At 43.8% G+C, this 285,370-nt stretch overlaps 10 protein-coding genes and 5 long non-coding RNA genes across 33 annotated transcripts; 5 read left to right on the top strand and 10 right to left on the bottom strand.

The window, feature by feature from the left end:
• The first annotated feature begins 19,325 nt into the window (after positions 1-19,325).
• Positions 19,326-56,291, top strand: LOC307215899 (rap1 GTPase-GDP dissociation stimulator 1-like). 3 transcript variants are annotated; one of them, XM_079975693.1, is made up of 14 exons: positions 19,326-19,456; positions 24,995-25,105; positions 34,005-34,127; positions 36,783-36,908; positions 37,744-37,872; positions 38,319-38,444; positions 43,402-43,545; positions 45,673-45,804; positions 46,574-46,708; positions 49,886-50,011; positions 52,577-52,716; positions 53,435-53,561; positions 54,241-54,369; positions 55,543-56,291. In XM_079975693.1, the coding sequence occupies exons 1-14, from the start codon at positions 19,453-19,455 to the stop codon at positions 55,683-55,685; spliced, it is 1,695 nt and encodes a 564-aa protein (XP_079831819.1). In that variant the 5' UTR covers positions 19,326-19,452; the 3' UTR covers positions 55,686-56,291. The 3 variants fall into 3 exon arrangements, with proteins under 3 accessions (XP_079831819.1, XP_079831820.1, XP_079831821.1); XM_079975694.1 differs by lacking the exons at positions 19,326-19,456; positions 24,995-25,105 and adding an exon at positions 32,562-33,007; XM_079975695.1 differs by lacking the exons at positions 19,326-19,456; positions 24,995-25,105 and adding an exon at positions 32,565-33,012.
• On the bottom strand, positions 20,562-30,694 carry LOC307215967. Of its 4 annotated transcripts, none has more exons than XR_013838814.1 (5): positions 30,227-30,694; positions 29,224-29,335; positions 26,371-26,534; positions 24,984-25,096; positions 20,562-20,683 (listed from the first exon to the last, which is right to left on the bottom strand). It is a non-coding gene; the product is annotated as an uncharacterized lncRNA (long non-coding RNA). The 4 variants fall into 4 exon arrangements; XR_013838815.1 differs by having other exon boundaries at positions 26,371-26,531; XR_013838816.1 differs by lacking the exons at positions 29,224-29,335; positions 30,227-30,694 and adding an exon at positions 26,923-27,914 and having other exon boundaries at positions 26,371-26,531.
• LOC307215943 lies at positions 51,926-53,469 on the bottom strand. The gene is made up of 2 exons (XR_013838761.1): positions 53,193-53,469; positions 51,926-52,193 (listed from the first exon to the last, which is right to left on the bottom strand). It is a non-coding gene; the product is annotated as an uncharacterized lncRNA (long non-coding RNA).
• A 2,661-nt stretch (positions 56,292-58,952) lies between the features above and the next one.
• Positions 58,953-105,873, bottom strand: TSPAN14 (tetraspanin 14). 2 transcript variants are annotated; one of them, XM_079975741.1, is made up of 9 exons: positions 105,399-105,873; positions 85,333-85,430; positions 72,781-72,831; positions 68,368-68,514; positions 65,487-65,657; positions 64,187-64,312; positions 63,937-63,981; positions 61,703-61,822; positions 58,953-60,869 (listed from the first exon to the last, which is right to left on the bottom strand). In XM_079975741.1, exons 2-9 carry the CDS (start codon positions 85,411-85,413, stop codon positions 60,798-60,800), a joined length of 813 nt encoding a protein of 270 aa, XP_079831867.1. In that variant the 5' UTR covers positions 85,414-85,430; positions 105,399-105,873; the 3' UTR covers positions 58,953-60,797. The 2 variants fall into 2 exon arrangements, with proteins under 2 accessions (XP_079831867.1, XP_079831868.1); XM_079975742.1 differs by lacking the exon at positions 105,399-105,873 and adding an exon at positions 92,118-92,137.
• A 5,151-nt stretch (positions 105,874-111,024) lies between these two features.
• On the top strand, positions 111,025-115,115 carry LOC307215984. Of its 2 annotated transcripts, none has more exons than XR_013838842.1 (3): positions 111,025-111,100; positions 111,436-111,480; positions 112,381-113,598. It is a non-coding gene; the product is annotated as an uncharacterized lncRNA (long non-coding RNA). The 2 variants fall into 2 exon arrangements; XR_013838841.1 differs by lacking the exon at positions 111,025-111,100 and adding an exon at positions 113,605-115,115 and having other exon boundaries at positions 111,392-111,480; positions 112,381-112,609.
• Positions 115,116-115,255: 140 nt separating this feature from the next.
• PRXL2A (peroxiredoxin like 2A) lies at positions 115,256-142,154 on the bottom strand. Of its 5 annotated transcripts, none has more exons than XM_079975758.1 (6): positions 142,009-142,154; positions 123,173-123,352; positions 121,896-121,990; positions 120,139-120,279; positions 116,354-116,518; positions 115,256-115,665 (listed from the first exon to the last, which is right to left on the bottom strand). In XM_079975758.1, the coding sequence occupies exons 2-6, from the start codon at positions 123,348-123,350 to the stop codon at positions 115,558-115,560; spliced, it is 687 nt and encodes a 228-aa protein (XP_079831884.1). In that variant the 5' UTR covers positions 123,351-123,352; positions 142,009-142,154; the 3' UTR covers positions 115,256-115,557. The 5 variants fall into 5 exon arrangements, with proteins under 5 accessions (XP_079831884.1, XP_079831883.1, XP_079831880.1 ...); XM_079975757.1 differs by lacking the exon at positions 142,009-142,154 and adding an exon at positions 128,092-128,246; XM_079975754.1 differs by lacking the exon at positions 142,009-142,154 and adding an exon at positions 127,842-127,899.
• Positions 142,155-151,834: 9,680 nt separating this feature from the next.
• Positions 151,835-157,125, bottom strand: EXOSC3 (exosome component 3). Of its 2 annotated transcripts, XR_013838707.1 has the most exons (5): positions 156,833-157,125; positions 155,499-155,648; positions 154,587-154,738; positions 152,951-153,482; positions 151,835-152,884 (listed from the first exon to the last, which is right to left on the bottom strand). XR_013838707.1 is itself a non-coding variant. In XM_079975747.1 (4 exons), exons 1-4 carry the CDS (start codon positions 157,088-157,090, stop codon positions 153,281-153,283), a joined length of 762 nt encoding a protein of 253 aa, XP_079831873.1. In that variant the 5' UTR covers positions 157,091-157,125; the 3' UTR covers positions 151,835-153,280. The 2 variants fall into 2 exon arrangements, 1 of the variants encoding a protein (XP_079831873.1); XM_079975747.1 differs by having other exon boundaries at positions 151,835-153,482.
• A 1,653-nt stretch (positions 157,126-158,778) lies between these two features.
• On the bottom strand, positions 158,779-165,930 carry LOC307215922 (uncharacterized protein). 3 transcript variants are annotated; one of them, XM_079975752.1, is made up of 6 exons: positions 165,882-165,930; positions 163,960-164,032; positions 163,673-163,838; positions 163,438-163,560; positions 163,136-163,243; positions 158,779-159,426 (listed from the first exon to the last, which is right to left on the bottom strand). In XM_079975752.1, the coding sequence occupies exons 3-6, from the start codon at positions 163,823-163,825 to the stop codon at positions 159,061-159,063; spliced, it is 750 nt and encodes a 249-aa protein (XP_079831878.1). In that variant the 5' UTR covers positions 163,826-163,838; positions 163,960-164,032; positions 165,882-165,930; the 3' UTR covers positions 158,779-159,060. The 3 variants fall into 3 exon arrangements, with proteins under 3 accessions (XP_079831878.1, XP_079831877.1, XP_079831876.1); XM_079975751.1 differs by lacking the exon at positions 165,882-165,930 and having other exon boundaries at positions 163,960-164,290; XM_079975750.1 differs by lacking the exon at positions 165,882-165,930 and having other exon boundaries at positions 163,673-164,261.
• Positions 165,931-169,909: 3,979 nt separating this feature from the next.
• LOC307215930 (DPY30 domain-containing protein 1-like) lies at positions 169,910-174,849 on the top strand. Of its 2 annotated transcripts, none has more exons than XM_079975765.1 (6): positions 169,910-170,050; positions 170,658-170,849; positions 171,475-171,597; positions 172,456-172,551; positions 173,245-173,361; positions 174,631-174,849. In XM_079975765.1, the coding sequence occupies exons 2-6, from the start codon at positions 170,703-170,705 to the stop codon at positions 174,682-174,684; spliced, it is 537 nt and encodes a 178-aa protein (XP_079831891.1). In that variant the 5' UTR covers positions 169,910-170,050; positions 170,658-170,702; the 3' UTR covers positions 174,685-174,849. The 2 variants fall into 2 exon arrangements, with proteins under 2 accessions (XP_079831891.1, XP_079831892.1); XM_079975766.1 differs by having other exon boundaries at positions 169,930-170,065.
• A 6,595-nt stretch (positions 174,850-181,444) lies between these two features.
• LOC307216028 lies at positions 181,445-183,087 on the top strand. The gene is made up of 2 exons (XR_013838889.1): positions 181,445-181,550; positions 182,927-183,087. It is a non-coding gene; the product is annotated as an uncharacterized lncRNA (long non-coding RNA).
• Positions 183,088-187,752: 4,665 nt separating this feature from the next.
• On the top strand, positions 187,753-211,661 carry MAT1A (methionine adenosyltransferase 1A). The gene is made up of 9 exons (XM_079975725.1): positions 187,753-188,124; positions 197,833-197,910; positions 199,080-199,202; positions 203,741-203,853; positions 204,235-204,378; positions 204,854-205,072; positions 206,022-206,204; positions 207,764-207,897; positions 209,833-211,661. Exons 1-9 carry the CDS (start codon positions 188,025-188,027, stop codon positions 209,933-209,935), a joined length of 1,197 nt encoding a protein of 398 aa, XP_079831851.1. The 5' UTR covers positions 187,753-188,024; the 3' UTR covers positions 209,936-211,661.
• Positions 211,662-215,716: 4,055 nt separating this feature from the next.
• On the bottom strand, positions 215,717-225,397 carry LOC307215951. 2 transcript variants are annotated; one of them, XR_013838783.1, is made up of 3 exons: positions 225,281-225,397; positions 225,025-225,165; positions 215,717-216,372 (listed from the first exon to the last, which is right to left on the bottom strand). It is a non-coding gene; the product is annotated as an uncharacterized lncRNA (long non-coding RNA). The 2 variants fall into 2 exon arrangements; XR_013838784.1 differs by lacking the exon at positions 225,281-225,397 and having other exon boundaries at positions 225,025-225,260.
• Positions 225,398-230,912: 5,515 nt separating this feature from the next.
• LOC307217429 (uncharacterized protein) lies at positions 230,913-250,228 on the bottom strand. The gene is made up of 9 exons (XM_079978576.1): positions 250,009-250,228; positions 248,618-248,728; positions 247,108-247,185; positions 245,001-245,376; positions 240,616-240,637; positions 239,115-239,214; positions 238,360-238,443; positions 232,124-232,201; positions 230,913-231,581 (listed from the first exon to the last, which is right to left on the bottom strand). The coding sequence occupies exons 1-9, from the start codon at positions 250,223-250,225 to the stop codon at positions 231,205-231,207; spliced, it is 1,443 nt and encodes a 480-aa protein (XP_079834702.1). The 5' UTR covers positions 250,226-250,228; the 3' UTR covers positions 230,913-231,204.
• A 16,334-nt stretch (positions 250,229-266,562) lies between these two features.
• Positions 266,563-272,677, bottom strand: LOC307216387 (mannose-binding protein-like). 2 transcript variants are annotated; one of them, XM_079976568.1, is made up of 5 exons: positions 272,565-272,677; positions 271,455-271,629; positions 269,980-270,087; positions 268,224-268,307; positions 266,563-267,588 (listed from the first exon to the last, which is right to left on the bottom strand). In XM_079976568.1, exons 2-5 carry the CDS (start codon positions 271,618-271,620, stop codon positions 267,215-267,217), a joined length of 732 nt encoding a protein of 243 aa, XP_079832694.1. In that variant the 5' UTR covers positions 271,621-271,629; positions 272,565-272,677; the 3' UTR covers positions 266,563-267,214. The 2 variants fall into 2 exon arrangements, with proteins under 2 accessions (XP_079832694.1, XP_079832693.1); XM_079976567.1 differs by lacking the exon at positions 272,565-272,677 and having other exon boundaries at positions 271,455-272,025.
• A 4,831-nt stretch (positions 272,678-277,508) lies between these two features.
• Positions 277,509-285,081, bottom strand: LOC307215918 (pulmonary surfactant-associated protein D-like). Of its 2 annotated transcripts, none has more exons than XM_079975745.1 (5): positions 284,858-285,081; positions 283,191-283,321; positions 281,553-281,669; positions 279,734-279,817; positions 277,509-278,574 (listed from the first exon to the last, which is right to left on the bottom strand). In XM_079975745.1, exons 1-5 carry the CDS (start codon positions 284,881-284,883, stop codon positions 278,201-278,203), a joined length of 732 nt encoding a protein of 243 aa, XP_079831871.1. In that variant the 5' UTR covers positions 284,884-285,081; the 3' UTR covers positions 277,509-278,200. The 2 variants fall into 2 exon arrangements, with proteins under 2 accessions (XP_079831871.1, XP_079831870.1); XM_079975744.1 differs by having other exon boundaries at positions 283,191-283,372; positions 284,858-285,080.
• Between the last annotated feature and the right edge of the window lie 289 nt (positions 285,082-285,370).

Raw genomic sequence — 285,370 nt, 5'->3', positions numbered from 1 at the left:
CTCCAATTCAGTCACCCTCAATCATCCCAAAGTCAGGGCTGTGTACATAATAATTCAGTGACATGGTTATTTCAGCAGCTCCTATTTCAATTTTAAAGTTTCTAGTCCTTAGGCTAGAAATATACTTGGAAGTGGGTATGGCACAAGTAGCTAACTTGTGAGCCATATTGAGGTCTCCAAGTGATAGCTGGTGGCCTCTACATCCGTCTGCCCTCCCCTCCTATATATATATATATATATATATATATATATAGCTGCATATTGCCAGCAGGTGGTACTGCTGTGACCCCTACTGTTACAGAAAAGTCCCCACTAATATGATAAGCAGAGGGCGGCCATGGGATGCTCATATTATATAGCCCATAGGTACTAGCCACCCTCATTTGTGTGAACTGCTTAAAAGATTATTATATTAAGCAGTATACATTTTTTTAAAATAGTTATTCTGCACAAGCCCCATTGAAATGAATGAGGTTCATGTGCCCCAATAGACCCATATGTGCACACCGCTAATCTTATTCTTTCATTTGCCTCAGCTGCCTCATCACGCACCTTTATTTATTTTATGTGTTTATATGAGCATCTATAGACAGCTTATTTGTAAAAGTGTCCAACACAAAAACCATCACAAAAACTGCACTAAACAGCATGTGGGATTTCTTCATTATATGGTGTTGACCACAGGAAAAAGTAACAAATGTTCCATTGAAAACAGCACGATTCAATAGAAAAATCTATTTATGTTACTACCAGATCTGCCTCTCCTCGTGACATCACAATTGGTTGCTCGGGATATGAATTGTGCAAGCTCCATCATAAGTCCCTGGAGTAACTGAAACCTACCCAGGGCTTGATATTCCAGCCGACTAAAGTGTTGCTATAGCATTTGTATATATCCGCTCTAACCTAATATAACAAGCCCCCGCCAAAGCAAGGCAGGCTGCTTTCAAACAAAGATGTCACCAAACACAGTTGCCAGCACTTAAAGGCAAATAACTGCCAAGGGGGATGGAGATAATACAATAGTCTTGGGCTGGTAATATTATGTAGTTTTTATTTTAGTCTCATAAAATGATAAGACTTGTCATCGTAATATCAGTTATAGGAATGGAAACAAAGCAGTTTACGGTCCCCCTTTACGATTCATCAGATTTGCTTGCAGATTAGTCAGCATCAGCAAATTCTTTTTTTTCCCTTCTCCTTCTGTCACAGTCAGAGAATAGAATAACATGTGCTACGGAATACAGGTCAGCTCTCCTCATACGGAGCTCGGAGCATTCTTTGTTATTTTGCAACACCAACAAGAATCTGAGCAACCAAGTCATTAGGAATAGAATGGATTTGACACAGACTTCAGGTGCAATCCTCACCCTAGATATGTCAAGATGGACAAGTTGGGATGGGATGGATCTCTGGCTTAGCTGGTAGGTTCCCATCTCAGCTGGGCTATGCTGGCGTAATCCCCCAGCCCCATTTCAGCTGAAGATACGCTGGCATAACTCCCCTATCCTGGCTCAGCTTGAAGGAGGTGAGGACAGGTGACCCCACCTAGGCCCGAAGTCACACACCCCCAACCAGGCCTCAAAACTGTCCAAAATTCCTTTCTCTCTTCTAAAAATCCACAGCTAAAGTTTTCCTCACAAGATGCTGTTGTATAGGCAAACCGTTACTTTTATCAGTACGTGAAGGCTTCAAAAGCTAATGAATAGACTGCGTCAGAGCAAGCCTGAGAACTGACTCTTATCTCACTCTAGTTGCAACACATCTTGGACACGCTGAACCGCAAGGCTCCTCGACCCCCTTGGCTTCTCATCCCCTCCTGGGAAGGACACCAAGAGTCCAAAAGAGTCCCAAGACAGGAGCTTTCTGTTCATGCTCAGGAAACTCATCCTGGGGCAGGACTCTTGAGGAGAAGGAGAAAGGGGAGGGAACTGAAGGGGAATATATGCTCTGTGCAAATGGCTGTGAACTCGTGCTTCTTTTGTGAATCACACTTGCTCCTTCTACCAGCCCGGATGGTAGAAATAAAGCTTTTTCTCTGAAACTATTCCTTGAGTGTCTGTTGACTCCTATTTTCCCTGTCCCGGGCGCTAAGCTCTTCTCACCTGAGGCTAAAAAGGCTACAAACTAAGGCCCAGCCAGCTAGGCTGAGCTTGACAAAATTTACGCCAGTGTCAGCGGTTCGAATCCCCGCGGCGGGGTGAGCTCCCGTCTTTCGGTCCCAGCTCCTGCCCACCTAGCAGTTTGAAAGCACGTCAAAGTGTAAGTAGATCAATAGGTACCGCTTTATAGTGGGAAGGTAAACAGCGTTTCCGTGTGCGGCACTGGTGCTGGCTCGCCAGTGCAGCTTCGTCACGCTGGCCACGTGACCCGGAAGTGTCTTCGGACAGCGCTAGCTCACGGCCTATAGAGCAAGATGAGCACGCAACCCTAGAGTCGGACACGACTGGCCCGTATGGGCAGGGGTATCTTTACCTTGACCTAAGCTGTGAAAGATGGGTGCTTCAGGGGAGTGGCTGGAGCAAGACCAGGCGGGGGGGGGGCTTACCGTGTTGCAGGGCTGGAAGTATTTTGGCATCTGAGGCATACCACAAAAAATCCACACACACACCCGCCAGCCAGGGAAGGAAGGCTAGATGAAGATCTACATCAGGAACTAAGGGTGCCAGCTGGGGGGGGGGGCTAAGGGACCTTGTCCCCCCAAAAAAAAAAAATTCAATGACAGGGCCAGGCCTCCTCAATATCCTGCTGCAACAAGCCGGTGTAACCTGTTATGTACATCAAGAATAAGGGGGGAGGGAGAAACCAGCAACACCTCCTATTCGCCAAGAGGCCACTGTAGAGGTGGCATGGGGTGGGCAGATCTGGTCTCCAAGGAGTGTGCCACAGCTGTTGCTTGGAGGTAATGCTTGGAGGCTGGATCTGCTGCCCTTGTGAATCCTGCCGCCTGAGGTGTCCACTTCATCTTGCCTCATGTGTGGGCCGGCCCTGCTCTGTTAGATCCAAACTAAGTTCCGCTTGGTCATGTGACCTGGCAACGCAGTGTAAGGTATGCTGGCCCACATAGTGGTGTATGCAAATGTCTGTTTTATAGGCTGGCTGTAGCTCCACTCCTGAACAGAGTTTGGATCTGTCATATTTTACACCGTCTTAAGCTGCACCAGCATAATTAATTCTGTTTTACCAAATTTAGGACAGCTCCCTTAGTGATACGTAGAGCAGACCATCTCTCTGGGTTGTGTCATTCGAGACTACAGTTGTGGTTTGAATGCCCCCCACAAGCATACAGAATTAGGATGTCAGGGAGAAGGTTCATAGCTAACTTTGCAGCGTGATCATCCATATGCAGAACGGCTTTGTCACAACTGTGATACACAATCTTTGTGAATAGCAGAGGAAAGACAATACCACAAGTGATCTCTATTTGAAGAGGAAAAGCGTTGTAGGAAGAAATGTAGGTGGGGTGTGTTTTTTCCCCCTCTCCAAAAATGTAATTAATAGATTACATACCGGACACCTAATCGTGAGAAAGAATCTTTGGAGAGACATAGTAATAAATTGAATCTGACATCCAGAGTGCCAAACCCGACTCTGAAGAACCTGATAGAGATAAATGGGGACCAATAGAAACAGACATCTGCGCTGCCACTTCCCCCTTGAGCTATAAGTGGGCTAATTGCCAAGAAGCAGAATTTATCTTATTTTTTTCTGATAATGCTTGCTGCTACACTCAGATGCATTCGGGAATAGAATTCAGCAAAGGTCCCTGCAGTGCCTTGCTCCAGAATGACCGCTCCCTGCTTAAAACGGGGGGGCACCCTTTGCATGGACGCGCGCAGGCCTAGATCTGGAGCGGCCCCATCAGCATAGGCTTGGCTTGCCTTCCCTCAGGTGGGATACCTGGAGGTCTCTGCCTACCTCAGTCAGTTGTCCAATCCCACCTGGGGGAAGCGTTGCCAAGGAGACCAGGCCAGGTATGGGAGGGATTAGCTGCCCACACTCTTAACCCTTTCAGTCCTCATCCCCAACCAAAACAAAGCCTAAATACATTTGACTGCATTTACTCATGTACATTCCTTGTTTCCCTATCAACCTTCAGTCACTAGTCCTCATCCACATGTATTATACTTTTCAAGTACACAGGATAAACAAGCGTTTTGGGGTCTTTAACTCAAGAGTCACAGTACAGTGGTACCTCGGGTTACATACGCTTCAGGTTACAGACTCCGCTAACCCAGAAATAGTACCTCAGGTTAAGAACTTTGCTTCAGTATGAGAACAGAAATCGTGCTCCGGCAGCACGGCAGCAGCGGGAGGCCCCATTAGCTAAAGTGGTGTTTCAGGTTAAGAACAGTTTCAGGTTAAGAACCAACCTCCGGAAGGAATTAAGTACTTAACCCGAGGTACCACGGTATATACTGTAAATATAAGTATTTTGCCTGCATAGTTTTTACTGCTGTCATTGCTGTGAGCCAAGGCAAGAGTAAGTAAATCATATTTTAAAACTTACTTTACAAGGTGCCTGATGCTTTCTTCTCTTTTCATAATTATCCAAATCCATAGTATTTTACAATTAATTCTTACTCTAGTCCTAGGCCCATTTGGTACTTTCAAATAATTTCTACTTGTCGTATGTTACAATGTTTAGCTAAATAGTCTTTAAATTTCTTCCACTCTTCTTGGTATTCCTCTTCTTTCTGATCGCGGATGCTTCCAGTCAGGTTGGCTAGCTCAAAAAGTGTAACATCTTCATCTGCCATTCTTCTACTGCTGGTATTTCTTGTGATTTCCAATTTTTGGCCAATAAAAGTCTTGCCGCTGTAGTGGCATACAAAAACAATCTAACATCTTTTTGGGGCAATTCCAATCCTATAATTCCAAGCAGAAAGGCTTCTGGTTTCTTAATAAATGTATTTTTCAACATTTTTTTCAACTCATTATGCTTATAATTTTTGTTGGGTGGGATTTTTAAACTCAGTTCAACCCACACACATGGGTACATGGAGGGATAAAGTGCAATTAATATATCCTCTCCTACCTACTAAATCCCATCCTTCACAGTGGAGGGTTCTAATCCTTAAGTGATGCTAATGAGTGGTTCTGTGACTACCAGTAGGGCAGTTCCTTATTACTCTGATGTGTCTTGGATAGTTTGATTAGCTTACAGTTCAGGCAGGCAGGGAGACATTTGCATTTTCAAGGGAACTCAAGCACTAATGCATAGTCAGTGTGAGGTCTTCCTATTGATTTACAAAGTTAGAGGTCAGCCAGCATGCACAGCAACTTTCTTGCCTCATATACATAAAGTTCTTACTTTGCATACTTTCCCAGCAAACTCGAGCTTTCACAGTCAAGGTGCTAAAGAAATGACTAAAACAACAGCAAGGTCAGTTTCTTGGCAACAACACCATCTATAACATGCAGATCTAACACAAGCCTACCTTACAGAGTAATAACAAGTATTATTGGGATTATGTGTAAATAATGTAAAATGTGATATAATATTTCTTGCCTTTACAGTGGTACCTTTGTTCTCAAACTTAACCTGTTCTGGAAGTCCGTTCCAAAACCAAAGTGTTCCAAAACCAAGACGCACTTTCCCCTAGAAAGTAATGCAAAACGGATTAATCCATTTCAGACTTTTAACAACAACCCCTAAAACAGCAATTTAACATGAATTTTGCTATCTAACGAGGCCATTGATCCATAAAACGAAAGCAATAATGTACTATACTATAAAATAAATAAGACAGTATTGTAGATGATTAAAAAAAATTAAAAAAGAATCTTACCTGCACTGATGATAATCATTGTTTGGATGGGGGGCTTTTATTAATTTCTGCAGTCACATAATCAATCAATCAGTAGCTGAACTGGGTTCCACACAGTCACAAAAACAAATTAACCGAAAAAGCCTCAAAAATAAAAATGCAAAATAAATAGCAAAAGCACCAAACTTAATCCATTCTGGAAGTCCGTTTGACTTCCAAAATGCTTGAAAACCAAGGTGCCGCTTCTGATTGGTGCAGGTGCCCTGGAAACAATAGCTGACAGCAGCATTGGACATTCAGGTTCTGAAAAATGTTCAAAAACCAGAACACTTACTTCTGGGTTTTCAGCGTTTGGGAACCAAGGCATTTGAGACCAAGGTACCACTGTATTCTCCACACAGAACATGGATCCAAACTAGGCTACTAGAATGTGATTATTAATAGTTACATCCTGGTTTGTTTTTTCCATCACAGAATTTAAGGCATCATACATGGACCTTCCTGTGGTCTGCTAACTCACCCAACTCAGGTCTGTTTAGGTTCAACCAGGTGGCTGGTGCCCTGAGACCATAGACTACTCAGCCACTGTCCAGTGGTTTCCTTAGACAAATGTACACTAGCAGGCAATCTGCAAGACATCTGTTAACATCCATTTAATTTGTCATGCTTCACCCAAATGCCACTGGGGATCTGACCTATAACAAGTTGCAATGACAAGATATGGGAATTGGTGTCGGCCTGGTATAGCACAGCTCCACTGCCCTGGGAACTGTCAACTTTACATTCTGCAAATTGCAGCATTGCTAGAATGCATGTCAAGGGAAATTTTCCAAATCCAAGACTTCAGCTACCACTTGGACAATCAATTCTTGCTCACTCCCCAAAATATATGAACCACAATCTGGCACTGAATGTGCTACACTGATAGGAATGGAAGACGATTCAGCAACAATGAATTTAAGTGCTATAAAGGTAAGGCTAGCCTATATACACCACAGATCATCGGTAAAAGTTGCCCCTGGCAAGTTTTCCTTTCAGGTGTTAGGTGAAGGATATTCCATTGAATTCCTCTGTTTACCGGTATTTATTTAATCCCACCTTTCCATTAAGGAGCTCAAGATGGTGTACCTGGTTTTCATCACCTTCATTTAATCCCCACAACAACCCTGTGAGCTTCATGGCTGAGTGGCGATTAGAACCCAGATCTCCTCTGATCTCCTCTAACCACTGCATCACACTGCACATGCACACGCCCTCCACATGCTGGGGATGGTGGGAGATGTTGTCCAAACCATTTAGGGAGCACTAGACTGGGGAAGGCTGCTCCACATCAAAAAATACAATATGTCAGAGCGGATTCATCATCATGCTCTTTTTTCCAAGGAGGAAAATTCAAATATTCCACACAGACACATAAAAACCTGAAGAGTTTGTTGTCTGAAGGGGCACAGTCAACATTATAAAAGTATGCTTGCTGCATCAGTCCCAAAGCCCTGTTAGAACAGCATCCTGTTTCCCCTACTGGACTCCTGGGTGCAGCATGTTTTCATGGTGCCCAGGGCACTCACACCAGGGAAGCAGGGTGCAGAGAGTGAACAGGGCCCCCGACACACCAGCCCAGCGCTTGCTGCTGATGCCACCAGAGCGACGCCAGCCCTGAGCCACTTTGCGAGGCTGATTCCAGCCTCGCAAAGCGGCACAGGGCTGGCTTGGGGAGGGCAGCTTGAGTAGTGCATCTCCCCAAAAAATGCACTCAAGGCAATCACCCTCAAAGCCCCACCCATGCTATGCCTCTGCCCAGATGTCCCTGGGAGCTCCACAAGCAGACAGTAGCAGAACAAAATAACCCTCTCCCATGGTTCTTCCCCAGCAAGTGATATTCAGAAGCATGCCATCTCTGGTCCTAGTGGGAACAGATAGTCATTGAGACTTGCAGGCAATGATTCAGAAATCGGGTCCCCCCCCCCTAAAAAGGGCACGTATTGTGGTGAGACCTGGAAACCAACCCCATGTATTGTGGGTGGGTACAACTGGTAAGCCACAACACCTGACTGGTAGGTCCCTCGAAGCTGGGTACAATCTGGCCTATGGGACGCAGTCCAAATGGTTCGAGGGACCTATTTATGCCCATGCACATGACCCAGAGCTTCCTCTTTCGGTTTGTGCATTCGGAACACTCGCCCACCTCTCCCTACTTTTAGGGTTTGTTGCGCTTGACCTTGCTATGCCGTCGTGTGTTGTCTGTCATTGGGACAGGGGCATGGCAGGAGTTTTCCCCACTTGGCTGATTGGCTGTTGCCATTTGGGTTTCGCCTGCCACGTAGCAAATCGTCACAATTTGTAAGCTCTGGTTATATATTATAAGCTCTGATTCAGGTGATAGGAATGGGAGAATGCTCTCACCATCCCTATGTGAAGGGTATTCCGTTAAAGGAAACCAGGGACTCGATGGTTTGATCAACCTCTGAGAGGGGGTTGTGCCCATGCCTGAGTCCAGGGGGACATTTAGGTGGCGGAGTTAGCCTGTTCCTGGCTTTCTGCTTATCCAGGTGTTCACCCTTGGCTGACCTTTGCTGGTGCCCTGGATCGGTGCTACCTGCATGGCAGGGAGCTAGTCGAACCAGAGCCTATGCAACCACTCACATGCTGTAATCAATAAAGTTGTGGCCTAAATTCTGCCAAAAACCAAACCAAAAATTTGAGTCAAGTGTGAAATTATTTAGGGGGGAGGTTTCTGGGTCTGAACATGCAAATGGTTTTACCACATGGCTTCATGTGGACTGAGCCTTGGTTATGATGACTAACTTCTGCAGGGTTGTGCCCCTTTTATGTTTGGATTTCTTCTTCCTCACCAGTCATGCTATACACAATTGCATAAACTCATCCCTACAAATCTGAGGAGCAGGTAAAGTTACCACCACCAAGTGGTGAATAATATAGGAATGGCATAGAGCTGAAAGACCATGGCTAGACTTCCCAAAAGACAGGGCAGTTGCCTCATAATAGCAAACTATGCACAGGAACAGGATACAATCCTTGTATAACATCACTGGGAGGTTACAGGTAAGATGCAATACCAAACAGAACAAAATTCATTGAACTCAACAGTGCAACAAGTGGAAGCGAATGTTCTTGCAATGTCAACTCTGACCCTTAGGGGATGCATCTCAGGACATCACAACAATGACAATTTCACACAACCAAGTCATTTGAGAATATTGCAAGGTTCCTATTAGTATGGCCATGAGTAGTTCTGGGGAACAAAAAAATACAGCCAGATGCAAGAAGACATCGCAGCTGCTAGGCTGCCCCAGAAAAGCCTGCTCTGATGAGCTTTAAAGAGGGGAAGGGAGGCCTGCAAATGTAATGCACTAGGGAAAATGTCTTCAGAATGGGAGTTTGGCCAACATGCTGTTGCAAAGGATGCTTACGCCTTTGATAAAGATGCTCTGAGCTGCTTCAGTAACATTCTCAACACATCAACAAGTCAGGCTAAGAATAATGTTGTGACAAGTCTGAGAAAAAGGCAACATGAGGGCCTTGTAAAGGAATGATTCACCACTTAGAGGGGGAAATCAGCACAGGCTGAGCATTTCACAGCTTCCAGCACCTTGAACCATCGTGTACACCCCTCCCAACAAGAGCTAAATTCAAGTCAGATCAAAACTGCTCCCTGCACAGATTCCTCTTAGTCACTTCTTTGCTCTTGAAGCACTTGTCATCTTCATCATCGAAAATTACAATTCCCCTGCAACAGGAATGATTCTCACCTCTCCAGCTGAAATTGTTGTTCGTCCCAGCAATCAACAAGCATTGGCTCTCTTTAGCTTCCCAACTGCCTTGTTGCCATGCCTCTAGATAACCACTTGTAAGTATTCCAAGGCTGCTCATAAATTCAGTGTAAAAAGAAGGCAAAGGACAATAAGATATATGCTTTAAAACTCTGTGCTGTATCCACCATTAGCCCTTCTCATGGTGAGTAGACCCTGAGTAGACCCATTGAAGTTAATGAACCCAATATTATTATGTCCATTCATTTTAATGGGCTGGATTCAACTTCCCCATTCCACAAGCACAACCCCAAAACAGGGACCAAGCTAAAAAGGGAAAGGGAAAGGACCCCTAGACGGTTAAGTCCAGTCAAAGGTGTCTATGGGGTTGCAGCGCTCATCTCACTTTCAGGCCAAGGGAGCCAGCCTGTCCTTCCTTACCCCAAATGGAAAAGGTGATAAGGTCCTACAATCCTGAGATGAAGAGAAAAATCTCTTTTATTAATTCTCTGCACATTATAATTTTGTAAGTTGTTTGTTTAATTATTTTTGGTCTGAAAGGGCTACCAATGCACTGAGCAATATGTACACTATAATAAAAATGCAATAATAAAGCCCAGCCTAAATCAGTATCTATAATGTCCCTTTTACTTTCCCCACTCTACACTAAAAATCTTTGATCTCTAGCTTTTCCTTGGGAGAGGTGCTTAAAACTCCTAGATGATAGTGAGCCCTTTCTGCATCTTTCTCAGTTATGCCTCTTTTTGAGATGGGACAGCAATAAGCTTAAATTACATTCTATAAAATAACTATGCCATCACACTTAGGGTTGTTCAAAATGCAGGGAGACTTGAGACCACATACACATAAGCAGATATTCTGCTTTTTTTACTGCTGGTATTCCAGAAGAGTTGTTTCACCCTGTTTAATTGGAGAAGATGGTCTCAGCTATTGAAGAATCCTCAGCCTCAAGGCACACAATTTCTAGGCAGCAAACCTGTTCAAGGTGCTATTCTCGGTGACTTTCAGCTGCTTATATGGTAATAGTTGTGCATTCTGCCTGCTTGTCCTCCCCTGCGATATGACAGCCAAAGAAAAAGAAGAAAGAGGTCTCACAAAATAATCATTCTTAGTGCTTAATGCATGTGTTGGAAGTGTGATCATGAGCTCTGGTTTCATCCTCTATAATAGTTACCCTCTGCTCCCACTCCTACACTTTGCCTACTGTTTGCTATTGTGCTGCAGAAACATCGTGCTCAGCAAATGGGCTTACACAGAACCCTCCATTTTCTTTAGAGCTGAAATGCAATTGCTCCCAAAACTATCTTCTCAAAGCTTCGTTTGGTGAATTTAGATGCTGAATGTTCTTCATAAAAAATGGGATCTGGCAAAAGGTCCAACTACCCCATCATCCTGTTTCCAAGAATCATCAGTCAGATGTGCCACAAAGCCCATGAACAGGAAATAAAGGCACCCTGTTCTGTTTTTTACTCCCCAGTAATGGTAAACAGAGGTATCTGCTTTTGAAGCTGGAAGCTTCATTTAGCTATGAAGGCTATTAGTCATTGGTTCACCTACCCTCCATAATTTGACTTTTTAAAGCCTGATTTTCTGAATGCCCAGGTATTTTCTGACTATTTGGTAACTGGTATCCTATAGTTAAGGGACACGGGTGGCGCTGTGGGTTAAACCACAGAGCCTAGGACTTGCCGATCAGAAGGTCAGCGGTTCGAATTCCTGCGACAGGGTGAGCTCCCATTGCTTGGTCCCAGCTCCTGCCCACCTAGCAGTTCGAAAGCACGCCAGTGCAAGTAGATAAATAGGTACCACTCCGGCGGGAAGGTAAACGGTTTTTCCGTGTACTGCTCTGGTTCACCAGAAGTGGCTTAGTCATGCTGGCCACATGACCCGGAAGCTGTATGCTGGCTCCCTTGGCCAATAAAGCAAGATGAACGCTGCAACCACAGAGTCGTCTGCGACTGGACCTAACTGTCAGGGGTCCCTTTACCTTTATCCTATAGTGGATGCTTCCAATATTTGACAATATGGTGACAATTGCTGTAGTGTCACAGCATATAGTATTTGACTGGTGACCTCATAATGAGATGCTTACCAAACAATCAAGCCAGGTTTGACTCAAGACATTTTGCTCCTTGGGATAAAAGGAAAAATCACACACACTCTGCACAGAAGCCAACATGAGCAGCAATTGTATCTTTCTTCAACATTGGTGACGGGACAGATTTATTCACTATGTCCAAGGGCAGCAGGCTTAAGAAGTGCAGGGCAGGTCATTAAGCATACACCTTTGGTCCTTCAACACTTCTGTCTCTCAACCTCCATCACCTGAGGCAGCTGCCTCACTTTGCCTACTGGCAGAGTCTACCTCTTCTTCAAGAGGTGCCAACAAGTCTGATGCATGTGCCCTTTAGCTTCTGAGATAAAACTTTGCATTCAGCTTCACATTCACAAGACAAATTCTCATCTGAAACTTTATGTTGAAAAATCTGAGTTGTGAATTTGGAAATTTCAGTGACTTTCAAACAGCCGTGTCTATGCATTTCAGCTCAGGTTTCCTGTTTTTCAAAGGTGTACATGCCTCTTGCACCTAGTGAAATAATATGCTTAGGGAGGGGACATGCCACTAGGGATAAGAGGGTTTAAAACAGTCATTCCGCCCCTTCAGGGAACAATGGGGGAAATAGTTTTATATGAGAGGGTTGGAATATAATAGTTTCTATTCCATCACCAAATTACAACTTCTAGGATTCCTAGGGGAAAGCCATGACAGCTGAACTGGTATAAAATGAATATACACTTGGAGTGTAGATGTACTCTCAGAGCATAGACATAGAAATGTAGCACCCAAAATATGGAAACAAACGCAGTGGCAGATCTCAACAAGTATTGTAAAACTATTAATGGTAGCCCTGGGCATTTCGAGGCATGTGATTTTCCACAGCACCCTGAGCAAGTGCTCAAGCTGTATTTGTGTGTGTGTCATGTTGCCTAAGGGCTGAACTAGCAGATACAACAGCAGGTACAGGTCTATGAACCCCAGTCACTGAACTGCTGCAAAACCTATTAGGAGAGGACATGATCTGCAGAGGAGAAAAAGTGAGGGGGCTTTTTAACCTTCTCCTGCCACCTCCCACCCACCTACAGGGCTAGACTCACCACTGGACAGCATGAGACAGATGCCTCAGGCAGCAGATTTGGGGTGTCACGAGAGAAATGCAAATGGTTAGTTATTTAATCTGTTATAATTGTATTTTTACAGCCAGGAGAAGTGTTTGTGGGATTTTCTTTTTTCCCTCAGGTACCAAAATAACTTTGCTCGGGGTTATGCAACTTGACGCGGTGGGAGGGCAGGGAGCCTTTTTTGGCTTCCCCTCAGGCAGCAAAATGTATTGAGCCTGACCCAGTTTTATCTAATATTCCCATCCGGATCCATTAGCCACACTGCAGGGTAGAGAGCCTGAGGGAGATTGTCCAGGGAGGAAAGCAGTGGGTGAAGGAGACTGAAATGCTACATGCCACACTTGCCACTTCTCATGAGCCAAGTTCCACCACACCACCATTTAGATGTTTACAGTCCCAGATTTCGGTCTGCTGTGAAACTTCTAGTTCAGCCCTGATCTGTTTTCTATCCCCCTTTCTTTTGAGCAAAGAGACCCAGTCAAAACACCTTTTTGCATAAGTAATTGAGGAGAGTGAGTAAAACCAGGCAGCATTCAAAGGAGTGATTATGCAACAGTGTCTACTTTTCTGCTCCTAAATTTAGTTTTCATAGCAGCATATAATTACATTACATCCCTCTCTGTAAAAAGCAAAACAAAACAGTAAGAACTTAATCATTGTTGCTTGGCTTATATTGGAAGCCTTATAACTAGGTGAGCATTTTAGATCTTTAATAACTTCTTGCTAATTCATCCTTTCAAATAAAGAAAGACAGGGAAAACAAATGAACAGTAATAGGGAATGCACTACCTACCTTAGCCTTCACCATCCTTTGCAGTTTTAGACCCCAGCTCCCATCCGGCCGTGCTACCAGGGCAGATGGGAGTTGTAGTCCAAAACATCTGGATGTTGCCAGATGGGTGAAAGCTGACCTACATGACTTGATTCATTCAAACATTGGCAAAGCAGTGTGGGAGCAACTTGGTCAAGTCAAAGGCCTGGTTCACACATGCATATGGATGTCGTGAACTGGCAGGACAACAGAGAGGAGGAAGAGGATCCGGGCGAGGGGTGTTGATATTTTCACCCCCTCCCATTGCGAGAATCTCCTGATCTGATGTTTTGAGAAAGGAGGGGGCGAAAACTGCTCTTCTCTTCTTCCGCTCCTGACTGACTGCCTGACTCTGTGCGTGGAGGGAGTCTTATCTATGTAGTGACTAGATGGCTGAGTGGGAGATGTAACACTCATGCAAGCCAGTAGTTCGTTTAGTTTGTAGTAGCTATTAGAAATAAAAGAAGTTATGCTTCACAGGTAGCTTCCGCATTATTTATACTCTGCTGAGTCTGGTGCTCACAATGCACAGTTGTGGGTTCAGTGCACTGGGATCTGCTTTCCAGGATTGGAAGGTCTCTGAAAGTGCTCGAGTTGCCTAGCCCAGTCAGGGCAGTACCAGTTATTGAGCCCAGTCGCTGACATCGGTTGAAAGGCGTACTGACAAGGGGTGTAGCCGGGACTGGATGGGGAAGGAGAGGTTGGTGTCAGAAGTACTCACAGGGTGATGGAGGATCATGAGGGGATAGGGAACCAGAGCAGCAGGACCCATGAGCACAGTGGGCTCCGAGGCATAGGGAACAGCAGGCAGGATGCTCCAGAACTCTGAGGCAGGCAAGGGCCCACAGCCAGCTCACTAGCTCTGGGAGGAAGTGTGTGATTTCTCTGCTGGAGTAGGCTTGGAACAGGTGAGGATCATATGCCTCATCGAGCCCAGATGCTGCAGTCAGCATGCAAAGTATAAAAGGGAAGCAGAGCTGAGATGTTGTGTCTGCATAGCTACCCATGCTGATGGACCTCAGTTTGGCTGCACCAGGATCTCTGTGGGACTGTGCTACGGGTTGGACTTTGGATATGTGGATTGACCCTGGACTGGGGACTTGACATACTGACTTGCTGCCGAGGGGTTCAGGACAATAGATGGCTTGATTTCTCTAGCCTTCGTGAATAGCAGCAGAAGGTATGGAAGATGCATGTGCACAAACAAAAGTACAGGCAGAAGTGCTGGTCCATGGGGTCCAAGCACCCTTACCCCCCCCCCACACACACACAATACATTGAGAAGAACTATCTAAAAGTCACAATGTGTTGAGCTAGTTTTTGAGTTTCACAGAACTCTTCCTCAGGCTGGGTATAGGTAAAGGGCATGATGCAAGCATCATCTAAAGATTCAGAAAGGAAAAGATCTCAAGCTTTGTCAAAGCATGCTGAAATAAAGAAGCAGTGACCCCTTTCCCTTTAAAAATCTAAAAAAACCCAGAGTGAATTGTTTCTCACAAAAAAACCATGTTGGAGGTGGTGTGAGATGGTATGAAAGGTCTACATGGGATGCTTTATCTGTGAAGACCTATTGATACAGGTGATTTGCAGCATGTTACTGCCACCATGTGGTGAAAATGCAAGTGTGAACTAGCCCAGAAGTCATTGGGGAAAAGCTGGTTGTCCAAGCCGTTAATGGCGATATCTCCCTGTCTCATTTTCCCTTCCCCAGTTTCCTTCCAAGATGACGGTATGTCCCTTTCCATTGTTCTGGATAACAATTTTCTGTGGAACTTGGGGTAGGTGGGGAGGACATAGTCCAGTCCTATGCACCACTGCTCTAAGAAATAAGATCGGGCACAATTTTGCAACATGACCCAGAACATGGCGTTGTGGTGCTGTTGCACCATAATGACCACAGCCCACATTAAATGGGGGGGGGGCGCCCTTTGCATGGTCGCACGCAGCCCCCTGGACCCTATGTGGCACCATTAGCACAGGCTTGGCTTTGCCTTCCCCAGGTGGGATACCTGGAGGTCTCTGCCTACCTCAGCCAGTTGGCCAATCCCGCCTAGGGAGGTGTTGCCAAGGTGATCAGGCCAGGTAGGGGGAGGGACTACCTGCCCACACAATAGGGGGAGGATCTTACCTGGGAATCGTCAGTTGGCTCCAGAGCTTCTCCCACCCTGCCCTCCCTCAGTTAAGTCTTCTTTTGCAGGTTAACCTCTTCTCCACAGGTACGCAGGCGCTGCAACGTTAAGGTCGCTGTTGCAGAGCTGGAAAAGAATTCTCCTGCGTTGGCAGGTTTGCCTTTCCCATAGCAAAACGTCACAACTTTGGCTGTATCAGGCCTTGGGCGGAATCCTTTAGTCTACCTTCCCTAAATGGGGGGAGGGTGTGCAGCGGTGACCCATGCCCCCCTCCTCTTTGTGGCAGCGATACCAGGGTTCCCCGTTAAAGGGGTTGTTTGAGGGGAGGCCTTGTCTGTATGCCTAGAGGTTGTCATTGCTCTCCCCTGTGACGGCGGCGTAACAGAGGCGGGCTCTCTCTGCTTGAACATATGTTCTCCAGAGCCAGCCCATCCCACACACACACTGGATAACCCTGATGTTCCCCAGATCCCCGGTGGAGGACTGGGAGGAATAAACGCCCAATGCCTGAGCCAAGGTCTACCCACATCTGAAACATAATAAAGTTGTGGCCAATTTTAATCCCATAGCACATTGTCTTGAGTCGTTATTCCACACAGGGTTTGGGGGACTCTGCCTGTCCACGCAAAGTGCAAGTGTGTACCATGAGGAATGGGGATTCGGTTTTAGCCCCACACCTGATGTGACATCTTTTCCTTTCAGTAACACATGTAGCAAATAGTTGTGTGAGAAGAAAGCTCAACATGCCGCTACTGAAAGGAAAAGGCTCAGGGATGGGGTGAAGAATGTAGCCCCCCTCCTCAACTTAGATATGAGCAAGACATTAATAGGTCTGTCAAATGAAGGTATGGACACACGCCCCCTAAAATGCATTATATTTGATGTGATATGAGTCCATATCAAATTTCTACCAAAAGTGAAGCACTTGCTCATGTGGCTCATCTGATGCCACAGTCATTGCCCAGTACCTGCATGTATAAACCAGCCCTCGTAGGAGGGCTGCTAGTCTCTGAGCAGCTGTGGCAATGATCTTCACAACTGATTTTTGACAGTGTGTAATATTTTTATGGAGATTGTTTGCCTACCACTGCTTCACAAAGCATCTTGAGTTTCCCATTGGTATTCACAGCACTTGCCCAATGATGTATGGTACGGAAGATGAGTTTATCGCATGCACTTTACTCTGTCTTTACTCATAAACTCTGTATTTCATTCTGTTGCTTCTGCAGTCTTTTGCAAAGAGCAAATTGTTCTGTTTATACAGATTGCTTTGTACCTAACCCAGTCCTCTGTGTTGTCAATTCACCATAGTCAAGGGACTGTTATATTGCGTCCCCCCCCCCATATGTAAGTGGTGTACCTCTTAACACCAACTATTACTTGTTTTATGAGTACTGAGTAATTTATACAACTATAACTTGTTTATGAGTACTTAGAATTCTTTATATTGTTTTCTTATAATCTTATAAACTGATCGTATAGTTTTATTATGCCTGTTGGTGTTTACACTTTATTGTACCTGGAAGTGCTTTCATTTGGGAAGGTTTTTCTAGGGCAAGGCATAGTGATGGATTATTTTGATCTGGGCAAAGTTTTGAAGGGCAGAGAAATCAGCAAACTAACATGTAGATTATTTTTTTCAAGAGCTAGTAATCATGGTAATTTCATGTCATTATGATTAACTTTCCAAGAATCATCAGGCTGGCATCTATTGGAAACAAAATACATTAGATAGACATTTGGTTATTGATGTCATTAGTGCAGGACCTTAGATGGATGTAAAGGCACCACTCAGAAGAATGGGCAGCTCCATGGGGTTTTTTCAAGCAAACACCCCTCCTGTTTTCTTTATATGGTGTTATAATTAATAATTTCAAGAGTTTGAAGACTTGTCTGTCTGGCTTTCTGTTTTGAGATACAGATCAGTACAATTACCTACAAATCGATTTAGGACAATCCAATCTCCTCTCTAGTTCTTTGTAGCAGCTCCCATCTGATCTGGACAGGGCCCAATTTGGCCCAAATCAGCCTGATTCCATTTGGGATTTGGCCAAATCTGGTGGACAGCCCTAATAAACAGTAAGTCACATTATACCAGGTCAGATTATTTGTCCAAGTAACCTACTACTGTCTGTCTGACAGCAGCACCCAAGGCTTTCAAGGAGAGAGAGATCTCCCACCTCCAGCTGCCCACTCCTTTTTCTAATCTGGAGGTGCCAAAAATGGCCCTTGGGATTGTCTTCAGAAGAGATGATCAAGCAGATCTCCTTTAGCATAGAGTTAAACTGCTTCAGCATGGCCAGAGAGGCCATCTCCCACATAATGATAAACCATGTCTCCAACACTGTCTGAAAAACATTCTTTGAGTAACATAGTGAGTAGTGGCCTGGAAATTAGTTCTTCAATCAGCAGGTGGACAGCACCTCAGTGATGGGCTGCTCAGTCTGACTGAACAGCCCAGTCAGAACCAGCAGCTTTTAAGATCATATGGGATCCTTCTGTTTCCTTGTTTCATCTGAATTGTGTTGTACTGGTAGTAGCATTACCACCTTCTGGCTATCTGCAGTGCCCTGCTGCCAAATGGTAGAACTTTCACCTGCAAGCCATCACAGTAGCACAAGGGGCAAAATGGCCAAACTCATTGCTAAAGTCCTCAGCTCAAGACTCTGGCCACCTTTCATTCATGGACACAAACAAACCAGGCAGATCATCATAAATGGTAATCATTACTGGGTGTCAAAAGTCTGTAAGGGGCTTGAATTTTCCATTCCCACTGACCTGTACCCAGTGCTTTTTTCTTTAAAAAAATGATTTTGACTCAAGAAAATCACCATTTTATAGTTCAACCATTTTATAATTCCAACTCCTACTTCATACATTAAACGCTCACTTCTGAGACTCAGGAAACACCCTGACAGGAAGCAAGGTCGCCATCGGAGTGGCAACGGAACTGACAAGTTATTGTGCTTTTCAACAGAACTGACGATTCACTGTGCTAGAGAAGAAACTTAAATTTTTTAAAATTTTAGTTTCTTCTCCCGTTAGATTCACAAAATGTTTAGGGGTATGCGTACCCCTGCGTACCCCCAGAAAAAAAGCACTGCCTGTACCTATTCCAGTATTTTGCAATGAAGGAGGTTTACTGAATTGAACAGTTACATCATTCCCTTATGCAATCATTTTTTCATGACTGAGTTCAGCTGATGTAGATTCCTACCTGACATAACAAATGCTAGAGAACAATTCTGAAGGACACACAGCAGTGTGGTGTTTTTAATGGCCAAGCTCGACTCAGGCTGCTCCACTCCAAATGGCTCCCCTGTGCTAAGCCATGTATTAAGTTGAAGCCAAGGTGATTCTGAGCCGAACTTGAGCCACACAGAATTGAATCTGTAGCGACACTCTTAGATGCCTAGAAAACCTTGACAATCCCAGAGATGAGAATTTGACAAAACGTAATCAAAATTGCCATGAAGCCACACATTGTGGCTTTTTGTATGATAATTACTACGATGTTTCCCTTTCTCTTAATGACATCTAAAGAGGAAACAGGCAGTGCTGGAGATTAAGTAATTAAGACGTATTAGAAGCATTTGAAGTACAGGGTCATAAGGGAGAGGGAAGGGTGAGCGAAGAGGGAAGCTGTGGACTGCATGTCTGCTGGAGAGTTATAAAATATTCTCCTTGCTCACAGCTTGGTAGCTGTTAAAGGGAGAGCTTCACAGACCGTGTGCTCTTTATTATCTCCAGTCTGGAAAACTGCAGCATCCATGGGTAAGTAAAACTCATGCTAAATTGAGAAAGCAAATTCGTATTTCATATATGGGAGACATATATAGATATAATGTAGTAACTGCAACAAATGATTATTAAGTGTGGGCATGTATTTTGAAGAGAACCATTTCTTATACATATCCTCCTATTATATGCAAGGATTGCCACATAGTAAATTGTTACTAGGTGATTAATCATCCATCTTTTAATTGCTTTAACTTTTAAAAGTTAGCTTTTACTGGATCTGCTTGTCAGTTTTCTTTTTGAGAAATTGAACAAAATGCAAGATACCTTTCAACAAAAACTGCTGGAAGGAAACGCAATCTGTAACATTTTCTTGTTCATTTCTATCTATAGTAGCACAGTGGAACCAAAATAGTTTCAAGCACGTATGTCCTTAACTTTCAGCCCCACCAATGAATCAATTAAAGCTGTAGCCGATTAATCTACTGATTAAAGCGTGCACCTGTACTTATCTCTGAGAAACTGTCACCTTCAGAAAGCAGAATGCCTGGTAAAACCCACTGCATTTTACAGAAAATTGCCTGCAAGTCCGGCAAATGTAATAGATTGTGCTATTTATAGAAGGCAAGCAACCTAGATGTTACATGCAGTATGTTGGGGAAATTAAACATAGGAAGCTGTCTTATACCAAGCCAAACTATTGGTTCGTCTAGCTCAGTTATTGTCTATACCATGAGTAGCAAACATGATGTCTCCCAGATGTTGTTGGACTACAAATTCCATCATCCTTCACCTTTGACCATGCTGGCTGTGGCTAATGGGAGTTGGAGTCAAGCACCATGTTGGCTACACTGGCAACAGGTCTCCAGGATTTCAGACAGTGGGTTTCTCTTATGTCTGCCTGGAGATGCCAGGAATCAAATATGGAACCTTTTGCTACTGAGCTACAACTTTTATATCTGTTTGGAGGAGGGTCACATCAACAATCACAATGAAAAAGCTTGAGTGATCTGTTGCAAGATATGTAAATACAGATGATCACAGTATTCCAGACTTGGAAACCTAACGAAAGCCAACTCTAGAACACTAGATGCAAAACAGAGAGAGAGAGAGAGAGAGAGCTTGCCCCAATACTCATTGCTTTGGCATGGAAAGTAACTTTATTTTTTGTTCTGTCTTCAGCACTGTTTCATTTACATAACAGAATTCTCTCCATCGCCAAGTCTTAAAATTGGCTCCTTATTTCAAAATCCAACTGTGCCGCTGAAAAAGATATGTGAAAACATTCGTTTCCAGTAATTACAAGTTTCCTTCTGCTTTGTAAGTCAGTTATGGTAAAAAGAAACAGAATTGTAGAGTTGGAAGCCATCTTGAGGGTCATCTAGGCCCCTATGATGAAGGAATATCCCCTGGACACTGAACCCCAGCCTTGGTTGCCAACCTCAGTTACATTTGCTGCAAGTGTGTAGGAGATTTCATAATGCTAGGTAAGTATGTAAGAGGAATATGTTTGGGGTTGGTGGCCAGGAGTAGATGTGGTCCTTGGGGGTGAGGAAGGTTACCTAACCTTGACTTAAAATACCCTGTGAAGGATTGAGCTCAATACTTCACAAGGCTTTCTTCTGAAGAATCTCCAAGCTGATGTCCTACATTGTGCATATTTTCAAGCTACTATTTTTGCACATTCCAAAATGCTTCATCCTCTTCTATCAGATGAGAAGTGTGATGCTATACTGCTGAATGACAGGCCGGTATGGCATGTAGTGGAGATGCAGAGAGCCAATATGGTGCAGTGGTTCGAGGGCTGAACCTAAATCTGACATTGCAGGCTTCAAATCCTCAGACAGTCATGAAGTTCATTGGCTGCACTATTTCCCAGCTTAGAGTACCTCATATGGTTGTTGTGAAGATCCAGGCCTTAACTATCAATGAGCAGTAATAAAATAAACTCCACAGATGCGCTAATAATAGCTACCTCTGAATAGCTATTGATTCCTGTTAAGAAAGATCTGAAAGAGTTGAAAAGGATGCAATTTTCATATGAAGCTGGCCTTGCACTGCTTAATGATACTGTATTTGTAAGAACTGCTTAAACGGGATTCCCTTTTACAAGGGTCACTGCAAAGTCATTATTGCTATAGAAATATATTTTTAGCCTCATTATACCAGATATGAGAGTCTTTTCCCCTTTATTCCTCTGTCTGCCTATCTACAGCCTTCCGCTTTCACAGTACTGCAAACTACTTCAAAGTCCCATAGGCGACATCTTCTCATTATATTCTCCCTGTTCAGTCATAGTTTTAAAGGAGGGTATGCAGTGTGATCATCCTAGGAGAATCCGCATTCCAGTTGTCTCTCATGAGCTGTTTGGTTTTCATTGCTCTGAAGACCTGACTATTGAAAGGCATTCCTCGGCTCCAACGCTTGCCCCAGGGCTTCTCTTAATCCTCATTTTGGGTTAATGGTCATCCTCTTTACCCTCTCTCTTGCCTCCAAGTGGATACGTACTGGACCAAAACCCACCTGTGCTAGTCTGAAAGCATTACTTTTGCATTCTACATGATGCCCTTCTCTTCAGCCAGGCACACACTGATTCTTTTTCATAAGGATAGTTTCAATGTGGTGCCTGAATAATAATAATTTTATTTTTTGTACCTCTGCCCATCTGACTGGGTAGCCTCCCCTCTATAGCATCTGAAAGCACTCAACACATGTATTGGACCTTCAAGTTGAGAACTCTGATATATGTAAACAAGAAGCATATATTGTTTGAAGTTAACCCATGGATGCTCAGCAAATGAGGGTATTCTTAACTTGAGCATCCTGCTAAATATAGGATTCTTAACGTCTTAATGTTTTGAAGATGCATCTATATAGCATTGGCTTGAAATGAAAGAATAAACCCTACATCTCATGTAGGAGACAAATAGTTTCCTATTTTATCATTTATCATTCATTTTTTGATAGCTAAAAATGTGGACCTAAAAACAATAGAAATCATTCAACAGCACTCACAGATAGAGATAGTTAAAAAAGTCAAATACCTTGGTATTTGGTTAACATCAAAAAACATAGACTTATTCAAAAACAATTACGAGCCGATGTGGAAGGATATAAGGAAAGATCTGGAAAAATGGGGAGGGCTGAAACTGTCATTCTGGGGAAGGATTAATACAATTAAGATGAATGTCTTACCAAGACTTATGTTCTTATTTCAAACCATCCCTATAATTAAGGGGAGCCGAATCTTTAGAGACTGGCAACGAATACTCTCAAGATACATATGGCAGGGCAAAAAACCTAGAATTCAGTTTAAATTATTGACAGACATAAAGGAAAGGGGGAGTTTTGCCCTGCCAGACTTGAAGCTATACTACGAGGCCTCATGCCTTTGTTGGATAAAGGACTGGGTAAAGTTGGGGAATACGGAGCTACTCGATTTAGAGGGCTTCGACAATAGATTCAGCTGGCATGCCTATTTATGGAAGAACAAAAGGAAAGTACATAAGGGATTTGAAAATCATATTTTTAGAGGCCCGTTAATTGAAGTATGGGAAAAACATAAGAATCTGTTAGAGCCGAAAACACCACATTGGCTATCACCTCTTGAAGTAATGAGTATAAAGGCTATTAATATGAGAAGCAACTGGGCAACATATAGCCAGTTGCTAACTAAGGTTGATGGGAAATGGAAGATAAAGCCGTATGAACAAGTAAAGGAGTATGCCTATGATTGGTTACACCATATCCAGGTAAATCAGATGTACAGTAAAGATTTTAAAGAAAGAGGCTATGCAGAAAAAGACTCTAAATTCCAAACGGAGATAATAAATAATGAAGTGAAAATTATATCTAAGATGTATAGGATGCTGTTGGATTGGAATTTAGGTGATGAGGAAGTCAAATCAGTGATGACCCGCTGGGCAAGGGATGTAGGTCATTGCATACAATTTGAAGATTGGGAAGAGCTTTGGAAAGAGGGGCTAAATTTTACAGCGTGTACAATGATAAAGGAAAATGTCATGAAGATGTTTTATAGGTGGTATTTAACACCGATAAAATTATCAAAAATGTATAAGACGGATAAGAAGTGTTGGAAGTGTAAAAAAGAGGAGGGCTCCTTCTACCATATGTGGTGGGAGTGTGGAAGAGTGAAACAATTCTGGGAGAAAATATATATTGAATTAAAGAAGATTCTAAAATACACGTTCAGAAAGAAACCAGAAATTTTCCTGTTAGGGATGTTAAGGCAAGAGATTAAAAAAGAAGATTGTAGAATAGTATACTATGCAGTGGCAGCAGCAAGGGTAGTACTAGCCCAAAAGTGGAAACAGCAGGAAATACCAACGGTGGAGGAGTGGAGATTTAAGCTGTTGGACTACGCAGAGTTGGATAAATTAACAGGGAAAATTAGGTATGTAAGAGACCAAGCGTTCATCAAGGATTGGGGAAAGTATGTGGATTATCTGGAATGTATTAGTGAGGGACAAACAACGCTAAAGGGATTCAGAGACGCACTGTGAAAGACTAAGAGTTATTGTTTAAAGCAAACAGGAGACAGAGATAGGTTTAACGACAATATAAGCAGAGAAACGTGTGAACTTGATTACTGCTTCGAAAGATTTATGGACAAGCTGAAGGAAGTCTCGAAAGGGATGGATATGTAATAATGTCAATGGGTAAATCATAAGTTTATGTATTTCTTATTCACTTTTTTTGTAAATCCTTTTTTTTTACTTTTTGTATATTGATTTTTCTGTATGTGTGTTAGTTTTTACTTTTTTGTGGAATCAATTAATAAAAAGAATGAGGAAAAAAAATAGTTTCCTATTTTATTACTGGAAATCCTACTTCAAATTCCCTACTCATAAATGTGAGCTCTGAGGGAGAAAAGTTTAAAATCTTTACATTTGGAGATATCCTTCATCAATCAGCCTTCCCACCAACAATTATTCTTTTCTCTCCTGTATCTTGGTTTTAAATCAAAGCAAGATGATCTTACATCTGGCCAACGTCTTTCAAGGACTTCGAAAGTCATTGTGCATATGGTGTTATTCCACTGAACCAATCACTAGGGAAATAACAACACCTGGAATTTTTTTCTTAAGTAAACGGTGTATAAACTGAATGATTAACCCAAGGTTCTTGCTATTTGTAAAACTACATTTGAATCAAGAGAATGGTTGTCTTGTATTTTCGTAAAGAAGAAATGGTGTCTGAACCAGGTTTGGATCACAGAAGGAGCAAAAATTATGCATGTTTGCTATATTTGTATAAAGTTATCATTTGCAGAGAATCTGGATTTAGTTTAGCAGAAAATTTAGACTTTTTTAAAAAAATGCTCAACATGTGTGTATATATTCATATATTCCATACATCTTTACATTATTTTGTTTATGGTGATGCAGATGTTTCTGGGAAGCAGAGCAAACATATGAGTAAAATTTGTGATTGGTCTTTAAATGACACCCCTCCCCTCAAAAAAAACCTACACACAGTAACCTCCCATGCTTCTTTAATATGTGCATGACATCATAAACAAACAATCATCATTTATTTTTACCTTCTGAACAGAGTCCCTGAATCTACACCTGCAGCATCTCAGATTTGATGGAGGGGACTCCGAAGGTGAAGAACAGATTTTCAAAAGTCTAGATGGAGTTCTTCAAGCTTTGGCTGAAGATAGTTAAGTATAATTGAAATATGTTTTATGCTGGTTGAACCCAAGCCTTAAGGTAAAGGTAAAGGGACCCCTGACCATTAGGTCCAGTCGTGACCGACTCTGGGGTTGCGGTGCTCATCTCGCTTTATTGGCCGAGGGAGCCGGCGTATAGCTTCCAGGTCATGTGGCCAGCATGACTAAGCTGCTTCTGGCGAACTAGAGCAGAGCACGGAAACGCCGTTTACCTTCCCGCTAGAACGGTACCTATTTATCTACTTGCACTTTGACGTGCTTCCGAACTGCTAGGTTGGCAGGAGTAGGGACCGAGCAACAGGAACTCACCCCGTTGCAGGGATTCGAACCGCTGACCTTCTGATCGGCAAGCCCTAGGCTCTGTGGTTTAACCCACAGCGCCACCCGCGTGCCTGAGCCTAAGCCTTAGTGCCCCTGAAATTGGGCAGACTATGCTCAACACAGTAATATTTAATGACAATGTTATTAATATAAGCTTTTTCTTTTCAATCTGTTTGTCCACACAATCCCCTTTGGTTCTTTTGCATTAAGGCACTAACATAAAGTGTACTATATTCAAATTTATCATTGGACTCTTCTAATGTAGGTTTCGAAAGCATGTATAATTAAAAAACCTATGAGCTTGCACCATTCATAGATGGCGGATGGGTGGGTGGGAGCAACTAGTGTTCCTGAAGGCCAACTAGATATTGCTGGGGTTCCCTGAGCTGCCCTGTGATTTGATGTCAGCAGAACACTGCCAAGTTTAGGATAATCATTGGCATTTCTGCTCCATACCGTCTCTTCTCTGCCAGTGTTCTCTCTCATTTCTCCCCATCTCATATTCTGTTGCATCTGTGCCTAGCAGCTACCATTCTCCTCCACCTGCTCTTTGCCCCCTGACACACATGCTAAAAGCTGAAGTCCTGCAGTATCAGATGTGTCAGACAATGCTACTGTTGGCTGCACCTGCTTCCATGTGCACTGTTGTCTGCCTCCTTCCAATTTTCCCACTGTTGGGCACATGCTGAAAATTTGAGCTCTTCCATCATATATGGGTTTTAGGCCAGGGCCTGCTATTCTTCTGGCCACCATCATCTCTATCAAACTATGCCAAGCTCTGACTCTGCAAGTTGTCTTGCTATTGTATCTGGGTTGCTGCCAACATTCATCCACTCACCCCCATTCCTGTACCAATCTTTAAGTTGTTGTGCCATGCCACTCTGGGGTATATCCTTTATGTAGAAGTCATGGAATAATAACCTCAGATGCCTACCTGCCAGCTCCCCATGCCTGCTGCTTCTCTTATTGAATAAGAGAGATCCTGGTGGCCACTGTGCCCACATATGGCTGCTATCCACCTCAATGAAGAGAAATAAAGGCTGTGCCCATGGGTTCCTGCTTGCCTTGGTGTGAGAGGTGCCCAAATGCTGTTGCCTGCTTGAGACAGTGAGAGAGAGACTGGTCATTGTGACATTGAGCTGATGTCACCTGCCTGCAGGAGAGGAACTGGCCATTGTGACTTTGTGATGACTGCTATCTGCATCACTTTTCTGCCTGCCAGGCATTTCTCTGCGTGGGAGTCACCAAAGAGCTAGCAGTCCTCACTGGAGGATGAGAAAGCGTTACAGAACCAACTTAAGAAAAGTTGCAACTAAATGGGAAACTAAAATTAAATTAAAAATAAATATATTTCCATTTTTATATTCCTAGAACAATCTTCTCTGACCTGCCCTCCCCCTTCCAGATGCAATGGACTCCAACTCTCATAAGCCCCAGGTAGCATGGCCAATGGTCAGGGATGATGGGCATTGTAGTCCAACAATACCTGGAAGGTACCAGATTGGGAAAGGTCTTGAACATCTCATCCAGAATCTTTTCTGAAACGCAGAAATTCTGCAGGCAAACAGGCATGAGGAAAATCTCCTGAAAGTAAAAAGTTTGAAAAGCACTGGCTTGTGGAAGTGTTGGGCCTTAGCTCAGTTACTTAACTCAAGAAGAAAAAGAGGCGATACACAGGCTCTCAACTCTACTTTCAGCACACATTAGCCTCAAATAAAGCCCTTAATCATGTCAACTAATCTGAAAGACACAATAACTGAGAATTTCAGCTATCTTTTGGTATTTTCTATTTGTTCCCTGGAAAATGGAATACTATTGTATTGTATTGAATACTTCTTGGTAGTTAGGGAGGCTTAGCTGAGGCAGTTCAATTACTTATTGTTAACCGCTTCTTAACTTATGCTTCACTGAGGTGGCAGCAGCTTATTTTACTTGTCAGCCTTCGCTAAGCAGCTGTCACCTGCTCATCAGAGGAGGGAAGTGTTTTGTGTGGTTGCCATAACGACATAACCTGGACTTAAGGGTGACAAAGTGTGTGCAGCACGAGAACAACCATTTGACAACTTTCATGTCAGAAAGTGCCACTCATAGCAGGCCGCAGTATTAGCTGTACCGCTACCATTGCAAATGTGGTGGACACACCATTCCTTCTTGCAGTGGAACCAAAGCAGGGGGACACTGCCTCTTCCTAATGTCTAAAAATTCATGAATGTTTCCTGCCCCTCCTGTGGTTGGCACATGTTGATGATGTCATTAGTATGCACCCGTACTACCAGCTGGAGGCTGCTGGCAGTGCTGGATTTCGGGCATTTATGACAATTCAAAGTTAGTACAAAGTAGTGACATCATCACTCCAGATCAGGCTTCCTCAACCTCAGCCCTCCAGATGTTTTTGGCCTACAATTCCCATCATCCCTGACCACTGGTCCTGCTAGCTAGGGATCATGGGAGTTGTAGGCCAAAAACATCTGGAGGGCTGAGGTTGAAGAAGCCTGCTCCAGATTATGTTATGCTTATGGCCTCAGGTTCAAAAGCTTACCTAAATCCAGTGCCCAACAGTGGCCAGAAATGAACTATGATGTAATGGTTGAAGAATATAATTGACACTATAAGGTATTTCTAATGTATTCATACAAATAGCACCTGCATTGGAATATTACCGCAAGGAGTGTTCTGTGTTCCAGCCAGCCAGGTGTGCCTCCTTAAAGGATACTCCATTCCATTCCGCCTCCCCTTGGTTTTCCATTCATCACACACATAGCTGTCAACTTTTCCCTTTTCTTGTGAGGAATCCTATTCAAAATAAGGGAATGTCCCTTAAAAAAAGGGAAACGTTGACTGCTATGGTCACACACCCCACCTCAACAGCAGACACTCAGGGTGCTTCTGGACTGTTTTACAGGAGACTCAAAAATCATACCAGCAAATTAAGATTTCCCAATTAAAGTGGATTTGGTCCCTTTTTCAACAAACCAGCTCCCTCCCCCCCCCAAAAAAAAAAGCATGCAAAGTGACGGGAAAATACACTGAAAAGTGTGTGGCAATAACTGCTTGACATTATCTTGTATTAACCACCCAGTAAATGAATCAGAATGAATACTCACTACATAGCTAGCATTGTATAACCTATTATTATGTTTTTAGATATGCTGTAAGCCACACAGAGTGGCTAGGGAAACCCAGCGAAATGGGCAGGGTATAAATAAGAATAAGAATAAGAATAAGAATAAGAATAAGAATAAGAATAAGAATAAGAATAAGAATAAGAATAATCTCCCCTAAATTTTTGTGTGAATTGGGCATTCAATCTAATAAACAGGTTGTATGAAATGTGACTACTGATCATACTCAGTCCTCCTTGGGCTGTTTGGGGGGAGGGGGTTTACCAAATATTATTTCTATATCTGCAAACTTTAGGGTTCCCCCACCAAGGCTGCTGATGTCCCCCTCTTATTTTTCAGCCCCACTTTTACTACAAGCCTAAGCAGCTGAGTTCATTATTAGAAGGACTGAGACATGTACGTCACAGTGTTTTGGCTTTAGCTGAACACCACCAGCACCCTAGTCATCTCAATTTACAGTTTCTTTTGAGGCACAGAGCTGCAGTGAAATGGAAAGAAAAGACAACCAGTATCCATCATATTGATGGCCTCACTCAATCATGATGTGATGGTTACAGAGCAGTTACCACTTTAGGTGGCATTTCTGGGGATGGATTTTTCTGTGGGATACAGTGGCTGCGGTTGCCACCCAGTTCATCAACTAAGTACACACATGCCTAACTTACATATAATCCGATTGAGTCCTCATTTCTAGCTGAGCAAGCTCATATCTGGAAGAAGCTGTTTACTGCTTAACCAGCTGAAACTGATTGAAAGAAGCAGACGATGAGAGTAGCCCTAAGAGACAAAGGAGAGGAGAGTTTTGCTTTGTTTTTAAGGGAAAACAAGACAAGCCTTCCCTTCTAAGTCAGCCTATCCAGGTTTGCGTCCAAATTCTCTGGGGGTTTCTACCATAACTGAATGCCAATTAGATTTGATGACGCAGCAGGAACCAAGTCCTAATTGGGTATATTACAAACTCTTGCTGCTAACAGCATACACTCCAGCTGTCCCTGTTTACCAAGGACAAACCCTATTTTCTTGTCCATGGTGAATCACTGTCCCTATTCTGAGGTTTAAAAATGCCTTTAAAATATTCTGCTATGGTGGGTTGCTGTTCTTTAAGTTTGCATCCCTTGATGGAGGAAGGCATATCTTGTCTCTAGTGCTTGTGCATGTAAATATACACACATGAATGAATGTTGCGCACTGCTTGTCATTTGACATGTTTCAGCAACAGAGCTGCAGTTGGGATGATTGATAACCTATTACAGAAAAATTATAGAGCTTTTCAGATGATGATGGGGAAGAAAGTAGAATTTCAACAGCTGGCTCCCTGATGGTCATGCATTAATATGAAGATTCCTAACCCAAATTTATTCATTTGAAGGTCTGGATACAGCCAACACATATACAACTGCATTGTTACCAAGATGTTTGCTTCAGCTGGAGCTATGTGGAATTTGGTAACCAGGGAAAGTACCTGTGGGGTTAACCAGCATGAATTTCTACACATCTGCAAGCAGCAAGTTGTGATTGCCTAATTGATCCCCTGGAACCCAGTGGTATCGAATGCGAGCAACATGCCCCTGCGACTTGACTTTAGCCCTGTGTCATGAAACTAAATTGGCATGACTGAATGAAATTTATTATGGTCCCAGACCAGATTGGCATGGCTCAAAAACTCACCATCTATATGTTTGATATATGATACTCATGACCAAACCAGGTTTTTTTGTGGAAAGGTCCTTTCAGATTCAGACTTAGATTGTATGATAGGTGTTTCCTATAACTGGGTGTACATTTTCCTCAATTTCTTCTGCTTCTTGGAACCATTCCAGAAGGCTGTTCTCCACTGCTCTTTTTCAGGAGCTGGCTTCTCTAGATTCCTTCTTTGAGCCATGTTTGTTATTTTCTTCAGGATAAGTCAGAAATTTATGTGGAGAGGCACTTTCTAAGAGATGATTTTTCTATGGTTAAACTAAGAGGGCTTGTTGTTGTTGTTTAGTCATTTAGTCGTGTCCGACTCTTCGTGACCCCATGGACCAGAGCATGCAAGGCACTCCTGTCTTCCACTGCCTCCCGCAGCTTGGTCAAACTCATGTTCGTAGCTTCGAGAACACTGTCCAACCATCTCGTCCTCTGTCGTCCCCTTCTCCTTGTTCCCTCAATCATTCCCAACATCAGGGTATTTTCCAGGGAGTCTTCTCTTCTCATGAGGTGGCCAAAATATTGGAGCCTCAGCTTCAGGATCTGTCCTTCCAGTAGCACTCAGGGCTGATTTCCTTTAGAATGGATAGGTTTGATCTTCTTGCAGTCCATGGGACTCTCAAGAGTCTCCTCCAGCACCATAATTCAAAAGCGTCAATTCTTCAGCGATCAGCCTTCTTTATGGTCCAGCTCTCACTTCCACACATCACAACTGGGAAAACCATAGCTTGAACTATACGGACCTTTGTTGGCAAGGTGATGTCTCTGCTTTTTAAGATGCTGTCTAGGTTTCTCCAAGAGCTCTTGGAAAAACCCAAAATAAAAGGCAACTAATTACAGGAAGGCGTATTTGACTAGGCTATCCAAGGTCCTGGAGGACGATTGAGTCCATAGGTAAGAAGAGACCACTGACAGTTGTCTCCATCCGTATGCAGGGACTCTGCCAGAACCAATAATGTGACAGCTAATGTATTTGCGACAGTACTTCTCTAGGTTACAGAATTACTTTGTTTGGTTTTTTTAAAATAATATTTATTAAAGTTTCAAAAATTACAGAAAGAAAAAGTAAAAATACCACATTAACCAAAAACAAAACAACACATCGCAATATAAAAAAAACAGAGAAATAAAACCCATTAAACAAAAACACAAACACAAAGAAAAATGCATCAGATCTCCTCATTACTAATCTTTCATTAGCTTATTTCTTGACCTCCTCACACCTCCCTTTTTTGTATTCTAGATCAATTATCCATTTCAGCAAATCCTTTCCCTCTTTTAATATTTTTGTCCTGTAAATTGTCTTAATATAATGTAACTTTACTTTTCCTCCTTTCACCAATTAACAGTCAGTTATTCCCAAATCCTTTATATCATTCCTGCTAAAATCATATAATATTATTCCAACATCCTTCTAACAGACATTAATTTTACAATGTTTCTGTAAATAGTCTTTAAATTTCCTCCAATCTTCCTCCACCGACTCTTCTCCCTGGTCTCGGATTCTGCCAGTCATTTCCACCAGTTCCATATAGTCCATCACCTTCATCTGCCATTCTTCCCGGGTGGGTAAATCTTGTGTCTTCCAATACTTTGCAATAAGTATTCTTGCTGCTGTTGTAGCATACATAAAGAAAATTCTGTCCTTCTTTGGCACCAATTGGCCGACCATGCCCAGGAGAAAGGCCTCTGGTTTCTTCAGAAAGGTATATTTAAATACCTTTTTCATTTCATTATAGATCATCTCCCAGAAGGTCTTAATCCTTGGGCACGTCCACCAAAGGTGAAAGAATGTACCTTCGGTCTCTTTACATTTCCAACATTTATTATTGGGCAGATGATAGATTTTTGCAAGCTTGACTGGTGTCATGTACCACCTGTATATCATTTTCATTATATTCTCTCTTAAGGCATTACATGCCGTGAATTTCATACCTGTGGTCCATAACTGTTCCCAGTCAGCCATCATAATATTATGTCCAACGTCTTGTGCCCATTTAATCATAACAGATTTCACCGTTTCATCCTGAGTATTCCATTTCAACAGCAAGTTATACATTCTTGACTACAGAATTACTTTGCTGTCACCAATTCCTTAAAGCAGTGGTGGCCAAACTTGGCCCTCCAGCTGTATTGGGACTACAGTTTCCATCATCCCTGGCCGCTGGTCCTGTTAGCTAGGGATGATGGGAGTTGTAGTCCAAAAACAGCCGGAGGGCCAAGTTTGGCCACCACTGCCTTAAAGCTTCACAATTGCCTAGTAACTCCTGTCTCCCTCTGATCTACAACTGTCTCCCCCTTACAGTTAACTGTCCAACTGACAGGAACCTCCAGCCAATCCGACTTCAGTTTACCTTGTTCTAAGCCCCACCTACTGAATCTTAAATCAGCCTATCTGCTAGAAGCTGCCACCTAGCAACCACCGCTAAACACATTTGTAACATTATAACAATTTAAGGTCTAATGGCCTTCACAGAATGTACCGTATCTTTGAAACAACGTACTGTATGTGCAACTCTCTCCACATGTCAAGTGATAGTCCTGTTTTAAATCACCCCTGCAAAAATATAGTTCCTAATTTGGTCTTGACACAAGCAATAAAATTGTAAAGAGGCCTGGAGAGCAGGGTGGCATAATTTTTCTGTGATACTTAGAAATAATTTTAAAATGCAATCAGGATAGACTCCTAACCTGACTTGCCTCAGAGGATGCAACAATGATTTCAGTGGGTCTTACTCTGAGTAGGAATGATTACAAATGGTAAGGTACATAAATGGTATTGTTTTTATTATCAGTTGTTAGTGAAAGGAGTGGCACTGCTTTGGCAATGGCATTTTATGCTACGTAACAAACTGTGTGTGTGTACAACTTTTACCAAAAACAATTTCCCCAAATTCACCAATTAGTACCATTAAGCAATACTACCTTACCGACATACTGTCATCCACACAATCGTAGGAGACAGGCGTACAAACAAAACAATGAATATTATTGGCTACTGTCATCACCTCAATTCAAGATACATTCAAGGAAATACACATTTCAGCAGCACAACATATCTGACATTGAAATGGGCTGCTCAGTTATAATGGTCTGGTTTGATAAGTTGCCGGTCAGTCTGCTATTTTTTAATGCCTAAGAAATTTGGACCGCTAAATACTGCTAACACGTGAAACCTGATAAGCTCACAAAGATTGTAAAAAGGGTGCAAGCCTTTCCTGTAAAAAAATTAAGGAAGTGTGTGTGGTTCCTTTCTCCATTTTTATTCTCTCAACAATCCTTTGAGGTAGGCCCAAGATCACTCCTAGCTGAGTGGGCTTTTGAACCCAAGCTTTCCAACGCCATTGTTGATCTATCCACAGGAGATGAAGAGGCCACAAAACCAACAGTATTAGCAACAGATACACACACACCCCTTACTTACTGCACTGGTTGTGCAAAATTCTTTCCTTATAATCCTTATAATATAAGTCAGGAAGCATTTTCAGTGGGTGGTGGGAGCAGCACCAGCTATAGCTTAACCTGAACAGACTCAGGTGGCAAGACTAAATGACCAGGACCAGACCGGGAGAAAGAGTTCATTAGCACAGACCTCCCTTAGCCAACTTGCTTCAATCCATAATCTATAATTAGACTTGTTGGGTCATAAGGTGGTCATCGTTCCTCCCGGTTATGACCTGGCAGCCCAAGTTTCATATCGTCGAGAATCCCATTTCCCCTGCCCTTTAACCCGGTCATGTTTTTTTTATCACAACAGAGCACAAGACCTCCAGCCTGATTGCTGAAAGTGATGTTTTGCCAGCTTTCGCCAGACTTCTGCAGAGCAACCCTCTTTGTGCAGTAAAGGCAGCTGAGGTGCTGGCAGAGATAGCTAAAAACGGTACATTGCATGATATTTCAGATAGATTTATCTGCTCGGGATTCCTGGACACCTACAATGTCACAGTCTGTTCATTAGCACCACAACAGTGAAACTTACAGATGCCTTTCAGAACTGCTTGCACTCCCTCATAGATGACAGACTGCCATTAAAGGGAATCAAACTGCTTCTGGCATTGTTGTTTTTCCTTTAAAAGTGTAGCTATTTATTTGCCATTTGCTTCTGGCCAACAGCAGCTCCCAATTTGAGCATGCTCCTGGCAAAGTGCCTTCCAGTGGGACCCCTGCTATGTGCATGACCCTCTCCAGAGTTCACTGCAGGGAAGGGACATATTCTGTAGCAAAGAAGAAGAAGAAGAAGAAGAAGAAGAAGAAGAAGAAGAAGAAGAGGCTGTTCTCTGCTTTTTCTTCTTTAACTGGAAGCAGAAGCAGCAGCAGCAGAAGAAGCTGCTTTTCCCCAAAGTGCCCTAGATGTTGTGTCAACCTGAGGCATGGGTGTCTGTGTACAAAAAACACAGCAGGCACTATTGCACCTGTACAATGCTCTAAGCTGACACAGCAGCTGCAGCATTGTGAGAAATCAAATTGAAGGCCACTAACCACTAGCCTAAGGTTACCAGATTTTTTCAATGAATCCAGGGACACATTAATTAATGAATTAATTAATTTATTAATTAATTAATTAAAACACGTTCTGGACGATGCTGCAGTGATGGCGGTGGCCGAGGGGCGGCTGCTGCCTTGACCTCAACCGCCACGTTTCCCCTTCCTCCGAGGCTTCTATCCCCTTTCTCCATGAGCCTGGGCAGCCCCTGAGTTGTTGGTTCTTTGATGGTAGTGGTGGGGAAGCGTTGAGTGGTGGGTCAGGCATGGAAGGCGGAGAAGGAGGGCCAAGAGTGGTGGCAGTGGCGAGGATTGGGCAGCGTGATGCCTCCCTTCCCATTGGACCAACCCCAATTCCATTCCTACTTGCATGCAAGCAGGAGGGGGTGGGGATCCCTTAGCTGGGAAGGGAGGATTCACACTGCCTTTCGGAGCAGCCCCATCCCAACTCCTGTGCAAGCAGGAGGGGGCAGGGATCTGTTAGGCAGCGCAATGTCTCCCTTCCCATCAGAGCAGCCCCAATCCCATTCCTGCTTGTGTGCAAGCAGGAGGGGGCGGGGATCCCTCATCTGGGAAGGGAGGCTTCCTGTTGCCTAACTGAGAGATCCTTGCCTGCTCCTGCTTGCACACAAGCTCTGATAGGCAGCGTGGAGCCTCCCTTCACAGCTGAGAGATTCCCGGTCCACTCCTGCTTGCATGCAAGGAGCTGGGAGGCTGCTCCGATAGGCAGCATGAAGCCTCCCTTCACAGCTTAGTTGCTGGGGTCGGGGAAGGTGGAGGCACCCCAGAAGCTGCATCTTAGAGCCCCTGCACCACCATCATATGGGGACTTCTGAGCAGCTCCTGAAGCTAGCCAGAGCCAACTGCTCTGGGCTGCTGAGACTGCCGCTGCTGCGTTTCCCGGGGACATTAGATTAAATCCGGGGACATTCCAGGGATGGAATTTGTCCAGGGACTTATTCACAAATCCGGGGACTGTCCCCAGGAAATGGAGATGTCTGGTAGCCTTACACTAGCCTTGGACTTCAGTCCTCTCTAGAAGAGGCACATGGATGGGCAGGTATCAGTGTGGAATGCCCTAGCAAGGCACTATAACTCCAGAGCCTGTCTGTGAATGGTGCCTGCTAATATGGGGTCCATATAGGGCTCTGAACTGTGTCACGTAAAAAGTTGCAACTATGTTGGTTTCTTCTTAGAGATTTCCTGAAAATACCAAGTTGCAGGATCAGACTGAAGCTCTGGGTAAGGCCACACTTCCTGCATGTAGAGAGTGGACCGTATTCCACAATTAGTAGGTTGCTGGATTTGGAAGATGATGCCCATTTTTTTGAGAGGAGGAGAGGAACCCATTTTGAATTGCAGGCAAAACAGCCAATCCTTCAGAAGAGCCCCCAAAAGACATGAAATAGTTCGGCTCTCTTCACAAGCTTAAGAATATCAGTGGACACTCAAAGCGTCATAGAGTCTTCTGGACACTCTGCGTCCCGTCCCACCAATGCATTGGGTTCTCTCAACCAACTTATCAGTTCACTCTATTTGAAGAGGGGGGCAGTTTAAAAAAAGAAAAGCCCAGTTTTACATCAGGGGCACATGTACGTTTATGCCTCTTTCGGTAGTATTTGAGTATGCTTAGGGGCCTATCTGCTTTTTAAGTGAGACAAGAAAAAGGAGATTAATGTTAAGATGTCCAAGAAATGTCTGGGTAGTTAATCCAATTCTCTCAGATTAATTAAAAATTGCGTTCAGAGGGACACTTGTCACTTCTTAGCTTCTATTAATGAGCATAACACGAGTTTCACCAAATTAATCAAATTCAAAAGTATGGACTGCTTCCCCCCTTAATACATAATATGCTGATGTGTTAGTAGGTTTGCGTTTATCTTTCTCCAGAATTGCCATGTTAATGAGACCAAAATTAGAACATTTGTCCCAGTTTTAATGGCTTTACTGTCATTATAGTCCTAACTGAAACCTCATTTCTTTCAATTTTACAATGCTTGCTTACAATATCAGAACGCTAGGTGAACATAGCCTCTGTCTTCTGTTTGTGCAGAGGAGATGAAGACCCACTGTATAGATGCTGGCTTGGTGCCAGTCCTGATCCCATTATTGGACAGCACAGACCAAGAGATGTTGCTTCATGTTGGCAGGGCCATTGGTCGTATCTGCTATGATAACAGTAAGTAAAAAGGTGTTGAATATGTTTATCAATAGAAAAGATGGTGGCGTGCTGTGAGATTTAAGCTCTTTATTCAAAGAAACCAAAGTAGCTCAGGCCTGGTGATCACAGCAACTCTTCCCAATGAGGCAGCTGTGAGGACTGAAGGTCCCAGAAATCTGAGCTACTTTGTCTTGTTTCTCTTTGCTCTGCCCTCTTCATTCCTCTCCATGTCCGGAGAGGCGCTGGTCACAGCAGGAGAGGGAAACCCTCTGGCTTCTTCAGCAGCCTGACTCATCTCTGCCTCTTGGACCTCCTCGCCAGCCTCCTCTTGTGCCTCTGAGTCTGGACTGCTCTCTGCCCCAGCCTCTTCCTGCTCACTCAACCCTGTTGCCTCTTCAGCTTCCGACACCTCCTCTTCTCCCTCTGACCACTCATCTTCATACTACCACAACTCCCCTGACTCTGTGCCTTTTTCCCATGGCCATTTGCTTGGGGCTTCCTCTGCTGGTGCCTCCCACCACTCCTTTGCATCCAACCAGACCATGACACATAGTCCAGCAACTCTACCTGTTGGAGCCACCTATGTTCCTGATTGTGTCTTTCAAACTAGCTGCATTCAATGGAAATATTTTTTCCTCTTAAGTGTTGCCTGTTTTGACCCTTGATTTATTTAAAATACCTGTCTCTTACCTTTTAGTCCAAAGGCCCTCAAGGCAGCTCACAACATCAGCTCAAACAGCATCATGTACACTCAGCAATAACGAGAAGAGGTCATAAAGAGAGTGCTCAGAAGGTCTTAAACCCCTCAAAGAGGTTGCTCCTAGTTCCTAATTTTTGCACTTGTCTTTTCCAGATGACCTTCAGGAGCAGCTGGTGGGGGCAGAGGTGATCACGTCACTGGTCAGGATAATGTCAGACTATCCCGATAATGAACCTCTTGTCCGTGTCAACCTGCTGGCCTTATCCAACCTTGCAGATATAGGTGAATCTTGCAATTTGCTTATGGTTGTATTATGCTTTTGTCTCACCTGAAAGGGCCTTGGCTTTAAGTCTCACCCAGCTCTATTGCATATGTACTCAGAAGCACAAGGGCATAACAAAGAAAAACATTTGTGGAGCCAAAGAAGGGAGTCTGTTGTCAACATGGCAGCACACAATGTGATGTAGTCAGTCACCCACTGCACTATATACAAAATGTTTTAACAGTAGCTATAGCCTCCGTAAAATAACCCTTCTCCCCTTCATCTCTAAAGCTTTAAATGAGGGGTTGACCTTTTTTCTCTTGTTGACCTGGAGTCCACACAGCAGGTAACATTTCAAGAAGGCACCTTGCAGAATCAACACAGTGATTTCTCATTTCTAATCAGATAGAACTTTATGTTTCATACAGAGATGAAGTGATTCACAGACATTTGATCTTTTATGCAGACACTGCTAAACAGGCCCTTAGCAAGACCAGAGTTGCAGAACATTTGGTACATCAGCTACGGGCAGCAAACCACCATGAGAAGGTAGAAATCATCCTTGAGGTTCTTCACACACTAGCAGAGAATGGTAAGCTATCTTGATGAGATACCCTGGGATGGTTTCACATGCATTTAAGCAGTTATCTAAGCTAACTGTTTGTTTATTGAATCAGAGAGAGAGGGAAAGCACTTTGATTCAAAGGCATGTTTCAAACAGAACTGTTCAGAACCCTGTCAACTTGTATGAGAACAAAATTGTTTTTTCTTCCTTTGTTTTTAATTCAGCTGTTGACAGAAGCATTTGACCCACTATCCAGAAACTTAATAACCTCTAAGAGCATTTTAAGTAGAAAAGCCAGCTCCTGAAATTCTCATTCTAGAAATCTGGGGACTGGGTGTGAGTGCAAAAACTTGAAAACCAACCACCAGACAGCCCAAAATGTACATTTAACTATGTATTTTTAGGGCTGGTTCACACATTGTATCTGGAAAACATGATATGTTGATTTTAAAACATCTTTTTTTTTTTAATGTACATGGTATTTATTTTGTGATATTTTTGTAACCTGACCTGGGAGCAGGATATAGGTGCAGATAATAAATAAAATGATTGTAAGGAATGACTGCCAAGATGGATTTTCCCTGTGACATTTATCTGTGTTGCATACATGCCTTAACACATGTGTTACATATTTGTCATGTACAATGTGATGCCATACTAAAAACGTAATGTGAGGTGAAGCAGCAATGACAGTGAAGATAATGGAGGGATGCAAAAGAAACAGGTACCCAAATCACAGCGGTCCTGTATCTTTGGATGTATAACCCAGTGCAGGTCCTCAGTTACTCGCATTATATTTTAAAAGCTCCCAAAGCCTTTGTTTTGATGAGATCACAGTAGACATTAGCCATTGATTAATGCAGCATGGTCAACTTCAATTAACCAAATTTAGATTAATGAAATAACTTAAGGGAAATGTCACAGTTATTCATATCCGTAATTCCAAATGTTAGCCTGCCCACCAACTCCCTCCGTTTGTTCATTCATAATTAAATGGAAACTCTGTCCTGATTTCAACCAACAGTCTGCTTTTAAGTGTGTCTCAGTACTCAAAACAATCAAGATATTTTGGGGTGTTTAAAAACAAAAAAAAAACCCAGCTACAATAATAAGGTTGACAGTTGTCAACAAGGTCATCGCCTTTAACTCACACACAAGATTATGCAGAGGACCAAAAGGGCACTTTAGCATGTTGTAGTCTCAAATCTCAGGGTGGTGGGTTTGAGCCCCATGTTGGGCAAAATATTCCTGCAGGGGGTTGGACTAGATGATCCTCGTGATCCCTTCCCACTCTACAGTTCTTATATATATATATATATATATATATATATATATATATACCTGTTCAGACATTGATCCCACAAGAACTGGCATCCTTGAACCACCAAGCTTCTAGCCAAAGGAGGGAATCGCAAGCAGACCAGCTGCACCAGCAAGGAAGCTTTCTGAATAGGTCATAGTGACCCAGGTGATACTCCCTGAAGCTTTTGGGTCAAGGTCGCTTATTGGTCTGAGCAACTAAGAGAATCTGCTCCTGCTGGTGACAGATCGCCTTTGCTTGTCTTCACCTACCTTTGCTTCACCTCCATTTGAGTAGGAGCAGGGCCAGGCGGTGCCAAAACCATGTGGGCAGAGTCAGTTTCAAATTCGTAGTTTAATTGTCACCCAGTGGAAGGAATGGCTGGGAAAGACTCATGCAATTGGTCCTGCCCACGTAGTTCCAGTATGGACCTATGCACTGCATCACAGCACTGTAGATAGATCTGAAGGATATTGCACTGTGGGAAATCCATGCTTAATAATAATTATTTATTTGTACCCTGCCCATCGGGCTGGGTTTCCCCAGCCACTCTGGGTGGCTCCCAACAGAATTAAAAGCACAATAAAACATCAAACATTAAAAACCTCCCTAAACAGGGCTGCATTCAAGTGTCTGCTAAAAATCAGATAGTTGTTTATTTCCTTGACATCTGATGGGAGAGCGTTCCACCACCACCGAGAAGGCCCTCTGCCTGGTTCCCTGCAACCTCACTTTTCACAGGGAGGGAACCACCAGAAGGCCCTTGGAGCTGGACCTCAGTGTCCTTATTGTCGTACATTTAAAGTACACCCAATGCACAGCTAAAGCACATAGCTTCCCCACAAAGGATCCTGGGGGTTGTGGCTTGTTAAGAGTGCTGGGAAGTGTAGTTCTGTGAGGAGGGAACTAAACTTCCCAGGATTCTTTGGGGGAAGTCATTTAAGTGCTTTAAAAGTGTGTTGAATGTGCTTTAAATGTATAGTATGGATCTGCCCTTATAAGTTGTTTGATGGTGGAATGACAACAGGACGCACAACAAAATTCAATATGACCATGTCTAAGCCAGGGGTAGACAACATGGTGACAATATATGGAGACAATCCTCCATATATTGTTGAGCTTCAATTCGCATTTGCCAGTGGTCAGGGATGATGGAATTCCAGCATCAGGAGAGCACCATATTGACTGCCTATGGGCTAAGTGCATGACTTCACAATGCTTATCTGGCTGCTTTATTGCACAGTGTCTACCCAATGTTATTTGACAAGAGAACACAGAGATTCAAAGTTTTTATTACACAAATCACACTTGTCTGAACAGGCCTTTGATAGCACCTACTGCTACGCAGGTGGTGCTGTGGGTTAAACCACAGAGCCTAGGACTTGCCGATCAGAAGGTCAGCGGTTCGAATCCCCGCGATGGGGTGAGCTCCCGTTGCTCGGTCCCTGCTCCTGCCAACCTAGCAGTTCGAAAGCACCTCAAAGTGCAAGTAGATAAATAGGCGGGAAGGTAAACGGTGTTTCCGTGTGCTGCTCTGGTTCGCCAGAAGCGGCTTAGTCATGCTGGCCACATGACCCGGAAGCTGTATGCTGGCTCCCTCAGCCAGTAAAGCGAGATGAGCACCGCAACCCCAGAGTCGGTCACGACTGGACCTAATGGTCAGGGTTCCCTTTACCTTTACCTTTACTGCTCTTCTAGGGTTCCCTCTCCCTTGTTTCCACACTTGCTTGGCACATGCATCTCTGGTCTTCTGAAAGTCACGTTCAAGGAATAAGCCTTCCTGGAACATGAATGCTATGGGGAATTCAGATGCACTGTTGGTGGGATCTCTTCCCTCCGTGGCTCTGGCTCTGTTACACTGGAGGACAAGCTGCTGTCACTCGAGTACAACTGACCCCAAAATAGCACTTTCTACCAAAATTCACCAGAGCACAGCATTAAACAGTGGAGTGACTGCCAAAGGGAGGGAGCAAGAGAGATGAGGTCTGGGCTTTTCCAGGAAAATGTGTTTGTACTGAGAAAGTAAAACAAAAGGCAATTTCAAGGTAAATTACTGGAGGCTTGTCCCAGAAGGAAGGGGGAGGATGAGAGATATGGAAAAGGGAAGGAGGGAGGGAGAGAAGAGGTGGGCATTGAGCCAAGAGCAACTGCATCCTGATGTTTCAGTGTTCAGAAGGCAAAGGAGGGGTGTTGAAGTGGCAGGCGCTGATAAGCTGGAGAGTCGGAGAGGGAAGAAATCAAGGGGAGTGTAATTGTATACCAGCACTTCCTTATGATCTCTGAGAACTCTTCAAAGAGAGGGGGCGCAAGAGCTTACAACATGAGGGAATCCAAATTAAGCCAAGCTTTTCTGAATAAGGGGTGCTTGACTCAAGATGGCAGCATTTTGATGCTAATTGGAAAGATGGCATAAGAGTCCTGGGCTCTCTTCAGCAAACAAGTGCTAAGCGATTTGAAGTCTTGATTGAATTAGCAGAGAATTTGGCTTTCAAGCACCCCAAGAGCTTCTAGACTAGTTTGCAAACGACTCGGATGCTCTCTTTTCCATTTCAGTAAGTGTTCCTGCGAACTGCAAATGTACTCCTTTCTTAGTAGACCTTTGTCAGCAAAGTAGAGGCAGGAGAGGCAAAATTAGTGTGGAGACAGGTTTTTAAGATGTGTTATATTGACCCTTCCAACCTACGAATCTTTTTTTGGTTGAGTAACAGACACACTACAAAAGTTATCCCAGAAGCATGGGTGCAACTTCTCCATGACTTTTTTCCTTACTACACCCGTTAAAGAATATATCTATGCTACAGAATTATATTAGTTTAATAGTCATTCCCTCTTGCCAGGGAACCCTGGGTATTGTAGTTTGGGGCAGACATCACTAGGCATCTCTGATAGAGAGCATTCAGCATCCTCACCAAACTTGAGGACATTTGATACATGTAGGTATGTCATAAGAGATCGCATGGGAAGTTCCTGTATCGGGGTCTCCTCCACATAGCATGACTTTGTTCTTCTCACACAATCTTACTTCACATTGTTATGAGTTTGTGAGTGCCAGGTCCTGCTAATCCCTGGATCCAACAAATGTTTAAAGCTAATCAAGCCAGGCCAGCTTTCTGAACCCCTGGATTTTGAAAGTGTTATAATATAAACCAGGCTAGCTTCCTCTTGAGGTGATCACCTGGGGGTGGGGGTGAGCCATTTAGGGAAAGAAAGGAAAGGAGCTCTGTGTGAGACAGCAAGTGGGGGGGGGGCTTCTGCAATTTTATGATTCTATAATTCTTCTGGCCTATGGTTAGTGAGAAGGACAAAAGCCAGAGTTTAGAGCAGAGTTTGCAGGGAAGTGACCTAGAAGTAAAGCAGCAAACTGGAAAGAGTTGGAGTGTTTGATTTCTGTTTGAATTCAAGGATGTCTTTGCGAGAAACAAAACCCTTTTGGGGTGTTAATGCTATGAACCCCTCCATTGTTCAAGTTGTATACATTTGTAAATAAACCATATGCCATAAAGACACCACAGTCTCTGCTGTGCCTCATTTCCAAAGGAAACACAAACCCTGGGTAAGCTCCTGCACCAGCATGTTATTAGGATGAGATGTAAATCATAGTGTGAGAATGAGCCCTCATTTGTCTGGGGTTAGCAACACTTGGCAAGAAGCTTTAAACATGTTTGTTTATCATGACTTCCACAGATGCCCTAAAATCTCAGTTGGTTGAAGCTGGTATTCAGGAAGCCATAGTTGAGATCCTGCAGAGGCTGCAAAACAGTTCCAAGCCAGAAGATGTGTGCAGCTTGAAGGCTGCGTCGGATCTGATTGTGTCATTGCTACTTGGAGGTAAGAATGAGCGAGCCCAGGGAGAGCGAGTCCAGATGCACAAAACAAGAACAGCTGCAGGAGGGCCATCTGCTTCAGTGCTTCCTTTTCCTTGCTACAGACACAGCTGCGGTCTGCCGTTTCCAGATTCCTGGGGGGAATTTTCCACCACAGATGGCTTTTTAAAAAACGGAAACAAAAAGGAATGATACCCTTGTAGTATGATTGTAATGCTAGTGTTTGGCCCTGCGTATATACAAGTTCGCCTCGGGCATTTAAGAGCTAGTCAGCTAGCTGTTGGCCAAAGTTTGCAGGAGGATGATTGAGTCAGCATCTCCGACATTCTGTGTGGGTGGGTGTAGAACCTGTGGCCCTCAAGATGCTGTTGGACCACAACTCCCATCAACCTCGACCATTGGCCTTGCTGGCTAGGGCTAATGGGAGTCAGAGTACAGTAATATGTTGGAAGCTGCAGGTTTCCCATCCCTCCAGGGGAGTAAGATGAAATTACTGGAGCCTTTTGTGATACCTGACATCAAGTCTATATAAGTTTGCTTTTAGCTTATCTGCAGTAGGTTAAATTTAGCTAATCTGACAAGGGTAATTTTATCAGAAGATCAAATTTATTTCAGCTTCTTATTGTTTCATCTAACTAGATAAAGAGAGGAGTCTTGGCATCTGTTTCAAATATAAACACTTGGGAATTACAGTTAATTCTTTTTATGGTTACAAAATTGTAGTAATTACTACAGACAGAAAGCAATCTGTGTAAAATAAGCATCCAATTAATTATCCAATTGTTCATTTAATATTTACTGGTGGGGATAGTGAGGACAACAAGTCACTTACGTTAATGAATTAGGCAGGTTGGGGTTGTTCTTGTTTTTATTAATGTTGATTTTTGGTCACTTCCATTGACTCGGGAGTGAGCTGTGTCTTACCTTCAGCATATGGAGGAAGTTGAAACCAATTCTGGCTTCTCCACAGTCCACTGTAGTTGTTGTTTTCCCACCACATGTTATATTTAGTTTTATTTCTACAAAATGCCTTGAGTGAAAAGAGAAGAAAACAACTGTGAGCCCAGTCCCTTTTGCCATCTGGAGGCAAGCTGGAGATTTGGCATTCTTAGCATTATTGGCCTGCATTTTCTTCAGCCCTTGTGCTGCTTTGCAAAACGCATATTCCACAGGAACTTGGGATCAACCTTCTTCAGAGATTCATCTCTCTCTGTTCTGGGTTTCTTAATGCCATTTCTGTGCCACTTGCAAGACTGGTTGTATGTGGTGTCTTGGGCATGGCTTAAACCTGAACCTCCACCACAGCTCAGACCAAAACTGGAAGAGCCACAGTCCACTGTTGTAACATGCGCAACATCGTGTTAGTAGTCCACCTGGAGAACTTATGGACTATCCTTGCTGCAGCAACTAGTGCTAACAAACACATTTCTATGTGATGAAGGAAAATGTCAGATATCATGCTGAATATTTTGGTGGTAGCATGAAGATACCTCCTCTCACATAAGGGGTGGTGGACCTGTTTTTCTCTTGAGGCCTGCTTTTTCTTGAGAATAATCTCTCAGGGGTTGGGTGGTAGCGGTATCTGGGCCTAGCAGTGAGCATGACCAGAGACCAAAATGGGCAGTCCACCACTTCTTTTTTCCTCCCTCCTCTTCCTCTTCCCCCAGTGGTCTGTCAAAGAAAGGACAGTGAAGGGATCACTTGCAAAGGGTTTTCCTTCTCCTCCTTCCATCTGTTTTGTTTCTCCTCATTTCTCAGCTCCCATTCTCTCCCTCTGGGCTCCCCACCACACATAAAATTAGGGCAACCGCCACCTGCAGCTCTTAGGTGTCAACTTTCCTGCTATGTTGAGAAGCACTGTATTTCAATTTAAATCATGTTTATCATTATTTGAATCCATACATAGAAAACAACGTATGCAAATATTTGTTCTCTTTTTATTATTATGCATTTCCTTGTTTGTGGTGATGTGTTAGCCGCCACCCTAACATCACCTGACCTCCAGTAACTATTCACAAGAGACATCAGCTACCAGGCTATACAGAAAAGCCCATAGAGAGGTGCTTCTCTTCACAGCAGTAAACAAAGCTATAATAATCCAATCAGTAACTCTCTGCTTGTTGTACTACAGATGAATCCATGCAGCAGCTGTTTGCAGAAGGGAATGGTGTTATCTACCAGAGTGTTGGAACATGGCTTGCTTCCAAGCACACCCAGTTACAGCTGACGGGGGCTCTGGCCATTGCTAACTTTGCCAGGAATGGTAAACATACCTATATACTTTATTTACTGAACGCATTTTATCCTGCTGCTCAGCCCAAAAAAGTTCCCAGGATGCTTTTCTTAAGATCAATAAAAGCAATAATTCATTCGGCGATATCCACTTGTGGCAGCCTGCTCGCACAACATTCTGCTAGCAGAAGCTTCTGTTTTTAGCATAGCGCAACAGACAAATCCATTGGGTGTTTTGTGCTTGCAAATGACAGCATGCAACTTCTTTTATTATTATATGCTGTCGACCACTTCTGCAACCACATCAGCTCTCCAGCTTCTTGCATGAACATTACTGAATTAAAAATCTATTGGTCAAAATGCAGGTTTAACACACACACACACACAGAGAGAGAGAGAGAGAGAGAGAGAGAGAGATCAATAATAATGATAAGATCTTCCCCTTTGCTGTTGAAATTTTGCCACAAATCATGCTTTTGGCAAAAGTTCCAGGTACTGCTGGAAGGTTTAAAAAGGAGAAAGGGTTACCAGAACTGATCCACAGCTTTACTGTTGTCCTATATGAAGTATTGTCATTAAAATCTTATTTTGATGTTTTTGTTTTTATTATGTGTTTTGTGTTTATATATAGGGTGTGTGTGTGTGTGTGTGTGTGTGTGTGTGTGTGTGGTAATTTCATGTTGTGAACTGCCTTAAGATCCACTGGAATAGGGTGGTATACAAACTTAATAATAAGAAGAAGAATTACCGGTAAGTCAGAAGTTTATATTATCGGCTTTCTTCCCCTCTGCTTCTTCAAGACAGCAACTGTGTGCGGATGGTGCAGCTGGGAATCGTACATCAACTTCTGGACCTTTTGGAGCAACATGTGGAAAGTGGAGATGTCTCTGTTCAACATGCTGCCCTGAGTGCTCTCCGAAACCTTGCTATACCAGGTACCACAAAAAGCCTCACCGCAAATTATCTAACTGAACAACTACAAAATTAAAATTAAAGTCATGCCATAGGGCAGAAGTGGAAGAGAGAAGTGGTATGTGTGAGAGTGGGACTCTCTATTTCCTGGACCCTGTCCCTTGTAAAACTCTGTCCATCTGTTATCTTTGGTGAGAGATGTTGAGAATGCCTTGAAAAGAGTTTTCTCTGTAAACATACGTGCACTGGAGTTCTTCAGATTCAGCCACCCACCACCACCTCATTGGCATGTAGATGATAAATCTCAGGAGTTGGTAGGGTGGCATATTGACATCAGCACACATACTGTACGTGTAAATGCACATCAATGGACACAAATGCAAATACAATACTTTCTTTCCATTGAGAACTCATAATCTGCAAAGGAGGAAGACTCCTAGCCCCATAGTCTATCACATACTTTGGATGCAGAAAGTCCTCAATAAAAATATGGACATCTCCAGATAAAAGAATCAGGTATCAGGTGGTGATGGGGGAAAAATGTTTGCCTGGAACCCTAAAGAAACATAGCCAACTGAGAATAGACAATACCAGGTTAGATGGATGAACGGGCAGCTTCCTGTGTTTCTTTAGCTTAGATAGGGTGCATGAATCGCAGCTATTCTGTAATATATACAATGAGAACCTGAGAATCCTTTACTTTTCAATGGGATGTGATTCATGTAATGAAGGCAAACTGGGCAGAGAAGAACCCTCAACAATGTTCAATAGCAGCAAAAGGAGCAAAGGTGGTGATCGCTAGAATATATACAAATGTCCCCTTTTATCTTTAAAATGTTGGAGGGTGTGATATTTTGCTCAAGAAAATATTGGACTAAAAATAGGCTTTTTGTGGTGACAAACTTATTTGGCACAGTGCCCATCCATTTTTCTTTAGTTACATTTGGTTTTCATCACTGTCTGGAGGTGGAGGTGGTCACTTCTAAACAACCTGTTTATTGAGCACTCATCCTGAGTTTGCACAGAGTTTCTATGCTCTCCATTGTTCGTTAAGCATTAATTCCATATTTTTTTTGTACAGAGGTTATACAGCTTCCCATCAATCGTTACCCCACAACTTTTAGTCCATTTCCCCACCAGTTTCCTTACTGCAACATCCTTTTATTTAAAAAATGGTTTGTTGCAGCAGAGAGCTTTTATCCACTTTAGTTGTGCAAACCCAAATTTGCTAGTATGCAATTGAATCCCTCCCACAAAATAGTGACAGCTGAGAAGAAAACCCCAACGTACCAGAAGCGGTTTGCTTTGATGAGAAAAACATGTAAGAAAAAGCAACCCTTTTTCCACCCAGTTGGTTTCAACCCCATCCTTCCTTGAAATCATAGAATTGTAGAGTTGGAAGGGACCATCAGGGTCATCAAGTCCAACCCCTTGCAATGCAGGAATCCGTTGCCTAATGTGGGGCTTGAACCCTAGAGATTAAGCATCTGAGCCATTCCAGTACCAAAGCAGTCTCTGTTAATACAACACACATCATCTGGGTCTTTCGCTGAAACTGTATTCTCTGTTGATTTGCTAAAATATCAGTATTATTATTTTTTAAAAAAGAAATACACAAAAACACAGCCACAGATGAAAAAGTCAAGTTGAACATGAAATGAAATCAATTAGAAACAGTATTTTTAAAAATGTATGGGCAGGCGCAAGGGGCCTCATTAATTGATTAAACCCTCAGAGTCCTGCCCAGGGAGCTCTCTTTGAAAATCATTCCACACTCGAGGGCCTACAGTCTGAACTTTCTGCTAGTGAAGCCCAAGGAAATTACAAACAAGTTAATTAGCCGTCAGATTCCCAGCACTCTAAAGTTGCCAGCAAGGGATGCCTGCCTGCTGCACTTGCCCTAGGCTAGGAAGAAAGAAAGCACGCAGACTGTCCGGAAATTGCTTGGTAGGTTGGATACTTCTCTTCCCAGGGAGGTTTGCTCTTAATGATTACCCGGAATTGCTTCACTCGAGGAGCCTGGTGTGGGGAGTTGGGGGGCAGAAAAACATGTTCAAAAATGGAGGGATATGTAAATATCCTATCAGGTGAAGTGTATTTTGATCTTGAAGGAAAGAGTATGACCACTGGGATATTTCCCAATCTATCTTTCTCAGTAGTCTTTAGGTACAAGTTGTCAAACCACCTATAGGTTCTGTATCATTAAGAGTGGAAGTTAAACTTTTGACTAGACATCATTGTCTCCATATCTGCAGTGGCAGCTGGCAACTTTTTGAAACCCTTCCCTAAACACATCAACATGCGCATGGCACTCTTGCACAGGTGTTGGGAAACACATGCAAACCAAAATAATGAATGCAAAGGTTTAAAATACTGGATTTGTTTGTTTTTTGCTTCAGGTTGCATGGAGAGCATTTGTTGTAGGTTCTTTTATTATTATTCAAAGTCACTTAATCTATCCAAAACCAAAAACAAGTTTCCTCCTAAAATGGAAATATGTATCAGCAGATATATCTGATTTTCCAAAAGAGACAAATGGCTGCTGGGTGGAGGGTTTTCATCAGGAAAATGACATTGGAAAAACAGTCAACCTCCCTTCCTTCTGGGTCATGGTCTTGATCTGAATTGGGCCCACCTGAAACTGTAATTTGTGGCGCATGCCACAGGTCTGTCATTTGGAGCTTTATTCAGAGAATTAATCAGTTTAATTGTAATTACTTGTATTTTTCTGTCCTTGCCCCCTCTTGATTAGGGAGGTCTCTGGACTTGTCCATAATGGCAGAGCTGTCACTGCAGCTCCTCTAAAATGCTGGATTCATGCTGGATTTGTTCATTTGGTATTAGAATACTGAATTCCTATTCCCCTTTAATTTGGGCTAATAAAAAGTCAGTGTGTGGATCAAATGAAACACAATGGGTTGCTGAACAACTGTTTAGAATGTTTTCTGTTAAATGAAGTCCATACTACCTTGTTGATACAAATATTTTAAAATATTGGTGTTAATGAAATCTAGATCTAAATAGGATGTTTTAGCGGGCAATCCAAAACATTTTGTTCAAAGAGCTGCTGTACACCTTGATTTTTGCCATGCACTGACTATACATTCTGTGGCCTTTAGTAGCTTAGCGGCAACTTGTCATTCAGATATTGAGATCCAGATCACCAATTGTAATTCTGATCATTTTGACCTATTTCCCAGTGGCTAACAAAGTTCAGATGTTGGACGAAGGGGTTGGCCAACGTATCCAGATGCTTTTGAGGTCGGAGATGCCTCCTGTTCAGTTTAAGCTTCTTGGGACACTACGAATGTTGATGGATGGTCAAGGTAGGAGAATATCAAGGGCTTTCAAGCTAGTCCCCCTTTAGGACTGCATAGCAAACAAGGGAACCATTGTTATGCAATAATCAGGAAAGTGTTCTTATCGGTGTGGTTAGATCGAGTTCAGAGCATCAGACCAATGACAGAAGGGCCTTTTTTAATGCAGATTTAAAAATAGTCAATGGATGTGATATCTGTCAAGGTACTAAGCCTGTATGATACACATCCAATTCAGTGCAAAGGAGAGTGCAGTTTGAGGGCTATATTCCAAGGACCAGTGTTTGGAAGTAGGCTGCAAGGGGGTGGCTCCATAAAGGCTCACATCTACATGTTAGTTTCCGCTTGCCACTGTGCAGTGCTTTGGAGTCACAAGACTCTGTTTTGCATTCCACACATTCCATACTGTTGGAAGTCTCACGAGAGATGGGAGACGGATGTGACGTTATTGGTTTCCTGTTCCTTTGTTTGTTTCACTTGCTCTCTGCCTTTCACAGAGAGAGGATGTGTTTTCTGTCTGCGTAGCTTAGTAATAAAACTCATAGCGATGCAGCCATAAACCTCATCACTTACCTGTGTGCTTTGATTCTCTGCTGAATGGGAATGTGCCTGGAGCCTCATCAAAGGCTCAGGTCGTTAATCACGTCGGAGGACGATTCCGGAAGATGAGCTTTTTCAGCTCGGTCGTAACGCAGATTATGACACTACATTGTGTCTGTGTGTTCCATTATGAGCAGGCCATTTTGCTTAAGCAGATGCCCTCCTACACCTCACATAGAACCCAAGAGCCTATGTTCTCCCCGGATCCCACAAATAGCCCACTCACAGCTGTTGCTTAACTCCCATGAACCTCCTTCAACCTCCATCAAAATTGTGGCCAAGGACAAGCAAGAATGCTGGGTTAAGGAAGTGCTTTGAAGACATCCAGAACAACCAACAGTGGTAGTATTTGGCTCTTGTCCAGGCAGAGGTTCACCCTGACCCAGAAGTATTGGTGTGCTCAGGCCAGGCAGAACCAATGGGATTCCTGAAAGGATAGTGCTATTCCGGAAACGGAAAGGATAGACAAACCAATGCAGAAATCTTTTGCGCAACATGGTCTCATGCTCTGCTGTCCCATTACAACACAATCTGAGCCTATGAAGGAGGGGTTCCCAGCATTAACACCCCAAAAGGGTCTTGTTTCTTCCTTGGATTCAAACTGAACTCAAACATTGCTCTGACTCTCTGGCTTGCTGCTTTACTTCCAGGTCACATCACTGCCAAACTTTGCTCTCTGGCTTTCTGTTGAGGGAGGGCCCCCACCCATTTGCTGTCTTCACTGAGCCCCTTAATCCCCCATAACCTCACCAGGAAGCTATCTTGGCTATTAGAATTAGAAGGCTTGATTACCTTTTAACACTTGCTGGCTCCTGGGATGAGAGAATTTTGGCACACTGATCCTCAAGCTCATATGTTACTGTACCTAGCAAATACAAGAAAACCCCAACTTCCTGCTAAGATGTACCCTTCCATGGCAGTGAGCTCAGAAGCCTCCCACCTTAATTGCCGTCTGTTCTATTTACCCATGAGCCAACATTGACCTTAATTAACTCAGCACAATACACTACCATGAACATGTGTCTTCTAACCAGTCCCTGCTAAATTAGTTGATTGCATTATCTAGTGTAAATTCATTACCGTGACAATCACTGGGTGTGTTGACGCCTGCAGAATTTAGAACGGCAGGTTCCCATTTTTAATTATAGATATCTGAGCCCTCGGTGTTAATCGTTTTTCAGCAGCACCAACACAGAAAAGGGGTTGTTTACCAACAGCAGTTCTCATATTCGCACCTCTCCACAACTGAGCCACCCATTACATGTGCACATGAAATTTCTTTTGAGACAATTGTTACCGTATATTTCCTAAAACTAGTGCCAATTTACGCATGCAGATTTATTAGGTTAGGGGGATGTGAATGGGCTGTCAGATACAATTCCACAGACAGAAGTTGCATTTTGTCTCACACAGAATACTTTATCCAATAGAGTATTATTGTTCCTGCATTCAGCTGAGTCTTCAGGGTTTGGGTCACGTGTGTACGTTTATCCCTTAATGACTGCAATGTCAAACAATTTATTTTCATTTGTGAATATCACAGTCCAGAGATGGATCTTTGTCAAACTCCAGCACCTCTCCAACACAATACCTTGAGAAAGACAAGAGACAATTCAAGTGATCAAATTAACCTCTGTTGTATGATTGGCTTGTTAGAGTCCTAACAAAAAAGCCACATCTTCCTTTCCTGAATGCACATTTCCCCCCATTAAAAAATGTTTTATTTGAGATTATATGCAAATTCTGCCTGTTGTGCTTGAACTGTGATGGCCCACCCACAAACTCAAAACCATCACATTTGAAGATGCTGGCACCAAGTGGTAAATATGTATAACTCAGAAACAAATAAAGGCTTTATTCACCCAGGCGTACTCCACCTGCAGTTGACAATTAAAGTAAAAGAGACAGAGGGGAGAATTGCCGGCTGCTTCACTGTAGACTTCGCACAATATTGCTCCAATCTTTGTCTTTCAGCTGATGCAGCAGAGGAACTGGGCCAGGATCCGGTGCTGCTCAACAGACTAGTGCAATGGTGTGATTCAAACGACCACGCTGGAGTCTGCGGAGAAGCAAACCGACTGCTTGCATCACTTTTGCGTCACAGTTGTTCTCAGGTACGAAAGGCATTGGGTTTGATCCATTTTCAAGTCTCAACAATTTGTGTTTTGTATTCCACTTTGAAAGTGAGAATTGCAGCACAGGTTCTATGCTGCTTTTGATGAAACAGGTTCTGGGAGCATGTTTGCACAACATATTCTCAACAACTGGCAGTGCCCTCAGAAACTCATCTGGACTAACTGCTTTTGACACTCCCCCCCCCTATTTTATAAGAGGACAAATTCAAAAAATTGCTTTGCAGAGTTAACTACCATAGAGTTATCAAAATTTTCAAAAGTAGGGGGTACATAGCTTGGCTTTTGAAAAATAGGCGGTCCTCAGTAATTAGCTAATTGGGAACCACTGTCCAATGCTATTTTCACGCCCGCTGTTCTCAGGCAATGAAATAAATTTATATATTGTACACAAGAATCACAGCAGTTGTTAAGAAGAAATCAGAACAGTGCTCTCCAGTCGTGGCAAATGAACTAACATGATGTTCAGTTGAATATAGCTACTTCAGAAGAGACTTTCATCTCCAAACATTTGGTGGGGAGGGGCAACTGAGCTTCTTTCATGTACAAAGACAAAATTCTCATCAATTTGCGAGCTGCCATGGAGTCTATTATTCAAGTGTTATCCATAACCACTTCTGTTCCTAATTACCCCCCCTCCCCCAAAACAAAATCCTGGATCACCACAGACTTCAGCAATCTCTTGTTGTTTTGTAAGCAGGAAGTTGTCAAAGCCATTCAAGAGGCCCAGGCAATGAAGCACCTGGTTTCTATGGCAACCAGTGAACATGCTATAATGCAGAATGAAGCACTGATTGCCTTGGCGATAGCTTCTGCGGTCAATTTAGGTATTCAAGCATTTATTTCCTAGATGTTGTTCTTTAAGTGGGCATTCATTCAAAAAAAATGGGCCATTCAAGAGAGCCTGATTCACTTACCCAGGCTTTAATAGATAAAGCTGTTGGATACTTTATCCACTTCCTTTTGACACTTCTCGGAGGAGCTGATGCCGCCCAGAATTTCTGGGTGGAAATCCGAGCAAGCAGAGGATACTAGGAAGCTGATCTGGCAAGCAAGGCCAAAGAGCAGAGAAAGGCTGAGCAAGATTCAAGTTAGTGAGGTGAGCTACTTACTGTGGCCTGAGCTGTTTACAGCTTCATTGTCAAGGTGTAATGGGAGGAAGAGGAAATTTATATGACGACAGAGAAACACAGAAATGAATCCTATAGAACAGGGGGCTGGTCCCTGTGGAGCTCAAGTGATTCTTGATTTCCCAGGGCTCGAAGAACAAAGCTCCAACAAGCATTAGTCATAAACACCTATGGATGTCTCTGATGTGAAAACTTTGAAAAGGAGCAGTCTGTTTTAACAAATACAGGAAATTCAAGACTAGCCTATTTGTATATTAGGGTTTTTTTTGGGGGGGGGGAATCATGTCTACAGGCAGCTAGGGATCTTTATTTGTAGAAATTGTTTGAGGGGGAAAATAATTTCAATTATTAACTTAAACATTTATCTCCTTTGCAGAAATCATCAAAGACACATTTAAAGAGGCCAAGCTTGTTCAGAACATACATAAACTTCTCCAAGATGAAAGCACAGGCCCAGAGGTGAAATATAATTCAATAGGTCTGTTGTGTAGCCTGCTGAATTCAGGTAATTTCAGCCCAATAAGTATGAATCAGAATTTGTCACTGCATGACGCGAGAGCATTTTATACTGGGAAATTTGCAGCCACAGCACAGCATGGATGTGTGGGGTAACAATCATCTCTCTGCCCCAAGTTGGTTTTCAATATGCTCAAAATCCACACAAAGTAAATTAAGATCGTAAAATGTGTAACGATTCAGCTAAATATGGCTTCCGGTCCCGCCTGCCTTAATGGACGCAGCCCCCATGGCAGCGGGGAATCATTGGCAAACAAAGATGACAGAGGGTAAATCATCCTTGCAAATTCCCCCCAGGGACAGGGGCAATGGGCTTCACTCGCAGTTCGTCTTGGTACCTGGCTCTTGCTCCAGCATCGCATGTGGGAGGCAGGGAGGCGTGAGTGCAACAGCACTTCCCCTGCCAAAAACCCTCCTACGTCACCATTACGAAGCAGAGGTTCTCCGTTTAATTGCATCTTTAATTGGCTTTGGTGGGAAAGGGTTGCAACAACATACTTCAGAATATACCAGCTACACGGATCAGTTTTGAATTGAGATAAGATTTTCTTCGGTGTGAGAGTCGGTTGGGGAGAGAGAAGCCCAGGGTTTGTTTATAATTCGGCAACCCTTTCCGGAATATAAGATAAAAAGATACTTACAAGTGGGGAAAGGACGTTGGAGTAAGATTGATATTAACAAGCAAAAATGGAAACTGCGTGTGATCTGAAATGAAGAAGGGGGGGGGGCAGCTAAAGTAGGACTATGTTGGAAAGACAGATTAATTCCCCTCACCTCCGTTTAAAAATAACAGACAACTGAGACAAAGTCTTAGTTGAGGGAATGCTTTACACTAGCCATGCAATAATGTAGGTATGCCTGAAACTCCCTCCCAAAATAAAGGAAAAACAAAGAACTGGCAAAAATTTGCTGTTCCCCACTAGAAGCAGTTACCTGCATTCTCTCAAAATATTACTTTAAATATTGCTTCACCCCACACAAAGAAACACCGGGGGGGGGGGGACTGAGCCACTGTCAGGATTGCATCCAGTGCATTAGAGTCGCTGTTGTTTCATAATCGAGGAAGCCAAATTGCAAGGTGAAGCTATTATATACTACACTGCTTGCTTGCTCAGCCTTTACTTTTGCAAGCTATTCCGCTAAAATGTTTGATCTCCTTCAGGTGACCTTCGGAAAGAGGCTGAAGAGGACAAGATGAAAGAAACCCTTGAGAAGCTCTGTGGCCACATCAATGGTAATGTAGCCAAACAGGCGCTAATGGCTGTTCAGATACTGAATGAGGAGCACCGCCTCTTTGAACCATAAATGAGGATATCTACTTAGTGCACAAAACGAGCTACTGCGGTTTAAGTACTGCCTTGGCTAACAAGCAGTACATCAGGTTTGATCTGTTGTGTCCAAGCATCCAAGCAAAATATTGCTAGAGCTGGTGTTGTTTTTTTTAAAAATATATTGAAGGGCTTTGGGTGATGGGGTTTTTCGAATAGGATGTTAAGGCAAATGATATTCACACAAGCCTCTTTCCAAGTCCACAACATCATCACCCCAAAACACTAAATCCTGATTAAATGCTATTCTCCCTTGCATTAGAGCAGAAATGACTCCATTAAACTCACTTGTTTAACTGTGGAATGGTTATCACAGATTGCCCTCTCATCATGTGCGAATACAATATCCATCCATCATGGGGGAAGCACATGTACAGACCCCTGGCAAAAACTACAGAACTTCAGAATATATTAATGGAGGAATTGCATCTTTGAGCATTTGGAAGTTTGGTTCCTGCCTACTCTTTTCCCAGACATGCTAATTTGTAACATATAAGCCATTCTGGTTTTGTGCGTGTTTAGGAAGCAAACATGCAAACCTTGCCTTCATCAGTAAAATAAAGCCGAAAAATATGAAAACAAACAGTAAGCTATCATAATGTATCAGCCCTATCATCTCCCTACAGCATTTGATCAGATTCTGTTTTCCTTCCTGTAAGCTGTCTAGGGTTGCTAACTTTGTCAAAAGTAATAGCCTTATGGGCAGGGCCAGAACTATGTTTGATAAGACCTAGGAAGAGCCACTTTGTGCACAATCATGCACATGAACATTGCTGTAAACCCAGAAGTGGCAGAAAATAACAGGGTTCAAAGGGGGAAGGGCAGGCAGGTGTATATGCACTCTGCCGTCGCGCAAGATGACCCAGAACACAACCCCTGGACACATTGGGGGTTGCCAGATGTTTCTGCCAGAGGAATATTCCACTTTAAATGAATGAGTCACACACGCACACAGTGTTTGCATTTTGTTGTTGCTGCTTATTCTACATGATGCTGATGGGCAACATCAATGCCCCGATCTCCCATCTCGTGATTCTTCAACTTTAAACTAGACTTCAGCTAGAGAAGGGTCCTTCATAAAGTAGGGCACATGGCCACCCCATTGTCTTCCCACCAGGGGGTATGTGCAGACAAATGACTCTGGAGAGAGTACAGTGGTACCTTGGCAGTCGAATGGCTTAGCTCCCGAATGCCGGAAGCGAGTGTTCAGGTTTGCAAATGTTTTTCAGAAGCCGAACGAACGTCCACTGTGGCTTCCGATTGAGTGCAGGAAGCCCCTGCAGCCAATTGGAAGCCGTGCGCCTTGGTTTTCGAACCGTTTCGAGAGTCAAATGGATTAAATTTGAGAACCAAGGTACCACTATACTTGGCTTCTCTGAGCGCAGTGCAACTTCAGGATGCTTTTAAAAACATTCTTTTTGTTTGAGGTTTGCCTCTAAACTGGGGGGAGGTGTTCTCCTAATCAGAAATTTGTATAATCACTACTATTGCACCTTTGAGATGACAAGCTTGAAAAGAGAGAAAACGGGCCATTTTCAAGCGCATGCACAACCCATTAAAAATCTTTCCTGTGCAACTCTCATTCAGCACAATGCAATTTGTTCAGGAAAAGCTTCCTAGGGATATGCCTTCCAGCAAGCAAAAAACGTGCCAGGGGGAGGTCTTTTTGGCTGCTAAATCCACAGTGCTACTTGATATTCATCAGTCAAGGAATTTGCCTGCTGGCTCTTTAACTCTCACAGGCTATTAAGGCTTCTTCTTTGCTAGCTGGAGACATGGAAGTTTTCCTCTATATGACTTATAAGCATTATCATTTGCAAGTCTCCTGCATCCTTTGTTCAAACTTCATGCCACCAAATGGATTGCTGTGGGGGTTTAAGTTATGCAGAGTTCACTGGTATGAGTTTATTACCTGGGGCAAACTGAAAAAGAGTCCAGGCATAAGAACATAAATCAGAAAGCAGGGATCCTACTGTTTCCTAAAAACAAAATCAGCATGTAGTCATTTTTCCCAACTACAGGAAGAGAGTAAACATAAAGCAGAGAGGCTCATCGGCACTCTCTGGAAGGAGTTTGTTATCTGAGCTATCACAGAAAAGCCTTTACACATGCCTGAGGAGGTCCTACTGCTGGATCACAAAGGTAGAAACACCTTCAGTCACCATCTCTCTTTTCGGAGTACCAAAAATATCCAGGAAGCACAACTTGTAAGATGGTTTTGCATCCCATCATCTTGTAAAAACAGCTTTTCTCTGTGTTAGCAAATTACAGTGGTACCTTGGTTCCCAAACGCCGAAAACCCAGAAGTGTGTGTTCCGGTTTTCAAACGATTTTTGGAAGCTGAACACCTAATGCGGCTGTTGGCTATTGTTTCCAGGGCACCTGCACCAATCAGAAACTGCACCTTGGTTTTTCAAACATTTTGGAAGTCAAATGGGCTTCTGGGATGGATTAAGTTTAGTGCTTTTGTTTTTGCTATTTATTTTGCATTTTTGTTTTTGGGGCTTTTTCAGTTAATTTGTTTTTGTGACTGTGTGGAACCCAGCTCAGATACTGATTGATTGATTGTGTGACCGCGGAAATGGATAAAAGCCCCCATCCAAACAGTGAGTATCATCAGTGCAGTTAAGGGGGGGAAAATTACTTTTAATTTTTACCATCTACAATACTGTCTTGTTTATTTTATAGTACAGTACATTGATTACTGCTTTCATTTTTTGGATCAATGGTCTCATTGGAGAGTAAAATTCATGTTCAAGTGCTGTTTCAGGGGTTGTTTTTAGAAGTCTGGAACAGATTAATCCGTTTTGCATTACTTTCTATGGGAAAGAGCACCTTGGTTTTGGAACGCTTTGGTTTTGGAACGGAGTGCCAGAATGGATTAAGTTTGAGAACCAAGTACCACTGTACTAAAGGCAGTTAGATCTCTGCCCATTAGTTTGGTTAGTCCATGAAAATGGGCTCATATATTTTCAAGATAATGGTTGTTTAAAATTCAGGTCTTTAAAAATAAATAAATACAGGCAACAACCACTTTGTGTGCGATCATGCACATGAGCATCGCTGTAAACCCAGAAGTAGCAGGAAAAGCAGGTATAACGGGGTGCAAAGGGGGTAGGTAGGGCTGGCTCCACCATTGTGCAAGATGAGCCAGAATGCAACCCATACACAAACCGGGGTGCTGCCTGATGTTTCTGCCAGAGGAATGTTCCACTTTAAATGAAGGAGACACACACACACACAGTTTGCTTTTTGTTGCTGCTGCTTATTCTACATGCAGTAAAAAAAGGGAACCTTACAAAAATTACACAAATACAGACTTTATAAAAGTGTTGTTAGGCAGTGTAGACAAGTCTGCAGTCCCTGAAGAAAAATAATCAGGCAACCTCAGAAGCAGTTCAACCAAAGTTCAGTCCTTTGTCAGGAAGAATCCAAACAAGAGTTTTCTAGGGCGTCCCCAAAAAACACATCACTGACTTCACTGTTCGGAACTGTGTTCTACACAGGCATTTATGTGGAATGGCTGTGAAGGATGGTTGAAAACTCTAAAGGCACATGCCATCCATTTCAACGAGGGTCATCTTAAAACAGCTTGCATAAAAGAAAGCCCATGAGGACAAAATCCTGAAAAGAGAAATTAACACTTTTTCATTCTCTGTGACAAACCACCTCTTTATGGCAGGCTCTAGAGTAGGCTTAAGCTCCACCTAGCAGAATGCAGCCCATCAGCTGTATAAAGCAACTTGCAGCAGCTTCTCTAGCAACTCACCTGTTTAAATCAAAGCATTAGCATCCCTATCTGGCCGATGGGCTCTTTTCAGCTTGGTGAGTCACAAGCTGTGTGCAGGCTGGCCGTGGGACCTTGCTTTGATACAGGCCACAACCTGACAAGGGTAAGAACATCTATTTGCCGTACAAGAAGTGGAAATGACCAGTGCACACTTTTAAAGAGCTTTGCATGATTCAAATACCCCTGAACATCCAATACATCCAATTATTTACACATACCTAGGAGACGTTAGCATATGCATTTTTCACTGCCACAAAAAAAGATAGAAATGTGGTCCAAAGAGGTATGGCTCCAGGTATCTAACAAAACGAGAAACTTAGGTCCAACGGATAAATGGCTTTACGAACTACTACTATATGAAGTAACGTTAGCAAAACTGTATGCGGACACATTTCCTTGTTCAAATGTCTATAAATAACGCCATATTAAGAAGGAGACGTGTCGCGAGAAGTCAGCCTTGACCTTTCCAAAGGAGGCCCGTGGTCCGATGCTGTTGAACGTACAATTGACTTTTACTTTACAAATTCTGGTAGGTAAGGCAAGTCCTTTTGAAGTATTTCCAGTGTTCTCTTCAGATCTCTAGCATCAAAAATGGACATATCTGGCCTGAATAAGAGGAAATCCCTCCCTTCTGTACAGTTGATCCCGACACGCGACACGCCCCCCCCCCTTTTAAAAAAACCCTCACGCAACACTGTACAAACATGGCTCTCATTTAAAACGCTCACACAGTGCATGCTTCAATCTCTCAACAGGCACAACATTCCCTGAACAAGTTTTCCATATTTAAAGGCATTTCATGTATCTTCCCCAACCCCACCCAAAAATGTGATCATTTGGCATCGTGGGGCGTTATTCTAGGCACTGACCAACTTTTGGAATGTAACAATTCTAACCTCTAAGGAACTACTGTAAAAGAAAAACTAAGGCAAAGGTCCTTAGACAGTAGTAGCTTTCGGGTAGGAGCATCTAGCACAGTCCATTGGTGCCTGCTGCAATTTCACATCTGTGTACAGAAGGATGAAGATAAATCTTCTTTCCGAGAGATCAGCATTGTAAAACTATTCATTAGCCAGGTGAGAAGAGGAGCAGGTTCTTCAGCTCCAGCCTGAAGTAGGATAGCATCCAACTATGTTTTTTGTTGTTGTTTTTTAAGTGATATATTATGGCTTTACGCTCTAGTTGTATCAAGACTTTTCTAGATCTCCGGTTTTGTTTCTTTTCTCCTTGTGCTCACAGCAATAGCAGGGGGTGGGGAGAGAACTGATGTGTCTTTACAGATGATCTCTTCTCTTGTCTTCAGAAATGGTAACCTGCCTTCACAGCTTCAATGTCACATATCAGTGTCCTGGCCAGGAAAATCCCAAATATCTAACAAAGAAAAAAAGACAGACAAAACAAGCACTATTTATAAGAAAGAAAATGTTTTAGCAGTCTGGTGCTCTTTATGAAAATAACAAAACAATGCAAATTCTGGCTCTTTTGCTAGCCTGTTTCAAACTAGCCTAGAAATAACTGAAGTCCTCGTCAACAGTGCTGGGATATCACAGAACTATTTAGCCCCGGAAAAATAGGTTAGGCCTTTAACTGGTTTGGAACCAATGAGGTTTGTGCTGCTTTCTTCCATTGAAAAGCACTGCCCACATTTCAAGGTGGAAAACTATTACAATTGCTTTGCAAGACTGAGATTTGTGAGCATAACTGCTCAGTCAACACAACACGTTCATTCCTCTATTTTCCTTTAGAAAACCATTATCAGCCGCACAAGGATATGGGGTAGGGAACAGAACAACACTCAAACCAAAACATACGGCAATTTTCTTGATCTAAGGGGGCGGGCAGGTGGGGGTGAGGAACAGAGTAACACACACAGGCTACTAACCAGCCTGGATTTTACTGGTCCAACCAGTAAAACTTTTTCTGTTAGGGTGGCAACAATCAGGCATCTGGAAAGCCAATGAAAATCTAGGCGCTGCTATGGTCTGGTCCCCAACTTGCCAAATTCTACTCAGGTTCCACTCACAGTGCTGCTATTTTTGAAATCTGAAGCTAGCAATTCTATTCATGAGATCACCAAATGATATCTTTTGCACAAATATTTGTCTCTAACAATTCTTCATCACCCAAACACTGTAATAGTAGACAGATCTAATCACTGGGTAAGAAATAATATTTGCTGCTACAACAGGCCAACAGGAACTCACCTGCAATAATGAAATTGCCACAAAAATTCCTGCCACAATGTAAATATTCCGCGGCAACCAAGCTTCCAGAGCAGGGATGCAGCCCCTGGTGTAAATTCGTTCTCCCCAAGCGGATACAGGCTAGAAAGAGAAAATAGGAGGAGTTGGGAGAGGGAGAGAATTTCATGTGTATTTTCTTTTTGTTACTACCTCTATTTTTAAGAAAAGCAAGGACAACAAAACTGGAATCCCCTTGCTATGGGCAGGGCTGAATTAAAACCAATTAAAATTCTGCACCTAAAAAAGCTAGGTTCTACAACTGGTATCAAATGACAATATCTCTCACTTTGCATAATCTATTCTGCTTTTTTTGCTCTCTTGCTGTCTTCATTGTAACAGTAAAAGATAACCAATAAAAATCTTATTCAGCCACCTCTTTAGCTTTGTGGCTACAGAAAGAATAAAGAAGTATATCACAGGTAGTTTAAAAATGCTTTCTTTTGATTGTGTTTTAAAAGATATGACCCATATAACCTCAGGAATTTGTCTGTAACTTGGAGAATTGGTTTCTCTAAAAGTATCAATGAATATAATCCACCTGCTACAATATTCATAAAGAGCTAATATGGGGACGTGTCAAAATTTTGGTAATGTTTATTGGGAACTGTGGGAAAAAATATTTCTGACATATGACCTGTGACTAATGTAACGTGACCAATGTAACATGTGAAAATTAATTGCTAGACACCCACAAATAAATGCCTCCAAACAAGGCCTTGTGCATATGACAGTTGACTATGCATTCATAAGTTGCAGTCCACTTCAAGTCTGTGAAGAAAGTTGTAATGCCCACAGAAATTTACACTTAGCTGTGGCAACATCCTAATTGTTTCTTTTCAACACTACATTTATCATCATCTGCAGGGAAGACAAACGTCAAAGAAGTCCCGTCCCCCACAACTTTTTAAGAAAAGGATTTCATACTAATGAAGATCATATTGTATTGTCTGGCTAATCAATTTGCTATTCAAACTCAACCTAACAAAGTTTCCAACAGACACTAGTACTTCAATAGTTGTTTCCGCTTCTGCACTTCTTTTTTTACAGGATAATCACATTTTCCACTGGGAAATTATTCCCTGTGTTTGTAGTGCCCATTGTAAATTATGCTAAAAATCCATTTACAGTTGCAGACCCCCTTCAACCTTTGACAGGGTCATGCTGTTCGCTGGGGCAAGAGAAGAAACCTTCATCTCTAGACCAGGAGTGAGCTACCTCCGGCCTGTGGGCCAATCTTGACTCACCAGGCTGATTTGACCTGATATCTTACAGGTAAGGGTGTAATTTGTCCAAGGCTACTTTGTATAACTCCCAAACACTGTGATATACTGATATATCACAGTGTCTGAAATAAGGCTGGAGCTACCGTATGTAGAGGCATAAGCTGGCTTCAGTTTTTCCCACACTGCAGTTTCTAAATAGCACGTGCACCCACACACACCATGATTGCCAGGTCAAAAACTATAAAACCAATATCACAATATGGACTTTTGGACGACATATTGATCTATCGCCCAGTCCTAATAGAAGTGAAAGGAATTTGGAGAAGCAGGCAGCCCCTGCTCTCTCATACATTGCAAGAAAGAACTGAACATCTTAGCGCACCCAAAAAAACCATGTTCTGTTATTTTATTGTCATTTCCAGTTTGTTAACAGCACACTGGGATGGAGACTTGGGAGACCAAAATCTCCTCCAAATTGCAAGTACATGCCAAGGGCATATAACAAAGAAGTACAAGTCGTACCTTGGTTCTTGAGCGCCTTGCGACTCAAACATCACAAACCCAGAAGTGAGTGTTCTGGTTTGCAAACATTCTTTGGAAGCCGAACATCCGACGCGGCTTCCACAGCTTCCAGGAAGCTCCTGCAGCCAATCGAAAGCCGTGCCTTGGTTTTTGGAAGTCAAACGGACTTCCGGAATGGATTCCATTTGAGAACCAAGGTATGACTGTATTGGGAAAACACTAGCCTTGGCCAACTATTGTTTCCAACATACCTCTGGAAAGGCTACTGATATGGCAAGATCCTTCTTGCCTCCTATTCTAGTTTCTTGCATCAAGAATTTCCCAAGTTTAATTGCCAGATGCTTCCTTTCACAGTGGCCCTAGCTCCTAATCCCTTGTGGGAAAGCAAAACTGGGGGTGGGAGGTAGAGCGGTGATATATGAGACAAACAGTAACATCAAAAATACTCACCAGATTTCTTACATCATAGCCACACTGTGTGTTTACAACCTTTTGCTGAAGAGAGAGGAAAAATAGGGGTGTCAATATAGCTTATCAAGGTTTGGATGAAATTCTTATTTTAAATCAGTATGAAGGGTCCTTTGCAAAGCAGCACGCGTACGAGACTTTAGAGGACATTTTACGAGCTCAGTTCAGGAAACACTTCCTTTTTCCGAGCGCCAGTATTAATACAGAACTAAGAAGACAGGAAATATCTCACAGCAGGATCTTGGATGCAGCAGGAAAAAGGAACACCACATCTCTCACGGCTCTTGCTTGTGCTACTGCAGTTGAAGTATATGTTAAGGTTCCAGTCGTTTGGCTCCTGAGCGCCACAACAGTTATTCTGCAATAGATAAATCACTCTGTTAGACTAGGGATATACCAGAGGATTTAGTACCTGTATCAGAAAAATCAACAAAGAGATTACATGCATTGAATCATATGGATGATGTAGATGATTTTGTTGAAACAGGGCATCCCGTTATAAAATGACTTATTGATAATCATGAAGAACGGCAACTACCGAAATCACAGATTGGACTTTGGCAAACTTAACTAGATCGATCTGTCCTGGAGGGGGGCAGTTTGGGACTTTGTTTTGGTATTCTTTTCTCTCTCTTTTGTAATTTTTATATCCTGGAAATCAAAAAAGACTGTTTTTTGTTTTTCTAAAAAATTTAGTACAGCCACTCCCTAGGGTGGTAAACCCAACTATCACACCTGTTTTATGAACAACATACACAGAAGCGTTTGGGGGGAAATTACGTAGCATTCCCATTGTCACTAAACTATGAGCACATTTTATGTTTCTGTTTATTTGATTGGGATGGTGCAGCTGCTGGACAGAGAGGTCTTATGTCAAGAGATAAAGCGTACAATCAGTGTGTTCACGTGAGATATGTGTTGCTGAATTCAAGACTGCAGAGAGAAGTGGTCAAATATCTGAATACCCCTTCCATGTAAATTGGTTCCTGCATAGTCGACACGTCAGGGCAAATCTTCTAAAACAGGCTTCCTCAACCTCAACCCTCCAGATGTTTTGAGACTACAATTCCCATCATCCTTAATCACTGGCTCTGCTAGCTAGGAATCATGGGAGTTGTAGGCCAAAAACATCTGGAGGGCCGAGGTTGAGGAAGCCTGTTCTAGAAGATCACAACTTCCATTCATCCTTCATGGTAAAATTCTCCAGGGAATCCAATAAAGTGGTACTGGAGGTCTGTTCTTAACCTGAAACTGTTCTTAACCTGAGGTACCACTTTAGCTAATGGGGCCTACTGCTGCTGCCGTGCCACCGGAGCACGATTTCTGTTCTCATCCTGAAGCAAAGTTCTTAACCTGAAGCACTATTTCTGGGTTAGCGGAGTCTGTAACCTGAAGCGTCTGTAACCTGAGGTACCACTGTACATGGTTCAGGTTAACATTCAGTTAATTTTCTTTCTCAAGACCCTTAAAGACCCGAACTCACTACTGTTTTCCCAATTAAAAGTCCAAGCAAATTTCTCAAAGCAACTTACCATTTTCTGCAACGAATCAATGAGGTTCTGCAGGTCAATGTCATCTCGGTAAGACTTAATGTTGTTCTTGAAAAACGTCTCCACCCGGTCCCTCACCCAGTCTTGGAACAAGAAAGCCAGGACAGCTGCTGCCAACTCCAGGACAAATATTAGCACAATTGTGCCACAGAACTACAAAACAAAGAAGAGGGGGTGGAGAGAGAATGTGATTCTGCTCAAAACAGAAGCAAGCCAGTAGTTCTCCAACAATGTTCCAGGGGAACTTGAAATCCCTCAAGAAGACAATCGGTGATCATGACCAAAAGACCACTACTGATCTTCTTCTCTAATACACAAGACTTGGGGTGGGGTTGGTTTCAACATTTAGACAGCCTTAATCTAATGTACTGAAAAATCTGCTCTCAAGACCTTAGATCTGAGCTATCCTATAGCTCAGGTTTTGTAAAGTTATCTTAATTAACCATATTGGCTGTGAGTCCTGGAAGACCTGGAGACCTTGCAGGCCATTTCCCACCTGGCCTGAGAGGGTGGGGCTCTGACTGACTCCAGCCACAAAAGCCAAGGCTACTGAAGTGGCCAGAAACCATCTTGGATGTCTCTTAGTGCAGACCCAGGATACTGAGCCTGAGCTTCCACAGTCATCATCTGCCATGAACTGCGAGGGGCAGCAACAGCAGCAGACATATAATAGGCTTATGGCAATATTTTATTCTTTTATTAATTATGCTGTTTTAAAATGACAGTTTATCTACAACTTCTTTTATTTTGAAATCTTTTAAGGTAATATTTTAGTTTCTTGGTTATTGTGTGGCTTTGAATGTATTACTTTATATTTGATTTTCTTCAATAATGTTTTGTCTGGGTTGTTTTATTTGATGTTTTAGTGTATTGTAAACTGCTTTGGGATTTCCCCCCTTAAAATATAAAGTGGTATAGAAATAATAATGATAATAATAATCTAAATCATATAAATTTATATAAACACACACACACACACAAAATCATATAACATCATATAAATTTGGAAAGTTCACCATGTGTATCCTAGAATACACCCCTTAACCAAAATACAAAGGGCTCCTGAAGGTTGAAAAATCACTGAAGGAGGCCAACAAAGCTTTTCATTTAGAGGTCACCAAATATTACACCTGATAAAACTCAACTAGAAGAGACACACAAACTTCCCACGAAATAACTGCATATTGTTTGCTTGTAGCAATCTGTGAAAAGTACTAAAACACTGCGCTGCAATTCACAATACTTGACAAAGAAACAAAGAAAAAACAAGACAGAGAAAACTGGACTGTCCAAAATAGGTGCATTTGAAAACAGAGGTAACCCTTTTTGATAACCCACATAATGGGCTTATTTGAGCTAGGAGAGAATCTGAATATAGGTAACAGTGACTAGCAAAGCAGAAATTTTAAATTCTTACAGCAAAAACTTACTGGCTTCTTAAGCTGCTCTGATAAAAATGATGCTGAAAGTGGCAGTTACAGAATTTTGAGAATGGAATGCTCATTCACGGAAGCTAAGAGATGCTAGTACTTTCATCTAGGTTTGAGGCCATGCAGTGTTAATGTATCCCAGCAAATACACCCAGAAGTTCTCTTTTTGTTCCCTTTTTGCTAACACCTCAATAACAAATACTGGTAAGTCTGACAGGCTGTGGTTCTCAGAATTAGAGTCTGTCTCCTTCGTTGCTAACTTTCAAGAGAAACAATCCTGTTTGCCCAGGCATTTGATGGCTAAAAGACAGTGTTCCTGGCAACCCTGAGATCATCTTACTGACAATGTTTTTAAACTGTTTTTAAGGTTCTTTTAAAATGTTTTATGACTGCTGTGTCTGCCACTCTGGGATCATCCAGGAGCAAGGGTGGGGTGTAAATAAAATAAATAAATGGTGGTTCAATATGGGTTTTTTTTTAAAAAAATTGAAATAAAAAATTTAAGGTCTTATATATATAATAAATGTTCATAAATGTGCCAGCCAGGCACGTACATGGATATGTGGACCACATGTCTGGAGCAGCACAGGAGGACCGCCCTGAAACCATTTTGACTCCCTAACTGACCAAATGTTTTCTCTGCAAGGAGGGAGGGGTGGGGGAGGCTCCCCATTGTATCAGGAAGTGGGTAATCACCATCTCAAAGGAATGGGCAGACTACCAGGAAAGGCAATCAGATAAGGCATTATCAGATAACCTGGCAGACATTCAAATTTCTGTTGTAGACCACCTTTTCTGTGATGTAGGTATGATGTATGGAGGGGTGGTCTTGAGCTCCAGGGCAGGGAATTTAAAATGTCTATATAACGGCAGGCACATCTTTGTTCTGGATTCTCCTCCTTTCCTGAGTGTGAGGGGAGCACCCTGTTGCAACAGTTCAATAAAGATCAGGCTTACAAGCTGCTTTGCTTCTCAATATTTTCTGGTTGGCCTCTGTTATTTTCTCTGACTGATGGAGAACCTACAAAGGACTCTATAAGGGCTCTTGTGTTCCCCATAAGGGAATAAGGGCAGATTTTTGTTTATTGCAATATGATTGTATCTAATCTTATACAATCCTTGAGATTATAGGAGACAGCCATTTAAAGACTTCTAACACTCAATGTTGGGAAATGTTTTTCACTACACTGCACTAAGACCCCAGAAGCAAAAACAAAACAAAACACCCCTTAATTCACCGCCCACCAAATACTGCTGTCCTTCACTGACAAATTCTCTAAAATGTGTTGATTAACCTACTGGCTGTAATTGGGATGCTTTCACTTAACCTAGTTCTACAAGAATTGTACAGAGAAATAAACGAACCCCAAATCCTGACTGATGGGGACACTTCCTGGCTAGCAAAACACACAGCCAACAATCCAATTACTTACGAATTTCAGGAGGCAGATGTTCTCCCTCAGGGCTCCCACACAGCCAGCAAATCCCAGAATGAACATTACTCCGCCAACAAACAGGATAAGGACCACAGGGTCAAAGCCATGGAGGCGGGTCATTTTGGATATGTCAGAGAGCACCCCCTAAAACAAAGCAAAAACGAGAAAGAGTGAGAACCTGCTCCTTGTACTAATCAATTATGACTTTAATGAATTAAAGCTTCCTAGCATTCTACTGCAAGGTTACCATATACTTCAAAGCAGAATTAAAAAGCAGGCCTGCATCATAGAAGGACATGCATTGTATGCATAAAAGGCTCAGTGCAATTTAATTTCCATTAAATGTTAGGGGTGGGGGTTACGTCAATCTCCTCACAGGGTATTTAATTGCAATAACCCCGCTTACCGTGAGGAAAAACATTTGAATAAAACTTAAGGTCGTTTCACTGACTATATTTTGAATTACCTACTATATTTCATTTACTATAATTTTAATTACTATATTTTAAATAGCATCAAATGGCTATGTGCACAAAGGGAGCCTGGGCTGGCCTCAGCTCTTTTGTCAGGTACACACTCCTGAATTTGTCATCAGGAAACGTCCCTAAATATCAGGTTCTGCCAACCAATCTAAGGACCTTGCAGCCAAGCAGGTTTCCACTAGGTGGCACTAACAGAATGACGAGTTGCAAAATGATTTTTATTTCTGATTTGGACACAGCTGTCAGCCTAAGAGACCATGCAGTCATTTCCCTGCACCTGAGACAAAACTGCATTGTTTCTGGATGGATTAAATAACTATCAAAGTAATAACTGTTTACTGCAACACTGGGGTATTAATTATTATTATTAATTATTATTATCATCTTTCTGACATCTGGATATTTACATTTCAAATAAGCCTTTATTTATAGGTGTTTGAAGTGTTCCCATCAGGTACATGCCCTCAGTAAAGTTTTTTGAAACTTTGGGGGGGGGACACATCACAATGACTAGGAGTTTCAGAAAGAATTTAAGAAGAAATGTGAGCAGATAGTTCTCTCAAACAGTGATTCGTAGCATCATTCAAATATGAGCTGCTTCACGGGAATTCCCGTTGGAATTAGCATTGCATTTCCTTTTAAAACCGACGTCACCAGCTACCAAAACATTAGAAGGGGGGCACTTGGAAGATGAAGCTGGTACCATCGAATAGATTTGGTGGGCAGAGATAGGACAAGTGTTTCATTTGTGCAACACGAAGCGCTTTGGTTTTTTTAAAAACACACACACAGATCCAAATAACAGGAAGTGGCAATGAAAAAAAACACCCTGGAAAGCCTTGCGCAACCTTTAATACCAGGGTGGCTGCTCCATAGCGGTTTTTGTGATTCTTCTCCTTGCACAAGTGGAAAAGCAACTTTGGGTTGGGGTTCGCCTTTACCATGCAAAACTCTTTGCAATATCCAGGAGTCCTTCGGTGAGCAAAAGGGACCTTTACCAAACGGAAAGGCACTTTTTGATCCAGCCCACTGAGTGTTCTTTGGAACGCATGAGAGCATACGGAGATCCCTGTTGGATCAGAGGACAGACAGCAAATCCCAATCTACCTTCTGCCCATGTCTGTTCTCTAGTCTTCTTCTTCTTCTTCTTTGGCGATCACTCATAGCCAAGTAAGAATGTCTTCCATAAACACGGTTTTAAGAATCAGTCCATAAGTGACTGTGGAGGCCACTTCTGGATCCACACGTCCTTCCACAGTGGGGACATTGGTTTCCGGGTGGGAGTTGATCACTGTGTTGATTTGCCAAGCGTGCCTTCCTCTTAGCATGTTTCTCCCTTGCTCCAGAGTTCGAGTGTCTTCAAAGCCCACCTTTGGTAAAGGCTGTTCTGCAATTGGAGCGCTCACAGGCAAGAGTTTCCCAGTTGTCGGTGTTTATATTACATTTTTAAAATTTGCCTTGAGACAGTCTTTAAATCTCTTTCGTTAACCACCAGCATTACGCTTTCCATTTTTAAGTTCGGAATAGAGTAGTTGCTTTGGAAGACGATAATCAGGCATCCGCACAACACGACCCGTCCAATGAAGTTGATGTTGAAGAACCATTGCATACTACCTACCACAATATCACAGGTAAAAATGCCCATAGTTTGGAAATGGAACACCCCCATTTTCTCATTCAGAATTGCTTCTCTTCCTGTCTTTATCCCTGCCTCACTCTCCTAATGATACATTTATAAACCCACTGCCTGAATATACTCCACGGCAATTTCTATGGTTGCAATGGTTCAGAAGGTGCCTTTGGAGTGGCAACAAATCGCAGCAAAGTATCCCAAGATCAGCAGTTCACGGGTTGTATTTTCTCCATGAGACTATTTACCTGGGAACAGTTTGCGGGTGAGGGGTAGCATAAAGCAGGCTGACTAATAAAACTTAGCAGCTGAATACAAATAGCAAAACCAGAAAACCCAAAGCCCAAAACATTAAAACTCTCATTAAATGCAATAAAACATCGTCATTACTAAGCGCAAGAAAACAATTTCAGGTTCCAAGGTCCTGAAGATCAACAGCCTGCCCAATTAAAATGGCCAAATCTGGGCTGCTGATTTTTGGTGTGAGTAATAGCCATATGATGCTTCCCCCTCCTACAGAACTTGTGTGTGTGTTAAGTCAGTCCTTGGAGGAGAAAGGGTACCATAGCAACTATTTTTTTTCTGGAACTCTGCCCATTTTGTGTGAAGCTTCAGAAATAGCCTATCATTTAGAAGTTAAATGTAAATGCACCAAATATCCCCTCGCCTCCTTTTTCCCCGCCCTGACCTGCAAATCTCATCATCACCCTATGGTTAACTGCAGAACAGACAGCATGTCTAACAAATTCAGAACCTACAATCATGTAAAAGAGGGCCCCATTTAAAAAGGGATTACCTTAGCACAAGGAATTCAGAAAGGATGTTAGGCAAAAGGGCTGTGCTTTATCATCTTCAAACCAAGCCCCACAAAGGCAACAGGAGTGCAGAAGGGGGAGCAGAAATTTCTGCTTTTTCATTCAAACACAGAACTTGTGGTTTTCCCTTGCTGAAACTAAATTTTCATATAGACTAAAGCAGTGGTGCTCAAAGGGTACGGCAGGCAAGGATGGCAAGTGTGGCAGAAAAATTCAAGGACAAAGAAACATAACAATGTAGTACAGGACATTGTAGTGTAGAAACCACATAATTTTTCTTGGATATACAACCAGAAACAGTATCTACGCCTCTCTGCAAGAGCATGGGCTACTCTTATACAGTTGTCCATGACATACTGTTGTGAGCAGGGATTTTCAACCCTGACAAATATGAAAGCGCAGAAAAGAGAAAGGCTTCTGTGTGTTTGCTTCAAATTAGGCCTAATATAAATGAGATTACCCGGCAAAAGAAAGCTCACACCTCTCAAACATACTTAAGGTATACATATGTTAGAGGATCTTTTATAATTAGTGTTGGGGGTTTTTAATGACTCATGTTCTTATGTAGCTGCATTGTTTTACACTTTCTGGACGTCCCATGATCACATTATAAAGCAGTTGTGTTCCATTTTACAAATCAAGCACAGCTAGGAGTTGTTTCTTTTTGCTTCCCAATGTATTTCTTATCAATGAAAAAATTCGGTGTGACGTGAGCAGCTCTTTTTCTGAAAGTGTGGCTCAGAGAGACAGAAAAAGGTTGAGAACCACTGCCCTAGAAGCTGAAGGTGTTTGGTTGGTATTCAAACACAAGATTACGTTTCCAACCTTGCTGCTTAATTTTTCCGTATCAGACTTCCTGGTGTCAAAATCTCTTCTGCAGCACCTCATCGCATGCAGGTGGGGTGGGGTGGAAGAGAAGCCAGTGCAGAATTAGGCAAGACATGCCAGCTAATAATAAATTTAGGAAGCTAGGTATCTACTCTCCCAAGCTTTGATTCAAAGCAACACAGGAGATCTGCCCCAGTAACAGCCATATGGCCAAAGTCACCCAAGAGGGAGGCAGAATATAGATATTACCTCCACCAAAATCAGCAGCCCAGGTTGGGTGTGGAAGTGATGAGATGGCATGGCTTCCCCTTAAATGCCTAGCTGGGGCCTGACAGCATACTCAGAAGTAAGCCAAAAGGAACTTGCTCCCAGGAATTGTATAGAGGGTTCCAACCTAAGGTTTCTTCCCTAGAAGAAGTCCCTGTTGGACTTTCTGAGTAGATATATGCAGGATTCTGCTGATAAGTAGCTGATTTTGCAGCACACTCGTGAAAATAAGCCTGGAGACAGAAAAGCGGTGCTAGTTGGGATTTCTGTCCTTCAACAAGAAAGGCCAATGAGTAAAGGATGAGTGTATGTGCTGTGTAAGACCCCTTGCACCTCCTCAATGAGAAGCAGCTCAATTCTCTATAGCAAAGAGTCACACTTTTCTTACCTTTTCACTCCAGGCCCAAAGACCGGCCCCAAGAAAGGCAACTCCGGCAAGCTAGGGAAGAAAAAGTAACATGCTTATTATTTGCCGGAAAGCATTGTTTGGTCATGCACCCCCACCTAGAAACAATCATTATGAGGCAATATGTACATCACATTTTCCCCCCAATGGGATGGAGTAAGGGACAACATCATGAAACACCAGGTACAGGACATGTGCCACACAGGTGTGTTGAAATTTCGCCTCAGGTGAGAGTTTTAGAACTGTTGCTGTTTTTCAGGTGTGGAAAGCCTCAAGGCAAGCGTAGAGTCTGGGATATTGCCCAAGGAACCCTAACCACATAATGAGGTCTGAATTGGCTGCGACTATTTGGGGAAGACATGGTAAGGTAGACAGTTGATATAAATCTATGGTACGGCTGAATGTGGCATATGTTTTGCATTGAGTCTCCCCCAAAATAGAAGGTGCCGAAAAAAGAGAAAAACAATGAAAATTATCAGAGGGGCTACAGCACCTTCATTCCTGACCAGTGTTGATGTTAGGAGTCTCCCTCTTTTCAAAATGAATCCCCTGCCTGGGGGGTGAAAAATGAGGAAGCCAGGCAGAGCCAAAATTAGAACGTAATGAGATTATGCGGGGGAAACTGTGGCTTTAAAAACTACCACCACCAAACAAACTCAAAATCCATGTGGAACGAGGGCTCTGTATGCCAGCTGACAACATAGAAGAGGCTGTAAGCCTGAACAGGAAAACCCTCAAAGAGGAGGGAATTAGCATCATCTGAGCCCAGTTTCCCCCCTACACATATATGATACGCTGAATCTCCAGAGGCACAAAGATGGGATTGTGCTAACTGCCCCACCCCACTTCTCAGTCTAGAGAGGGTAGGGGGGAAATAAATCACCCATCTGATATTAAAACTGCAACACACAAGAGAGTGCTCTTTGGAACAGATGAACCGATCAACAGCCTAAACAGGAGCATTTCTACAGAGAAGATGAAGCTGAGAAGGTGATGAAACAGGAAGGAAGTCATGAGTGAGCGAGAGGCAACTGTTATCTTTGTAATGAATTTCCAAACTCGTTTACACAGTGTGCTAGGTCTGATCAGTTTTGCTTCCCCTCCAGCAAAAGCAGCTATAGATTTCATCGCAATTTCCGCCACACAAGTATGCGTTTTACCCCCCCTGCGTCCAAGCAAAGGTTGTTTATTTTTGAGCTCCCCACAAGCAAACCAGCTGGGTGCCAGTTCAGCTTATTTACTGCCGCACAGCATGAGGCCAAAGTGAGAGCCATTCAAACGTTTTTCAGAGGGAAAAAATGCTCTAGTGATCTCAAAAGCTCGAGGTGGAAAACCAGAGTGCAATATTCCAGTGCAACTGAAGTCTCATTGTGGAACTGTAATGTATGACTGGGCCCCAAGACTGGGCCAAAAGAAAACAAGGCTGTCAATGGCTACTAGTCAGGAGAGTTAAAAGCTACCTCCAGGATCACAGACTGCATGTCTCTGAATACCAGCCTCTGGGGAATAACAGGAGGAGAGGGCTATTGTCTTCATGTCCTGCCTGTGGTCTTCCCATTAATAGACAATCTGGTGGGAAACAAGATGCCAGAATAGATGGGCCTTTGGTCTGATCCTGCAGGGCTCTTCTTTCATTCTGAAGTACAGTGCTACCTTGGGTTACGCTACCTTCGGGTAACGTAACTTTCGGGTTGTGAACGCAGCAAACCCGGAAGTGTATACTTCTGGGTTTCGCCTCGCGCGCATGTGCAGAAGCGGCACCTCTTGTTGAGGCCTTTTTGGGTTGCGGACGAACCCCGGAACGAGTTAAGTTCGTATCCGGAGGGTCCACTGTAACATTATTCGGGTCACAGAAGATACTTGAAACTGTTCCACAAACTCCAGCGGGTGCAGAATGCTGCAGCGAGGCTCCTCACAGGGTCCCTGCCATGGGAGCATATTCACCCAGTGCTTTACCAGCTGCACTGGCTCCCGGTGGAGTATAGGGTCAGGTTCAAGGTTCTGGTCTTGACCTTTAAAGCCCTTTGTGGCTTAGGGCCCTTGTATCTACGGGACCGCCTCTCCTGGTATGCCCCACAGAGGACCTTAAGGTCCATGAATAACCATAGTTTAGAGGTCCCGGGCCCTAAGGAAGTCAGACTATCCCACACCAGGGCCAGGGCCTTTTCAGTGATGGCTCCTACCTGGTGGAATGCTCTGTCCCATGAGACTAGGCCCCTTCAGGATTGAACCTCCTTCCTTCGGGCCTGCAAGACAGAGCTATTCCACCTGGCCTTTAATCTGAATTCAGCCTGATCTTTTATTTCCCTTCTCTTCCCTCCTCCTCCCCTTTTATGAAGATCACCCACTCTGAGACCCCACAGCTAATTCTCCCCTGGCCTCCTCGCTGGCCCAAGTAGGACCAATTCAGCCAGCTAGCCCTGTGGATTATCTAATGCTTATTTCCCCTAAATTGATTTTTGAATTTTGAATTTTATTGTTATTCATGTTTTTATACATGAAAGCCAGTGTGGTGTAGTGGTTAAGAGCGGTGGACTCGTAATCTGGTGAACTGGGTTTGCTTCCCCGCTCCTCCACATGCAGCTGCTGGGTGACCTTGGGCCAGTCACACTTCTCTGAAGTCTCTCAGCCCCACTCACCTCACAGAGTGTTTGTTGTGGGGGAGGAAGGGAAAGGAGAATATTAGCCGCTTTGAGACTCCTTAGGGTAGTGATAAAGCGGGATATCAAATCCAAACTCTTCTTCTTATACTGTATTTTATGCTGCTTTTATAATTAAGTGTTTTAAATTTGTTGTTAGCTGCCCTGAACCCGGTTTTTGAACCGGGAAGGGCGGGGTATAAATAAATTATTATTATTATTATTATTATTATTACCACCCCCCTAAAGAAACCCATGCACGAATGCATGGAGCTCACCCATTAGAGCAGTGGTTCTCAAAGGTTGTGGCGCACCATACTGGTGTGGCAAGAGCAGATAGCAAGGGTGGTGGGAAGATTCAAGGGCAACTGAGCATTTGAACATTTCACTGTTGTATTATACAATATACTACAGTTTATACTATAGTAACAAGTCCATTTTTTTTGTTTGCTGAATATGGATAGACACCTTTTCAAAATTAGATACTGAGGACAATCTCACCATATAAATGATATTACCCGGCCAAAGCAAGCTCACGCCTCTCATTGAGCTTACATACGTAAGGTACTGTTATAAGAATTTTTAGGTCTTATATATATAAAATAAATGTTCATAAATGTACCAAGCAAACACATATATAAATATATAAACCACATCCAAAACCCACAGGAAAAGTCCTAAAGCCATTTTGACTCTTTCAGTTACCTCAAATATTTCTCCACAAGGTCGAAGGAAATGCAGAAACCTCCCCATTGTCTCTGTCCTCACAAATCCTGCCTTAAGGGCACATTTAAGGTGTGAATAGGGTGAGCTTGTGACCTGGCTCAGGAATTAAGTATTATCATTACAAAAGAATGGCCAGGCTCCCCAGGTATTCCAGTCAAGCGACCATTAACAGGTAACCTGGCAGACAGGGTAAAAACAAGGCACTCAGATTTCTGTTGTAGACCACCTTTTCTGTGATGTAGGTATGATGTTATCTGTGGGGTGGTCTTGGGCTACATCCCTTCTTTGATGTATGTATGATGTATTGGGGGGTGGTCTTGAGCTACAGGGTAGCAATTTCAAAAGTCTATATAAGGGCTTGCACACCATTGTTCTGGGTTCCTCCTCCCTCCTGTGTGGCGGGGGAGGGGGTGAGCACCCTGTTGCAACAGTTAATAAAGCTTACTAGCTGCTTTGTTTCTCAATATTCTCTGATTGGTCTCTGTTATTTTCTCCTACCAATAGAGAACCTACAAAAGGAATCTATATGGGCTCTTGGATACCCCCAAAGGGAAAAGGGGCAGGTTTTTTTTACTTATAACAGTACATATATATTAGGCTAGTTTATAATTCTTTTTTGGGAACTATTCACATTCCTATGTAGCTGCATTGTTTTATACTTTCTGGGTGTCTCGTGATCATAATATAAAGTAGTTGTGTTCCATTTTATAAATCAAACACGGTGAGGAGATTTGTTTGTTTGTTTGTTTTCCCCCAATTTATTTCTTATTAATTAAAAAAAATGGTGTGACGTGAGCAGATTTTTATTCTGAAAGTGTGGCCTGGAAGAAAAAAAGAGAACTACTGCATTAGAACTACGAGCCATGGACACATTGTCTACTCTGCCACCATAAACCATCACCACATTGATGCATGGAGATTGCAGGCATTAACCTCGTGGGTTAAAGCCTCAGCGCCTAGGACTTGCCGATTGAAAGGTCGGCGGTTCGAATCCCTGCGGCGGGGTGCGCTCCCGCTGCTCGGTCCCAGCGCCTGCCAACCTAGCAGTTCGAAAGCACCTCCGGGTGCAAGTAGATAAATAGGGACCGCTTACCAGCGGGAAGGTAAACGGCGTTTCCGTGTGTGGCTCTGGCTCGCCAGATGCAGCTTTGTCACGTTGGCCACGTGACCCGGAAGTGTCTCCGGACAGCGCTGGCCCCTGGCCTCTTAAGTGAGATGGGCGCACAACCCCAGAGTCTGTCAAGACTGGCCCGTACGGGCAGGGGTACCTTTACCTTTACCTAGTACACTTTGCAAGACCTCAAGGCCAGAAAAAGGGTGAAAAATAGCTACAAAACTGATGTGGGTACTTTTTATTATGAAAAAATATTTCTCATGGGCAGAAGCACAACAGTCATCTCCATTTACACAGCAGAACGTTCATCTACGTAGCTTTAAAAGCACCTGTAAAAACAGAGGGAAGCTTACTAAGATTTAAACAGCTGTTTCAACTTCCACTCTCTTCGGGAATACAGACCCGCTGATGGATTTTAAAACTGACCCTGGGAGCCAAGGTGAGCAGTGACAAACAAGCAGAAAGAATTCTCAGGGATTCCTGTTGCAGCTTCTGAATTCTTGAGAATTGTCTCTGCACCCTCCACCTTCTTAGAACATCACCCGGGGTTGGGTTCATGTGCATGTTGGAATCCAACGGCTTGGTGTTGCCAAGGAGAAAGCCCAAACAGCTACCCAAAACTTCTAAAAGCTGATTACTTTTCTATAATTTTGTGGCAAACACACAAACCCAAGAGACTAACCAAACAGGAGCAAGCTTGATTGGCAATGACGGAGGTCCTGAGGACTGGGTCCCATTATCTACTGTCCACGTGGACAGTTCCCACCCACTTTGCCACATCAGAATGAACAGCAGCCATCCACTTCTCTTGGAGAAAGTGAAGTGCTCATTTTGCTGCAATGAGATAAAATGTTGTGTCACATCTCCGCCCCCCGCCATATTTTCTAGCACTGCCTGGCCCTCGCAGACATGGATCCTGCGCCAAGCACAATATGCACACCCAAAACAGACACACACAAAAAAGGAGTGCAGCCCCCAAACCCCACCACTGCAGCATCTTCAGACCTCCTCTGTCCACAGATGACCAGCATGCATTTTGTGAGAGTACAGCTGAACACCAAGCCCTTCAACCTCCCAAGCCTGACAAAGAGCATATGCAAGCCTCTGTATCCAATCCAGTTGCATTTTCCAGGGGTGTTCTGTCAGTTCTCTTTAGATTAAACCAGCCAACTATCCTGTGGGGCATGTCATTTTAGGGGTTAAACCATGGGTAGGCAAACTAAGGCCCGGGGGCCGGACCCAGCCCAATCGCTTTCTAAATCCGGCCCGTGGACGATCCAGGGATCAGCGTGTTTTTCCATGAGTAGAATGTGTCCTTTTATTTAAAATGCATCTCTGGGTTATTTGTGGGGCCTGCCTGGTGTTTTTACATGAGTAGAATGTGTGATTATAGATAATAGTAGAATATAGTAGAATATAGTCCGGCCCCCCACAAGCTCTTAGGGACAGTCAGCTGGCCCCCTGCTGAAAAAGTTTGCTGACCCCTGGACTCAATTTTTTGCAATTTCTTCAATGAGGGGGTCTTTAATTTTGGTGTGTGAGTAATTCAAATCTGCTATTACTTTTGTGACTGGACAACATTTAGCTTGCTAAGTCTGTTTTTAATGAAGAAGCTCATAAACTGCTTTCGGGGAATTTTTATTTTTACCTTCTGAAGATGTCAGGTAATGCTAAATAAAATTAGTAATACTATAAAATATAAACACAAGTACTTGAAAATCATTTTTTTCTACACAATTTTACAAACATTTTACTTCCCAGGCAGTACTAAATTATATTGATTAACCCAAATATATCTTAAGTTCCCAAGTTATGTTACAACCCTTTTTAGCGCTCCTCATTTGGGAGTCTGAAAGCTGGAAAATTCAACACGCCCTACGTAACACCTAAAAAAAACAACCACCACATGCATGTGACATGAACTTTTTAAAGCAAAAGTTAATTTCCTAGTCTGCTTTAGGATTTCTTCTTTTCATTTCCAGATCTTCTATTATTATTATTAATAATAATAATAATAATAATAATAATAATAATAATAATATTTACAAAGGACAATTGACACAACTGTGTCCTAAACCTTTCTAAAAGCCAGAACTATCCATGGTCTCTGCAGACAATGCTACCTTGCTTTATCGCAACCTAAAAACCAGAAGCACAGCAGGAAATGGCTGACAAGTGTGGTATCTTTGATAAGGATGAAAGAGAAAAAGGAAAAGTAAACACAAAACACATCTGTTTGCATTAAGCCAGGAGACCCCCATCTCCTGGTGAACGCATGCATTAGAACTTCACAAAGGCTGATGAGTAAGTAGCAAAGGAAGGTGAGGGGAACTCACACAGAGAGGAAACTCTTTTAACTCACACAAACAGCTCAGCTCACAGATTTTCAAATCTGATATGAAAAGACTAGCCAGAGGGCTGAGCTTTCAGTGTGGGTGGGTGTGCAATTCACAGAAGCTTTTTGTTCTCATTCTTATTTCTCAAACAGTAGTGGCTAACTCCCAGCCCAGGGGCCTGATCCAGCCCATCAAGCCATTCTCTGCCCCACTCTCCCCCTCTGTAAAACTTCTCCAATTTTGATGGAGGCAGAAAAACAGGAGTAGGACCATAGACACAGAGCTGGGCAGTGAGGGAAGTTTGTGTATACACACATGTATGGGTGTGTGTGAGAGAGAGAGACTGTGGGTGGCGACACTCTAGCATATACACCCCAGGGTGTATACAGTCCTCAGGTTAATAATAACAATAATCAGTGCTTTTTCTGGAGGGACGCAGGAGTACGCATTCTCCTAAACATTTTGTGAATCTTTCTACTTTTATCCATTTATTGTATTTATTTTTCCTGATCTGAACTATAAAATGGTGATTTTCTTGAGTCAAAATGAGAATACCCCTAAACTTTTTTTTTGAAAAAAGCACTGATGATGATGATGATTATTATTATTTGCCACTCCTGTTATATAGGCTGGTTTACACATTCATACACTCCCTAAAATTTCTCATCTCATAATGACTGAAAGCTAATTTCCTAAACAGGTTCTGCTGAAAATTATTTACATCCTTAAACATGGCAAATGTAGTTTTTCCCCAAATAGGTTGAATCTTAAAACAATTGAAAATGCAGTAAAAAGAAAGAGTTCACTTGTAATAGATCCAGTGGTTCAGTGCTCATTTCTTCTCTTTCCAAAATAGATTTTTATCTTGAACAATTGAAAACGCAGTAAATACTTGTGATATACCAGTCCACTTGTGATATACCCGTAGTTCAGTGCTCAGATGCTGTTTCGGAAATCAGACGTTTCATTGCTAAAGAGAAAACAAAATAAAAAAATTCCTTCCAGTAGCACCTTAAAGACCAACTAAGTTAGTTCTTGGTATGAGCTTTCGTGTGCATTCACACTTCTTCAGATACACAGTGTGCATGCACACGAAAGCTCATACCAAGAACTAACTTAGTTGGTCTTTAAGGTGCTACTGGAAGGAATTTTTTTATTTTGTTTTGACTATGGCAGACCAACACGGCTACCTATCTGTAATTGCTAAAGAGCTTAGTCATCAAGCTTTGTAGTAAACAATATACAAGAGAAGACAAGCGGCAAAAGGAGCACCCCTTACAATATTTCCTTAAAGCTTGTTGCTTTCCCCCTACAGCGAAGACAACCCCTGTAACCCATCAACTTTCCCTCCAGCTCAGGGGTCCCCAAACTAAGGCCCGTGGGCCGGATAGGGTCCGAGGGACTCGTTTCTCCGGCCCGCAGTGACTCCTGCCGCCCGCGCTTACTGGGGCAGCGCTGCACGGCTGCCCACTTCCGGATCAGAGGAGCACCGGAAATAGCTTGTGCGCATGCGCAAGCGTTATTTCCGGTGCACATCCGGTTCATAGGAGGCCCATGCACATGCGCACAAGCTATTTCCGGTGCTCCTCTGACCCAGAAGTGCACCGGAAATATGGTGTGCGCACGCGTATGGGCACGCGCTCCTCTGCCCACTGCGCGATCGGTGCTGGAGACACCGGCCTGAGGCACGGTAAGTTTGCTGACTCCTGCTCTAGCTGATAGACACAAGACTTCCCTATCTTCAGCTTGCAAGAGTTGACCTGACAGATCAAACTACCGTATTTTTCGCTCTATAGGACACACTTTTTCCCCTCCAAAAATGAAGGGGAAATGTGTGTGCGTCCTATGGGGCAAATGCAGGCTTTCGCTGAAGCCTGGAGAGTAAGAGGGGTCAGTGTGCACAGACCCCTCTCACTCTCCAGGCTTCAGGAAGCTATCCGCAAGCCTTGGGAGCTCGGCGGGAGTGCCCGCCGGGCTCCCAAGGCTTGCGGATAGCAGCCTGCATCCCGAAGCCTGGGGCGAGCTGAGCAGTGCGCCCCGGGCTTCGGGCAGATATCTGCAAGCCTTGGGAGCTCGGTGGGAGTTCCCGCTGGGCTCGCAAGGCTTGCGGATAGTAGCCTCCCAACCCAACCTGGTTTGGAGGCTGGCGGTGGGGAAAGCAGTGCTTCTCCCCACCGCCAGCCCCACAAGCTGGGGGGACAGCGGGGAGGCGGAGCGCCGCCTTCCTGCTCTTCCCCGACCTGGTCTTTGGGGCTGGCGGTGGGGGAAAGCAGTGCTCCACCCCCCACCAGCCCCAAAGAGGAGGTCGAAAGGAACCCAAAGCCTCCACAGCCCAGCAGGAACTCCCGCTGGGCCCCTGGAGGCTTCGGGTAAACGCACCTTGAACGCACAGAACACACCTTGACTTAGAGGGGGAGAACAAGAAAAAAAAATCCCCCCTGTTCTCCCCCTCCTATGGTCCGGTGCGTCCAATAGAGCGAAAAATACGGTAAGTACTCAAAAGATACAACGCAGGGGTAACCGACCGGTTGTCCGCCCCGCCCCCAATGTTTAGGTGGCTGGTGCTGATGATGGGAGTTGGATTCCAACAGCCTCTGGACAACATCATATTGGCTACTCCCCCCCAAAAAAACCTGTTTCTGAAAGGGGAGGTTCCATTTTGATATCTCAACTAGCCATCGACAAACCTATGCTCCAGGAATTTGTCTGATCTTTTGAAAAGCCATTTAAGCAGGTGGCAATGGATTTGTGAGAAATTCCGCATTTATGGGCTCAACTGCTTCCTCTAGGCTGCCCTGAAGGAGGTGCCAATTAACTACATCGGCTGTGAAGAGAATCTTGCAGCCTCACCTACTTCTCCTACCACAAGGATTTCCCTTTTAGGGAGGGGTCCCATTCAGAGTTTTAGCTACAGTCAGCCTTACATGGGCACAGGCACTTTCACTTACTATCTTTGTGCCAAACCAACTGTGTCACAACCCATGTTCAAAGAAGCCTAGAGTTGGGAGAGTTCTTGAGGATTATCTAGTCCAACTCCCTGCAATGCAGGAATATGCAGCTTTCCCATATGGGGATCAAACTTCAAATACCTTGGCATTATCAACACCATGTTCTAACCAACTGAGCTATCCTGGCTGTTAGAAGGCTTACAAACTGTGGCATCAGCGAACCAAAAATCGTAGGTTACAGCACTGGTTTGGACAATACTCCAGAGGTTTGAAGTTTTTAATGTTTGATGTTTTATTGTGTTTTTAATATTTTGTTGGAAGTCGCCCAGAGTGGCTGGAGAAACCCAGCCAGATGAGTGGGGTATAATTAATTTTATTATTATTATTATTATTATTATTATTATTATTATTATTATTATTACTACTACTACTACTACTACTACTATCCAAATGCCAGCCTCACCTTGGCCATCCAGGCAAAAGAATATGTCCCAATGTGGCCTACATACCTGGAACCATACCATGGAGGCCGACATTATGGGGTTAATTCCCCATATAAAATCTGGGAATCAACCATGTGATTTTGGCTACATATAGGGGTTGTACAGGCATAGATACAACTGCATGGATGGTGGAGGCAGCATCAGGCTTCATTTAAGGAGCAGGATTGGGCCCTTGAAGTATCATATGAACAGGTGCATTGTTCACTCTGAAACTGAAAGAGGGTCGGGGGGGGGGAGAGAAAACTTCATCTTTCCCCCCAAATTGGAATGTCCACCCCAACCCCCCTCCTCCAACCCACCTCACCCCAAATCCCTCAAACAGAAGAAAAACTCTACTCTCGGCAGTGGACTTTTCCCACATTTATATTACACGCACATACTTGCAGAGGCTTAAACAGCCTTTGTTCGGAAGATTTGTTGCAGTGTTACTTGTTTCTGTTGGTAAACAAAAGGTAGTTACTAGGAATCTGGGCTTCCGGATTCCATTATTGTACGGTTAAAGGGCAACAGAAAAGATATCCTTTAATGGATCAAAGAACTGGTTACAATGCCATAAATAGTTGAACTGTTATGGCAATCAAGTTAAAGTCCACAGAACCAAGTCTCGCTGTGCTCAGAAAATGAAATGGTAAAAAAAAACCCAGAATACATTCACGAAGTTGTACTTGGCTGGGCTTTGCTCAAAGTGATATTTGCAGAGAGTAGAAAGCTGGACTTCTTAAGTCAGATCTGTGCAGCTTGTGACCGGCCATTAGTTGATAAAATTCCCTGGCTTTGCTCTCTGTTTGGGACTGCAAAATCAGAGTGGTTTTCAAGCTCGTGGCAAGCCCCATACATGGCTAAAAACTGTGTTTGCATTGCTGGTACTTTTATAGTTACCCACTTTCATTGGGGAGCAATTCTTAAGTGAAATGAAATAAAAAATTAAATCAAATCCCTTTGGTGGTGGAGGGAGGGAGAAAAAGAAGACTGTGCCACTACGAAAGCTAAGTTTGGAGGCCAATTTAACCACATCATGCCAACCTCTAGGAAGACAGTGGTTATGTTGTTGTGGTAGAATCAACTTAACTGCGTGGAGAAGCTTTCAAACAACATTTCCTTGTGCCCAGAGACTGGATAGGAGCTTCCAGCCCTCATTTCTTTAGGATCAACATGCCAGAGTCTGTCTAGGGAATGTGTTAGTAGCTGGTCAACGTCTCCCAAGTGGGTTAGAAGCTCCCAACCAAACTCTGTTAGGGTTCAAGCTTCAAGGGAACAAAAACAGACGAGATGATGTTCCTGGCAGACAGCAAGATGTTCATAACGAACAAAGGCTTACGGGCTGACCTTTTTCGAAGGAGGAACCAAGAAACCAAAAGATTCCAAGTTACCCACATTTATACATTGTTAAGAGAGCCACTGTTCAAATGGCATCACAGTGCTGCTCTATACAGCATGTGTGAGCAAGAGGGGTCTCTCTTTCTGGTTACTCCAGGTTGCTATTTTGCTGCTGTTCTGTCTCTTCCTCTGTGTTTTTTAAAAACAACAGCTCAATATAAAAACCCTTAAAGAAATTGGAGTTCTTGTTGGAAGTAAAAACCAAGCAAATGAAATGTTTCCAAATCTGGAGATTAAATGGTGGGGGAAACCCTCCAGGGCTATGTTTGGATGTGTTAAAGGTAAAGATACCCCTGCCCGTACGGGCCAGTCGTGTCCGACTCTAGGGTTGTGCGCCCATCTCACTTAAGAGGCCGGGGCCAGCGCTGTCCGCAGACACTTCCGGGTCACATGGCCAGCGTGACATCGCTGCATCTGGCGAACCAGCGCAGCACACGGAAACGCCGTTTACCTTCCTGCTAGTAAGCGGCCCCTATTTATCTACTTGCACCTGGGGGTGCTTTCGAACTGCTAGGTTGGCAGGCGCTGGGACCGAGCAACGGGAGCGCACCCCACTGCGGGGATTCGAACCGCCGACCTGACGATCGGCAAGTCCTAGGCGCTGAGGTTTTACCCACAGCGCCACCCGCGTCCCTTGGATGTGTTAGACTTCAACAAAGTTGCAACACCAGCTATCAGGTTCTAAAAATCCAAAAAACTAAGGCTTGTAGGGAGATGACAGCTGAAGTCACCCATATGCTATTTCACAGTTTGTCATATCTTGCTCCATCCCATGGTCAACGCATTTGATGTCAACATAAAATCTGTCCAATCTGAGGTACACAGCACCTGAGCGTTCAAAACATGGCAGATTTGGCAAAAATAGGAAAAAAAAGAAGACTGAATACTTACCCAGAAGATTATGTTGTAGCTGAAAAGCAGGTATTTGTACCAACAGCTGACTTCAGCAGAAGAATACCGGTAATAGTGCATCTTTTATAGAGCTGTGACTAGATAGAACCAGAAAAAGAAAAAGAAAAGAAAGATCAGTAAGAAGGAGAAATGCAGTGGCATTCAACATACCCAAGCCACGCCAATAGTCCATAATCATTGGTTAAGTAGCATAATTCCATATTGACTCACATGGCATTTGGGCATGTAATATTTTTGTGTTAGCTAATATAACCACTGAGCCTCTTGGGTTTGCTGATCAGAAGGTCAGCAGTTCGAATCCCCGTGCCTGGGTGAGCTCCCATTGTTTGATCCCAGCTCCTGCCCACCTAGCAGTTCGAAAGCATGCCAAAAAGTGCAAGTAGATTAAAAGGTACTGCTCCGGCAGGAAGGTAACTTGAGTTTCCGTAAACTGCTCTGGTTTTCCCAGAAGCGGCTTAGTCCTGCTGGCTACATGACCCGGAAAAACTGTCTGTGGACAAACGCCGGCTCCCTTGGCCTGTAAAGCGAGATGAGCACCACAACCCCAGAGTCGTCTGTGACTGGACTTAAATGTCAGGGTCCTTTACCTTTTTTATTATTATTTGGGTGTTAACTAGATTGATCTTCCCTACACAAATAATCAAGAAGTAGGCCACAGATAGTTTATATGCTTCCTTTTAATTGTGTTTTAAAAGGTATGGCCAACATAACAGTTTGTCAACCTCAAGAATTTATCTGCAACTTGGACAATTCTACTCCCCCATCTGTAATAATACGCATAAGCAGCTAATGTTTTACGGGCAAGTGCCAAACCTGAGCTAATGTGTATTAGAAACTTGGGGGGTGGGGAGTTTTCTGCAAAGTATGTGTGAGCAACATAGCAGTTCATTGGCATACACAAATAAATGCTTCCAAAGCAACAATTATGTTTACATAACACTTGACTGTGCATTCACAAATTTCAGTTCAGCAGGAAGTCCATGTGATAAGTTGTAAAGCCCAAAAGAAATTGACTGTGGCAACATTTTAGTACATTGTTTCTTTTCAACAAATCCAAACCAACATCTCATCCATGCACAGAGACCACGGAAGATGAGGCTGCCTAGCCACCCCTGAAAGTGCAACTGGTAGCATTTCAGAAAACGCTACCTTTGAGTTCCTGGCTTTCAGCATCCTGCCTAGCAACCAAAATTTGGCTTCCAGGACCTCACAACTACATTTCCCCTTATTACTGGTGCCAACATGCACCGCGACCACTGACTCAACGCTATCTACGATCAGTTCTCTGCAAGTCTGCCTAGCACCGATCAACCTCCCATGCTGGGTGATATCTGGTTTTCAACATTGTGATGTATCACCAGCTAAACATTGTGATATGCTGATATATCACAATGTGTGGAATAAGGATGGAACGATGTAGAGGCATTAGCTGGCTTCATGATTTTTTGTCAGCACCTGCTCTTGTGATTCACTGCCCCCTGCATGAAGGAGGAGAGAGCTGAGCCAGCAGAATTCACAGGGGCTGCAGGAATCAAGAGAGTATTGGCTGGCTTCACGGTTTCCCCCATATCGTGATTTTTGCATGGCACACACACACACACATCGTGATTTGTGATATATTGCCAGGTCAAAAATTATGAAACCAATATCACAATATGGACTTCAAACCGGTTTTGGACAATATATCACTACATCGCCCAGCCCTAGCTGGGAGTGGGGCTAAGTAAGCCCATAGATCAGAGATTCCTTCACTACTGCTTTCAACTCTGGCTTTCTGTCTCACTGCTTATTTTCCATCTTTGCAAATAAAATTTTTTTTAAAAAAAAACTGCAATGAACCTTGACTTCAGCTCAATGATCCCCAAAAGGTTTCATTCAGGTATAAACAAGTATCACAATACACCTGTAGACAAAGATGTGCAAAAACAACCCAATACTGTATTCGACAAATGGTGAGCATGCATTTGTGAACCAGCCCTGAGAATCATGTTCTCCTTTCCATGCCTGCAAATAACTATAATGCATGGCCTTGACTCTGTCTCAAATAACACGGCATAACTTACTTTCTTCACTAAACTCAAAACGTTGTAGCTTCCAGGCTGTAAAAATAGTCAAGGAAAAGACTTTCAACTCTCTCCAAAGTTTGCAGATTAGTCAGCCAATTGCCTCATAGTACTTTCAGCATGTAAAAAGACAAACGGCTAGCACAGCCTCTCCAACAAAACTCCAGACTCAGATTTGTTTACACTACTGCAACTGTAACGCTGAACAGATCAGCAGTGAGAGCCTCAAAACCAGAGACAGAAGTCTTCCTTTCCTCTGCCTTGAACGAGGTAGGCAGAGTTGACACTTTCAGCAACAGCAGAGAAGGATAATGGCAAAAGACAAGAGGAATGGTATGAAGACAGTGCGAAAATGCTCATTACAGATTCTCTGAACATCAGCACGAAACTAATCATTTGAACAGCCCTGAACTGATCAACATCTTTGGTGTGGAACCTGGTATTCTACCACCATTTTAAAAGTTACCACCAAAAGGTGGCATATGTGGTTCTCCGCTCCTGCATTTTATCCTCACAGCAAGATAGGTTGGGCCAAGAGATAATGAATCGTCCCTTCACCCAGTGAGGCTTCAACCCTATATCTCCCTAGTCCTTGTCCAACTCTCTGAAACCATCACACTAGCTCTCACCTTCAAACATTCAGGCTTTATGTGCTTTCTGTCTATCAGTTCCACATCAATTAATTCCTCCCATTCCTTCTAGAATCCATCTTCCATTCAGAGGACACACTCACAGCCCCTTTCTACTTATCCATCTGGTGCTACCAAGTTTCCCTGCTGCCCCATTCACATTGTCAGCAACCGTTCTGCCAACAAAGGTTTCTGCAAGAAATTTGGTTTCTGCAATAAATTCAAACAACTGCAATTTCTCCCGCTACTGTGTTCTTTTCCGGTTTTTTGTGTCCAGTGATGGACACTGGAGGACCATAAACAAAGTTTTCTCCATCAGCCTAGTTTAAATGTAAATGGAATGAATCCTAGCTCATTAGGTGACTGAGAATTTCTGCACCGGGGTTAATAAACAGAAATTATCCCCTGCCCTTAGTTTCTCAACTGCTGAAGCAACAAAAGCCAGGCCAAAATCAGAACAAACCTTCTACATATTCTAGAAATGCCCTTGGCTGCCAAATGGAAACAACACTCGAGTGATGGATTGCTATGTTCTCTGAAGGCATCTGTGCTATCAGCCACTCGCCTCAAATGTCTGATTTTGTTAATTAAGGTTTCAGGTAGGTTTTATACAACTGCTTCTACAAAGCTGGGGGTTTTTTCCAGCCTGCTGTGAGCAGTATTAATCCAGGCAGTAGAGCTTCCCATCAGAGTTCCCTGCCCACAACCACCCCAGCCTTCTTCATTTTGTGTACAGTGGTACCTCGGGTTACAAACACCTTGGGTTACAAACACTTCAGGTTACAGACTCCACTAACCCACAAGTAGTACCTCAGGTTAGGAACTTTACCTCAGGATGAGAACAGAAATCATGGGCTGGCGTGGCAGCGGGAGGCCCCATTAATTAGCTAAAGTTGTACCTCAGGTTAAAACGGTTTCAGGTTAAGAACAGACCTCCAGAACGAATTAAGTTCGTAACCAGAGGTACCACTTTATCTGTAAAAGTCATACATGCAGCAATGTTCTGTTTCCAAACCAAGTGGAAATTGATTTCCAGAAAGGGAGTAGGCCATTTTTGTGCTGGATAGAAACGGACACATGATCAGATACCACAGAGGACAACAGAGTTGTGGTTCATGGAGAAAGGAATTGTTCCCTGTAGCCCTTCATTCTCCCTTCTGTCTCACATAAGGGCAATGAGACATCTGACCTTATCTGCTGTGGGTTTGCTTGGCTACTGCTGACTGGAGAATAGCCAGCAAGGCAGTCGTGTTTCTCCCCATTCTGAAACTCCCTGACCCCTGCAGTTCTTTTACTCTTCCACTTTCCTCCACCATCTCTAAATGAGTCCTTAGAAACTCAGATATATAAGCTAGGTGCCAAATGGCTCCTTAAACCAAAGTTGCAGTCTATGTCTAGTTGCCATTTGGGAGTGAAAGGGCTCCAAAGTCTTATTTTTCAAATGATGGACTGTGATTGATTATCAGTTAAACATCTGGCTAGTTTAGATGACAACCTTGAGCTAGGTTCAGAACTTTGAAAACTTAAAGAAGAAAGGTTACTTGATCCAAGGACAAATTGGCCTATTCATATCTCTTTTTCTTAATGGTGACACGGACCATTCATAACATAGGGATATTCTTCAGAACTGTGAGATGGGAAGTGGGGGTGCGGTAAGTGAAGACAAGCTACAACAATTACCGTATTTTTCGCCCTATAGGACGCACCGTCCCATAAGGCGCACCTATTTTTTTTGGGGGGGGGGGAAATAAAGGGGAAAAAAATTATTTCCCCCCCAGGCGCGGGGCTGGGAGGCCCGAGCTTCCCCCGACGCCAGTCCCCAAACAGGCAGCTCTCTGCAAGCCGTGGGAGCCCAGGGCTGGCTCCTGCTGCTTGCGGAGAGGTCCGCGAAGCCTGGACGCACTGAGCTCAGTGGGCGCAGGCTTCCGCATGCAGGCAACTCTCCGCAAGCGGCGGGAGCGCTCCCGCCGCTTGCGGAGAGGTCCGCGAAGCCTGGATGCGCTGAGCTCAGCGCGCGCAGGCTTCGGCGTGCAAGCAACTCTCCGCAAGCAGCGGGAGTGCTCCGCTGCTTGCGGAGAGGTCCGCGAAGCCTGGAGAGCGAGAGGGGACTGTGCGCACTGACCCCTCTCGCTCTCCAGGCTTCAGCGAAAGCCTGCATTCGCCCCATAGGACGCACACACATTTCCCCTTCATTTTTTGAGGGGGAAAAGTGCGTCCTATAGGGCGAAAAATACGGTAACTATAACCATGTTCACCGCTCCTGCTTAGGTAGCACAGAAAAAGCATTTTGGTTCCTGATATTCATTCCATTTGTACAGATAAAATATAAACCCACAGAATTCTATAGGATGTGGTAATATTGTGTGAAAACAGTCCAGATCCAATGATGCCCTGGCACACACCTCCAGATGGTGGAGATGTCAGGTGCCAGCCTGGCACCAAGGCATCTTCACTTGGTCGCAAGTGGTCGAAAGCCAGGTGCAAAATGCGCCTGGCATCTGGCTAATTTCAAACACGGAGTCCTTGCCACCTATTGCCTATGACCCTCCATTTAGCCCTCAGATTCTACTCTTAGGAAATTAGAAAGCATACATATCAGACTGGATGATAAATCTCTCAGATCTCAGTTGAACAGATGTCAATTGCAGTTACTTAGTTGTGAAGGATTTGCATGAAGGATTTGCTGTACAGTGGTACCTCGGGTTACAGACGCTTCAGGTTACATACGCTTCAGGTTACAGACTCTGCTAACCCAGAAATAGTACCTTGGGTTAAGAACTATGCTTCAGGATGAGAACAGAAATTGTGCTTGGGCAGCGCGGTGGCAGCAGGAGGCCCCATTAGCTAAAGTGGTGCTTCGGGTTAAGAACAGTTTCATGTTAAGAACGGACCTCTGGAACGAATTAAGTACTTAACCTGAGGTACCACTGTATTCATATTTTAAAAGCAGAACCCTTAAGCAATACTGCCTTTCATACTGTTTGGCACTTGCCAAAACGCTCCCTTCCACACAACTATCTATGGCACAAGAGTCCTTCTGGACATAGCACTGGTCAGCCATAGACTCAATATCTAGCCTCGGACAAATCCTTTTCTTTCCGTCTTAATTCCCATCCTATAGAAGGGAGTTCAAAGGTTACAGAGTAAAAGCAGTTAAGGATTCTTCTAGCAGATTAACTATCTGGCCATGAATGGGCCACTTTTTCACAATCTCTAAGGTAGGAGATGTGTTGGCAGACCTTTGGAAGGTAAGATGTGTGCAAGGAGGAAAAAGAATTGGAGAAGGTGGGACAAGAACTAGATGTGAAGAACATCACATCATAATGTTCAGCTGCTCGGGCTTTACAAGGATGTAATTTATGTCCCCCCCCCCCACCCATTTCTTTTTTGGTATCTTGAATGGTTTAACGGATTTATTCTGAAGAACAAAAAATGCACACTTTAGCAAAATGCAGAAAATGTGACGCATGACTTGTCCGCTGTACCCGACACGTACACTATGTTTACCAAACCCGTATTTCAAACAGGACCTATGTTGTGTTCCAACATTCTCCACCCAGCACCCAACCCACAAAGGCAGAAAAGGAAGCTAACATTAAAAACAGGCAAACTTTGGGCAAGCTGCATGTCAGCCAAAACAATAACAACAATAATTATGGGCTCTAAATCCTGCTTTTAAAAGAATCCAAATCTATACCCTATGTAAAAAAGGTAAAGGTACCCCTGCCCTTACGGGCCAGTCTTGACAGACTCTGGGGTTGTGCGCCCATCTCACTCAAGAGGCCAGGGGCCAGCGCTGTCCGGAGACACTTCCGGGTCACGTGGCCAGCGTGACATCGCTGCTCTGGCGAGCCAGAGCCGCACACGGAAACGCTGTTTACCTTCCCGCTGGTAAGCGGTCCCTATTTATCTACTTGCACCCGGAGGTGCTTTCGAACTGCTAGGTTGGCAGGCGCTGGGACCGAGCAGCGGGAGCGCACCCCGCCGCAGGGATTCGAACCGCCGACCTTTCGATCGGCAAGTCCTAGGCGCTGAGGCTTTAACCCACAGCACCACTCTAGCTTAGCTTTGCCTTGTGTATGCCTGTTAACTGATATGCCTTCTTCCTACAATCAAACCCTTTCAATAAGCTTTGTCTTGCTTGCCTGCTATGGCCTTTTTCCTGACACCTCCCCTAAGGGCTTTTCATATCCTGAACCGACTCAAACTTCCTTGTTGGATCCCAAACAGTTAAAATGCTTACACTAGGGTGAATCTGTATTCCTAACAGGAGGACTTCGGAAATCAGTGTTGTTACTCACCATCCCCCACTCCTGCCTTTCTGAACTAAGAGATATATTTGTTTGCACAAAAAATTGTACACATAGGTGCTAACTTACGAAGCACTACCTACAACTTTTTGCAAAACAAAAGCAGCTTTGGACATGGCAGATTTGAGGTGAGAGGTGATGGGGGGGTGTGCTTAAAATCCATTTCCTGCTTGCTGCTTGGGCCCCCCAAGCTGCTTCCTAACACAACCCAAGAGGCTCCAGACACATGTTTGGGAGAGTGCAAGAGTTTAGATCCTGGGAGGAGGACAAATAGTTGGAGGGGTGGGGCACCATTTGAAGTTGAAAACTAAGCTTGCCAGGAAATGCTTAAGCAACCCCTCTAAACCACTTCTCTGTTCACATTCACCCCTTTTCAAAAGCAGCTTGACTCACAGGGGTCAGCTAACATTTTCAGCAGGGGGCTGGTCCACTGTCCCTCAGACCTTGTGGGGGGCCAGACTGTGCCGACGTGGGGATCCAGGGCACAGTCCTTCAATGGCTGCGCTCGTTTCTCTCTGGTCGGGGACAGAGGGTGGCGCTTGGGGGGGGAATTGTCATCCCGCCACTCCTTGGTGTGTGGAGTGCCCCAGGGTGCGATACTCTCCCCAATGCTTTTTAACATCTTTATGCGCCCCCTCGCCCAGCTTGTCCGGAGTTTTGGGCTGGGCTGCCATCAGTATGCTGATGACACCCAACTCTATCTGTTGATGGATGGCCATCCTGACTCGGCCCCAGACACACTGATCAGATGCTTGGAAGCTGTGGCTGGATGGTTACGTGGGAGCCGGTTGAAGTTAAACCCTTCGAAGACAGAGGTCCTCTGGCTGGGACGGGACAATATGGGATTGAGGGGGCAACTCCCATCTCTTGCGGGGGTGCAATTAGTGCCAGCACCGTCCGTTAAGAGTTTGGGTGTAATCTTCGATACCTCCCTCTCCATGGAGGTGCAGATTGCAGCTATAACAAAGGCGGCATTTTTTCATCTCCGCCAAGCTAAGCAGTTGGCTCCTTACTTCTCTCGCCCTGACCTAGCCACTGTGATCCACGCGACGGTCACCTCCAGACTGGATTATTGTAACTCGCTCTACGTGGGGCTGCCCTTGAGACTGACCCAGAAACTCCAGCGGGTGCAGAATGCCGCAGCGAGACTCCTTAAGGGGTCTTCGCTGTGAGATCACATTCATCCGGTGCTATACCAGCTGCACTGGCTCCAGGTGGAGTACAGGATCAGGTTTAAGGTGCTGGTTTTAACCTTCAAAGCCCTATACGGCCTAGGACCCTCGTACCTACGGGACCGCCTCTCCTGGTATGCCCCACAGAGGAACTTAAAAAGGTAAAGGTACCCCTGCCCGTACGGGCCAGTCTTGACAGACTCTGGGGTTGTGCGCCCATCTCACTTAAGAGGCCAGGGGCCAGCGCTGTCCGGAGACACTTCCGGGTCACGTGGCCAGCGTGACATCGCTGCTCTGGCCAGAGCCAGAGCCAGAGCCAGAGCCGTACACGGAAACGCCGTTTACCTTCCCGCTGGTAAGCGGTCCCTATTTATCTACTTGCACCCGGAGGTGCTTTCGAACTGCTAGGTTGGCAGGCGCTGGGACCGAGCAGCGGGAGCGCACCCCGCCGCAGGGATTCGAACCGCCGACCTTTCGATCGGCAAGCCCTAGGCGCTGAGGCTTTAATCCACAGCGCCAACTGCGTCCCCTACAGAGGAACTTACGGTCTTCAAATAAAAACATCTTGAAGGTCCCAGGCCACAGAGAGGTTAGGCTGGCCTCAACTAGAGCCAGGGCTTTTTCGGCTGCGGCTCCAATCTGGTGGAATGCTCTGTCACAAGAGACCAGGGCCCTGCGGGACCTGACATCTTTCTGCAGGACCTGCAAGACAGAGCTGTTCCACCAGGCCTTTGGTCAGGGCGCAGCCTGACTCCCTCCTTTGGCAATCTTTACAAAATTTTAGTTTATGGGCCATCAATTTTGATTTTAATTAATTTTTATAATGTTTTTATAATGTTGCACTGTTTTAGTGTTGTTAGCCGCCCTGAGCCCGGCTTCGGCTGGTGAGGGCGGGATACTGTATAAATAAAATTTATTATTATTATTATTATTATTATTATGATTATTATTATTGGGGGCGGGGAATGAGTGAATTTCTATGCCCCACAAATAACCCAGAGATGCATTTTAAATAAAAGCACACATTCTACTCATGTAAAAACACGCTGATTCCCAGACCGTCTGTGGGTCGGATTTAGAAGGCGATTGGGCCACATCCGGCCCCCAGGCCTTAGTTTGCCTACCCATGAGCTAGAGTTTACCAAAAAAAGAGAAGAGAAATAAGTTGTTGGAAATGTGTTCTAAGCATTTTGGCTAGGGGCTGGGGAGTGGCTGTAGTGTATTCATTTAGGCAGGAAAAGAGCAAATCTTCCCGATTGTCAGGACATTAACATCTCACTTTTTTTAAAAAAAAAAACCACCATCACCACTTGGCAGGGTAATGCAGGTGGAAGAACTTACCATGTGGTGGAATGCACACTGTAGTTTGGCAATTTGGTAAAAAAGGAAAAAGGGGGGGATCTGTAATCACCCTCCAACCTTTAGCTTGTTTGTGTCGTGCTTCCCCAGCTACATTCCAGATTTCCAGAAACCAACAGACTATTCAGCGTCCTTTCGAATAAAGACTTACTTTGCATGCACATAACTCATTATTGTTTGCATATTACCATGCACGCTGGTGGCGTTTAGTAGCGTTTCAAAAGCAACCATTTGTTTCATCTATTTGTTCCATGAATGTACATTCCAAATGCCAATTCCAACTCGCACGCTGGTCTAGTTGCGTGGGTGGGTGACATTCATAAAAGGGACACTTCTTTCTTACCAAGCCCATATTTTTTCAGTGTGGCAGTTTCTCCCTTCCCCTCTGGATGGATTACACTATGTTTCTCAAGAATTCACTCCCCAGCCACCTCTAAAGCTTCATTAATAATAATAAAAATGTCTATGAAAAGACCCTGCTTTGCATATGACTGACAAAGACTGGAAATAATTTACTGGCCAGCGAGGCAGCTTAGGGTTTCTAGATGCCTTTATTTCAACTTAAATCTGAGCTAGTCTCAGAAAACAAGACACACTTTAGAGAAACTTCAATAGTGTGTAGGAACCTACATCGGAACTGAAGAGCAGTGACGACGTGCATACTGCAATTTTCGGCCAAAAATGCAGAAAAGAATTCAAGATGTATGAAAAGTTACTGTTCTTCACTGTGTTATTTAGAAAAAAAGGCTTTCCAACAAACACACACACACACTCTCTCTCTTTTTCTCTCAACTAGGATGGGGGTCATGAGAAAGTTTCACCCATTGTGAGATGACTCCTTCACTGAGAATGTAGACAACTTCTCTCAAAATGCTTTTATGCCGCAGGCCTCATCTAAAAAATAATGAATTGTTTGGCAGCTCTTGGGAGCCCTTTGAAAGACCTTACAAAAGTTACCCCCGAAATGACACGGCAAGAATGTGCTCAGAACGAAACAAAACAAAACAAAAACCTTCAAAACTTCAAAGATGCAGCCACTCATCTGAGGCATAAATAAAGCAGCCTCTGGCTTAACCAGAAGATGCCACACCTGTTGAGAGAGGAAGCGAAACTAAGCCTGGGAGAACAGATGTGGCGGAAAGGGAGGTTTGATTCTGACATGTTTCAGTGGCCTAGAATGATACTGCCCACTTTGCCAAGGGCCTAGATGTTACTATGCAGACCTGCAAAAATCTCATTATGAGTTTTAGCACCCACTTCACACCGTAACATATCATAGGGTTTAATGCTGTGGCTGTGGCAAGACATTTTGCTGCTCAAAAGGACACACACACCCCACACACACACTGGAAAGACCAAAACACATATTTGCATCTTCATCTAACCCTTCCTTCCTTCTACTTCATAAAGCCACAGTCCTATGCATGCTTACCTGCTAGTAAGTCCTGCTGAACTCAGTGGTACTTACATCCTGCATATAACCACACCACATATCCCCACAACACACACTTTTTTCCTGTGTCCCAACCCCCACCTTGCAAAACCAGGATTGGTCCCCTGAGCCCTACCTCCTCCTTGTGTTGTTGCTATGACAGCTGCTCATCAGCCATACAGTCTTGCAGGTGAGCAGACAGAGCTGGCCAGAAGACATCCTGCACCATCACCTTTCCATGCCCAATAGCCACGAGCGCACACCTTGGCTCCCCTCCAACTGATGTGGAAGGAGAGGCAGCCCAGAGAAGTCCACACCTCATATTTAGTTTTGAGTTGGAGAGAAGGAATAAGAGGAAGAGGAACAAAGCAGAACAGCTACAATAGTGTGGTGGGGCATCAGCAAACTCACTTTCATTTGGCTTTTGTACGAGTAAAAAAATAATCTTCCAGTTCTGAAAGATGCCCCAAATCTGCTGCCTGAAGCAGCTCAGCTTTCTGCATAGTCAGCCCAGTCCTGACTCTTAAACCAGTCTTCCCCAACAGGGGGTTGGACTAGTTGACCCTTAGGTTCCCTTCCAACTCTACAATTCTATGCTCATGCAAAAGCATCCCATAAAAGATTCTACTACAACAAACCATCTGTGTGTTTTTTGATCCTGAACGGCTTCTAGTGGTGCAGCAATCAAAAGCTGCTGTCACATTTGCAAAGCTAAGCAGGGTCTGGGGTGGTTTCAAATTGGATGGGGAACCATGTGTCAAGATTCCTGCATTGCAAAGGGTTGGCTAGATGACCGTCAAGAGTCCCTTCCAATTCTACAATTCTTCATTTAAAAAACCTATACCCTGGGGGCAGTTTCCACTAATGAAAACCAAAAACAGATACACACTACTACTACTCTAAATTATCCATCACTTTTACATACTTTCTCCAAGGAGGTTGGGGACTGTGCTATTTTATTCTCACAATTACCTGTGAGAGCGATTAGGCTGAGGAATAGTGAATTGCCCCTGGACCTTCCAGAGAGCTTCAAGGTCAAAACAAAGGCTTGAACCCAGGTCTGCCTGTTCCAAATCCAACCCTCCACCCATCACATCACGTTGTCCATCATGTGACCAACAGGAGCAGCAGTTGAAAGTCAGGCTAGCTGGGAACCTTTTTTCCCATTGTGCATTCCCCCCCCCCCCCCAGGTTCCTTTCATTCGCCTATGTCTCAGCCTCTATTGTACTGAGGAGAATGCCCAGAGAATGCTTGGGATTATAGCTCGGAGCATTGCTGCGGCAAGGCAATCAGTCATTGATGCTACCACAGAGAAGGCTAAAGTTCAGGATCCCCTAGCACCAAGCACATAAACCAAGATGCTTTCTTATTTACGTTTGCCCAGCTAAGGCGTTTTTCAAACGGCAGATGGGAAGACAGGACCAGTTCCACCACGAAGCAACCTCAAGCAATTTGTTAGAGCCAAAACATCACTTTGGTTAAACCTGCTGCAGCCAACGACGACAGAAGAAATTTTCTTATTCTAGTTCTGGCTTGACAGGCGCAACATTTCTGCTCATGATCAACTGGGAGCAAAGGAAGGATGGAGGGCTGATTTTACGGAAAAAGCAGAGTCAGGCAACAGGGTCTACTCAAGGAAGGGGAGAAGATTCCAGTCTCATGCGCCAGACACAGAAACCTGAACAGCAGCTGACTCCAAGTCTGCTACCAACCATCTTCGGCCTCTTGTCTCTCCTGATGCAAAAAACGAGCACAAGTGGTCCTTTTGTAAGCTAAAGAGAGGTGGACAATGGCACTATAGTTACAGAAACCAATAAAAGCACATTTCTTCTGCCAGAAATCTGGAACGTGCTGCTTGCAACCAGCAGCGGCTGGTGTTAATTTTTCCACTTTTAGAAATGCTTGGTTTCGTAAAATTAATTAGTAACATGGTGGATGAACACAGCACAAATAAACTGGGCAACTAGAATGGTGACTAGTCAAAGCTGAAAGCCAAGCTGTACTTAACTATCCCCAGGAAGCAGATAGATATTTACATGTACAGTTCTTCATGCATGCGAAAATGAATACACTGACAGCTTTAAGAGCTTTTCTTCTTCTTTTGTCTTAAAATCTAAACAATGTAAGGGAAATGTGCATTACTGTGTTTTTAGCAAGTCTCTATCTTATATGTAAATCATATAAAAAGTCATGTTAAAGAAAAGGGTGGGGTAATACTACTACTACTACAAATTTATTATTATTACTATTATTATTATTACTGTACTACTACTACTACTACTACTATTATTATATGTCATTTGAAATATTTACAAGTATTCCAATAAAAATATTTTCAAGTAAAGTTTGAATTTGTTTAAGGATTTAAACACCACAGCCACAGCAATTCTTTGTTGTTGTTTGGTGGGTGGGGAGGTGAAAGCCATGGCCGAGCTATCAATGTCCTTCCCACTCACAGCAACCACGGTGGAGGCTGGACGCTCCTCTTTCTGCCTTCCACATTTCTTTCTCCTTCCACTGCAGCAAACAGGAGATCCACTATATCACCTCTGGGGGTGGCAGAGCTTGAGAACTCCTTTTGGGGACATCTGGGGAAATGGGGCGAGTTAAGGTCCTGTGTGGCGCTGTGGGTTAAACCACAGAGCCTAGGACTTGCTGATCAGAAGGTCAGCGGTTCGAATCCCCGAGATGGGGTGAGCTCCCATTGCTCTGTCCCAGCTCCTGCCAACCTAGCAGTTCGAAAGCATGTCAAAATGCAAGTAGATAAATAGGTACCACTCTGGCAGGAAGGTAAACGGCATTTCCGTGCGCTGCTCTGGTTTTCTACAAGCGGCTTAGTCATGCTGGCCACATGACCCCGAAGCTGCACACCAGCTCCCTCGGCCTATAGAGCAAGCTGAGCACCGCAACCCCAGTCGGCCACGACTGGACCTAATGGTCAGGGATTCCTTTACCTTTACGGTCCTGTAGATTCTTGGCTGCCTCTGACACATCCCTCCCCACCCCACATGCTGCTGGCAAAATGTACTGGTGGCGGCCTACCTATGCCAACTAAGTGTTCAGGTGGCCTCTGGTGGTATAAGTGCTCTCTGACTGATGGGCTTTCCTGCCTGGTGGTCCCTATATACCTGCATTCTATGGCTTCCCACCTGCCCTTAAGTCAGTTTTAGGACTGCAGCCAGAGTTAGAAACTCATATATATATAATATAATTGCCAAATGGCACCTTAAACCTAGGTTGTGATCGCCACAATGGGATGTCTAGGTGCATTTGTGTGGCCTTTTTTTGTAACTGAGTTTATCATCATCATCATCATCATTATTTTCATTTATATACCGCTTTATATTTTAAAGTACAAATCTCAAAGTGGTTTACAACAATCTATCAAAACATCAAGCAAGCCAATCCAGAATAAAACAGAAGCAAGCTTCAAGGAAAGTATTTCAGATTCTTCTCATTTTGTTTTCCCCAGGCACTAACCTGGCGTCCAGAGATCTCCACGTGGTTGCAATTGGACCTGCGTTAGTTGCAAAATGCGCCTGGCTAATTTCTAACACTGCCTGTATGCACTTTATTGACTTTCCTCCCCTGCAATCATATAATTCATTTCAGCCACTTTTGCCTTCTTGAAAATCATTTCAGAAATTTATACAAATTTTTAATTTAAAAAACCTACATTATTATTATTATTATTCATTTTATTTATTAAATGTGATGTCACTTGAATGTGCTAAATCAGATTTCTAGTGATTTAGGGCACTGAGAATTCTTCCAGATTCATTAAGCAATCCAACCTTTTCCAGAAAACCCACATTTCTATTTAGCAGTGTCTTTGTGTGGGATTTTACATGAGGATTTCAGTTGTTTGTGTCTTTTTAGTACCTTTTCTATTGTCCAGCGCAAAGGACAGGATACAAATGTGACAGACGCTCAGAAGGCTCGACAGAAAAGGAAAGCTTATAAATAGCAGAAAGAAATGAAGTATAAACACAGTTTTTTGAGGTTGCTGAGGGAAAGAGGAGGACATTCTTTGTGGAAGCTATTCTCCTATTTCCTCATTCTTGTATCTTTTCATTATAGCCGGCAGAAGTATATCCAGCTTCCTCTGTCCCTTCCTTTGCTAGCGTCTCCCAATAAATAAGGCGACCATCTGGCCACCTTCTTTAAACTAAGCTTGCAAATTCATTATTGATCCTTAAAACCCTGAAGAAAAAGGAATATATCAAAAACAGTCATTCTATAATCAAATAAAATATCCATGAGACAGTTGGGCGGGGGAGGGGGGGAGTGAGTCCATTACAAAGAACTAGATCCAAGCCAAAAATTTATCAGAAGACAATAGAGATCCCATCCCCCTCACTCCAGAAAAAGTCCACTTTGCATATTTTCTTGCTGAATATTCTCCACCATTTTTGGTGGCAGCCCCTATTTTTCCTCTACGATGCCGTACAATGCTGAAGAATGCAAAATGGAGGCCCCGTTGCCCAAACTTGCTGCTGCAGCAGCTCCCCACCCCCCCCAAATAAAGGGAAAAAAGGAGCTGTACTATTGATACTGCTGAGGAACTGTTGGATTCAACTACTTCTCCCTGATGAAATTCAGTATAACAGCGTCCCAAACTCTCTGGCCGCAATAAAAAGGCTAAAGAATTTCAAGAAATGTTTTGCATGCACAACTATAACAAAACAAAACAAAACCCACCCTGGTTGTTTTCATAAGATCCCCAAAGACAATGTTTGGCAGACTCCCTTCAGGAAGCTGTTTCACGAGAACGTTGCCGTGACAGAGACAGAGCAGTTCTGGGTCACCATCTTCAGTCCAATTTCCATCTATTCGTGCTGTAATAAATGTGTCAGTCTTTTAAGGAAGCCGTTAGCCTTTTTGCTTCCTCTGGAAGCCATGGCAAAGCTCCACCAGGAGATCAAGATGTTAACACTTCTTGCAGACACTCAACAACTTTGGTGGTGGTGGTGTGTGGTTTTAAAAAGGTTTCTCCCACCGAACCCGCCATATTTGTTTGAAACTGAACCTCAAAGGCTATGTAGTGGGCAAATGTAAATATATGTAAACTGATGAATAGTTTGCACTACTGCTCATTCACCTGAAGAAACAATTTGTAAAGGTGGTTTCCATTTAGACAACTTTTTTGCATCTTACTAGAACTAGTCACCATCTCTCTGGCCAGGAAAAGAATTGGTGTTACCAACCTCTTAACACTGGTTATGAAATAGGGAGCAGACACCCCTTCCCGCCTCTTCTACAAGGCACAGATACCCTCTTTTTATCTACTATAAGCCACTGTTTAGTGTTACTCTGCATCTGCACTAACCAGGGGGAATCTTGGTTAGCATTAGCCTCTTAACCCATTTAAACGCTTGGTGTTAAATCTGGGTTTGCAAACCCAGCTTAGCATGAACCATGGTTAGTGTCATTGCAGATCCAATGCTAAGCCACATTTAAAAGCCACTGATGGAGAAGTTGAGGATTTGGAGAGGAATCGTGAGCAAACAGTTCACTAAGAGATCTTAAGTGGGATCATATGTAAAAGTTCTGAAGAATTATCGTTATGATTTTAATATCATATGCTTTCAAGGTAGCAGCTTCTGTACCAGACCTTTAGATCATACCCTTCTCTGCTATACACTGCCTATCAGAAAAATATCCTTCAGTAATGCCAGTAGCTGTAGCTAGGTGATCTTGCACCCCTGGCAGAACCGTCCAGATTTTTTTCCCCCTAGCCACAGACTTCTTTCCACCTCTCCTCCAACCCCCCTCCATCCATTCAATTCACCCTCTATTTAAAACCATTTCTTATGAAGCAATAATTGATATTGATATTTATGGACATATTTTTAAGCCAATTTTTTTTTGGGGGGGGCATCACCTGCGCCCCTGGTGGAGGCCCACCTCAGCACCCCTTAGCTACAGCCCTGCTCAAGGCACCAAGTACTTGCCTGCAGTCATTTCTGAAGCTGAGAAACACTAAACAAAAGCTGGGGGCAGAAACATTCTTGACCCTTCAATGAGACCCTGTATCAAATGCTCACTCTGTCTCACACATTTGAATGACCCACACATTTTGATCCCAAAGTCATCAATAAGCAGACTCTCGATAATAGGAAGCCAATACTCATTAGCTTGGTTCAGGTGCACATATCTTGGCTGACTAACCCCCTAACTATTTGAAGTTTGTTTAAGATCCTGACTTGTGATCCTAGTAACCACAGTTTCCTGGTTGGGATGTAACAACAAACAATGGTTAATCTAAGAATTCCTAGATTTAGTTGCATCACAATAGCCTCCCCCCTTGGGTGTTCTCCATGTGACACACTCTCAACAAGGCCTCCTCTGATTGTCTTAGAAGCAGAAAGACGTACGAGAGAAGAAAATCCCAAAGGTATGCAGGTTCCAGACCATATAGACCATAAACATAATAGCCAGCAGGCTAAAAATTGTGCATTATAGCAAAATTTACAAGTACTTTCCACACAATCCCATTGTGCTGTAGAAACAAAGCTAAGAGGCATAGCCTTGAACTTTTGTCACCCAACTGAAAGCCACCATTTGCAGAACAGTGACACATTATGGAAACCACCCTCTTGCTGTACCCTATGGCACTATCTGTGAGGAATTGGTTACTGAACAAAAAGCAGCATTCATTGTGTGACCATCCTATGGCACTGAGACTCCACAAATGTGCAGTCATTTGCTTGACTTTAGGTCTCAATGTCCTCTCTGCATCGACTGCTAAGAGCTTGGCACATGGATGTAAAGATTCAAGTGTAAGCGAGGAAACTGAGGATTGCTGCAGGGAACCCATCTTCAGTGGTGCTCCTGTCATTACACCAACACAGGATTTGGCCCTTGGCTAGCTTCCAGGTCTAGAACTACAACAGGTCCTCCTTCCAAGCCACCACAGATTGCAGGTGTGATCCCTGTATGGGACAGCTGCATATTCAGGTTGGACGAGATGATCCTCAGGCTCTCGTCCAACTCTGTGATTCTATGGCTCTGATAGTACCATTCCACACCTACAATGTTTCACCCCTGTTCAAGGAAATAGGCTCTGTTTTTATTCAGAAATAAATTTAGTCTGCCAACTAACAAGAGGAATTTAAAATCAGAGCTGCTAACTATGAAGTAACTGGAATGCTTGGTGACTCAATGGGAAGTACAAGGCAGGGAGTGGTTGTGTCTGAAGCATCAGCATATCAGTACCAGATGAGACTTTGCCTTGCCTAGCAAATCCACAGGAAGGGCCACTCCCAAGAGTTGCAAGGTTTTATCATTTTGTGTCCAGGCAAAACTTTTCTGGGCAGTGCCACCTTTCTCACTTTGCACAGAGCACCCAAGAAATTCAGGTTACCCACAATCCCATTTTCCGGTCTCCCAAGGATACCCTGTCCAGCAAGGGTACCTTTTCCAAGGACCCAGCCTATCCACAGGAACAACCGAACTGAGTGAGCACAATGTGGAAGAAGATAGCTTTCTACATGCAAGAAGTTATTCTCTGTAAGTCTGCAAATTTCCCTTTACAAGTCCCTAATCCCCTCAAAAGAGTTCCAACTCGAAGAGTGGTTTAACACTGAATCCCTCTTCCCAGGGAACTCTGCAAATTGTAGCACCTTTAACAAACTACACTCCCCCCACCCCCATTCTTTGGGTGAGCCCATGTCTGTTAAAGTGATATGATCCTGCTTTAAATGTAAAGTTCAGACAGGGCCCAAGAAGCTAACCAGCCTAGTAGCCAATTCTTCCTTCACCATAGACAAAAGGGCAGCATCCTCTACTGCACAGGAGGGCAGGCCACATGAAACGAACACCTTTTCTTTCCATCCTGCCAATGTACTCCACCCTGCCTAACAGTAGGGCCGACATGCAGTTAGCTGAAGACAAATAATAAATTCAGTTGGATGGTTTAGTTTTGAGCCTACTAAGTTGTCATCATCCTATGAACAACAACAAAAATGTTAGCACATTTGCAAAGCTAAGCAGTACGGTTTCAAATTGAGTGTAGGACCACATTTTGAGATTCCTGCTTTCCAGGGGGTTAGACTAAATGACCCTTTCCAAGTCTACAATTATATGATTCTATGAACCTCCATTTATCGGATGCAAAATGTCTCACTACTAGTACACTATTAGTTTACTACTAGTTTTATCAGGAAAAAATATAGTGTCGCTTATCTGAACTTTTCACCTAAAAACAAGCAACTAAGTAGTTCAGAAAGCCAAAGGGATGAGACAGGGTGTGGCAAATAAGTCATAATTTTCCTGTCAAATGAGCTACGCAAACACTCAATGGGAAGCCAGGAAATTGCTCTCAGGAAAAGGTTCAGCAGAACTGAATTCAGTTTTCATGGGAGGAGGGGGGGATACCTCTCAAAACAAGTTAAAGCTCCTCTTCCCCGAGTCTGCCGATTTAAATATTTCAAAGGAGGGAAACTTTAAAAAACACACACACTCATCTGCCTTCCCCAACGGAGAATGAAAGAAACAAACCGCTGATAAATAGGACAGTTTATTAATATGTCAGGGAAAAGATGTGTACGTTCAACAGGAAAAGCACTTTAAGTTCATCAACCCTTGAGTTTCAGTCTTTTTTTTTAATAACAGGAGCATCCATGTGAAACTAAGGGGCCGATTGTTTTTAGATGCTTTCACCCGAAATCGAGTTAAATAAAGGAGGGGAAGAGAAACGACCCAGCTCCCAAAACCGATACAACAATACACAAAATTCCGGTTTTGGTTGCTTTCGGAACTCGAAAGCGGAAAACTCTCTGCCCAAGCTGAACTTGCTATGGGCCTTCTGAAAGCCCTCCCCGTTTCCTGAAAGGCCCTGCAGCGCACCAAGGGGGGGTATATGTATATATATATATATATATTTGTCCACGTTCTGTGAGCAACTCGATCCCAGTGGGCAAGGCTCGCGCAAGAGGAGGCTTGGAGCGGAGAACAACAAAGCGAAAGACAACAGGGTCGAGAGAGAAAACCAGCAGTTAAAGTTCTAGCAACAACAACCGGGTCGGGCAGCAGAGGCGAGCGCGCAGCTCAGGAGCGCACAGGAAACCAAACTTACCAAGTAGCAGGGAGCCTGGCAAGTTTCCACCAAGTTGTGGGGGGAGAACCCCGAAGTGCCTTCGAGGAAGAGACCAATTCAGCTCCTTTCGTGCTTTAAGCGTTCCATGAATCCGCCTAAACGCCACCCAAAAAGCGAGCTTGGAGAGGAGCGAGGTGGGCGTCCGGGCTGCCCTCGTTGCGCGCTGCCTCCGTTCTTGGGCAGGACAGGAAATCTCCGGCGCAAATCTCGCCTGGCCACGCCTGTTTTACAACCCGGCGCGCCCTCCCCCACCGGCGTTTCTTTCCTTTCTTTCTCTCTCTCTTTCCCTCCCTTCCCTAGTAAAAGGGAAGTGCGAGGCTGGGGACAGCGAGCTCCCTCTCCCTTCCTGCGCGCGGCATAACATCCGTCGAGCCGCGCCGCGCCGCGTTTTGGGGAGCCTGGTTGCAGCCTTGCGCGGAGAAGCGCCCCGAGAGCAAGGCGTCGCGCGTCCCTCTTTCTGCAGAGGTGGGGGGTCAGGAGTGCCAATTTGAATAAAATATTGAGGGGGCAGGTAAGCCCCGCCCAGCATAATCGATCACATGATGCTGCGTATTCATACTATTTGATTGGCAATGTTCGTCAACTGGGGAGGGAGGAACCCCGTTAAATATTTTATCGGGGGGGGGGGCAAAAACCCCTCCACCCCTAGGAGTTAGTTTCTATGGTGGGGGTGTATAAAAAAAATGCGTGGCCAGGCATCATTAGCTCAACCCTTCATCCCTGACCACTGGTCCCCCTGCTTGCTAGGGTTGATGAGAGTTGTAGTTCCATAACATCTGGGGAGCCAAGGTTGACAAGGGTTGAGCTAAGAGTATCCTCACCTGGCAGAGTCAGAGATTTCTAAGTCCTCTCTGTGCCCAGTTGCTGGTGGCACAATTTAATAAGGATATTGACAAGTTGGGATGTGTGCAGAGGGGAGCGACCAAGATGATCAAGGATCTGGAAACAAAGCCTTATGAGGAATGGTTGAAGGAACTGGGTAAGTCTTGCTTGGAAAAGAGTGGCTGAGAGGAGGTATGACAGCTATCTTCAAATATCTAAAGGCCTGTCACATGGAAGATGGCGCAACCTTGTTTTCTCCTGCTCTGGAGAGTAGCACCCAAACCAATGGATCCAAGTTACAAGAAAGGAGATTCTGACTAAGCTTCAGGAAGAGCTTTCTGACTGTAAGAGCTGTTCAGCAGTGGAACAGACTCCCTTTGAAGGTGGTGGACTCTGTCTTAATGAATTTCTATCCCACCCTCAAAGAGCTCAGGATGCCACTCACCATTCTCCCCTTCTTTTTATCCTCACAACAACCCGGAGAGGCAGGTTTGCATGTGGACGGTCCCAGACTCTATCCCCAGCAACTTTAGGTGAGGCTGGGAATGCCAAGTGGGTATTGCAAATGGATGCAATTAAAGACATTCCTATAGAATAACTCAATCCGTAACTATGAGCCGTGGAAACTCACAAACCCAGAGGCAGCATATCACTGAATACCTGGTGTTGAGAGCAGAGAACAGGGGAGAGAGCTGTCACATTAATTCCCTGTTTGCCCTTCTCAAGGGTCCAGAAGAGCCCAGGCCACTTCCAGCTTTTGCATGCCAAGCCATGGTTTAAATTAAAAAATGACAGCACACTGAAACAAAATAAGGTGCCAAAAAAAGAGTGAGTGGTTTGTTTATGATAAAATCAGCTGATCTTAGAACATATGTTCACCATGGTCTAATAGCTATATTTCCTCCTATATACATAAAAAGTTAAGGCTGTCACCATCCAGTCCTCCATTGGAAGATTTGTCTCAGCGCAATCTTGGGTTTTCATGAAGTCAGCATGGGCAAGAGAAGCAAAAGAGAAGGCATGTTTCAAAATGGTGGTTTTAAACAAGAGCAGGAGTTTGAATAAACCAGGGGTGTGGGACACAGAAGAGCTGTGAGAATATGGGGAGCTTGAAGGGGCTGTGAGTGGATAGGGGTTGGGGTGGGGGGAGGGGTGCAGGTTGGCAAGTGGTGGATTAGTGAGCAACACAAGCAGGGGTGGTGGCCTCTAGTTATTCTTAAAGTTTTTAAGTCTGATATGACAAAATCTATACTGGTTAACAAAAACCATGTCTTTTACCCAGTGCTTTTTTCCAGGGGAACACAGGGGTCCGCATACCCCTAAACATTTTGTGAATCTTTGTACTTTTGTCCATTTACTGTATTTATTTTCCCTGATTTGAACTGTAAAATGGTGATTTTCTTGAGTCAAAATGAGAGTACCCCTAAACATTTTTTTAGAAGAAAAGCACTACTTTTACCAAATCAGTTCCTATTTGCTTTAACTTGTGCTCTAAGCTGAGAGTATGTCACATTTTGCTCTGATAACCTAGGTGGGGACTTGGGTAATATGGCGCCCTGAGTGAGGACAAGCTTTGGTGCCGCACCCCAAATACTTATTATGTTCGCAATAATTCATTTTGGTACAGTTGCTTTTTTATCAGAAGGCACCTGTATACATATAGGTGTTGTATTATTAATGTTGTTGTTGCTGCTGTTATCATTCGCACTGCCCTAAATCTGAATAAGCATAAAAAGAAGTTGTGAGGCTTATCAAATGCCAAAAAATTAACAAGTGTCTAAATTCGAGGCTCTATTGGAGTTTGAGGCAACTCACTGGCCTGCCTTTGCAAGCTTTCTGGAGTCATTTATAGCTGGCTGCTGTTGCTGGCAGAATGTGGGCACTTTCGATCTGACTCAGCAGGGCCCTTCCTGTCTTCATGACTTGCAGCTGGTCCTGACGAGAGAAGCAGGCATGTCTGGACTAAAATGAGGCAATCTTTTCCTATCTGCTGCACCCTTTTCTGCTTATCACTTGGCTCCCACACAGCTGGTGCTGCCCCGGTTCTTATTTCATTGACCACAGACTGGAAGCGCAAGGGCACGAACCTTGCGCTGACCTGGTGATAGAGAGCTTGTGGCTGCAGGGTGGGGTCCGCGCCTTTATTTCCCCACCTCTCCCCATACTTCTTCTTTCTTTTTGGTGATCACTTATAGCTGAGTAAGATTGTCTTCCATAAACGTGGTTTTAACAATGAGTCCGTAAGTTACTGTGGGGGCCAATTCTATATCCACACATCCTTCCACAGTGGGGACATTGGTTTCCGGGCGGGAGTTGATCACAGTGTGGATTTGCCAAGCGTACCTTCCTTGAGTGTCTTCAAAGCCCATGACACCTTTGGTAAAGGCTGTTCTCCAATTGGAGCACTCGCAGGCAAGTGTTTCCCAATTGTTGGTGTTTATACTACTTTTTTTTTTTAGATCTGCCTTGAGACATTCTTTAAACCTCTTTTGTTGATCACCAGCATTACGCTTTCCATTTTTAAGTTCGAAATAGAGTAGTTGCTTTGGAAGACGATAATCAGGCATCCGCACAATATGACCAGTCCAACGAAGTTGATGTTGAACAATCATTGCTTCAACACTGGTGATTTTTGCTTCTTCCAGTACACTGGTATTAGTTCACCTGTCTTCCCAAGTGAGGTGTAAAAATTATTGGCGACACCATTGATGGAATCTTTCGAGGAGTTGGAGATGGCATTTATAAGTGGTCCATGTTTCACAAGCATACAGTAAGGTTGGCAGTACAATAGCTTTGTAAAAAAGCATTTTGGTTTCCCTGCGAATGCCCCAGTCCTCAAACATTCTGCACTTCATTCGGGAGAAAGCCACACTCGCAGAGCTCGAGCGGTGCTGGATTTCGGCATCATTGACTGCCCTTGTGGAAAGATAACTGCCCAGGTAGGAGAAGTGATCAACATTTTTCAATGTTACATCATTAAATTGGATTTGTGGCGCTGCAGAGGGGTTATTTTGTACTTGTTGGTGCATCAATTTGGTTTTTTGGATGTTGAGCGATAGGCCAACTTTTTGTGAGCTTCTGCGAAGATATTTAGGATGGTTTGGAGGTCATCCTCTGAGCGTGCACACACTACGTTGTCATCAGCATACTGAAGCTCTATGATAGAAGTTACGGTAACCTTATTCTTTGCTTTCCCCGTACACCCAGGTACTGTAGCATAGACAAATGCCACAAGCCACGCTGAGAGGTTAAAACAGCAGAGGAAGGCTGGGTGGAAAGGATAAACATGGCTGTGCTCCGAGGGAAGGGCTGTAGCTCAGCAAAAGAGCATTGTCCCGCCTGCAGAGTCAATCCTTGGCATCTCCAAGTAAAGAGAGAAATAGAGAAAGAGAAAGAGAATCTGAATCTGAATTTTTTGAGTGAAAAATCTATATATGCAACCATCCTTTCTGGAGTTTGAACATCACAAGATGTTCTTGCAGGCTAAAAGATTTTGATCTAGGCCTGTCTGGATATCACACTGATTTGACTCCCCATCCTTCCCCAAGCCTGGCCTGGAAGATACAATCCTTAAATCCAGGCATAACATAGTCCGATTTTGATAATTCACTGGCGCGATGTACTCTACACATGAACAGTGACGATCACCTTTTTTCAGGACTGAGCCCTGAATTGCAAGCGTGTTCTTCTAGGCCCTGATATACCCTCATTTTTTGTCTATTGGTTGGAATACTTTGTGCTTTTAATTGAGAAGGGGAAGGTGTTTTTGGATAATGAAAAGTTAGATTGGTGTTTCGGGGGAGGAAAACCACATGCAACTAGAAGCAAGTGTTCCCCACATTTTAAGAGCTTTTTTGTGTTTAAGGGTGTGTGGTTTTGGCAATTGTTTATGTTTAAACAGTATATGAATTCAGAAATGTATGTCATGAGGCATGGCTTAATTTCTAAAAAGAAATAGAATCAGTCTTGTCTGAAAAGCATTTTTGGACCCTCTTACATCGAAGTTACATGGACTGCAAGAAGATCAAACCTATCCATTCTTAAGGAAATCAGCTCTGAGTGCTCACTGGAAGGACAGATCGTGAAGCTGAGGCTCCAATACTTTGGCACCTCATGAGAAGAGAAGCCTCCCTGGAAAAAACCCTGATGTTGGGAAAGATGGAGAGCACGAGGAGAAGGGGACGACAGAGGACTAGATGGTTGGATAGTGTTCTCAAAGCTACCAGCATGAGTTTGACCAAACTACGGGAGGCATTGGAGGACAGAAGTGCCTGGCGTGCTCTGGTCCATGGGGTCACGAAGAGTCGGACACTACTAAACGAGTAAACAACAACAACACATGGAAGTTCTTTCCTGCCCATCGATGTGCACATGATAATTGATGTCTTTTAGTAAGGAGACCCTGGCACTCTGCACGTGTGGAATGGCACACTTTCTTAATTAAGTGTTGTACAGCGAAGTTACAAATTGCAGCCCTACAAAATCAAAATGTCACCAGCCAGCATTAATTTCACCCTGCAGTAGCAGAAGATTGCAGATAAAAACATGTGTAGGTAGCCAGCAGAGGTCGCTGTTGTAACATAACTGCCATTACTATAAAATATTAGGCTGCCGGTTGGTTATATTAGTTCAAAGAAGAAGAAAAAAAATCCAAATGGGGCTTTTCACAATTTTACTAATCAGATCGATATTTTGACTCTTCCAATAAATGATTCAGGTAAAAATATGTCTTCAGCTTAATATTTCCCGTCACCACTTTGATGACTTTCAGTCCTTTTTTCTGGTTTCTTTAGTACAGCGATAGATGATTCACAGTACAATCCTAACCAGGACTACTGAGACATGGGGCTTACTCCCAGGTAAGCGGGGTTGGATTGCAGCCTAAGACTGCACTCCTATGGCAGTTGCCTGGATTTACCTCCAAGCAACAGGCACACGATTACACTATGAATCACCATATCCCAAAATTCCAACCTGCAAAACAGCTAAGAAGTTCCCTTAACTGTGTTTATCCAAGGGGGAAAAGATGTTTATCAGATTTTGCCTTCTTGCTAATCCACATTCTTGCAATATATGAATCAGAAACCCTTTAACACTCTTCACAGGTATTTTTGCACCAGGAGGAAAGCAGGAAAGGGGAATTATACACCTGTAATGGGAGCTTTTTTTCTTTCTCTTTTCTTTTTTTAAATAGCACACTAATAGGAAGATGATGTCCCATATGGAGTCTGTGCCTCAGGTAAGTGCTTCCTATTATAGTAGGGACCAGCTGGGTCATAGCAACTGCTGGGTCAACTTGAAGAGAGACTCCCTTGATGTCTGATTGCAGCATTTGAGAACCCGATCTTGCAGCCTTAGTACCATTTCCTCCTAAGTTTTCTTCCTATTGTTATTTCCTTCCAAAAGTCTCCAACATCCAATGTTGTTCCTTACACTAGTGAAGGAAAGGGAGGGTGGGGGGAGTGCATTGCCCCCGGCACCATCGGGGAGGGGGGTACCATCACGGCTGCCCTCTGGACATGCGCCGCGCACCCCACCACCACGCCGGGCGCCACGCCCCTGCGAGACATGTGCCACACCCCCACGGGCAGCATGCCACGCCCCCTGGGACACACGCATGCCACGCCCCTACCTGCTCTCCGCCCCTGGAGCATGTAGCTTCACCACTGGTTCCTTATAGACAGGGAAGGAAACTTCCCGTTCCACCATGCACTTCTGCTTCTGGCAGTATCAATCATCCTAAGGATTCTGCTTTTATGGCCAAACGCATAATCTCTGTTCATCACTTAAACCAGACAATTTATAATTCCCCCTTTCCCCCCAGAAAAGTCTAGAACAAGCATCAATATGCACAAACAGCCTCTAACAGCCAAGGAAGTTTGCTGCATAATAGGCTGTTCAGGGGATACGGTTCCTAACTGAACACTGTTAAAACTATGTTGCTCCCAATAACACATCCTGTGTGGAGTTCTGGTACTCAAGTACTTACAACAGAGGTATAGGATCTCAACATGGCTTGGGATGGGGGTGGGGATGCTCCTGTGCTGTTGAACATAAGCACCACATACTTGTAGCACATTTGAATTGAGAAGCTGTCTAGTTTTTCTAAATCTCGCGATCTCCTCTCTCTTTCCTCCAGTGGTGTACCATGGGTTGCCAGTGCCCAGGGCCGCTTGGAGCGGGCTGTGGAGGAACACGCACATTAAACTAATGGCATCTGTGTCACCCAGGAGATTGCTGCCGCAGAGATCAGAAGAGTTGTTCTGTTGTCTGGAGAGGTCTCTTCCTGGTTCACATGGAGAAGCCGTTTTCAATGGAGCCCATCAACGGAAGCGTGAAACTGTACTGAGGCAGCACCGGGTGTTCAAGTTTTGAGCCCCCTAACACTTTTGCACCGGGGGCAAATGCCCTTGTGTGTCGTCCCCCTCACACACGCACACACACTACACCACTGCTTTCCACAATTTCCTGCCTGGAGATGAACAGTGAGGGGGCATGAAATTAGTGGAGGGCGTATACGTAACTCAAGCCTCTCCTCCCAAGGCCTTTTCCAATTGGATCAGTGGCCTCTGCCCAAAGAGGAGAGGCTGAACCATGTCACTTCCAGGGCAAATTGTCTACTTAGCTTGAGCAAATCTGAGCTGTGGAACAGTTATACTCAGGTCAGCTTGACGATATCTGCACTGACTGGCAACAGCTCTCCAGCATTTTAGGCAGAGTCCCCCCACCCCCAAGCCCTAGCTGGAAATGCCAGAGATTGGAAATGGGACTTCTTGCATGCTCAGTAGAAAAGGATGCCTGTGGCTTGCCAGCTGATTATGCTGAAGTCTACGTTGGCAGCCATTTTGTGACTAGCTCTGCCCCTGCACCACCATTTTGTGACAGGCGGGCCTCACTAGTTTTCAGTCGTCTCACGTGGGCCCCAAGGCTATCAAATTTTCAGAAACCCCAGTTCCAAGGGAAAAGCAGGAATGTAAGAAGTTGAACACCACTGTTATGTATTGGGTTTAACACTTTTTATGTTACAAGGTGCGTTCTAACCAATCGTATAAGTGTTGGTAGACGAACGTTCTAATGGCAAGTAAGCGCATGCACTTTCAACTGTCAACAGTTCATGTTGTGGCTTTTATTGAGTAGTCCTGTGAGTTCGGGTTTTGTTTTCCTATGAGTGAGCCATTGTCACTGACAATGTTGAATAACCGTAGTTGAGGAACTTATATTGCCTTGGGCTTCTGACTTTTTCTGCACATTTAACAACCACCTTGCCAGTTCTGCAGTACAATTCATCCCATCCTAAGACTGCTTGCACCTTCAAAAAACAGCTACCATTGGAGTCCCATTGCACATATATGCATTAAATAAGTGGACCCGAAGCCTGTTCCCATGTGGAAAGAATGTGTGAGGGGGCTGTAGGGCTGTGAGCATGCGCCTCTCCCGTTAATGCTTGCAACAGCCATGCCCCCTCCCCCCAAAATAATGAGTATGTGGTTTAATAGATCAGTGCTGGTTTATTTTTAAAAAGGAATGCTATGTGGCAAGGAAGGGAGAAGCAGTCTAAATTATCTAAGACAAACACATCTTTCCTCAGTTGACAAACAGAGAATGAAAGTTCTCCCTGGAATCTGTATTTGTTGTGGTTGAAGGCAGTGTATTTAATTATCTTTGGGATAAGATGCACTTCTCAACTGGTTATTGAGACTGCTGCAAAATAACAATGGGGAAAGTGACCTATGCGCTGGGGCAGAGTAAACACAAATGAGGACCGACATGGGGGAGGTGGAGGGACGACACTCGTTTGTGTGTGTAGAGTAAAAAATAAATAGAATTTCAGCACAATTTTATACACTTGCCCTCATGTGCCAAATCCACACGAGTCCTTTTTGCCCCAAAGGAGTTGCACAGGAAATTGGGGCAACCAGCTGGGGTCATGAGGAGCGAAGAAACAAGGCATGTTCTTTTTTATTATCTATTTATGGTGCAATCAGCGCAGTTATACACAACCCGTTTCTATGCTGTTTGTGCCCAAGAACGGGCGTACTGCTTCGTTCCCAATTGGTGCGTATCTTTTCCCTTCCTGCTGAAATCCAGTAACTGTTCATGCCACAAATAACATTTGGGGGTTGTGTGGTTGGCATCCTGGTTTTGTCGCAAGAGTTGCCCTCCTGAGGGCAATAAAAGCAGCAAAACGGGGGAAGCATCACAGAACAATGAAGCAGAATTATATGTGGATGGTGGTGTAAATCTACCGCTATCGTGATATTATTGCACCATGTTTAAGAACAACGCTGCAAGAAGACACTTCTCTAGAAGAGCCCCGAGACTTCAAAAGCAGTTCTTGCTTCAAGCAGGTTTGTAAAGAGATATGCAATTACAAAGCCTGCCTTTGCCAGAATGCTCATTTGGGCATTGCAAATGCTTCACCCCTCTACGTTTTATTATAATGAAAACTAAAAATAAGTTACTCTTGTGGAAAACGCCCTTTGCCCAGAGGGCTAATCGAGATGTGAGTCAGGAGATCCATTTTCGGAAGGTGCTGGGGTTTTGCATGTTTTTTTTAAATGTTTTTTTTCCAAAGCTGTAGTAGCAGCCAGGAATACTGACTGTTTTATTATATGACAAAAGTGTCTCTCACTAAATGTAAATGAACTGTGAAAAATACTAGGTGTACCTTTCCCTCTATCTTTGTTTTGTAACACAGAAAAACTAATAAAAAACAGCACATTAGGAATTTTAACGCCTCCTTCCCAGTTCTGCTATCCCAACACAATTCCCTCCCACAAGGTTGCAATTAATTATTTTTAAACCCTCCAATGAAATCTTTAATTAAAATCATTTTTTCAAAAAAAGAAACATTCGAGAAAGCCTGATGACAGATCTCAAAGATCACAGGTAGTATGACACTTGGCCCAGCGAGGGAAAAGTTCTACAGGACTGGGAGCTATGATGAAATAGGGGCTGGTTAGCAAGTTGACTTTAAAAAGCTACAAAACAAAAACCAGTTGGGACTCCCGTAATTGTTTCAAATGTAGTTTTTATTAGCTTTCCGTCATCATTCCTGCATTCAGATATCCAGATACACCTAGCAGTTGTGTTCCACCTGGAAACTGTCTTGGCTAGATCTTTGGATTTCAGACCAAGCCCGTCATTAATCCAGTAAGAGAAACACAGAAGGAATATCTGGAGCCAACAGTAGTACTAAACTGCTGCTATAATGGAACATTGTGTTTGCTCTCTAGGAACAAGTTAGAGAGATAGTTAAGAGTTTGCACCCAGACTTTGTAGCTTTTTTGTAAGTAAGAAAGGGCCATCTATATCTCTAGTTATGCTCTGAAGGTTGTGGTTGGATCTTCTCAACAGCTTCAAGGACAGCATCAAGGCTCACTTTGTCTCCAAATTCCTTCTCACGATGCTCCAGGAGAATGCCCTAAAATAAAAGGGAAAATGTGGATCAGATGCGCACTTCCTTTGTACAAAACTATGTTTGAGGCTCTTAAACTTCTGCAACTCCTCTAAGTTCCCTATTTCTGTGCACGTGAAGTAGCGCTGGATTTGGGCAGCACAGGCACTTCCCCCACACAGGTGCAAAATTGAGAAAATCCCTAATTGAGAAGATCCATTTCTGGAACAGGACCAGGGTGGTGGTGGTGTCCTGCCCCCCTTCCCCAATAAATCCTGGCAACACCCATGCCTCATTTACCACATCCCTTACTTTGGGATTTCCTTAAAAAAAAAAGAAATGCAATACCACACCTGATCCCCCCGGTTAGGATTTCAGTATTTTGCATTTCGTTACCTTTGTAAGACTAACTTTTTCGCTCCCTGGCCTTTTGGGAACGGAGTCAGCTGCAAGAATCAAGGCCTGGGCTTTCAGCAAGATGAATACCTCTTTGCATCCTTCCCAGATCAGGAAACCAAAATAGTGGGGCCCTCATCTGTGAAGGATGCTGAATGTTCAATGGAGTTCTGCCTCAATGCAGGAGACCAGACAAGAGAGAGCAGTGGTCTCCAAGACCCTTCTAGAGGTTGAAAACTGCAGAACATGGAACTACAGGATGCATGGAAACAGCTTTGCACCCGCTCATTTACACACACACACACACACACACAGGTACCTGCTTCCCAGGACCAATAACGAAAACTCCTCCCAGGACAAAGCCTTCTCCTTCCAAGTTCCCAGTATAGCCATGCTTCCAAGCGTTGAAGAAATGCCTCCAGACGCTGCAGCGAAACATTCCCAAAAAGGTCATCTTTCTTTTCTTAGGCCCATAGAAACGTCTCTGTAGAAAGGGATTAGAAACACTGAGTCAAAACAGAGAGAGAGTGTGTTCTTCCTAGAGTAACACAACGCTTCCTGATCTGGAGCAAAACAAAAGGTAAACAAGGTTCAGACTACCACCGCTAGGACTTTGTGTACAATCTCATTCTGCAGGAGTGCAGGGAAAGTAGGCTGCTTGCATGCTATATACATTTAAAGCACATCACTCCCTACAAAGAATCCTGGGAGCTGTAGTTTAAGGGTGCTGGGGATTGTACCTCTGAGGGGTAAACTACAGTTCCCAGCATTCTTTGGGGGCAAGGTACTTTATATGCATGGTGTGTGCATAGCCACAGAGTGTGGTAAAAAGGTAAAGGTAAAGGACCCCTGACAGTTAAGTCCAGTCGTGAACAACTGGGGTTGCGGCGCTCATCTCACTTTACTGGCAAAGGAAGCCGACTTTTGTCTGCAGACAGTTTTTCCAGGTCATGTGGCCAGCATGACTAAGCCGCTTCTGGTGAAACCAGAGCAGGGCACGGAAACGCTGTTTACCTTCTCGCCGGAGCGGTACTTATTTATCTACTTGCACTTTGACGTGCTTTCAAACTGCTAGATAGGCAGGAGCTGGGACCAAGCAACGGGAGCTCACGCTGTCGCGGGGATTCGAACTGCCAACCTTCCGACCGGCAAGCCCAAGGCTCAGTGGTTTACACTTCTAGCCCTTATAGCTACAAATATATGCTTGAAATGCTTTAGCTGAGATTCCTGTGGTGGAGAGGGTTGGACTAGATGACCCTTGGGCCCCTTCCAACTCTGTAATTCTTTGAAAGTACTTAGGTGATGGCTGCTGCAACTTCAGGAGCTGGAAGAGACATAAGGTCTCTAATGGCTGTGGGGAGCAGGACTGGCCCAAGACATTTTGGCACCTGAGGCAAGCCACAAAATGGTGCCTCCCTACCACCATGGGAGAATGGGTGAGCAGATATCTACGTCAGTAACAAGATGGGAATAAAGCTGTACATCAGGGACAAGGGTGAGAGGAGACCAGCAGCGCCTCCTACTGGCCAAGAGGCCATTGTAGAGGCAGTATTGGGGTGAGGCTGTCAAGGAAGTGGCAAATCCATCCTCCGAGGAGCTGCCACTGCAAAAGCAGCAGGCAATGCATTCCTTGGAGGCAGGATCAGCTCCCTCTGTGGATCCTGCTGCCTGAAGCGATCATCTCACCTTGTCTCATGGGTGGGCCAGCCCTGGGGCGAGGGCTTTGAATTATTTAGAGAAGTTGCTGGAACCAGGTTCTCTTGGTTGAGTAGAATTTGGGTTTCCTAGCTGCGGAATTGTAATGTTTTTATTTTTTTTTTATTTTTTTTTTTATAATTTTTATTAACTGGCCAATCACATCAAATTAAATCACATCATATAAATTCCGAATTACAAAGCCAAATTTTTAAACTTTGTTGGGGGAACCCATACTTCAAGATCCAAAGGGGGATTCAGATCATCTTATTACTGCGTTAATGTCCAAATCAGTCCCAATCAGTCCAAACAAAGTTCATAATTCTATCCAGTCTTATCTTGGTGTTGCCACATCATATCTTGTTCGTATAATTTCTCTTTTTCCTTTACGATCTCTTCTGTTAGTCTCCTTAAGCCGATAGCAAGTGTAATAATCCTGTGTGGATTTCCCGTTCCTCCACTAAGTCCAGATGGTTTCCATATATCTCCTTCGTAGATAACATCACTTTTTCCATCGTAAATTTTGGCATTTGTCGCTCTTAAGTCCCACCGAGGAGTTGATTCACGATGTGTAAACAACTCTATTTCTCTCTTTCTCCTCCCAGACCCAAGAGCTCCCACAATGCCTCACAAAATGGCGAACGGCATTTTTTCCTGACTGCGTCACTCCAAAACTCTTAGCTTTCCAGCTTCATCTTGAAACATTGCTTTGGATCAAAAGTTTATCTCCACACAGCCTTAAATCCACAGCTTAAGTCCTTAATTTCTGACTCATTAGGGGAGGGGGAATCTTGTTAAGTCACATAAAAAGGTAGAGTCAGGTTTTTCCCCCTCTCCCCCCTCAGTCATTACCGTATCTTGACGTTCTTCTCGTATTTTATTGTTGTCTTGTTATCAGAGATCTCTTCTGTCAGCAGTATTTACTCCCCTTTTTCCTTGATGTATGTGCAATTAATCACGTCCAAATTTGTTCCTTTTAAAGATCATTGCAACCAGCGGCGCGAATCGGGGACGGCGTCGAGGAGTGCCGAAAATCCCACAGGAGGGCTTTGTGCCTAGTGCCCCCACCCCCACAAATTCGGGGGTGGTATAGGGCACAGCAGGCAAGGGCCGTCCCCCCCATAATCCTGGGGGGGGGGTTAAGGAGGCTAATTACCCCCATCATAGCCTCCAAATTACCTCGTGTGGGTCGGAGAGATGTTATTGTCAGCCATCTTCCGATGCGCCACCTAGTGGCCCCGGAATTGTAATGTTTTTAGCACCCCCTCCTAAGTAAAGAGTTGCCCCCCCTCTCTACCTTTTCATTCATTTCTTTCTCGCCTGCCTCCCCCCTTCCCCTCTCATCTGCATCCCGATCCATATGCTGTTTGCAGCGCAGCCTCACCATTAAAAAAAGGATCTGCTTTTATTCTGCCCTGAACATTTTCAAAAGAGCTCACTTCCCCCTTGGTTTACCATTAGTAAACATAGTGAAATGTTATCACAGTATTTGTTCTTACTGGTGAACCACACACAACTGATTTGTTACCAACTTTCTTTTTATTTTTGGCACCTGCTAAAAGATGGGGTGCCTAATAAGACACACAGCCCAATTATGTGGGGAATAAATAGATGTCCTAATCTTTCCATTTATCTATGCATGCTAATGGGGAAATCATGCAAAGACAGGCCAGTGCTTCAGAGCTAACCTGTTTTCTGCCTATGTATATTTATGATATATAAATAGAAAAGCAAAAGCCAGTTAGCCTCTTAAGTAGCAGCTTTGCTAAGATAATCTTCACGCCACCGACTTCCCTCCAGACCCCCTAGTTGCAAGAGAAGAAGCATAGCCACATCTCTTATCACAGTGGCTCTGCTGGAGGGATCTGTGTGCTCTGAAATTTTAGTAAGTGGGATCATGGACCAACATGAGCAGCTTTCATTTCTGAAGGTGGTCAAAAACCTATGAGGGAGTGTATTCTCACTGTGTGTCCCTGCAAAGAAGAAAGCAAGAGAAGCATGCCTTTGTAGTCTCATTGGGGAGCCATCACCCAAGCTATAGGCATTTTTTTAAAAAAAGCCCAAATCACAATGCAATGCAAATGGCATTCCGAATGCAAATTTGCATTACAAAAAGCCTTGTTTCACATTTGTAAATGATCACACCTTCAGCCAAGAAGCACAGGAGGGGCTCAATTGTGGAGTTTTCCCACACATATCTTTGAGCCACCTGTGAACCTTTTGCCAATAAAGGACCCGTACAAGCTTTTTGGCCAGTGCAAACTTAACGCCTACTTCACAAACCAGTTTAAGCAGGAATAGCCTTAAGCCTCGCACTCGAAAACACATTTAGACAGAGTGGCTCAAAACTTCTAACATAATCTATGAGCCAGATGAACAACCCAAGTACAAGTCACCGATTGCATCTACCTGTGCATCCAGAAATATTTCCCCCTTGAAATATGGCTGAAATTGCTCCACCTCGGTCCCAATGTTCTCCTTCACAACAGCATACAGGGGAATGCCCAGATGGTCAAGCTGGGGCTTCAGAGAGGACAGCTGAGCAGCTTCCTTATGAATGAGAGAAGAGATAAGTTATGTGGTTGCAGCCTACAAGCCATCCCTATGTAGCGACAACCCCTTGCACTGCTCTTAACAAACATGCCCTGAAATGAAGCCTGTGGGAATGTATGTTAAGATGGCATCACATTGGCAGGGGATTTTAGAAGTGCTAATGCTCTGTGGCCTATCTAAGGAATAGGCAGAGCCTGCTGCATGGTGGCATTGCAACTGTGGACCTCCTAGCGGAACGCCACTGGATTCTTTCTTTTCCATCTTTAGACAGCTAGAACACTTTCAACTGTGCTTAGCTACCGCTTTTCACATTTTAATTCCATCATTTGTTGCAGATTTTAGGACTGTCGCCTTCTTTCAATTTCTTGTGGTTTTGCAATTTAGTTGGCTGGACACAGTCCGGGTATGCAACCTAAAAATATTTAAAATAAGTAACAGTGCAATCCTAACCATGTATTGGTGAATTCAATGGGGCTTCTTCCTAGGGTTAGGATTGCAGGATTAATTAAAAGAACATTTTAATTAATACCTTGTTTTAAATTGTTGCCTCTCTCTGTGTGTGTGTATATGCTTTATTATTGTAATCATCTTAAGGTAAAGGTAAAGGTACCCCTGCCCGTACGGGCCTGTCTTGACAGACTCTGGGGTTGTGCGCCCATCTCACTTAAGAGGCCAGGGGCCAGCGCTGTCCGGAGACACTTCCGGGTCACGTGGCCAGCGTGACATCGCTGCTCTGGCGAGCCAGAGCCGCACACGGAAACGCCGTTTACCTTCCCGCTGGTAAGCGGTCCCTATTTATCTACTTGCACCCGGAGGTGCTTTCGAACTGCTAGGTTGGCAGGCGCTGGGACCGAGCAGCGGGAGCGCACCCCGCCGCAGGGATTCGAACCGCCGACCTTTCGATCGGCAAGCCCTAGGCGCTGAGGCTTTAACCCACAGCGCCACCTGCGTCCCTCCAATGTAATCATCTTATTATTGTAATAATCTAATTAACATAACTTTGAGGAAAATCAGGCTTTCCTTGTGTAAATCTAAAGCCAAGCAAAACGCAAAGGTCAAAGCACATGTTGTAACCTAAGGAAACCTAAGCTCAAAATTAATGGTAAGTTTAGCCATTGAAGGATCTCTCCACCGCATCTCCACACTGCCAGGCGTCCAACACAGAACAATAGGAGGAAGGTAAACATAGGAAGAGGACTTGAGTATGAAAGAGAAAACGCAAACAGCGCTGGACCTGTAAGGTTCCTACCGCAGCTCATCTGGATGGAAGATTTGGGAAAGGAGATTGACCCAATTTTTTTAAAAAAAATCAAGAAGCAAATATGATAACTCAGTTGGTATAGCATGAGACTCTTAATCGCCGTGTTGTGAGTTCAAGTCCCACTTGGGCAAGAGATTCCTGCTTTGCAGGGGGTTGGACTAGATTTCCCTCGTGGTCCCTTCCAGCTCTATGATTCTGTGAAACTCTTTAACATAGTACCAAAAAATTGGCAACCTGGAAAACATACTAGACCCTTATCTCTGTAACCATGCAGCCCACAAGCGTCTTGAAATAGCAAGGTTAAACCCCATCATTTGCTCTTTAGAAAGAAACCACAAGGAAAACACGCTACCTCTCTGCACAAAAATCATCCAGGCCGCCGCACTGCCATGATGACAGCACCATGCTTCCTCCAAAGTTCCTCTGCTTTGAATGCTCTTGGCTCTGCTGAGGGACAAACAATAGCACATGTCATTATGGTCCTTGTTGCCTCTTGTTCACTTTGGCAGCCGTGTAAGATGGACTATCTTCTCAGCTTTTTTCGATATTATTTATGAGGTTTTTGGAGACCACTTGAATTTCAAGTGTTACGCTGAATGATATAATCGAAGCCACCATGCCACGGGCTCACAAACTGTGCGTGGCAAGTACAGCCTCACTGAGTTGGGCTGGGGCCTTTCAGTGAACACATTTTCTTTCAGAAACAGGGGAGCAAGTGGGGTCTGTAACCAAGTGTTGCAGAGTGAAGCGCTTCTGTTCAAGATTCCAGATATACTATCCCATACTCCTGACACTCATTTCCGCAAGACAGTCAGCATCCTGTGTGCACTGATCGTATTCGGCCCTCCCTGGGTTGTTTCTGCAGTTCCCAGAGGGCTCCCCCCTCAAAAAAAATATTTTTTGTACCTCTGCAAACAAGCCCATTGATTATGTCCCACTTGTGAACATGTGGTGCCATTTTAACCATATAAGCCAGTGGTTTCGAACCAGTGTGCCGTGGCACCCTGGGGTGCCTTGAATGATGGTCAGGGGTGCTGCAGGCAACACTGCTCTCGGTCCCTCTTTCCTTCCCTCCCTCCTCTGATGCCCTCTCGGGTCTGCCTCCCAAAGGCTAGCGCAGCTATTTATTGCAGCAGCCCTGGCTATAAGCTCCGTAGGGAAATGTTGTCCAGGGACGGCAGCAGCAGCTGCCCAGAGGATTCCCAAGGAGAGGGGAGAGGAGAGGGGGCTAAGGGAACACTCCACAAGGGAGGGTGTTCGAAAATGGGTGAGAGGCTGCCAGCTCTGCAGGCACGGGGTGACACAACTGGGCTCCTGAGCCTTACAGGGGTGCCACAGAAAGAATGTAGTTGGTGAAGGAAGCCATAGACTCAGAAAGGTTGAAAACCTCTGATATAAGCAGTTCAGTGCCTGCTGGAAACAAGAGGGAATTGTGGTAAACTCTATGCCACATATTAGAAGGCTGCAGATCCGAATCCACAAAGGCAGAAATGCCGCTCATGGGTCTTTTTCCCATGCCTGGAAATCAAGGTTCTTTCCCGCAACAGGCTTTCCAAAGTATTAACCGACTGCTTTTTCAGAACACTGGGTTCTCAGCCCACAGAGGACCCTACCACACATAAGCCTTACCTCCTCCCAGAGTCTTCAAATCTGCCGACCCGAGAAAATCCAAGGAAGCCTTTTCTGCTTTAGTCAGAAACAAATCTGTATTGGCAAGGATTATCCCTGTCACAGCAGCCCCAATGGCTCCGAGGCCAATGGTCCACATCGCCATGGAGAAATAGCCCAGGTCAAGCTCTGAACACATGTCTGAAAAACAAAACAAAGAAAAAGGTATCCATTACTCCACTAGCTGACAAGGTTTCAAGCCAAAACAATCCTACAAAACCAATTTCACCTAGAGAACTGATGGGATTACTTTGTTTACAAGGTACTGGCTTGATGTTCAAAGAGTTCCCAACTTGGACCATTATGAATTCTCCATGAAACCATCACTGAGAGACACGGAACTGGGAGACACAGAATTGAACGACGCGTTGGCGGGAGAAGGTTGGGGGTGGTGGTCTGGTTTGTCCATCGATTAGCCAAGAACCCCCAAGTGTAAGTTGCAGACTGCTTTTTCTACTGAAACATGCGAGTCAGCAAGGAATTTTGCTTTTCAGTAGGCCATGGTTGCCACTTTCAAAGAGTAAAATTCTAATCTTTACTTGCTCCAAGGATACTTCAAAGGGTGTGGGCAATGTCCGCTGGAATCTTGGAAGGGAGGCAGAAGAAGATATCCACTAACTGATGGCGTGCCTTACATAGCTCATGCTCGCCACTGTCTGTGATAAGCTAGCTTTTGCAACCTGTCATGCTATTGGCACTTAATTTGGACTGCCTGGACATCAACTTAAGTGCCCCCCCTTTTTAAAAAACCAAATATAAGGGCATACATTCACCCCTGCATTCTGGATTTTTAGATTCCATACCATTTAAGTGGATCTCCTTTAGCTATATAACTCCTTGTGAGGGTTGTGCTCTAAAAGGGAGCAGATAAATGCATTCCCTTTTCCAGGGTTTTTGCAGGGTTTCTCCAAGAAGAGGGATTCTTAAGGGGCTCAGAAGGAGCAGCTGGGGGAAATGGAAGATTCTCAGTTATAGAATCAGAGAACTGGAAGAGACCCTGAGGATCATCTAGTCCAACACACAGCTGTCCCATATGGGAATCAAACCTGCAACCCTGGCATTATAAGCACCACACTCTAACCAACTGAGCTATCTATTTCCCCGGCAACATTTTATTTTCTTATTTAAAATATTTCTGGGTTGCTTTGCTCATGGCACAATCGAAGGCACATTTAAAACAAAAAACAAAAAAACCGCACAGGATCTACAGGCTTTTTCTTTGTTTTACAAAAAATTATATACCACTTGATTGTAACAAAACCTCTAAAGCAGTTTACAAGACTTTTTAAAAATTATCAATCAAAACAGTTTTTAACAGCAAATACTGTAGTGAAAACATTTCAAAAACAAGTAAAACCAGAGGTAATCTAAAAAGAGATTAAAATATGTCAACATCTATATATCTGGGATAGGCTTGCCTAAACAAAAATGTTTTATTTGCTTAGTTCACACAAGCGCATTGCATCATGGAAGAGCGAACCATGTGCATAATAAAAAGGCTAGCTGCACACTGATCTTTCCTCAGTCACAGTGATATCATTAGTGCCATCTTGGGAAAACATTTGTGCAATAAATACTGATTCATTGCTCACACATTGCATACAACCAGGAACGTGCCAATCTACGTTCCCTCTAACCTAGAACACAGTTTCAAAGAGACAGAACTGAGTCAGAATCTCCCCCACATCCGACCTTGGAGGCTGCGGAGATCTTATTTGTACAATATTCCAAACAAGCCATCGCAGCATATGGCAAAAGGCATGTTTTGAAGCAGGGATTCTACTTGGACTTAGCCACTGTGAACTCCGAATCTGTTAGCTCTGCCGGCATATGGCTGGAGATGCTACGATTTTGGTTAAAAAATGAAAAGGGGCAAGGCGGTAGGGCTCATTCATAAGTTGGAATGGCAGATGGAAAGGAGAGACCACTGCCATATATTTTTAAGGGGACATTTGATATACGATATAAGCAAATCCATTCCCATCATATAGGACTGCAGCACTCTGGAACAGAACAAGAGCGATGGGATGTGCCAATTCTAGTGTTTTAATTTGTGTGGCATGGACCTGAAGGAAAGAACTGTAAGAAAAGCAAAAAATAAAAAAATAAAAAATACCAAGTTGACCACATTGGTTTCCAGGGCGATCAAACAATATTTATCAATATTTATTTTATTTCATAAAATGTACACACCACTCGATTGTAAAGGGGGGGGGACACCCTTGAAGCAGTTTAGGTTTAGAAAGAAGATAAAACAATAAAATTATCACCAAAAAAATTATCACCATTATTTAAAACATTCAGAAGGTTAGAACCGCAATGGAATAGACTAAAGCAAATTAAAACTCATACAATAACACAGTGATTGGGACATTGGTGGACATCAAGGCAGGTCAAGACATGAAACATGGGTCAGCAACTGACAACCTCTGAATCAAAACAGGCCATTTAAGACTTTCCAGTTGGCCCCTTACTAACTGAACCAGAGATGGAGATAGAAGAAAAAGTGGTACTTTGCTGGCAAGCCACCTGTGGGGGGGGGGGGAATGATGGTGGTAGAAAAGAGGTTTGTCCCACGACCCACCAATTCCCTCTGTACCTGCACCTCTGCCCCACCAGGATGGGGGGGACTGAGAGCAGATAATGGGGTTTCTGTGGGATTCAACATATTTAAAGAGCATTGTCTTGGATTATACAAATCACTGTTCAATCCCAGAGTTTTCTCTGAAGACTTTAATCCTAGCAACCAGAACAGATATTCCTGACAGCATTTCAAGTTAACCGGTTGTTTTTTTGTTTTCTTCCCTAAATAAATAAATAAATCACAGTTATCTATTCATCCCACATCAGTGAGTATCAGCGGTGGCGATGGGGTGAGAGGGTAGGAGACCAATACCCAGATGTCATATATCTGCATATTTACTACTGTTCTGACAGTAGCATTGATTCTAACTTAACGGCTATTATTAAACACCACCAGCCAATGCTGTGGACAAAGGAGGAGGATTTAAGTGGCTTAACCGCTGTAAAATCTGTAGCTCGGATTGGCGCTTGGAAAACATTTTGCAATGTAGGATTTAAGAGCTTGTGCCTGGAGCCAGTTCCTGGAAACCTGTTAAAAGGATGTTGAGAAGCAGAGCTGAGACAGACCTCAGCCAGGTGGCTATGAAGAAAAACCCCTAGCCAAGGAGTAGATGGCAGTGCCCTCCTGCTGTTGTGGAGTACAACTCCTGCAAATCCCAACCAGCATGACCAATGGTTAGGGACAGTGTTCGAAACTCCCACTGTTCTGGGCGCATTTTGTGGCAGGGAATTTCATTAGCACGGGCAGTTTCTGAGCTCTGGGCGAGGTACTGCGCCTAAGATTTCAGATTGAAACTGCAGTGTGGAAGGAAAGGAGGGTCTTTTTCTGCCTCTCCGCTTCTAGCTGCTCTCTGAAGACTGGAGAAGAGACCCTGTTAAGAATATTAGGGGGGCGGGCAGAGAAAGGACCAGACCATGTGAAAAATGAGCATAACATTTTAGCTGCGGTTTGTTCATTTTCAGCTTTGTATTCTTCTTATAAAAAAGGGGGCCTAGATATTCCGTTGTTGTGCCCATAACCTAGGTTTAAGTTGCCATTTAGCTCCTAGCTTTCCTATCTGTTTCTAACACTAGTTAAGGATGATGGGAGTTGTAATCCAACAACAACTATGTCAGCTGATGCAGAGTTTAGTCAGAGCAGTCAGTTGAATAAACCGTCTGACCCTGTATAATATGGCAGCCACACAGTAAATCTGTGATTGGGTGGCACACACTGTAAATAAGATAGCATTATTATTATTTAAAAATCTGTCTTTCCCCTCATGTTCCCAAATTTTAGTGCAATTGCATTCACGTTTGCTTCAAGTGGCGTCTGCTTTTAAACCTGTCCCACTTTTAAGGGCCAAACTAGACAAGATAGCAGAAGTCCTGTAATTGCATCTCCCACTTTAAAACTTTTAAAAAGCAAATGCAACAATGGAAATGCCCTGATTCAGAGTCTGCTTGAAGATGCTGCCTTGGGGTATGGGGATTAAGCCTTCTCACCTCCAATGCCATTTCTCTTATCCAACCCCCGCCCCTCAAGCTTCTGGGGCATAGCATGCAGATAGTCATAGAACCTCAAACATGAATATAGGGTTAGGGACCTTCCGATCTGAATTGCTACATCAACATAAAGCAGCTTTTGTGATCGCCCTATTCCCTTGATTTTAATCCATTTTAGCTGCTTCACAATTGTATTTTTACAGGGTGAAAGATGGGTAGGAAATCACAGAATTGTAGATTTGGAAGGCTCATCTAGTCTTAACCCCCCTGCAATGTAGGGATCTTTCTGCCCGGCGTGGGGCTCGAACCCACGACCCTCAGGTTAAAAGTCTCACGCTCTCCCAACTGCGTTTGTTTCTTTGTAAAAACTTCTCGCGAATAAGGCGTGAGCGAAGTAAACAAAAGACCACGAGCAGCTCAAACAACCACACAAACCATAAACGTATAATCCAAGTGCCCTCAGGACGCTGCTGAACTACAACTCCCAGCACCACTGGCCCCTGCAATATATACCATCATATTGTGTTTTTTATCATGTTGGTGCCATTTGGGCTCCTCATACCACAGATACACAATTTTTCATCCTGCGTGGCCACCACATTCATTACAGCATGACTGAAACCAATGCCCTACTAAGCCTGGAACAGCACACACACACAACGGGTGGATGTGAGAGGTTTGAAACACAACAGAACCATCTACTCCTCCTTGCAGAGAATGCACAAAGCATGAAGCAACGCAGATCTGAATGCAGATATTATATCTGTTTGGACTCTGAAAATGTGCAAGGGTTAAGAAATGAACGCACTTACCAGTGCCCGCAACAGTTAGCAAGCCGGCAGGTACGCACAGACTTGACACCCGGGCGAAAGGAAGCCAAGAGCCATCTGGGTTGGCAGAAGGGCAGATACGATGTGAAAAGGCTCCTACGGGCGAGATGCTTTTGACTCACCCTTCTCAGTTAGTGTGGGCAGGACCAGGCGCGCTGCCAGCATGAGAAACCTTGGCGTCAGCCTGAGCACATCACTCCAGAAGCCATTACACAAGACAGATCATGTCGAAATCTAGGGCTGGCTCATGACAAAGTATTGTGCCAGGGATACGATTCCTTGCAAGTTGTTTGGAAGAAGTGGTCCCGATCGTGTGATCCTGGTGTGGCAAAGAAAAATGCCACACAAATTACAATAAGCCCACAGAAATTACTTGGCAGTGGAAACCGCTACTAGCCTGGCCTGACCGCGTGCAGTTCTTTTAGACGTTTGTGGCTTGAAAGGAGAATTAAGGCGGCGCTTTTGCCTCATTGCCCAGAACTGATTCTTAGGCAACCTAAGAACAAACCCTATTTACTGATTTGTAGATTTTGTTCGGCAAATTGGGGTGAGTGAGCTCAAGCCAGCTAAAGGTGCAGGGTCATCCCAAGCCTTGTGAAAAATTTAAGTACAAAATCTAACACAGTCATACTAATAAAAGCAATGAAATGGATCCAAGAGAGGGCTTATCCATGCCTCTGTTTGGCCCGCCACTTTCCCCGAAGAAAACCCAATCTTTAGCTCTGAATTGGAACAAACGGCAATTGGATTTTCCAGAGGGGAAGCGGTGGGGCAAAACTGCTTGAACCCATGCTTAGAAAGCATAGGACATGCGGAAAACCACTCAGCTTTCTAGGCCCAGGACAAGCAGAAGAGTAGATGAGCCCAGAGTATTGAGATCATAGAACTGCAGAGTTGGAAGGGACCACAAGGATCATCTAGTCCAACCCCCTGTAATGAAGGGATCTTTTACCCAACATGGGGCTCAAACCCATGAGCCTGAGTTTAAGAATCTCATGTTCTACCAGCTGAGACAACTCCCAGGAACCAGTCAGCCAACAAATCCTTAAATGTCAGTTGAATTACCTAAAAATTAGTATACAAACACTTTGAGAGGGAAGAGAAGTGAATTTCCCTCGGAAAGGTACCTGAGTCGTTACATCCGGTGCCAAAAAGTCCCTTTTCTCCTCTCCCACACCAGTTACCAGTGTACTGTAAAAACAGTTCACAGATACGACATAAGAGAACTTGTGCCTGTTGCAGGAGATGCTGGTAGAAGTTGGCAACTCTTATTGCTGAATTTCAGCAAGGTACTTCTTATTTTGCTCATCGTAATGCCCATCTGTCAAGGTGCTTCCCAGCCGAAGGAATGCATACAGCAGATAGTTAAGTATTTATTGTCAAAAAATAACACTCATGGTTTGCTTCTACAGCTCTGGGTAGCTGCACGCAGCAATCTAGTGGCTAGGCAGCTATTCCCAGCTCTGCGCTTTATGGAGCAGTTGCAGCAACAAGGGACCACTCCCCTTCCACCAGTTGAGGCACCTTCCCCCGGTAGCTAGAGACTATGCCTATGTGTGGAAACTGCCTCTGCCCCTCTCTTTTCATTCCCTTCTTGGTTCTGGAGACAGTTGTGCAGGAGAGGTTTGGTAAGCACCTGACCCTTCACTTGCCTGACCTGCCTCTTAGTCCCCTTCTTCCAACCCACCCTCCAGCTCTGAATCTTCCCCTGCTTCTTCTTCTTCTTTTAAAAAAGAACAAACTTTATTCAAAACATCGAAGTAATACATTAAAAGGCATTAAAAGAGAGAGCTTGGAAAATATGTACAGGATAGCAAGGAAGGAGTTGGGATGCTAATCTGGAAAAGGATTTCTTTGAAGTCTATTTTTGGTATTTTTCAAGCAGCATTTGCAAACATCTTACACCACAGGATGGAGTAAGACTCCTGAACAGCTTGTTTTGTTGCATAAACTTTAATGCTACAGGTTCTCATCCTAAATCTTTGCCCTGAAACCAATTCTCCTTGGCAGTCTGGCTCTTTTGTTCCGAAACCTGACGTAAAGAGAAAAACTGAGAGTCCGAAGCACTTCCATCAACATTCTGCATTTGTACAGGATTTGTAGCTGAATAATTCCCCGTTGCAGAGCAGGGAGTATAAGTGCTTGATGCCATGAAGAAGTTCCCAGCTGGTGGTGGAGGCTGCGTCACCATCTCCGCACCGTAATATGGAACTGGGCAGTTGCTCGCCTGGGAAGTCTCACAAAGCCCAGTTCCACAAAAAGCAGCTTCCTGGTAATAAGCAGTTCAATTCCAGGGAGCTCTGCTATTGCGGGGCACACTCTCCTGGTTGCGTGTTGTTGAGAGGTGGATCTTCCCCTGCTTCTGATTCTTGCCTCTTGGCTGATGGAGGTCCCCACCACTGCCCCCTCTCCCGAGTCAGACTCCAGCCAACCTTTCCTCTCGGTGCACACACATCAGAGACCTGTCAGTCCCTGACACAACTGTAGTGGGGGGTAAAGATCTATGCCATAGCACTCAGTGCGTATCCGAAGAGGACTAAAAAGCCTTATGAAGCTACTTGCTTCCCTCTGTTTTCAAATACTTCACACAACTCCCACCATCACGGACCCATTGGCCGTACGGGCTGGACCTGATAGGAGCAACAGTGCAGTCCACACTTTTCCCGTCCCTGCCTGCTCATCGGGTATTCTGCATTTCAGCATTTCTGAAATACTGAGATCAACCTTGTGCAACGACACCCACTGAAGAGATACCAGGTCAGTATCGCCACCTTGGAAATGTTTACGCTGGCTGACAAAAGCATTTTGTCCATATCTGATCAATCACTATCTCAAATCAGCTTGCTTACTGAGCACGCTTCCTTCTACCTTCTCTCCTGTGAGCTGAGAGTTCTGAAATATATTGTGGTATAGCCGTCTTAAGAGCCACACTCGATGGGAGAGTCTCTCCCCTCCTACCCTGGCGCCCATTTAAAAAAAACAAAAATGCAGACTTGGAAGATTAATCAGAAGAAGAAGAGCTGAGGTGGGCTGCTTACCCTTCCCTCCCACCTTTCGTAAGCTGCGCTTCTCCCTGTGTGGGGAAATGCAGGATTCCCAAATCCTTTCCTTCAAGGGAAAGGGAAACAGCTATGGGGAGTGATTTGTAGCAGGAAGCTGCCTACCTTATAGTGTCAGACCGCTGACCTATCTTATTAAGTATTGTTATGAATCTGCAAGTGCAAGACACCCTAGACTCAAGTAGTGTTAGAATTTACGGTATATCTCCCAGCCCTACTCACAAGGAAACCTGCTTGGCTAGTTCAACAATGGAATCCTCCTTTAGATTTTTTTAAACCTGGGGATTAGAAGGGACTTGGGCATTGTGAAAACTAACATCCCCCCCCCAACACACACACCAAAGAGAGAGAGAGATAGAGAGAGAAAACCTCACCATAATATGAATCACAAACTAACGTGGAGGACTGAATTTAAGGTTGGGAAGGATGTGCAAGATAACAAAAGCATTCTGGGAAATGATTTATAATGAGTTGGGGAAAAAAATGTTTAAAATAATGTTTGTGAAAAAACCAGAAGCTTTTTTACTAGGTGTTTTAGGTGCAGAGATACCAAAGGAGCAGAAATGACTATTCATGTACGTGACGACAGCAGCGTGGATACTACTGGTCCAGAGATGGAAAGAAGATAAAGTCCCAACCAGAGATGAATGACTGATGAGGATGAATGGATTACGCCGAAATGGCGAAAATGACCGGGAAAATCAGAAACCAGGAAAAGAAGAGCTTTAGTGAGGAGTGGGAGAAATTTACAAATTACCTAAGGTAAAGGTAAAGGGACCCCTGACCGTTGGGTCCAGTCGCGGACGACTCTGGGGTTGCGGCGCTCATCTCGCTTTACTGGCCGAGGGAGCCGGCGTCCAGCTTCCGGGTCATGTGGCCAGCATGACTAAGCCGCTTCTGGCAAACCAGAGCAGCGCACGGAAACGCCGTTTACCTTCCTGCCGGAGCGGTGCCTATTTATCTACTTGCACTTTGACATGCTTTTGAACTGCTACGTGGGCAGGAGCAGGGACTGAGCAACGGGAGCTCACCCCGTCACGAGGATTCGAGCCTCCGACCTGATTGGCAAGTCCTAGGCTCTGTGGTTTAACCCACAGCGCCACCCGCGTCCCTCCAATTCCTATAGTTTGTCCATTTATTCAAAATCTTTTGACATTTGTTTTCCCATGTATCTTCCGTCATTACCTGTTCAACTATGTCAGATTGTATATCGTATTTTTCGCTCTATAAGACGCACCATACCACAAGACGCACCTAGTTTTTGGAGGAGGAAAACAAGAACAAAAATATTCTGACTCTCAAAAGCCAGAACAGCAAGAGGGATCGCTGCGCAAGTGAAAGCAGCAATCCCTCTTGCTGTTCTGGCTTCTGGGATAGCTGCGCAGCCTGCATTCGCTCCATAAGATGCACACACATTTCCCCTTACTTTTTAGGAGGGAAAAAGTGAGTCTTATAGAGCAAAAAATACGGTAACTAAGGTTGGGATGAAAGATCCCATGTGTATTAAAGAATGTTAATCCTCTGCAATCCGCATGTGTGAGGTGTTAATGAACCTAGGTATCCTAAATTTTATCTCAGACACTCCCTTTAATCCTAGGCAGGCAGCTGTAAAAGCTATTTCTTCAGAGGTAATAATAACCTGGGTGTGGATTGGAGCATCAAAGAACAATGTGTAAAAACGCAGATGAGTGGGGCTCCTCTTTCTGTGTTACAAAAGACCACGACTTGGATTAGCATGGGTAGAAAAAGAGGGGTTTTACCATTTCTGGGGAAAGGCAAGCCGTAAAACAAGGATGATGCTACCTTTGGAAGAACCTGGTGCCGCTGCTGCTGCTGCTGCTACTACTACTACTACTACTACTACTACCAACAACAACAACAATAGTATTTATACCCTTCCCTATCTAGACACACACATACAGTGGTACCTTGGTTCTCGAACGTAGTCCGTTCCAGAAGTCCGTTTGACTTCCGAAATGTTCAAAACCCAAGGCACGGCTTTCCAGTTGGTGCTGACGCCCCGGAAACAATAGCCGACAGCCGCATCAGACGCTCGGCTTCCAAAAAACGTTCGAAAACCGGAACACTTACTTCCTGATTTTTGGTGTTTGGGAGCTGAAATGTTCAAGTACCAAAGCATTTGAGAACCAAGATTCCTCCCTCTGTGTGTGTGTGTGTGTGTGTGTGTGTGTGTATGCATACACACACACATATATAAGCATCACTTCCCAAGTTTATAAATATATATATATAAAACACACCACTTGAGCTACACAAACACAACCTAAGCTACACAAACACACACACACAATATATCATAAAGATGCCCCGGTCTCCACTGTGTCCCATTCCCGAAAGGAAACACAGACCCTGGGTGAGTGCATGAGTCTAGCACACTACTTGGTGGAGATTGGGGGAGCATAGTATTACCTACTATGTTGACCAGCAGTAGTTCTCTAGGATTTCAGGCAGAAACCAAACCTGGGACCTTTTGCACTCAAAGCAGATATTCTACCACTGAGCAACAACCCTTCCCTTTAAGAAAAAAGAGAGAGAGAGAAAGTATAGCGGAGGACGGATGTTAAGTAGCCCCTCCCTGTCATCACTCCCAGCTGGGAAAAACTAACCTTCTCCTTAAGCTATTTCCCCATGAAATGCTCAGATCCAGCAAATGCTGCCCCACACAACTTAACTGAATGTGTAGTGCAGCTCTCCACTGTGGGATGTGGCAAGTGATCGTGACAGGTTTTGCTGAGATAAAGAACAGAGGCAAAAATAGAATGCTCTCGCCTCAGCTGCAACTTGCTTTCCTCACTCGAAGTTCCTGCAGGGTCTGTGTCTCCAGAAAATGTGATCCGGCAAAAAGAAACCGTAGCAGGTTTAACCTGTCTAAGCAAGGTCCTTAAATTTCAAGGATGAACACAGCATTTAAAGCAACTGCTTTAGCTGTGGCATAGGGGTGGGAATTTTATCGGGAACATCTTTTTAACACTGTCGCACAACACAAATTTTCCTGCTGAAGTTCTCCGTTCTAAACAATTACCAGAACCCTGTTGCCTCTGGCAGTGTTTATGTCAGCACGTGGGGGGCGGGGGGAATACGTGCATGGGCACAGGCACAGAATAATATAGGCAAACCCGCCCCGCAATTCTGAAATCTGTACGGTGGTTACATGGTGAAGGAATTCAGGAAACAGCCAATGGCCCATCTTAGTCCAGTATCCTGTTCTTGCAGTCGTCAACAAGATACCTGTGGGAACTTCCAATGCCCACATTTTCTAGGTGTGCAATGCTGATCTAGAGTTGATTAATGGTAGTATCAACTGAGTTGAAAGCCAGGGATATTGCAGTAATTACGCAATCCCTTTATAGTGCATGAAAATGTGGTCACCACTCATTTGCATGCATTGAATACCTAGGTTTCTGTTTCTGTACTCAACTCAGATAGCATCTGTTTGGTTATTAAAAACAACTGTGTCCCAGTTTTAGGGATGTTTGGACTGCCATCACAAGTGAGGAGGGCCTATCTTAAAAGCCCTATCGGACGCAGGTGGTGCTGTGGTCTAAACCACTGAGCCTAGGGCTTGCTGATCGGAAGGTTGACGGTTCGAATCCCCGCAACGGGGTCAGCTGCTCGGTCCCAGCTCCTGCCAACCTAGCAGTTCGAAAGCATGCCAAAGTGCAAGTAGATAAATAGGCATCGCTCCAGCGGGAAGATAAATGGTGTTTCCGTGTGCTGCTCTGGTTTTGCCAGAAGCCGCTTAGTCATGCTGGCCACATGACCCGGAAAAACTGTCTGAGGACAAACGTTGGCTCCCTCGGCCAGTAAAGTGAGATGAGCGCAGCAACCCCAGTGTTGTTCGCGACTGAACTTAACGGTCAGGGGTCCTTTACCTTTACATGGCTAGAGATGTAAAATGTCCATAAATTTGGAAGCTGGGGGTGTGGTAGGGTGGGGTAGGGTGGGGTGGCTTCCCCTCCCCCAGGGTTTCCAGGAGAGGAAAATAAAAATATATGCAATACTTTCTTATCAAACCTAAACTTATTTCACTGTTTTTACAACATATAAGGCATCATTATTAACATACAGAATGATACTATGTTGCATTTTTATGAAATTTGACAGAGCAATTCCATGCATGTTTACTCACAAGCAAGACGTACTTGGTTTAGTGGACTTTGCTCCCAGATAAATGCATGCAGTTTCAAAAGTATTCATGCCTTAGTTCTGTTCAGGCAAAATTGTGAATATACCCAATGCTAGAGAAAGATCCTCAAACTGCTGCACTCCATGCTACCAAAGGGCATGCTATCTTGTTTCTTCCTGTTTCTCAGATGGCAAAATGTAAGAGGTGAAAAGGAAAGCACCATCAACCAGAGGAAGGCAGAAGCAGCAATTCACAAGTGACAATTCACAAGCATGCTTCTCCCACGACAATGGTAGAACGCCAGATGTAGAAATGCATCTTGCATTTGGGTGTCCACACTATTCATGAGTCCTATAGAGTTTTATATGAAAGACAATCTGCATACTACACAATCTGGGTGTGTAAAACCCTGTACTAAAAAGGATTTAACTCATTCTAACAAAGCAAGTATTTCATATGCGATCCCCCTTCTCCCGTTTCCCCCAAAGTTTCCAAACGAAACATGGGATGGAAGAAGGCACCACCAGGCACAAGTCAGCAAGATGATGTCAGAAGAGGCCAAAACCTTTTGACAAAGGTATTCATTAAACACTCCTAAGTGAAATAGCCATAGGATAAGAGGAGTAGTCTTGTGGATCAGGAAATGGTTAAGAAACAGGAAAGGGAGACTAGGAATTAATGCCTCATTCTCCCATTAGAGGTGTGCAGAAAGTGGAGAACTTTGAGGATCAGTATTTGGACTTTTTAACTTGTGTATGAGTTACTTAGTTTTAGGGATGAACAGTGGGGTAGCCAAGTTTGCTTAGGATGTTATATTGTTGAAATATATTTGGAGTCGAGAGTGGATTTCATGCTCTTTATTCAGCTCATAGTGGTGAGGAGGAATGGAAGTTCCCCCAAAGTATCTGTTTTATATACATTATTTACACAATGGGCTCCACGTGATTGGCTAATTCCGGAATTCTCCTGTAGGCCAATCAGGTTGTGGATTCACTTCTATCTGGAGCTGGATTGGGTGGCTCCTGCAGACCTGATGGTGTTTCCTGCTTGGCAGGGGGTTGGACTCGATGGCCCTTGTGGTCTCTTCCAACTCTATGATTCTATGATTCTATGACCAATCATACTGCTGCATTGTTCTAGGACCAATCATACTGCTGCATTCTGAATCCTATTGTTCTAGGACCAATCAGACTGCTGCATTTTGGATCCTATTGTTCTAGGACCAATCAGACTGCTGCATTTTGGATCCTATTGTTCTAGGACCAATCAGACTGCTGTATTTTGGATCCTATTCAACTCAGTACATAACAATTGTTAAAACAAAAAGGGTTTCCAAGAGCTCCAAAACGTTCTGTCCAATCTGGGTGAGTGGGCAGTAAAAATGGCAGATGGAATTCAATGTAAACATCAAGACGGGGGGGGGGGGGGAGAATCACCAAGGGCCCCTCAGTATCACCCACACTCTTTTGCTAAACCACTCCCCAAAGTTGCTGGAAGAGTGTGATGTGGTAATCTCTGAACTCCTTGGGAGACAAACCGCTTTCACAGATTGCTTTCTTGGAGCTTATGGTGGCCCCAACCAGTCACTAACCAGATCTGCACCTCTTTTGCTTCCACAGTGGTACATTGGTGGGGTGTATGGGATGTCAGAAGGGGGTATTACCTCTGGTGAGGGACACGTCACGCTCCTTCTGCAGTAGTTTGTCTACCTTGGTCCACATCCTACATCCAATTCTCACCTGTGGCCCCTAGAAGTTGTCCACATGTAACAGTGGCCGCACCCTGGGAATGGCTTCGACTGGCTGGCAAAATGAGGGGAGGGTGGTCGGTGGGTCTCAAAGCCTCAGTGAGTCAGGGACTTCCTCTGCATGCAGGCGGATTGAATGGATGAGACCAATAGCAGGTCCAACGGTCAAGAAGATGCTTTCTGCACATGCAGTAGAGTAGGGAAGTGAGGGGCAGATGGGACTTGTCCACCTGGGAAGGTAGCCTATCTAGGAGAAGGAAAACTCTGATCCTAAACCTCCACACCCTTGTGGGACATCTTTGGGAGAAGAAAAGACTAAGGAGTAAACCCTACATCAAGCATGTCCAAAGTCCATTTCGGGGGCCTAATCTGGCGCGCTGGTTGGTTTAATCCAGCCCCTGTGGCAGTTTATTTCCTGGGGTATTAAAAAAACAACCCTCAACAACTTCAATCCTAAAAAAAGCTCAACAACTCTTTGGTCGGCCCTTTGATTGGCCCCCACGGCCCTTCACTTCATCAAATCTGGCCCTCTTTGAAAAAAGTTTGTACACTACTGCCCTACATATAGTGGTACCTCAGATTATAGATGCTTCAGGTTACAGACTTCGCTAACCGAGAAAAAGAACCTTGGGTTAAGAACTTTGCTTCAGGATGAGAACAGAAATTGTGCGGCGGCGGCATGGCCCCATTAGCTAAAGTGGTGCTTCAGGTTAAGAACAGTTTCAGGTTAAGAACGGACCTCCAGAACGAATTAAGTTCTTAACCTGAGGTACCACTGTAAATCTGGAGTGGAGTCCCTAAAACAGTTGGATAGCGCTTCATACGCCTCCTTCTGGCAACTCCTGCAGCCAAGCTGGTGCCAAACGTATTCCTCTGCTTTCCTTTGGACCACATCTGTGAGGCCAAGAGGGGGGTCTTGTCATCTGGGCAGCCTAGGAACTCCATACACGCTGCCTAGGCTTGCGCCCAGGGAGGTCGGTTCCATGTTCCTAATGCAGCGGTTTGACTTCACCCCCGGAGGTGCACTCTATTGACTCTTCAGACAAGACAGATGCCAACATGTGTAGAAGGGTGGGTGTTCCCAGACCATTCACTGCACCCAGCAGATGTGGATTACTCAGTAAGAGAGAATGCAGATGTAAGCTCTTTCACTCCTTTTGCCTTTGATCAGCCTTGCCCAGAACAATTAAGCGGCTCTTTTAATCATTAATATCTCATTTCTCTTGGATGAGTCAATCCCGATCGCTATACATTCAAAGGCCACTCCATTCAGCTCAGAGTCTGTTGCCCCCACACTCCCTGCAGCAATGTCTATGAACTGCAAAGCCAGGAGCAGATCGGGCAAACCCCTGACGATCAAAGGGCAAATCCAAAGGCACTTTTGTGCACATTCACCATTTGGCAGCAAAACAATCCACTTCGGGAGCCCCACCAATGCAGTGGCATTTAAATGTTATATTTATAGCTTATAAAGTGAAGCCCTGCCTGGTTTGCAAATCAACCTGGAGCTATAAGGAGGGGCAGAGCATACAGAAGGCCTCAGGTTTCTAATTAGAGGAACCAAGGCAGCTGGACTGGGAAAGGCTTTTACCTGGGGTCTTGAAGAGCAGGTGCCAGGCAGCATCACTGAATACAGTGGACACTCGGGTTGTGAATGTGATCTGTGTGGGAGGCACGTTCGCAACCCGCAGCACGTCTGCGCATGCACAGGTAGTGATTCGGCACTTCTGCGCATGCGCAAAGCGCTATTTAGCACTTCTGCGCAAGCACTGAAACCCGGAAGTAACCCATTCTGGTACTTCCGGGTTCAGCGCGGTGCGCAACCCAAGAACACACAACCTGAAGCGTCTGTAGCCCGAGGTATGACTGTATATGAATCTGTAATGTGATTCAGTATAAGGCCGGGGGGGGGGGGGGAATTTGATCTGGCCTGTGGCCTGGATGCTCATCTCCTCTGCCTCACAAACCATGGACCATGTTTAACAGGTGGGCAGGACCATGGGAGAGACCTCTAGTGCTTAATAATAATAATAATAATAATAATAATAATAATAATATACCATCCTTCATCCGAAGATCACAGGGCGGTTTACAGCATAACGCTACCAAATGAAAGCACAAAATACCTATCATAATAAGAACAAAAACAAAAAAACAATAACCCCCTCCCACAAACCTCACTAGTGAAGTACTGTGAACCCCATTTTTCAAAAACCAAGCCATGGACCCCCTACTTTTGAAAATTTGCCATGTTAAATCAGGATGGCAGACCACAACTTTCAAAACTGCACTTGTGGGATGTTCCCCCCACTCATTTGACTTCCTGAGCAATGCCAAGCACTTACAGCTGGCTTATATAATAAGAATAATATAAAATAATGTGTATCTGAAGAATAATAATAATAATGTGTATCTGAAGAAGTGTGCATGCACACGAAAGCTCATACCTAGAACTAACTTAGTTGGTCTTTAAGGTGCTACTGGAAGGAATTTTTTTCTTTTATTTTGTTTTGACTATGGCAGACCAACACGGCTACCTACCTGTAACAAGAATAATATAATAATTTATTATTTGTACCCCGCCCATCTGGCTGGGTTTCCCCAGCCACTCTGGGCAGCTTCCAACAAAGATTAAAAATACATTAAAATGTCACACATTAAAAACATATATATATGTGTGTGTGTGTGTGTGCGCGCCCCCAATCCTGTGGATTTGGTTCAGAGGAAAAATATTACACAAATAGCAAACCAGTTTTCAGAAGCTTTCAGCTATGCCGGCAGGTCTTAATCCCAGGTAAATGGATGGAGCCCAAAGATGCTGTTCTCGATGTACAAGATACAAAGTTAATACTCACTTAAAAGTGAGGATTATTTCAAAACAAAGCACAAGTGTTTGATTAATGTAAAGGGTTATTTCTAAATACGGCATCTGTTACGCAATGAGTTTGCACGGCCTCCCCACAGGATTCAGGTCACAAAAGATTTACTTGATTCCCAGCTCTGTTCTCCTTATGTTCAAAGCGAAATACACACCAACTCAAGCAAACATGTGTTTAAAACTAGGGAGACAAGAGTGAATCAACACAGCTATCTAATCATTCCAGCTGCAATATCTGGCTTTTAAATAGGGCTGCCAACCTTTCGATCCACCACTGTAACAGTTTTAATGTGCAGGCATCAGCGTGCTAATGTTTATCTTTGAAGTGGGGGGAAGACACCTGACAATTTATGCACATCAAACTGCTTTGAAAGACAGGAGAGTAAGCCAGGCTAGGTATTTTCTGGTCAGCTGGCAACCTTCTTAAAATAGGCTGCTTCTTTGTTGAACCTCACAAATCAAAGGTTGAAATGGTGCCTGAAATCCAAGCCACAAGTCCGATAAAATGGAATATTTGGATAAACTCTACTTATCTCCTCATAAGGAACGTATTTATTTACATTCATTGAGGAATATTCAAATGACAAATAAAACTGCAAAAGAAACAAACAAACAAAACAACCCTAAACTATTTATACATTCTAGGCTATCCAGTGCAGAAATTACCTATAACAGTATACAGCTTCTCCTCAGACTTTACAGACAGTAATAATCTTTCAGAATATGTTTTCTTTACAAAAAATTTGAAAGCCATGACCTTCATTTTCTCAAGAGTCAATACCACTGCAAGAAAGCAAGATTTCACCTAAACATTTGGAGAAGCTTCTTTAGGTTCAGAAGTGGGACAGAGTTCATCAGGGTGCTTTGCTGGAGATCTTTAAGTGATGGCTGGATGGTCATGTTTTAGGGGAAGCTTTTAGTTGCAAGATTCCCAGACTGGCAAGGATCAGAGGGTCTATCTGCCCCCTTCCAGCTCTATAAAGTCTGTTGATTCTAGTACAACTTCCTAGAGCCAATGTGGTAAATACTGCTCCTCTTACTTTGCAGTTAGAAATATAGAATCACAAAGTTGGAAGGCACCCAATGGTCATCTAGTCCAACCCCCTGCAATGCAAGAATTTCAACATGCAGTCCCCCATCCAATTTAAAACCATACTGGACCCTGCTTAGCTTTGCAAATATTCTAGCAGCTTTACTGCTGCACCATAAGCAAAGTGTCATTTTTCTAGGACCCTACCTTTTTATTTTTATGGTTGTAAGTTGCTTTTAATATGCTTTACTGCTGTAACCCACCCTGGGTTAAGGATGAAGATTCATCAATCATTCAATAATAATTTCAGCAGAACTTCCAAATTGGGGCACTTAACTTGGGGAGGGGGCAACAAGATTATATCTAACTAGATTAACATATTGTTACACTGAAACGAGATGGGGGGCGGAGGCAATTATAAATGCTTTTTAAAAAGAAAAGAAAAAGTTGTGCCTTTAAAAGAGGCGATCCTTTCTTGGTAAATTTCCTGCATCCTCTCCCCTACTCTGGAGCACTCCCAGCGGCTTCAATCAGCCAGATGGGAGAAAACCCTCCACCTACAAGCCACTCGGCTTCCAGGCAGCCCTGGCTAGGCTTTTCCAAGGGACACCGCAGAGTGGATCCCACCCGACATGGAATATTATTTCTTCTCTGGCTGCGCTTTTTCTAGCGACAACCAAGCGTAGATTTCCCCCTTTCTTTTGGCTGCAGGGAATATTGTTCTTATTCCCGCCCTGCCTGCGTTTTTTTCAAGGGTCAACCGAGAGTGGATTTCCCTCTTTTTATTTTTTTTGGCTGCTGGAAATATTGTTATTATGTCCTGCCTGCCTAGTTTTTTTTTTTCAAGGGTCAACGGAGAGCCGATTTCCCCCTTTTCCTTACTTTTTTGGCTGCTGGGAATATTGTTATTATTCGCTGCCTGCCTGCGTTTTTTTCAAGGGACAACCGAGCGTGGATTTCCCTTGATCTGCAGCAGGGAATATTGCTGTTTTATTCCCTCCCACGGCCGGGCTATTGCAGGGACCGAGGGATACTCACACCACAGCAGCTCCTGCAGAGAGATGCTCCTGCGGGCTCGGCGCCTCCCCGGCTGCAACTGCTGCCGCTGATCAGGCGCCTCCCCCGTTACCTGCAAGCGACGCCAAGGTCTTTGCTGTGTTGCAACCTTCCAGCCTGGGAGCGAGCGAGCGGGCGGGCGGGGGGGGGCGCCTCAACGCGCTCCCAGGCTGACTAATCAATCCCCCGCACGCTGATTGATGGCAGGGGATAGAGGCGAGCTGGCTGCAGGCTTCCCCGCTCTGCTTATGCTGCGGGCAGCGTCGCCTAAGGCGAGAGCATGCCATTATCAGCTGCTGCTGGCCGGGCCATGGGCGCCTGTGAGGTTGCGGAGACACCTTCCTTGGAGGTTTTAAAGCAGTGGTTGGATCACAATATGTCAGGAATGCTTTAGCTGAGATTCTGTGTCCAGGGCTGCTGTCTACCAGCTCCATCTGGTACGCAGGCTGATGTCGCCCATCATTCAGTTTGTACAAACTTGACACACACAAACACACTCACACACTACATACGCTTCATAGAAAATCAACCATACATCGGATCTGCACCCTTCCACTTTTATTTTACTCCATGAAGGAAGGACTACAAAATGGGGAAGGTTTGATACAGGGCAGCCATAATCTCTTGAGCATACCAGCACATACACAGGAGGTCCTCCCCAGTTGCTATGCTAACCCTGATGGTCCTAAACAGAAGACCATCAAGGTCACAAATAACTTGCATATAGGACTGGATTCAAGACGGACTGGAACAAAGGACAATGATCAGCTCTTCCCTTTGGGGGCAGGAAACGGCAAACTCCCCTTTGTCACCTGGAAAGTACTCATGGGGAGGGGGGAAAGGAGGAACCAGCCAGGTGACAAGGTACTCAGGTTACCTCCACAACTAGCTGTGATGTAGTTGTGATGTAGTCTTAGGGGTGTAGTTTGGGGGATTAGTAACTAATAAAAGTTGGGGTCTTCTTTTGTTCTGGACTTCCATTTTGCTTCATCTTGTTGCGGGTGGAAGTCCTGTCGCGACAGTATCCCCCCGCCCGCCCGCTCGCTCCCAGGCTGGAAGGTTGCAACAAAGCAAAGACCTTGGCGTCGCTTGCAGGTAGCAGGGGAGGCGCCTGATCAGCGGCTGCAGTTGCAGCAGGGGAGGCGCCGAGCCCGCAGGAGCATCTCTCTGCAGGAGCTGCTGTGGTGTGAGTATCCAATAAAGGCCAAGCCTACAGGCTGCTGTTTTGCTCCAAGTTATCCTGGCTGGTGTCTTTGTTTTTGTCCAAGGGAGCCCTCGGATTTCTCCATTAACACTGAGACCCTACCTGCCCGCAGACTGTCTCGCCAGAGTGGTGCATGCTCTGGTTATCTCCCACTTGGACTATTGCAATGCACTCTACGTGGGGCTACCTTTGAAGCTGACCCGGAAACTACAACTAATCCAGAATGCAGCAGCTAGACTGGTGACTTGGGAGTGGACAGCGAGACCGCGTAACACTAGTCCTGAAAGACCTACATTGGTTCCCAGTATGTTTCCGGGCACAATTCAAAGCGCTGGTGCTGACCTTTAAAGCCCTAAAATAGGGGTCAGCAAACTTTCAGCAGGGGGCCGTTCCACTGTCCCTCAGACCTTGTGGGGGGCCGGACTAAATTTTTTTTGGGGGGGGGATTAATGAATGACTATGCCCCACAAATAACCCAGTGATGAATTTTAAATAAAAGCACACATTTTACTCCTGTAAAAACACCAGGCAGGCCCCAGAAATAACCCAGAGATGCATTTTAAATAACAGGACACATTCTACTCATGTAAAAACACGCTGATTCCCGGACCGTCCGCGGGCCAGATTTAGAAGGTGATTGGGCCGGATCTGGCCCCCGGGCCTTAGTTTGCCTCTAAACGGCCTCGGCCCATTACAGTGGTACCTCGGGTTACAGACGCTTCAGGTTACAGACTCAGCTAACCCAGAAAAAGTACCTCGGGTTAAGAACTTTGCTTCAGGATGAGAACAGAAATCATGCGGCTTCAGCGCGGCCCCATTAGCTAAAGTGGTACCTCAGGTTAAGAACAGTTTCAGGTTAAGAACGGACCTCCAGAACGAATTAAGTTCTTAACCCTAGGTACCACTGTATAGCTGAAGGAGCATCTCCACCCCCATCTTTCTGCCCGGACGCTGAGATCCAGCACCGAGAGCCTTCTGGCAGTTCCCTCACTGCGAGAAGCCAAGTTACAGGGAACCAGGCAGAGGGCCTTCTCGGTAGTGGCACCCGCCCTGTGGAACACCCTCCCATCAGATGTCATAGAAATAAACAATCATCTGACTTTTAGAAGACATCTGAAGGCAGCCCTGATTAGGGAAGTTTTTAGTGTTTGAAGTTTTATTCTGTTTTTAATGCTCTGTAGAAAGCGTGGCGCTGTGGGTTAAAGCCTCAGCGCCTAGGGCTTGCCAATCGAAAGGTCGGCGGTTCGAATCCCTGCGGCGGGGTGCGCTCCCGCTGCTCGGTCCCAGCGCCTGCCAACCTAGCAGTTCGAAAGCACCTCCGGGTGCAAGTAGATAAATAGGGACCGCTTACCAGCGGGAAGGTAAACGGCGTTTCCGTGTGCGGCTCTGGCTCTGGCCAGAGCAGCTTCGTCATGCTGGCCACGTGACCCGGAAGTGTCTCCAGACAGCGCTGGCCCCTGGCCTCTTAAGTGAGATGGGCGCACAACCCCAGAGTCTGTCAAGACTGGCCCGTACGGGCAGGGGTACCTTTACCTTTACCTTTAGAAAGCAGCCCAGAGTGGCTGGGGAAACCCAGCCAGATGGGCGGGGTATAAATAATAAATTATTATAATATCATCATTATTATTCCTGCGTTGCAAGATGACCCTTGGTGTCCCTGCCAACTGCACGATCCTATGATTTCATAAATAAAACCATCTACCACTTGAAACTTGTGCTTACCCATGCTGATGCACTGAGTGCTGTGAGAAGCAGCTTGATTCCACCTGCTTCACATCCAGCTCCACTCCCTCTTTCCAGGCAGTTGGCAACTCTGGTGTGCTTCTGCCAAATGCACCCTGCAAAAAAACAGCTCCAAGGATCTCTGGGATCCTCTCAGTAATGGAGCAAAGTGCCACATGACAAGCAGCACAATGTCTGTGGGCTTTACATTCACCTCCCATGCACCATTAGCTTCCACTGAGCATGCATGAGCACACAAATGCAACCACCTCCGCACTGTACATAGCACCATGCACATGCAGCAAGAGCACAAGGACCAGGAGAGCCCTGCTGGGTCAGATCAAGGATCCAGCTGGCTCAGCATCAGATTCCTGAAAGTGACTGACCAGAAGATGCTTCTAGGTACCTTGGGAGCAGAAAAGACCATTTATGTATGTGACCATGGCTGCATGGATGTTATTAGCCCAGTGATGGAAAGAAGATAAAGTTCCTACCAGAGAAGAATGGCGGATGAAGTTGATGGACTATGCTGAAATGGCTAAAATGACAGGAAGAATCAGAAATCAGGAAGACCAAAATTTTAATAATGGGGAAAATTTATAACATATCTTAGACCATTGTAAACGCTTAAAATCATTAGGATTGGAAGTTAAACTTTAAACTTGTAGTTTAAGGGTGAATTCTGGACACAATGGAGATGTAAAAGATTTTGATCATCATAAAAGATGCAAGAGGAAGTTATTTATAAAGGCGGGTGGATTCCTTGGAATCTTGTTTTTATGATTTTTAATCTTGTTTTTATGATTTGTTTGATAAAGCGCTGTAAAATTTTAATTTGAAATTTTAATTTGAAAAACCAATATATTTTTTTTAAAAAAGAGACAAACAGGGATGCACAGCTACCTCTCTCTCTGATTCAAGAGGTGCACCATCTTCAAACAGATTCAGAACGGCTCCATTTGATTCCCCACCCCGAAACTTGTGCATTCTCAATTTCTGGTCAACGGCCAAGAGGGTAACCTTTTAAGACTTCATAGGAAGGTGTTTTTCATCTGTAGACAGTTTCCAAGATTAAGTGTCCACGGTTCTTATTTTTAACGAGATAACATTTCTCTAATTACTTCTCCACCCACAGCAGGAATGTCCCCACAACACAAAGGCTGCGCACTGACCCCTCGCGCCCTCCGGAGGTACCAATTAGAAACAGAGAGAAATGAATTATTTTTCCTTACAGCGGTAATCACGAAGTGCCATACAGCAAACTTGCTTTGTGTGACTAATAACATTGCCATAAGTCTTAGTTGATGCAGGTGTCAACTTTTATTCTTCCGGAACAGGAAAAAGCAAGGAGTATTTATTTTATTGGGTTTACATGCCACATTTTCCTCTAAGGAGCTCACAACAGCATACACAGTTCTCCCCCTCCTCATTTAATCTCCACAACCCTGTGAGGTAGGTTGGGCTGACAGGCAGTGACTGGCCCAAGGTCACCACCTAGAGTTTCATGGCTAAGAAGGATTCGAAACTTGGTTTCCCAGCTCCTAGTCCAGTGCTCCAATCACAACACAACACTGGCTTTTTAGAGCATAAAATTGTAATTCTTTGTTCTTGCTGTGCCTTTTTGTAACTGCCCAAGGTTTTAAATTGTGCCAGGAGCCTCCATGAATAGAGCAGGCTCCTCCCTTCAAAACTCATTTGTTGTTTTATTTAGAGACATTTACAGCACACCTTTCACCATGCAGTCCCAGGACCTGTTAAATAAAAGCTCAATACAATCCAACTTTGTAATATGCTCTACTCCTCAAAGAGGCCTGTATTAGAAGGTACATTGATCTACCTCTAGAACGTGTAGTGACAGATTTCAATCCCAGGCGTTTGTGGAAGGAGGCATTTTAGACATTTGGGAGTCAAGTCAGTGATTTCAAAACAGAAGAACCTTGAATTGGGCTCAGAAGCATGGTGGCAACCAGTGAAGAAGAAGAAGAGTTTGTTTGTTTGTTTGTTTGTTTTAAAAAGATATTTATTATAGTTTCAAATAATCCAGAAAAAGTAAAAAAGAAAAAAAAGAAAAAGAGAGAAAAGACAGAATTAAAAGACATTCAACATTTACAGTCCTTATTTTCAATAACTTTTTTCCACGACTTCCCCTCGCCTTCCCTTCTTGTATTCCATGTCCAAATATTTGTTCAACAAGTTCTTATCCCTAATTTTTAACCTTAATTTATTATTGTATTCAATTCAAATTATATATCAAATTTTAACTTATATACATTGATCATAATACTTAAAGACTTTTTCTAAGATCGGCCCAATTTCCCTTCCACGAATTCCCCATTTTTAACTAATAACAAAGCGAACAAAAAAACAATAGAAAGAATCAGAATATATTTGTACACCCTTTGGGTTCCCAAACCCCACCCTCCCTTTCCCGGTTTCGATCCCCTAACCATTGTCCATTAGTCCATCTGCTATCAGCCTGGATTCCTCACGTCTGAGGCTCTTAATTCTCTCTCAGTTCCTCTCTGCCGGTTTTTTTGATAGTCCTTTATATTAGCCACCAAGTCTCGGAGGGGCTCTATCCCGAAAGTGTCCATGTTCCTTTCAGCCGGGCCTCCATATTTAAAGGTGGAGCTCAAAACTTGTTTCTTAATCCCTTTAAATCCAAATGTCGAAGAAGAAGAAGAGTTTGGATTTGATACCCTGCTTTATCACTACCCGAAGGAGTCTCAAAGCGGCTAACATTCTCCTTTCCCTTCCTCCCCCACAACAAACACTCTGTGAGGTGAATGGGGCTGAGAGACTTCAGAGAAGTGTGACTGGCCCAAGGTCACCCAGCAGCTGCATGTGGAGGAGCGGGGAATCAAACCTGGTTCACCAGATTACAAGTCCACCACTCTTAACCACTACACCACACTGGCTCTCATCCAGTGCAGGTTTAAGGACTAGTGTAAACACAACCAGTCAATAGTGCCCATCTGCACCCTGGCTTTTACATCCTGTAACAATTGCAGCTTCCAAACAGTCTCCAAGGGCAGCCTCATGAAGAGTGCATGACAATATAAAAGCTGCACCTAAGAATGCATGGCAATATAAAAGCTGCACCTAAGAACTGAGCTAAGTGCATGACCCCACATGACCCTTTTCGCCGCACTTGCCCTCTTTATGTGAGTAATGCCTGAAGGTTAATACAGTGGTACCTTGGGTTAAGAACTTAATTTGTTTCAGCGGTTTGTTCTTAGCCTAAAGCACCACTTTAGCTAATGGGGCCTCCCGCTGCCACTGCGCTGCCGCTGCATGATTTCTGTTCTCATCCTGAAGCAAAGTTCTTAACCCGAGATAATATTTCTGGGTTAGCGGCGTCTGTAACCTGAAGCGTATGTGTCAGGGGCTCAGGAGCAGAGGCACAGGGAAGAGAGGAGATGGAGAGCGAAGGGGAAGAATCCGAGGGGAGCGTAGGAGAAGAGGACAGTGGACCGAGGGATTCCATGAGCCTCTCCAGCGAATCGGAAGATTCACAGAAGGGGGCGCCAGTGGCCAGGGGTAGGGGGTTCCCAAGGGGAATGCCCCAGGAGCAAGGGGGCAGCAGGGACTCCCAGAGCAGTAGCTGGAAATCAGGACCAGCGTCCCCACCAGAGCAGAGCGGGGGGGAAGAGTCCCAAGGATCGGGGCCAGTGCATTCCCCACCAGGGAGAGAAGATAAGGCAGGGCTGACCACGCCTCCATCAGAAAGTCGGACAACGGAGGAGAGGTCAGATCCGGCCAGTGTCCCGGAAGAGGGAAGCAGTGACCGAAGTAGTGTAACGGTTAGGAGAAAGGTCACTGGGCTGGCGCGAGAGGCAAGTTCAAATGTACAGGAGCGCGGGACAGCAGAGAATGAGGATTGGGAACCGGGTCCTAAAGCCCGCCGGAGGGAGGGGGAGGAGCTAAGCGACTCAGCGTCGGAAGAGTCCAGAAAGGGCAATGCCCCAGCGGGCAGGAGGACCCAGAGGAGGAGAGAGCAGCGTAAAAGGTGGAGCAGGGCTAGGATCTTAAACTGGTGTCATAGGGGAGGAGACTCAGACGGGACTTCGCCGATCTAGGGTTTAAGACGTAGGGCTGCACGCTGTGGCTTTGAAATGGAAACTGAACTTCAATAAAGACTTTTGTACATTACTACAGCCTAGCGTTGGTCCTCTGTGAGCTGGGACCTAGAGGCAGCTCTGACAGTATGTAACCCGAGGTACCACTGTATGTAAGAAGAACCTTGAATTGGGCTCAGAAGCATGGTGGCAACCAGTGAACAGGATCACACTTCAAAACGACCTTGACAGATTAGAGAACTGGGCCAAAACAAACAAGATGAATTTTAACAGGGAGAAATGTAAAGTATTGCACTTGGGCAAAAAAAATGAGAGGCACAAATACAAGATGGGTGACACCTGGCTTGAGAGCAGTACATGTGAAAAGGATCTAGGAGTCTTGGTTGACCACAAACTTGACATGAGCCAACAGTGTGACGCGGCAGCTAAAAAAGCCAATGCAATTCTGGGCTGCATCAATAGGAGTATAGCATCTAGATCAAGGGAAGTAATAGTGCCTCTGTATTCTGCTCTGGTCAGACCTCACCTGGAGTACTGTGTCCAGTTCTGGGCACCACAGTTCAAGAAGGACACTGACAAACTGGAACGTGTCCAGAGGAGGGCAACCAAAATGGTCAAAGGCCTGGAAACGATGCCTTATGAGGAACGGCTAAGGGAGCTGGGCATGTTTAGCTTGGAGAAGAGGAGGTTAAGGGGTGATATGATAGCCATGTTCAAATATATAAAAGGATGTCACATAGAGGAGGGAGAAAGGTTGTTTTCTGCTGCTCCAGAGAAGCGGACATGGAGCAATGGTTCCAAACTACAAGAAAGAAGATTCCACCTAAACATTAGGAAGAACTTCCTGACAGTAAGAGCTGTTCGACAGTGGAATTTGCTGCCAAGGAGTGTGGTGGTCTCCTTCTTTGGAGGTCTTTAAGCAGAGGCTTGACAACCATATGTCAGGAGTGCTCTGATGGTGTTTCCTGCTTGGCAGGGGGTTGAACTCGATGGCCCTTGTGGTCTCTTCCAACTCTATGATTCTATGATTCTATTCTATGATTCTAAGAATGTCTGGGGTTGAGCTGCTATGGCTTTCTCATGCTCCTTAACAATGGCAAATTAAAACAGGCACAAGGGCGCAATCTGAAAATAAGTTCTGTCAACAAGTCAACAAGCTTCTCGCTGAACTAAAGTGTAGAATACCACCACCTCCTCTAGCCAAGCTTCCTCTGGCTGCTTTTAGGAGCTGGGATGGTCAAGCGTCAACTCAACACATGGATGGCCATGAAACTCCAAGCAACTGGTCTACAAGAGGCTGAGTAACCTGAAAGCCAGCCATCAAAATAGGACAAGCAGTTGGAGAGGACATTCCTATCCATGTTCACACTGTACTGTAATATTTAACCATCTATAGATTTACTTGAAGCCCCTGTCAATGTAGGGGCCTGTCAAACTAGTTTTACAGGTCTCTAAAGCATTTCAGGCAGTACCTGGATAGAGCCTAAACTGGATGCCAGAATCATACTCAGCATTTTAAAAGTGTGTTTATTGTGGGCCCAGGTATTTATTGGTCACTCTTCCCCACTTCCCTGTCACAGATTCTTTAAATTCTGGTGATGTCAGTTGATAATATAGACTTACGTTTCGGTGGAGATGCAATCAGGCAACTTTCTGGGAAAATATGTGATTGTTAAATTATAGACTATAGTATTTAGATACCTTACATGTATTATTGGTTATATTAAAGATTAGCTTCAAAACTGTTAAGGAAGGAGTAAGGCAAGGAAAACAGCCTCCCCTTCAGATCAGGTTTGGATGTTCGCAACCAGCAAACCATACATTGGGGCAAAACAAGAGAGGAGCATTTCCTTCTTGCCTGTTTGTTTCCCTGAGGACATCTGGCTGGCAAGACAGAAGGATGCACTAGATAGGTCTTTCAATTGGATCTAGCAAGGCAAGTCTTATCCGCTGACATACTTCCACTTCAAGTAATTCAAATGAAGCTCAAAGGTGTAACATGAACAGCACAAATGGGATTTCTAAGAGCCCCAAAGGCATTTCCAATAGGCATACATATCCTAGGCAGAGCCTATCAAATCAGAAAAGGTACAAATAGCTAGAGTATCATCATCTCTTTGAGACATTTAAATAAGATTTAAAAAAAAAACAGTTTCACCACTGAGCCCTCTAAATTGGAAAGAAAATTATTAAATAATAAAACTAAGATAATTTCAAAAATGTACCGACTCCTCCTTAACTGGGAAGTCAAGGAGGAGGTGAAGGGAGTGATGATTAAATGGGCGCAGGACATCGGACATACCATTCCGATGAGTGAGTGGAAAACCCTTTGGAAAACAAATATGAATTTTACAGCATGCTATACCATCAAAGAAAACCTAATGAAGAGGCAGTTTAGATGATATCTTACTCCATCATAGCTTTTGAAGATGTACAAAAATGTCTCGAACATATGCTGGTGGTGCGGGGAAAGTGAAGGAAGTATGTATCATATGTGGTGGACATGCAGGAAAAGTAAAGAGTTTTGGAATCTCATTTACAGTGAGATGAAAAAGATATTTAAATTAACATTCTTAAAAAAGATCCAGCTTTCCTGCTTGGAATTCTAGGTAGATATACTGTACCGAAAAATGTAAAAGAAATTTTCTTACATGCAATGGCCACCGCCCGAATGTTAATTGCAATGAACTGGAAAGGGGAAAAGGTTCCAACCCTCTTGGAATGGCAGAATAAATTACTAGAATATGCAGAAATGGCACAACTGACTGAGAGGTAATACAAAATGACACAACTGGCTGAGACATAATACAAAACAATTATTTATTAAAAAATGGGATATGTTTAAGAGATATTTACAAAAACAAAGTAGCAGTATGACATCTTTGACAGCGTTTGAATGACCCCTGTGTAAATTAACTACAAAGAAATAAGGAAAACTGGTACAATATGTTGTAAGAAAGTATTAGAAAATATTGAAAGATTAAGGTAACAATTTTAAGTACATTCAGCCTTAGAAATGTTAAATACATTGGGAGATGATGGGAAGTCAATCATACTTTTGTAAGAATGTAGAGTGAAAGAGACTGTATAAGTCTGAATTAATTTATATTTGTAAATTTATATAAGATTACTTACACAAGATTGTCTTTTTTATTTGTTTTTGTTATCTTTGAATTTCAATAAAGTATGGATTTTAGAGAGAGAGAAGGCACAAGTAGCAGCAACATGCATGGATACCCAAGTTCTTACTCAGGGCTGTTACACCCATTGCACAGCAGCAAATCCAAGTTTGACACACAGTAACTGACTACCTAATTTTACTGGGGCAAGGGGGTATTCTTTTCCGTGCATGCTAAATACATTCTTATTTAGATAAGCCTACCCAAACATTTAGAAAATTTTAATACGTTTCAATTTGTTTTAGTCTAGTCTATTGTGGTTTTAACTTTCTTTATGTTTTAAATTATGGATGTATTTTTTTTAGTGATAATCATATTGTTTTATTTTTTTTGCAAATGCTTTGAAGGCTTTTCCTGCAATCAACATTTTATCTCCTCCCTGAAAAATCCAGCAACCCTGACCCACCCCCAAATGGGCCTTCCTCCTTCCTAAAAAAAGCTCAACAACTCACTGCCAGTTTTAACTCTGTGAATAGATTGCAGTCTCTTGGGAGTTGGCCACCCCGATATATAAAATTTAAAAAACACATCCATTTCTCATGGAAAGTGCAACAAAATGAGTTCTTTCTGTAAACAAGGATTCAAGGCATAAGCCACTTCTTTCATTGATACAAACCTTTTTCTTTATTTTTCACAGCTTCATCAAGTACAGCTGGCAAAAAGTAATTGCAAGTCTATGCCCACTCGCATGGGTGTAAAACCCCACTGAATTCACAACTTAATTCTGAATAAACACACACGTAATCAAGCTGCAAGTCACTAAAAATACAATGAGAATAAAAATAACAAGACCAAAGGGAGGCTCCCTTTGTTTTGCAAATACCACTGACTTAGTTATAAAAGTCTGAAGTGTGCATACTTTTACAAAAAGTGCACAAGTGACAGTCTGCCACTGGGAACAACAAGCAGACATAATTTGTCACAAAACAAACTCAAGAGCAAAAGAGGCAGAATGAAAAAATAAAAGTATTTGAACTGTAACATTTATTGCCTCAAATATAAAAATATTTAAAAATGCATTTCTGGGTCATCATTTCCACATAAGAGTATCCATATAAAATTCCTTCCCATCAGTTGTCTAACAACTTGGAAACGGCTTGTTTCCTCTGTTCTGCAGTCATGTGTTCACAGGCTTCTAAGACATTTGCCACAATTAAAGTCTGTTGAATTGTTTTGGCTTTCACCCAAATTCTCCCATTCATTCCTAAAACCAGTTCAAATGGATAAAGTTGTCCCAAATCTTGGATTATTTCACACTCCGGAGCTAAGAGTCTGCAGTCAAAATAAAATGTGAAGGGAAGAAAAGTCAATTTATGGGTCTGGTAAACTGTTTATACTTCTAACAATTAAGACCTCAATTCTTACAAAGCTACATTTTTTTCTTTAGGGCCTACCCAAATCAGAGCAGGTGTTGGGATGCCTTTTTTAAAAAAAGGATTTTGCTGAAAAAGTAACCTGCAATTTCACAGCCCCACTCATTTTGGGACTTGGGAGATGCCCATTATCAGGTTACATCCCACTAAGATGAGGTGGTATAAAACATTTTCATGGGACTGCCACTCTTTAAATTGCTGGTTAAGAGGGCTAGGGGCAGAGTGAGAAACTGCATGACTGACTGATAAATTAACATATTATTTGTGCAACAAAAACATGCAAGGGAGAATAGTTCTTCCTTGGCTTTCTTCCCAAACATTTTAGTTTTGTATATGCAAAGAATCTTCAAGAAAAACATAACTTCTCACTGTCAGGGAAGAGTTAGAAGTTTTCAGTTTATCAGAGGGAGAAAGCATTCCCCAAGGGAGGAAGGAGAGCAGTGAATCTAATAGAAGAGAGCAAGAGGAACAACAGGGAGGGACCAGCTGTTCACAGGAAAGGCAAGGGTTAAGTTCTAGCTCAGATTCAGAGGAGGGGAGATACAAGCCAGCTCTAGCCAGGAGGTTAGAAAAAAGAGCGGGGAAAACAAAGGGAAAGGCGCCTTCGCCATTTTGAGGGTGGCTGGTCACGGAGAAGCAGAGCTCAGAAGGTATCTGAAATAAGTGACTCTGAGGAATAATAGTTAAGAACTGTTTATAAGATTATTTTGTTAATCTGATCTGAAGAGGACAACGACCAGGCCTGACACTCACATCTCAAGTACTAAAGTCCTGGAAGAGTTTGTGTCAGTTATCCTGACAGAAGTCTGTACTGATAAGTAGTCTTCAGTTACTACATCCTTTTTTTTAGTTACGTCAATTTTGGCATGCAATTAAAATGCCAAAGTGATATTAATCCTAGTTCGCATATAACAGTTACACTGCCGAGCATGTAATTTGCTTTTGCAATCTAAGCTAGAACTTCCAAGCTCAAAATACTTGGTTAGAAATCTGTCACACTTACTTTCTTATTAGGCCTAATGACACCTTGAATAAGAAACCATCTTGTCCAATGATTCCCATTCCATTTGCTCGGCCACTGCTGTCAATACAGACCATCTCAGGTTCCATATCTTTATTGGCAACAATGAACTGTCCATAAATAAGGTCTCCCACCTAAGGAAAAAAATATACATAGATGAAACGGTTCTGAATGTGTAACTCTTATGAAAGGTATCATGTTCAACTTTAATACATTTAGCTTCATCACACAAGAATGTTTCTATATTCATCTGAAATGTGGGAGGGTATGTTACATTGCAAATGAAGAGTTTTATTAAGAAATCATTTTGCCAGGGATGTGGTTGCTTGCTGTTCTCATTAAACAGGGCAACAAAAATCTGTGAGATGTAGTGTTAGCACGTCGGTCAGCTGACATAAAATATTGTTGAACAACAAAAGACATCCGAGCTTAAGTGTCAATAGTCCAGCAGTAAAAGGAAAATCCAACATCAGACTCTTAACTGTCCAACACTGATTTTAAAAGGAACCCAAACAGGCCAAGCCTCTTCCTATTATTCTTGGCTATCTAAGCATGACAATGAGTAATTTGTTACCACATGCATATTCCAAAGATCAGGAGCTCTTGTCATAAATTGACAGATGGAGGAGCAACATGCAAAGGAATTTAAACTCTTTGCTCATGGTGTACGTGATCTCCTTCAACATGTTCACACAAGAGATGTACTGATAAAACATTGTGACTAAAGGACAGGTATTGACTCAATATTACCATTGTGAATAATTAGCACAAGCTTAACAACATAATCCTGTCTGTTGCAGTAAATCACACTGAACTCAACGAGGCTCTCACGAAATTGTGTATAGAATGTAGCTTTAGGGAATCAATGCTGTCAGTCATCTTCAGACTCCTCACCTGCACGTTTGGCCTGTTTCTTTTGGTTGCGCCTTCAAATGCCAAGTAGGATAGAGATGCTTGCTCACTTCCCCCAACATCCACTTTGAATACGTCTCCAGCTTTGGTGGTCACTATGCCAATCACATGGTCTCCCTTGACTGGAACATACTAGTCATGAAAAGAATTTGGGAGCAAGGGAGGAAAGTAATTTTAAATATGCAGATTGCTTTAGCCTTCAAAACAAGCAAAATGTCGATATTACACAGTATGCTCCTCAAACACAATCCATCATCACAATCCACTTAGCGTAGCAGCAGAATGACCAAGAATGGGCAAAGTGGACACACTGTTCTCTGCAGGAGCCCATATGTTTGTGCTAAACTATGGTTTACCTTGGTGCAGCATGTGATCCAAACCATTCTGCCCATATATACACACATACAAAATCTGGGCATAAGACCTTACAGTGTTGTCATAAGGTGTATGGAGATGAAGTACAGGGTATTCTTAAAAGGTTCATACTACACTTCATCCAATTTCACTCTGCATCCTGGTAGAGTACAGTTAATCGCTAAAATCGTGTTTATTATACATAGTGACTAACATCACGATTAAATAAAAACACAGCAAAATGCTTGGTTTCACACTCTCTTGGGCTACTCTGACATGAATCAACGGACACTGTAGCCAAAGTGGGTTCTTACAGAAAACCGCTTCCAGAAAGTGCTTAATATCTGTTCTAGCTGAAAAGGGGTTCAAAGAAGTTATTCTCCAAGTTGCGGGGTATCAAGATTATACAGATCTCCTACCTGAGGTGTTACTGGATGAGGTTAACATTTTTAATATAAAAATCAAAAAAATAAAACAAGCAGCGCTGTACAAAACAACAGCACCTTTTTTTTGTAAACTGTTTTGACTGTTATTGCAGTTTTACAATTCTTATGAAACTAATAACGCGGCTGTTATGAAACCAGTCCTCCTCCCCATCTTCCTTAATAATAATTGGGAATGTATTTATTTGGCATACCGTCCTTTCACCCGTAGATCTCAGGGCGGTTCAAGACATTAATGACTGTCTGGAATCCTGTTTGCAGTGCGACTAGATGAGGCACTGTTTTTAATTTAAATTTTTAAAACCTAAAAATTCCAGTAGTATACAAAACACCTTTTTTTTTCTAACCCACTAGTTGTTGCTTAAAAAGAGAGAATCATTCTACAGAATAAATAAATGAAAACGTGGCCAGAAAAAGCTCGCCTCCCTGCCTCCCCCAACGAGGCGCCCGCCAACCGCCACCCTGCCACGCATGCGCTGTTTCCCAGCCCGCCACTTCCGTCGCCCTGCCTCGCCTTACCCGCCTCTGCTGAGAGTCCACCCAATAGGTTCCCCCGGAGCCACTTCCGCCGCCGCGGTAGCGCAGCAGCCCGCACTTGGCGACCAGCAGCCCGTCCCCGCCGCGCCTCAGCCCGGGCCCGCAAACCAGCCGCCCTTTCTGAGGGCCTCCAGTGGCCAAGCACAGCCTCTCGCTCTCCGCCTCGGCGTGGCCCGGCAGGAACAGGGCGTCCCCCGGCAGCACCACCTGCCCTACAAGCTCCTCAGCCGAGCGTGCCATGACGCCACAAAACAGCCCGCTTGCTCCTGCTTTTACTGCGCATGCGGGAAGAAGGGCCTTCTCGCGCACGCGCAGGCGATTCCCTCCGCCGTTTCTCTCTGCCCTTCGTCCTTTGCCAGGATCGCCGATGGACTCCTGCCACTATAGAGATAGAATGGGCTAGAGAGGCACTCGCTTCCTGGCATCCTTTCCCACGGGATCGTAGAATTTTAGAGTTGGAAGGGACCCCCGCTGGTCATCCAGTCGAACCCCCTGCAATGCAGGAATCTCAACTAAAGCATTCATGGCAGGTGGCCACCCGGTTGTCACAGAACTGTAGAGTTGGAAGGACCCCGAAGGTCATCTACAGAATTGAGCTACTGTATCTCCTTTGTTAGGGACGCAGGTGGCGCTGTGGGTTAAAGCCTCAGCGCCTAGGGCTTGCCGATCGAAAGGTCGGCGGTTCGAATCCCTGCGGCGGGGTGTGCTCCCGCTGCTCGGTCCCAGCGCCTACCAACCTAGCAGTTCGAAAGCACCTCCGGGTGCAAGTAGATAAATAGGGACCGCTTACCAGCGGGAAGGTAAACGGCGTTTCCGTGTGCGGCTCTGGCTCTGGCTCTGGCCAGAGCAGCGATGTCACGCTGGCCACGTGACCCGGAAGTGTCTCCGGACAGCGCTGGCCCCCGGCCTCTTAAGTGAGATGGGCGCACAACCCCAGAGTCTGTCAAGACTGGCCCGTACGGGCAGGGGTACCTTTACCTTTACCTTATCTCCTTTGTTGATTGGGAAGAGACCCTCCCAGGGTCATCTAGTCCAACCCGGCTGCAATGCAGGGATTTCAACGGATGCATCAAGGGCAGATGGTCGTTTTGCAGTGTAGGAGGAGTGAGAGCACCATGTGACTGCATGCATACATGCATGCAAAAGGAGCAAAACTGGGGGTGGTATTTGTGTGTGGCATGTCTGTTAGGCACAACAGTTGCCTATTTGCTATCAGGCCCCTTCAAGGTGTTGCTGTTAGCATGCAAAGCCCTTTACAACTTGGGATCAGTTTAGCTGTGAGTTCGTTGTAAGCTCACTCAACCGCTTTCGTCTGCGAAACTGGCACTGCTACAAGTGGTGCTATATAATACCTGTTACAGATAGGTAGCTGTGTTGGTCTGCCATAGTCAAAACAAAATAAAAAAATTCCTTCCAGTAGCACCTTAAAGACCAACTAAGTTAGTTCTAGGTATGAGCTTTCGTGTGCATGCACACTTCTTCAGATACCTGTTCTGCACTGGTAAGAAATCCATCTTCTAATATGGCAGCATATGCTATGGAACTCACTGCCTGTTGACACCAGGCAGGCACTTTCACTGTACCCTTTTGGGCACCTACTAAAAACGTTTTGTTTAGACAAGCATCCCCTGTATGTAAAATATTGATGTGTGTTTTAATCTAGTTTTAATTTATCACTGATCTTGGCTCAGATATTTTAATTACCTCTGTAAATATTCCTTTCTAGCTTCAACTTTCTAATTTAACAGCAAATGAGATAAAAGACCACAATGATTCGTCTCCTGGTTTCCAAAGCTATGGCGACACCATCTGGTAGTTAGTGGAGACACAAAGATATGTGACAACCGCCATATGAGTTTTTAAGAAGCACAGTACAGTAGCTGAGTAAGTCTATCATGCACATCTCAAGAGTAATAAAGTCTTGAAAGTCTAGACCTGAAGTTTATTTGCATGACCTTTCCCCTAATATGAAAATGTCAAAGTTAAAAGGACTCTTGCGGTTTAGTTCTACTGAAATCAACAACTGTAGTAGAAACACCTTGATCATCCACCCCAGAACACTGCAAATTAGAGAAAGGGAAGAATCTAAACCAACTCAGAAGCTGCTGCTTTCATTTTTTGGTCACAGTCCTATGAACAACGTCTTGTGAGAAAGTCCTGCTGAACTCAGTGGGACTTAATTCTGAGTAAACATGGTTAGGATTGCACTGTTACTCCAAATTCAGCTCTTGACTGGATTTGGATTCCTCATCTGGAGTGGCTTCTTCATCTTCCGTGTCATCTTCTGTTTCTGTATCATGTTCATTCTGATTTACTTCATCATGTTCTAACCGGCTTTCACCCCCGTCATCCATCGTCTCCTGCGGAATCTGATTAAAATCTTCATCCATGGTTATCTCTGTCAAGCCTTCCTGGAGAGTTGTGCTGGTATTCTCCTCACCAGGTGTCTCACCCAATTCAGCCTTTACAACACTGATGTAACCTTGATAAAATTTGTCTTCTAAGGTTTCTTTCTTTGACTCAGCAGTTGTTTCATGTTCTTCTGGAATCCTCACATCCTTCTCTTCTGTTCTCTTCTGTTAATACAAATCAACATCATATACATGAGCACAGGGACATACACCACCATGAAAATTCTCCTTTTGAAATCAGTTATAATAATTTATCATTTATACCCCGCCCATCTGCCTGGGTTTCCCCAGCCACTCTGGGGGACTTCCAAGAAAATATTAAAAATACAATTTATTATTTTGTAAACAAATATTTAATAAATAATAAAATGTTCATAATAACTCAACTTCAGCCAAGGTAGTCTTTGGCCATAAGGATCTTCACTGAGTCCTCAAGCCAGCGTGGCATATGCTGGACTGTTTGGGCAAGGAAGAATGCCTTCCCAGAGAGGCAGTACTTTTTTACAACCCAATAAAGAATACTCTCTTATAAATAAAGTAAGAAAACAAAGTTCTTATCTAGTGAACCTTCTGTTCTTATGAATACAGGCATTCCACCCACCCATTGACTCAAATGTTCACTTCCTCTCTCCTTATATTGGTTGTTCGCCTACTGATGATTGATTTCACACTTATAGTTTCCATTTGTTTTTGTTTTTCCTGTTTCAGGGTGATCCAACAGTGTTGTTGCATTTCTGCGTATGTTGCAGATGTTTCCATTTTTAAGTTAAGTTGGAGAGCGATAGGTAGCTACTCCCACTTTACAGGAAGTGGCCTTTCAACCTTGCCTTTCCAACCCCCAGTGTCGGACCTAACCCAGAATGGAACAGCCTATCTGCAAAAACAAAAGTACACTAGATGAGAGCTTTGGTTATTTTTCCCTCCTGAACTGTACCTCTTCAGACTGCAGTTAGCAAGACTGCATGTTTGAATGTCTCTAATAAAATTACCCTCCTGGCATGTCAAACACTACAACATTGGGGAGAATATGTGCAGGGTGCTTGGTATATACAGTGGTAAACTCTCCTTTAGGGAAGCAACATCATCATGAGGCCACAGTGGCTTTTTTCCTCTCCTTCCGGGAGGCAACATCATCATGAGGTCACAGTGGAAAGCCTCTCTCTTGCAAGGAGGCAACATCATCATGAGGTCACAATGGCCAGAATCTCTCCTTTAAGGAGGAAACATCATCATCAGGTCACAGTGGCTTTTTTCTCTCCTTCAGGAAGACAGCATCAGCATGAGGTCACAGGGTGAAGGAGAGAGGCGAGTGGAGCATAGTCTGGAGAGGAGACTTTAATTTCAAGACCTACATCTCTCCTCATCCAAAACTAATGTTATTCTTCATTATGATATTTTAAACTATTAGGATCTTGACGCACCAATTAATTCCCTCTCTCTTCCAATTTATTTTATTCATCTGATTTCATGGATTGACCACAGATTTAGATTTTAGACTCACACAATATGCTCAGATTCTTCCCTTTGACCCAAGGTTCCCAGATGGAAGTGAAAAATGTCCATGAAAAAATAATGGAGAAATTGAGGATTTCATTAGAGCTATAACTGGCAAGCCACACACCTGACTCCAAGCAACAGAAATAGGAAAGACAAAGGAGCTAAAATAAAACCAAAATGTTGGTTAAAAATTTAACAAAGGAAGAAATAATAGATTTAGAGGGAAGGACGGAAATTGCAGTAGTTAAGAAAGTGAAGTATCTTGGGATATGGGTCACAGCTAAGAACATAAATTTATATAAGGATAACTATGATGTCACCTGGAGGAGTATAAAGAAAGACATGGAATTTTGGGGGAGGATGAAACTCTCCTTTTTGGGGAGGATAGCTGTTGTCAAAATGAATATTCTGCCTATTCTGCCTAGAATGCTATTTCTATTCCAGACCATCCCCATACTTAAAGACCTAAAACAATGTAAAGAGTGGCAGAGAGTCTTGGCAAAGTATATCTGGCAGGGGAAAAGGCCACGGATAAAAATGAAAATTTTAATAGATAAAAAAGAAAGAGGGGGCTTTTCTCTCCCGGATCTAAGTCTATACTACGAAGCGGCCTGCATACTTTGGTTAAAAGATTGGATAAAACTGGAGAATAGAGATCTACTGGATTTAGAAGGCTTTAATAATTGGTACGGATGGCATTCGTACCTTTGGTATGGGAAAGTGAAGGTCCACAAGAGCTTTCTAAATCATATTTTTAGAGGACCTTTATACCAATCATGGGAAAGGAATAAAAATCTCCTTGAAAGAAAGACCCCATGGTGGATCTCACCAATTGAGGCTTTAACGGTGAAGAAAACAAACATGGAGGAAAAAAACGCCACCTATGAGGAAATGTTAAGAAAAACAGACCAAGGGCCAAGACTTAGACCTTATGAAGAGATAAAAAATCTATTCACTGGGTGGTTGCAATACCACCAGGTGAATGATTTGCTAAAAGAGGACAAGAAGAAGTTGGGTTTTGATGACAAAAAATCAAAATTCAATGTAGAAGTAATAGAAGGTAAAAACAAAACCCTATCTAGAATCTATGACATACTTTTAGAGTGGTATACAAAGGACGAGGAGGTGAAGGAGGCAATGATTAAATGGGCAATTGACTTTGGTTATAATATCGATTTTGAAAGGTGGCTGGAAGTGTGGAATTGTAATATAAAGTTTACAGCATGTATGTCTCTGAGAGAAAATGTTTGGAAGATGCTATACAGGTGGTACCACACCCCTGTGAAGTTGGCCAAAATGTATAGACTAAAAGATAAGAAATGCTGGAAATGTGGGGAGGTGGAGGGTGACCTATATCATCTATGGTGGACATGCAAAAAGGTGAAAGGCTTTTGGGAATCGGTTTACAATGAGCTTAAAAGAATATTTAAATACACTTTTCCCAAAAGACCCGAAGCCTTTTTGCTGGGAATGACGGGTAAAGATATTAAGAAAGAAGATAGAACGATATTCCTCTATGCCACCACAGCAGCGAGAATTTTATTGGCACAATATTGGAAAGTGGAAACTATCCCCAATATAAATGATTGGCAAATTAAAATGATAAATTATGCTGAGCTTGATAAATTAACAGGTAAATTAAGAGACCACGATGAACAGAAATCTCTGAAAAATTGGAGTAAATACTGGAACTATATTGGAATAAATGATTAATGTGATTGGCGGGGTCAGAACAATACTACCAGTGTGTGAATTTAGGCCTATAGATTAAAAATCAAATACGTAATGGAAGCAGATATTTGATACTTACCAAAAGGATGGAAGTAAGTCCAGGAGGTGGTTTTTGCGTGTGTGTGTGTTTTTTTTTTTTTTAATCGTTTACTGTTTTGTGAAACAGCCAGATTAATCTATCTTTGTATAGTTAGAGAGAGGAAAAAGTTGGCTTGTATATCCTGATGCTTTTTTTGTTTTGTTTTTTGTTATAATTTTTTCTTTTGTATCTGTTTGTATGTTTGTTATGTGTATAACCTCAATAAAAATGTATTTGGAAAAAAAAAAAAAAAGGAAAGACAAAGGAGCTCCTGTCTTAAGTGTTTACTGAGAATCCAGAATTTCATTCCCCAGCAATTAGTTACTCTGTTTTCTTATCTCGGTTCCCACATTTTTGGAAGGTCACAGTTTGTGGAAGATCATAGAGCAGTTATTTTATTTAAAAAGAAAGGTTTTTTATTTACACACTTTTATACTTCTGCATACCTGAGTACTCCCCTTTTTTTTTTGGTGGCCTCATTTTACTCTTAGACTGAAAAACTCAACCAGCCAATTTCATTATTAAAAGGGAATTCTGAGACAATAAACCCACATACATGTTACTCACTTCATTTATATGATTTTTGTCAGTTTCTTCAGTACTCTGCAGAATTGCTGCTCCATCCTTCCCAGATAACTCTGCAATTGTCTTCTTGGATTGTTGCTCTTTAATGATCTTTATAAAATAAAAATGTGATTTAGCTAACTAAAACAAATGATTGATGGTGTCTCAGCCACTCATCATTTAAAACCCAATAGCCATTCACTACAATGGTATTACTGGCTTATTTTGGGCCCTCTGCTGTCATTACAGATCATCTCACCTATTCATATGGTAAATTTAATATTGCTTAGGAAAGGGTTTCAGACCTGCTGCTGTTTTTCAAATTTCTTGGCAACCAGGAGCTCTTCTGCTTTCAGCTTTTCTATCCTCTTCGCTTCTGCAAGGGCTTCTTCATGCTCACGTTCCAGCTCGGTCCTCTCTACCCTCCTCTAAAAAAAGCACAAAGTATTGGGGAAACGCACAAAGGATTAATGGAAATCCTGTCTCCTTGATGCTAGCTTTCTTCAGCATTTGCTTTTAAATTAAGAAAAGATGCATTACCTTTTCTTCTTCATTTAATCTGTTCTTGTAGTTGTAAATAAAGTGTGCCAGGAAATCGATTGGGTCCACAGGCCGACGGTCCGCCGCTTCTGCAAGTCCCTCAGCCAAACATCTTCCTATGCGTTCCTTGAGGTATTTGACATCCATCCCCATCTTGTGCCAAGCTCTGCATGGATATGGTACATTGGGTGAACTCTTGCCAGATCACATCCCTTCCTTCCAAGTTAATAAAATCAATGTTCCGGAAATAATTCCCAAGATCCTGCACTCTAATCACGTTTCTTTACCTTCTGCCTTTGCCAACGTCCTCCCTGCACTTTCTTACATCTCAGCTGTATTTCCAAAGCATACTTTGCTTTCTGCAGCGAATGAAAACATTTTTATTATTTACTAAAATTGTAATATATATATGGGTATAGATAGTTAGCAGGGACGCGGGTGGCGCTGTGGGTTAAACCACAGAGCCTAGGACTTGCCGATCAGAAGGTCGGCGGTTTGAATCCCTGCGACGGGGTGAGCTCCCTTTGCTCGGTCCCTACTCCTGCCAACTTAGCAGTTCGAAAGCACGCCAGTGCAAGTAGATAAATAGGTAACGCTCCGGCGGGAAGGTAAACGGCGTTTCCGTGCGCTGCTCTGGTTCGCCAGAAGCGGCTTAATCATGGTGGCCACATGACCCGGAAGCTGTACGCTGGCTCCCTTGGCCAATAAAGCGAGATGAGTGTTGCAACCCCAGAGTCAGCCACGACTGGACCTAATGGTCAGGGGTCCCTTTGCCTTTATAGATAGTTACCGGAGCTAAACTAGTTGGCACAAGAAGCTGCCCTGCCGATGCACCTCCGCATGCACAGGAGGGATGCTGGAAGAGGCCTCCAACAAATCCAATGGGAGATAAATACAGTGGTACCTCCAGTTAAGTACTTAATTCATTCCGGAGGTCCGTTCTTAACCTGAAACTGTTCTTAACCTGAGGTACCACTTTAGCTAATGGGGCCTCCTGCTGTCGCCGCGCCGCCGGAGCACAATTTCTGTTCTCATCCTGAAGCAAAGTTCTTAATCCGAGGTACTATTTCTGGGTTAGCGGAGTCTGTAAAGTGAAATGTATGTAACCCGAGGTACCACTGTATATGCAAACGGAGCAGGAAAAAGAGAAAAGACCAGTCATAGAATCATAGAATTGGAAGGGACCCTGAGGATCATCTAGTCCAACCCCTTGCAATGCAGGAATACGCAGATGTCCCATACAGGGATCGAACCTGCAACCTTGGCATTATCAGCACCACACTCTAACCAACTGAGCCAACCAGTTACTTAATATTTGCATAGCACAATGATCACATCATCTTGGCGATCCTGACAGCCCTTCACAGGAACTGTGGCTACACTCATTTGGTGGAGCATGCGACGCTTAATCTCAGGGCTGTGGGTTCGAGCCCCACCTTGGGCAAAAGATTCCTGCTTTGCAGGGGGCCCTCAGGGCCCCTTCCAACTCCATGATTGAGTGTGTGATTCTATTAACACCCCTAATCATTCCTTTTCCAAAGACTCGGTAAGAAACCGTGATTGCTAGCCGGTGGGTGCCCCAAAGATTAAAAGGTAAAGGGACCCCTGACCATTAGGTCCAGTCATGGCCGACTCTGGGGTTGCGGTGCTCATCTCGCTTTATTCGCCGAGGGAGCCAGCGTACAGCTTCCGGGTCATGTGGCCAGCATGACTAAGCCGCTTCTGGTGAACCAGAGCAGCACACGGAAACACCGTTTTACCTTCCCACCAGAGCGGTACCTATTTATCTACTTGCACTTTGACATGCTTTTGAACTGCTAGGTGGGCAGGAGCAGGGACCGAGCAACGGGAGCTCACGCCGTCACGGGGATTCAAACCACCGACCTTCTGATCGGCAAGTCCTAGGCTCTGTGGTTTAACCCACAGCGCCACCCGCGTCCCTTGCCCCAAAGATTGGGGAACAGCAAAGAAAGCCTTACCTTTTACGGGACAAAAGAGAAAAAGTTTTAAAACTTTGCAAGGAAGCCTTTTGCAACGCAGCCAATTAAATACACCCTTTATATTTAAAGTCTACTTAAAAATTAATTCAGAAAAAAAGAAAAGAAATGTGTGCCCGGTACAGAATTTTTTAATTTTTCTTTAGGTAGCTTTATAAATGACATTAATGCTACTACCCCTCCAAAGTAAATAAATAAATCTGCACCGTATCACTAGCCAGCCAAGCGCCCCTGCGAATCCGCTTAAGTTTCGCCGGACTTAAGGGGTCCGATCGCGAGGGTTCGGGTTCTCCGTCTCCTAGCAACCGGGACGCCTTACACAGCACAGCCCCGCCCACGAGGCGGCGCAGTACATCCGCAAGCGTCTCGGCTGCGCGCGCGCGTGCTGCTGCTGCCGCCTCATTGGCTTAATCGCCGCACGCCTACTGTTTCCGTCTCCCGGCATCACAAGAGATAGGAAAGGGAGGTTAAAAAGAAGAGAAGCCCTGCTGCTGTCGTCTTCAGGGTACCGTTCCGTCTCCCTGTCTGCGGCAGAGAGATAGGAAAGGAGAGAGAGAGAGAGAGAGAGAGAGAATCCCTTGCTGCTCTCGTCGGGATATCCTGTTTTGTGTATTATTACCGTGGAAACAGAAAAGCACACTAGCTGGTTGCACATGAGCTGGACATAGGAGGAGATGTTGTTGTTTAGTCGTTGAGTCGTGTCCGACTCTTCGTGACCCCATGGACCAGAGAACGCCAGGGACTCCTGTCTTCCACTGCCACCCGCAGCTTGGTCAGACTCATGCTGGTAACCTCGAAAACACTATCCAACCATCTCGTCCTCTGTCGCCCCCTTCTCCTTGTGCCCTCCATCTTTCCCAACATCAGGGTCTTCTCCAGGGAGTCTTCTCTTCTCATGAGGTAGCCAAAGTACTGGAGCCTCAGCTTCACAATCTGTCCTTCCAGTGAGGGCTGATTTCCTTCAGAATGGAGAGGTTTGATCTTCTTGCAGTCCATGGGACTCTCAAGAGTCTCCTCCAGCACCATAATTCAAAGCATCAATTCTTCGGCGATCAGCCTTCTTTATGGTCCAGCTCTCACTTCCATACATCACTACTGGGAAAACCATAGCTTTAACTATACGGACCTTTGTTGGCAAGGTGATGTCTCTACTTCTCAAGATGCTGTCTAGGCCTGTCATTGCCCTTCTCCCAAGAAGCAGGCGTCTTTTAATTTCGTGGCTGCTGTCACCATCTGCAGTGATCATGGAGCCCAAGAAAGTAAAATCTCTCACTGCCTCCATTTCTTCCCCTTCTATTTGCCAGGAGGTGATGGGACCAGTAGCCATGATCTTCGTTTTTTTGATGTTGAGCTTCAGACCATATTTTGCACTCTCCTCTTTCACCCTCAATAAAAGGTTCTTTAATTCCTCCTCACTTTCTGCCATCAAGGTTGTGTCATCTGCATATCTGAGGTTGTTGATATTTCTTCCGGCAATCTTAATTCCGGCTAGGGATTCATCCAGCCCAGCCTTTCGCATGATGAATTCTGCATATAAGTTAAATAAGCAGGGAGACAAAATGCAGCCTTGTCGTACTCCTTTCCCAATTTTGAACCAGTCAGTTGTTCCATATCCAGTTCTAACTGTAGCTTCTTGTCCCACATAGAGATTTCTCAGGAGACAGATGAGGTGATCAGGCACTCCCATTTCTTTAAGAACTTGCCATAGTTTGCCATGGTCGACACAGTCAAAGGCTTTTGCATAGTCAATGAAGCAGAAGTAAATGTCTTTCTGGAACTCTCTGATAGCAGAGCCCAATTCTCCAGGACTGGAAGGCGCTGCTGTGCAAGAAGAGTTCGAGCTTGAACCCAACTGCGCACCACGATTTTTGAAATGGTTAATTTTTTAACAACATTTTTGCTTATTGAAAGTATTTACAACCCGCTCTTCATTCAAAAGTGCCATGGTGGAAATGCACACAGTGTAAACCAAAATTTGACCTTATATATATATATATATAACACAGCCAAAAACTCAAAACAAAATATAGACTTCAGTTACAAATAAAACCAGCACCCACAGCAGAAATTCAAATGCGCAATACACCTCACCCATTCTCAGATGCCTGGGTTGTAAGCCAGAAGGCATTGTCCGTGTACTATTTCAGTCTATAGCTTTTACGTATTAGAATCAGAATTGTAGAGTCGGAAGGGACCCTGAGGATCATCTAGTCCAACCCCCTGCTATGCAGGAATATGCAGCTGTGCCATAGAAGGATCGAACCTGCAACCTCGGCGTTTTCAGCACCATGCTCTAACCAGCTGAGTTACACATTGAGAACCTGGATTGAAAAGTAACTAACAGCTAAATCCAGTGCTTTTTTTCTTGGGGGACACAGGGGGGGCACATACCCCTAAACATTTTGTGAATCTAAGTTTGGCTTCATTGAGGGGGAGTATTTCAATATAAGTAGGAAAATGAGAGTACCCCTAAACATTTTTTAAGGAAAAAAAATCACTGACTAAATACAATATGCAGTTACCCTGAACTGAGCCCCAATGTATCCAATTGGGGCTTACTACATGGTATGTTAAACCTGCAACTGTAAGCAGCATTGGATAAAGTTGTGTTTATTGTTCAGTAATCATGCATGAAGGGACGCAGGTGGCGCTGTGGGTTAAAGCCTCAGCGCCTAGGACTTGCCGATCGAAAGGTCGGCGGTTCGAATCCCTGCGGCGGGGTGCGCTCCCGCTGCTCGGTCCCAGCGCCTGCCAACCTAGCAGTTCGAAAGCACCTCCGGGTGCAAGTAGATAATAGGGACCGCTTACCAGCGGGAAGGTAAACGGCGTTTCCGTGTGCGGCTCTGGCTCGCCAGATGCAGCTTTGTCACACTGGCCACGTGACTCCGGACAGCGCTGGCCCCTGGCCTCTTAAGTGAGATGGGCGCACAACCCCAGAGTCTGTCAAGACTGGCCCGTACGGGCAGGGGTACCTTTACCTTTAATCATGCATAGGATTGGACTGTAACATTTGAGGCCAGGGACATTTAATGCAAAATAGTGATTAAAAGCAATTGGCCCAGCTCCACTTGAGAGTAATCACTATTCTAGGATTTCTAAAGAAGAGTGCAGTACAGAAGCCTGCACAAACTTGCATGAGAAAGAAATGTGGTGGTAGAACACTCCTCACAGATTGCTGTGGAAGTCCACCAGCTATTTCTGAACATCTGTATTTGTGAACACTTAGTGTGCCCAACAGAAGTTGTATCACTTCTGTATGTGTCCCCTTCCTTCTTTGGTGTTGTTGCATGTCACTCCAATCTTCGAGCAGTGCAAGATAACAGGTGTTCCCCCGGGGTTCATGTTTCCTTTTGGAATGAAGCACAGCGGAGACTATGGTGTCTTTATGATATATGGGTTTTTCACACTGAGCCTACAATCCCAGCCTCATCACCGTTTTTTCTCCCATAACTGCAGCCTTGGACTCAAACAGACATCAAACAGTGCTCTCTGACACTTTCTCCACCTTGCTACTTTACTTCTAGGTCCTATCACTGCTCTGAATCTTTCTACTATAAATCCTGGCTTTATCTGTTGAAGGAAGGACCCCCACCCACCTGCTGTCTCACACCAAACCCCTTAATCCCCCTTAATGGCTTGTCACACAAGCTATCACCCTCACTAGGAGGCTAGCTTGGTTATTCCATGAATTGGAAGCCTTGATTAAATTCTAACACTTGCTGGATCCAGGGATTAGAGGGGTCTGGCACCCAGTTTAACAGCCTAAACAGTGTATATGATTCCTACATTTTGGTTGCAGCTGCTAATTGGCTAAGGGAACCGCTTAGCTGTATATACTGGAGGCTGAAATTAGCATTAATTTCTTGATAGATGCTTGTATAATGTGGGTCAAAACAAGTACCTGTCATTTATTGTTGCAAGTGGAATACTGATGTGTTTACCTTAGTGGAAAGGAAAGGAATAAAAGGGTTTTTTAACCTATCTTTCAAAGGTGGAGGTTTGTTTTTAAAAGCATTCCTTTTCTGAATACAGTAATGTTCAAGCTTATAAATTACCCACATTAATACAGATATCCAAATATAAAGTAATGCAGTGTAAACATTTCAACTTCATATATTCCTTTTTCCAATTGATAACAATAAAAAACACAAAGAAATACTATCTATCCAAGAAGGAAGGAGATACAGAATCTTCAGGGAGATAGCAGCATAGGGCTAGAACACTGGTCCGTTGCTAGGATACCAAACAGCAGCATCCAGACTTAACTGTTTCCATCTTTGGATACACACAGAGCTTATTCTTCTAGACAAGAGTGAAGAAAATACCAGCAAGGGTTTGGTCACCCTTGCATCAGGAACAAAGTTCTCCTCTTCATATGAGTGTGAATTGTCTTTTAGTAAGTACTCTTTCCATGTTCTTAAGTTGTTGTTGTTGTTTAGTCGTTTAGTCGTGTCCGACTCTTCGTGACCCCATGGACCAGAGAACGCCAGGCACTCCTGTCCTCCACTGCCCCCCGCAGCTTGGTCAGTTTAGTACCTATTTAGTTTGAATAGGCTCTGGAATCTGCATTGAGCTAATTCAACTGAAGGTCAGTTTACACATCAATGTGGTTGGATTACCTACCATGGGCCTGATCTATCCCAAAGTCTGGCTTCTGTTCTGTTCTGTTCTGTTCTGTTCTGTTCTGTGGCTCCTGTCCATTTTCACGGGGCTTATGCAGAAGGATTTCAGGGGTGGATAGCACTAACCTGAAACAAACTCTTAGGAATTGCAGCCTTTAAGTTCTACAGAGCAAGCCTTTAATCATAGATTTCCACCCAGGTCAAAGCTAGCTATTAATTTATTGGTTTCTTTAAATATCTTGGCAACTTTTTAAACTGGTAAAGGTTGTCAAAGCAGCTTACATTTCTGTTTGTTAAATTACTGTAATGTACATCTATTATTCAAAATGTTTTCCTCCTCCTCCCACTGCTTGCCACCATTTTTAGATCCAAAAGGACTAATTGCCGTCACAGATACTTGGAGAACTGAAAATGGAGACTGCATATCTCAAAAAATGCCTAGGCAGATGCTTGGCAGAGGGCCTTGCCGAGGTGGCAGAACGTCGGCCAGCAGACCCAATCCTGTACTTGGCATGGTGGATTTATAAATATCGAAAAAATATGGATGATGCACTTCATGTGAGTCCTCTGCTTCTACACTTAATATTGTCAGGCTCTTCAAATATTAAATGCTAATGCTGGTTATTATATTAGGGGAACAGTCTTGTGTGTGTTAAGTGAAAACACAAGTATCGGCTTTGCATCATTTGATGCTTGCTGAATGGCCAGTTGATAATCCTAGAGCCATGAATGAGATAACACATACTTTCAGGGCAGGAGCTAAAATTACTTCCTTCCCATTCCCATTCCCTGTCCTGGCATTCCTGTTATTAAATTAAAGGTGTTCACTACTGCCATTGTTAATAACGCTTGAGAAGAGCTTTACACCATAGAGATGTCAAGGCTGAGCTATGCCCCTTTCTGCAGCTAGAGAGAGTCCTAAACAAGCAAAATTTTCAATTTTTTAAATTGTAATTTATTAATATTATTATTAGGCTGGGAACTGCACTCCTGCTTGCTCTGCTTGCACATTTGTAAGCGGACAAGATATTACTGTAAAGTCCAGATACTTTTGCTTAGCAATAGATCTGAGCCTCTCATTTTCTGTCGCCTGAACTTTTTGCTACTCAGAGATGTGAAACTCTGTATCTCCTTTTCTGTTTTCTCTTATGCTGACTTTTTTTAAAAAAACAATCATTTCCAGAGGAAACTGGAAAGGGAAGATCTGGAGCGAGAGCGTGAGGAGGCCAAAAGAGAACTGGAAATGATCGAAAGAATGAAGGAAGAAGAACTTTTGTTTCAGCAGAAGCTTGAAGAAGAGAGGCAGGTAGGGCAGAGCAACCAATTAGAGAAACAGTCAAAAAGCCCAAGCTGTGTGTGAGTGCTTCCAGAAGGGGGCATTATTATAAAGATCTGATTTCCCCCCCTTTGTGGCTAGCATCCACACATTCCTGAGGACCAGGGGGTAACCGGAGCCTTCCATTTTATGAACAGAAGAGCATTGTGCCTGCAACAAGGGATTCTTTTGAATGTTCTGAGGTTATACATTGATAATTTTTGAGAACTCATATCTCAGAGATAAATTAAAAGACACAGGCAAGGTTTGTAAAGTTTGGGCAGAAATGTACTTTTGCGCTAGCTAATGCAATTTCATTTAATACACCTGTACAAGTCTGCTGAGAAGTAAATCTGGCTGAGTTCGGTAGGCTTTACTTCACGGTACCTGTGTATAGGATTGCAGCCTTTGTGTGCCCCATGTGTGGGTGGGCGGATATTTTTCCTTTGGCTGATCTCTAATCCCAACCCACAATTCATAAATCAAAGCCAACTTGTCCTTTTTAAATGATATAAACTATTTATTCATACATAGGTGGGGGGACGGACCCTTGATTAAACATGGAACGAAGGCATAAGATTTTAAATTTTTCTGTGACCTTAAAGCAAGGAAGTGCAAAATTATATGATTTCTACTTTCATTGACCAATCTAAACTGAACACCAGAGAAGTTGGCTCAGTTTGCACACAATGCTAAGTCGGCTGGTGGGTCTCATTTTTTTTAATGCCACCCCCCCCTCCCACCTGCCGTGCAAAAACTCCCTGCAAATCAAGAAGAAAGAAAAAGACTAGCACATCAAGGGAGAAATTCCTTTTCACCAACTTGCACTTTTGCATCATATGGCTGCAGGCACAAATGGAACGAGAACGGGAAGAACAAGAGAGATTAGAGAGAGAAAGAGAAGAAGAGCTTCTATTGGAGCAGAAACTACAAGCAGAGTTGGAGGTAGGATAAAATGTCATTGATGATCATTTCTATTTTGCATGCCAACACTCATCAAATAGCCGTCTCCCAAATTATGTTCCAGCAGCTTTGAATGGCTTGTTTCTCCTGTGATCTGCCCCCCCCCCAGTGTTCTTGCCTCCTGCATTTGAAGTTTGGTGAGCATCTAGGTTAGGAGAGCCAAGCAAACCATGGTCAAGGATGAGTTTGCACATAAAGCCAAGCCATAGTTGTTTTCCCCATCCTTTTAAACAGGACATGTGCAATAACAATAAGGGCCAATAGCTGCTGGGCAGTGGAGCAGGGGGAAGTTACATATCACCAATTTATTTAAATTATTCCCGAAGAAGACATTTTTATGCTTTCGTTGAAAAACAAGCAACCATTTAATCAGTCAGAATTGGCCTCTGCTGACTATGGTGGCTCATTGTCTTAGTCACATTGCTCAGAGAATAGAGGGAGAAATTCAGTGGGTCTCAAGTGTTGCTGTGTGTCTCAAACAGGTCCCATTTGTTTCAATGAAATTTTTGTGCACAGGAGATACTGCCCATTCAGCTCAATGGTCTGAGAAAGGAGCTGGGAAATGGCTTGAACCTTGATTTTCATGTGCTCACATATTTACGGCTTTGTTCAGCTGAATACGTCGTAAAATCGCTTGGCTTCGCCGTGGTATTGAAAATGGAATTTGAATTGTAGGCAAAGGCAGCTGCTGAGAAAGAGACACCGTCGAAAACCTTAGCTGAGCTGACCGACAAATATGGGGCTCCTCATCTGAGCAGAGTTGACGAGATAGATGAAATTGAACAATCTGACGTAAGTACGGCCAGATTCCTCTAAGGCGGCCACTAGCAGAACACTAGGAGCCCTTTCCTGTTGCTCCTCTCCAGTGACTGGTTTTCATTGACATTTTGCCTCTGAATGTAGAGATCCCATGGCGTTGTTGGTTTCATATGACCAACAGTCTTATTATCCTCCGTGAATTTTCCTAATCCCCTTTTACAGCTACTTAAGTAGTGACCACCATCTCCATATCCTCTGGAAGTTAGTTCTCATTTCCAGTGCGTGATTCCATTGAGAGCGTGAGCTACTGGTGTGACACTCATGCCAGGGTTTCTGGAATACTAGAGTGTGGGCAGAAAGCAAGGAGAGCGGTGCTGCTCACCTCTGCTCCTCTTCTGGGGCAGCCATTTTCAAGCGTTTTGTCTCTGGAGGACCGATGCTTGCACATGGTCTGGGTGAGTGGAGGGAGGAGATAACCTCAGTCCCATCCCTCCTGAAGTGGCAAAATGCAAGGATCCAGTAATGAGAGAATACTCTCTGGTGCCCTGGTTATTATAGGGCCAAACTAAATATGATGGCAGAAAATCTGCCACAAACACAACAAAAAAGCAAGGGGTTTTTTGCTAATAAAGGGAGTGGTTGAATAAAATATATAGAGAGATCTCCCCCTATCTGATGCTTACCTACCTGAAATATACTCAGTGTCCTGCAGTGATTTCATGCTCTTTATCGCAGCTTGTAAAACAGTGATTGAATTGCCCCCCAAACCTCAGGCTTTTATATACATTATTTACGCAATGAGTCCCATCTGATTGGCTGATTCTGCTTCCTTCCTGGAGCCTGATTGGTCTTTTCCTGCAGGCCAATCAGTTGTTGCATTCTCCGATCCTACCAGCCTAATAGGCTGATTAACTTCCTCCTAGAGCCTGATTGGTCTTCTCCTGCAAGCCAATCAGTTGTTGCATTCTAGGATCCTACCTGCCTATTGTTCTAGGATCCAAACTTACTACATAACATTCCCTGCAACGATCTCTCTAGGCAACTTTTTCCCAGTTGAACTCATTTCTGATATTAAAATAATGGAATTGCAGAATCGTGGAACTGGGAGGGACCCCGGGTGTCATCTGATAAATTCTAAGAAACACCCCCTGAAATGTTTGGGTTGAGTTTTTGTTCACTGAGTAGTCTGACAGCCATTTAAATACTTTTTTTTTTTTTTTGCTTTTTCACAGATCATCTTAAGAGTTCCAATAAACGATAACTTTCTCTCTTTCTCCTCCCCTCTTTTTTCTTGACTTCTAGCATGCACTGACTACAGTAGCTGAGACAGAGGAAGGAGAAGAGTCGCCTGTTTGAGAGATATCTTTCTCACCTGCAGCTGTTTATTCCAGAAACTTCAAGGGCTGCTACAGATGTGGATGGTTGGTATCTGTTTTAGGGCTACTGATACAACGAATTAATGCAGCTAAAGAGCAAACTCCCACCAGCAAAATATAAAATAAAAGCAAGTTGTATAAGGTAGTCCCTATTTGCTTACTGAACGAAGCGGTGCCTTCATGTACAATAAAACCCAATCACTAGTTGGGAATAAATAGAACTAAAAGCCCAATAGCAAGACCTGGTTCAAGTTAGGATGGTCCTCTCTGTTGTATTGGCACTGAGGTTGTGCCCAAGGTTGCCATGTCATAGACTTCAGAACACTGCCTCTCTGGGGAAGACCAGAGAGGGCAGAGAGCAGAGCGGATTCTAATGGGTCAGGGGTCATGACTGGCATTGACAGAATCTACATCAGGCACCCCCAAACTCGGCCCTCCAAATGTTTCGGGACTACATTTCCCATCATCCCTGACCACTGGTCCTGTTTGGAGGGCCACATCTGGAGGGCTGAGTTTGGGGATGCCTGAATTCCACATGGTCACTCATGGGTGGAACAAGACAGGTTTGTGGATGGAATCAATAACAACAAACGTTTACTAGAGACACTCTGAAATTCATCTCTTAACACAGGCATCAGCATAAAGCTATGTTTTTATCACATTTTGTGCCATTTGGACCCCAACATTTCAGGTGTGCACATGGGGAATTTGCATTCCCTAATGGGACTCCAGTTGGCTTCCTTTGCTGTGAAATAAAACAAGACACATGTACACAGAAGACACCAAAAACAGAAGAGTTGCCCCTTTTATATTAGTAACAAAATAGGTGGAGTATAGTTTTTATTTTTATTTTAGGATTATATGATTATATTTGGATGAAGTGGTGTTGCTGTTTGAAAAATATGTCCAGATATGTGGATTTCTCCCTCTCCCTCCCCCTCAAATGGTTCTTGCAGGTTTATTTAGCTAAACCTGAGACCCCTTACGCAGACACTGAAAAGAATGCGTTGATAGTAATATGCTCCTCACAGCTGTTGCCATCCTACTAGTAAGGATGAAAACAGATATGAGGCCCAAAATAAGGTCAAACTGAATTAAGCAGTGTAACTAGATGGGCTCCTCTCAAAGCTGGAATTCTCTGTGTGCGTATCCACACACTAAATGGAAGTTACACATAAACTTGTTCTTTATTAAGAGCCTGCATTGCAGAAGCTTATGTGTATCGAGCAAACCTTAGCCAATGCAGTTGTGACTTTCTTTCCCATGTGTTGAACACTTAGGATTTTATTTGCACTGCAGTTAAATAATAGGCCACTTTTCCTACCTTGGGCAAGTGGCTGCCATCAACGCAGAGTGGGGTAGTGAGGTTAGCCCTTTGCCCAGCTCACATCCATATAATTGGATGCTACATGTAATACCAGGCATGGGGAATTTACCAGGTTTTATGTTATGGGCATGTGAATATTGAGCTTTATAAACCTACACGTAAGTTAGACATTCTGTCCGACCCATGGAGGTGAGGTGAACCTAGGGAGTGAGGCAGGCATGTCCCAAAGCAAAACAGGCAGACAGGATTCAGCTGCCCCTTAGTGCCACGATTCTACCCACTTTGCAGACATGTGCAAAGAGCTACAGTACAACCACAATGAAGCAAATGGCCTGAGAATATCCAAATGCAGTTGGCTAACCAAATATTGCATCAACACAGATTATGTTTATTTGTATGTCATATTTCCATTATAGTAAAGGTAAAGGGACCCCTGACCATTAGGTCCAGTTGTGACCGACTCTGGGGTTGCGGCGCTCATCTCGCTTTATTGGGCGAGGGAGCCAGCGTACAGCTTCCGGGTCATGTGGCCAGCATGACTAAGCCGCTTCTGGCGAACCAGAGCAGCACATGGAAACGCCGTTTACCTTCCCGGCGGAGTGGTACCTATTTATCTACTTGCACTTTTGACGTGCTTTTGAACTGCTAGGTTGGCAGGAGCAGGGACCGAGCAACGGGCGCTCACCCCGTCGCGGGGATTCGAACCACCGACCTTCTGATCGGCAAGTCCTAGGCTCTGTGGTTTAACCCACAGTGTCACCTGGGTCCATTATATTATGCCCCAAAAGCTCACATATTCATAATCATCATACCAGTGAGTGCAACAAAAATCTATTCATAAAACATTGCGCGGAGCAATACAAGCTAACCTAATCAAACAGCTGTAGATGTAGAACAAGTACTTCCTAGTTTATCTGTGCAAGGAAACGATGAACCAAATGTGTTTTTCGGGATCGGTGCCATTTCGAATTAAACTTCCTAATATGTAAATACATTGGTACCTCGGGTTAAGTAATTAATTCATTCCGGAGGTCAGTACTTAACCTGAAACTGTTCTTAACCTGAAGCACCACTTTAGCTAATGGGGCCTCCTCCTCCTGCTGCTGCACCGCCGGAGCACAATTTCTGTTCTCATCCTGAAGCAAAGTTCTTAACCCGAGGTACTATTTCTGGGTTAGCAGAGTCTGTAAACTGAAGCGTATGTAACCTGAAGCGTATGTAACCTGAGGTACCACTGTATAGAGAAATCTGGATAACGTAGACGGAAAAAAGACCTCGTTGCCACAGCTACACAATGGTTCCAATTGTGTATTTTTCATGTTTGATGGAGAGTCCGGAGTTACCAACTTTTGACTTCAAAAAATTTGGGCCTGGGGCAGAACAGGCAAAGCCAGGACAGAACCTGATGGGGCAGAGCCAATGCACAGCTGAGTCTGGAAAGTCGGGGTGGAGGCACGATGGGTTCTGGTGAATTGTACAATCATAGAATTGTAGCGTTGGAAGACACCACAAGCGCCGTCTCATCCAACCCTCTACAATGCAGGAATATTGTTACCCAATGTGGGGATTGAACCCATGACCCTGTAGTTAAGAGTCTCATGCTCTACTGACTGAGCGGAACCCAGCATAATTAGGTAAGCCATGGACCAGAGTCAGGCACAGTTGTTGCAGAATCCCAGTTTACTAATTTTCCAGACTTCTCCTGTTCCAGTTAGCTGGCCCAGAACCCTTAATGGCTGGCCCAGAAAAGTGGGGGCTTGCTGGCAACCCTACACACGCATACCCAGGGACTAATGATTTGCTGAGGCTCCAAGGTTTGTTTCCACCACATCTTTCCCTATGGACCTTGCCTTTTGAAACGCTTCACAGAAGCTGTGGGCGACATCCTGTACAAATGCAGTGACCCATCGCTTCTTGTAAGGCATGATGCAAATTTCCATGTGAGCAATAGTAGATTACAAGGTGTCACTTAACAACTATTTTGGAGTGCTAGTTAAAGGAAGCCTGTCACCTGCTGTCAGAAAAAATGAAGAAATGCACCAGTATTATTGCGCTTCCTGAGATTTGCCCAAGGCCGTATGATGTATCGTTGACGTGAATATGGCAGGGACTTGAATGTGGGTTTCCTGTGCTGGGCAACCAACACTTGACAACTGGCTCATAATGATCTAAGAGCCATTGTGAGTTCATCACACAACTTCAGGGAACAGGCTGGTTCATACACTGTGTCTGTAGGGTGTCCATGCACCCATGTATAGAAATAATGCTAGAGGTTTGTATGCGCTTGCCCACTACTGCTAAAACTTTTACCACAAGCCACACTGGTCATATGATCCATCCACCTTGTTTTGACGATGGACAAAAAGCTAGGGTGGATATGTGCATCTCGTAGGCATTTAAGCTCATAAACTTCTATTTTGTAGTAGGTTCGAATCCCTGTGATGGGGTGAGCTCCCGTTGCTCGGTCCCTGCTCCTGCCAACCTAGCAGTTTGAAAGCACCTCAAAGTGCAAGTAGATAAATAGGTACCGCTCCGGCAGGAAGATAAACGGCGTTTTCGTGCACTGCTCTGGTTCGCCAGAAGCGGCTTAGTCATGCTGGCCACATGACCCAGAAGCTGTACGCCGTCTCCCTCGGCCAATAAAGCAAGATGAGTGTCGCAACCCCAGAGTCGGCCATGACTGGACCTAATGGTCAGGAGTCCCTTTACCTTTGTTCATTGACTCACATGCCTCAGTAACCATATACAGTGGCGTAGCGTGGGGGGTGCAGGGGGGGCCGGCCACACCGGGTGCAACTTCTGGGGTTAGGGCAAATCCACGGGTTAGGGGGCGCACATCCACGGGTTAGGGGGTGCAAATCCACGGGTTAGGGGGCGCAAATTACTTGCCTTGCCACGGGTGCTGACAACCCACGCTACACCACTGACCATATATAGGTATATATTAGACACTGGATTTGTGCATGACCTGGGAAGCTGTTTGTACACTCCCATGATAATCTTATCCGATTGTGGGGAAAGATTTTGCTTTCTTCTCAGATAAAATGCACTTCTTCAGTCCTTCACTAGGCAATGTGTTTGTGGTTAAATGCAAGAGGCTTGATTGATAATAGGATCTGCAGGGGAAGAAACCACAGGATGAAAGTGAGAGGAGTCAAGTAGCAAACGCAGACCCAGATCACAGAAATAAATCACATTCTGTGACACCAAACAACTCCAGTTCCCTGCAGCTGTGTCTCAGATGAGTTTCTGGGTGTGTGGGAAGAAACCGGCCAATCGTTCCTTTGTGTTTTCACCCCACCTCCCAAACAGGCTCTTGAACACTGGCTATTGGCTGCATTGCAGCACACCTCTTGGTTCATTATTATCTCAAACAATGTTGTTTTTGCTATTTGTACATGGATCAGAAGGAGAGACAGAGGCAAAAAGGGGGTGGGAAGTGGACGGATTTATTTATTTAGCCGATAACTGTAAACTTATGAAGAAACCAGCACTGGTGACCGGTTATGAGCATAGCGTGCTTTGCAGAGCGTTCATTTGTAACAGCAAACATGGAAGTTAAATGGAAGGAATTCAATTAAATTTAACAGCACTTGGAAGTGAGTACTGATGCAGTTGGCGAAACTTGCTTTGTTAACGCTCCTTATTTTGGAATATTGGAATATTGAAACATTTATAATATTGGACACCTCCCCTTCCCAGGCCAAATATTTAATAGGGCCCACAACTCATCATGGTGGGAAAGGGATACCCAAGAGAAGGAAGAAGGCTTCTTCTTCCTGCACCCCCATATCTCCCACATTTCTCGCAAAGGGGCAAAGCAATAGAATGTATCCTAACTCTTGCTCTTCCTCCCTCTCCCCTGTCTTTTAAGAGATACAGGTGGTATGGTTTGGGGAAGGAACATCTTCTGCCATCTGTGTAGAAGTAGAGGTTGGCACAGCCGGAGCTTTATTAGCTCTCCAGCCCCAACAAAGTCAATCACAGGGGCTTACATGAGGTTTAGTGGATGAAAGCCCTGGTAGGATACACTCTTCTTCTGAGCCCAGCTCAGCCACAGCCCCCTATGATCACTTTGGGAATGACTGTGAGCTGGACCTCCACTTTGCTGACTCCAGTTTGCGGCTTCACTCATCCACACACAGATGGGTTGCGCTGACAGATACAAATACAACATTTGCCCAAATGTACTACAGACAGACTTTTAAAAAATAAAGCTCTCCCTGGAGATGCTGATGTCATGGACTGGTTGGACACAGAGGAATGGTGGGAAGAACCAGCTGGGGAGCCACCAAGGGAAGAAGGCTCAGAGCCAGGGGAATGCTGGTGGGACTATGATCAGAGGGAGAAGAGAGAAAAGACTTGGAGGAGGAGGTGTCAGAAGCTGAAGATGTAACAGGGCTTAGTGAGTGGGGAGAGTTGTGACAGAGGAAAATCCAGAATCAGAGGCAGAAGGTGAAGCTGAAGCAGGTGGGTGTCTCTGTCTCTTGCTGCAACAAGCTCCAACCCTCCCTGGTCTCCCAGAACCAGAAGAGGCACAAAAGCATTGAAGGAGATATTGACGATGCACAGATGCAGTCTCTGGTTGCTTGGGGAAAGCCCTGATGAGAAGGGGACTTAGATGCCTGTGAGGAGGCAGGGACTATCAGTTTCAGCAACTGATTTTCATGGAGTAAGACCACCAGGAATGAGCTGCTCTGCTCATTAGGCCAGACACTCAGCCAAGTCTGTGGAGATCGTGTTTTTGCTAATAAAGCATTAACTCCAACTTTGAACAGTATGATTACTAACCAACGTGCTCTGTGACAGTGGAGAATTGAACCAAGGACCTTCTGTATTCAAAGCAGAGAACCCACCAACGAGCTATGGTGGTTCCCAATACAGCAGGGCAAAGTAATACTATTATGTCACTTCTTCAAAGTCTTCCATTTTACCTCTTTCACTGCTGCTGATCTTCATGCCCTGAACTTTTTCTTTTTAAGTTGCATCATAAGTAAAGGTAAAGGGACTCCTGACCATTAGGTCCAGTCGTGGCCGGCTCTGGGGTTGCAGCGCTCATCTCGCTTTATTGGCTGAGGGAGCCAGTGTACAGCTTCCGAGGCATGTGGCCAGCATGACTAAGACACTTCTGGTGAACCAGAGCAGCGCACAGAAACACCGTTTACCTTCCCGCTGGAGCGGTACCTATTTATCTACTTGCACTTTGAGGTGCTTTCGAACTGCTAGGTTGGTAGGAGCAGGGACCGAGCAACGGGAGCTCACCCCGTCGCGGGGATTCGAACCACCAACCTTCTGATCGGCAAGCCCTAGGCTCAGTGTTTTAACCTACAGCGCCACCCACGTCCCAAGCTGCATCATACAAATGGACAAAAGCTATTCATTTTGTTCTCTGTTTACAGTCCCTCACTTTTCAGTATCTGCCCATATCCTCGGCACTTTCACTCAGTTCAGTGAGCAGCAGAACTAGCACACCCATTCCGCCTATGTTGATTTACGTTATGTGTCACCTGGTTTTCAAGGTAACTGAACGAGGATCAAAATAAAATATACAGCGAGGGAGAGGCACTCAGGCTATGGCTTTCCAAAAGGCTTGCAAGAAAGCATGTTGGGGGGAAACCAATGCAACCTTATCTATAGAAGAAATAATTCAAATCAGTTTCATGATAAAACACCAGTATCAAAATGTCAGAGCAGTGAACCAACAATCCCATTATCAGAAAGAATAAGGGGAAATACTCTCTGGCCCAGGTGGTGGCAGAAAAACAGGAGTATGTGCACACTTAAAAATATTTCAGAGGAGGGCAAGGCTGTTCAGGTGTTAGTAGGAACAGAGTGAAACACCCGGCAGCCTGGATGGTAAGTAGCAAATTACAAAATTCCCTCAGAGACAACCTGGTGTGTGTGTGTGTGTGTGTGTGTGTGTGTGTGTGTGCTGTATATCTGTGGCAGGTGGGGCCAGGAGCAAAAGTGAGTGGAGCAACATTACTGAGCACATAGGTTTCCACACACAATCATACCTTGAACACATTTCTGTATCCTCCATCCATCCAAACAGGCAACAGCCAGGCAAAAACACCGGAGGAGAGCACAGATCAGGGCCTTTGAGGGTTGTGGCCTGTGGACAGGGAATGCGGACTGGGAAGGGCATACCCTTCAACATTTCTCCAATGAAAATAGGGACCCCCATTCAATAATAATAATAATAATAATAATAATAATAATAATGCCCGACCCATCTGACTAGGTTGCCCCAGCCACTTCTAATATATATTAAAACATAATTAAACATAAAAACCTCCCTATACAGGGCTGCCTTCAGATGTCTTCTAAAGGCTTAAGGGTTACATAACTCCATACCCTCCAACATTGCTCTGATGAAAATAGGGACGTCCTAACGAAAAGCTGGAAATTCCGGGATCAATTCAGAAACCGGGATGGCTTCTGCCATCTGGGACTGTCCTTGGAAAATAGGGACACTTGGAGGGTCTGGAAGGTGTGTGTCCTTTGGCTCTGGGGGCCAAACACCTCTGGCTTCTAGGCATGTGCTGGGATCAGAGAGCAGTGTTTTGCTTTAATGTTTGCACAGTCACTGTTGAGTTCAATGCCCCTACATTCAATTCCAAGGACTCCCTGTCAGCAAGAGGCATGGTCAATAATAGCAATATTATCAATATAAAAGCAACAGTGAACATCTGCCAGATGTAGGATCCTTCCTTGTTTTTACTTCATTTGCACACCAGCCCCTTTAAAGTTCATCTTGTCCAGAACAAGTTGCACAGGTCTTTTGAGCAAAGTAAATGTCTAAAGTCCCTCAACTCCCGTAAACTGTTTTGATCTGTTTGACAAACGGCTTTCTCCTTCTTCTAATGTTTTAAATTTCTGTCATTGTTACCAGGTGGTGGAATCGCTTCAAAAGAAAGTTGGAACAAGTTGGTTCCTTTGAAGTAGTTACAAAATAAATCTATTTAGGTGGTGGGTAGAGGGCTGTAGTCATGCACTGTTAGGAAGAATTGCATACAAAGATGTGTACTGTATATCAGGAGAACGTCACACTAAGATGCTTCTCAGGTGTGTTACTGCAATTCTGCTGCTGTTAATGGCCCATATGGGTATGCAGCTCTGTATGATAGCATCATAAGCTGCTCTCTTATACATCCGAAAGAGCATAGTTGGATACATGGTATCTCTGGAGGTCCTTCATGGGCTTGGGGTTCCTCCAGCGCTTAACAAGCATTCATCCTGATTTGCTTGCAAAAAGCTGACACAGGAGGTTAGACTTTGTTTTTTTATTGCACATTTGTTCCAATTTGTTGATGGGGAGGTTGATTGCAGCGTATTTGCTGCAACAGAGCGCTTTAATGCAAATCTAAATTTTGCGTAGGTACCTGAATCCCTCCCGCAGAATTCTGACAATCTGGAGATGGCCTTAGATAAGTGTCCATAGTCAGAACAGCATCCTCCATGCTATCTTACTTGGTAATGTTTCAACGGAAGTTGCAGGGTCAGCTTTTTGCATGGTCATTCAATGGACACCTGGTGCTTTTGTAATACAGGTCTGTTTACAAGTTGAGCACAGAGGAATAGGCTAGCAACCAGGCACATTGCTAATCATTAAACAGGATGAGCATGCATTAACCAAACCCTCCCGGGGTAGCTGCTTTTTGCCAGCTGTGAAGTCTTCAAGTGCTTTCGGGACAACCAAGCTGTACTTAACCTATCCAGACCCAAGCAGATGGAATATGTGAAATAAATGGCAGCCACCAGCCATCAATACCCATTAAGCTAAGGTTACCAGACGTCTCTGATTCCCAGGCACAGTCCCCAGATTTACAAATCAGCCCCTGACAAAATCCATTCATTCCGGCTGAAGTTGAAAAGTGTCCCCAGATTCATTGAAAAAAATCTGGTAACCTTACATTAAGCAAGCATGGTCTAGCCATCTGTTAATTACCCATCTTCAGAGGGCTCTCATTTGATAGCCACCATTTCCAACAAGCGGCATTTAGAGGGACCCATCCAAACTACAGGTGGATCAACAGCAAAACAGAGTACCCTGTACACATCTCCACCCAACCAACCAGCATGTGGTCACTGCAGATTCTGAAAAGGTGGAGAGTAGATCCAGAAATGCTGGATTATTCAAACAGGTTTTCAGGGTACAATCAGAATACAAGGCATTCAAGTATAGACTTATAGATGACAGAATATTGAAAATCTGGATTTTGTGAATCTATGTAGATGGGCCCTTAGTTAGGCCCACCGATCTTGTTATCCCCCAACAATTCCCTGACAGGTTTGGTCTGACTGCATTCCAGAGCAGCCCAAGGCTTGACCCGCAAAGATTTCTTAGAGACGGGTCTAGACTTTTTAGAAGAGTGGTAACATTTCCCAGATACTTATCACACACACAAAAAAAATACTAGTGTCAGTTCACATCTACCCACTTTCGGGGGGGGGGGGAAAGTGCAGAAGGCACAGAAACTGTCAGAGCTGCTTTAATGATAAAAGACAGAGGGAAAACCTGGAGAACCTGAAAAAGTAGAATGGCAATTAGGCACACATTTAATTAATTTTGGCTGCATTTATGTATGTTCCTTTCAGTGCAGGCCTAAGGGCTGAGTCGCATTTACTGGCAGTAGCAGAGGAGCGTTTTTTACTCTGTAGTTTCTCTCAACGCTGCTCCACTCATGCAGATGTGAAGGAAGAACCTGGGGGGGAGAAGGGTAGCAGGTGCTTCCAGACGGTTGCTAATTTTGAGTGGAATTCAATCACAGACTAGCAAATGTACATCACACAATTATAGTTGATCAGGACCTGCGTAACAAACCTGCTTCTGCCAAAGACTAGGCTTTTAGTGGTAAGGAAAGTAATGGGGAAATGAAATCAAAAGCTTGCTTTGATGCAGCTTCACCTAACCTCCCCACAGACATGTCAGAAGGAATACTCAATATGCAGGTCGTGTGAAAGTGCCCAGGAGCATAAGCATTTCAGCCACACAGCTGGTTTATCAACTACGTCCTCATCTCAGAAATAGTTTTTGGCCACTTCAGTCACCTCCAGATTAGAGTATAGAAATGCACCCTGTATAGAGCTGGCTTGGGGCAATGTTCAGAAATTGTATTCGGTGCAGAACAGTGGCCTTCCTAAACTGAAAAACAAAACAAATTTCTTAACTCACATACAGTTGGGGGACATTTTCCTACCCCAAGTCAAATTCCATCATATATCTCCAGGTGCTAAATGGCCCCAAAACATATTCATGTGTGAGATATATGAGGAAGGACACTTAAACCTGTTCTCCTGTAATATTTTTTTAAAATGTGGCCCATTTTTTACCCCAACATTTTCTCCTAGCTAGGGCTGCGAATTGTGCCACGCCATAACATTTGTTAGCTTTCAAGGTGCTGCAACTCTCTTGTTATCCTTGTTGCAACATGGTTGTTGTTGTTGTTTAGTCGTTTAGTCGTGTCCGACTCTTCGTGACCCCATGGACCAGAGAACGCCAGGCACTCCTGTCCTCCACTGCCCCCCGCAGCTTGGTCAGACTCATGCTGGTAACCTCGAAAACACTATCCAACCATCTCGTCCTCTGTCGCCCCCTTCTCCTTGTGCCCTCCATCTTTCCCAACATCAGGGTCTTCTCCAGGGAGTCTTCTCTTCTCATGAGGTGGCCAAAGTACTGGAGCCTCAGCTTCACAATCTGTCCTTCCAGTGAGGGCTGATTTCCTTCAGAATGGAGAGGTTTGATCTTCTTGCAGTCCATGGGACTCTCAAGAGTCTCCTCCAGCACCATAATTCAAAGCATCAATTCTTTGGCGATCAGCCTTCTTTATGGTCCAGCTCTCACTTCCATACATCACTACTGGGAAAACCATAGCTTTAACTATACGGACCTTTGTTGGCAAGGTGATGTCTCTACTTCTCCAGATGCTGTCTAGGCCTGTCATTGCCCTTCTCCCAAGAAGCAGGCGTCTTTTAATTTCGTGGCTGCTGTCACCATCTGCAGTGATCATGGAGCCCAAGAAAGTAAAATCTCTCACTGCCTCCATTTCTTCCCCTTCTATTTGCCAGGAGGTGATGGGACCAGTAGCCATGATCTTCGTTTTTTTGATGTTGAGCTTCAGACCATATTTTGCACTCTCCTCTTTCACCCTCAATAAAAGGTTCTTTAATTCCTCCTCACTTTCTGCCATCAAGGTTGTGTCATCTGCATATCTGAGGTTGTTGATATTTCTTCCGGCAATCTTAATTCCGGCTAGGGATTCATCCAGCCCAGCCTTTCGCATATAAGTTAAATAAGCAGGGAGACAAAATGCAGCCTTGTCGTACTCCTTTCCCAATTTTGAACCAGTCAGTTGTTCCATATCCAGTTCTAACTGTAGCTTCTTGTCCCACATAGAGATTTCTCAGGAGACAGATGAGGTGATCAGGCACTCCCATTTCTTTAAGAACGAAGGGGTGCAACATGGTTACACAACTGAAATTCAGAGAACAAGCATAGCAGATGACTTTCCTATAGTGGAAAGTATTTTCTCTTTAATTCAAAAGCACAAAGCCACCCAACGAATAGTTCGTGACAGACAAAAGGAAGTACTTATTCACAAACACAAAGTTAAACTATGGAATTTGTTGATGGCCACCAACGTGATAAAGGAGGATTTAGACAAATTCATGGAGGATAAAGGTATCAGTGGCAGCTATATCACCTCCAATATCAGAAGCAATATGCTTCTGCATAGCAGCCAACTTCTGGGGGCTGAAGTCCCTTCGCACCCCCCCTGAAATATTTGAGGGGGTTGCCTCTCCCCACCAAGTCAAAGGGTATTGTCTTTCAAATGGTGCACATTTTTCATTTTTGTGGAGAGGGGCTTACCTGCCCCCCCCCAACAACTTTTTATTCAAGTTGGCCTCCTTGTGCCTCTGGATACTAGATGCTGGAGAAAATGAGACGACTCAGAAATTGCTGTTGTGCTCATACCCAGCTTCTAAGTTATCTGGCTGAACACAGTGAGAACAGGACAGTCCTTGTGAACCAGCTCCAGAGCAATGTTTTGGTTCTTCATCCACACATATTACAAGACCTGATGCCAGCTTCGCAGTCCAGTGCCAGCTGCAGCCTGGGTTTGGAGCCCTAACACCACACCATAGTGATACTATAGTTCGAAGTTGCCCAAAATTTCAGGGTGTCTTGAAAACACACACAAAAACCCCTCTTTCTCCTCCCTTCCACTGGGGTAAAAATGCCCCTGAGACGGAAGATTATAGTTGCAGGAGATAGAAGGGGAATCGTCGAAGAGGGAGAAAGGAAAGTTACATAACTGGGCACAACCGCTCCGAATATTGCATCATCTCAGACCAATCCATCTCCCATCGCTTCTTGCAAAGAGCCAAGCCAGTTTCCCCGACCATTGCCATTTCTGTTACGCAACCGCGAAGCACGCAAACTTCGGCAAACTTTCCTCTGCATTCCTCCCCCCGAAAGAAAATGAGGCGAGAGAGAGAGAGAGAGAGAGAGAGAGAGAGAGCAGCCCTTTTAGGAGCGGCTGAGATCCGCAGGGGGGCGCAGACAAAGGCATTCTCCTGATCCGTGCGAGAGATCTTCCCTGCGCGCGCGCACTTTTTTTCCCTTTTTGGAGCGTGCTTTCCCCCTCTCCCCTGCGAGGAAATGGGCTCTCCCGATCTCCTCACATGATCGCCGAGGCACTTTCGCTTTTCCATATATTGGAGGCGGGCGGAGTGACAGCTCTAGCCAGAGGGAGACCCGCCGTTTCCGTCGCGTGTGCGTCTCCGGCGCGCCCTCGGGGAGCCTGCGCTTTACGCACGGGGAGGTGTAATCCGAAGCCGCCGGTTTAAATAAAGCGCAGCGTAGCTGCCTTTTTCCAAGGGAGAGGTTGCCAACGTCAGATCTCTTGCGCTGCTCTTTTCCGAGGAGATTTCTTCTTCCCTACGCAGAGGAAAGCGTTAACAGGAAGGAGGGAGAAAAGAGAGCAAAAATGATGAATGGGACGCTGGATAGCCTGTGCGACCACACACTGAATGAAGACGAAGGGACGTTCATGTTTACATCGGAATCGGTAGGGGAAGGACACCCAGGTAAGGACTTGGCGCAGGGGATTGCAGCTCGTTTTGAAAGGTTGCAAGGAGATCCTGTAGTATTTTATTTTTTTTAGCGCGCGGGGGCGGGGAGGCATACCGCGTGCGTGTGTCTATAAAGCACATTTAACGTATGCCCCCCTCACCCCCCAAAATCTGGGAACTGTAGTTCACGCCGAGCTACAGTTCTTAGCACCCGCAACAAACTACTATTCCCAGCGTTCTGTGGGGCGGAGGAAGTGCTTTAAACGTGCTTTAAATTGATGGTATGCACGCAGCCGAAGTTTTGGGCTTCTTTTCACCTGCTGTTGACTCATGTGAGAGGTAAAAGCAGCCTCTCCGGGGATGCCATTGCAGACCCTGATTCATTTCCCAGGGGGCATAGCTTCGAAAACCACTGCTAGCCACTGCAGTTCTTTCTGTATTGCGATTTGACCGTGCACCTTTCAGAACAATCCCATCAGGAATGTCCATGCCACAGCTTTGATAGCTCCAGATCTGGCACTGATGGACACGATCCAGCCAAAGTTACATGCTTCTAAAGGCTCGTTGGTGTTAATGACACGGAGTGTATTCTGTGCAGTTTTCTGGGATGCAAATCCTGGCGAGTTCTGCCAAGCCTACTTCCAAGTAAAGGGACATAGGATTGCAGCCAGTTTGAAATCAATGGGATTTAAAATACTGAACGTCTGTGTCTGTTGCAGTGAGACTCTCAGAGAACAAGAGTTGGGTGTGCGCACACTTTTAAAAAATTGTTAAGATAGTGTATTTTATTAGGCCTGTTCCTCTTGGTTCGTGTGTACATATTTTGGAGTTATGCAGAAGAGCTCGTAAGCCAAATGATTCACCCTCCCAGTTAAAACTTCTGTGTAACTATTAAAAATAAATAGATCTGTATGTTCCTACACCGACAGAACTTAGTCCCTTTAGCTGGGGGCTGCATTAATCTGATATTTCAGCGGACCTTGTGGAATTCTCCCACATGCTTGCTATATCATTAAACTGTAAATCATTCCCCATAGCAGCTGGGCATGATGGTAGGACATATTATCCGACCTCCTCCTCTCTATACACAAAGCGACCGGTTCCTCACACCTCTTTCTTAATTATTGTAAAAGCAAGGCAAATTGAAACTTCTTTAAAAAGAAAAGGGAATAGACATTATCTGTGCCAACATTCCAGCTCAAGTTTGTTTTATCTGGCAAGTCTGAGACTTACGACGTGCTTGCAGCAGATGCAAACAGATAAATGATTTTTCGGACAAGGCCGGTGTATGTGTGTGCATGCATGCGCGCGTATTAGAGCTGTGTGAGGTACTCAGATGTGTATTTGGCACTGTATATCTTTCAGCATGATTCAGGCCTTTCCTTCTGATTATGTAACAGTCAGCGGAATTAAAACAAAACAGAAAAACTCGTTTAGTTATTAGCATTCAGTTGGATGGGGGAGAGGTCGCACCAGAGTTTGCTCCCCCTCTCGATGCATTAACTGGATATCTTGTGCCAACTTCTTATCTGGCACGTAACAACCTCTGGCGACTGCGGGAGAATTGTGCCACTCCACAACACCGAGAAGACATTTTTTGTCCAGTTAATGGGGCTGCCAGCACCTTAGGCTTCCATCAGTTTTTTTCTTAAGTGGCAGTGATGCCAAGACGCTGGCTGATCCTGTTTCTTACATTATATTTATAGACACTAAGAATGACATTTGAACTTTTACGTTAAGGGAGGGGAACCTGTAGCCCTTCAGTTCTTGGTAGACTATAGTTCCCCATCATCCCTGACTGCTGGCCATACTAACTAGAAAACTTGACAAAGGTTTCTGTGGTATCAGTGGTCTCAGATTTGTGAAGGTCCATTCACACATGTAAGTCAATAAGTGATGACTATGAAATGTATGAACCAACCTTGATTCTTCTATTTGAAAGGCCAGGTTTTTGTTCCCTTTTGCCAGAGTGCACTGGTCTGTTTTGAGATCCAGTTCCCTCTCTAGAATCCCCAAGCTGTCTTTTTCTACTTAATGGTACGTCCAACCCTTGAACTCTCAAATTAAAGTATGTTTAGATAGGGAAGTTAAACATATGCCCAGTTCTCTCCCACTGAGTTGTTGTTTTTTTAAAAAGAAGAAGCTTTGTCTAGATTCTTGGAGGTTTCCAAGATTGTCAGTGGATCTTCTGATAACTGGAGTTCAATGGGATTATTTGGCCTTCTGGTCACACCCCCATTTCAGATCCTGAGTGATGTGTGCATGAAAGACTGTAATGCTCTAGGGAGAACATTGATGCTCCAGAAAGCCAAAGAAAGTATAATTTGGCTGCAAGAGTAGGTTTAGGACAGGGTTTCCCAAACTTGGGTCTCCAGCTGTTGTTGGACTACAACTCCCACCATCCCTAGCTCGCAGGACCAGTGGTTGGGGATGATGGGGATTGTAGTCCAACAACAGCTGGGTAACGCTGGGTAAGAGCTACAAGTTTATTTGATATTTGTATGCTGCTTTTCCCAACAACAAAGCTGAGCTCTGTGTGACTCACAACAATAACAAAGCATAAAAAGAAGTAAACCACAGTTCCATCAATATAATCAAATAAAATTACACAGTATAGTTTGTTATCTGTCTGGTGTTCCCCACATACACTAATTCTCCTGTACAGTCTATGTGTGGGGATAGCCACAGTTTTGCAAGGTCCATGACTTTGCAAGGTCCTCCTTTGACCTGTCACATATGTCTCCTGTATCTGGGCCAGCTTGTACACCTCAGAGGGCAGGATTTGGCCCTGGGGCCTCCTGTCACTGATCCGTGGTGTGTGTGAGAGTCAAGTACTGTTGTGCAAAATCTGCAGTATTTTCCTTAACGAGAAATGAGCAGACAGCAGTCAACAGAAGGAATGTGCAATTGTATACTTTTCCTCTAGTGGTTATCCGCCTTCCTTAAGGGAGGGGAGGGTTGATAGTGAGCGACCAGGTGAATGATGCAAACCAAAGACAGGCATCCCACTGGATAGTCCAGTTTCTCCTGGGTAAGACTGAAAAATGTCTACCACTTGCTTCTTCCAGATATATAAACTGACCCATTCTGCAAGCAAACCAGATGAAAGTTCCTAGAAGTGAAGCCATACCTTTGTTGGGGGTGGGGAATACATTTAGGTCGTCTGTGCAATTGGGGAACAATATTATATAGTGAAAAAGCGAAACTGGATGAAACAAACTGCAACCCAGCATAGCGTGAGCCACAATTAAGACTGCAGTTCTTAAATGCATGTCGGGGATTAAGTCCAACTGAACTCTGGGACTTCTGAGAAGACATGCTTAGGAATGTGCTGTTAAATCCTCTTGATTAATTACTTGCTAAATTGTGGCCTAGTCTTTACATATCACTTTCCCCAGGCAAGTAAGTATGTTTTACCCACACTTGGGACCAGGGTACAGCTTCATTACGCAAAATTTCACAGCTGTCAGTTGAGGTAAATAATCACCCAGGTTTGGGGTTTTAGTTATTGCAACAGATTTCTGAGAAGTGCAGTGTCAACCTTGGAAGGCCCTTTTTGTAGCAGTGTAGCGCATGTGTCCCAGTGACGCAACATCAGAGAAAAGCACACAGTGAGTTTGGACAAACATGGCAGCTAGGACAAATGACTAGTCGGTGTCATCTCACTTGGCTCTGACAATATCAGGTTGTCACATAAAAAGAAATGTTAAAAAATCGGGCGCTGTTAATGTTTCAATGTAAACACACCGCGCCTCCTTCCAGAGTTTAACGTCTGTTTGAATTTCATCCAAAATATTCCAAGTTTCCTTTCCTAATCTAGAACAAAAATACGATGCCATGCATTTCAGTCCATTTAACTGAAACTGTAGAATATTTTCCATGACAAATGTTATGAACCCCAAACTGATCAGCGTGAAATACAGTGGCAGAATCAGAAAACAGTTGCCGCAAACACACACTTAGAATAAGAATGTCTTTGCTAACCTCCCCTATGGTAGGAAAGGGAGAGAGATGCCAGGTGGGCATCTCTCTGGGGCCACCACCGAGAAGGTAGCGTCCCTTGTCCTGAAGGAGTTGGGTAAGGAGAAGAACAAAGAACAAGACCCTTTCTCGTGATTTAAGGATGGAACAGTTCAACAAAGTGATTTTGTCTACTGTCGGGGATCTCAGAATTGCTTTTAAGGGGGGAGGGTCAAGGGGGTCCAGCATTAAAGAGGAATCTTTTGAAAAGGCACAGTTCTTAAGTATTACAGAATAGCACAAAAACTAAAAGTTCTCTCGGTCTCCCCCTCTCCATGCTATTGATCACCTTCTCTCTCCACACCTAAACTCTGTTCCCAAGATACAGCTAGTATGGCACTGCAGGGTCCTGAAATTGCACCCCTCCCTGTCCATTATCAATTAGCCTTGGTGATATCAGCTGGGTTTTTTGTGTTTTGTTTGGTTTCTTTTGGCCATCCCTGGAGATGGGGTGGCTTGCTCTCCCAGCCAATCAGAAGTTGGCCTCTAACCCCTCCTCCTCTTCCCCCATCCCACTTGGCAGCTATTCCAGAATCCCTGCCTACCGTACAAACACTGGTTAATCATTAATCTTGTGAGGAAGTGGTACATGGCTTTGGGAAGTTCATTATCGCCATGGACCCATTTAGAAGCCTAAAGGCCGAGCGTTCACGTCCACCCAAATAAAGCCTGATGCAATCATCACTCAAATCGCTTCTAGATTAAATAGGCCAATGTGATGGAAGGTCACTTAGACATAAGGTTGCCAACTGGCCTGGAAGAACAACTGCAAAGCCAGCTTGGTTTGTTCCTGTGCCTTTAGCAGAGGTGAGGCATAACCCACACATGGACTTCTTCATGGCATGGAGCTGAACATGATCACCTCTTTAGCTGATGCTGATCTTGTTGCTGTTAAAGGCAAAGTTGACAGGGCCAGTTTGTAAGCTGACTACCCTAGTTGAACTCGGGCCGAGGAAAGCAGAGTTCAGAGCCAAATTGGGCTTTTTAAAATTAACATTAAAAGCAGCTGCTGGCGAATTGAAGGAGAATGTGGATATACTCTAGCATCCTGTAGGGGGAGTGATTTTTAACCGGGGAAGGAATTTACTCCTCTCCCCATATCCCCTATCCTAGTCAGCCGTCCATTGCTGAATTCAAGAAGTTTTAAAAGGGAAATAAAAGGGCTGAAGCTCTAATCACAGTTCTCCTGGATCCCAAGTGCTTTGGTCTTTAGCCGCAAAGCACATGGGGTGCCCTCTGCTACGTAAGTCACTGTCTCCGTAATCTACTTGTAGGGCTTTTAGGTTAAAATAGGGTTATCCCCCACTATTTTGGGGTAAGGACAGTCAGGATACTGGCACGAAAAGGGGAAAGGAGAAGTATTTCAGATTTACCATTGCGGGAAACATCTAAGGGTTCAAGCTTTAAGCAGCGCTTGCTTTGAACACTTCACATTAATATTATTCTTATTTTTAATTCTTATTAACTGTCCCTCAACAAAAGTTATCAGGGAACGGGACAATTGATAATAAAACAAAGTAAAAAATTTGGGAATAAAACTACAAAATAACCTCAATCGTAATATGCACAGTGTATAATCCCAAAACAATACACAGTGTTTGTTTACCCTTATGCGCTGAATGGAACGGATGTTTTTTCCATAGGTGCCGAAAAATGATGCCAACAAGCATCAATAAGCATATATCCAACAGGAGGGAGCCATGATTGAAAAAGCCCCACCTCAAGTTGCCATGGCACATACTTTGGTTAAGGAAATGCACTGCCAGTAGGGCCTTTTCCTTAGATATTGGAGCATGGTCGGCACATACCAGGAGGGGAACTTCATTATGCATACTTGAACAGCAAAAAGTACTAGCTGGATCAGCCAGAAGGCTCACATGAATTACAAAAGCCTCCTCACCACAGTGATGGTGACCAGACATGGGCACAAAATGTCTGAAAGGCTATGTATAGTGCAGTCCTAAACTACGTCTGCTCAGAAACAACTTCTGTTTAATTCACTGGGGCCTCCCAGATAAGCAGGGTTAAGATCTCAGCCTTTGTCTTTGTGTACAGAACTGATCCGAGGAACATACACACAGAGTTTTAGCTGCGCCACCAAGGACTTCAATGCCACTGATGGGGCAGAGAATCCTTGTAGCTATTCCTTTGCCAGCTTGCCTGCCAGCCTGCTTGCCCACACACTCCTGAGTGTCTCTTTTCAACATGATCCAGTCTGGTTTTTTTTCTGATCCGCATGGATTTGCTGTTATCAAAATATCAAATTCCGCTTCTGTTGCCACCCCCTGGCAAGTCTAGAGCTTCTTCTCCAGTGGAAGTTCACATCCTACCTTCTAGCCAGCTTCCTTTCTGGTCTTCTTAGCAGTTCTGTTGATTTTGTAGATCAACATGTCCAACAGGTCAATTGCAGGGTGTTCCTGGTCGATCCTTGGACCCTGAGTGATCTCTATCCAACAACACTGGCTCCCTAAAAAAGCTCAACAACTTTGGTCCATCCTCCAATGACAATGGGTAGATCACTGCCAGTTTCTTTTATACTGTGAGTAGATCACAATCTTGGGAGTTGGATGTGCCTGTTGTAGATCCTATCACTGCTTCCAACCCGGACTCCTCACTTCAGTCCCTGTTCGGTCCCTGCTCCTGCTCACCTAGCAGTTCAAAAGCACATCAAAGTGCAAGTAGATAAATAGGTACCATTCTGGCAGGAAGGTAAACAGCGTATCCGTGCGCTGCTCTGGTTCGCCAGAGTAGTCCGTAGTCATGCTGGCCACATGACCTGGAAGCTGTCTGCAAACAAACGCCGGCTCCCTCAGCCTATAGAGTGAGATGAGCGCCGCAACCCCAGAGTCGTTCGTGACTGGACTTAACGGTCAGGGGCCCCTTTACCTTTCCCTTATGGCCTTTTAAACTGTGTTTGCAAGGAGAATGGTTTTTGTTTGTTACCATAGTATGTACAGTGGTACCTCGGTTTACGAACAGCCCTGTTTACAAACTATTCGGTTTACAAATTCCGCAAAACCAGAAGTAGTGTCCCGGTTTGTGAACTTTACCTCAGTCTACAAACAGAAACTGAATGGTGGAAGGGCACTGGCGGCGGGAGGCCTCATTAGGGAAAGCGTGCCTCTGTTTAAGAATGGATTTGATATAAGAACAGACTTCAGGAATGGATTAAGTTCGTAAACCGAGGTACCATTGTATTCTTGTGTTTTTATATTGTAAACCACCCTGTGATCCTCAGATGAATGACAGTATAGAAATTTAATTAATTAACAACAATAATAAAAATATTAAAGAAGCATGGTGTTAGCCCAAGTTAAATCATATATTGTGATGTTTGGAATTACTCATGCCAGTAGCAAGCAGCATGCTGGTACTGATCCAATCTGGGGTATCATGCAGTAAGTGTTCCCTGTTTCTAGCTATGAAGTCAGGATTCTGAGAAGTTGCTAGTCAGTTAATATTGGCCAACCCTCTCATGTAACACCATCTACAATATGTTGATGAATATCTGGTGTCCCAGGTTGGCGACAAGGCAGAAAGAGGAGACACCTCTCTCTCTTTTTAATCTATGTTTTTCAGGTTCATACATTTCACTAATTTTACAATCATTTTAACATTTCAAAGCTTGACCTCCTTTCCCCATCTTTCTGTGGTTCCTTAAATTTATTTTTAATATCTTCTGCATTTCCAAATTAACTTAATTGCTAATTTAGTCATCTGCTTTAAAGATATACTTTAATAAAACTGCAGGTTATTACAATAATCCTCCCAATCTTCTTATCTGTTTACAATTTTTCTGCAAATATTCCATAAACCATTTCCATTCTTTTATAAAAAAGTTTGTTATCTTGATTTCTTATTCTTCCAGTAACTTTCACCATTTTTGCATATTCCATAAGCTTTTGTATCCATTCTTCCTTTGCTTGGACTTCTGCTTCTTTCCACTTTGGGGCAAGTAACATTCTTGCTGCTGTAGCATACATGAATAAGTTTCTATACAGTTTAGGTAGTTCTATCCCTATACGCGGGTGGCGCTGTGGGTAAAACCTCAGTGTCCAGGACTTGCTGATCGTATGGTCGGCGGTTCAAATCCCCGCTGCGGGCTGAGCTCCCGTCCTTCGGTCCCAGCTCCTGCCCACCTAGCAGTTCAAAAGCACCCCTAAGTGCAAGTAGATAAATAGGTACCGCTTTATAGCGGGAAGGTAAACGGCGTTTCCGTGTGCTGCTCTGGTGCTGGCTCGCCAGAGCAGCTTTGTCACGCTGGCCACGTGACCCGGAAGTGTCTCCGGACAGCGCTGGCCCCTGGCCTCTTAAGTGAGATGGGCGCACCACCCTAGAGTCGGACACGACTGGCCTGTACGGGCAGGGGTACCTTTACCTTCTTTATCCCTATAATCCCCCCCCCAAAAAAAGGCTTTTGGAGTTTTTGTGTGTTTTTGTGTGTGTGTTTTTAATTACAAATGTTAGTTTAAACATCCTTTTCAATTCATTATATAGCATTACTGGGAAAGATGGGGCACTTCTTGAGCCTTTGTGACTAGCAGTTGTTTTAAGAAACTTTAAAGTCTTATATGTGTGAGGGTCTTGCTTTATACCAAGCCAGACCACTGGCAGAAGCTCTCCAGAGAACCAGGCAGAGGTCCTTCCTAGGCTTCCCTGGAGATTGAGCATGGGACCATTCGTATGCGCTCCACCGCTGATCTATGGGCCCTTCCCAGAATCGAAAGACTGGTGTTAAGCCTTAAAAGCTGCATGTAGCCCAGCTGCAAAACAAATGCTCCACTCGCCAAGCTTGGCTGTCCACCACCACAGTGGATGTCTTCCCATTTAGGGTCCAGGGAAATGGAGCAGAAGATCGGTTGGCCTCTGTTTCTGAGAGGCAAGGGGCCGGCTTTCTCGAGACACATTTCCTTCTGCTTTGCTGGGCTGAGGTTCCTGAGACTTCTTGGTGCAACCTCAGAATCAGGTCCTTTAGGGTAAGTGAGCTCTTCACCAAGAATGGGGAATCTCGCCCTCCAGATGTTCCTGGACTCCAATTGCCACCAGCCCCAGGCAACATGACCCAACGCTCAGAGAGATCGAGTCCAGCAACACCTGGAAGGCCAGAGGTTTCCCATCCCTGCTCACTTTACTCTTCCCCTGCATACTTCAGATGACTTCCCACTGTGAATTGGGAGGACTAGAGCATCTCAGTCTGGGATGGTGGTGGTGGAATTCATTTGAGACTTGCTCTGCCGGCAGCTGTGGCCTTAGCAGTATCTGATCTTTGTAGGCATATTCCCTCTGTATCTTGTTTCATTTTTGTCTCGGCCACACTGGTCTGGTCACCGGTGGAACTGAATTCTACTCCAATCTGTCTTTGCTCCTTCAAAGCCTTAGAGCTGGGACAATCTGATGGGCAGGGTAGCTCATCCCAATATTATGAAAAGATGCAAAATGAGAATTGGGTTGTTCACCATCTCTGTATGCTCTATAACAGACATATGATTAGTAGCTTTTGGGGGGCAAATTGTAGCACACGGCTTGGCTTTTTAATGGATTCATTTTGTTGAATTTTTCTTAGGTGGAGGCAAGCAGCATGCATATGATAGAGCTATAAAATGCAGAGTATCTAAACAAAACTTTCCGCTTGTCAATCCCATGTGTCGAAAGCAACACATGTTTCTGGTTTCTTCTCTCAGTTTCCCAAATGATCTCTTTCAGATAAGATATGCGACCAGATCAGTGATGCCGTGCTCGATGCCCACCTGAGGCAAGATCCCAACGCCAAGGTTGCTTGTGGTAAGAGACCGTGTCTGAAATGATGGCTGCTCTGCACTTACCAGCCAAACATAATTGTGATAGGTAGTAGGTGGCGTGGGGAATCCATATATTGCAAGGACCGCTAGCAGAAGTGTCAAAAGCAGGGGGGAGGTTTTGCGTAGCCCCCCCAAACTGTTTCCCAGACTGTTTCTGTCTCCCTGTTGTCCCAACAGAACTCAAGGGATGCCTGCAAAATCCATACCCTGCATTCCATACCTTGGTCACACCAGAGTGTGACAAAGGTGGAACCCAGGAACTGGCAAAAATGTATATAAAAGTAGATCTCTACAAAGAAATCATTTTGGGGTGGGGCCAAAGAATGAGGTTCCTCACACCCAATTTTGCTTTCATTTCTACTCCTATGACTTTAAGTTCTCACTTTGGTTTTCGTTGTTTAAATTGTTTTTTGTTGGGTGATACTGGTCTAATTACTATTGAATGAGTTGTACAGTGGTACCTTGGTTGTTGAACACAATCCATTCCGGAAGACCGTTTGACTTCCGAAACGTTCGACAACCGAGGTGCAAAGGGCGGTTGGCAAAGTCAATGGCAAAAATTGAAAAACACTCAGCGGAAGCTGTTCAACTTCCGAGGCATGTTTGAAAATGGAAGCACTTACTTCCAGATTTTCAGTGTCCAGAAACCAAAATGTTTGGCTTCTGAGATGCTCGAAAACCGAGGTACCACTGTATCCCTATCTGCCTTCGGTCCCTGGAACAATCTCATGAGAGGGGTAAGTCACTGCAGTATGATGAGCAGGCGCAAAATGGGAAGTGAGTTATTCTCAGTGTGTATACAGTCATACCTTGGTTCTCGAACAGAATCCGTTCTGGAAGTCCATTCGACTTCCGAAAACATTCAAAAACCAAGGTGCGGCTTCTGATTGGCTGCAGGAGCTTCCTGCACTCAATCAGAAGCCACACTGGATGTTCAGCTTCCCAAAAATGTTCATAAACCGGAACACTCACTTCTGGGTTTGCGGCATTTGGGAGCCAAAATTTTCGAGTTGCAAGGTGTTCGAGAACCAAGGTATGATTGTATACATGCTACACAGTGATAGGTACCCAAGAGCAAATAACATGCTTATTGTAAATGAATATTTGAGCCAACCTAACAGAGTTTCCCATTTGTTTTTCCTTCCCCCGTAGAGAGTGTGTGCAAAACAGGGATGGTGCTACTCTGCGGGGAGATCACATCCAGAGCGGTGGTGGATTACCAGCAGATCGTCCGAGACACAATTATGAACATAGGCTATGATGATTCAGCTAAAGGTTGGTGATAAAACAATGGAATGATGCTGGGTCACTGCTCAGCCAAAAAGCTGTAGAACTAGTCCCTCTCTGCTTGCCTGCTTACCCAGGACAAGGAAGAGCCTGATGCAATTGGTGCTGTGGATTGCTTAGCTGCCACCAGGAGACCAGTTCCCAGCTCCTTTAATAAGGAACAGGAAAAACTATTTACTGGGAGGTTAAAGGTTATCTCAGGGTTGAAGTCGTGGGTGTCCTTTGCACTGGGCCACTTTGTAGCATTCCTGCTATTCATGGCATACTTGACTTCTTGAGCCCACAAAGTTATCAGGCCTTAAACAAGCTTTAAGACTTTTTACTGAGGCCAAGATTATATTTTTACATCAACTCATGCGGTGCGATTCATCAGGAGGTGTGCTAGCTGGTGACAGCTGGTAATATTATTCTCAATTTTTACCTGTTGCTTAACTATAGCTGATGTGGAGGATTGCCATAGTTCACTTGGAAGTGAGTTCCATGTGTGAAGTGTGGACACTTAAAAGTTATTATGGAGCGGAGGGGGAGAAATAAATGCACAGTTGGCATTTTTGGTGCCAACCACACATTTAACATTGCATGTCGTTTTGCCCGGGGCTTGTTCCCAGTGCATCAGAATGCATTGCAGTCAATTAACCCATGGAAACAAAGCAAAGACGAAACAATGTACAGTGGTACCTCGGGTTACATATGCTTCAGGTTACAGACTCTGCTAACCCAGAAATATTACCTCAGGATAAGAACTTTGCTTCAGGATGAGAACAGAAATCGTGGAGCAGCAGTGCCTGCAGCAGCAGGAAGCCGCATTAGCTAAAGTGGTGCTTCAGGTTAAGAACAGTTTCAGGTTAAGAACAGACCTCCAGAATGAATTAAGTTCTTAAAGGAGGTACCACTGTAAATCTGAAATGAACAGGCCAGCAATAGAGCAGCAAAGCCCAGAATACACAGGCACCTACAGGAAAGTAGACTTCCTTAAGCCAAAAAATATAGACCTCTGTGTTTGTTTGTTTGTTTGTTTGTTTGTTTGTTTTGAGCATGGGGATATGTTTGAACTAGTCATTACCCTGGATTGAACTGGTAGGGTTCACACCCAGAAATTATTTATTGTAGTAATTCATTTAAACCACTAGCATCTCTGTTTTATATGGTCAGTTTGGTGCTTTGGTCACATGCAAGAGAGTAGCTTCTTAAGGAAACAAATGAGACTCCCACTGAAATTGAAGTGGGAAGGATGAAATACTGCATGAGTAAGGCATTCAATTATTTATTGCAGTTATTTCCCACCCTTTTCTCCAAGGAGCTCAGGGTGGCATACAAGGTTCTCCCTCTCCTCCTTTAATCCCCACAACAACTTTGTGGAGTAGATTAGGCCGAGAGGCAGCGACTGGCCCAAGGTCACCCAGCGAGATTTGGAGTCGTGGGAATTTAAACTGTGGTCTCCCAGATATCAGTCCAACACACTAACCACTAAACCACACTGATAGCTCAGTTAGTAGAGGATGAGACTCTTAATTTCAGGGTCGTGGGTTTGAATCCCACATTGGACAAAAGATTCCCTGCATTGCAGGGGTTTGGACTAAATGACTCTTGGTGCTGGAGGAGACTCTTGAGAGTCCGATGGACTGCAAGAAGATCAAACCTCTCCATTCTTAAGGAAATCAGCCCTGAGTGCTCACTAGAAGGACAGTTCATGAAACTGAGGCTCCAATACTTTGGCCACCTCATGAGGAAAAGACCCTGATGTTGGGAAAGATGGAGGGCACAAGGAGAAGGGGACGACAGAGGACGAGATGGTTGGACAGTGTTCTCGAAGCTACCAGCATGAGTTTGACCAAACTGCGGGAGGCAGTGGAAGACAGGAGTGCCTGGCGTGCTCTGGTCCATGGGGTCACGAAGAGTTGGACACGACTAAATGACTAAACAACAACTCTTCAATTCTGTGATTTAGGAAGAGCTTGCTTCCCTGGGATGTTGGCTGCAATGTACAAATCGGCAGCAGTATCCCTTACAGGGTGTGCGGGGAATGATGGGCCTCCCAGGCAGAAGATCTGCTTGTGAGCATTCCCCACAGATGCAGCCAATCAGCTGCCTTGGAAAGGCTCCATTCCCCAAGCAGCTGGCCGGGGCATCTCTCTGCCCCACGAAGGGGTGCAGTAGTGTGGCTGGGGACACGGCTGAGTTTCAAGTGTCCAAAGGGGACGTATTGCAGCCAGATCTTCTCTTGACTGAAGAACCCAGGCCTGTCAGCTCATCTGGCACACTGGGTTGCTTACTCATGGACGGCTCTGCTGCCATTCTACATGCCAGGAACGGAGATGGTCAGTTTCTCATTCCTGGAAAAGAACGCATGGGCACACATTAAACCTTAGTAGCCCTGCGCTTAGTAAAAGAACATTTATCCTAAGAGGAAAAACTATACCTTGTAGGGGGACGGTTGATGAGAAAGCAGCTAAGAAAAAGGGAAACTTGACCGTATGTTCCCCGGCTGGAGTTTCAGAACAAATTGGGGAGGGGGCTACCCTTTTGTACAGTGGTACCTCGGGTTAAGTACTTAATTCGTTCCGGAGGTCTGTACTTAACCTGAAACTGTTCTTAACCTGAAGCACCACTTTAGCTAATGGGGCCTCCTGCCGCCGCGCCACTGGAGCCCGATTTCTGTTCTTATCCTGAAGCAAAGTTCTTAACCTGAAGCACTATTTCTGGGTTAGCGAAGTCTGTAACCTGAAGCATATGTAACCTGAAGCATATGTAACCCGAGGTACCACTGTACTTCGTAAAATATCCTTGCCGCACCCATTGGTATCATTTTTGAAACGCTGCCCTCTTTGGTCCCACTAATGAAGGGAAAGCAAGCTTCAGAGTTTTTAACAGCACTGCAGGTCACTTTAATGATAAAAACATCCAACATTTTAATATACGAAGAGGGTTTCTGCAATCTGCATGGCTGCTCTCATGTAGCAGAACTTGCTCCTTAAGGATCAAATTATCTCTTATCCAGGGGATTTGTGATTGATTTCCCACAGGTTTTTTTTGTTTTTGTTTTTAAAAACTGATACCCAAAGAAGGCTGCTGTTTAGTTTTGAGCTGATGAGATGGGGAGAAGAAGCCGCCCAGGACCAACAATGTGACTTAGTATAAGACAGCATCCTACATTGGTCGGTGTTAAGCGCCACCGCCACAACTTCTACTGCTCTTAATGAGTTGGCAGTTCCCCAAGGCGGAATTTTGGGGTGTGGTTCTTTTGCTTTTTGTTTAAAGCCAGGAGAGCAATTGTGAAGGTCCCATGAAATTTGTAGCAGAGATTTGGCCTCATTGTACTCTGCAAGAGCGAAATGAGATGTGATGGGGGCATCATATTTCTGCCGCACCCACAAGTAAAGTGGACCTTAGGGGCCTAAATCTTTTACAGCCAATTGGCTGTGCCGGTGAGAGGACCAGAATTCTCTCTGCTGTCTTCCATCACCTCTCTCCTCAGACCCTAGTCTCCAGTATATGCTGTCTGCAGTACTACATAAAATGACTCTGATGTTTTTGATCCAGCTCAGTCTTAGAGATCTCAAGGCATGGAACTTTGATGATTCTCCTTGGCTGGGTAATCCCCCAATTAGCGAACCTATTAAACAACCTCTCTGCGTTTGGCAAACCTAGCTGATGGACTATGCCGAGATGGCAAAACTGACTGGAAAACTCAGAAACCAAGAGGATAAAAACTTTATAAAAGAATGAGGGAAATGTATAAGTTACTTAAAGGTAAAGGTAAAGGACCCCTGACCATTAGGTCCAGTCATGAATGACTCTGGGGTTGTGGTGCTCATCTCGCTTTACTGGCTGAGGAAGCTGGTGTTTGTCCGCAGACAGCTTCTGGGTCATGTGGCCAGTATGACTAAGCCACTTCTGGCGAACCAGAGCAGTGCACGGAAATGCCGTTTACCTTCCCACCAGAGCAGTACCTATTTATCTACTTGCACTTTGATGTGCTTTTGAACTGCTAGGTTGGCAGGAGCAGGGGCCGAGCAATGGGAGCTCACCCTGTCGTGGGGATTCGAACTGCCGACCTTCTGATCGGCAAGCCCTAGGCTCTGTGGTTTAGACCACAGTCCCACCTGCGTCCCTTATAAGTTATTTAGGAGACTACTGTAAGCAGATGGAAACAAAAGCAGGGTTTTGATTTCATTTGTAGTGTAAAAATTACCTTGGATAATATGGTTCGATATAAAAATTGGATTATGGATGAATATGCAGTAGTAGATATTTAAAACGAGACCCCATGAAGGGGATGGGGGGAAATCCTGAGATTTGGAGATATTTTTTCTTATTCTTTGTTTATTTGTACTTTGCATTTGTAAAACCAATAAAAACTTTTTTAAAAAACAACGGAATGAAATACCACCATTTTTAACACTGCTCCTTCTGAGAATTCTTTAGTCTTCCCTTCCTGGAAGGCCACACCCTCCGTAGAACTAGAACCTGTCAGCCCTACTAGGGAAGGATGTTTGCAACCTAGTAAAAACATTTCTCCTCTGCAGGCTTTGACTACAAGACTTGTAATGTTCTTGTTGCATTGGAGCAACAGTCGCCCGATATTGCCCAGGGTGTGCATCTGCACAGGTCGGAAGAAGAGGTTGGCGCTGGGGACCAGGTAATCATTGCGAGAACATTAAAAAAAAAAATCATCTTTATATCCGCCAGAAGTATTCATCTTGGTGAAAAGAGCCAGTAAGCAGCTGGGCGTTGATTTGCACCTTGCATTTCAGGATTCAGTCACCAGGATTATGAAAGAGAACATGTAAAATGCTTCCTCAGGACTCCCTACCACTTGAGGGAATACAAAATAGCATTTATAAAAATGAAACACTAAAGGGAGGAGCTGTATCAAGGAGGAAAGAGGAAGCTGATTCTAGAATGAAAAGGGAGAAAGAATCTTGTGAAGCGAATTCTAAAGATGCTAATACATGAAAAGTAGTCCTTGTTGTTGTCTTCTTTTTGCTGATGGAAAATAATGGCTCCTTTCCCACTGCAGGGCCTGATGTTTGGCTATGCCACCGACGAAACAGAAGAATGTATGCCCCTGACCATCATGCTTGCTCACAAACTGAATGCCAAAATGGCCGAGCTGAGGCGCAACGGGGTCCTCCCTTGGCTTAGGCCGGACTCCAAAACCCAGGTACTTTCATAGGTTTAGGCCAGATTATTTCTCTTCTGCTCATAACTAGGGCCCATCTGTTTGACCATTCTTTGGCATCGGGAGGCCTGTGTATGTTATGCTTTGGGAAGTGATTCTTGCTCTTCTGTGAGAACCATGGGTTGGAGGAACGCGAGATCTGTAAATGGAATGAAGTTCCCTCCTTTACCCAGCAGACTTCTCTAAAAGTCTCTCTGGAGGACTTGGGGACCCTCTTGAATGGTATGGGCTGGGCTATGGGGGTGCTGCTGTGGGAAGAGGATGTGGTCCCCCAATGGGCAGAGACCCCTTGGTGCAAGCAGAGTTGTCCATTTTTTTTTGTAGGGAAGCCATTCAGAGTTGGGCCAAGCCCCAAATGGAGGCACAGTTGTTGTTTTGGGGTTGGTTTGCCAGTTTTGGGGTGTGCTTTTTCTCTCGCCACCACCCTACAGTTCACAATTGCTTCTTTCGCTCCCAGATCACAGTTCAGTATGTCCAGAAAGATGGCGTTGTCATCCCAGTGCGTGTCCATACTATTGTCATCTCAGTGCAGCACGACGAGAGCATCTCTCTGGATGCCATGCGCAAGGCCCTCCAGGAGCATGTCATCAAGGCTGTTGTTCCACCCAGATACTTAGATGACAATACGGTCTACCATCTTCAGCCCAGTGGCCGGTTTGTTATTGGAGGACCGCAGGTAAGTATGTGTTCACTGATATGTGGGTAGATATGAGGAAATCTATTATTGTTCCTCTTAGGTTCTTCTGAAATGCACGTTTATGTTATGACTGGTACTTTCCCCCCCAAATCAAATCTGGAGACATACCCTCAAAAGGTACATGCCCAAAAGAAAACAAATATAAATTTCCCTCCATCACAGTGGTTTTCAAGCTTTCTAATCTCAGGGTACCGTTTCACATTGTCTTAGCCATTGAGAAAAACTTGCATGTCTGCCATGGGACCCTTGTGTGTTGCGGAGAATTCTGAGGGTGCTTTTAAGGATACATATACAGTGTAAACCTGCAATTATTTTATATCATTTATTTTCACGTATATTTACTTAGGGCTACACATAGTTCCTCCTGCCAACCTAGCAGTTCGAAAGCACGTCAAAGTCCAAGTAGATAAATAGGTACCACTCCGTCGGGAAGGTAAAGGGTGTTTCCGTGTGCTGCTCTGGTTCGCCAGAAGCGGCTTAGTCATGCTGGCCACATGACCCAGAAGCTGTATGCCGGTTCCCTCGGCCAGTAAAGTGAGATGAGCGCCGCAACCTCAGAATCGGCCACGACTGGACCTAATGGTCAGGGGTCCCTTTACCTAGTTCATCGTAGTAGGCAGGAGCTTAAGTCCTAAGATGAAGTGTTTCTCAAACTTGGGTTCCCCTGCTGTTGTTGAACTACAACTCCCATCATCCCTAGCTAGCAGGACCAGTGGTCAAGGATGATGGGAATTGTTGTCCAACAACAGCTGGGGACCTGAGTTTGAGAAACACAGGGCTAAAGAGAGGAAATATGTGGCAGTTTTCTGGGACATCTTCTTCCGAGGCTTCTTGATAGGTTGTTGTTGTTGTTTTCCATTTTGTAGCATTTGCCGCTTTTCCATCTCATTAAGATTTAGAAGTGACGATTGCCATTGCAATATTGCAGGGGGACGCTGGAGTTACTGGACGGAAGATCATTGTGGATACTTACGGCGGATGGGGAGCCCATGGGGGTGGGGCTTTTTCGGGCAAAGACTACACAAAGGTGGATCGGTCAGCAGCATACGCAGCCCGGTGGGTTGCCAAATCCTTGGTGAAAGCTGGGCTTTGCCGCCGTGTCTTGGTCCAGGTAAGTTCTGGTTTTGTCCTCTTCCGCCCTTTTCTCACCTAGCAGCCGTCAGCGGAAATGAAGCGTTGTGGCAGATTCGTGGCTGCCTGCTGCTGAAGCCATCAGCATTTCCTCCTCCTCCTCCTCCTCCTCCTCCTCCTTCTCCTCCATTCCTCCTGCTGCAAGGTCTGAAGTACAAACTGCACTGTATCACGGCGAAACGTTATCAGGCAGAGGGCGGAAGCAAAGTGTGTGGCTGCTGTTTCTGGGGGTAGTTGTAGCCCTGCAACAGCTACTTCCTGCTTGAGAGACATGGCTTCCTGTGGGGAACTGCTATATTAAGGATATCAGTGAGGCAGTTGTTTCTGATAGGTTCAGTATATAAGAATCGGCTGTATACAGAGGCAGGTTGGTAGCCCCTCTAGCTCTCTACTTACCTGAATTCCTTTTCTTACCTGAATTCTTTTAAGCACAGAGAATGTAACAGTTATCTTAGCAGTCTTTGAAACAATTCTACAGTGGTACCTCGGGATGCGAACGGGATCCATTCCGGAGCCCTGTTCGCATCCCGAAGCGAACGTAACCCGTGTCTGCGGGTCACGTTTTGGCACTTCTGCGCATGTGTGTGATGTCTTTTTGACGGTCTGTGCATGCGCGCGCGGCAAAACCCGGAAGTAACATGCTCTTTTACTTTCGGGTCGCCGCTGAGCGCAACCCAAATTTGCCTAACCCAAAGCATATTCATCCCGAGATATGACCATATAGGGAAGTTCAGCACTGCATTCTTGAGGTTCAGCTCCCCTCCAGAACTAGTGCTCAGGGATGATGGGAGTTGTAGTCCAACAATAGCCGGGGACCCAGGTTGGAGAAACGCCGTTTAGAGTCTGGACTTAATGGAATGTAGGAAGTTGCCTTACACCAAGTCAAGCAATTAGTCCATCTAGCTTAGTAGCATCTACATTGATTGGCAGTGACTCTCAGGGAATTTCAGGTAGGAATCTTTCCCAGCCCTACCTAGAGATGCTGGTGATTGAACCCAGGAGCCTCTGCCTGTTTAGCAGAAACTCTGCTGTTGACTTGTAGCCTTTCTTCCAGTGCCCTTAGGGTGGGCTTGCTCTGGGCTTAATGCTCTCATAGGCAATCCACTCATCACTGCTCTACAGTGTGGTCCTGCTGCATTTCTCCACCAAAGCCCTTCTGTGACAGCACCACTGGAGGCCCTGCTTTGCTTCAGCTTTTAAAACCAGACGCATGCGCCCTGCACACCAGTGTTTCTCAAACATGGCTCCTCGGCTGTTGTTGTTTTACTACGGCAGCTCCCATTATCCTTAGCTAGCAGGACCGGGGGTCTGGGATGATGGGGGTTGTAGTCCACCAACAGCTGGGGCCCAACAGCCGGGAAACACTGCTCTACACAACTGATGCAGTTTTATGTTTTATATGCGTAAGTCTGTTACCACCAAATGTTGTTGTGCCTTTGCAGGAATAGATTTCTCCAAACAAGTCTTTGCCCATTTCTTCAGTCCACAATTGCCACATACACATAAAGAGGTCTAATTGTTGTTTCTTTTCATCCATAGGTTGCCTATGCCATTGGTGTGGCTGAGCCACTCTCCATCTCACTGTTCACCTATGGTACCTCCACAAAGCCCGAACAAGAGCTGCTAAACATTGTACACCAGAATTTCGACCTCCGGCCAGGCGCTATCGTGAAGTAAGCACTTTTGCAAGGGGCTTTCCCTGCCAAAGGAACAAATTTACTGCAGCGCCCCCGCCACACTGAAGATATAAAGCAACCAGAAGTATTGACTATTGAATTTCAAACGCCGAGAAAGCAAAATAGCAAATGCACTTTCTCAGGTGTATCAGCTTTCTTCACTGTGGTGCTTCCAACTAAATCCTGTTCCAGGATAGTGCAACATTCCAGTGGAGATCTAGTTCTCCTTATTTATGAGGGTTCAGCTGCTGCTCTTAATGGGCTCAGAGTTGCACACCCAAAGAACAGCAGCAAGACAACAAATGAGTTATGCAGTCCAAGGCAGTATCATAACATTTTAAGCAGCCATGGCTTCTCCAAAGCACCTGGGTAGCTGTAGCTCGCTAAGGATGCTGAGAGTTGTTACTTGCAGCGCTACAATTCCCAGAGATTCCCTGGGAGCAGGGCTTGACTGAGAATTTTTTATTTTATTCATCACAAGATCTCCGGGCGGTTCATGGGAAGAACTGTAGTTCTGGGAGGAGAACAGGGGTCTCCTTGCAACTCAGAGCACCCTTAACAAACTACAGTTCCCAAGATTCCTTGGGGGAAGCCGTGGCTGTTTAAAGTGGTATGATACCTGCTTTAAATGTATGATGCAAATGGGACCTTAGATTTGCTGCCTGGGAAGGCTCTAGGTCCATGTTCCCCAAGTTTGGGTCTCCAGCTGTTTTTGGACTACAATTCCCATAATCCCTGACCACTGGTCCTGCTAGCTAGGGATGATGGGAGTTGTAGTCCCAAAACAGCTGGAGACCCAAGTTTAGGAAGCACTGCTCTAGGCTCTTCCTTTGCTGAAAGGTTTGCTGTGGGCTGTGCAGTTCTTCTAGCCAGGGAAGGGAGACCTGGCTTCAGATGTTAGAGAATCCCAGTATTGCCATCGCTGACTGGCAGGGCTTTCAGGTGCTTCGGACAGGAGTCCTTCTCATCCCTAGATGGAGATGCAGGGAATTGAACATAAGGTATATTGTCTACCACTCGGCTACTGTCATAGACTGGCTGGATGTAGAGGAGTGAAGGGAGATACCATCTGTGGAGCCCTCAAGGGAAGAAGGTTCAGAGTCCAGGGACTGGTGATGGGTGGTCAGAGGGAGAAGACTGGGAGGAGGAGGAGGTGTCAGAAGCTGAAGAGGTAACAGGGCTTAGTGCACTGAGTCTGGCTGGTGAAGAGGCATGGATGTCTCCCGCTCCTGCTGTGACACGCTCCCCTCCCTGCTGGTCTCCCAGGACCAGGAGGGGTATGAAGTGGGAAGAGCAAAGGCAGGCATGCCAGCGCAGTCTCAGATTGCTTGGGGAAAGAACTTAAGGCAGGTGTGGGAAGGCAGGGACCTTCAGTCTCAGCCGCTGCTTCACAGGGGCGAGACTTAACAGAGATGAGTTGCTGTGCTCATTAGGCCTGGGCACTCCTGTGCGGATCCTGGTTTTTCTAGATTTAACTCCACTTACTTTGTGTGATTTGCTGCTGGCCCGCTCCTGTCAGCTACGGCCCGTCTTTACAGAGGTCCAGTTCCTTCAACAAAGCCAGAATGGGCCATGAAGTGAATGACACTAGGTGTTTCTAGGATACATCACAGAAAGTAAACAGATGCTAATGTAACCAGAGAGAAAGGGGGGAACTTTGTGTGTGTGTGTGTGTGTGTGTGTGTGTGTGTGTGAACGGGCACACACAAATTCACGCCATATCCATGGCAGCTGCTCTGCCCATCACATATGTGGCCAGTAGCTCACTAAATAGGCATCCCAGGCTTTTAAAACAGCTGTTCCTTGCAGCTGCTATTACCTATTACGCGCCTCTGGTATTTTGGGCAGCCTCTGTTCCATGCGGGAAAAATTAGCGCGCCCGTTATCCAGCTGTACTTAATGACTTCTTCTTTCTCTCTTTGAATAAACCAGGGATCTGGATTTGAAGAAGCCCATCTATCAGAGGACCGCCTGTTACGGCCACTTTGGGAGAAGCGAATTCTCTTGGGAAGTACCTAAGAAACTGGCCTTTTAACGATCACGGTCCCGACCCCTGAGCTTAAGGGGAGAGGACTCTATTATGAAAGGTGCTTCCACTGACCATCCTCGAAAATAGAAAAAAGTTGTTTTCATGGAAATCGACGCTGTTTGTACTCTCGACATCTCACCACACGCACATACAAAAGATGTTTCCTATTGCTGCTATTTTTGTTTTGTTCCGCTTAGAAAAGGCACAACATAGGACTTCGACCCACAATCAAAACGATGGAATACCAGCCTTCAGCCCAACTTCTCTCTCTTCTGTTCAAATGGGAAGAAAAGATTCCCTCAGGTTCCATAAGCTTCCCTACTACAACTGGACAATTAGAAATTATGGGGTCTAATTTCCTTTCTGCTAATATTTGGTACTGCAAATATTCCCTGGACTCTTGGTGTGGAAGAGGATTTTGGGGCCTATATTCGACACATATTACCCAAAAGGGTTCTGTCAGCTTTTCTTTAATCTATCTGCTATTCTCTTTCTTCTTCTTCTTCTTCGTTTTTTAAAAAGGAAACTCTTTTCTCTTTTATAACAGCCTCGTGACAAAACATTTTAGAGGGTACATGGCCAATGCTGTTTATCTATCAGCTTACATATTGGTAAAGTTGCCTCAGCCCATTCTAGGCAGGGCTGTTTTATATACAAAATGTTAGACGGTTGCTTACAAGCCCCACCCCTCACCCCATTGGCTGAGCTGCTGTGATTTCAGGGAATGCTTTAGCAGGTCAGGCGAGGAACATTCGGCTAAGATGGGATGCAAAAGCCAAGCAGGAAGGAGTTCCAGATGGGAGATAGCTGACCAAAATAAGGAATACTAGGTCAGCTAGCCTTTTTCAAAAACCCTCCAACTGCTAGAAGGATGTTATGAGGATGAAAGCAAGCCTTTAGCAGCAAGAGAGTACCCTAGACCAAAAAGGAAGGGGAACAGGGCGTCCCGTCCCGTGTTGCAACGGGAAAGTGTCATCCTTCACTTTGTGGAGAGGTGTAAAAGAAGACAAGAGTCGTTGGCCAGGCAGTGGGGCCAATAGGGGAATAGATTTGGGATCCTCTTCAGGCAGGAAAATGTCTAGCACTGAATGGAAGATGGGGTGGGACCTCGGTTGAGGAAGTGCAACAGATAAGCAAGAATGTTTTGGGTTTTAGAAAGCTACGAATCGAGTGAGGTGGGTGGGAAAGTGGTGGGGCTGAATTTAGCATTGATAAGAGCCAATCATCCGGGCTGGATGCCCATAGTTTTGCCTTTCATGGTGCCATTGAAAGAAGGGGGGTCAGAAGTGCAGTTCCCCCCGCATCTCAGCATTACCCAATTGTACTAGAATAGCCTTTTGTCCGGATTCTTGACGGAAGAGCAGCCCTCTCTGGAATGGGATCTGGCACTTCTCATGCATCAGCAGTTCAGGATCTTAATCTCAGTATTTCACTGTGTAAAGCATCATGTACACTGATGGTGCTATATAAAATGAATTATAACTGTAATTTAATAATAATTAATGGCTGGCACTTAACCCGATCTCAGCATTCTCATGTGCACAGTTTTCTAGAAATGCTGTTTTTTTCAACATTGGAAAAACTTGATATCCTATCTGTGCCTTTGTACAGGCCTCTCTTTACATCCAATTTGAGTTGTTCAACCCCCCAATATATACACTTTCCCTCTCCCAAGCGATAGCCGCAACAATTTGTATGTCAAAATGAAAGGCATTAAAGCGTTCTGCCCCTTGCCACTGTAGGCTTGAAGAACATTTGAGCACAATAACAGGCATTGGGTCATCATAGTTTGGATACGAAACAGGCAGACGGACTTAATCCGAATTTTTTCAAAGTGTTTTGAGAAGCTCTGAGGAGAAACTGCAACCCCAGTGTGGAGGCAATGGTTGAGACACCCACTAGATGGCATTGTAACTCATATTAGATGCATCACATTCTGCAGAACAACCCAGTTCAATGGTGGATTGTTTCCTCTTCATTATTGGCAATGTTAAGAAACACCAGCAGCTTAAAATGACAACAAGGCAGCAGGTTTTGCAAAAGGCGGATTCTTTAGTCTGTCAGCAATAGCAGAAGAACGAGCCTTAATAGAACGTTGCTTTTAAAGAAAGAAAGAAAAGAAAAGAAAAGATAGAGGTAAATTTATCGCCATGCGCCTCACTATTTTCCACACACCTCAACTGGCAGAAATCACTATTGTTTCCTAGAAGAAGGAAAAGCTTTAGGTTTCAGATCTGGCAACAAGATTTTGGAAAGCTTATTATTCTGGCCCCACAGGGCAACCCTCTTGTCAACAGAGAAAGAGGAAAGCACACCTTCAGGCTACAGCTTGAAATTGGTTTCATTGTGATCTCTTCTCCTGGGGGAAATGTACTTTAGACCACAAAGGAGCAAGCAATCTCTTAAAACTGTCGGCACCCTCAGCAAGGCTTCTTGGAGGTGGGAGTTGAGGAAGCTGCCATGGCAATTATACAAACAAAAACAGCTTTGGCCCAACCAACTCTCCACACCTCGGTTCTCTGCTCCTTTAGCCATCATCACATGTCTCCACAAAGAATTGTAGTTTAGTTGAGCCTAGGAAGCCGCCCTTACAGTCAGGTGTTTGGTTCACTTAGCTCAGTACTGGGAATAGCAAGGTAAAGGGACCCTTGACCATTAGGTCCAGTCATGGCCGACTCGGGGGTTGCGGTGCTCATCCCGCTTTATTGGCCGAGGGAGCCAGTGTACAGCTTCCAGGTCATGTGGCCAGCATGACTAAGCTGCTTCTGGCGAACCAGAGCAGCGCACGGAAATGCCGTTTACCTTCCCGCTGGAGCGGTACCTATTTACTTGCACTTGGACGCGCTTTCGAACTGCTAGGTTGGCAGAAGCAGGGACCGAGCAACGGGAGCTCACCCTGTTGCGGGCATTCAAACCGCTGACCTTCTGATCGGCAAGTCCTAGGCTCTGTGGTTTAACCCACAGCGCCACCCACGTCCTGGAAATACTCCATTGCAAATCCCTAGTCCCTTCTTCCCATCCACAAGCCAATTTCCCGGTTCCCTAGAAGACAGTCTTAAGACTGCTATCCTCAGCCCACATACCTGGGAGCAACCTCCCTAAACACGGTGAGACTTTTGACTAAACATTCATGGGACTACATCCCTGCTCACAGTATACACCATTGTTTTCAGCAGGGTTTGCTTCTGAGTAGATAGGCCTTGTATTGCATTGCAGACCTGCAGTGTAGATACAGTCCTCAAGATTCCTTCTAGGAGGCTAGTGCTTGCATACATGCCAATGCATTTAAGACACATTTTTCCTTCATTTCCGCATATTTCCTTTCCAGCCACTTGTTGATCCAAATATAATCTTCCCTGTACCCACAAGGATCGTCCTCGGGGAGAAAGCAAAACAAATGTTGAATTTGCAGAAGTGTTTGTACTTAATGCCTCTTCTGTGTTTTGTGCAATGTGCTGAATGCAAGGGGATCAAGGGATGGGGTGGTAAGAGAAAGAACTCAGGAGGAAATATCAAATAGCTGCTTTCCAGAACTGTGAAGTATCTTGATTCTGCCAAAGCTCAGCAACTCAAAAAACCAATAAACACTGCAAACGTTTAGGCAGAATCTTGCTAACATCACTGCTTGGTTTAAGAACTTATCACCTTGTTCTAAGAAAGTATATTCACTTCCCTTTGCAAACTGCAGAGGGAGCTTGTGCCTTTCAAAAAGGGGGGGAAAACTAAAATTCCTCTTAACTCCTCTACATATATTCTTTTGGTTCCCCCCCAAAGTTTCTACCCTCTCTGCTCATACTCCATTCATAGAAGTTTCTGCTACCAGCCATGAGAGCTAAATAGAACACCTATGGTCAAAGGCAGTATATCTTTGAATGCTGGTTGATGAGGACAAACAATGAATCTGTTAATCTCATGCCCTACTTTTAAGCTTTAAGAGGCACTTGGTTGAGCACATTTGAAAACCAAATGCTCTGAGAGACAAGTGACTTGCCCAAAGGTAAATACAAAGGATGGGTGGGGCCTGAGCCCCCAAACTCGGGCCACCCCTTTCCCCCTAGTATTTGTTACTGCACTGTAACATACGTTTTGCAAATGACAAATTAGCAGCTTACCAGAGACCACAAACTGGATTAAAAAAACAGGTGGGGTGTTAGGTCCCTCCATAATTTCTCTTTCAGTTAATTCCCCCCCAAAGCATCCCAATCCCATTCAGTCCTAAAAGTTTCGAACCAGACCCCAGAAATCTATATTTTCAACCCTCATTTTCTATCTGCACCCTTCCAAAGGATTTCTCTTTCCAAAAAATAATCCTTAATTGCCCCGTTTTCCCTTTTCCAGATACAAAAGTTATCCACCAGCCCCGTTTCTGTTCACTAATCTTCCTTAGATTCGCGCAGTCTGCTTCATTTTTCCTTCAATTTTCTTCTCTGTTCAGGAGGACCTCTCCTTTTCCCACCAGTCACCCCATGCCATTGCAGTACCTGTGATGTGCTCAGCAAACAGGAACTCATGCTATGTCAAAATGAACATAAGGAGAGACTTGCTGGATCAAACCAGTGGCCCATCTAGTCCAGCATCAGATTCTCATGGGGGCTGACCAGATCCCCATGCGAAGCCTGCAAGCGGGGGAACACAAACTTCCCTCCTCCTGAACCAAATAAGGCAGGATACAAGCACTGGATAAGGGGTTGCAACTGTCAATCAAGTTTTGCAGCTCAGATCTGGCTAAAGCTTGAGAACCTTCCCAGCCTTGCAGCTTCCAGAGTAAATAAAGGCATTTTGGGTAGGATGCTCAACTGTCAGACCGACACATTGCGCCAGCAGCAATGTGGCCAAACCTTCCTTTATAAAACAAATTCTATACTCTGTTTGTTTGCATCACCAGTCTTTCCTTTCTGAAGCCTTTCTGGAGCGTATACCTAGTTAAATACACTGTTTGCCAGACCGCACGTCAGGTAGAAGGCTGACTGTGTGCTTTACGCTTCTGTTAGCTTACATCAAGCAGATGCTGATAAAATCAATTATGCCACTATATTTCTTTCACAGCATTGAAATAGTGGAGGCTGAGCAAATACAGCCACAGAACCTGCCACTCAGTTACTTGGTGCTCTGTCAGTTTTGGTTTCTCAGTTTACCTGTTTAAGTTCCGTTCACAATCATTCATCAGTTTGCATTAAAAAAAAAAGTCCTCACAAAAATTTGTCAGCGTTTCAGCATGCATTTCACTCAGACACATTTTTGTATGCAATTTTCCTTGATACACATTTTCTCTCTCCATTTTTATATGTAATTTCCTGTCAAATGTGCGCTAATATGAACACGTACACGCTGCAGTAGCAAGAGGGGACAGGCAGCTGACTAGAGCCAGCTTGTGAAAGCGACCCCTGCAAAATCAACATTAATGTCCATTCTCAGATATAAGCTAAAGCCAACTAACCCAATCTGCAAAGCAGGTGCTTTCCATTCACCTGCTTTCGAAATCGAAGTTAACAGCGTGATGTTAGCTGCATAAGCACAAGGACCAGTAGGTGGGGGTGTGAAAGAAGGTTAGATGTCGCAAGTAGGGAAATGAAGTTTTGCCTCTCCCGACACGATGTCCCATGTCTCTCTTTGAATCCTATGTGGTGTCAGAATGGAGATTAACTGCGGGAGAACATCTGGTTTCATTTTCTGGGAAGTGAAAATCCATGCTGCATTTTGTAAGCGTATCACAGAAGACTGACATTCAAAGTTAGAAAACGTAACAAAACTAGAAACTGGCAAATATTGAATAAATAATTAAGAAAATAAGATTGGCCATTGGCTTCATTGAACTGTCAAACATCGACTCATATTCCAAATACACATTTGTAAGACATAAATACAAGAACTATGAATATCTGATTTCAGTATAGTGCCTCGCCACCATTAATAAGTTAAATGTAACAATTCTCTTTTTCAATACTGTTTGCAAGCAAAGTACCATGAGCAATAAAGGCATTATATGTGCAGAGTTAACAGGGACCATATGCCTTTTCTTTCCTTCTGTATCTTTTCATCCACTGATATTCTCAAAGAGAAAATGGAACAAAGCAGAGAGGATAGTTAATTGGGCATCAAAAGTCTCAGATGTTGTTTTATATCCAGGATCCTGAATATCAGCATCCATCGTTTTGCATATATCAGAGGAGGCAAAGCCTGCTCCACATTTACGATGGCACTTCTCAAGCATCATCAAGTCCCCGTGCTCATGCAGTCATCTTCAACGAAGCTGGCTATACGGCTCCCTCCAAAGAGATCTGCGACAAGGTCTTCCTCCTGCAGATCAACACAACAGCTGGAGGGAGGAACATCAGAAAGCTCATCACGAACACTGTGGCAAAGATGACCAAGACAATTGTCCACGGTGCCAAGATGGTTTCCACCATGGCTTTCTACTCGGCCGTCTTGGCTCAAACACGTACCTAAGGGAGGGGGGGGGGGGAACAAAACAACCACACACCTCACATGAGTTTTCAAGATAGCTCCAGCAGCAATACCGGCTAACACCTCCAAAAATGACGTGAAAAAGAAATAAGTCTGAATTGAGCGTTTTCAAAAGGTTGCCGGTTGACCTGTCAATTCGCCTATGGTTTGATCTTTAAAAGAAGCCCTTCCTAGCCAGCCCACAACAGGAGGAATTTGCAGATCTGGGGAGCAGAGGAAGGAGTAGATCACTATCCATGCACCAGCCTCACGTTGTGAATAGTAGTTTCTGTGACCTGTGCCTGCCTGAGGACAGGGATGAGGAGCCTTGCGCAACCCGAGGGCAGCAACCAAATGTGGGTGGAGCAGAGAGAATGTACATTTTGCCTTTCTGCACACACTCACACACCCTCCTCTTATCCTCCGTCCAGTCGAGCAAAAGGCATGATCAGAATCCAAGGGCAACATTCCAGCCAGGCAAAATTATTCAAGGAGGGTGTTGTTTAAGCAAGGCCAGTAAGGGCTGTCACCTGGGGAGGTGTGCGGCTAGGGAAGCAGTCTAGCTTGGGGGAGAGTCCCATGGGTCAGACTAGGACCAGCCCACCCATGAGGCAGGGTGAAGCAGCCAAGTCGGCACCCTTGTGAGCTCCCTGCCCACCCCGCTGCCAATTTCTGGCAAGATCTCGCCAGAAATGGGTGCTGATGCCTGAGCCACTTCTCCATGGGTGCCATGGAGGTGGGGGGGGCACTTTGTGTTTCACTTCAAGCAACAAAACGTGACACGCTGGCCCTGGATCAGACTGAGAGGTCTGCATGTGAGGTTTGACACTCCTGCCTAATGGTCTGCTGGCCAGGAGAAAGGATGAAAGAAGAGGACTCTGTTGAAAGTTGTATCCCTCCCATGTTTTTTTGTGGACTGCAAGAAGATCAAACCTATCTATTCTTAAGGAAATCAGTCCCGAGTGCTCACTGGAAGGACAGATCCTAAGGCTGAGACTCCAGTGCTTTGGCCACCTCATGAGAAGAAAAGACTCCCTGGAAAAGACCCTGATGTTGGTAAAGATTGAGGGCACAAGGAGAAGGGGACGACAGAGGACGAGATGGCCAGTGTTCTCGAAGCTACTAACATGAGTTTGACCAAGCTGTGGGAGGCAGTAGAAGACAGGAGTGCCTGGCGTGCTCTGGTCCATGGGGTCATGAAGAGTCAGACACGACTAAACGACTAAACAACAACAATCCTGGAATAAGCATGAGGAAGTGTCCTTGGACGGAGATTTTTAAAACAATGAGGCGTGACAACCAAAGCCAAAGAGAACTATATAGTGGAAGAAAACAAGTTCATTCTTCTGTCAACTAAAATGGTGGCTCAACACAAAAAGTTGTGGTGATATGTGAAGGAAAGAGAACACCAGAACATTAAGAAAACAATCTCTTGGCTTTTTTTTTAAAGCAACTTTCTTGGTTACCTAAGAAACATTGACAGGATTTGGGGAGCAGGGCAACTTAGATGCACTCTCAGAGCTTTCAGCCAGAAAACAAGAAGCAAAAGAATTGTTTTCAAAATGGACAAACTATGAATCTTGCTCAATGTGTAAATACTTAGAATGATCCATTCCTTCTCATTAATGACTTTTGTGTAGAGAATTCTGATACCACCATGTTTCTGTGGTCCATAAAAACAGATCCTGTTTGCTTTCCACTTGAAGATCTGTTTCTTTGTGCACATTGCCCTCGGAAACCCCTCCTTCCTTATTGTTTTGCCTGCTGAGTGTCCCCACTGGCAAATTGTGCAAGACTATGCTTGAGAAGGGGAAAAGTCCTTCCTGGAGATCAATTTGCACTTGGAACATAGATGCAAATGATACCTTGCTAAGTATGCAGGCATAATTAATTCTATGGCTTTGGAATGCTGTTAGTCAATGTGGGTTTTCTTTTTCTGCACCACACCATCATTATATAACTTTTAAATCACATGAAATCTTTTAATTGTGTAGCTCAGTGGTTGAGACTGCTGGCCTAATTTGTACGACCTGCTACGATGGTGGCACCATTTTTCTTCCCAGGACCTTAATCTTTCAGAGTGTAGTCACATGAATGATGCCAGTCAATTGGTGAGCATGTCATGATTGAGATGATGTCACAACAGTACACAGCCAATTAGAACTGGTTATGTGCTGATGTAGCTGTGGACAAGGAAATGTCAGATTCTTCACTTAGATAGGAAGCAGCAGCTGTACAAATATAAGACAGGGGACACCTGCCTTGTCAGTAGTAAACGTGAAAAAGATCTAGGGGTCTTAGTGGACTAAAAACTCAACAGTGTGATGCAGCAGCAAAAAAATGGTAATGCTATTCTAGGCTGCATCAAAGAAGTATCATATTCTGATCAAGAGAAGTCATAGTACCGCTCTATTCTGCCTTGGTCAGACCACACCTGGAGTACTGTGTCCAGTTGTGGGCACCAAAATTTAAGAAGGATATTGACAAGCTGGAATGTGTGCAGAGGAGGGCAACCAAGATGATGAAAGGTCTGCAACCCAAGCCCTATGAGGAACTGTTGAGGGAGTTGGGTATGTTTATCCTGGAAAGAGGAGACTGAGAGGAGAAATGCTAGCAATCTTCAAATATCTGAAGAGCTGTCACATGGAAGGTGAATCAAGCTCATTTCTCATGCTCTGGAGGCTAGAACTCAAACCAATGGATCCAAGTTACAAGAAAGGAGATTCCGACTAAACACCAGGAAGAACTTCCTGACAGTTAGAGCTGTTTGACAGTGGAACAGACTCCCTCAGAAGGTGGTGGACTCTCCTTCTTGGGAGGTTTGTAAGCAGAGCTTGGATGGCCATCTGTCTTGAATGCTTTAGTTGAGATTCCTGCACTGCAAGGGGTTGGGCTAGATGACTCTCAGGATCCCTTCCAGATCTGCAGTGACATATTCCATTCTATTTCATTCTCCCACCCCCTGACAATCTCATCCCACTGATAATGCTTAGTTCTCACTGAGCTGTTTTGGGTTTCCTGCCCTTTAGGGACACAGATATAGATATAGATAAGATACATGTATATCTAAAACCTCCTTCTGGTGCTTGGAAGTACCATTCAGAGAATCAGATTGCTGTAGAAGTGTTGGGCGCAGATGAAATTTGGTTGCCCCCATTGTGCAAAGGGAGCAGACACCATGCAACATCATGTGGACTCTGAGAAAATTGAGGCTTTTGCCGTTCAATTTCCGGCAATGAAAAATATATATCCCTAAACTGGTTTTCTAAAAGAGGCTGTAATATTCTATAAATGTATGCTTTTGCCCAATCACTCCATATTTATGCAACTTGTTTCATAATCCATTGTTAAACTTCAAAGGACTATTTTTGGAGTCGTCTAAACAGTGTTTCCCAACCTTGTGCCTCCAGCTGTTTTTGGACTACAATTCCCATCATCCCTTGCCACTGGTATTGCTAGTCAGGGATGATGGGAGTTGTAGTTCAAAAACAGCTGGAGGCACAAGGTTGGGAAACACTGGTCTAAAGGTCACTTGGTTCACTTTGCTATTGACTATGATAGCCTCGAGCTGGGCACAAGGCAGAAGGCTCTCATGGATCCTCTTGTAAAATATGTTTGGTGAACCGATGATTTTCATTATCATATCATACTATAATCATAAATATGTGTGACTTACAGAATCGGTTTTAGGAAAAAAAGACCTTTGTAGGATCACTCTCTTGAACATCCTTATTAGCAAACTAAATATGTAGTGTTTAACGATAGTTGAAAAGCTGAGCTTAAGAGTCAACCGTCTGTAAAACACAACACAGTTCTTTCTTACTCTCAGAGCAAACAGTGAGTTTCAGTTCCTTGTTTAAGTTTTCTGGTTGTTGTTTTTTGGGGGAGGGGGTTATTGCTGGAGCACAATTGCTTTATCTTTGAAGGATTCCAGACTCTAATGGAAATGTTTTTCAGGTAACAGCTGATGGGGGGGGGGGGAGAGAAAGAGCTAAGCATCTCCCTTCTGTCTGCTACTTCTCTGCTGAGAATTCCCCCAATTTCCGAAGTGGCTTGTCAGCTAAGGGCCAAAGACTATGACAGTGAGAGCCCTGAATGGATCTCCCGATATCTTTCTATTTCACTAAAAACAGCTGTTGGGGTCGTGGGCTGATTTGGTTTATGGTCATTGCATGATCTTCAACTGCCCTGAAAATGCCGGGACTGTCACAAAAACCATTAAGCCATCACGGCTTCTCCCTATGTCATGCGGAGTCCCAAATTCCCATCTTTGTTGAGGTATGCTAACTGGAAAAGGCTTCACACTGGGGGAAGCAGTAGGAAGAGAGGATTGCCAACTGAGGCCTCCCCCTCCACCACTATCACCTCCTTTGCCACCACTCCTGGGAGTCGGAGAAGGTGAGGTGGGGAGAGACTTTTGCTGGATCCGAGAGAGGGACCAGGTTGGCCTGTGGAATAGCAGCAGTAGCAGGAAGGGGAGCAGGAAGGAAGCGCGAGGCAATGGGGATTCTGCCACCTTCCCCGCTGTGGGAGGCTACAACACCCCAGCCTGGCAGGCCCCATAACCACCCATAAAGGTAAAGGCAAAGGGACCCCTGACCATTAGGTCCAGTCGTGACTGACTCCGGGGTTGCAGCGCTCATCTCGCTTTACTGGCCGAGGGAGCCGGCATGCAGCTTCTGGGTCATGTGGCCAGCATGACTAAGCCGCTTCTGGCGAACCAGAGCAGCACACGGAAACAGTTTACCTTCCTGCCAGAGTGGTACCTATTTATCTACTTGCACTTTGATGTGCTTCCGAACTGCTAGGTTGGCAGGAGCTGGGACCCAGCGACGGGGGCTCACCCCATCATGGGGATTTGAACCACCGACCTTCTGATCGGCAAGTCCTAGGCTCTGTGGTTTACCCACAGCACCACCCACGTCCCATAACCACCCATACAGCTGGCCAAATAAAAAGGAGAAAGAGAGCCAGGTCAGGGCTGAAAAGAAGGTGGTGACTGGAGGAGACCCTGGGCAGCAGCAGGTCGTGGGGTGATGGGGAAGGTTCTGGTGGGTGGGGTGCAGGCAAGCCTGTGGGGGACTGGAGTTTGAGGGGTGTGGGGAGGCAATTGGGTTATAGGGGCCAAGAGTGGGGGCAGGAGCTAGCTGGGCTTCAGGTGGTGGTGGTTTGTATCATGGAAAACTTTAATAAAGATATTAACATGCAAAAAAATGAATAAATCAGAAAATTAAAATTAAAAGCTTCCCTCAGCAGTGATACTGATGTAGAATAGAATGTACCAACTTTCATATGAGGAATGTTGGAGGGTATGCCATTGTACGTGGGGTGGGGTTAAGTCAGTTGTTTTGCTGATTTAACTAGCTCCTTCTGTTAATTTCGCGGCAATGGGGAAGGGTACATTCCAGACAGATTGCACAAACCATGTCAAGCTTGGCCCCACAAATTTCTGTTAAATAAATCCCTGCAGCACTTAAGTTAGACCAGATGTAGCTAAGATGGTGCCCTCCAGTCAGAAGCTGTTGGACTACAACTCCTATCATTCCCCCAGTCATTGAAGATTCTGACTGGGGATGATGGGAGCTGGCATTCAACTACACCGAGAAAGCGCACCATTTGCTTTCCCTGAGCTAGACCCTTCCTTGGGAGTAATCCCCACTGAAATGAGAGCAACTTCCACCTAGGCAGGTAGGACTGAAGTGCAGAAGCACTGACTTCTGCCCAGAATAATTGTGCCCATTGTCAATATGGCAGGCTGGTTTCCAGAATGCATTTGTTCATTGCTCTTTTGAGGGGGCCTTGCAGAACACTGTTATCTATTTCAATCAGAAACCATTTTGTGTGCTACGCTTTCTTTTCCTCTTTTCGTTTGAATAGCTATTCATCTTGGCAAGGAGAAACAATGCCTCGTCTATATTTCATTTGTGAATGTGATAAGATAAAAATGGTACAAAGAAGCAGAAAACCCCCTCTGTATTTCCATGGTTAATGTGCTAAGATAAAAATAGTACAAAGAAGCAGAAATACAGATTGAGTACCCAAGAATACTCATGCGTTTAACATATTCATTAACAATTATTATAGCTGTGCACAGAAAAATATTAGCCTGAGAATCTACCTCGTTGTCTCAAATAGGACATTGCCTCAGCTTAGCTGCTCAGATCGACCTCACATTTCACCTCATATCCATGGCATATGATTCATTGCCTTGCTTTCCAAAGTCTGAAATTGACTACAATGGAACTATATATAGATGCCTATAACCAATGCCATCTCTTACGATGGCAATGCCGCTTACCTGAGAAGTGCTGGAACTGAGTTCTGACAAATTCCAGCTGAAAAAAAAGCCCTGCCTATAGACTTTAATTTTTTTTGGCATAAGTGGGTGAAGTTTGCTGTCAAAGTAACCTCTTCTGAGAGGTTAGAAATGTTGTGTTTCAGTGCAAATAGGCTCAGGGGTCCTTGGCTACACACAGTTAAAAGACCTTTTTTTAATAAAAAGGTTTAAGGACTTTTCCTGTGGTTTATGCTTTCAGTAAGGAGGGTAGGTGCAAGGGTTAAGAAGCCATAGACAAAATAAATAAATAAATAGAACAGGATTCAGCACTTAAAAAACAAAACAAAACACCACTCATTTTGTTCCAAAGTCACTGTCTTTCTGCATCCCTCCCCAAAGCACTGTGACGGGAAGTAAAAAGGTAAAGGAATTCACAGACTGAAATATAGTGTTGTCAGTCAAATACCTACATCAATGTAGATGCCTGATAAGCATCTCAGAGGAGGGCATTTTGGTGGGGAAAGGCCAACGCAGAAAGGTTCTCTCATTGGTTGAGACCTTCCAAATTTCAGGAAGCAGGTGTTGGACAATTATTTTAGTGAAGGGTGGGGCAGAGGCAGATTTAGGGCAGTGTGTGGAGCGTAGAGGTGCTACAGGGCATTTTAAGCAATGGCGAATTTCAAGCACAGTGGTACCTTGGTTTGCAACCATTTTGGATTACAACCGTTTTGGATTACAAACACGTCAAACCCTGAAGTGTGTGTCCCTTTTTTTGGATTACAACCCCTTTTTATTTTAATTACAACCAAATTTTTTCTTTGGAGGCCCTATTGGCGAAAGCACAACTTGGGTTACAACCTGTTTTGGTTTACAACTGGACCTCCGGAACGGATTATGGTTGTAAACCAAGGTATCACTGTATTAAAAACCACTTCACACTTACTGTTCCACTGCAACAAAGCACTTCGCCCTATTCTTAGAACAGCCCTGTGAGGTAGGTACACACATTTATCCAAATGTTGCAGACAAAGGCTGAGAAAACTCTAGGTCTCATGAAGAAATTCTGTTGCGTGGATGGGAAAGCAAAATGCATACCAGAGATGATAATATTCCTGGCTCATTTCTCACTCGGTTAGCCACTCCATTGCGCTAAATTAATCGTTTTATGATGCTGCACTAGGAAATGCACTAGGTTTGTTTTTATGTGTGTGTGTGTTTTGCTTCATAGACATAATCAATACCATAACCATCCTACAAGAATAACAGATGGGAGGATAATTTTGGCAGGTTGACTATTAATGATACTATTTAAAACCGTGAATTGTTCATGCGCCATTAGGATAACCAGATTCAAAGGAGAAGACAGATCCAATTCTTTTAACAGCTGTGTAGACAGAACAATGCTGGTCAGCTTTGCATGCAAAGCTGAACCTACCCAAACTGCATCTTCTGCACCACTGTTAAAAACATTAGAATCCTACCTTGAGCTGTGCTGATCAATTTCTTTGGGGCCATTTGTTGTGTAGAATTAAAACCAAGCTCTCCTGAAGAGTGGGACGTGGGTGGCGCTGTGGGTTAAACCACAGAGCCTAGCGCTTGTCAATCAGGTCGGCGGTTCGAATCCCCGCAACGGGGTGAGCTCCTGTTGTTTCGGTCCCTGCTCCTGCCAACCTAGCAGTTCGAAGGCACATCAAAGTACAAGTAGATAGTAGGTACCGCTCCGGTGGGAAGGTAAATGACATTTCCGTGCACTGCTCTGGTTCGCCAGAAGCGGCTTAGTCATGCTAGCCACATGACCCAGAAGCTGTATGCAGACTCCCTCGGCCAGTAAAGCGAGATGAGCACCACAACCCCAGAGTCGTCTGCGACTGGACCTAACGGTCAGGGGTCCCTTTACCCTTTACCTCCTGAAGAGTATTTTTTTGTGGGTAGAAGTTTCTCTGAAATTGCCTTGAGAGCAACACTGCATCATGTCACATCCCTCCCAAGGCATTCTGGGAAGTGTGGCCAAAAGAAGCAGGGTCATTTCACAAGGGACTTTCCACAGCTTCCCACTAGGCATATTTCGGTCAGAAGCCCACTCTGGTTAGGCAACAATTCCCTCCTCAAAATTTCAGATGATTCTCTTCTTCAAGAAAAAACACCAGAAATATCAGCCCCTGTTTTCTCAGGATAATAATATTTTCAGGCAAACGTGAGGAGGAGTCTATCAGAATAGGTCACCAAACATTTATTTTAAACCTAACCTTTTAGGAAAAGCAAGGCTTCCATCACAGTACCACACTAGGCTGCATTTATTGTAGTCGAGAGAGACAGTTTACCACACACAACACACACACAGTATAATTTAGAGGTCTGGTCTTTCCGGTCTTACCTGCTTTTATAAAATATTTTTGCCTCCACGTGCCTTTGATCTCGACTCAAGTTGCTCTTTGTTGTAGGTTTTTATTCAGGGTTGCCAAACTGAAGTAAAGCACATTTTCTTCCCGCAAAAGCTTCCATCTGTTTAATGAAGCTGTCAAAAAGCAAGGGAGACTAGCAATCTCTAGGACACCAGGGATCAGGCAATAGCTGGTATTACAGCAGAAATAGACAACTATTTGGAGTAGGGTGCCTGTATCACCTCCCACCTGCTTGCTCTTAAAGCAACACCGTCCATTTAGGGAAATTTCCACGCAGCTTTCCATCTGCTCCTGCTCTGTTTGCTTCCCACAGTTTGGGTGAAATACAAACTGGACAAGGTGGCTTTGCACCTCTCAGAGGTTTTACGAGAAGGACAAATGAGTCATTGCTACATTCTCGTTAAAGCCATTTACATTGGAGGTGGCGGGGATGCTGCTATAATTGATGTTGTGCTGTGTACGCCGAGCCAATTACTTTTCAGGAGCTGTAAAGACAACTACTGAATTTGCTGGACTCTGGATTTGCCTGTGATTCGGTTTCAGATTTCTAACTGAAAATTGCATGCATCTTTAGCGTTTCCAACTTTCCAAGTGATTACTGTTTTGATTTCCAGTATTACAAAAGGAGGGAGATACAAAAACAAAATCCCAATTTACTCCCCTCCTCCCTCTGGCACGGATCAGTCTATTTAAGCTTGCCAAAGTCCAGTCTTTAACTGCATCTTGAAATGCAGACATTTAGCTGGTGATCATGTTTATTATTGTGTTGGGAAAAGCTTCGCCTGCACACCATACTGCTCCTAAGGGGATGAGAGCAAGCACTAAGTTGTTCAGTTAATCTGTATATTAATTTGGCTGATGTAGAAATTCAATCTATTCACTGCTTTGAGGGACATCTTTAGGAGAAAAAAAGGCTAAGGAGCAAACCCTACACAAATTTGGAGTAGAGTCCCTAAGATGGTTGGATGGTGCTTTGCATGCCTCCTTCTGGCAACTCCTGCAGCCAAGCTGGTGCCAATTGTATTGCTCTGTTTTCTTTTGGACCACATCAGTGAGGCCAAGAAGGGGGTCTTGTCCTCTGGGCAGCCCAAGACCTCCATACACACTGCCCAGCCTTGTACCCCAGGGAAGTCACTTCAGTGCAGCTAACACAGCAAAAACAATGCAGGGGCAGCAGTTATGAGTTGCCAGTCTCTGCAGCCACAGCAGGCGCTGTGATTCTCCAGGAGTTTGGCTTCACCCCCAGTGTGGCCATGTCTTTGGAGGAGCCCACATAAAAGCACTCTCCACCCTGCTGCTGTCATACCTAATGGGCTCTTTGGTAATCCTAGGATTTGACGGGATGCTTTTATATTTAGAGATGGCTGTGTGAAAGTAGTTTTCCACATAGTTCTAAAGGACTTACCTGCCTGATAAGGCTGCTTCAGATGGAATTCCTAGAATGAGGGAAGGAAAACCTCCTTTGTAGGGTTGTTATCGTCTGACTCAGAGGAGGTGCCTATGTATTTAAGATTCTAGTTCTGTTACAGAGATGCACTGCACCAATCCCTGCCGTATTATAATAAACAATAATAGACGTTTTTAAATAGTATCATTATTAGTCAACCTGCCTAAATTATCCTCCCATCTGTCGCCCTTACCGGATGGTTACGGTATTGATTATGTCTATGAAGCAAAAAAACCCCCAACCCTACCACATTTCCTAATTTAGCAATGTAGTGGCTAACGCTGTGAGAAATAAGCTAGGAAGATGATGGTGACGATGATGATGTATCGTTTATACCCTGCCTGACTAGGTTGCCCCAGCCCTCTGGGTGGCTTCCATCATATATAAAAACACAATAAAACTATACAGGGCTGCTTTCAGATGTCTTCTATTTTTTAAAAAAATAATTTTTATTCATTTTCCAAACAATTTTATACAGTCAACAAATTATTTTGCACTCATTCTTCAATTTTTTGACTTCCCTCAGTTTCTCTGTCAATCTTTCGTAAAATTTCTATTTGTTAACACATTTCTAAACATAATATTGCCTTTCCCAGCTCCTTTTCCTCTTACTCTCTTTTTTGCAGTATTTCTTACTATCTCACAGAGTCTCTTCAAAACCAACAAGTGTTGTCTGTACATTACATATATTTTTCAGATATTCTGTAAATTTCTCCCAGTCCTCGATAAACTTTTGGTCTTTCTGGTATCAAATCTTCCCAGTCAATTTGTCCAATTCTGCATATTCAGTCAATTTCCTTCTCCATTCTTCCACTGTTGGAATTTCTTCCTGTTTCCATCTTTGGGCCAGAAGTATCCTTGCGGCAGTCACTGCATATTGAAACAGTTTACAGTCTCTCTTATTAATTTCGTTTCCTACCATTCCTAATAGAAAGGCCTCTGGTTTTTTTAACGAACGTATATTTCAACATCTTTTTCAATTCGTTGTATATCATTTCCCAGAAGTCTTTCACCCTTTTACACTCCCACCACATATGATAGAAAGTACCTTCTTTTTCTTTACATTTCCAACACTTATTGCATGTTTTATACATTTTAGCCAGTTTAACTGGCGTTATATACCATCTGTAAACCATTTTCATTACATTTTCTTTCAACGCCGTACATGCCGTGAATTTTAACCTTTCATTCCATAATTTCATCCAATCATCATACTGTATTTTATAACCAAAATCTCTTGCCCAATGTATTATTACTGCTTTTACCTCTTCGTCTTTTGTATGCCACTCCAGCAACATTTTATACATTTTAGACAGATTTTTATACTCATTATTCAATACCTCCACTTGGAATTTTGATTCTTTACCTTCATACCCACACATTTTACAATCTTTTTTAAACATTTCATTGATCTGATAGTAATGTAACCAGTCATAAACAGATTCTTTCACCTCTTCATAAGTTTTCATTTTCCATTTCTCTTATTACCAATTCTCCACCTCCCCCTCATATTGATTTTTTTCACACTCATCACTTCTAATGGTGAAATCCAATGGGGGAGTCTAGGTTCCAACAAATCTTTATACCTCTCCCACACCTCTATCAGTGATCTTCGGAAGATGTGGTTTTCGAAACCTTTGTGAATTTTTTTCTTCTCATACCATAGATAAGCATGCCAACCAAATTTGTTATCAAATACTTCTAGATCTAACAGCTCTCCATTCTCTAATTTGATCCATTCCTTTATCCAACAGAGGCATGATGCTTCGTAATATAATTTCAGATCTGGCAGGGCGAAGCCACCTCTTTCTTTCGCATCTGTTAATAACTTAAACTGAATCCTTGGCTTCTTACCCTGCCAGATATATCTTGAAATTATTTTTTGCCATTCTTTAAAAATTGATGCCCCCTTAATTATCGGCAGTGATTGGAAAAGGAATAACATCTTTGGTAGCACACTCATTTTTATCGTGGATATTCTCCCCCAAAAGGACAGTTTCAGTCTTCCCCACACCTCCAAATCCCTTTTTATTTGATTCCACATAGGTAAATAGTTGTTTTGAAACAAATCAATGTTCTTGGGGGTTAACCATATTCCTAAATACTTCACTTTGTTCACCACTTCTATCTTTGTTGTATTTCCTCAATTAATTCTTGATTCATGTTTTTAGCAATAATTTTCATCTTTTTGTTGTTGAGATAGAACCCTGCAACTCGACCAAATTGCTCTATTTCTTCTAAGATTCTTTTAATACTTTCCACTGGTTCTTCTACCATCATTACCAAGTCATCCGCTTTCAGATGTCTTCTAAAGGTTGTATCGTTACTTATTTCCTTGGTTCAGAGGTTCCATAACTCAATACCCTCCAACATTTCTCTGATGAAAATAGGGACGTCCTACAGAAAAGCGAAATATTCTGGAATCGACTCAGAAACTGGGATGGCTTCTGTAAACACAGGACTGTCCCTTGGAAAATAGGGACACTTGGGGCAGATCTACACTCATGGCTTTTAATATTAAGGAAGGGTTAAGGAATGGTTTTGATAACATATATGGACACGACATCCTATTTTTAACATTCGTAATGTGTTATTAAAATGCAGCATAGCAACCAGCAGCAGGGAAACAGTATTTTGACGGGAAAAAACCTAAAGTAAACAAGTTTTAATTAACGAGTATGTGACATTTTAGAACGACATATCTAATATTGTTCTAATAATGTTAAACAGGTCAGTGTAGATCCAGCCTTGGAAAGTCTGGTTGTCCTCTTGGCCTTTGCAGGAATCAACGTCCTTGGTGCCCGTTCTTAGTTACATAGAATGTAAAACAATTTTGTAGAGGCAAGAAAAGGGGGGATATATGCACAGCGTTGCCAAAATTAATAATCTGAATATCTGTGCAAATACCAACACAGGTGCCAGCGTGTCCAGTCGGGGAAGTGTGCTATTCAGTAACACAGCAACTACCTTGAACAAACAGTTGTAAATCCCAGGCTGAGTAAACAATTCAGGCATCAACAAAATGGAAGGGGGAGGATGATTTATGTGCCACGAAATGAAAGCAGTATTGAATCACCCATATGAGAAATGCTTTGCCCTGGCTCAGACTGAGCAGGTGGAAAACACCTGCTATTTGGCTCATAGAGAAACAAATGATACTAAGATAATGTTTTCCATCACGTCCTCTTTCCCCTCACCTTGACTCACCTGTAGCTCTGATGTATTACCTTTGAAGTGCGCTTCTACCCTGCAAAGCTGTTTCACTATTTTTAAAATGTTCATTTTGAAGTAGGTTTGCCAACTGAACAAAAATATATATAGTCAGGCTTGTGCTTTTAGCAGGCATGAACTTCATGAACCCTGCAAAGCATTGCGGGGACAGGCAGAGTCCCCCCAACCCAGGCGACCCCCAGGTGGACTAATGACTCAAGACAACATGCTATGGGATTAAAATTGCCCACAACTTTATTAAATTTCAGATGTAGGGAGACCTTGGCTCAGGCATTGGGCATTTATCCTTCCCAGTCCCCAGCTGGGGATCTGGGAGACATCAGGGTTATCCAGAATGTGTGGGGATTGGGCTGGCTCTGGAGAACATATGTTCAAGCAGAGAGCCTGCCCCCGTTATGCCGCCATTGCAGGGGAGAGCAATGACAACCTCTAGGCGTATGGCCAATGCCTCCCCTCAAGACCCCTTTAACGGGGAACACTAGGATCACTGCCGCAAGGGGGGCGTGGATCACTGCTTCACCCCCCCCCCCATTTAGGAAGATAGACTAAAGGATTCTGCCCAAGGCCTGAAACTGCCAAAGTTGTGACGTTTTGCTACAGGAAAGGCAAAACCTGCCAATGCAGGAAAATTCCTTTCCAGCCCTTCAACAGTGACCATGACATAGCAGTGCCTGCGTACCTGTGGAGAAGAGGTTAACATGCAAAAGAAGACTTAACTGAGGGAGGGCAGGGTGGGAGAAGCTCTGGAGCCAACTGATGCTTCACAAGTAAGATTCACCTTCTGTTGTGTGGGCAGGGCAGTCCCTCCCCCTACCTGGCCGATCCCCTGGCAACGTCTCCCCAGGCGGGATTGGGTGATTGGCTGAGGTAGACGGAGAACTCCAGGTATCCAGCCTGGGGAGGATGAAGCCAGCCCGAACTACCAGGAGCCGCACTGGGATCCGGGGGGCTGCAGGCGACCATGCAAAAGGCACCCCCCATTTGATGTGGGGAGCGGTCATTCCCACCATTTTTATAATGTTCATTTTGAAGTAAGTTTGCGAATTGAACAAAAAAGGAACCTCACCACAGCATTAGCATCTGCTCAGATCAGCTCAGATCTCCCCCTACATACCCCATGGACACACATTTACCGTATGTCTTAGTCGGATTTCCCCCCTCAGTAACGACATTAGCAACAAATTCTAATTCTTAACTGATCATCCTATTTATTATCACGTTTTCAGTCATGTCTCAGACATTCCAATTCTGCATCTAAACAAAGCTGACATTGACCCAGTTAGTTTAGCTCATCCTTTGTACTCAGAAAACATAAAGGAAAGCAATGCATTGTGCTTTTATTGATTTCCCTTTCTGAACACAGAAAAATCACAACTTATCAAGTTACATATCTGATTAGTTGCTATAACCCACAATTACATAGAACCTAAAAAGAACACCCAACACCCTTTATTAAGATCTGTGACAGTTCAGTTTAAAACTCACAGATGGTGAGGCGGTACACATCACACCGTTTATCATTCCAGGTGCCATCACTGTACATTTCAACACATTTTTCTGCCCCTTTCCCTGTGGGCTCATTTTCATACCAGTTTGTATAATTCAGGGACTCCCCGTTCAGGTACTGAAATTCCCCAGGAACATGCCCCTCAGTAATGCCCAGGTAAACATATGTGTTAAAGGATTTAACAAAGCTCATAATAGCATCATTTTCCTTCTTGTTCATTGGAGAAGCAATGGTGCCATGGGCTGCTTTGCAGATTCTTACTGAATTGTTAAAATCAGCCGTTTTTTCAGTGCTGGCAAACACTTTACTGCCAACTGTTACAATCTTTCCACTCAAGGCCAAGGCTGAAAAACAAAATGGAAGACCCGATTAGTCCTATTAGATGACAGAAGCGATCCAGCAGTAAATCACACTGTGCATGTTGAAGTTAACTCTTTATTACCAAGAACAGGATCTGCACAGGCTTGGCAGAGAGTCTGGTTTAACGAGCACAGGAACTGTTTCTCAGTAGGTCTTGCCCTATGTATCAGTTACTAAGACTAAAGATTCCCACCTCCCAAAGCTGTCTTCCTCTCCAGAGTCCACCCCACCCTCCCAGCAATCAGAGACTGCATCTGCGTGCTTGTCTTTGCTCCTCCTGCTTCATGCCTCTTCTGGTTTGGGGAGACCAGGGAGAGAGGAGTTGGTTGCAGCAAGAGGGGACGATGCCCAAGACCGTTCACCAGCCTGACTCAACTCTGCGTCTTGGCCTCCCTCCTCCCATTCTCCTGCTTCAGTTTCTGCCTCTCATTCTGGACTCTCCTCTGCCACAGACTCTCCCAGTTCACTAAGCCCTGTCCCCCCTCACCTTATGGAAGGAAGCAATTATTTAAATAAAAAAAGGTACCTCTTTCTATTATGGTGATTCTGTATTTGATTTCCTTAAGGTCATCTTGCAGTTTAGGATCCTCCGATGCAGACAGACCTGTGAACAGAAGTGACAATTATTAATTTATTTTGTTTTATCCGTTTGTATGGTACTTTGAAATTCACAAGACAAGATAACAGTTTTTCTTAACAGATGCCTTGAATAGGAATGGATTCTATAAAAGTGGTGTTAAAACATTAAAAATAAAAAGTGCACCAAGCATATTGGTTTTGTTTTTCATCTGAAATAAACACATTTTGCTGCAGTAAATGGACTTGTGATATATTTGTTATCCAGATTATGAACTGGTGAGAAATGTTTCTTATACATTGGAAAGAAAATGCTGGTTTTGTCTGACTAACTATTCAGGCTGCATTCCTATGCATGATTACCTAGGAGTAAGCCCTAATGAATATACTGGGATTTACAGTTCTGAGTAAACATGCCTAGTTTGCACTTGCCAATAATTCCAGGAGTTTTCAGACTGCACACCTAGTATCTTTATCAGATCTTTTTAACACCAATGATGACAGAGGAGCTACTTTAAAAGACAGATTGCCCAACATAACTGTGATGTGTATTGCAGAGGGTTCTAGTATGGACTGCTGCATTCATTCAGTTAATGTAGGGCCACATAGAGACCTCAGAAGTCTGTGACATGCCTTGCACACTCTGTGTAAGATGTCTGTCCTAGGATGTTCTCCAGAATCATTACGTAAGCACATCTTTGCTGTTGTTGGCATCCGACTGTCTCAGGAGACAATGGAAGAGTGTGTCTTCAGGGGCAAAGTCTAACAATTGGAGAGTTACAACGCCTGCTGTGGCTGTAGAGACTGATAGGGGAGAGATATGTTTTATTGCTGGTGGGTCAAATGAAAGCGTCCATTTTTGCTGCTACTGGTACACTATGGTGTTTCTTAACTCTCTGTGCTCCTCCTAGAATATATACTAATTTTGTACTCAAGGGCTGGGTTAGGGCAGCTATGGCAGCCAAAACAGGGTTACAGAGAACCAAGAGGGAATCATCAGTATATTTGGGTGTATCCCAAAGTTTGCAGAGGTAGAAAAAAATATATTTTGTGGGGGGGATGCCTGAGAGGTAACCCAGCCTCATAGCCTGATGTGGACTGAGCATGCTCAGTGGGCACAGAATGCCTCATGGCTCATGGATAGGGGAAACTGGGGAGTGTGGGATTGGTGGGAGGGAATATCCTGAAATAAGGCATGGCTGACATTGCATACTGAACATAGAATCATAGAATTGTAGAGTTGGAAGGGACCACGAGGGTCATCTAGTCCAACCCTGCAATGTAGGAATCTTTTGTCCAACGTGGGGCTCAGACCAATGGCCCTGACATTTAGAGTCTCATGCTCTAGCGACTGAGGAGCACTCAACACTGCACCATCATCACTGATGATATTGATGATAATATAAATAACTTGTTCTCTGCAAATCCTCAGGGGTTCCTGAGAAGACAAATCGATCTGGAAAAAGAGGTTTCCTTGGTAGATACTTTGAAAACTATTTTTCTTCTCTATCAGTTCACTGATCAAAGGGGAAGCCTGGAGGGGATAGCAACCAGCTGATGGACTGAGATTTTAAAACCAAAGAAATGTTGTGTCTGGAGTGCTGACCTGATTCGGCCAGAAAAATTCATTTTGTTCAATTACTGTCAGCTTTGAACCCTGAATATTCTTGCGGAACGATTTTTGCAGAATGACTTTTGCAAGAGGATAGTTTGCAAGAGGATATGCTTCCCTCTAGTGGCCTGGCTGTGGGACGCAGGTGGCGCTGTGGGTTAAAGCCTCAGCGCCTAGGGCTTGTCGATCGAAAGGTCGGCGGTTCGAATCCCTGCGGCGGGGTGCGCTCCCGCTGCTCGGTCCCAGCGCCTGCCAACCTAGCAGTTCAAAAGCACCTCCGGGTGCAAGTAGATAAATAGGGACCGCTTACCAGCGGGAAGGTAAACGGCGTTTCCGTGTGCAGCTCTGGCTCTGGCTCTGGCTCTGGCCAGAGCAGCGATGTCACGCTGGCCATGTGACCCGGAAGTGTCTCCGGACAGCGCTGGCCCCTGGCCTCTTAAGTGAGATGGGCGCACAACCCCAGAGTCTGTCAAGACTGGCCCGTACGGGCAGGGGTACCTTTACCTTTACCTAGTGGCCTGGCTATATATTATCGAGTCCAGTGGGAATTTGATGCTGAGAATATGCATTTGCACAGAACTAACGAACTTAGCTGGAATTACTTTTCTAGTTCATCAGTATTCTTGCAGGGGCAATGAAAAGAATAATTAATATTTGGCGCTTGTAGGCTGTTTGGTGACTTTGTATTTCACAGCAGGTTTATGGTTTCGCATTTATGGCCTTATTCATTGGGATTATATGTGCTTTCCCCCTGTAACTTTCCCATAAACTCATTTAGCTTGGCTGTGATTCTCAAACTCTCTTTGGAAACATTCATTACATTTTCAGAGCACTAAACAGCTGAACTGGAGGAGATGAAGGTGCCCGTCAGCCCTGCGTGGCTCCCTGAAACAAGCATTTTGGGGCAAGGAATGTAGCAACAGACCCAATCTGGGCATCTTCCCTGCTCCTTCTGCCCTGGTTGATGGCTGTGGATGTGGCGGTGCCTATGCCCCTCCCTTAAGCCCTGCCATTTCCAGCCAGGGGTTTGGACCATAGCCTAAGGAACACTGTGTGGCTTAGGTGTGCTGAAGCCAAGGACAATTAATAATTTTATAAACTTCAACAGTACTGAAAGGAGTTAAAAAATTAAGGAGTGCATTCACCAGAAGGTGAGAAAATGGGGAGAGGGTTTTGTGAGTGCAGAAAATAACAAATGAATAAAAGTGAAGGGGGGGAACCCACATGTCAGTTCACACCAGGCCATAGTTTAGTGCTACGTTAGCAAGCTAGAAGAAGCACAAGTATTTATTTTATTTTTATCAAATTCATATACCACCCCACACCCACAGGTCTCATGTTCCTTGCTCTCTTATCTTTCCATGTGGCTGGGAGAAAGACTTCTGCAGCACTTAGGGCAGGGGTCAGCAAGGTTTATCTTGCCTGGGTCAGATCGGTCCCGCAGAGATCCCTCCATGGGCTGGATCGCACACGGGATTTTCGGCGTCTGCGTACACGCAATTTTTGACCCCACAGAAGCGAGTTCCTGTGCCGCACTGCGTCGTTTAGCATAGCATGAGAGCAGGAGGTTCAGTTTGGGGGCAGCTTGTGGGCTGGTCAAACAACCTCTGCAGGCCGCTTTTGGCCCATGGGCCTTAGATTGCTGACCCCTGACTTAGGCTGTATACAAAGCCACATATTTAAAGCACCCACCCACCCAGGTACAGTGCTTTTTTTCTAAAAAAAGGTTTAGGGGTACTCTCATTTTCCTACCTATATTGAAATACTGCCCCTCAATGAGGCCAAACTTAGATTCACGAAATGTTTTGGGGTGTTTGTACCCCTGCATCCCCCCAGAAAAATGCACTGCCCAGGTATCCTGGGAATGGTAGTTTGTTAAGAGTGCTTTGAGTTGTAGCTCTGTGAGGGCCAAACAACATTTCCCAGGGTCCTTTAGGGAGGGCAGGTGTGCTTTGAATGTCCAGCAGCTGCCTCAGCGATTTGTAAAGTAAAGCACGTGATGTCTCCCCCTTGAAATTGATGATCTCATAATAATGTGCTGCTGGTCTCTGCCCACCTTATTATTGAGACTGATCACCTATCACTGGATTTAGTTAAGGGGCAAAGTGCTTAGTGAAAACCAGAGGTGACCATCCCCACTAGGCATGGGGTTTGACGTTCTGTCATTTCATCATGTTATTCTAACTCAGACTCAGTCGGCTGTGGTTTGCATTTTGTTAAATTTGTATGGTCTTGGCCTGACCTGGTGTTTTGTGAAAATAACATTATTGTTTCCAGCTCTCCTGACAGTGTTGTGAGCGTTGCTTATGTAATGGGTATCACTATTTACTGTACTGCTTCTGTTATTCGTTGCCCATCAACAAGTAACCAGGTGGATGCCCCAGGAGTATTGTGATTTGTTTGTCTTGCAGTGTCACATTGATTCTGACATACCTCTTTCTATATTTTTGGAATCTAGTGGGGTTTGTGTTTGCAACTGAACAAAACACTTTGTTTTACTATTTGCCAGTTTTAAAGTTTGCTCAGTCTTCAATTGTGCTGTTGTGCCCTGTCTATGTAGTTTTACTTTAAGCCACGGGTCAGCAAACATCTTAAGCAGGGGGCCAGTCCACTGTCCCTTAGACCTTGTGGGGGGCAGGACTATATTTTGAGGGGGGAAATGAATGAATTCCTTTGCCCCACAAATAACCCAGAGATGCATTTTAAATAAAAGCACACATTCTACTCATGTAAAAACACCAAGCAGGCCTGACAAATAACCCAGAGACGCATTTTAAAGAAAAGGACACATTCTGCTCATGTAAAACAGGATTCACGGACCATCCACAGGCTGGATTTAGAAGGCGATTGGGCCGGATCCGGCCCTTGGGCCTTAGTTTGCCTGTCCATGCTTTAAGCCTTGTAGTGCTGTGCTCTCTTCTCCCGTACTTATAATGCATCCTTATCGTAACTTCATATTGTGACTGTAAACTATGCTGGATGCAACACCCAGTGTAGTAATTTACAGTATAGGCCATATTTTTGCTTCCATCCACTGCCATCTCTCCTCCAGGCTCCTCCGTCTGGTTATGATACTTTTGTTCCTCGGGGCATTAATGTCTAAGCAATTATGATTTTGCAGATTAGCGAGCCATTTCATTGGTAGGATTACCTCAGCTACTTCTGGGAGATGATCAGAGAACCATTATTTCTTTAAAAACACACACACAAAAAAAATCCTTTATGTACTAGTGCCAGTGGTTTTTTAAGGAGGGACTCAGGGGGTACTCAGTACCTGACCTCTTTTGTTGTTGTAAAGTGTGTCACTTGGGTAACAACTTCATGGTTTTTCTAGGAAAAAGCACAGACTAGTACTATTAAGCTTTACTAACTTATCCCCTCACCCCTATCATATAATATATCCAGAAAGACAGAATATTAATATGAATGTTAATGGCTACCATCAAACCTTAATAAAACAGAGTTCAATGGAATATACATTTCATCACATCAGCTCGGACAGTAACTCCAAACACCAAACAGAGCACCATTAGCATAATAGCCAGGGTTCAAAATCATTGTCGTTAAATTCATGATTATTCTTATTTTTTAAATCTAGTACCATAAAATATTGCTAGCACTTGCATGAAACCCAAGTGGCTTGGACAATTGGCAAAGAAGAGAAGAGTTGGGATTTGATATCCCGCTTTATCACTACCCTAAGGAGTCTCAAAGTGGCTAACAATCTTCTTTTCCCTTCCTCCCCCACAACAAACACTCTGTGAGGTGAGTGGGGCTGAGAGACTTCAGAGAAGTGTGACTAGCCCAAGGTCACCCAGCAGCTGCATGTGGAGGAGCGGGGAAGAGAACCTGGTTCACCAGTTTACGAGACTACCACTCTTAACCACTATACCGCACTGGCAAAGAGTGAACATGGCAAAACTCACATTCAAGTTCAATTACTGTGAAATTTTCCAACATCTCTAATCTCAACCTTAGACAAGCACAAAGATCTGAATCAGACTTTTGCCTCCACGCACATAGCAAATTTACCGTATTTTTATTTTCTTTCAGTTACATCCTGCCTTTATTCCACCATCACTGAAACCATTGCGGCATCCATGAGGTTGCCAAGTGGTCACCCATCCAAGCAGTGAGCAGACCTTGGCCTGCTTAGCTTCAGCAAGGTGGCAGCTCCAAGTATCTCCAAGCCTTATCCTAGGACTGAAAGAAGCACATTCTGAGAGAGTAGGACTATATCTGTTGACTCCACCCCGATTCCATACAGCTCGTCACTTCCACTCCAACATCCGAGCATTTAGTGTGACCTCTGAAAAAGGGAGCCTACAAACATAAATTTGTGTGACTAGGATTTCCAGTCATACGAGAGACCAGGTGCATACAGTTTGTAGGTTTATCTTTTTAGACGTTGCACTAAATGTGCATATGTTGTGGAAAGAGCTGGTAGGACATACGATGCAAGAGACAGGGCCAAGAGGCGCACAGTTCCTTGTTCAACCTCCACGCATGTAAAATCTACCTGAAGGCAAACACTTGGACTCAAATGCTATTTTAAAGATGATACCCATAGTCACCTGGTATCCCATGATCTCCCTTCTCGCCTTGTCTGCCCTTTAACCCTTGCGGTCCAGGGTGTCCAGGAGGACCTGGAGGACCTGCTGAAGTGAAAAATAGAAGGATGAAAACCTGGCACACACGTTAAAGACTGTCTGCATTTATTTCACATTCATCTTTAGAACTATGTAAACTAGAACTGAGCAAAATGCAACAAAGAAGGAATTCTCTTTTGAGGGTTTTCAAACATTTGCATTACAAGCACAACACCTTAAAGGGAGTCTGCAGAATCACACTAGAATCTTATCCCACTCTATAATGTCAATTGCCTTTTAGTTAAAAAGAAAGTTTGTACATTTTGGAGAAATGCTGGGATAAGCAGGTTACTTGTCTGTAGCATTTGGTTTAGTCCCACATCCATAACAGATGTGGATCAGTTTGTCCTGTAGGCAAACTCCAGCTACAAGAATAGGATGCAGAAGCAATCTAGGGAAGCTGTTACCAGGGAAGCAGGGAGGGAATCCAAAAAAGCACAGGTCCAAATGGTACAGACCGTGAGTTTTCCACATGGTCCAGATTCATGTGTCTTTTGATATGACCATGTAATCAATCAGTAACCTTCCAGTTTTACTCCATAGAAAGCATGTATTTGGATTTTAAGAATGTGGAAATCATTTTCTCTTGAACATATTCCTGTTAAATTCAGTTGTGAAACGCAGACACTTCACATCCTCCTGCTCACATCTCCCAGGCCCTTGATTATATCCAAGCTTACCTATAAGTTGTGGACATGTTTCCTGAGCATCACTGGTTACAAGCAGAGCAGCCACTGCCACGAGGATGTGAACCAACTGGGATGAAGGCATCCTTTTCAATCAGCTAAATGAAGCGGGGTGGGGGTGGGGAGAGAGGTGTAGGTGCATCACAATAATTTTATTCTGTTATTTCCTTTTTCATCGTTTTGCTTCTGGATAGTGTGAATTGGGTAGGTTTGCCTTTAAACTGAATTGTATTCCCCCCCCATCCCTAGTTACAACAATATAAAATGACAATATTAAAATCAGTGGGGGAAAATTACCATCAAAAGAATAACGTGGAACCATATCTATCTATCTATCTATCTATCTATCTATCTATCTATCTATCTATATCTATCATCTATCTATATCTATATCTATCTATCTATCTATCTATCTATCTATCATCTATCTATCATCTATCTATCATCTATCTATCTATCTATCTATCTATCTATCTATCTATCTATCTATATCATCTATCTATATCTATCTATCTATATCTATCTCTATCTATCTATCTATCTATCTATCTCTATCTATCATCTATCTATCTATCTATCTATCTATCTATCTATCTATCTATCATCTATCTATCATCTATCTATCTATATCTATCTATCATCTATCTATCTATCTATCTATCTATCTATCATCTATCATCTATCTATCTATATCAACTATCATCTATCTATATCTATCTATATCTATCTATCTATCTATCTATCTATCTATCTATCTATCTATCATCTATCTATCTATCTATCTATCTATCTATCTAGGTGAGGGAAGCTAAACAATGATGAAGCTAGTCATAACTTTGTATTGTATTATTTCAGTGCCTTGAGAAGCCGGCCCAGCTTTGCTTGCTCCCACTCTCCATCTCCGACTCATTCTCTTGAGTGTTATTGGCTGCTAGGTGACATGGAGTTCGTAAAAGGCAAACCTAGCCACTGCCCCCAATGGAGCATGCACTTGTTATATGCTCTTGGTTCCGCTCATCTTTGTAAAGTTTACATTGATAAACTAACTTCCTTGTGAGAATATGGTGGCACAACTCAGAAGTAAGTGCCCGTAAGGATCCATTTATTATGGTATTTTTCTTAAAGATGAATTGATGCCCTTCTCGCCTGCAGCTGTCTTCTTTATATAGGATTTCTCTACTGATTGTTGTTATGATGCTCTTAGAGCTTTTAAAAACATTATATATAAATGCTTTTAAAAAAATAAATAGATATTCTCAATAAAATATGATTGGAATGAATTGAAAGAAGAAGGAAAATCTAAATGAGCACCTGATTTTATTTATCTTTACCCAGAAGTAAATTTAACTATCCAATGACCTTACTCCAAAGTAAGCATGCAACCTGAGAAATGTAAATGCTACACTAACAACACAATCCATATATATAAGAAATTTCATGAAGTTAAATGGGGCTTATATAGGATTTCAGCCTAAAACAGAGCAGTTTGACTTACCTTCTTCTTCCAACACCGAATACTGCAGAAGAGCTAAAAGGGTCCATTTATAGTATGTGTTATTTGATATATATGTTCATGTTAGATAGCGGTTGGCTTAACTTGATTTATCCCCCTCCATTTTATTTGCATAGTTGCTTCATTACATAAAAGACGGAATGGTCAACAGCCCATATTGATTCCCTAACTTTTTGAAATAAGATCTAACATAACAATGAACCTTTGAAAAATATTTCTGCTGAGGATTGTTTGCAAAATATAGGGTTTCTATACAACTTAATATAATTAATAAATAATGATATATCCAGTGCTATTTTCGGAGGGGGGGGGGACAAATCAAGACATAGTGCACATAAGCTACAAGCTGTTCTCAGTAGATCTCTATGAAAACACACAACCTTTGTATATATTATTTCCCCACATGATGTAGAATCTACACCTATGAAAAGGTTTTTAGTAATCTGACACACCTGACCTAGAACATTCAACACAGGAAGACATACAGCTCTTCTAGGTCAAACACTCTGTTTTTCACCTTGACATTGGGACAATGTCAATCAATAATCCACCACCGCTATGTTCTTCTCTGGACTTAAGGGGTATTATACTATGTCCAAAAGGGTTTTAGTACTTTAGACACGGCACAGACCCCGCCCATAGACACACATAAGCCGTAACAAAAAAACTGACTTGAGAGATTTGTGAGAATGCCTGATTCATGCCGTTCTTCCCAGTCAAAAACAAAAAAGCGCGCATGTGTGTATAGGCATAGGATTACAGAAACATTTATATGAAGACCCTTTATCATATGTTACCATTATCTGAGGGGAAGGTTTCCTGACTATGGCTGGGGTAAGACCGGATGCACGAGAGAAAGAGCCAGCTCTGTGGCTGCATGCAGAAATTATGGGATTTTCTTCTAATGGATGTCCAGTTGATCCTCTCTCTGCCTGTTTTCTGCCATCTTTGCATTTAAAGCAAGCTTTGAGTTTACCTGCTTTGAAATGGTAGATGTTGATCCTATAGATTTTAGTGGTTTTAAACGACCGAGACAATCTCTAGCGTCTTTTAAATTGCTTTGTTAAGACAATGTACCTATATTTTAAATATTGATGTGAGCTGCTGCTTATAGACAGTGCCACCACAGGCTTCCACCATATAAGGAACAGTGGGATACAAATGTTCTCTCTCTCTCTCTCTCTCTCTCTCTCTCTCTCTCTCTCTCACACACACACACACACACACAGAAAACACACACACTAGCACAAGCAAACATACAGTATTTGTTTTATTAGGGCACCTCTCTTCTGAAATACTGCTTGATATAGTATTTTATGGTCCCAGCATTTTAATTTTGTGCATGTATGCAGAAGAGTTGTGCTGAGCTGAGTAGTGCCAGAAAGATTCATTTAGATTTAGAAAGGGGGAGCAGATTCAGAAGTTTGGAGAAACTCCAAGTTATAAGAACTTACTATTGCTTTAAGAAACACTGGGAACCCCCAGAGAAAGCAAAACAGCAACTGCCCCGAAGGATCAAAGAGTCAAAGCACAATCTTTGCATGTTTACTCAGGGGTAAGTTTCACTGAGTTCAGTGGCACTTGTGTCCAAAGACAGGATCCCACTGTGAGACTAAGACAGGACTCTGCTATGAGGTGGCTCAAAGCACAAGAGCCATCTATGTGCGCCCTGGGTGTAGATGATTTGTATTAACAATTTTTCAGCCAAAATGGTAAAGATAGACTTCAGAACCAATTTCAATGTCCGCATTCAGGCTGCAGAATAAGCCAGCACTAGATGAGCAGTTCAATGTGGTCATGGACCAAGCAACCATGACAAAAACCACAAACGCAAACTGAGAAAAACAATGAACCCCATCCCTACTCCCAGGTAAACCATGTATAGGATTGCAGCCTCCACTTCTCAGCCTGTATCTGTTGGGATCTGGTTTCAGAAACAATTTTAGATTACTCAATTGAGTCATATGTGGCTAGGCAGAAAGCCCTCATATATAAGCTCTCCAAGTACAGAGCTCTCTGTATTGAGGCACCTTGTAAACAGAGCTTTGCTCTCTCTACAGTGTGGAATTAAGCCTTTTACAAATAATGTCTCATAATAGAATTCCTCTCATTAAAAGCAACAGTACTTGGACAAGTTCCCAAGCACTCTTCAATGCAGCGAACATCCTGTTTCTCAAACATTCCGCTGGAAATTATTCCTCTCGGCAAATACTGTTTACCGATTATACATGTAATATTTAATTAGCTTTTTCTAATGCACAGACTTTGGAGGAGGGCCAGTCGGTTGGCTCAGTTTTGTGGGTGGAAACAGCAGGCCTGCTCTCTCTCCTCCATCACATGTTCACTATTCATGTGTTCACTGAGTAGGGTCATGGGAGTCATGCATGCAGGAATTGTGATGCCCTTTAAAACCTCTGGCTGCCCACCTATGTCTCTGTTGTTCCTGAAGAGCCAAAAGGTCACTAATGCCCTGTTTACACGTCACCTAGAGTGGTATGGTTAACACATCTCCATAGCTGCTGCAACAGAACTCCAGGTGTGCAGGGCTTTTTCTCAGCCGGAACTCTCCGGAACACTCCAGAACTCAGTTCTGGCGCCTCTCAGGTGGGCACCATTGCCATTCTAAGAGAACAAGGGAGGTGTTCATCATGAGTTTGGGCACCTCTTCTTCTAGAAAAATAGCACTGCAGGTACAGCAATAACATATCTTCAGCACAACTATTTACAATTGCTGAGACAGATGTATAGAAGGGCAAACTATTCCCCATTAGAACACTTCATTTTTTTAATCCAAATTTTCCTGTCAATTTTTGTCTGTCTGTCTTCCTTCCGTCCTTCCTCTCTTTCTCCTAAAGGTGAAATGGAAACTTTCTGGCCTATAAAAGGCCCCTTAAAAAGAAAGTAAAAAAGAAAGCAGTATATCTTCCCAAGGTAACGGGAAATCAAAATCTATTGCTGTTTTAGGTTGATACTAAAACAAGTGTGCCTGAAGAAATACTGAACTCAGATTGCCGGCTATGCAAGAAATATCCTGGTAGCATAAGCTGCTGCTTTGACTTTGCCAGGCAAGAATTCACATCAGCTCTTGGGGGTGTTCTTCCTTTGGTCTGTTTTTTTAATTTTAATTTTGAGTTGAAATAGTGTAAATAGAACAAAAAGGAGACTCATAATCATCATCAAAAGCACAGCATTATTTGATATATCAGGATGCAACATTCAACATTCTGAAGGAGCGAGCCCTCCAACATTTGCAGGCTGTTTAAAGGTTGTGCAGTGTAGTATAGTAGTCTCATCCTTGCTACTTCAGTACACTTTATTAATGATTGACAGGCAAGTCCTCCAAGTACACCCTTCCTTCAGGCTAAGCTGTCCATTAACTGGCCATTGTAAACATAATGAAATACCATATTGGGTCAAACATCTGCTGTTATCAGCTGCTGCTCCAGACACTCAGATGCACAAGTGCTAAAGAAGTGTGTTTAAACCTCTGTTTCCAATAGGCTCAGGGCTGGTTTAATCCAAATAGCAGAATCACAGGAAAACAAGCTTTTCCTGGACTGCACCATTTCAGAATATTGGGGGTGGGGAGTCACATGACTGCTGGCCTTGGCATTCCTCACAATGGTGTAAGGTACTATTTCCTGACTGAGGGCTATTGTGACTGGAATTGGGAATCACTGTCATCACTCTCATAGTAGAATCAGAAAATTGCAGAGTTGGAAAGGATGCTGAGCATCATCTAGTCCAACCCCCTGCAGTGCAGGAAGCTCAACAAGGGGTTCCCCATTCAATTTGAAACCATACAGACCCTGCTTAGCTTTGCAAATGTGATAGCAGTTTTATTCCTGCACCACTAGGATATTGATTAACTGAGAAGCATCAGAATCGCACATGAGGAGAATTGTGGTTCATGTTCCATTATTCATTTGTCTAGTTGGATAAATATACCACGTCTTATGTTTTCCTAAGTACCAATTAGATGTTTTATGAAATACTAGGAAATTATGCTGAGATCTATTTCTTTGTGACTGATGGTGGAGTATTGCCAGCTACACCTGTGCCTTGAAAGCCAAAAATTCATGCAAAAATCACGAAAGACAACAAACACATAACTTCACAATCATTTTCAATATATTTGAATATGCATTTGAACATCGATGATTCTGCTTTGCTTTAGATCTAACAGATAAATCTTTTTTTAAAAAATATTTTAAATGTTTCTAAGCATGGAAATCCTAATTTTCTTGATTCTATGTGGCAGATGTGGGTAAAAAAATAAATCTGATTTTTATCTGCAGAACCACAATTCCCAGAAGCCAAGGCAGTTTTGTTGGTTTAGGATTGTAATGTAGATAGAGGAATCTGACTAGAATTCACAGACAGTGAGACGATACTGGTTGCATTTTTTGTCATTCCAGGATCCATCCGTTTGCATCTCAACACAGTTTTCAGCTCCCTTGCCATTTGGTTCATATCGACGCCAGTTTGTATAATTGACAGCCATTCCATCTAAATATTCAAATTCTCTCGGAATAGGGCTCTCCTTAATTCCCAGGTAGGCATATTGGTTTTTCTCTTTCACAATCTCCAAAATAGCATCATTCTCCTTTTCATTCATGGGTTTTGCAACAGAACCCCCAGAATTCTGGCATGTTTGAAGTATGGTTTCGAAATCAACTACCTTTGCATTGGTGGCAAATATTTTATGTCCTGCTTTGTTTATCATTCCTTTGAGAAGAAGCACTGCAACAGAGAAGAAAAATCATGGTTATCTATTTTGTACTATATTGCAACAAAAATTGATGCATGCGAGCCACTGCTACATTTTATAGCATCAAGTGAAGAACATGCATGTATAAACTAGGAATGGGTAAATCAATCTTTCTCCAGGCAGTATTACTTTTTTGTGTGTTGTCCCGATCTCACATCATCCACATTACTGTGCATTTCCATTTTTTCTAAAAAATATATAAATGCACAAAATGTATATTTTAAAATGCTTTCTTTCTCTAAATGCAAATCGAGGGATGATGTCTTGAAGCCCCATAGAAAGCACCAGATCTCCCCTTTTAAAGATAGACAGAGCTCCAACCTCAAAGAGCGAGGTTCGATGTCCGATTCCTCATTTCTGCTACTGCAGAAACTCCCATGGCCCTTACTCTATGAACATCGGAGCACCAATATCAATAGATCCAAAAGGGGCCAAAAAGAAGACTTGGATCTGAGCAACCAAATGCTTTCTCAGTCCCCTGACTTGCCCCCAAACCTGAAAGAAAGCTACACCAACCCAGGCAATGGCATAGCAACAGGGTGGGGGAGAACTTGGAGAAGGGAGAAGAAATGTAAGATCACTCCTGGCTCAGCGAGAGCCCAATTGGCATTGAATGTTGCAGATCAACCCCTTTCAGTGCTCCACCCCTCCCCAGTGACTTAAGTTTGCAGCCTAGATGTATTTTAACTCAAAATGGACATTAAAACAAACAAACAAACTGATTTTTGTATGATTATTTTTGAGCCAAATACTGTGTTGACATATTAGGGAAGTGCAAAAGCAGGTGGGCAGCTAGGTTCTAATCTGCATGCTAATCCGAAAAGTGTGGTTCAGGCCACTTCCTAAAACCAGCTCTCATATTATTGCAGGAGTTCTTTGAGGGGGGGGGGGGTAATAGCAATCTTTAGCTTTAACAACAACAACAACAATAATTTGGCTGGGTTTCCCCATCTGGCTGGGTTTGCCCAGCCACTTTGGGCGACTTCCAACAAAAGATTAAAAGTACATTAAAACATCATTAAAAACTTCCCTAAACAGGGCTGCCTTCAGATGTCTTCTAAACGTCAGATAGTTGTTTATTTCTTTGACATCTGATGGGAGGGCATTCCACAGAGTAGGCGCCACTACCGAGAAGGCCCTCTGCCTTGTTCCCTGTAACTTTGCTTCTCACAGGGAGGGAACCGCCAGAAGGCCCTCGGCGCTGGATCTCAGTGACCAGGCTGAACGAACGGAGTGGAGACACTCCTTCAGGTATACTGGGCCGAGGCCATTTAGGGCTTTAAAGGTCAGCACCAACACTTTGAATTGTGCTCGGAAACGTACTGGGAGCCAATGTAGGTCTTTCAAGACTGGTGTTATGTTAAATTTTGATTGGTGATAGGCAATAGAATTTCTCTCTCCCTACCCCTTGCCAAGATAGTTTGAAAGAGGGATTTCTCCTTCTGGTGTGGACACTCACCTTATGTTCACATTTGGTAAACAGGGTGGGGTTTGTTTGTTTGTTTGTTCTTTTACAGTCAGCAGAGAGAGAAAAATAAATAAATGTGTGAATGCAATAGGGAAGTGAGCTTCTCTAAAACCACTTTTAACTCACTTGAAGCTGTCGCTTGACGTTACACAAAAGAAAGTAAGCCAGGATCTCTCGTGTTATTCTTAACATTGGTTTTCAGCAGTCTTAGGAAGGGTAAAAACAAAGAGATTACCTCCTTCAAGCCTCAATATTTTTTGATTCAGACTTCTGAGGACTTCCTGTACTTCTGGATCAAGAGAAGCAGGACGGCCTGTCAATTAAAATAATAAGAGAAAACTGAGCTGAGCTGTGCTTCATTGGCTACAGCAAATCCAGTGTTCTTGCTGTAAAACATTTTTGAAGGACATGTGTTTTGTTTTCAGCGAGGAATAATTCAGCCCATTTGTTGATCTTGAATTTATCAACGACCACCGAAAAATCCCTTCTGGAGTAAGATTTATTCCTAGCATATCAAAGACAGAAATCTCCCTTTCACCATTTAGTTTTAAGCTAGAGAATAAAAACCTATAAAACGGTTAATGCATTTTATTTTGTCCAGTGTTAGATGAGTCAATGAATTGAACACAAATGGGACTGTAACATCTGTAGCAGGTATCCTGCATGAATTCTAATTAACTTTCAAAGTCATTGATTCCAAACAAGCCTAATCTAATTGTGGTGCATCCCATGCACTACTCATTTTTTTCCTTTCTTTTAAGTCCTAAATTAGCTGCCTATTGATAATATATACATGAGGGTGGAGCTAACTCAATCAAAAGTAATTCCAAGCAAAGCATGAACCTTTCAAAAGGACGTTGGGGTAAATCTTATGTGATCAATCAAACAGTTTGGTATCATTTTGAAAATCAGTCTCTGAAGCATGATACATAAGGCATATGCTGAACCTCAAGAGACATTGTACCAAAGTGTAATTGATAAATTAATCTGTGTCTGTGCAGTGAGCCAGATATTTCACCAACAGATTGAAAGCCCTTGTCTGCACTGTGTTTACTTGATCTTGTAGATGTCCTAGGCACAGACCAGACTTTGTACAAGGCCATACAGGGATGAAGAGGCTTAGTTCCTTACCTTTATAATAGCATGAATTGTGTTTTATTATGCTTGGGGTATTCATTTATCTGAGTCGATTCAACATTAGCTTGGAGGCAATTAGGGATGGTTTCAATTTTGGTTCCTCTCAGTTTCTGATTTTTCCAAACTCAGTTTCAGTTTTGCACATTTTTTACATCTGTTTGTAATTTATTTATCTTTTTTTAAAAAATAAAATAAAAATCCTCATGAAAATTCACCAGGATTTTGGTGCAAATTTATCCTAAGATACGTATTTTGTCTGTATATGGATTGCCTAATATACACATCTTTGTGAAGCAATGTCTAATATAATGCATATTTGCAAGCATATTCATGAATATATGCATCTTTATATACACTTTACCCTCTTATATTCGTTTTGTACACAGTACATTACTTGGCTAGACTTAGATTACAAAGTTCGGGGAAGAGTGAATGTCAAAAGATGACTGTGTTTCAGTTCACATGTTGTAATGTGAAATGGATCAAATTTCTTCTTCATCCCTAAAAGTAATTAATAATTGTATCACCTAAGCGTACAGGGAAACTTGTCACAACAGTTTTCCTGGCTCTCTTTTTATTATATTAAAGGTTATGCAATTCCTTTTTACCTTCTGGGCCTCTCTCTCCCTTTTCTCCCTGTTCACCTCTTGGCCCTGGTGGACCAGGAAGTCCATCTCTTCCAGTAGCACCTGGCAGACCATTAGGAGGGCCCATTGGACCTAGAAGGAAATACAAGAACAAAGATATGCAAAGCACTCCTCAATGGTACACCATAGAAGTAGAGACAAAAGAATAATTTCAAGGCTGCAGGTGCCCTTCAAGGAAGCAGATTGCATTACAGTCTGCGTAACTCAATACCATAGTTCAATCTTCTTGGAATGATGACTCAGAAACCAAAATCTTACTACAGTATCTCTTGTCCCTGAAGATATAAAAACCTTATTTCATGGGCAATGAAATATGATGGCACATCAGCTAACCTTTTTAGTGTGTGCACACAAATCACTGAATACCTCTTAGCTGCTCACTGAATATTTTGATCACATATAAAAGGAACAATTTAGTTATTCTTTCTTTCCCAAAGTATTTTTTTGGAAAGATTCAGGAAATCATCCTTCTAGTACAAAAGTAGAAGCAAACTAAGAAATCTCCTTTCTTGAATGCATTGCCTGATAATTCACACAGTTAACATTTTTTTATTTGCTCGATACATTGAATTACCCAATCCAATTTTGTTTATGACCAAGCATAAGGAGAGACATGAAGACAGTCTTCAAATATTGGAAGGGCTACCACACAGAAGATGGGGTAGGCTTATTCTTTGTCCTAAAACATTAGGAGAAATGAAATACTAGGAGGCACTTCCAAACGGCAGTGCAACAATCTGCCTTGGGAGGTAGTGGGTCTCCTTCACTGAATGTATTTGAGCAGAGGATGCTGGACAGCCATCGGTCAGAGATGTTGTAGTTGTGTCCTGCAAACCTCTAGTGAGTCACAGTTTTCAATTCGTTTTGGTGGGTCACAAGTTATGCAGACCTAATCTGAACATTTCTAGGGACTAGTGGGACCATGGTTTCTTGAAAACACCATGACTTTAGTTTTCTTGTAATTCACAGCCAGCTGTTCTCTTTGGCAGTTACCTGAGAATGCCCTCATCAATCTTTTTAGGCCCACTTTATGTGGAAAGGAGCTCTCATGATCAAATTGATGAATGTGTGTGTGTGTGTGTGTGTGTGTGTGTGTGTGTGTGTATGTGTTTGTGGGATCCTTAATGGTCCCTGATCCCCACCCCAATTTTACCCAAATCATGATCCCTCCCCATAGCTGTAATTAAGGGGGATATCACAAAAAGTAAAGGAGCTGGGACTTTTATGACACTCTGCTATTTGAACACTGATATGAATTGGTCTACAATCAGGTGTCTGTAAGATGCAATACTAGTTCATTACCAGCAATTTTTAATACTAGGCTTTGTATTATAATAACAACAAGTTGATACCTGGTGGTCCTGGGTCGCCTTTCATCCCATCACGCCCATCTCTCCCAGGCAACCCACTTGACCCCGGAGTCCCCGGGATGCCTGGAACTCCTGCACATTTGTCTCCTGCCTGTCCAAGACATGGAAGAGTTAAAACGGTGACTACTACTGCCGCATGAAGGAACTGGGACAAGACTTTCATTTTTGACCAGCTGTAAAAAAAAGAGAGAGCATACATTTAAAATAGCACAGCATTTCTCTCAGAATGAGCTCAGTCATATTATTCATTAAAAAATAGTGAAAGCCGTTAGTTCTAAACTGTGAAACTTCAAATGTTAAATAATTTTGGTTTCGGTCATTCGAGGTGTCTCTCCCCCCCCCCCCATACTGCTTATCTCGAACAAAGACAGACGAAGGTCAATATTACAAAAGGAAATAATGACGATACAAGATGTTGTGATGAAATATTTCCAGATGATGATGATGTTTCAGCCAGTAATCTTGACCACTAAATGCTAACTGAAGTCAACTTACCCTTGTGTTCCACCTGGATAGGAAAGAAGGTTTCAAACCATGCAATTTATACAGTGCAGCTGCACAGCTGGCTTGATACTCAAGTAGAAATTTGATATACACTTGTGGACGTAGATGGAAGTTTGGTAAGGGTGGGTTTGAAGGAGTCCTTGTTTTATTAATGCACTCCATTTGCTTGGCAAATACTTCAGATATTATGAAGGACCCAGTGATGACATTTCCCTTGAAAACAGGAGTGGAAACACCTCAAGATTTGCTTAGCTAAACGTGGAGGAAAATCTGCAGGTATAAAGAGGATGATTCCAAAGAACCGAAACCTCAATAAAAAGATATAAAGATTTACGCATTGAGGGAGGGTGAACGCCATTCAAAAAATTGAAGGACTTACATGAAACTCAGTCCCTTTACAGTTAACACATCATGCTTTTCATCCTTTGGAACTAGTTTCCTGCAACACACTGCAGGAACATGGAGTGAAGGACCCTGTCCTGATGTTCTACAGGGGAGGTAACCTTAACATAAGGGTTTGTCAAACATATAGAAGAGATTCCACAAAAGAGATTCCAAAGAACCAGCTCCTTATTCAAAGGATACAAGTGGTTTAAAAGAGACAAGAGAAGAAAGTTTCATTGACAGATTAGAAATTAACAATTCACTGGGTCTAGGTGGAGTCCACCAAAAACATCTTATGGAACTCAAATGCGAAATTTCCAATCATCTAACAAAAATATGGAACATATCCCTCATGTTGGCCTTTGTACCTGAGGACTTGAAAGTGGCCAATGTACTGATTTAAAAAGGGAGGAAGGGGAGAGCCAGGAAATTTCAGGCCAGTTAGCTTAATATCAGTTCCAGGTAAATTGGTGGAAAATATTATTAGAGATAAAATTATCATTCCTATAGAAGAACAAGTCCCGCTGATAAGAAATCAGCATGGCTTCTGCAAAGGTTCCCCTTGCCTCGCTAAAGGTTGAGATTGTCAGCAAGCATACAGATAACAATGATCCAGATGGCATGATGCATTTCTATTTTCAGAAAGCTTTTAACATGGTTCTTCACCAAAAGCTATTGAGTAAATGTGATAGCTATGGGATAAAAGAAAGGGTCCCCATATGGCTGACAAATGGTTGAAAATAAATGGACGGATGTCACAGTGAGCTAGCTCCTTCAAGGATCTTTCCTGGGATTAATGGTTTTGACTGTTCATAAATGACCTAGAGTTGGGGTGAGCATTGAGGTGGCCAGCTTTGCCCCTCTCCCCACCTGCCATTTACCTTGTATGGAAAGCTTGATTGTAAAATGCAACCAATTTTAACAGATATTTGGAGACTGCCTGTCTGTTGGCATTTACTGACTCCCTCGGGAATTAGACTTTGGTGGTAGCCTAATTCACTTTGGGCGACTTTGGATAAATCTTGGGCAAAATCTGAATTGCCCCAAAGCAATGCTCTTTGATTCTGACTTCCTCTTGCCTACTAGTTATTTATTTGAAAGATTTAGTGTAAGCAATCTCAAGGTGGCCTTTGGTCTGATCCGGTAGGGATCTTCTGATATACTTTAGCAGCTCCCATAATGCTCCATTCAGAAATAAATCGGGCCATTTGTGGTCCTCAGGACAAGTGGATTAACATGATGATTATGGGAATCCAAAGGGGTCAGTTTTGTACTGACTTCTGTATCTACACATCTTTCCCTATGGTAATTAGTGTAACCATGTGCCACAAAGGGCAATTAACATTTTAAAATGTCTCACATAGGGAGAAGACATAAAGTTCAAGTGTGCCATCAGTTTTCTGGGAAACAATACTCTCAACTTGACTGTGAACAAAAAGGACACAGTGTTCACTGTGTACTGCTCTTGATGATTCAAGCAGAAAGAGGACACTGCTGGCTGACCTTTAGCTATTGAGGCTGTCGAAGCTCACGTTCTCCTAGCAGAGAAGGTTGAATGGAACGCAGAAAATGCATTTATATCTCAGAATCCTCCCCTGCTGTGTTCTTCTGAAACCACTTTGTGAGTTGCAAAATGGGAGAAGAAACTCAAGTGTCCTTGTTAGAAGTACTCATGCGTCCCAAGACCATAGAAGAGCCAAACAGTTAGAAACAAATAAAAACCTGCTTTGTACACAACATGGGAAAGATCTTGAGATGCAGCTACATCTCATTCTTATTTCTCTCAACAAACAGTGAAAGCAGAATCACCTCTCTGGAGAGATGGAGCTGCTCTGGAAGCAGCCACACTGCTGTTCAGTTCAAGCTACCTGTTCCTCTTCCGCAATGCTGTTTCATGGATAGCGCTAACTGGCTGGGCCCTGTGATACTATGATATCTCCTTTTGCCTCTGAATCCCTGGAATGTGAACTGCTGATAAAATGCTGGGCATTCTCAGCAGCTGTGGCAGAAGCAGATTTAGGGCAGTGAGAGTGATGCAGCCACACTGGGCGTGCAGCTGAGGAGGGCACTTTCTCAAAGCCCAGTAAGCGCTTGGCTTGCCTGAAGGAGGCATGAGAGCTCTGACTGTTGGTTTCTGCTCTCTTCACTGTGCAGCGAAAGGCTTGTCACAAGACAATGTTTACATTCCACAGACAGCATTGCTGTTGTGTTTTCCCACGGGAAAGGGAAGCTGGATGTGACGTACACTGGTTTCCTGTTTTTCACTGTTCTCACTCAGAGTGTGATTCTCTCCGTGCTTCAGAGGAGAGAGGATGCATTTTCTGCTCCGGCAGAGTAAAGATGTTTTTCTGTAATCTACCAGCTTTGAAATGTAAATAAAGCAATATAGAGTATGAGCACGTATTCCTCATCATTCCGCTGTGCACTTGGAAACTGCTAATCAACATTTTGGTTATCGGGCCCAGAAACAACGCAGTCATCTGATGCCGGCAAAAGGATCGGAATGCAAAAGGACGGATCGGACGGTATCTGTGCGTCAAGATGATTGATGAGGTATGTGCTACTGCTCCGGGCAGCCTGCCAGCATCTAATTAATGGCTTTATGGCTGGACTTTGAACTTTTATGTCCGTTTGCCGGGAACAGGCAGCGGCTATGGCTATGCTGGGGAAATCGAAAGTAACTTTTAAAAGGGCTGAAGCAGCTGCAGAAGTGACGCAGCATGATTTGAGGCAGCTGCAGTTAAGCAGAATGGCACAGGCTCAGGCTGTTTTGAACTTGCCTTTGGAATGAGGCTTGAAGCAGCACAGACGCAGCTTGTATAAAGCAGCTTGTTTAAAGCAGCAGAGATGATGCAGAAGGCTAATGCCAGAGTCATGATGGCCCTTCAGGATGCTTGTGGGATTCCCAAGCTTAATAAGAAAAATTATGCAGACTGGGTTATCTATGCAGAGGCTATTCTGCGGAAAGAGGGTCTGTTTGAGGTTATTACAGACACCCCCCCAGCTCCAATTACAGATGCATGGAAGGCTAAAGATTCCAAAGCAAGGGGAACTCTTACATTGATAGTATCCCCAGAAGAGCTCTGTCTATTGCGTGATAAGACCTCAGCCAGAGAAATTTGGGACGCTTTGAGGAAGGCTCACTTGAGGACAGAAGCTGGATCTACCATGTTTTATTTTAACAAGTTGCATAAGATGGCTAGCTGCAGAAGGCTGGCTGATGCAAATGGGGAATCTGATGCCAATCAGCCACATGCTCAGCTCAGAGTAGCCTGTGATACTGCCATGATTCAGAATGAAGCAGATTGCCAGGGTGATAGCTGCATGGGAAAGGGGGAGTCTTTACAGACGTCATCCCAGAGTGCAGTGGAACCACCAGATGGCGCCAAAGCTTTGAAGGCAGTGAAATGCTACTCGTGTGGACGTCTAGGCCATATGAAGAGGGAATGCAGATATCCCAGGGCCAAGACAGAGCAGCGCAGCGAAAGCTCATCGCGTGGAAAAGGCCAGAGCAAAGGCAAAGGTCCGGTGTCCAGGACAACGCAGCACAAAGCAATGGTCTCACGCTTCACTCCAAAAGTTGCAGAGGTCCAGAAGACGTCTAGATCTTTCTTCGTTGTTGATTCAGCGGCAACGCACCACATGTGCAACGATAAGCGACTGTTCGTGTCTTTTACACCGCAGGAAGGTGCGATTCACCAGGCGGATGACCACACAATTCCCAGTAAAGGCTACGGAACTGTTGTTCTTCACAGTTTGAACTTATCGATACAGAATGTACTTTATGTGCCAGATGCCAAACATAATCTACTCAGCGTTGGACAGTTGAATGAGCGGAACATTGACGTTTCCTTTAAGAACAAAAGGTGCGTCATCACAAAGAAAAATGATTATGTATTGTATGCTGAATATGTTGATCGTTTATATGTTTTGTATTATGATGATGTTGTGCAGGATGACACTTGTTGCATTGCAGGTTCTAACAAAAGTTTGCATGCAGAATGTATTCATGATTTTCATCGAAAATTTGGTCATTTGGGTTTTGAGGCAGTATCGAAAATGCCTGCCTTGGTTGAAGGTATGACTATTAAACCCTGCAGGTACCACATGAAGTGCAAGGCATGCGCAGCAAACAAGGTGAAAATGGCTGCGAAAGGTAAGGTGTCTAGTAGGCAAGCTACAGAACCATACCAAATTGTTCATGCTGATTTGGTTGGACCACTAGCGCCCTCTTTGGGAGGAAATAGGTACTTCATGGTTCTCATTGATGCATTTTCCAGGTATATTTATGTGTATAATCTCAAGCAGAAATCAGAGGCTTTTCCCAGGTTCAAGGAATTCTGTGCTTGGTTGGAAAATGTGCATGGTAAGAAGGTAAAGACTCTTTTCAGTGATCGCGGAGGGGAATTCACTTCTCAGCAGTTTGAAGCTTTTCTGACTGAGAAAGGAATTCAACACGATTTGTCTAGTCCTCGCTCGCCATGGCAGAATGGACTTGCGGAACGGGCAAATCAGACGTTGCTTCAAGGGTTAAAAACCTTGCTGCATGATGCCAATCTTCCAGAGAGTTATTGGGCCGAAGCTCTCTCATGTTTCACTTACAGTTATAATCGCAGGTTATCTTCAGCGATTGGTTGTACCCCCTATGAGAAGATGTTTGGCAAGAAGCCATACATCAAACACATGAGAATTTTTGGTTCTGACATGTGGGTTCACTCACCACAAAACTCCAAGTTAGACAAGCGTGGTTTGCATGGTATCTTTCTAGGTTATGAGAAAGGTTCTTACAGAATAAGGATGACTGACTCTAAGACCATTAAGCTCACAAGAAGTGTTGAGTACAATGCCAAGTGGGGGGAGAATGTGGGAATTTTCCAATGTTACCCTGATGACAGTGATGAGACTGAGGATAGTCAAAAGCAACCACAGCAACCCACACCCACTGATGAAAGTTCTGATTCTGAGTCTGAAACTGAATCAGGTGATTCAGAGGATTTCAAGAGTGCGAAAGCCTCTATGCGACCCTCTGAAAGCTCTGATCAGGAATTGGAGGAACCATTGTTCACAATAGGTCGCTTTTCTCCTAAGAAGGAAGAGGAGAGTGTTGAAGACCTAAGGCTAATTCGCAGGTCACAAAGAGCCACAAAAGGCAGACCTCCAAAGAGATTTGCTGATGAGTTTGCTAAGATAGCAGTAACAGCTGTTAAAAGCTCCAAGAAGGTATTTGAACCTTCAAGTTTCCAAGAAATCCAGGATTTGGATTCAAAGGAAGCTGAGCCATGGTTAAATGCCATGAAGGTTGAGCTTGATTCCTTGGAAAGGAACAAAACATGGGAACTTGTTCCAGTAGTTCCAGGAATGAAACTGCTTGGAAGCAAATGGGTCTTCAAAGCGAAGACTGATCAAAATGGCAAGATAGTCAGACACAAAGCCAGATTGGTAGCCAGAGGTTTTGCACAGGTACCAGGTGAAGACTATCATGAGACCTACTCACCCACAGTAAGGTATGAGAGCATTAGGCTTATGCTCAAGCTAGCTGCAGAGGAGAATCTACACATTAGTCACCACGATGTGAATACAGCTTTTCTGTACGGATCTCTAAATGAATCACTTTATATGCTTCCACCTGATGGCGTACAGGTAAAACAGGGATTTGTTTGTGCTCTGAAAAAGTCCCTTTATGGTCTCAAACAAAGTGCACGGTGTTGGCACACAAAACTCACTGAAGTATTGTTTTCTCTAGGTTTTAAGCAAGGGAAAGCTGATCCATGTGTATTTGTCAAAGAGGAGGGGCAAAAGAAACTGTATTGTTTGTTTTATGTTGATGATTTATTATTCTTTTGGGATGATGTCACAATGTACAATAACGCCCTAGCTCAACTAAAAGAACACTTTGACATGAAAGATCTTGGAGAGGTAAACAACTACCTATCTCTGGAAATAGAGAGAGATCAAGATGGTAACATTCTAGTACACCAGTCACGGAAAATTGCTGATGTGTTAAACAAACTAAACCTGATGGATGCTAACCCTGTAGACACACCGATGACAACAGGTTATCAGGTAGATGACACTGAAGAAGCATTTTCTGACACTACACTGTACAGAAGTGTGCTAGGCAAGCTAAACTTCATTGCCAGATGTTCAAGACCAGACATTGCTGTTAGCTGTAATTTGCTAAGCAGACAAGTCAACAATCCTACTGTTAAGGATTGGAAAGCTCTGAAACGCATAGCGCGGTATTTGAAAGGCACTATGCATTACAGACTGAGATTTAACAATCAGAAGTCTGGTGGTCTTGAGATATTTGCAGATGCAAGTTTTGGAAGTGACACTACAGACAGGAAAAGTACGTCTGGAGTTTGCTATATGTACAATCAGGGTCTATTTGATTGGTCATGCAAGAAGCAAACAACAGTTAGCTTAAGTACTTGTGAAGCTGAACTGAATGCACTGTCTTATTCACTTAAGGATTGTGAATGGTTGTTACAATTGTGCAAAGACATGAAAATTCCTGTCAAATGTCCAATCCAGGTTTACCAGGACAACAAAGCATGTTTGGCTTTGCTGAATTCTGAAGGTTGTAAGCAAAGCACGAAGCACTTGCAATTGAAGTTGCAACATGCTAGGGAACGTATTCAGAAGGGACTCGTAACGGTGTCCTATATGCCAGATAATGAAATTCCTGCTGATGTACTGTCCAAGATTGTATCAAAGGATCAACACTGTACCTATGTACAGAAGTTGGGTTTGTACTGATATTGTACGAACACGCTGCCCAGTGGTGTTCACAGAAAGGGGGAGGATGTTGGTTTCTGCTCTCTTCACTGTGCAGCGAAAGGCTTGTCACAAGACAATGTTTACATTCCACAGACAGCATTGCTGTTGTGTTTTCCCACGGGAAAGGGAAGCTGGATGTGACGTACACTGGTTTCCTGTTTTTCACTGTTCTCACTCAGAGTGTGATTCTCTCCGTGCTTCAGAGGAGAGAGGATGCATTTTCTGCTCCGGCAGAGTAAAGATGTTTTTCTGTAATCTACCAGCTTTGAAATGTAAATAAAGCAATATAGAGTATGAGCACGTATTCCTCATCATTCCGCTGTGCACTTGGAAACTGCTAATCAACACTGACAGGTTCCTAGAGTCCTCTTGTCTCCTTCCCCAAACCGGGAAAACACTTACCAGGTTTGGGGGAGGGGGGCTCTAGGACCCTGCCAGAGCCTGAATCTTCCTTCCCAAAGCCCAGTTTGAGCCAGGCAGAAGGCTAGGGTGGGGTCCTTCTGAGAGAAGGGAAAGCATAGCCTTCCCACTAGATAACTACCCAAGGTGAAGTCTGAACATTTTTCAGATGCACTGTTGTTTGCTTCAGCAGGGGGTGAGGGCAAGCTCTGTGAACCCCTTTCTTTTCTGCAGCACAGCTGACCCACTCCATGAGGTGAATAGGGAATACTCTGTAGATGAGATATCAATGTTAAAATAAATATCATTCTGCTCTACCTGTTCATGTAACAAAAAAATCTAAAAGATACATATAATACCAATATGTTAAATAAGATATCCTTTCCCATTTAACAATGGTGCTCAATTTCTTCACTATGCCTTTTCTTCCATTATCAGGTCATTTTTGAATAATAATCCATCTTTTTGGCTAACTGGCTATTATTAGTTGCCTTGTTCTAATGCCTGGGGGTCCCTATAATGGATATGTTCTTGCAGTCTGTGTAATTCATAATTCTGCCTTCCAGGCTTTAATATAATCTGCTAATTGAAAGGAAGTTTTTCCCAGAAGAAGGATATTAGTCCATTGGTGCAAACCAGCTTTGTTTTTAGGTTTGCTTTTTATGGATGAGAATTTTGAAGGAACTTGGATAAGGTGGGTGGTTTTAGATAGAGTTATCCCCTCTATTTCCAAAGTTCAGAGGATGGTCCTGATGTACCCAGAGGGCACCATACACACTGCCTGAAGGAGATATTAGCAGGCTGAGAATATTCAATGGTCACTGAAGTGCAGAAAATGCTTGGGGGGGGCCGTAAAGTGCTGTGGGGGGGGACTCTCAAAACAGCCCAGTTAGAGAACTGAGCATGCCAACTGATTGCTATTGGGGAAATGGAAGACTGTTGTACACGTGTCTCTTCACTTATGTGGGGGTTACATTCCCAGGTACCATGTGTATATGTGAAATAGTGTATAGTGAAGAACACCATCTAAAAAGCCTGTAAACACCCTCTAAACCTCTGGAAACCCTTGAAAAACCCTTTAAAAAACCCAACCAGCAGCACTTACCAGATTGGCATGAATGGTGGCAATGGTGGCTCTCAGTCTTCCTCATCGCTGGAGGACAGTGTGGAAACGACAAGGGGATGATGCAAAGGCTCATGGGATTGCAGTTGCAAAGGCTCCTGGGATTGCTAGCCATTTGGGTTTTTGTGCCATTTTTGCAGTTTTCCTGCTCTTTTGGGGTATATTTTTGCACCTTTTGACCCTTTTTGCCCTTTATATCGATTTGTTTAATTATTTCATGGCACCACATGTACACAGTCGTGTGCGAGTCAAATGCATGTAAGTGGAGAGATGCCTGTATTGTGAAAGAGGGTGTGGGCTGAATGACTGGAACACACGAACAGCGAAAAGGAGCACTCCACCCTGCAACATTATGTTGCAGGTCCTCCTTGTCCTTTCCAGTGGCGGAGCAAGCCGATTGGGCGCCTGGGGCAGCGCATGTGCCCTGCGCCCAGGGGTGGGGCCAGCTGCCTGCAGGGGCAGAGCCATCTGGGGCAGGATGCTCCACAGGGCCTCCAAGGAGTCTGCCTGCCTCCTCCCACTCAGCCACCCTACAGTTGAGGGGGAGGCGGTGGGCGGACTGTTTGGGGCAGCATGGAGCCTGCGGGTACCCAAGCCACCTCCTAGGAGGGACGCGGGGCTCGGGCGTGCTGCAGGCCCTGCGGTGAGTGCCTCCTGGCATTTTGTCACCCCCCTCAGTGGTGACACCTGGGGTGGCCCACCCCCACCCCCTTCCTCTGCCCCTGGTCCTGTCTCTATGTCCCATATGCTTTTCAGGACTGATACATTTGCTGTAAGTCAGTGGTGGTTTTTGTTGTGCACTTTGTAAGTTTTAGATGGCCATAAGCCTGGAAGAATGAATCTTTCCAATGGATATAGAATGAGGGTACTATGGTGCTTTCCAAACATCAGATCTCATCTCTTAAGCAGTGGGTTTTGCTGACTAGTGTTTAGGCAAGCAACTGTCTGTCAGGACATAAGAGGCCTATGACAAACATCAAACAGGCTCCACCTCTCCAGGATCGCCTACTCAAGGAGCACTATGGCTCTAGCCCCACCTGGATCCCTTTAACAAAGAGCACAATGCAGATTTGATGGATTGTTTGGGCAAATCCTTAAACCATACTGTGAGGATTATGGCAATTTCCCATTTCCTGGTTGTAACTAGCAATATAGAAAAAACGGCTTTTTGAATTTCCATAATCACTCAAGAAATGACAGCTCTTCAAGCTTGCCTATGGCTCTTTGCTCATCTTTATCTGAGTCACACACTGGAGCTCCTTACACACACACACACACACACACACACAACCCTTTTGAAAAACTAACTAATCAGAACTCCTGCAAGAGTTCCATTAGCACCATATGAACAGGCTCAGATTAGTGCTAATACAACAAATGTATAATTAAATGCGAAATTAAATGACCAGCAGGGACTTTCCAGAAAGCCTAACAGCTTGGAAGAGTAAGCAACATCCAGCCTTTGTGTTATTTAAGTTGCATTTAAAGAAAAGAAAAGAACAAGAGCTGTTCGTTCAGGCAGCAAAGTGTTCAGTACACATCTGAGTCATGCTGATAGCATTTTCCGAGAAGTAGCACATCATGAAGCGAATCAGGTGCCCTCTATTATCCCCTCCCCGAGATGCTTTGGCACCTTCTGAAAAGAACAGCTTGCCAACAATGAGCAATTAGCAGTTTCGCCACTTTTGATTATATTTCTCTTTATAAAGAAACCAGACAACTTACAGGAAGTTGCTGTAAGGCACCTGAAGTTTGATGTGCACCCCCCCCCACCAGACGCCTTTGCAGCACATGGTCCATGCTCATTATGTTGCTCGCCTTCTGGATTGCAAAATTCAGAAAGGTGATGTTTAGAAGCGGGGGGGGGGGGGGGGCTGTGTGGGAGGCAGGCAAGAGTGGGTTTTTCTCAGGGTGTGAGGCAGAGGAAAGAGGGAAACTTCCCAGATGAAAGCTGGGGAGATTCACTTCTTTGTATGTGGACAGAAGATTATGGTATAATTAGAATAGAGGTAGGTGTGTGTGTGTGTGTGTGTGTGCGCGCGTGTTTTATTATTTCTGTTGTCTTTCTCCTCTCTTTTCTTTATTCCTTTGCCTTCCTCTCTTTTCTTTTTTTCTTTTGTTATTTTTCCTTCGTTCTTCCCTTTTTATTTCCTTTGTTCTAGATATAATTTTATTGTATTGTGAAAACTTTAATAAAAAAATTATGCGATGGATTGCAAAATTCACAAGGAAAGACAAAATTACGCTCACATGTTCCCCATGTGAGCTCTTCACTGAGGAAGCAACCTATGAAATTATATAATGCATTATAAAGTTAAATGACTGTGATGTTCTTTATATAAATGGAGCTTGCCATTCAAAAACCATGAAAGCAAAAGCAAGCAAACAAAAACAAAACTGATTTACCAAGGAACAACAAAAGCAGGGTCACCGGTGGGGGGTGGGGTGGAAAGACTAGTGAGGTTGATCACAACTCCCCCAGGTCATCTGATCATATAGAGATCAGGCTTCTATCCCTTGCTAAATAGAGGATTTCATATATAAATGAAGAGTGTGTGAATTTGACTGTGTGAACTTCACCCTTCCCTGCCCAACGGGCAGGGATCAGCATGTACAGTATATCCATTTTAACAACGGTGAAATCCAGCCAATCAGTGCTTCTGGAAGTGACACAGGGTGCAGGATTAACCCCCCTCCCCAGCTTCCCCATCAAACAACTTCTTTTCAGGACTATGCTTACATAGCTATGGCTGCCCTGCAAACACTCTACTGCAGGGGTCAGCAAACTTTTTCAGCAGGGGGCTGGTCCACTGTCCCTCAGACCTTGTGGGGGTGGACTATATTTTGGAGAGAAAAAATGAATGAATTCCTATGCCCCACAAATAACCCAGAGATGCAGTTTAAATAAAAGCACACATTCTATTCATGTAAAAACATGCTGATTCCCGGACCATCTGCGGGCTGGATTTAGAAGGCGATTGGGCCGGATCCAGCCCCCAGGCCTTAGTTTGCCTACCCATGCTCCACTGGATCAGAGAAAGTTCAGACTATCCCCACAGAAAGAACATGGACATGGACACAAAGATGTTCTGCATAAGCATGCAATGTGTCCTTTAAAAATAAAGAAATAGTAGTTCACCATAATGTTGTTCAAATGTATTTATTTAGCACAGCTTGTTTTAGACAGCTTTGTAGATGGCTGCCTGGAAGAATGCTGAAAACAACCCAGCCGCATGGACAATGCCTGAACGCACGAGTCTTTTCCTATACAATCAACATCACTGCTCGCAGCACAGTGACAATTCTGTGAGAATCAATCAACCCTGGACCATATGGTTGTGCCATTTAAACATTCTCCCAGGCATGGAGGAGCTGCCCACATATAAAGACTTTCACACAGTGCTGGAAGTATGTTCAAGGGGCATTGAGTGTTAAGAAGAAATTGGCTTAATCTGAGCAGAAATATCTTCTCATGCTAATGTAGTAATAAAACAGGCTGATGAGAATTGGCCTACAGGGATTATGGGTAGATATGATTATGAGACAGAGTACTGAAATAAATTGAAGATAGTACTTCTGATATTTCTAGAGCATTCCACCAAAATGAATAGGGTTTGAATTCACACACTTACACATTTAAGTCAAACTGTGACAGGCTACAAATTACCCTACTTTGAATTTTCTCCTTGTTAACAATTCTTGAGTTAATCTGTTCTTTTAAGTTCTGTACAAGTTCCTTCTTCACATTATTATGAACGCTGGACAAGTGGTGAGAGTTATGCAGGCCATACCTTTTGTCAGGCAAATTGTTTAGATGTGCAGTGAACATCTCTTTATGGGAACGAATTGTTGGAAGACTGTCCAAATTGTGAAACTCATTCACATTTGATCTAGGCAATTTCCATTCCAGACAATTCCAGAACTGAGACAGGGAAATGACTCATCTGCCCCTCCAGCTGAAGGAGGGACCAAATTAGATTTGCTTATGAAGAGAACTATAGGAATGTTTTGGAAACAGAGAGTGAGAGACACAGAGAGGAGCAGAAAGAGAGGAGCCAGGAGCTGCAGGCTGAAAGACCTCTTTTGTTTATAGGTATTCCACCCCCCTCAGTTTGATGTGAGGCAATGGATTTGCTAAAGACTTACTTTACAATGTTTGTCTCTGCCTTTGCTCTACTTGTTTATTTGTTAACAGCCTTTATTTTTTTTTAGAATAATATTTTATTGATTTTTCAACAAAAAAGAAATTACAAAACAGTGAAAGAAAAGACACAACAAAAATACAAAGACCAAACATAGGCATAAAAAAAGAATAAAGAAAAAAGAAAAATCCCTCTTTCTGGTATCTTACCACTCATTTACTTATTTTCATAACTTCCTCACACCTCCCTTTTTTGTATTCCATTTAAAATTTGTTCAGCAAATCCATACCCTCTTAGTTTACCCTTATTATAACTTCAAATTTTCATCAAGTATCAATCCAATCTTACAAATTTTTATTTTGCCTTATTGCTAGAACCGCTTCGTTTCATTCCAACGTCATTAACATTCAATAATTTTACAATATTTCTGTAGATAGATTTTAAATTTCTTCCAATCTTCTTCCACCAACTCTTCTCCCTGGTCTCGGATTCTGCCAGTCATTTCCGCCATTTCCATGTAGTCCATTACTTGCATCTGCCATTCTTCCAAGGTGGGTAGATCTTGTGTCTTCCAATGCTTTGCGATGAGTATTCTTGCTGCTGCTGTAGCGTACATAAAGAAAGTTCTATCCTTCTTTGGCACCAATTGGCCGACCATGCCCAGGAGAAAGGCCTCTGGTTTCTTCAGGAAAGTATATTTAAATACCTTTTTCATTTCATTATAGATCATCTCTCAGAAAGCCTTAATCCTTGGGCACGTCCACCAAAGGTGAAAGAATGTACCTTCAGTTTCTTTACATTTCCAGCATTTATTATTGGGCAAATGGTAGATTTCTGCAAGCTTGACTGGGGTCATGTACCACCTGTACATCATTTTCATAATATTCTCTCTTAGGGCATTACATGCCGTAAATTTCATACCTGTGGTCCACAACTGCTCCCAGTCAGCAAACATAATGTTATGTCCAATATCTTGTGCCCATTTTATCATAGCAGATTTTACCGTTTCATCCCCAGTATTTCATTTCAACAGCAAGTTATACATTCTTGATAGTATCTTAGCTTTGGGTTCTAACAGTTCTGTTTCTAGTTTTGATTTTTCCACCTGGAAGCCAATTTTTTTATCTAAATTATAGGCCTCCCTTATTTGAAAATAATGAAGCCAATCTCGCACTTTATCCTTTAGTTTCTCGAAACTCTGCAATTTCAATTTGTCACCCTCCTGTTCCAAAATCTCCCAATATTTTGGCCAGTTGGCCTCCATATTGAGTTTTTTCAGAGCCTTCGCTTCCATAGGTGATAGCCACCTTGGGGTTTTGTTTTCAAGTAAGTCTTTATATCTTGTCCAGACATTGAACAATGCTCTTCTGACAATATGATTTTTGAATGCCTTATGTGCTTTAACCTTGTCATACCACAAATATGCATGCCACCCAAAGACATTATCAAAACCTTCTAAATCCAAAATGTCTGTGTTTTCAAGAAGCAGCCATTCTTTCAACCAGCAAAAAGCTGCTGATTCATAGTACAGTTTAAGGTCCGGCAGGGCAAATCCACCTCTATCCTTTGCATCAGTAAGTATCTTAAACTTTATTCTGGGCTTCTTGCCCTGCCAGACAAATCTAGAAATGTCTCTTTGCCACTTCTTGAAACAGTCCATCTTGTCTATAATTTGAAGTGATTGAAACAAAAACAACATTCTTGGCAATACATTCATTTTTATAACAGCAATTCGGCCAAGCAAGGAAAGCTTCAGGCTTGACCATATTTCAAGATCTTTTTTCACTTCTGACCAACATTTCTCATAGTTGTCTTTAAACAAATTCACATTTTTAGCAGTCATGTTCACCCCCAGATATTTTACTTTCTTTACCAATGTTAAACCTGTCTCCTTCTGAAACCTCTCTTTCTCAATCAGTGTTAAATTTTTCTCAAGAACCTTAGTTTTTAAATGCCACATGTGTCTAGGGTTCCCCATTCCTGTGAAAAACCACTTTGGTGCCAAACCTGAGCAACATGCATGCTAGAGAGATATAATCCTTCCCCCAAATTGAGAAAATGTGCCAATCTGAAAGGAATTCTGTAGAGAATGCCTGTAGGGATTTTCTACTCTAGGACCCACTAAATTAGTTTCAGACTTGGATTTGCTAAAATCAAATTGACCGTAAAGTCCTACATAGCTTGAGACCTCTTTCATATATACCTAAGCCGCTAGAGCATATACGGAGGCCCACCTCTATGTGACCTTTCTGTCTGAACCACAGGAGATGGCCAAAAGGGAGAGAGAGGGTTGTTGCCTAGGGAGACTTGCCTGCTAGGTATGCTAATTTCCTTGTGATCTGAGCCTTAAAAAACCATCACCTGAAACACGTCAGTCTTTACATTCAAATGTAAGATAAAATATATGCAAAGGGACTTGACAGGAAGTCAAAGTTGAAGAAAAGATTTTGAAAGATAAAAGGGGAAAAATATTTACTTTCATTATTATCATTTTGTGTGCAGGTGTGGGTGTGTGGGTGTCTGCACATATGTGTGTTGTTGTACGCAATGTTTGGGAAGAAATAAGATGGCAAATAACAAATAACAAACTAAATATCGATGTATGTAATTTTTATTTCTTAATTATATTTAGTGGTAGTATGGCTGTATTGTTTTTTGTAACATAAAATCATTCAATAAAAATTATTTTAAAAAAAGAAAAGAAAAGAAATACGTCAGTCTCTGCTTTTATGGTGGTTGTGTTTTGCCCTATTAGATTTGTTCTAGTTCTCAGTATGATTAATGCAGGTGATAGTGGGCATCATTTCACTTACTCTTGGTTCTGATTTTGGGTTGCTTTGTTCTATTGACTTTAGTGTTGTGCTGGCATACACAGACCTCCCCTCCCTCATTTAATCCCAACAACTTTGTGAGGTAGGCTAGGGCTAAGAAGGTAGTAACTGGCCCAGGGTCACCCAGTGAGCTTCATTCCCAAGTGGGGATTTGAACCCTGGTCTCCCAAGCCCTAGTCCAATACTCTAACCACTGCACCACACTGGCTCATCTCTTTTAATACCTAACTCATGTTGCAAGAATCCAGAACCAACCAGAGTCCTCTGCAGCATGTACTCTCAGTGTACCTGTACTTAGAAATTAATTAATATACATTTCACACACTGCATGTAGCACTCTAGACACTGTAGCATACAAGTATACTCTTGCTACTCCTAAAACATATGGACTGTTTTACTTATTCATCACATGGCTGCAATTACACCAGAACAGAATCTAGTACATGAAAGAGATTCATGAAAAACACAGCTTTAAATTTGTGAAAACGACAACAATAAAACAGAAGGGCAGATCTCCAGCCTTTCCAGGTGCACATCTAGGCATAGATGAGGCATGCTGATGAGGTTAAATGGTTTCCCACAATTAATAACATAGTTGAATATTTTGCAAATTAGACTAATAGGGTTTGTGGGTGGTGGTTTTGCATATGGCACTCTTAAGCCTAAAATGGCACATCCATCATTGAGGTTGGCAGACTGACAGGAGTCCCCTCCTCCAGGTCGAACGTGGTGCAATAGAAGCATCGTTGCCCTCTCTATCATTCTGCTAAATATGTTTTGCAGCTTTTTGTAACATTTCAAGAAGCTGAAAAAGCCTTCTGACCAAAGATTACTGTGGCACAAAAGCTGTGTGTGCAGAGCAGCAGAAAATAATCCTTCTGTCATGCTACTTTTAGCTACCTTAAAAACCACCTCTCTCTCCGCCTCAAACTTAAAAACTGCAAATTGGCTGGGCCGTTAAGTTAATAACTGTGAGCACAGGCACCCACAGGGTTAAGCATCTTTTGGGGGTGGGGGTGGAGAAGTTACAGTTCACAAACAGTCAGTGCTTTCCGTTCACAATCCAAATCGTTCCACTGTCCATCCTCAACTATTATAACACAGTCCTCTTTATAACCAGAGTTATTGGGCTCTCCTTGTTTCCAATTTGTGTAACTTAGGGGTGCCCCATTCACATACACGAATCTCCCTTCAGTTTGGATATCGTTGATACCGAGAAAAACAATCTTCGAATTCCTCTTTACTATTTCCGCCAAGGCTGCATTTTCTGCTGCGTTCTTCGGGGTGGCAAGAGCTGCACCTCCATTTTCACACAGTCTTTTTCCATTGGAGTAAGTTAGTTCTTGACCAGCTGAAACAAAAAATTTCTCTCCGACTTTCACCTGCTGCAACATCACAACTAGACAGAGAGAGAAAAGCACAGTTGCTAAGGATAATGGGAGTTGTAGTCCTACAACATCTGGAAGGTTCCAGGCTGTAGGAGGCTGCTCTTTAGGTTCATCAATATCCAACACACTGAGAAAAATCTGTCATTTTCCTCCCCACCCCACCCACAATAATCAGTGCTTTGAGTCCCATTGTCCCACCTCAAAAGCAAAACAGATTAGCACCCACTCAACCCAAATTTTGTTTTTTCACACATACAGAATGTTGAACAAGCTGATTAATAAAGGATCAATTTTGTTGGTTGTAAAATCTGCATGGGATGACATGATCACCTCACTTTTTGCGCGGAGAGTATAACCTGGCTCTAAGTAATATAAAGAGATGAGACGATAGTAGAAAGTTTGCAACATATGAGCTATTGACAACACAGACGGACTCCTTTATATGGGCAAATCTTAGTTAGGCCCATCTGCATTATACATTGAAAGTTGTATCATACCATTTAAATAGTTATGGCTTCTTCCCAAGAGTCCCTGCATACCTCGCTATTAGCTTGTTGTTTTTGCACTCTCACTCACGCACACGACACAAGCAACCATTTAAAAATAAATATAAAAACAAGCATTGAAAATGCATATTCCATCTTACTCTTTTTATACTTGGTAAAGTCAGCTTCAAGAGTCTGGATTTTCTTTTCCAAAGCAGTTACTTGTTGTTGAGTGGCAGTAATGGCTAAGGTGAGAAAATGAAGATATGGTTCATATGGTTAAGCACAAATGATTTATATTGGAAAGTTGCCACCCAGACCATTAACAATTCCTGACTCTGTACTACCTGCTGTCCTTTGTCACCTGTGTATCAATTATTTTTATATGACATTTATATCCTGCCTTTCTTCCATAATATAGCCGAGGGCATTGAGGGTCCCAGGTGCCCTAGTCAGGACTGACTAGATCCGGTCCTACTTAGCTTCAGCCAATGTTCCTGCATTATGTGCCTTCAGCCCATTCCTTGGGGCATAAATGCTCACATTCACAAACACAGAAGCCCTTCTGCCTAAAAGAGAGATGCAAAATATAGTGAAGGAAGAAAGGAGATAGGGACCGCTTGTTCACTGGGGGCAGAAGCAAGAAGCATCAGGCATGCATTTGCCAAACTGGTGTTCTCATTATGTTTTGGACTACAACTATCAGTGCTGGTTGTGGCTGATAGCTGAACTACAGGAAAAGAGGGGGGTTTTTTTGTTCTTGTTTTACTAATGTTTAATCCAATTATAGGACCAGTTCAGCAGCAGATTAAGCTGCATAGAGAGGTCTGTGACTTTCTTGGAAGCATTTCTCTCGGGCTCCCGTTGCGGTCCTAAAGCAGTGATGGCCAAACCTGGCCCTCCAGCTGTTTTGGGACTACAACTCCCATCACCCCTAGCTAACAGGACCAGTGGTCAGGGATGATGCGAATTGTAGTCCCAAAACAGCTGGAGGGCCAAGTTTGGCCATCACTGTCCTAAAGGATCTACATTGGTTTCTGGTATGTTTCCAAGCACAATTCAAAGTGTTGGTGCTGACCTAAACAGCCTTGGCCCTGTATACCTGAAGGAGCGTCTCCATCCCCATAGTTCAGCCTGGACACTGAGGTCCTCCTCCAAGGGTCTTCTGCTGGTTCCCTTACTGCAAGAAGTGAAGTTACAGGGAACCAGGCAGAGGGCCTTCTTGGTAGTGTTGCCTTCCCTGTGGAACACCCTCCCACCAGATATCAAGGAGATAAGTAACTATACAACTTTTAGAAGACATCTGAAGGCAGCCCTGTATCGGGAAGTTTTTAATGTTTCATGTTTTATTATGTTTCCATATGTGCTGGATGCTGGCTGGGCTGGGGTATAAATAATAACGTTATTATTAATAATTATTATTCCTGATTTACAGTACAGTAGTACTTTCAGATTTCTGTGGTTCAGTTTATACATCCAGCAGGCTCGATGTGCTTGCTCTATGTGGGTCTGCTGCAGCATCATGCTGTGATGATATGAAGACATCATTGTATGAATTGCCCCCTCCACATTAGTTTATCCACAAGCCACTCCTGTTTAAATGATGATGGCATCTTTAAAAGGTGCCACTTGAATATTAGGGAACAGGACGGCTCTGAATGCCCTAACCCCATTGTGACACTGGTTGACATAAACGGTGCTTCTACATGAACCCACTGATGTATTCTCAGATGCAATGGCTTGGGGACCACAGGATGCATTTTGGCCCTATGGTTTTCTAAGCAAAGCTTTCGCAGAAGAATAATTATCATGCAAACCATTCACTGGCATTCACAAAGAAGAGGCTATGTTGGTCTTGAAGTGCACACTCATGTCTTCCTGAAAGCAAAATTAAGCACCAGAAACTTGATTTCTTACCTGCCATTTCTCCCTTTTGTCCTTTCTGACCTGGGGGCCCTGCAATTCCAGGCAATCCAGGAGGCCCTGCCTTCCCAGGAAAACCCTGTTGGCCCCTCACTTGGACTCCTTGTGTTTGAGAAAAAGAAACAGCTTTTGGATACTATTCCCAAGTAACAAACAGCCAACAAGGAAAAAAGGTCACTTTAAATAATACACATTCACACTCCTGATGGCAGCCTTCATGACAAGATGTTCCTAGAGCTCACCTTGTACTCAGCTGATAATTGTGATTCTGTGCTGATGCCACTGCAAATCACCACAATTGTTTATTCTCCTCCTGGTTCCTATATATTTACCCTGCTCACTCTGTTCCCTGACTCCCCACCAGCTCTGCCTAGATTTGCTTTGCTCCACAATCTCTTCCACTACACAGTACATACATGCACTCAGCACATACATACAGACCAGGCGTATCTCCCTCTCCTGCCTCCTCTGTCTCTCTTGCACATTTCACATATACACAGCTTCACACACAATTATACCTTCTGCCTCTTTCCCTTCCCCAGACAATGCTCTCTCTCTCTCTCTCTCTCTCTCTCTCTCTCTCTCCAAGTGCATCACTCCCCCATCACATAGATCCTTATCTCTCTTCCCAAGAGGATCTCCGCACTACAAATCTGCCTTCAAGCTGTCTGAGAAGCTCAGTGTGTAAATAGGTTTAGAACTGGTTGCTCCAAGCTCAGACTGCATGGCTCTAACAAGCCTTTCTTGTGTTCCTATACTAATAATGTAGGAACTTTCACTAGTGTAGCTAATCCAAGTTTTATTGCCTGTGTGTTCCGACTGATGTATGGAAAGCACATGAACCCAAGCTTTGGAGAGTTTGCAAGTAAACCACTTTTAACACACCAAGCATGTGGTCTGTTCTATGTTAAGAGAAGAGGGGAGTTTTGGAACTCACAAGGGGATATTTCAAAGGTCTAACATCCTATATTTACATGCTTTACTTTCCTGCATATGTTGTGATTTAAAATATCTGCTAGGGTTTGCTCAACAAAGAGTATCAGCCCCAAACTGGGATCTTGGCATCCAGGAATTCTCCTCTTTGAGACCTAGTTTTCCCTTGCCACCAAGAGGGACAAGGGAAGCTATTTAGTCACTTCTCTCTTCCACCTCCAATGCTCAAAGGAAAGAGCTTGGAAAAGTGCTATGAAGCACCCAGCCAACACTCAAAGCAAAAACATCCAGGGCTTGCTTTTCAGAACCATGGAGACAGTCCTCACCCTGTCCCCATGCCTTTTGGGACCTTGGAAAACAGTATGACGTCAATGTAAGCAAATAGAGGAAGGGGGGGGGGAGAGAGAGAGAAGGGTTAAATACATAGCAATGTGTAACCACCTTGCCAAGTCACACACACACATGAGAAACCCAGCTGAGATATAGATGAGCTGTCATAAGGTGCCAAAGATTACCATATAACTATATGGAGATACCTTGGTCTCCCTTCTCTCCTTTGGGACCATCTCTCCCATCTCTTCCTGGTAAACCGGGGATTCCTGGGTTGCCACATGCCATTACTGTGCAAGTGTTTGTTTCAGAATCAGTGGCCAACGCCAGTGATGTTCCCAGCATCAGGGCGATGAAAATTTGAAGATACATTGCTGATACCTTAGACAGATAACCAGTTAAGAGGAAATTATTTTGAGATCTTTTAGAGGTTACCTGTGGCCACTCTGCTGTTCTTTCTCTGCCAGTGAGAGAGGACTCTGTTTTGCCCTCTTAAGATGAGACTCTCAGAAAGCCATCAGCCCACCTGTTGGTGTGTTTTGCGCGACTGAAGGACATTGGTCAATTTGAATTCTGAACAATTGTTACTTTACCCAAATGATCTTGGTGTTATAGCTGTGTGAGACAACTGCAAATGCTGTTGGTTGGAGAATTCTAGCTTCTGCACATTCTGGTAAATGAGCCACTGTGGCTGCTTGAGGACCATAAAAATTTGTGCCCCGGGCTTTTCAGACTCATCTACCCATGTACTATCTGAAACCAAAGGGGCACATTGGTTGCCATATGTGATTCCCCCCCCCCCCCCAGCTCTCCTACCCCCACTACTATAAATAGTATTTCAGCTGTCATACTAAAACAGATGTGTCAATAAGACAAGTTTATCTGATTAATTGTCTGCCTTTGAACCAATCCATTGCTTAATCAAATAAATTTAAATAAATGCCCATATTACCAACTCTTCATCGCCAACAAAATAAAGCCTGTTGCATATTGTAAGGAAGACATTCAATATTTTATTTGCATTCCCTGTCACTGGCAAACATCCAAAAAAGCATGCCTCTAATTCAGTCCCACAAATTAAAGCAATTTAAAGTGGAATGGTAAATCAACTAACAGCACACTCCTATCTCTGTCTATTCCAAGATAAGTTCTACTGAATTCAAACTTTCTCACTCCCAGGTAAATGGGGTTAGGATTACATTCAGGCTTATTTTGAGAATGGGGAAACAGCAGATGGATTAAACTATTTTGTAGAACTGGAGGAGTTTAACAAGCAAAGTTTTCATCCAGCATTCATCTGAAGCAGCATTACTTACCGGTTCCTCATATGTTTCCTTGATCAAATGAAGCAGCTCAGCTGATTTGAAGAGTGATGAAGACTAGCCAAGAAAGGGGAGGATTTCTGTTTTGCTTAGAATGGCAGGGAAAAAATCAGTAGAAAAATCCCATAGATAAGTATGTTTTATTTTATCTCTGCGGATTGCAAAATTGTACTTTATACACCAGCACTTACTGGCACGACTGCATGAAGTGTTTCAGCATAACCTTTCCCCCCCAGTCAATTTACTGGAAAACAGGGACAAATTCTAGAACTTGCCCTTTCGTATAATCACTGGAAGTGCTTCTTCCAGCAAATAGATCTACAGACATCTTATAGAACTGTGATACAGAAATCTGTTATATTATGCATTATAGAGATACAGAAATCTAAAATGCTTTATACTTTTTGCAGCATTATCAGAAAGCTTGGGCTGTCAATCTATAACCATTTTGAACCTTCTGATGAGTTTGTTCAGAGTAACCTTCCTTGTAAGCTCTCAGATAAGTAAGATAGGTGAAACCAAAGGGAAGTAAACATGTTTTTGTTAAAACCATCCAAGTTTCCAAAAAGTAATGATGATTAAATCCACATTATGACCTCTCCAAGCAGTTAAGCAGAGTTCCAGAATATCTGGAGAGGCCATAAAGCTCTTTGCAAAAGATTAAGCTAGCAGTGAACAGTAGATTTAAAGCCAGTCGAAACTGAGGCAAAAGAGGGTGGTGGTGAACAGTTATTTATCCGCGTTTCAACACTAGGCCTTGTTTCCAGTCACAGAGGATATTCCCTATTCAGAAAGGCTGGATGTGGCTGAAGCCATCCCAGCTGTTACACCAGAATCTAAATTGGAACCTGGGAAGTTTTTTTTTTCTTTCTTTCCACCCTGAGAAGTGTTTTGGAACCTAAGGGGAAAACACAAGAACAAAAAGAGCAAGTTCAGGTAGAGTGGATGGCCACACCTGAGAAAGAAGAAGGGTGGATCTACACTCATGGTTTATAATGTTAAGGAAGGGTTAAGAAATGGGTTTCACAATGTAGATGGACACATTGTGTTCTGCTTTTAATGTTCATAATGCGTTATTAAAATGAGACACCAGAGGGCTCTGCAGAGCAACCAGGAACCAGCAATAGGGAAATGACGTTTTGACGGACAAAACAAGGTAAGAAATGCTTTTAATCTACAAGTCTGCCCTGTAACGTTTTAGAATGATATATCTAATATACCATTCTAAATAAGATATTATTAGATATTAGATATATCATTCTAATAAAGTTAAACATGTCCCTTGTAGATCCAAGCAAAGTAAAACAAATCCCATTATTCTTCATTGAGCAGGAACATCATAGGATCAGGCACTGCCTGGAAGTAGGGTGGCTGTGGGCCCTACTTTACAGAGGACCACCCTTTATTGGAAAGGGTCCCCTTTTGGAAGGGTAGCCTGATTCAAGTATAAATCACTATAAGGATGGAGAGCAGGGTCCCACGAACAGGCAGCAGCACCCTGAGCAGCAGATTGACACAGCTCACCTGATCAGTCTTCCCCACAAGCCCACCATGGTGAGGTGTGCTCTGTTTATATCCAAATGATAGCAAGTTTTATGCAAATGTGTGTCATCTTTTGTACTCTTTTTTTGATGGCTACCCCAGCTGAGGGACTTTCATGAATGTGGTAAAGGTAAAAGGTAAAGGTACCCCTGCCCGTACGGGCCAGTCTTGACAGACTCTGGGGTTGGTGCGCCCATCTCACTCAAGAGGCCGGGGGCCAGCGCTGTCCGGAGACACTTCCGGGTCACGTGGCCAGCGTGACAAAGCTGCATCTGGCGAGCCAGCGCAGCACACGGAAACGCCGTTTACCTTCCCACCAGTAAGTGGTCCCTATTTATCTACTTGCACCCGGGGGTGCTTTCAAACTGCTAGGTTGGCAGGCGCTGGGACCGAGCAGCGGGAGCGCACCCCGCCGCGGGGATTTGAACCGCCGACCTTTCGATCGGCAAGCCCTAGGCGCTGAGGCTTTTACCCACAGCGCCACCCGCGTCCCTTTCATGAATGTGGAGGGGACAGCAAAGTATATCACAGGGTAACAGATTAATAGAATTGCAGAGTTAGAAGGGACCACAATGGTTATCTCCTCCTGCAGTGCAGGAATCTTTTGCCCAGCATGAGTCTCAAACCCATGACCCTGAGATTAAGAGTCTCATGCTCTACTGACTGAGCTAACTCAGAGTTTTCAGGTATAACTGCACTGACCGGCAATAATACAAAGGTTTCCTTCCCACTGGTAATAAATGTTTTGTCTCCAGCTTTATTTACCATTCCTGTCAAAGCGAAGGCAGCATAAGAGAAGAAAAGTAATGGTTTATACAGTCAGATCTAAGGATTATTCACACGCATGCACATTAGGCAACAGAGGCTTGGAATGGAGACAAGAACATCTTGGGACGCTGTCCCACAAAGCTCAGAATGTTTAGCAACAACCTTTTCTCCTTCCGTTTCAATGTTCATGTTACATGATGGGCCACCATAGTCTCAACAGGGGGTTGGGCCTTGAGCTTCTCAAACAGCAGCTCTTCATAGCAAACAGCAAACCACCTTTGAAACCAAGAAGGCTTTCTAAGGTAGCTTGTGGTGTTTGCAGAGAATCTGCTCAAGCTCTTTGGACCTTGGTCCAGGTTTGTTAATGACAAATATAATCCATTGTCATTGCCATGACACACATCACGTGGAAAGAAGGGGGGGGGGATAAAATAAATGCATGATAACCATTCTTGCACATTCATGCATCAACTAGTCCATCTGCTCCAACTGCCCGAAATCTTTTATTTTAATGACTGTTCCTTAATTCAAAACATGTTAGTTGCTCAAGAACATAGGGCAAGTTCTTTCTTTCAGAGTACTACCACTCCATTGTGTAGTATCGAGAAATTATCAAGGTTCTAAAATGCACTTTAGATTTGACGTTTCAGGTGAATCTAAGGCATTAATTTGTTTAATTGTAGAATTTAATCCTAGATGGGCCATTGACCTGATCCAGCAACTCTTCTTGTGTATTTTTTTGATCTGTCAGATGCTGGACATTGGAGTGGTTTTGTTTTGTTTTGTTTTGTTTTGTTTTGTTTTGTTTTGCTTCTGTTGTATATTTGTTAAACCTTGCAACTCAAAGAGAGGAAAAGACTGGCACTCTCTATGGAGTGTTCTTCTGAGGATGTCATGAGATGACAGAGATAACAAAGATGACCTTGAGATAACCTAGGGTTGTCCTTACCTGAAGTTGGCCTTACAGGGAACATGTGTTTGCTGATGAAAGTGTAATGCTCCTCAGCAAGATAGGGTGAGTATTTAGGGCTTTAACTTATAGTATTGTTCAGTCAGAGGGAAGATCCAAAAGACTGATACAACTGACTGACTCATAATGTGACTCTGAAGGTGGCATCATAAAGTACCAGGGCTTTTTTTTCAGCCAAAACTTGCTGAAACTCAGTTCCGGTACCTCTCAGGTGGGCATCATTGCCATTATAAGAGAACAAAGTGAGTTCATGGTGTGTTCTGGGAGATCTTTTTCTAGAAAAATAGCACTGTATAGAATCATGTTTGATTCGTTCTTTATGGCTGCACTTTAGCTCTTACTCATCACTGGAGTAAGTGTAGGAGAAGACAGTTCAGAGAAGAGGGATGACATGGGCTGCACCAGGCTGTATAGATTAGACAGGTGTGGAATGACTAATCTGTACTATATCCACACCTTAGAGCTGGCAATGTAACCCAATGAACTATGCCTCCATTGACAAGATTACTTGCGAGTCTACATATCTTGGCAACAGGTTCTTTTCACAATCAGAGTACCCTCAGGAATCCAATATCCTTTCCTTGCAAGGTCTGTGGTTCATAAAAACATCTCCATTGACCTAATGTCCGATAATAATACAAAAGATTTGGGATTACAGCTAGAAGGCAGTTTAAAAGCATGGATTTTTTCCTCTCTGCCTTATGCAGCATACTTTGACAATGCAAGTTGTCACCGGAATACAAAGGAGGATAGATATTCTGCTATGCAAAAGTAGCCCACTTTCCCGAGGTTTCTCTGTATCCCCAAACTGGTGAGCGATAGGCTCCTGCTTCTGATGGTCAGAAGTTTAGCAGGGTTGTTGGCCTGGTTGAAAGGAGACAAATGGGATCCTCATAACAGAGGGTCCTGGTTGTGCGTAGAACCCCAGAGCTCACCTGACAGGGTTAAAATGGGCGGGAAGGAGCAAGAAGTCCTGGCCATTCCCCTGGGATCACACCAGGCGATTGTAGCCAATAGCCAGTGGGTGGTGTGATCCCAGGGGCTTTTAAAACAGCAGTGTGATGCAAGGAGGGGCACTTGCTTCGCACTGTTGAACACCCGCCCACCCTCTCTAGTTTAGGTAGAGTCGCTTGGCCTTGCTTTGGTTTGGGTCACCTGTTTTGGAACAGGGGCTGGGTAGGAATTTTTCCATTTGGCAGATTGGCTTTAGCCATTTGGTTTTCGCCTACCCCTTAGCAAATCGTCACAACTTGTAAGGTGGCGGTTAGGCATTGGCTCAGTTGGATTGTGGGGAGGGGAGGTGCGGCCATCACCTACCCCTCCAGGAACTGGGTATTCCGTTAAAGAAACCTGGGGGTCCTGGATCTCATCCGAAGTCTGCTTGAGGGGCTAGGGCCATGCCAGGACCACAGGAACCCCGGGGTGAGCTTAGGTTGGTCCTCATCGACCTTGCTCCGTCATTTGGTTTACCCCATTGGACGATCACCCTGAGAGGTGGAGTCAGTTATAGTGGGGAGTCAATGCCTAAGCCAATACCGCTCATGTGATTGTATTTCAATAAAGTTGTGGCCAAAATTTGCCCCAAAACTTAAACTAATATAAGTGCCCGTGTGTATTTATTTTGGGGGTGGGTCTTGGGGCCTCGAGATGCAACAAGAGATAGCTAGTTCCGGAACAACCCAACCTATGTCCGAGCAACAAATAGCACAAACCTGGGAGATATGTCAGAGTCAGTAGCCTTATAGGATCAATTGGAAGTCTTTTGGCCTCTTGTGTTGGTAGCTACAATTACCGCTGATCACCTGAAATAATGGTGAGTGTTGTTGCTCTGCTATTTCTTTCTTCAGCAAGCTCCTATGCTGGTACAGAGCGCAATGTTCCTGAATCTGAATACTAGAATCATTGGTATAATTCCTTGAGTGCCTTATGAGGTTATGCCATGGTCTGAGCTGGAGTAGCCTTTATGATACATTCTTGTGCAGGTGAGGAACAATTCCTTTAATTGGGCTACAAAGAAGGAAATGTCAGTTTTGCATTTTTGGGATTGGTTGAAAAGGCACATGGGCATTCCAGTGTAGTTTTCTTGTTGTTACCATGGGGATGGATGTTGCCTGAATGTCTGTGTACTCATAGCGTGTATTTTTATTCTTGGACATGCTTTATTAGAAATCACATGCCTCACATTAAATTTGCCATATTCTTTCTGCACACAGTCAGGTAAAGGAAAGTAGCATCTTGAATATCACTTGTGTAACTTACTGTTCAAGCTAGAGGGGTTCTGAATTTTGAAAGAATTAGAACAAACTATTTCTTCACCTCACAAACATGGCCACCCCTGCACCTCCTGATTTTAGAATTCACAAATGACTAACCACTCAAGTGTGCAGCCTCTGTCATGCCATTTGCCATCTTGATGCATTTCTACACAGTCCTCATTGCCAAGATTATTTGGTTCTCCTGGGGCCCAGTTAGAGTACCCAATGATGTCGCCATTCAGGTACTCAAACCTGCCTTCTGTCGCCATGTCGTTGATCCCAAGGACTGCTCTTCTGTTATACCAGGTCACTATTTTTTGCAGGGCGCTGTTCTCTGCCGCATTCCTCGGGAAGGCAAGTGCGCCACCCATGCGCAAGCAAGTCTCACGCGCAGCATGATAATCACCTCTGGATCCATCTGTTTTGAATACCTTCTCACCAACCATCATGCCGTTGGGGGCAAGGAGAACTAGAAAGAGACAGGATTGCAAGGCTTTCAAATCTAATACTGTAAAATGCCAGGTGCATTGATGGTACGGGCAGCATTTTATATTTCAGTGGAAGGAGATAGGTTCTTAGCATGGTTTAAAGCAGAGGAGAGGATGGGAGTAGTGGTTGCACAATGTATGTATGGATGGTCACAGGTTCCCCATCACTTTTGTGAACTCAAATTGCATCAGTAGTAAACTTGAGACAGCAAGAGCTAAGAAGACTCATTCTTTGAAGGTGAAGATTAAGGTGTAATTATGATAGAGGGCTAGATATATATATTTATTATGATTATGATTATTGATATTATTAATACAAAATAAAAAAATTCCTTCCAGTAGCACCTTAAAGACCAACTAAGTTAGTTCATGGTATGAGCTTTCGTGTGCATGCACACTTCTTCAGATACACTGAAACAGAAGTCACCAGACCCTTCTATATAGTGAGAAGGTGGGGAGGGGTATTACTCAGAAGGGTGGTGGGATTGGGTGATTGGCAGATAGCTGTGATGAGCCTGTTGACGACTCTTAATGACTGCAATAGGTCTTACAGGAAAAAGCAAGGGGTGAGAAGATGAAAAATGGCTTTGTCATGTATAATGAGATAAGAATCCAATGTCTTTGTTCAGACCAGGTCTCTCCATGGTTTTAAGTTATTACCAAACTTAAAAGAGTCGTCAACAGGCTCATCACAGCTATCTGCCAATCACCCAATCCCACCACCCTTCTGAGTAATACCCCTCCCCACCTTCTCACTATATAGAAGGGTCTGGTGACTTCTGTTTCAGTGTATCTGAAGAAGTGTGCATGTACACGAAAGCTCATACCAAGAACTAACTTAGTTGGTCTTTAAGGTGCTACTGGAAGGAATTTTTTTATTTTGTTTTGACTATGGCAGACCAACACGGCTACCTATCTGTAACTGATATTATTAATGTTCCTTATCTATCTGGTTCCTCTTTCCCCCTTTAACTTTTCTTGCTCTTTTCTCTTTTAATTTTGTCTTTCTGATCCTATTTGTTCTAGGTATTATTTTTCTGTATTGTGAAAACTTTAATAAAATATTTTTGGGGGAAATAGTGAACTTGAAGCTATATCAGCCTATTTGGACAAAAGCAAACAATAATTTCCCTTTCTTACCTTTTTGAGTTTTGGTGATGGCAGCTTTCAAACCCTCCAACTCTGTTTCCAAGCCCCTTATTTGTGTTTTAAGGTTTTCCAGCTCTGAATGAGAAAATAGTTGCATTAGATTTCCTGATCAACTGCAAATTCCGGAAGTGAACTTTTTCAAAATATGTAAGGATAACAATCTATGGCCAAGCTTTCATGTAGCTATAGAGCTGGTGCAGAGTCTCTCATTTGAGAACAGTGCACCTACTGTAAAACTATAATGTGCCAAGTGGTCCACAGTTGCTCATTCTTTTAGGTTATTCAAATATTTTTTTTACTGTACACAAGGAGCAGAATAAACTTCCTCCTCTTTAAAGAAGTCGAAGGGCATTTGCCAACAGAAACAATAGCTATTCTGTTTTCCAACGTTCAGTATTTCTCTCCTGTTCTGCCTTCTGTAGGAAGGAAATGTAATACAAATAGTTCTTGAGCTCACTCATCTTGGCTGGTTCACTTGGAAATTTTTCTTCAGGTGCAAATTTTGTTAACTTCCTGGATGGTGAGTTGAACTAAATGCCCTCTTGTTTGGAGATGGAATTAAAATAACCTCATGTTAATACTTGCAAGTGACAGATTTGTGCAGCCAACTATGGGAAGAAAAAGAGACGTTTTTGTGGAGAGTCTGTGCAAGTTTTTGTCTTGTAACAGGACAATAGTAGGTCCAGCTGAAGCCCTCTGGGGAAAGGGGAAGGGAGAGGACTCAGAAAAACTGCCAAGAGGTTTTCCTCTTAGGGCTGGGACAGTGTCTGCTGTGGAGTTTCTTTTCTCCCAGAGTTCAGAAAGTTCTTCTGTCTAAGGACCAGTAGCTCTGTTTGTTGGCTCTTAAGATTGCACTTGCAAAGGAGTGCTCAGTGTTTGGATGTGGCTTCTCTTTTTGCACACACTGACATCACCACATCGGGGGAAGAAAGCCGACAACTGCCCTTCAGAACCCCCTAAGTGAGAAATGTCCACATGTGCACACCAGATTAGTAGTAACCAGGGCTCCCCCCCCCCCCAGCCGGAACTTGCCGGAACTCTCAGGTGGGCACCATTGCCATTATAAGAGAACAAGGGAGGTGCTCATGGTGAGTTCTGACACTTTTTCAAGAAAAATAGCACTGGTAGTAACCATACAGAGGCATTTTATTTTTTAGAGGAAGAGAGTTGAATCAGAAGGAGAGAGCATCTTTGTCCCTCATGGAGTTATGACTGGCCCAGAAACCAAAGGGATATATTTCTTCCTCACTTCTTGACTTTGAGAAGTGTCTGTGGTCTTTCGGCCTAAACTTCAAGTCTTTGTATCACTTTTTTGCTAATCTCAATATGAGGTGGTTTTGAAATTTGATCCTCAATATACTTGCACATTGTAGAAGAAAACACTTTCTTCCAATCTATTTGATCGGAGCAATTGTAATTATGTTAATACTTTTCTTGCTGATTATGTGCCAGTTATGTGTTATACAGTGACACATTTCACTTTGACCAGATAAAAACATAAGGAGGTCAAACAATGCAACTGATATGGGATGGCTACTAGCTCTCACCCTTGCCTACCTCACTGTGTTATTCTGATAATAAATGAGCAAAATGGTGTCAAATGCTTTGTATACTGAAAAAGAGCAGTCAGAATGAATCGTCATCATCTTTGTCCTCCTGGTACTTTGCACATCGAGGGAAAAAAAGTTTAACCCCCCCTTTAGATTATAAATCTCTGGTAGGACTCATATTATTTTTTATTTTTGTACAGTGCCTAGCTATGTTGTTGCTGATGAAAATAATAATAATAACTGACAACAACAGCTTTTACCTGGAAGATTACTGTTTCCACTTGATCCTTTTCCATCTATAGAGCCTTTATCTCCTTCTGAACCAGGAATGCCAGTTGGTCCTGCTGGACCCTGTAGTCCTTGAGGTCTTGGTAATCCTATAAAGAAGACCCAAATCAGTTAACTGATATGCAACTTAAAAACAACAACAACAACAACAACTCTGTTTTATAGTGCCTATCATTTGAGGTTACGTAGACAGTACTCCCAACTCTTTTGTCAGAACAGTCACCTTGTCTCCAATGAGATTTTACTTGAGAATTGTGCCTCAGAGTTCTTTGGCTCCTATACTATTGTCCGCTAGTTAAGTGCTGATACCATAGTCCTCCATATGCAGGCATTTATTAGTTGTATCTGTGGAAGGGCCACAGAGATGTAGGGAGCTGTGAAGCAGACCATCCTCTTCCTGCTTTGCCAGTCTGATTGGCTTCAGTACCAGCCACGAAGAAAGCAGATTGGTGCAGTGTTCATAGATCACAGAAGAGTTAGAAGCGACCCTGAGGATAAACCCCCTGCAATGCAGGAATATGCAGCTGTCTCATATGGGGATCAAACCTGCAAAGTTGGTATTATCAGCACCATGCTCTAACCAATGGAGCAATCCATCAGTTGGGATAGCTACCAACTATCCAGGTATCCCTCTGTTTCCCCAGTCCAATATCAGAAGCCTGATACCCTTTGCTAGCCTGAGCAAAGGACACTTGAGTGCACAGAACAGGGCAAGGGACAGGACCTGGGTAGGGCCTGGCAAGATGGACTGAGAAGACTGGTGGGTTGCATTTAATCAGTGGACTGCAAGTCCCTCAATCCTCCTGTAGCATGTTAAACATCAGCTTGAGCATTGTGGCAGGAGCCTTTTGCTTATTTGATCTGCTATATGTGTCTTTGTCTGATTTTAATGCATGTGATGAAGTAGCCTGTGGTTTACCTAAATTACAGTAGCGCTACACCACAGAGCCTAGGGCTTGCCGATCAGAAGGTCAGCAATTCGAATCCCCACGACGGGGCGAGCTCCCGTTGCTTGGTCCCTGCTCCTGCCAACCTAGCAGTTCGAAAGCACATCAAAGTGCAAGTAGATAAATAGGTACCGCTCCGGCGGGAAGGTAAATGGCATTTCTGTGCACTGCTCTGGTTCGCCAGAAGTGGCTTAGTCATGCTGGCCACATGGCCCGGAAGCTGTATGCCGGCTCCCTCAGCCAATAAAGTGAGATGACCACCACAACCCCAGAGTTGTCCGCGACTGGACCTAATGGTCAGGGGACCCTTTACCTTTACCTTTATGTGTCTTTGTTTTATTTTAGTGCATGTGATGAAGTAGCCTGTGGTTTACCTAAATTACAGTAGTTAGATATTCTAGCCTTATGAAATAGTATATTACCATAAAATAGTAGTTCTTCCTGACATTGCTGCTATAAGGAACAGGAAGCTGCCCTGTCCCCCATTTCCTGTCACAGGGACTTTGATCTATTGTCGTTAGCTAAAAAAAGAGCCCACACATACTTGCTCCAAGCTTGTATATGAGAACAGAGTGGATCAAGCTTATATAGAAGTTATTTACCCCATATTTACCCCAAAGTGCACAAAAACAGAGTGCACCCTCCCCATAAATGTTCTGGTACCTTGATCTCCCTCTTCTCCTTTTGGTCTGGTCTCAGCAGATGCACATATAACTAATGTACAAGCATTAGGAACCCATCCTGGCAGAAAAAGCCTTGGAGCAGAGCTGGTGGTTCTCTGCAGAGATGCTCCCCTTACCAATGGAGAAAGTATTAGAAGTATCAGCATTGTCTGGATGTGTGGTCTAAAGTGGGGACAGAAACAAGCACAACGTCATTAGAAAAGAAGACAACATAAACTCTGGTCACATGCATACCGTACACTGAAAGCACATTTCCAGCACATGGTTTTCCCCAAAGAATCCTGGAAACAGTAGACTGTCACCCACAGAGCAACAGTTCCCAACACTATTAAGAAACTACAGTTCCCACAATTCTTTTTTAGAGACGTGTGCTCTAAATGTGCTTTAAATTTATGGTGTGGGTGTGACCTTTAACCTAATTAGCAGCTTCTGATTTTAAGAAGGAGATGGACAATATTTGACAGAGAACCGGAACAGATATGGATTTTCAGGATTGTGATTTCAGGTTCTGATCTGCGAATACAAAGTTCAGCAAACATTGCTTGATGCCCCGTTGAAAGGTGAGACCTAGGGGAAACTGGGACCTTACAAAAGAGCAAGTTGGGGACCCAAAGATTAGAACAAGAGCCCAAAGGTCCTTACGCGTGGCACAAACAGGAAGTACCATAAAAAAGTTAATTCATTGTTGAATCAGGTGAGGGGTGCAGTTTCAGCACCATAGTACACCAGCCTGTTGTGCCAATCATGTTATAACTTGTGCCACCTGTTCTCTACAGCCTTTACATGGTAAGGTTTGGATAAGGAAAATAAAATGCTAAGTATTTGTAATATGCATTGCTGCTTTTGTCAGCGATGCCCAAGTTTTGGATCCTGAAATCTCCCAATTACATCCTTTGAGTTCTTTGTGTCAAAGCAAACAGGCTGTGATCCACACCCCCCCCCCAGACAAATCATGCTGTCCTACAAGAAACTATTATCACTAGTAATAAGGGTTTACTTTCTACCCCATTCTTGTCCCTGAGTGCTAGCATGGTCAGCTGCAAAAGAGGGCTGGGCTCCTGTAGTTTTAATAGTCGTGCAAAAGTGGGTATTTCAGCAAGTGTAAATTGCATGCCCCTATCAGCTATCAACAACCTCAGATATGCAGATGACACAACATTGATGGCAGAAAGTGAGGAGGAATTAAAGAACCTTTTAATGAGGGTGAAAGAGGAGAGCGCAAAATATGGTCTGAAGCTCAACATCAAAAAAAGATCATGGCCACTGGGCCCATCATGTCCTGGCAGAATACAGATATATACTTTCTCCAATCCAAGTGAATGGGTGTGATTCCTTCCTATGCAAAAAAGCATAACTTCTGCATCTCGGGGAATGGCTGAAGTGATGGTGAAATGCTGCCCTATCTGGGACTAAGTCCCACTGAGCACAGTAGGACCCTCCTTGTACAGAAAGAGCACCAAGAAATATAGCACAGCCTCCTGGGGGCCCTGCAATATATGGTTCCTCTTTCCACCTTCCCTTCACTCCCATTATAATCACCAGCATTTTGCTAATCTATACAGTAATCAAATGCATTTAAAGTATTTCGGTCCAATCAGTCCCTGTTGATTTTAGCACACTGAAAGAATAATACATAATCATTTTTACCTGTTAGGATTCTTTGTTTGGTCCATGTTTGGAGTTCATATTAAAAGTCCAGTCACTTTGTAATTTCTGTTTTGTTCCACAAAAGTCTTAGCAAGACTAATTTAGGAGGCATTCAGGATTCCATTTATAGACCAAGGGTTATGTAACAAGAGCTCATGTTTCTTATGCAAAGCATTTTAACCATAAATATTTTGCTTCACGATCCTCAAACTATCAAAGCAGGTCTGTTGCTTTCAAGTGGGACTTCTCAAGAGCATGGTTTCCGGGTTCCTGCTATAGACGCTGTTAATCCAAGAAAGCGAAACACAAAGGAAGTATTGTCCAGTGGTGGTAAAATACATGCAGAGAACAATGGAGCTTGCCACTTCAAAGTAAACAATTCAAAACAAATTGTTAACTCATTACTGAACAATTTACAGTACTTGTTAAGGAGCAATTGCTTAAATCAATCCACTGGTGGTAGCAAGCACGTAATATTTGTGGCTTGGTTTTCTGTCTTGGGGGTGCTCCACT

This window comes from Podarcis cretensis (genome assembly GCF_951804945.1).
Source record: "Podarcis cretensis genome assembly, chromosome: 5".
NCBI lineage: Eukaryota > Metazoa > Chordata > Lepidosauria > Squamata > Lacertidae > Podarcis > Podarcis cretensis.
The sequence above is the reverse complement of the archived record's forward strand: the minus strand, read 5'-3'. Positions and strand labels throughout refer to the sequence as shown.

Coding starts and splice junctions, on each gene's coding strand:
- LOC307215899 (XM_079975693.1), top strand. Junction 25,106..34,004: donor TCAAGCTTTGGCTGAAGATA/GTTAAGTATAAT, acceptor TTATCACAACAG/AGCACAAGACCTCCAGCCTG. Junction 36,909..37,743: donor TCGTATCTGCTATGATAACA/GTAAGTAAAAAG, acceptor TGTCTTTTCCAG/ATGACCTTCAGGAGCAGCTG.
- TSPAN14 (XM_079975741.1), bottom strand. CDS start 85,413: ATGCACTATTACCGGTATTCTTCTGCTGAAGTCAGCTGTTGGTACAAA. Junction 65,658..68,367: donor ACATCTGCCTCCTGAAATTC/GTAAGTAATTGG, acceptor TTTGTTTTGTAG/TTCTGTGGCACAATTGTGCT. Junction 63,982..64,186: donor GCTGCATCCAAGATCCTGCT/GTGAGATATTTC, acceptor CTCTCTCTTCAG/CAAAAGGTTGTAAACACACA.
- EXOSC3 (XM_079975747.1), bottom strand. CDS start 157,090: ATGGCACGCTCGGCTGAGGAGCTTGTAGGGCAGGTGGTGCTGCCGGGG. Junction 155,649..156,832: donor TGGACTCTCAGCAGAGGCGG/GTAAGGCGAGGC, acceptor TTTCATGACTAG/TATGTTCCAGTCAAGGGAGA. Junction 154,739..155,498: donor GAAACAGGCCAAACGTGCAG/GTGAGGAGTCTG, acceptor TTTTTTCCTTAG/GTGGGAGACCTTATTTATGG.
- LOC307215922 (XM_079975752.1), bottom strand. CDS start 163,825: ATGGGGATGGATGTCAAATACCTCAAGGAACGCATAGGAAGATGTTTG. Junction 163,561..163,672: donor GATTAAATGAAGAAGAAAAG/GTAATGCATCTT, acceptor TGCTTTTTTTAG/AGGAGGGTAGAGAGGACCGA. Junction 159,427..163,135: donor ACAAAAATCATATAAATGAA/GTGAGTAACATG, acceptor TTGTATTAACAG/AAGAGAACAGAAGAGAAGGA.
- LOC307215930 (XM_079975765.1), top strand. CDS start 170,703: ATGGAGACTGCATATCTCAAAAAATGCCTAGGCAGATGCTTGGCAGAG. Junction 171,598..172,455: donor AGCTTGAAGAAGAGAGGCAG/GTAGGGCAGAGC, acceptor ATATGGCTGCAG/GCACAAATGGAACGAGAACG. Junction 173,362..174,630: donor ATGAAATTGAACAATCTGAC/GTAAGTACGGCC, acceptor CTTGACTTCTAG/CATGCACTGACTACAGTAGC.
- MAT1A (XM_079975725.1), top strand. CDS start 188,025: ATGATGAATGGGACGCTGGATAGCCTGTGCGACCACACACTGAATGAA. Junction 188,125..197,832: donor GGTAGGGGAAGGACACCCAG/GTAAGGACTTGG, acceptor GATCTCTTTCAG/ATAAGATATGCGACCAGATC. Junction 207,898..209,832: donor CGGCCAGGCGCTATCGTGAA/GTAAGCACTTTT, acceptor TGAATAAACCAG/GGATCTGGATTTGAAGAAGC.
- LOC307217429 (XM_079978576.1), bottom strand. CDS start 250,225: ATGTATGCTCTCTCTTTTTTTTACAGCTGGTCAAAAATGAAAGTCTTG. Junction 245,377..247,107: donor AATATTGAGGCTTGAAGGAG/GTAATCTCTTTG, acceptor TCTCTGTTGCAG/TGCTTCTTCTCAAAGGAATG. Junction 231,582..232,123: donor AATCACCATAATAGAAAGAG/GTACCTTTTTTT, acceptor TTTGTTTTTCAG/CCTTGGCCTTGAGTGGAAAG.
- LOC307216387 (XM_079976568.1), bottom strand. CDS start 271,620: ATGTATCTTCAAATTTTCATCGCCCTGATGCTGGGAACATCACTGGCG. Junction 268,308..269,979: donor ACAAAAGGGAGAAATGGCAG/GTAAGAAATCAA, acceptor TTCTCACCTTAG/CCATTACTGCCACTCAACAA. Junction 267,589..268,223: donor CTTTACCAAGTATAAAAAGA/GTAAGATGGAAT, acceptor CTCTCTGTCTAG/TTGTGATGTTGCAGCAGGTG.
- LOC307215918 (XM_079975744.1), bottom strand. CDS start 284,883: ATGGACCAAACAAAGAATCCTAACAG. Junction 281,670..283,190: donor AGGAGAAGAGGGAGATCAAG/GTACCAGAACAT, acceptor TCTTCTTTATAG/GATTACCAAGACCTCAAGGA. Junction 279,818..281,552: donor TGGAAACAGTAATCTTCCAG/GTAAAAGCTGTT, acceptor TTTCTCATTCAG/AGCTGGAAAACCTTAAAACA.